This window comes from Phacochoerus africanus, chromosome 5, assembly GCF_016906955.1.
Source record: "Phacochoerus africanus isolate WHEZ1 chromosome 5, ROS_Pafr_v1, whole genome shotgun sequence".
Classification (NCBI taxonomy): Eukaryota; Metazoa; Chordata; class Mammalia; order Artiodactyla; family Suidae; genus Phacochoerus; species Phacochoerus africanus.
Window position 1 is genome coordinate 81,531,496 of NC_062548.1, and position 288,358 is coordinate 81,819,853.

At 41.8% G+C, this 288,358-nt stretch overlaps 3 protein-coding genes and 1 long non-coding RNA gene across 9 annotated transcripts; 2 read left to right on the forward strand and 2 right to left on the reverse strand.

The window, feature by feature from the left end:
* Window positions 1-29,797: 29,797 nt before the first annotated feature.
* On the reverse strand, window positions 29,798-51,346 carry LOC125126831 (uncharacterized). The gene is made up of 4 exons (XR_007134798.1): window positions 51,034-51,346; window positions 47,291-47,385; window positions 33,834-33,915; window positions 29,798-30,240 (listed from the first exon to the last, which is right to left on the reverse strand). It is a non-coding gene; the product is annotated as an uncharacterized LOC125126831 (long non-coding RNA).
* A 540-nt stretch (window positions 51,347-51,886) lies between these two features.
* SERTAD2 (SERTA domain containing 2) lies at window positions 51,887-179,525 on the forward strand. Of its 2 annotated transcripts, none has more exons than XM_047781933.1 (2): window positions 51,887-52,586; window positions 174,331-179,525. In XM_047781933.1, exon 2 carries the CDS (start codon window positions 174,335-174,337, stop codon window positions 175,271-175,273), a length of 939 nt encoding a protein of 312 aa, XP_047637889.1. In that variant the 5' UTR covers window positions 51,887-52,586; window positions 174,331-174,334; the 3' UTR covers window positions 175,274-179,525. The 2 variants fall into 2 exon arrangements, with proteins under 2 accessions (XP_047637889.1, XP_047637888.1); XM_047781932.1 differs by lacking the exon at window positions 51,887-52,586 and adding an exon at window positions 155,995-156,312.
* A 34,466-nt stretch (window positions 179,526-213,991) lies between these two features.
* On the reverse strand, window positions 213,992-283,616 carry AFTPH (aftiphilin). Of its 5 annotated transcripts, none has more exons than XM_047781936.1 (11): window positions 283,487-283,616; window positions 279,388-279,517; window positions 251,107-253,070; window positions 240,433-240,584; window positions 238,561-238,687; window positions 238,091-238,147; window positions 233,990-234,112; window positions 227,985-228,045; window positions 226,381-226,464; window positions 222,416-222,539; window positions 213,992-215,126 (listed from the first exon to the last, which is right to left on the reverse strand). In XM_047781936.1, the coding sequence occupies exons 3-11, from the start codon at window positions 253,036-253,038 to the stop codon at window positions 214,979-214,981; spliced, it is 2,808 nt and encodes a 935-aa protein (XP_047637892.1). In that variant the 5' UTR covers window positions 253,039-253,070; window positions 279,388-279,517; window positions 283,487-283,616; the 3' UTR covers window positions 213,992-214,978. The 5 variants fall into 5 exon arrangements, 4 of the variants coding, with proteins under 4 accessions (XP_047637892.1, XP_047637891.1, XP_047637890.1 ...); XM_047781935.1 differs by having other exon boundaries at window positions 279,384-279,517; XM_047781934.1 differs by lacking the exon at window positions 279,388-279,517 and having other exon boundaries at window positions 283,487-283,614.
* LOC125128463 (RNA-binding protein with serine-rich domain 1-B-like) lies at window positions 269,268-285,713 on the forward strand. The gene is made up of 4 exons (XM_047782802.1): window positions 269,268-269,276; window positions 282,997-283,836; window positions 284,257-284,478; window positions 285,472-285,713. The coding sequence occupies exons 1-3, from the start codon at window positions 269,268-269,270 to the stop codon at window positions 284,281-284,283; spliced, it is 876 nt and encodes a 291-aa protein (XP_047638758.1). The 3' UTR covers window positions 284,284-284,478; window positions 285,472-285,713.
* The last annotated feature ends 2,645 nt before the right edge of the window (window positions 285,714-288,358 follow it).

Here is a 288,358-nt window from a genome sequence, read left to right on the forward strand (position 1 = left end):
AATGCCAAATCCACTACTTTCACCTACCAAGGTGCCCCACACAAATAATCCTTAACTACAAGTTAAACAGTCAGGTCCTGTTCTAGCCAAAAAGAAAAGCCTAGGGAACAAAAGACTTTTAACATACTTCTGTATTAAGATTTTGGTGGATGCTCACAATATTTTATTTTCCAGTGTCAACACTGGGTAGTATCCACCCTGATGCCACAATAAAGGAAGAATTTTCAAAAATAGATTGGTTCTTGTGTTACTATTTGTGAGTCATAAAAATGACACCCTCTTCCAGTTATCTGAAAGCCCAAAACCATGGGTTGCCCTATAAGACCCACCTTTTTTGCTTCCTTGTCTATGAGCTGGAAGATGAGAGCCAAGACTGGCAGAACTTTCAGCACTGGCTGTGACCCCCTTCCTTCCTGCCTCTCTCTGCATTTCCCTTCTTTCCTCCACTCAGTTATCTTTCCTCCAACTTGCCCATGAAGAAAGTTCTCTCAAAATCACTTCGTTGGAAGCTTCTTCTATTTCAAACCCTCTCCACTCTCCTGCCTACTGTTTCTATCCCGCCCCTTCCCCCAATTTCTGCTTGTGACCTACCTCCTACTTTTTAAAAATTGAAGTCATTGAACCAGACCCTCAACTTCCTGCTATAGCCCCACCTTCCCTGGCGCCATCTCCCTTCCTTTCCTCCCATCCTCAGCGGATGCTTCCTATCCCAAGGTCAGAATTTCTGTTTTGGATCCCAGCCCCTCCTGCTCTCCCTCTCTGGAGCCTCATACCTCCTCTCCCCCATATACTCAACCCCTCCCTGAATCTGAACCCTTTCCACTTACATTTAAACACACTCAAATCTAAGATAAAACAAAAACACCTGTCTCCACCCACAGCTCCTTCCTGCTCCTATTCCTTCTTCTCTCCCTGCCAGTGAAACTTCTGGAATGGGTTGTAGGTACTCGTCTTCCTTTTCATCAGCTCCCTTCACTCCTCTGTCCCATCACTGGCCAAAATGACTAATGACCACCATGTTGCTAAAGCAAAGGACTCCGTCCTCACCCCCACCCCCACCTCCCACCCTCCCTGCGACCCTTCCCTTCTGAAACCCTCTTCCCTGGGCTTCTAGGACCCAAAGTTGTTATTTTCCTCCCACTTCTTTGCCTCCTCTTTCTTTCTCTTCTATCCAAGCCCATCCTTCTCTACAGAGCTGTTAAGTGTTTCAATTTTTTAAGCGAGCATTTCTCATTCCTTTTTTTTTTGTCTTTTTGCCATTTCTTGGGCCACTCCCGAGGCATATGGAGGTTCCCAGGCTAGGGGTAGCTGCCTGCCTATGCCAGAGCCACAGCAACATGGGGATCCAAGCCGCGTCTGCGACCTACACCACAGCTCACAGCAATGCTGGATCCCTAACCCACTGAGCAAGGCCAGGGATCGGACCCGCAACCTCATGGTTCCTAGTCGGGTTTGTTAACCACTGAGCCATGACAGGAACTCCTCTCATTCCATATTCAATCCCTACCATCCATGCCTGGAGCTCTAGCAATCAGATGTATATTCATTTGCTGCCCCAAATTTCCAGTGGGGTTTCTCAAAGGCATAAGTCCAAACTCCAAGTCAGGATCTTTCCTATCTCAGCAAATGATGTCACCATCCACTGGGTTGCTCAGGTCATAAACCAGGCTTCCTTAATGCTTTTCTCTATTTCTCAAATCCAATCATTGCCTTAGCTACAGCAAATTTATCTTCTAAAATTTCTCATATTCTCTCCCTTCTCTCCATTTCTGTGCCTACCACCTTAACCCTAGATACCGTTCACTCTCTTCTGGACCATTGCAATTGCTTCCCAGCTGGTCTCCATATATCCATTATCAGCTCTCTTTAAGCTCTTCACAGTGTTGACAGACCATGTCGCTCTCTTGCATGGAATCCTTTGATAGTACGTTAGACACAAACTCAATGTGCTTCTCAGATTCCCTTGACTGCGTCCTGTCTTTCTTTTTCTCTTGGTTGGTATTCTACCTGTGCTTCAACTTGCATATTTAGATAAAATGCCACACCTCATGCAGGACCACTGAGGGGCTGGGTGGTGCACTCTGGAAGCACAGCAGAGTTAGTTTTCTGCAGCGTGAAACAGGAGCAATGGGCAACAGGAGACTAAGTAGATAAGTTACTCCCTCCTTCCTCCTGCAAAGAATTGCTCTGAAATTCGGTTTTCCTAATGAGCTTCCTGGAGAAATCCTGTGTGCTGAACAACACACCCGGCAACTGATCAGCTGTGTTTCGTTGAAGCTGCAGCTCCTTGTGAAACATAGCATTGCATTGCCTCACCTCCCTTTTTCCTCAATCTCACAGTCCTGGGCTTTCACCTCCCAACAAATTGCCACCACTTTAGTCTTTAACGCAGATTTTACTTCCTCCAGGTCCCAGGTAAGACAGATGCTTATGAGAAAGGCCAAGGTATCTACCCAAGACTCTACATGGATCAATTCCTGTTTATTTCTTTAGCCTCTCTCCTCTCCCACCACTTTACCGTTATTTTTCTCTCTCCGGCTACAGTACAGAGTTCTTCATTCATGCTGAGTCCTCACATCTCAGGATACCTGGAAAACTCTTCCCACCATCCCTCTGGCTTCACCTGGCTAACTCCGTTCTTATCAGATCTCAGTTTCCACATCACCTCCTTCTAAAGGAAGCCACTGTAGTCCTCTTCCTGCTCCCTCCTCCCTCACATCTTTTTTTTTTTTTTTTGGTCTTTTTGCTATTTCTTTGGGCCGCTCCTGCGGCATATGGAGGTTCCCAGGCTAGGGGTCAAATTGGAGCTGTAGCTGCCAGCCTATGCCAGAGCCACAGCAACGCGGGATCCGAGCCGCATCTGCAACCTACACCACAGCTCACGGCAAGGCCGGATCCTTAACCCACTGAGCGAGGCCAGGGATGGAACCCGAAACCTCATGGTTCCTAGTCGGATTCGTTAACCACTGCGCCACGACGGGAACTCCCTCCCTCACATCTTCCAAGTTCCCTTTGCTACCGTCTCTCAGTGGTCTGTGTCAGGATCTGAATTGTGTCTGGTGTGGTCCTCCTCCCCACACTGACTGTAAACACCGTGACAACAGAGGTGACATCTTCTTTGTCTCGCCTTTGCATCCTCAGCATAGGCCTAACACTCAACAAACATACACTGAGTAAACGAATTTAGGGGATCTAACGCTCTTGCTTTATAGACGAAGAAGCTAAGATAAAAGAGGTGAAGGGATTCATTCAAGATAGCTAGTCAGTGGCAGAGCTCAGCTGTACCTTCTACCTATTTTTAAAAATTAAGAATCATCCTTCTTAATTCAGAAAAAGACAGATAACAGACAGATCAATGAACCAGAATAGAGACTCCAGAAATAGTCCTAAATACCTGCTTCAACGTGTGAAAAGGACTCAGCCTCATTCATAATAAAAAATAAATGTAAATTGAAAACATGAAGTGATTCCAATTGGCAAAATTCACAAAATTTAGTAATTTCCTCTCTTGATGAAGGCACTCAACTCTAAAGTGCCAGATACATGAGAGTGAACATATGAGTGTTTGTAGAGCACGTAAATTGTCTTCCTTCATGGAGGACCGTTTGACAATAGCTATTGCAACAGGCACCAAATCACAAGAACACATGCCCTCTGACATTCAATCCAGCAGTTCAAATTTTAGGTATTTATCCTACAGACACATTTGTCTAGATAGGAAATAGAGAATGCACATTTATTAATTGTAGCATTATTTGTAATAGCAAAAAATTTAATCTGCATCATTTAGAGAATGGTGAAGTAAATTATACTGGACTATTATGTAGCTATTAAAATACGAATGGCATAATTCAGTCCTTTTGAATTCCTCATTACAATATGTTGGACTATTCCCTATTCCTATTATAGAAATATTCCATAGTTATATCCTAGAGTAATATGGAACTTTCCATGATATATAAGCAAAAAACCAAGGTGCATAGTAGTTATATGGTATGCCATAATTTGGGTTAAAAATGAACAAAAACCATGAATAAAACCAACTTGATTGTAAACTAAACTTAGCAAGAGCAGTGCCCTCATTCAGTGTGTCTTTCTTACGCATTGCACAGCAAATACTCAATTAATATATTTTTATTAATTTTAATAAGGCATATCTGAAGTGACAAGGGGAAGAGGGACAAAGGGAAAATAGACACGTAATCATTTATACTTGTTTGCCAACTGAGTGAAATTTCATCAAAGGAGAAAGTGAAATCTGACAGTGAATATGATGGTTTTAGATCACCTGTGGATTTTTTGTTATTCTCCATGAATTAGTTAGCTACTCCCATGGGAATCAAAGAGCTGTGCTCTTGATTGTATTAGCTCATTTCTATCACAACTAGAAAAGATACTCAATTAAGCCCTGTTTGCCCAAAACTTATTCTGATCAGGTGTCTGCTATTTACATGTCCTCATTACTGGATTAACCTGATTTCTCACTTGCATGCCACATCAGGAAGATCAAATGTAAAGATGCTTATGAATTGGCAGAGAGCTTGCTCTTACTAAAGAAACAGGTATAATTTGATTAAATCCTGGGTTTCACATTGCTGCCTGCATGTTCTTTTGGAAGAGGTATGACTATACAGCTTAGACCTGGGAAGTAATAACTGTGAAATCTGGCTGTCGCCAAAATAAATACCTGCATGTTTTCCTGTCAAAATGCTCAGTGTGTGTGCTCGCTGTGCCTCAGTGGGAACATTACTGCTACAGAGGCAATTGTGTTATTTTTTCCTTGATTCGAAGGCTTTTTTTCCAAATAGTATTCAAGTGTGTCAGTGCAGAAGATGTCTTCTAGTGTGACAAAGGCCCAATGATATTTATAACATCAGGAAGTTGGTGTTTTCTTATCCTGAAACCACTATATTAAAGGCAATGAGAGTCTTTTCTCTGGTGGATACCAGAGAGCCAGCAATGGGCTCTTTGTGGGACTAGCCTTGATTCTTTGGCTTCATCTCAGGTATGTAGATAGATAGATAGATAGGTAGGTAGATAGATAGATAGATAGATAGATAGACAGACAGACAGACAGATAGAGACAGACATACACACACAGATGATTGATACAGAGGTGGATACATAGAGCACTGACTTGACAAACAGAGGTATAGAATAAAGGCTATATTTCCCAGCCCATCTTGCAGGTAGATGTGGCTGAGCCATAATATGTAAATGATGTCATGAGTGTCTTTCAAGGATTTAAAGGAAAATAGATCAGCTGGGATGAGCCCCTTCCTCATCCTTTTGGGTTTGGTGGCCTGTGTTGTGATGCTGGTGTAATACAGAGATGAATAAGGCATGGTCCCTATCTTCTAAGCCATTTACAATTAATCACACATTAAAGGTATAAAACTACCAGAAAGCAGAAGGAATTAATCCTGAGTGAAGGAAACCCAGAGAGCTTCAAAGAGAGGATACAACCTAAGCTGACCTTTAAAGAATGAATTACAACAGGAGTTCCCATTGTGGCTCAGAGGGTTAAGGACCCGACATTGTCTCCATGAGAATGGGAGTTCAATCCCTGGCCTGGCTCAGTGGGTTAAGGATCTGGCATTGCCATAAGCTTCGGCAGAAGTCTCAGATTTAGCTGGGATCTGGTGTCGCCATGGCTGTGGCAAAGGCTGCTGCTACAGCTCCAATTCAACCCCTGGCCTGGGAAATTCCATATGCTGCAGGTACAGCCATAAAAAGAAAAAAAAAAAGAATGAATTATAACAATAATAACTCAGATTTATTGAGGACTTACCCTGTTCTGGACAGGGCATGAAATGCTTTACAGGCATTATCTAATTTATTCCATAACAGTTCTATAAGATAGGTATTATGATTATCCCCATTTTTCAGATAAAGAAACTGAGGGCCAAAGAAGTTAAACGATGTGGCTTAAATTAGAGAGCCAGTAAGTGGCTGAGCCAAGGTCTAAACCTCACCCCCATCCACCATTCCTAAAACTCCACCCCAGCAATCAGCTGCCTAGGGCAGAATGATCAAAGTCTAAAGGTGGTCAGTGCAGACAAATCCAAGCTGGTGGTTATGTAGAATTTAGGCCAGTCTTTCCCGCCTTCCTTCCTTTTTCCTTCCTTCCCTCCTCTCTCCCTCCATCATTTTTTTTCTTTCTTCCTTCCTCCCTTCCTTCCTCCCTCCCTCTTTCTTTCTTTCTTTCTTTCTTTTTTGGCTGCACCCGAGACATGCAGAAGTTCCCAGATGAGGCATCAAACTCATGCCACAGCAGTGACCTAAACAACATCATTGACAACACCAGATCCTTAACACACTAGGCCACCAGGGAACTCCTAGGCTAATACGTCTTCTTCTTTTATCTTTTTTGGGGCACCCACAGCATATGGTAGTTCCCAGCTAGGGGTCCAATAGGAGCCTGTAGTTGCCAGCCTATGCCACAGCCACAGCAAAAGCGGATCTGAGCTTCATCTGTGACGTATACCATACCTCAAGGCAACGTCAGATCCTTAACCCATTGAGCGAGGCCAGGGATTGAACCTTATCCTCAGGGATCCTAGTCAGGCTCGTTACTGCTGAGACATAAAGGGAAGTCCCTAGGCCAATATTTCTTAAAGTATGCTAGTATACTTGGCTGAACATCAATCTTTGAGATGTTTGGCAAAGAAAAACAAAAGATTTACATACACACTAATGTGTAAAGTTCTTAAGAGAAAGTTGCTTAATTTAATCCTATTAAAACTAGAATTCTCAAACTTATTTGACCACAGAACCTTTTTAAAACATTACATTATAAAAAATTATTGAAAGTAAATAAAAGTAGGGACTATAAAAACATTTACCTACTCATCACCCAGCTTCAATAAACTATCAGTATTTCTCCTACCTGTTTCATCTTTGCTCATTCCTCCTCTCCCCTGCCCTTTTTTTTTTTTTTTTTTTTTTGGCCTGCCCTGCATCATATGGAGTTCCCAGGCCAGGGGTCGGATCTGAGCTAAAGTTGCAGCCTAAGCCGCAACTTTGGCAATGCCGGATCCTTAACCCACTGTGCCAGGCTGGGGATCGAACCAGCATCCCAGCACTCCCCAGATGCTGCCAATCCTGTTGCGCCACAGTGGGAACTCTCCTCCCCCTTTTTTTCTGAAGTATTTTACTTTATTTCCATTTTTTTAAATTTTATAGAAATAGAGTTGGTTTACAATGTTGTGATTTTGCTGCGGTTATTTTTTGTTTATTTGTTTTTTGTTTTTGTTTTTGTTTTCGCTGTGGTATTTTAAAGGAAATTCCAGATGCCATGCTATTCTATCCTTAAGTTCTACCAGAGTGTGCATCTCCAAAAAAGGGGGGGAGATTTTCTTACATAAAGTGTCATTATCACGCCTAACAAGTTTAAAATATTTTCCTTTTTTTTTTTGTCGTTTTTTTGCCATTTCTTGGGCCGCTCCTATGGCATATGGAGGTTCCCAAGCTAGGGGTCTAACTGGAGCTGTAGCTGCTGGCCTACACCAGAGCCACAGCAACTCCTAAAATATTTTCTTAATATAACTTAATACCCAGTTCATATTCATTGGCCCTGATGATCTAAAAACAAAACAAAACAAACAAACAAACAAAAATCCCTTTTAAAAAAGTAAAGACCATTGAAACTTTCTGCTTGTCATGTTGATTGTTTTACAAATACCAGAACCAAGCAATCACACATTAGAAAAACGTATATGGGTTTTTCTTTTTTTAAAGTTAGCACATTCTGGAGTTCCCGTCGTGGTGCAGTGGTTAACGAATCCGACTAGGAACCATGAGGTTGCGGGTTCGGTCCCTGCCCTTGCTCAGTGGGTTAACGATCCGGCGTTGCCGTGAGCTGTGGTGTAGGTTGCAGACGTGGCTCAGATCCTGCGTTGCTGTGGCTCTGGCATAGGCGGGTGGCTATAGCTCCGATTCAACCCCTAGCCTGGGAACCTCCATATGCTGTAGGAGCGGCCCAAGAAATAGCAACAACAACAAAAAAGACAAAAGACAAAAAAAAAAAAAAAAAGGTTAGCACATTCTGGAGTTCCCGTCATGGCGCAGTGGTTGACAAACGAATCCAACTAGGAACCATGAGGTTTCGGGTTCGGTCCCTGGCCTGGCTCAGTGGGTTGGGGATCCGGCGTTGCTGTGAGCTGTGGTGTAGGTCGCAGACATGGCTTGGATCTGGCGTTGCTGTGGCTCTGGCATAAGCGGGTGGCTATAGCTCCGATTAGACCCCTAGCCTGGGAACCTCCACATGCTGCAGGGGCAGCCCTGAAAAAGCAATAATAATAAAAATTAAAAAAATAAAGTTATCACACTCTAAAAGGAAGGGCTTAGTAATCAGTCCTGGTTGTGACTCCTACTATATCTGTGATATTAACAAACATACACATACACACCACACACACATAAAATATTACAAATCTTAAGATGGTCAGAGCTGCCTGGCTGTAAAGTTTAAATCAGGTCAAAATAGTTTGAAGCAAGTGACTAGGTTGTTCAAGATCTATTTGAAGGAGATGCATCTAAAGAAATATTTGCAGTGTGGATATGCAAATGGACAAAATAATAAATCACACCACACAGCAGCAATTTAGTTTCCCAATTTATAATAGGAGCTAACCTAAACACCTCTTACTAGTACACTGCTAACACAGTACCTTACATGAAAGAACAGAGGAAATGATTTCATTAACTGATGCTTCAATGGCTAGCTAAGTATTTGTATACCCCACAAGCATGTATCCAAAATTTACAGAAGCAAATCAGCCGTAGCAACCAAAATATTGATTAGATCATAAAACTCAACATTATTAACTCAAATATCTTCGTGCTTTGTATAAAACTAATTGCTAGGCCAGGGAATGCAATTTCTGACACAATTACTGGGAATGGGGCTTTAACGACTTTATCTTAATATTCTGCGTAAGTAAATAGTAGCTCCCTGATCCACAGCACAGAGGAAATCAAATATATTTCTCACCAGGAGCCCAGGTGATTCTTTACCTGAAGTCAGACCCATGCACATTCCAAATTTGAAATTTGTGTTCCTGAAGCAGTACACATCCTCAGGCCAACCTCGGTATCTGATGGGACATTATCCACCGGAAAGTCGTGTAAAGGAAAACAAACATAAGTGTAAGTCATCAACAGTGAACTATATCTCTATTACCAGATGCCCCATGTAGTCATTGCTGTTTTGTTTTGTTTTGTGTTTTGTTTTGATGGCATCGTGCAGCAGCTTGATGTGGAATCACAGTTTTCAGGTCAGAGATTGAACCCCAGGATATAGCACTGGCAGTGCCAAATCCTAACCACAAAACCATCAGAGAACTCATGTCATTTGCTGCTTTGACACTGCAAACACTCCAGTCAGCTTCAGGGCTATTTAGGGAAGTGTCACTTAAGGGACACTTAGTGCTCATATTGTGTGTTTCCTGTCAGGAGCCTGGCAACCCTTTCCCCACATATCTTAGGACATAGCCAGGCGTGGCTTTGTTCATTGCTATAGGACAGGAAAGACAAGAGGAGTCAAGACCTAGAAGCAAATTTTCCTCCTGCAGTGGAGAGAAGCCAGAGAGACACAGCCAGCCAAAGGAGCAGTGAGGGAGAACTTAGCACCTGGAGGGTATAGTGCCAGCAAGATGTTTGAAAGGGGCAGCTCCATGCACAACAGTGGAGGTGTCACAACAGACAGGCAAATATGACAATTGATAATCCCGGAGATGATGGTATTCAGAAATCTAGGGAAGTAGGTCAGCAGGGGCCAGCACCTGGGCATAGGCTTTAGGGAGGATTTATGGGTGGATAGAGGCTGAGGTTATCAGAACAAGACAGAAGCCCAGGGTTTTATTCAGGGTATAGTTGGGTATAGCTGCTGTGACAAAGAGATGTAACATAACACGGCTTCCATGATACAGAATTTTATTCCCCTCTCATGCAACACTGCAAAACAGGAAGGGCCCCACAGTTCCATGAGGTGGTCTAGGAACCCAGGAATGCATCCTCTACTCACAGCTCCCTTTGCTGTGTCTGAGGTTGTTGCTGCAGCTGTCCTCTCCTCTTGCTGCAGCTGGCTGACCAGCACCATGTTGGAGTCTGGCCTGCAGGAGGATGAAAGAGAGCAGGGAGGGCTTGAAATGCAAGAGGCAGAAGTTGCACGCATCACTTCTACCCATTAGGTCAACCTCATCATATGGCTACCAGTCCCAGTTGTCAGAGAAACTGGGAAATGTAGCCTCCATCTAATACGAATGTGTGTCCAGCTAGAAGTTAGGTGGGAGGGTTAGTTTCCTACAGCTATGTAACAAATGTGTCGACTTCAAACAAGAGAAATTTATCCTCTTGCTGTTCTGGGGACCAGAAGTCTGAAATCAGAATCACTGGCCAAAATCAAGGTGTTGTTGAGACTGCTCTCCCTGCAGAAGCTTTAGGGGAGAATCCCTTCACTGCCTCTTTCAGTTCCTGATGGCTGCCGGCATTCCATGGTTTGTGGCCGTGTCAGTCCATCCTTGCCTCCGTGGTCACAACCCCTTCTCTTCTGCCTGGGTGAAACCATTCCCTATTTCAGAAACATACGCATGATTGCATTTTTAGGGCCCATCCAGGTAATCAAGATCCTTAATTACATCTGCAAGACCGTTTTTTCAAGTAAGATAACATTTAGAGGTTCCAGGGATGAGGACCTGGTATATGGAGGTGGGCGGATTACTTAGCCTACTACAGGGGTACTCAGTTACCCAGAGGAAGAAGGAGAAAATGGGCTCTGTAACACCCAGCAGTCCGAATCAGGAAACTCTGCTCCATGCAGCAATGGTGCATTGGTACCAATGCTAAGTACCAAAGAGTTTGTCCCCAGTTCTTCACATTTTCCCAGGTGCGTTCTAGATTGGCTCAGGGCCTGAACCATGCTAGGCCCTGGCTGGGGCCAATTCAGGAAGGTGGCCTTGGATATGGGGAATGGAGGGCCACTAAACAAAGGAAGCAGGCAGGCAAGCAGTGTGTGCCTTGAAAACAGTATCATGCACAGTGAGAAGCTTCCATGTTACCCAAGGACACACAGGAGGTTTTTGGGCAAGTAAATAGGTACTGAGACCTTAGCAAAGCAGATCACAGCCCCTTAAGACAGAAGGGTGCCTTTCACCTCCACCTTCCTTACCTTCCTCACACGCAGCCCCCCTGCCCCATAAAATATCCACATGGTTCAGATGCTTGAATGAAATGGCAAAGTCCCCTTTTACCCACTTACTCATTCAACTCCCCAGAATTAACCACTATTAACAGTTTGATCCTTCCTGGAGTTCCCGTCGTGGCGCAGTGGTTAATGAATCCGATTAGGAACAATGAGGTTGCGGGTTCCATCCCTGGCCTCGCTCAGTGGGTTGATGATCCGGCGTTGCCGTGAGCTGTGGTGTAGGTCACAGACGTGGCTCGGATCCAACATTGCTGTGGCTCTGGCGTAGGCTGGCAGCTACAGCTCTGATTCAACCCCTAGCCTTGGAACTTCTATATGCCGCGGGCGCAGCCCAAGAAATGGCAAAAAGACAAAAAAACAACAAAAAAAACCCAACAAAAAAACCCCAAAAAACAGTTTGATCCTTCCTGACTGGCGTCATGTGTTAATAAACACACCCAGAGGGAAATATAGCTGTTCTTTTTACATAGATGGGATTGTGCCATACATGTGTTTTATTTATTCACTTAATAATCTATCATAGACATCATTGATTGGCCATAACAACAATAAATTTAGTGCTCATGATATGCCAGGCAAGATGCTGAGCACTTCACATTTTTTTTTTCTTTCTTTAAGACCGCACCTGCAGTATATGGAAGTTCATGGCTCAGGGGTCAAATCAGAGTTGCAGCTGCCTGTCTACGCCACAGCCACAACAGAACCAGATCTGAGCTGCATCTGTGACCTATGCCAGAGCTTGCCAGGGATTGAACCCACATCCTCACAGACTCTATGTCAGGTTCTTCAGCTGCTGAGCCACAATGGGAACTCACTTTATATGTTCTTTATTTCACATCATGCTCACAGCCACCTCCTTGGCTAAATACTATTATTTTCCCCTCTTAAAGATGATAGTCACAGGGAGCTAAAGTGTCTTGGCCAAGGTCACATACTCAGTGAGAGGCCAAGCCAGGATTTGAACCCAGATCTCAATTTTTGCTAGCATCCTTTGCTATCATGCTCTGTGTTAGACGTGCTTGTAAGTCTTGCTTTTCCATCAGGAGGCTCATCAGCTGTTACACAAAATAAGCTTAACTTTTGCGTCACCGCCTCTTAGACTTCCTTGGAAACTGAAGTGGTCTCCCTGGTTACTGGCTGTCCCATAGGGCATGTGTCTTCAGCTGCTCCAGTTGACTTGTACTGGGAGGGAGCCCTCAATTCCATTCTAGTGGTTGCCCCTGCCCTCGTCCTCCTCCGCTAACCTTCTCTCTGGCTCCAAATTTGTACTCTTAAGCCCTAGTGGATCTGCTCCAGTGTCTGTCACCCCTGCTCAGATAAGCTGGCCCTGCTTGGAATCTTCTGCTTAAAAATCTACAGTCATAAATGATTTTTGTTTTTGTCTTTTGTCTTTTTAGGGCTGCACCTGTGGCATATGGAGGTTCCCGGGCTAGGGGTCGAATCAGAGCTGTAGCCGCTGGCCTACACCACAGCCACAGCAATGTAGGATCCGAGCTGCATCTGCAACCTACACCACAGCTCACGGTAATGCCGGATCCTTAACCCACTGAGTAAGGCCAGGGATTGAAACCAAGTCCTCATGGGTACTAGTCGGGTTTGTTAACCACTGAGCCACGATGGGAACTCCATGAATGATGTTTTCTTGACTCCTCTATTTTTTGCTATAGCAAATAGATAGAAAGTCTTGGTAATCGTCAGCAGCCAACATCAACCTTTCCTCCTTGGTCTCCCAGTTAACCTGGAGCAGGCAGCAAGGGCCTAGTGCCAGCAAGACCTCTGCTTGCCTCCTGGGCCATCACCATGGAAACAGATGCCATAGAAGGGCTACATCCCCCTGCCTGTCCCCAATCACCTTCTGGGGGCTCTGTACCTCTCGTTTCCCCCTTGCCTACCTTCCTACCATCACGATCTTCTCTTTTGCATGTGCAGGTGAACACTGCTGATAGCGTGAGGCCGGAGTCCATGACCTTAGTCTTCTTCATGGAGAACAGGACTCCGTCGTGAAGGTGAGCGCCCCCGCTGACCAACACAGACATAGGTGCTGGTGGTTGCTAAAGGGGTGGGGGGACCGTCCCTTCACAGAATTCAAAGCTGGCGGGTCTGATCCTGGACCTTTGGAAGCTAAAGGTTCTGCCTGGCACAGAGTGAGTCGCTCTGAGGTGCCAGGACGAAAGGCCATCTCCCCATCCCCCTCACCCTGCCAGCTCTCCCTGGTGCAGCTGCTTCTGTGAGCCCTGCTTGCCATCACACCCTTGCTGAAGCTGGCCCTCATCTCTCAGGCTACAGGCTTCCTTCCTTGGCCTAGCTTGCCTTGCTTACTTACAAAGAAGGAAAGCACAGGGGTTGCCTTGACTCTGGCCACAGAGATGCCACGGTCTCAGGGTGAAGCCCAGGCCAGGTTCCAGATGGGTCCTCACAGGCCTGTTGACACCACCATCCACCATTTGGACCCTCTGAGTCCAAATCTCTGGGGTGAGACCCATAAGGTGCTTTAAGAAGCCCCCTAGGGAAGTGTGATGCAGGTTTGAGTTTGAGAAGTATTCCTCTGCAGCTCCTTCTCATCCTCTCTCTTAGGAGGAAACAAGTCCACTTCCTTCACGAGACTAAGGGTTTTTCCTAGGTGGCTGTGGGTTATCACTTTAAACAAAGCGTTCAGCCCTTGCCAGCCTATGCCTAGTTCTGTCTTGGCCATGTTATGAGAAGCCAGGTCTCCACCAAAGAGGGAAGTGTTGTCCTCTCAGGGCTACTGTTGTTTCATGAGGCCAAGAAAACAGTGGAGTCTCAGGCTTTTGTGAGGGGAAGGATTTGGGAGAGGCAGCACAGTTTTCTGGGCTCTCTGGAAGCTGCCACGTTGAAAGGGTCCCCTTGTTGCAGGAAGAGGAACCAGACTTCATAATCTTCATGTGTACAGTTTTGTGCCAGTCAAGCTGAAGTCAGACTCCCGGTAACCATGACCTGACCGTCTAGATTTCAGACAGGGCTGGAGAGCCAGGCCCCGGATCATGAAGGTGATTTCACTGTCTTTCTCTTTTTTATTTGGCTGTGCCTGTGGCACACAGAAGTTCCTGGGCCAGAGATAGAAGCCATGCCACAGCAGCAACCTGAGTCATAGCAGTGACAATGCCAGATCCTTAACCCACTGATCTACCAGGGAACTCCATGAAGGCCATTTCTAAAAGTTGGTCTTTATCCTCTGAATGAAGGAGGAGTTTTCAGGCATGGGAGTGACATGCTCAGACTGTGGGGGGACAGCTCTGGCTTCCTTGTAAAAGGATCGCTTGAGGTGGGGTCAAAAAGAGAGAATGCTCAGAAACCAGTTAGTGACACAGGTGAGGAAAAATGGCAGCTTGAATCTGGCTTTTTCTTTCTTTCTTTTTGTGTCTTGTCTTTTTAGGGCCGCACCCCCAGCATATGGAGGTTCCCAGGCTAGGGGTCTAATCAGAGCTGTAGCTGCTGGCCTATACCACAGCTCACGGCAATGCTGGATCCTTAACCCACTGAGCAAGGCCAGGGATCGAACCTGAATCCTCATGGTTCCTAGTTGGATTCATTTCCACTGTGCCACGATGGGAACTCTGAATCTGTCTATTGATTGTACAGATAATGTGTTTGGAGGAGAGGAGGAAAAAGAACAGGCTTACACACATATCACTTACTCAGTGGGAGGAAATGTTCTTGGCACTTGAGGTTTAGAGCTTATGAGGTCTGTAACATTATAATCTTCATCTTATAGATACAGAAACTGAGGCACAGAGAAGCTAAATAAAACACCCAAATAGTCTGATTGGATGAAGGTACTTGGGGGAGAAAGGAGAGGAAAGGGTAAAGGATGGCACTTTGGTTTCTGACCTGAGTGCTGGTAGCTGTTGGTGCCATTTCTTGAATGTGGGAGGAAAAATAAGTTTTTTGGGGGGGATCATAACCTCTCCCTTGAACTTGGGTTGGAGAGAGCTCTCCAGCCATATCTCCTTTTTTTTTTCTTTTCTTTTTACACCCCTGCCTACTGCGTATGGACGTTCCCAGGTTAGGGGTCAAATCAGAGCTACAGCTGCCATCCTACACCACAGCCACAGCAACACCAGATCCAAGCTGCATCTATGATCGACACTACAGCTTTCAGTAATGCTGGATCCTGAACCCGTTGAGCAAGGCCAGGGATCAAACCCACATTCTCACAGATACTATGCTGGGTTCTTAACCCACTGAGCCACAACAGAAACTCCTTCCTTTTTCTTTTTTTGGCCCCACTTGTGGCATAGGAAAATTCCCAGGCCAGGGACCAAATCAAAGCCACAGCTGCAACCTACATCACAGCCGCAGCAATGCTAGATCCTTAACCCACTATGGTGGGAATTGAACCTGAGCTACTTCAGAGACAATGCCAGATCCTTAACTGGCTGCGCCACAGCGGGAACTCCAGACAATATCTCCTTAATGTTCTCCTTTAAAGAGACTGCTATGATGAAACTTAAACATTTTTATCACAATAAAAAAAATGTCTGGTGTTGGGGGGGGTGAATTTCAGTGATGTGGATTATTTTCAGGGCTCTGGGTTTCAGCCTACTTTGGGATTGTGATCCCTGAGTCATCAAAGGCAAAACCTTTATCTTTTCATTAGTAGCCTCCACCTCAGAGCATTTAATTCTCTTGTTTTTCACGTAAAGCCACTTCTTTGGAAAAGGATTTTTCACCCAAGAGACCAGAATGAATCAAGTAAATATATGTTTACACAGTTTCTAAAAATCTGTAGTTTAACCCAAGAGACCAGAAAGAAAGATTTCTGTCTCCTTGGTAAACTGAAATTAAATGGTATATTAAAATGTATATTATGTACCAAATTGGTCCATGGAGTAATTATGTATTTCAGGAATATTTTAAAACATGTGTTCTGCCTCGCTCAGCACTGTTTCAATCCATCAAGTAACTGTATACTTGGAACATGTGTTCTACATAGTAAGATCGTTTTATAAACCTCTCGTTAAAGGGAACTAAAAGAAAAGGCATCAGCTGCAGCCCATTTTGCAGAAGTGTTTATGCCAACCAAATGTAGACAAAGCAAAACAAAACCATAGAGACAAGAAGTTGTGCACTCTGGACCCTCCCTTACTGACTACAGAAACTCCAGGGTGATCCTGGGCCATGAAAAGCAGAGGTTGGGGCTCTATGGGACAACTTCCAGAGTAAGGCTAGAAGATGCTGATAAAGAAAACCGGCGGCGGGGGGTGGGGAGGTTATAGCCCAAGCACAGGTTTTTTTCCCAAGGGGAAAATTCACACTCCCCTGAAGAGAATGAAAAGCAGGTGTTCTCTTGGCTGGTTGGCAACTGAGAAGCAGTGGGCCGAAGTCCAGCTCTGTCAGGCGTGCTGTGTTTGCCAAGGGGCTAGAGCAGAGGCCAGGGGAGCTGTGCACCCGGGCTTGGCGGAGGCCGGGGTCACAACAGGAGAAGGAGTGGCAGGATCCCCCTCTGAAACCTGGGGCTTGGGGCCAGAGGGTTACTCACACCAGTGTGCGCTCTTGGCCTAACCACTGCCCTTAAGGACAGACACAGCAACACGCAGAGGACTTTCTCTTCCTGGTATTTCAGTCCCTCAGTATTTTAAAGATACTGTTTGGATGTTAACTCTTTTCAGCTGTAAAGGAACAAAGATGCATTTAACATGCGTTTTTCCTAGTCAGAGTCTCTCTAAGACTTTAGCCATTAAATAAAAGGAACCGGGGCTGCTTCTAAACTCAACGGACTTGGTGGAAAAGGGAAGTTGGGAACTTTCTGAGCCAAGGTGGCATTGACTTTATCTTGAAGGCCAAAAGAGCTATTACACAGTATAGGAAAGGAGCTTAGGAACTTGGGATCCCACTCGGAAGTGGAAATAAAACAACTCATGGAAGACCAAGTACAGCAGGCAGAGAAGAGAGAGATGCAAAGGAAGGAGCCAAGCAGAAGTCATAATTGGAGGGGAGAATTTGAAATGCAAAAGGGAGGAAAGGAAAAGTAAAACGTCAGAGGAAAAGGCAGTGTCAAAACATGGGCTTTCATGGGATTGATCAATGATTTGCTCACTGAGTGTGTGTGTATGTGTGCCTATTTTTTTTTTCTTTTTTTTTAGGGCCGTACCCAGCAGCACATGGAAGTTCCCAGATAAGGGTCGAATTGGAGCTATAGCTGCTGGCCTACACCACAGCCGCAGCAATGCCAGATATGAGCCACATCTGAGACCTACACCACAGCTTATGGCAACACCAGATCCCTAATCCACTGAGCAAGGCCAGAGGTTGAACCCACATCCTCATGAATACTAGTGGGGTTCATTACCACTGAGCCACAATGGGAAATTCTTGCTCGCTTTTTAAGTTCAGTTGTAGAGGCAACATTTTTTTTCTCCATATGTAGAGAGGGGAGTTCACTCTGCCAGAGACGATGGCAGCGCCCCTCTTGTTTTAACTGTGATGTCATAACAGCTCATAGCAGTGGCTGTTCTCTGGGAACTGGGGGATTCTTTTGACGTTATTTTTGGACTCAGTCCTAATCAGTTTAAAGTATGACATAGATGCATTCTTCTAATATTTAATGTCTAAAGTCATTGACGCTGCTGGATGAGGAAGGAAATGAGCTGCGTGAAATGCCTGAGTGGGTCTTGGCAAGGTCTTGCTGGAAGGCTTAAGAAATAACTGTCCTCAGAACCTGCAGCAGGTGAGGCTGCCAAGTGGCCTTGGGTTTTGAAATGAGCCACATATTCATTACTGTCAGCATTGTTGCTGCACTGGACAGGGGGGAGTACTGACCCCACTTCATCATCTAATAGACCTCATCTATTGGGCGCAAGCTATGTATAAGCATCGTCACGGATGTGTTGCGTTCATCGTGCCCAATCCTGATAGCAACTCAGCAAGATAGATTTTATCTGCTTCGCTTCACGAAGTGGGAAATCCAGTGTAGTGTGGCCCCCTAAGCGACTTTACTTTTCAATGCTGCCTGTGCAGCTACCCAGGGGTGGTGTCCTTGCTGAACAGTGCTCTGTGTGCTTGTTCTTTCCAGGACCCCCAGCTTGTCATCCATCCAGACTGTGTTCCTGGCAGGGTGTAAGCAGGTCAGCAAGTTGTGTGCCACAGGAGAACTCCTTTTGTCACTTTTCTTGATAGCTTTAATGTGCCAGATGCTAGGGAGATTGACAGAGAGATGGCCTGTGCCATTGAGGAACTCACAGTCCAGTGAGAGACACACAGGAGTGATGACCTGGAGCACCAGGTGATGGATGCCACCCCAGAGTGGGGCACCAACCTCTGCTGATCTCAGAGAAGGAGCTCTTCAGCAATGCCAAGCAAGGAAACAAAAGGACATGTCATCACACCCGGACCTTAACAGATGAGGAATGTTTCTCCTGTGGAAAAGAAAAGAGGAGCATCTGAGGCTACGAGAACTACCTAGGTCCATTCCTTTTGGTCCGGAAATATGGGCTGACCCTGCTGGAACCCTGGAGGGGACTCCATCTCTCAGCAGCCCAACTCACAATGACGGATATAAACATTTCGATTTGAATTTAAAAAAATAGATTATGTTTAAGAGCAGTTTTAGATTCACTCAAAATTGAGTAGAAGGTACAGAGAGTTCCTATATATCCTCTGTGTCCACATACATGCTGCCTCCCCTACATCAAAATCCTGCACTAGGAGTTCATGCTGTGCCTCAGTGGTTAATGAACCTGACTAGTATCCATGAGGACACAGGTTTGATCCCTGGCCTCACTCAGTGGGTTAAGGATCTGGTGATGCTCTGGCTGTAGCATAGGCCAGCAGCTACAGCTCCAATTCGGCCCCTAGCCTGGGAATCTCCATATGTGGCAGGTAGCAGGTGTGGCCCTAAAAAGACAAAAGCAAAAAAAAAAAAAAAAAAAATCCTGCACCAGAGCGATACAATTTAGATTCACAATCTATGAACCTATATTGACACATCATAATCATCCAAAGTAGTCCATAGTTTACCTTAGAGTTCACTCTTGGTGTTGTACATTCTATAGGTTTTGACAAATCTGTAAGGATAAGTGTTGTACAAAGTATCTTATTGTACAGTATGATACAGTGTGGTTTCACTGCCCTAAAAGTCCTCTGTGTTATACCTATTCATCCCTCCCTGTCCCAATTCCTGGCAACCACTCATCTTTTTACTATCTCCGTAGTTTTGCTTTTCCTAGTTTGTGATAGAGTTGAAATCACACTGTACCTAGATTTTTCAGGTGGTGTCTTTCACTTAGTAATATGCATGTAAGTTTTCTCTCTGTCTTTCTGTGGCTTGATAGCTCATTTATTTTGAGCACCAGATATTATTCCTTGCCTGGGTGTACCACAGTTTTTGTTTGTTTGTTTTATCCATTCATCTACTAAGGATATCTTGGTTGCTTCCAAGTTTGGGCAATTATGAATAAAGCTGCTATAAATATTCCTGTGTAAGTTTTTGTGTGGACATAAGTTTTGGGCTCATTTCGGTAAATACCAAGATTGTTGGATCATATGGTAAGAGTATTCTTAGCTTCATAAGAAACTGCCAAATTGTCTTCCAAAGCAGCCGTACTATTTTGCACTCCCGCCAGAAATGAACAAGAGTTCCTGTTGCTCCACACTAGCACCAGCATTTGGTGTTGTTCAACTTGAATTTGAAATAAGAACTCTGAATCCTTCACAAGCTGACCATTGCCTCACATTTGCTGAATGGATTTCTTTCCCTGCATGCAAACCTGCTTAGAAAGCCCATGTGAAAAACAGAAGGTTGCTTGGCCACAAGGAAGGCTGAACTAGAGCAATTACCCTGATACTCTTTTTTTTGTTGGTTTTTTGTTTGTTTGTTTGTTTGTTTTTGGTCCTTTTTTTTTGCCTTTTCTAGGGCCACTCCCTCGGCACACGGAGGTTCCCGGGCTAGGGGTCCAATCAGAGATGTAGCCACCGGCCTACATCACAGCCACAGCAACTCAGGATCCGAGCCGCATCTGCAACCCACACCACAGCTCACGGCAACACTGGATCCTTAACCCACTGAGCAAGGCCAGGGATCGAACCCGAAACCTCATGGTTCCTAGTTGGATTCATTAACCACTGTGCCACAATGGGAACTCCCACACTTCTTTATTAAAATATTAATTAACATGATCTAATGGTAAGTTTAAAAGCTACTGTAATTTTGAAAAGATGAGTGTTAGAGGTATGCCAAGACATATGCAACAATGATTATTAGATTTGAAAATACCTGGAATTTCTACTGCTGACAAAGTCAAAGATACAACTGATATTACTGTATTTGTTGTTTATATTCAAAATGGAATGGAATGGAATGCTAAATTTCAATTATACATTATGGAAAAAAATCCATAACTTTTTCCTATTCATGTTCATTGAGCCCCTGACTTTTACCCTCGGGCCTCCAGACTGAGAACCCCTGCTTTAAGCATCTCTTTCCCTGCATCTATTGTTTACAGTTTTATCATTTAATTTCCTCCTGTTTCCAAGTTCCTGTTCGCACAGGAGCTTCTCCTCCAGGAAGTCTTCTCAGACACATCTGAACAGATCCTTTCCCTGTGATTCCTTCCCAAGCACCACAAACTTCTTTTTTCTGATTCTCTCCACAGTTATAATACAGCATTTATTTGTGTGTTTTCCCTTTTAAAAAATACTAAATGTAACTTTTTCCCCCTATAATACTAATAATATGTATATATTGCAACAATTTTTGAACATGACATAAAAAGACCAGACAGACAGTAAAAAGTATCCAAGCCCTACTGCCTAAATTGGCCACTGTTCAGATGGGGTCAGAATAAATTTGCCTTTCTCTCTCTGTGTGATTTCTTGGGACATGCTGGTCTCCCCTATTAGAACTGTAAGCCCTGTGGGGGCAAGAAACTTGCTGGTGTTAAAGGGAAAATAAAATCTAAGGGCCCGGAGGTTGAGCATGGAATGGAATTTTTTCTCTGCCAAGAGATCCTAACCCATTACAATATCAGGGCAATGACAGATGAAGTTGGGAGAGGAAAAATGAAGCACGGTTGTTTTTTTTTTAATGGCTGCACCTGGGACATAATAAGACTAAAAAAGTGATTAGTGATTACAAACAGTATCTCACAGTAATTATAAAATTATCTATGGTTCTCGTGGTGACATCATCATTTTACTTTCCTGACCATACATCTACATGCATCTATCTATATTCTAGCATTAGATGTAACTTCTTTAGTATTTAACATATTTCCAGCAAATTGTGCAGATACAAGTTGCAATACTCCTTGACTCCTTGACAGTGTTGTGATTGTGACAAAAGTGCATTTTATACATGATTCTGAACTTACCCACCTGTGCAGGGTTTGCAGCCTACAGCTTGGCATGCAAGTGCCAAGCTATTGACTATCAGTCTTCTGATGCTTGGCTTGATCAAAATACAAGAAAGCCACTATTAACACATAGGGGTTCTTCTATTAAATACATATCTATAAAGTGAGGGTGGGTAGCTCTCTGTACATGTGCGCAGTGGTTATACATCTTCTATTAAGTATATTTTTGTCAAGTAGAGCTGGGTATTCCTGTCCAACTGTGTAAGTAGCAAAGGGGAACTAAATGTTAGTCAAATTAGCCTGGCCAAAGCAAGAACTTTCTGAAGAAAAGATACAATGGATTGGTGCCTGTGGCCACACACAATGATCAGGGTGAAAGAAAATTAAAAACCAAGATCAGCCAACTGTCCGGGAGAGCTCCTTGCAGACTCCACCCACCTGCTATCTTCTAGGAAACCAACACTCTATAGCCCACTAATCATAATGAGGTGGTACCAAGATAGAAGGAAAGAAATAGTCGATCAAAGCAGGATATCCTGTGGTCAAGACATGGTGGACACGAGTGCAAAGTGAAGAGGTGCCTGAACAGATGTTTAACACTGGAGAGCGCTAAGGACATAAAAGGATGGCAGGGTTATATGCATATGGGTTAGACTGCACACCACAGCGCTGAGGTCAGTTGGCTCTGGTTAGGAGTGTCCTGAGAGGTGGGATCACACAGGGTTATCAAGTGAGAGTAAAGTGAAAGTATTTCCAGATACATGGCTCTGACCTTTCACCTGGGGTGACCTTGATAGCTGGGCTCCAGATGATGATCTTGGGAGTCAGAGCCAGTTATTAGGTACCACTGATATTCCAGGTCTATTCCACATCACCAGTGTTTTATTACCCAAGTGTATTACTATCTCAGTAGTGGTTTGTATAAGCTCCAGCCTTTCCACCTCTTCTCACTTACCTATGATTTTACATCTTATAAATAGGTCTTTTATAAGAGAGTGGGCTAAGAGAGTCTGTAAAACTCAAAATAGTTTTACTATTTTACATGTTAAGCACTGGTTTGAGATCCCCCCCCCCCAAGGAGGAGATTAAAATGACAGTAATAGCAAAAAAAAAAATGATATCTTGTAATTTTCTGAGGATTTCAATTACCAATACCTATGAAAACATTATTCCTCATACCATTAATTATCAAGAATTAGCTCGGAGTTCCCACTATGGTGCACTGGGCTAAGAATCTGACTGCAGCAGCTCAGGTTCCGGTCCGACCCAATGGGTTAAGGATCTGGTGTTGCTGTAGCTGTGGTGTAGGTCATGGCTGTGGCTCGGATTCAGTCCTTGGCCCATAACTCCCATATGCCAAGCGTGGAGCCAAAAAACAAAACAAAACAAAACAAATGAGAAGAATAAAACACTGCTACAGATATAAATATAAACACATGCGCATGTATTTCAAATTTAAGATGAAGAGAGGTCATTCAAAATAAATAGGAAAATGTACCAGATACTCTAGAGTTATTTTACCATGGTAAAAATTGCAAAATTTTACATATTAAAATCCATAACTGCTTAAAAAACAGAATTAAAAAATATTTGTTGAGAGCTAAATGTATGTTATTTTATTCTTTTATTATTATTATTTTTTGGTCTTTTTTTCTTTTTAGGGCTGCACTGGAGGCATATGGAGGTTCCCAGGCTAGGGGTCAAACAGAGCTGGAGCTGCCGGCCTACACCACAGCCACAGCAACTCAGTATCTGAGCCACATCTGCAACCCACACCACAGCTCATGGCAACAGCGGATCCTTAACCCACTGAGCAAGGCCAGGGATCGAACCCCATCCTCATGAGTCACAATGGGACCTCCTATAGGTTATTTTTAATAATACACAGGCAAGTGGATGGAATAGAGTAAAAATCAAAAGTGGAGGACTAGGTAGCTATTTACATTATCTGTTTAAACCAAAAGACGGAAAAGATGTCACTCATTTATTACTAACTAGGTAATGTAGGGAAACTAGACAATTCAGAGTAGTGATACTGTGACCAAATCTTTCTAAATTCTTGGTCTTTGTTAAGCCAAAGTTACTAATCTCCTCTTGTGTTATACTGTGGCATAGGCAAGCAATACATTCGCTTTAAAAACCAGGTCACCACATCAACAGTTTTGAAATCAACTTTATATTTTAATGGCTGATTTCCTCACAGTTCACCAAAACACTAGTTCTTGACCTATTTATTTCTTTCATTTATTTATCTATTTTTTTAATCTTTTGTCTTTTGAGGGCTGCACCTGTGGCATATGGAGGTTCCCAGGCTATGGGTCTAATCAGAGCTACAGCTGCTGAACTACACCAACAGTTCACAGCAACACCCAATCCTTAACCCACTGAGTGAGGTCAAGGATCAAACCTGCAACCTCATGGTTCCTAGTCAGATTCGTTTCTGCCGAGCCAAGATGAGAACTCCTATTTCTTTCATTTAGATATGATAAAAGGCTATAAGGAGTCTTGAGCCTATTCTATACTTGCGAGTTAGATAAGGGTTCTTTTTCAATCTATTGATTATTCCCCACAGCTATGCAAAGTTATGAGACATAGCTTTTTTGTTTTTCGTTCTTTTTCCCTTTTCTAGGGCTGCACCGGCGGCATATGGAGATTCCCAGGCTAGGGGGTCTAATCGGAGCTGTAGCTGCTGGCCTACACCACAGCCACAGCAACGCCAGAGCCGAGCCACGTCCGCAAACTACACCACAGCTCATGGCCATGCCAGATCCTTAACCCACTGAGCGAGGCCAGGGATTGAACCTGCAACCTCATGGTTCCTAGCCGGATTTGTTAACCACTGAGCCATGATGGGAACTCTGAGACATAGCTTTATTTGAACACCATTCATTTATTTTTTGTATAAAAGCATAGACACATTGAGAGCTAAAGGGATTTTAGAAATAAACTAGACTGTATCAGTCAGCGATTTTGGGTTTGTAATTGACAGAAAACAAACTCCAACCAGCTTAGGCAAAAAGGAGATCCATCTGGAATCAATCTGAGAGTCTCATTTAACTGTAGGCCAGGCACAGGTACAAGTTGGTCTCAGAGACATCTGATCCACATGCCACCAGAATGATCTGTCTCTTCCCTCTGCTTTTCACTGCATGTTAGCTCTTTTAGACTTCACACGATGGAACAAGGACTGTCAAGTAGTCCTAAGCCCCATTCTACAAACCTTTCCCAATTCCACTACAACGCCAAAAAGGAAATCTCATACAAGCTCTCTGATTGGTCCATTTCTGAACCAATCAACTATGGCGGGGGAGGGTGGGTGTCATATAAAAAAAAATGGAGGTTCCAATACTTGGGGTGTGGGAGAGAAACTGTTCCTAGAAGAAGGGAGGGAGATAATGGGCAGACTTCCCCACACCTTCCCCTCCCCCCAAAATCCACTCTGATTCATTTTATAGATCTGGAAATTTAGGCTCAGAGAAATTAAGTGACTTGCTCAAGGTTACAACTTGTACTTAAACTCATCTGGCACCAAGTTAGCTGGTTGCCTCACTCCCGGACACTGCTGCTCATTCTGTGGAAGCTTCATTTCAAGCTCTTTGGACAGTAAAACCAGGGGGTTGGGGTGGAGTGGGGTGGAATTAAGGGTCTTATGTTATGCTTAAACATCTTTCCAGTCTTTTGCTTAAGTTCTAACTCCACCAATCTTTTTGTTTTCTGATTTTGCTTTATTTTCTTTCTGGGGGGGCCATATACCTGAACTAGGAATCCCTCTATTGCCTTTGGCCCCTGTCAGCCGCAGGGAGCTCATCCTATGCCAAGCTGAAATCGAACAATTCTTAGAATGGCTTACACCAGAGGGAGGACTCACCAAGAGCCAGGGACTGTGCTTTGGATACATTCTTTGTTTAAACCTAGTAACAGCCCCAGGAAAGAAGCATTAGTACCATCATCATCTCCATTTTGTAGATAAGTAAACTGAGGCAGACAGAGGTTAAATAACTTGTCTAAAGTCATAGAGCTGGGAAAGGATGTAGATAGGTTTTGAACATAAGCAGTCTGACTCCAGAGCCATTACTAGATAAACATGAGCAGTGGCTCCTCATACGAAGCCCCAGTAAGTGTCTAGGACTTCCCAGATGCTGGCTGACCTAGAGCTGGCCCATCTCTGGAGCTGTCACCAACCTGTTTAGGCTTCGGAGCTAGACTAGGGTTTGAGTCCTGGTCTACTGCTCACTAGCCTTGTGACTTTGGGCAAATAAGCTCTTACCCACTACTCTGTGCCTTGGTTTTCTTATGTGTAAAATGAGGGTAGTAATATCTCCTTCAAAGTCTTGTGAAGATTAGATGAGATACAGTGTTAAAGCCGATAGCAGAGTGCCCAGCCTAAAATAAATTTCAACAAGTTCATTATTAGTTTCAAGTCTTAATCCTGGTGGCTGGGCCTGACCTTTGGGCCCCCAAATCCTTCCAGTTTTTTTTGAAGGGTGTGAGGGTGCTTATACAAATAGGAATGTTCATGACCTGCAGCTTCCCTTGATTTACCTTTAACCTGGGCCCTGGCTGGAGAAATGTGGGTATGACAACTCAGAAAGGCAGGCAGAAGTGGTGGCAGGAGGGAAGAGGACTCCCTCCACCCCACCCTCCACAGCTGGTTCTGAAAAGGACAAAGCTGCCAGTTACCCTCACCTCCTTTCTTAATCAGAGGGCCCTTACTCTCCTTTGGATGTTGTTAGGTTCCCCCACTGGGGGTCCCAGGGGTTACCTACCCCCCCATCATTTCTGATGTCATCTAATTAGTGCTATGCTCAGGCCCCTCCCAGGGTCAGCCCTGGCAGAGCAAAATGCCTCCTGGACCTGTGTAATGATTGCCTAACTCCTACCTCACCTCCAACAACTCACATCCATTCTCACCTCCAAATATTTTAGCTGCAAAAATTTTTTGTTAAAATTTTAACTGGTCTTTTGCCTGGCTTTTTTTCAGGTCTCAAGTCTAGGAGCTGTTTCTAGTTTGCATGGTTGATAAAGGACTGTACTTTGTACCCCAGACTAGACTCAGAAGAAAGAGGCAAGTGCTCAGCCATTTCACAGATGGAAACAAATGCAAAAAGATAACCAAGCAGATGGCGCTTAATAGGTAAATTAAAGATGCCAGTATCCTGACTTTCAAATTTAGCTTAAAAATAAGTGTTTTCAGAGTTCCTGTCGTGGCTCAGTGGTTAATGAATTTGACTATCATCCATCAGGATGCAGGTTCAATCTCTGGCCTTGCTCAGTGGGTTAAGGATCCGGGGTTGCTGTGAGCTGTGGTGTAGGCAGGCAGCTACAGCTCCGATTCCACCCCTAGCCTAGGAACCTCCATGTGCCTTGAGTGTGGCCCTAAAAAGAACCTCCATGTGCCTTGAGTGTGCCTGTGTTAAATCCATATTCAGAGATCTAATTTGAAATTATTTTTTTCCCTGCATACCTTTTTTTTTTTTTGTCTTTCTGCCTTTTCTAGGGTTGCTCCCACAGCATATGCAGGTTCCCAGGCTAGGGGTCCAATCGGAGCTGTAGCCGCTGGCCTACACCATAGCCACAGCAACGAGGGATCCGAGCCACATCTGCAACCTACACCACAGCTCATGGTAACACAGGATCCTTAATCCATTGAGCGGTGCCAGGGATCGAACGCGCAACCTCATGGTTTCTGAGCCACGACGGAACTCCCCTGCATACCTTTTTATTGTAAGCAAGCCAGCACCCAAGATGTTACAGAGGTATGTGACTTTTTTTCAGTTAAGATGGCTTGACCTATATATAAGTACAAAAATCCCGGTTAGCCCAGACTCTCTTAAAGTGGAACTATAACACATTTCCCTGAGATAAAATGCCATGAAATCCTCTTGGTTTTTCTTTTTCCAGGAACCCTTTAGTCCAAAGGGGACAGGACTTAAGGAAAGAAAAAAATCATGCAAATGTGGGAAAAAAAAAAAACCGTGAAAGAAAAACAAAGGAAGAAAGACTCAGAATTGAAATAAAACCTACACAGAAGAAAAGGCAGGGGAAGCCAATGGAGTCGCCAATCAGAATCAAGGAACTGCAAGATCTGCGCGCGTACGTGTACGTATACACACACACACACACACACACACACACACTCTCTCTCTCTCTCTCTCTCTCTCTCTCTCTCTCTCTCTCTCTCTCTCTCTCTCTCAAGAAAAGGTGCAAAGGGAACGAAACTGTATGGGTGTGGAAGAGAGAGGGAGGGAGAAAAGAAAAGAAAAAAAAAAGAGAGAGAAAGATAAGGAAGAGGGAGATTGAAATCTAGAGCGGGTCAGGCTGGAAGAACAGGCAGGGTAAGACCAGAGACTGGGTGGGGAATCCCAGAACGATCTGTTTACAAAAAGATAGGCCTATGGAAATTCCACAAGTGACTTTTGAGATTCAGATCCGAAATAGAAAAGGATCCAAATCACACACAGTCCCTGTGTATTTCAACCGCCTGCTGAGGTTCCATCTAGATTAGAGGAAATTCTCCCAGGCCTTGAACAGACACTTTTTGAGATTTTTAGATTTCAACAGACCTAAATATCCACCACGTGGCCTCCGACTGTGCCTGGGGGGCCGGGCAACCGCCGCGGTCCCGCCCAGCCCGGGGACCCGCGGGAGCGCGCGGCGCGCGGAGGCCGCCCCCTCGGAACTCCCCTCGTATTGTCTGTGCGCCGGGGAGTCTCCGCTTCCCGGGCGCGCTCGGGGTTATTGTTCTTCTTTCGCCCAAGGGGAGGAGGGTGGGATGGGGTGGAGGAATCAGCAGGCAGGAGGGCAGTGGCGGGGCCGGCTGCCAATCGTGCAGGGGCGCCTCGGTCCTGGGACCCTGCGCCTCGGGGTCGGCCTGAGGCCCCCTGAGGTTGGGGAGGCGGGGGCGGGGGAAGGCGAGTGCCGCTGGGCGCCTCCCTGGGCTCCTTCCCGCAGGTCCCCAGCTTCTGCCGGGGAGCAGGAAGCCGGGCGAGTGTCCCGGTGCAGTGCTGTGGCTCCCGCGGCCGCCTAGGGGCTCGCAGCTCGGGGGAGGGACGCTATGACGCACCCTCCCGGTATTGGAACACTTCACCTTCTATTTATAGACACTCCTCCGACCGCGGACCTAGCTAGCCCTAGCTCTCCTTTCCTCCGTGGTGAAGGAAGAAACGAAAAACCCTACCTAGAATGGAATAGCTCCTAATACGCAATGACAAAAAGAATTCTATTTTGCTCATTCCTGCATAATTCCAACTATTACTTGCAGGTCTAGAGAGCTCTCTCAGTACAGGGAATCTCCCAATTTCCTGAAACTTTAAAACCTACACGTCTTTATTTTACATGTCTCTTAAACATGTCAAATAAATTCTTCTCTTGTGAGTTCATGAAATATTCGCCAAGAATTTGCTCAAACTGGTTAGGAGGAAAACCCAATGAATTAACGGAAAAGATGTTTCTAGCTGGCTTTCTACATTTGCTAAAAAACAGCAATTCTAACCATAAAATTTATTCAGAGAGGAAGCATGTAGAGGGAAAATATTGCACACTTCAAACAAAAGCCAAGTTTGTCTTAGGTTTTTGTTTTTGTTTTTTTTTAAATTGGGGCTTTTAGATACACACTTTATGCTTTTAGATGTACACCATCCATGTAATTATAGGTGATTAAAAATAATTCTTACCTAGTCATAGTAACATTTGCAGTAATTAAAACAGGGGATTTTTTAAAACTGTAATTTATTTCTCATAATTTGGTTGTTTGTGCTGCAGTCAACACTAAAGAGGAAGCATGATCATTATCTTTCATCTTGGTTTCTATTCAGTTTCACTTTCCAAACTCCGGAGTCGACCAAAGAAATACTGTCCTTTACATTTAAGAAAAAAGACATATGTGAATATAAGCATTTTTATATGCCTTTTTAAAAGACTTTAGAGCAACAAAATTGAGAGTGCGGAGATTTTCTGTTAGCCCTCAGGAGAGAAGAAAAGATGGTCAATTGGAACAGTGAGGTCTCAAGCAGGTTTTGTTGACCAGAGGAGTGGCCAGGAGCCCTGAGAATGGAGAACTCAGGCTCCCCGCTGATCAGGGAGAGCTAGGTTTTATAGGGCAGGGGGTCGCTTACTGAGTCACGTGGTTATGGGATGGTGGTGGGGATCTGGTCAAGGTGATACGTTTAATTTGGGGGGGGGGGGCTCACCATCCGCAAATGGAAGTTCCCAGCCTAGGGGTCGAATCAGAGCACAGCAATGCCAGATCCAAGCCACGTCTGCGACCTACACCATAGCTCATGGCAATGCCAGATCCTTAACCCACTGAGTGAGGCCAGGGATGGAAATGGCATTCACACGGTTACTAGTCAATTCACTTCCACTGCACCACAACGGGAACTCCCAACAGTTTTAATCTTTAGCTGGCCGGAAGGCTATCTTTGTTTTAGGGAACTCAACCGTCCAGATGGATCTGTCCGACAGTGTTCTGAGGTGGCGACAAGTCCGGGCTGGAGCGGATCTATAACTCATGATGACACTTTTATGGCTGCTTTGTTGCTCAGAGTTTCCACCTAAGATTCTTCCCTGTTTTTAATAGGAAAAGGGGTGAAGGTCTCTTCTTCTGCAGCTTCTTCCTGCTGATCAGAGGCATCAGTTGGAGGGTAAGGGAATCTGGTGGTATCTGTAGTTCTGTAAAGCCAGGATCAAGTTGACTCGCTTGTCTGTGACTGATTCAGTGGTTCTCTGAAAAAAAGAAGAAAACATACGAAACGGGCAGCCCAGCCATTAGGAGAAGGAAGAGAAAGACGAGAGGTGTGTGAATGGGGGCAGAAGGCCAGAGGCCCTGGGTCCCCTGTTGTTGGAACCAAGTTGCTTGTTCTCTTAGGCGTTTTATGCCTTCTCTGACCAGTCCTGATTCGTTTTTGTTTTTTTGCTTTTTTAGGGCCACATCTGAGGCATATGGAAGTTCCCAGGCTAGGGGTCCAATCGGAGCTATAGCTGCAGGCCACAGCAACAACAGCAGCAACTCAGGTTCTGAGCCGCATCTCCGACCTATACCACAGTTCACAGCGATGCCAGATCCCCAACCCACTGAGCGAGGCCAGGGATTGAACATGCATCCTCATGGATACGAGTTGGATTCATTTCCCCTGTGCCACAACAGGAACTCCCTGATTTGTTTTTATAAAAGCAACAACTCTCCTGTAGAGCGACACAAACTCCCTCTTTTCCTGCTGTAAGAAGGTCTAATCCTTGTCTATTTTGTAGTACTACTGTGGCCAGGGAGTCAATTTGATCTTGTAAATAGGCCAATCATCAGTTATTTCCTTGAGGGCCTTAGATATTTGTTGTGATAACAGTGAGTAGCGGTGAGTGACTACTCCCAGACCCGCTGTACCTGTTCAACTGCAGTTGTGATTCCTATCCTGGCCAATAGGGGTAGTAAATGTATTGCTCTTTTTGGCCTTAATAAAAATTGAGATGGGAATTGGGATGGGATCTGCTTCTAGAGAATATTGGATGGCTGGGGCAAGAAAGGCTAAATTACAAGATTCAGTCCAGTTAGTTGGTAGATGTGCATATGTACTGTTAGTGCAGAGAAACTAGGAATGAATGGCAAAAAGTGGTGTCAAAGAGTATGCAGATGGCAAGTGCAGTCTGTTGACGTGCAGTGGGTAATCCATCTACCCCCCTATAGAGGTGGGGGAGGTGTAGGTAACACCCTGAAAACTAGGTAGTACTGAGTATGACGCCCCCATGTCTAGTAAGAATGAAATAGTCTTACCTGCTACTGCCACAGAGACCTGAGGAACAGAGTGGTGGTAAGAGGGTGGGGGCCCAGTGGCCTCAGGCCCCATCAATCTTCTGTGGCCAGGGCCAATAAGTTGTGCATGTTGATCGTCTCTGTGGCTGGGGGTTTTGTGGGGGAGACAATGGGCTGCCCAGGCTTCCCACAGTCCACCTTCTAGTGTCTGGTTTGGCCGCATTTAGGGTAAGGGCCTTGTGGAGGCCTCGGATTGGGTCATTCCTGTGCCCAATGTCCCTCAAAACCACATTTGAAACAGGCCCCTGATGGAGGGATTGTTTTACTCTTTGTGTTTAATAAGCCTCGTGAGGGTCCTCAGTTTATTTTTTGAGGATTTCCTTGAAGGGCAGCAGCAAGAAGCTGGTATTTTGTCATCGATCGTTTTAGTTTGGGGGGCTTTTCTTCTTCCTCTCTAGTATTAAAGACCTTGAAGACAGCTTTAATAAGGTCCCTTTGTGGAGTCAGAAGGCCATCTTCTAGCTTTTGTGGTTTCGTTTTATATCTGGTGTTGAGTGAAAGATAAAGTGTAAGTGAAGATAGTCTGACCTTCCTCACTTTATAGGCTTACAGTGGTGTATTTGAGAATTGCCTCTGTAAGTCGGGACATAAAAAGAGCTGGATTGGGAGTTCCCATCATGACGCAGTGGTTAACAAATCCAACTAGGAACCATGAGGTTTCGGGTTTGATCCTGGCCTTGCTCGGTGGGTTAAGGATCCGGCGTTGCCGTGAGCTGTGGTGTAGGTCTCAGACGTGGCTCGGATCCTGCGTTGCTATGGCTCTGGTGTAGGCCAGTGGCTACAGCTCTGATTAGACCCCTAGCCTAGGAACCTCCATATGCCCAGGGAGCGGCCCAAGAAATGGCAAAAAGGCAAAACAAAAAACAAAAAACAAACAAAAACAAAAACTGAATTTTCTTGGGGCTCTTGTATTATTTTTCTAATTTTATCATAATCAACTATTTTTAGTGAGGATTTTTTTTTTTTTTTGGTCTTTTTGTCCTTTTAGGGCCACACCTGTGGCACATGGAGGTTCCCAGGTTTGAGGTCTGATCGGAGCTGTAGCCACCGGCATACGCCACAGCTACAGCAACGCTGGATCCAAGCCACGTCTGTGACCTACACCACAGCTCACGGCAATGCTGGATCTTTAACGCACTGATTGAGGCCAAGGATTGAACCCGAAATCTCATGGTTCCTGGTTGGATTTGTTTCCACTGTGCCATGACAGGAACTCTCCTAATGAAGATTTTTTTCATTCCCTCTATTAGGCAGGAGATAAAGTGGCCTCTCTTTTGCCTGCCTGGGGAGTCTGTTTGATAATTCCAATTAAGGTCCACACAAGGGATGGCCAGCATTCTAACGGGATTGTTAGCAGAGTCTTGAGTATGTAAGGTGTCTGCATGAGCTTGAGCTGCCAGCCAAATTCGTTCCTTCTTCTGGGAGGAGAGAGTAGAGCTAAGGATAACATAAACATCTTGCCAGGTCAGGTCTTAGGTGTGGGTGAAATATTGGAATTCTTTTGTGTAAATAGTGGGGTCTCAGGTAAAGAAGCCGAGGCGTTTTGCTATTTGAGGCAAGTCTCCCAGAGAGAAAGGAACATGAACTCTGACAATGCCTTTGGCTCCTGTGACTTCTCTTAAAGGAAGGAGAGGGGCCTCTGAAGATTGTGTTGTGCGGGATCTGGTCGCTGGAGTTAGGGGAGAAAGAAGGATTATGGCTGGGAGGAGGGGGTATATTCTGGCACAGGGGTCCAGGGTCATGAGGAATCAAAGGGGGAGCTGCGGCATCTACGGGGTCAAAGTCAGAAATGGAAGAAGCGTAGGGAGGAGAAGTTTTGGGTTCGGCTTGTTGGGAAGGTGAGGAGAGACCACGAGGAGGACGTTCATTTAGTAGGAGAACTGGTGAGAGTTACAGTCAGAGCAAAGAGGGCTGGGACCTTGCATAGACAAAAGCCTGGATACTGTGAACTGCTGACCATTTCCCATTGCTTTGAAGAAAATTTTCTAGATCACATCAAATTTGATAATCAAATGTGCTATTCTCAGGCCATTATCTAATTTGGCTTCCATTATCTAATTTATATTGGGGCCAGGCCACATTGCAGAAGAAAATGAGCCACTTGGGCTTAATACCTAGGTGGAGTCCCAGAGTTGAAAGATTATGAAGAAGACACTCGAGAGGTGTATCCGGTGGAGGGACAGAAGAGGAGGCACCCATAGTGTTAATTTGGGAGTGGAAGGCCGGTACATAGAACCTGTTAGCCCACCTAGGTGCTCTGAGACGCGTCCCCCGAGAAGGCCTAGGATCTGAAGTATCGAGTCCACCCAGACAATCAGAGGGGTGTCCCCTAGGAAAACCTGGGATCTGAGACAGAGGCTCTCCCCTGATCGGAAACATTTTTCCAGAGGAGAGGAAGCAACTGGCCCCTGGGACCGGTCGGGCCCCAGCTGACTGGATGTCCAGATTTTAGGAGAGTAGTATCAGTCTGGGTTGGAGATGAAAAAAATAGGAGAGCACCCTATTCACTCACCTTCCACTTGTCCTGAAACAAAGGTCGGTGTGGCGTTCATCATGGCCTGTATTCATCGGAAGTCACTTGAGACCTCAGAGCTCTACAGTCACAAAGAAGAGAGAGAGACTTTCACTCATCAGAGCGGTAGTTACTGGGAGAAAGAGCTAAAGAAAACTTCAGAGCTCACCAGGGAGTAGCCCTGGCCTGAGTCTTTAATTGTTCCCCTAGCCTCACTCTTTACTGAAAATCTCTTCGGTTTAGGAGATAGAAAGCAGGAAAAGAGTTTAAGAACAGAGGAGGTTTCCCCCCTTTTGGGTTAGGACTACTTGTACCTAGGACCTAGAAGGACCTTCAGAAGACCCCAGCGAGTGGCCCTGGCTGGTGTCTTCGTTGTCCATCCCAGCCTTAGAGCATTTGTGGAAACCTGGAAATGAGAAAGGGAGGGCCGAGTACCCCTCCCAGGTTTCGACCAAAATGTTAGTGCCCGGGAGAGAAGACAAGACGGTCAGCTGGAGCAGTGAGGTCTCAAGCAGGTTTAATTAACCAGAGAAGTAGCCAGGAGCCCTGAGAATGGAGAACTCAGGCTCCCCACTGATCAGGGAGAGCTAGGTTTTATAGGGCCAGGGTCGCGTACTGAGTCACGTAGTCGTGGGATGGCAGTGGGGATCTGGTCAGGGTGATAGGTTTAATCTTTAGCTGGCTGGAAGGCTATCTTTGTTTTAGGAAACGCAACCGTCCAGATGGAAATGTCGACAATGTTTTGAGGTGGTGACAAGTCCAGGCTGGAGCGGATCTATAACTCATGATGACACTTTTATGGCTGCTTTGTTGCTAAGACCCTCTCCCCCCTACACAAGCATAGCCTCCTCCATTATCAACATCACTCACCAGAACAGTACATTTTTTACCAAGGATGAGCCGACACTGACATTATGGTCACCCAAAGTCCATAGTTTATCTTAAGGTTCATTCTTGGCATCGTACATTCTATGGGTTTGGACAACTGTATAACAACATGTATTCATCTTTATAATGTCACACAAAGTATTTTCAGTGCTCTAAAAATCCTCTCCGTTCTGTATAGGCCTCTTATTAAAAGCCTAGCTAAACCACAGATTTGTTACCATGCAGGCAATTCTAAGACCACAAAATGCAAGCAGAATATCCAATGTGCCATTTTTTCTAACACCTTGTGTATAAAGTGAGGGATGTTTGCAAAAACAATATAGTTGACCCTTGAACAAAGTGAGGGAGTTAGAACACTGACCCTCCCACCCTCTGTGCAGTCAAAAAGTATAATTTAAGTGGGACCTTCGTCTTTCCATGGGGTTCCTCTGTATCCAAGTTTTCGCATCCTGTAGTACTGTAGTATTTACTATTGAAAGAAATTCTCCTATAAGTGCACCCACACAGTTCAAACCTGTATTATTCAAAGGTCAACTGTATTATAACATGATTTTGCTGTGGAGAATACTGGGCCCTGTTACTATAGAAGGCTTTAATAAAGATAAGAATGACCACAATAGCAATTGTTTTTTGTTTGTTTGTTTTATTCTTTTTAGGGCTATACCTGCAGCACATGGAGGTTCCCAGGCTAGGGGTCAAACTGAAGCTGCAGCTACCGACCTACACTACAGTCATAGCAACACTGGATCTGAGCTGCGTCTGGGACCTACATATCAGCTCATGGCAACACCAGATCCCTAACCCACTGAGGGAGGTCAGGGATCAAACCCGCATCCTCACGGATACTAGTCGGGTTTGTTGCCACTGGGCCACATTGGGAACTCCCAAAACAATCTCTTTTTGTACCGTTAGTGAGGTATCTTCTAAACACTGTTAAGTGAAAAAAAAAGAAAGATGCAGAAAGAGTATAAAATACACTACAAAAATCAATATAAATGCATACATTAACTTATATATATAAATGTATATTTTTATGGGAATATTTATGAAACCAGTAGCAATGTTTGACTCCTGGGAGGTGACCAGGAGGCTAGGAGGGGAGAGAAACTTATCTATCATTCTATTATCTATCCTTTTATATCTTTGAATTTTGTTACATGAGCATGTACCATCTATTAAAAATGTTTTAGCCTAAAAATACATTTAAAGGCCTTTCTAAATTTACCCACATATGGTAGATCTCAGTTTAATTTGTAGAAGTTCAATATTTTGCATTATTATAAATATTTTAAAGAAGTTTACGGTGATGAAATAGAACAAAACTAAACTAAATTAGCATTTATCCTCAACCCTTTTAACCTAGCTCTACCTGATCTGTGAATCATTATAGAAATGCTCTGCCCAGAGGTTGCTAGAACTCTATTATCAGCATTTTAAAAAAAGATGCTCAGTTATTGATTTTTTTAAATCTATTCTTGTGGCATCTTACCAAGGGAAGAAATGGCAATGTTAAATAAAGTTCATTGAGTATCTATTATAAAATAATTAGAGAGATTTATAACTCATCCATTTTATTGCACCAGACTATGAGTTAAAACAAAGGCATGTTTGGAGTTCCCGTCATGGCTCAGTGGTCGATGAATCCGACTAGGAACCATGAGGTTGCGGGTTCGATCCCTGGCCTTGCTCAGTGGGTTAATGATCTGGCGTTGCTGTGAGCTGTGGTATAGGTTGCAGACGTAGCTCAGATTCCATGTTGCTGTGGTTCTGGTGTAGGCCATCGGCTGCAGCTCCGATTAGACCCCTAGCCTGGGAACCTCCATATGCCGAGGGAGCGGCCCAAGAAATGGCAAAAAGACGAAACAAACAAACAAACAAAAACAAAGGCATGTTTATCAGAATCCATATTTCCTACAATGACTTTCTATGCTGGAGATCACATGGTTATACTTCAAATTATTCCAGTGGGGTTATGTACAGAGTGCTTCTGCCTTTTTAAAAAAGTGATAGAAAAAAAAAAAGGCATTGCGGTAGACGAGGGGCATGCACTATAGGGTAATATCAGAAATAAGCCAAATTATTTATGTTTTCAATTCCATTGTAGATATTCTTCCCCTCCCCTTTCCGGCTTTATTGAGATATAATTGACATATAATATTGTATAAGTTTAAGGTGTACGAAGTGTTGACTTGATACAGTTACATATTGCAAAATAACTTCGTAAGTATTTTTTACCTAAGCTCATGTAATTTTGTGCTGTAACTCTTTAGTATGACCACAGGGATGGGTACAGGATTGACTTTGCCAGGGTGGTTTCCTTCAGAGGACCCAGCACCAATGCCTTGTGATGAAGATGATGTTGAAGACAAGGAGGAGGTGAGGGAGGAGTATCTTTGAACAGACAGAAATATTGCTGTTCACGAGTATATAAGCTATGTAGAGTACTTTACCAGTCTGGCAGATAAAAAGAGCTCAAACTAGAATTATTATTGGAATGAGGAGAGGTTTACAATAGTTTCCGGAGTCACAAGTGGTGTTTGGAGTCATAGGAGAGGGCTCCCACATTCCACTTTCTTAAGAACTGCCAAGTCCTTGTGCAAGTTTCCCACCTTCATGACCGCCAAAGTGAACCCCTTTCATGATTCAGACTATCTTGAGGTGTCAGCTAGAGAAAGCTTGAATTAATGTTCAAATTAGCTTGAATTAATATTTTTAAACTCTCTCTATATTATATTGTATATTATAATACATAATATGTATTACTATATTACATATGACACATTATAGTAATATGTACAGTTTTTAAAACATTAATTCAAGCTAACTTTGCTTTCTCCTTTAGCTTATCTTTGCCCTAGCAATAATCATGGCTTTTAGGTGTCAGCGACATACATAACATGAATATAATATTAGAATAAAATATACTATGTATATAATATTAGAATTAAAAGACTATTTATCTGTGAACTTTCTGAAAGTATCTCATGTAGCATGTTGACCCAATCACCATGTAACTGATTGTCTGGCCATAACTGGAAGAGGACCTTATAAGACACCTGGCAGCTACTACTGCCCTATAGCATCCTAGATTTGGTTTGGGGTGGCTGCCCCCAAAGCTGGAAGAAAATGATAATCACCTGTGACTCATGCTGCGAGGCAGACACTTTCGGAGCAAAAAGCTTTCCTAGCTCCTGGCCATGCATGATTAGACCTGCATATATTCATGTGTCTGTGTATCCATATTCTGGTGGATGCTTGCATTGCTGCTGGTCTCAGCTTAGAAATGACACTGTCCAATAAATATACTCCAGTTAACTATTTAAGAACACGATTACATTAGTCAAAGGGGTGGGAGTGTTTGGTGGAAAGGGCCCCAGTTTGAATAATTTGTCCGGCAAAGCCTCAGGATACAGAAGAGTGAGGCTGTAGAAAACCTTATCTTTTGGAACTGGCCTAAGATATACGGACCTATATTATATCATGCATACAAAAGGATATAAGGTATACCTCATTTTTACTGGGCTTCAATTTATTGAACTTTGTAGATATGGTGTGGGGGTTTTTGTTTTGTTTTTTGTTTTTGTTCATTTGTTTGTTTTACAAATTGAAGGTTTGTGGCAACCCTGCATAAAACAAGTCTATTGGTGCCATTTTTCCAATAGCACACAATAGCATTTGTTCACTTTGTGCCCCTCTCTGTGCAAATTTTGGTAATTCTTGAAATAATTCAGACCTTTCCTTGTTACTACATTTGTTATGGAGATCTGTGATCAATGATCTTTGATGTTGCTATTGTTTGGGGGCACCACAAACCACGCCCCAAAAGACACAAACTTAATTGATGAATGTTGTGTGTATTCCGACTGCTCTAGCCACCCTCCTCTTGTCTCTCTCTCTCCTCCAGGACCTTCCTACTCCCTGAGGCACAACAATGTTGAAATTAGACCAGTTAATAACCCTACAATGGTCTCTAAATGTTCAAGTGAAAGGAAGAGTCACATGACTTTCACTTTAAATCAAAAGCTAGAGATGATTAAGCTTAGTGAGAAACGCATGTCAGAAGCCAAGATAGGCTGAAAGCTAAGCCAAGTTGTGAATGCAAAGGAAAAGTTCTTGAAGAATATTAAAAGTGCTATTCCAATGAATACACATGATAAGAAAACAAAAGAGACTTATTGCTGATACGGAGGAAGTTTAGTGGTCTGAATAGAAGATCAAATCAGCCACAACATTCCCTTAAGCCAAAACTTAATCCAGAGAAGGACCTAACTCTCTTCAATTCTGTGAAGGCTGAGAGAGAGGAGGAAGCTGAAGAAAAGTCTGAAGCTAGCAGAAGTTGGCTCATGAGGTTTAAGGAAAGAAGCTGTTTCTAGAACATAAATGTGCAGGGTGAAGCAGGAAGTGCTGACATAGAAGCAGCAAGTTATCCAGAAGGTCTAGCTGAGATACTTAATGCAGATGGTTACACTAAACAACAACAGATTTTCAGTGTGGATGAAACAGCCTTCTATTGGAAGAAGACACCATCTAGGACTTTCATAGCTAGAGAGGAGAAGTCAGAGCCTCGTTTCAAAGCTTCAAAGGACATTATCAGAGGCTAACGTAGCTGGTGACTTGAAATTAAAGCCAATGCTAATTTACCATTCCAAAAATCCTAGAGCCCTTAAGAATTATGCTAAATCTACTCTGCCTGTGCCCTATAAATGGAACAACAAAGCCTGGATGACAGCACATCTGTTTACAATAAGATTTACTATTTTAAGACGTTGAGACTTAGTGCTCAGAAAAAAAGATTCCTTTCAAAACATTACTGCTCATTGACAATGCGCCTGGTCACCCAAGAACTCTGATGGAGATGTACAATGAGATTAATACTGTTTCCATGCCTACTAACAGAACATCCATTCTGCAGCCCATGGATCAAAGAATAATTTCTACTTTCGAGTCTTACTGAAGAAATACATTTCATAAGGTTATCCCTGCCACAGATAGTGATGCCTTTGATGGATCTGAGCAAAGTCAATTGAAAACCTTATGGGGAGTTCCTGTAGTGGCACAGCAGACATGAATCCAACTGGGAACCATGAGGTTTCAGTTTCGGTCCCTGGCCTGGATCGCTGGGTTAAGAATCTAGCATTGCTGTGAGCTGTGGTGTAGGCCTGCAGCTGTAGCTCTAATCGACCCCTAACCTGGGAACTTCCATGTGCCATGAATGCAGCCCTAAAAAGCCAAAAAAAGAAAAAAAAAGAAAAAGAAAAAAGAAAACCTTCTGAAAAGGATTCATGATTCTAGATGCCATTAATAACATTTGTGATTCATGGGAAGAGGTCAAAATATCAACTTAATAAGAGTTTTGAAGAAGTTGAGTTCAACTCTCATGGTTGACTTTGAGGAGTTCAAGACTTCAGTGGAAGAAGTGCAGTGAAAACAGCAGGAAAACCAGACTTAGACGTGACGCCTGAAGATGTGACTGAATTGCTGCAATCTCATGAGGAAACTTTAACAGATGAGGAGTTGTTTTTTAGGGATGAGCAAAGAAACTGGTTGTTTTTTGTTGTTGTTGTTGTTGTTGTTGTTTGTCTTTTCTAGGGCTACTCCTGAAGCATATGGAGGTTCCCAGGATAGGGGTCAAATCGGAGCTGTAGCCTCCAGCCTACACCAGAGCCACAGCAACATGGGATCCGAGCCGTGTCTGCAACCTACACCACAGCTCACGGCAACGCCGGGTCCTCAACCCACTGAGCAAGGCCAGGGATCGAACCCTCAACCTCATGGTTCCTAGTGGGATCCGTGAACCACTGTGCCACAATGGGAACTCCAGAAACTGGCTTCTTGAGATGGAATCTACTCCTGGTGAAGATGCTGTGAAGATTGGTGAAATGACAACAGAGGATTTAAAGTATTACGTAAACTTAGTAGATAAAGGCAGCAGCAGGGTTTGAGAGGATTAAGTCCAATTTTGAAAGAAGTTCTACCATGGGTAAAACTCTACTAAACAGGCTGCAGAGAAATTGTGAAAGGTAGAAGCAATTGATCTGGCAAACTTCATTGCCTTACTCTTTTTTTTTTTTTTTTTGGTTTTGGTTTTTTTTGTTGTTGTTGTTTTTGCTTTTTAGGGCCCTATCCAGGACATACGGAGTTTTCCAGGCTAGGGGTCCAATCGGAGCTGCCAGCCTACATCACAGCCAGAACAATGCCAGATCCTTAACCCACGGAGTGAGGCCAGGGATTAAATCTGCAACCTCATGGTTCCTAGTCGGATTCGTTTCCGCTGCGCCACAATGGGAACTCTCATTGCCTTATTCTAAGAAATTGTCAGTCACCCCAGCCTTCAGCAGCCACCACCCATCAACATCAGGGCAAGATCCTACATTAGCAAAGAAATCACAACTTGCTCAAGGCTCAGATGATGATTAGTGTTTTTTATTTTTTGTCTTTTTAGTGCTACACCCATGGGCATATGGAGGTTCCCAGGCTAGGGGTTGAATCGGAGCTGTAGCCACTGGCCTGCGCCACAGCCACAGCAATGCCAGATCTGAGCCACGTCTGTGACCTACACCAAAGGTCATGGCAATGCCAGATCCCTAATCCACTGAGTGAGACCAGGGACCGAACCGAGTCTTCAGGGATACTAGTCAGGTATGTTACCACTGCGCCACGACAGGAACTCCCTTGATTTTATTTTTGAACCTATGTTTTGCATGCGAAGTCCAGCGGGGCATGAGCGGAGGACATATGCATGTGGTGTATGGCTGCTGTTCTTGCTGCCCCATGAGCACAGAATTCTGGTTGTCCCAGATGCTTAGGAGCTCAGCAAGATGGGAGCAGTGTTTCATCTTTGACTGAGTAAGTGTGGGTGCTGACAGTCCTGAGAGGTCATGCTTTCCATTCAAACCAGGACTTGTTTTGAAGACAGGAAAAGGGCAATGGTATTCTAAAGACAGGAACAGTTAAGGAATCTTATATCCTTTTTTACTTTTGATACTCCTTGTATTAGCCAATCACATATGCTGAACATGAAGATATAGAAGGGAAGGGAAATACAGGGCACCCTAAGAGTTCCAGTCATGGTGCAGCAGAAACAAATCCGACTAGGAACCATGAAGTTGTGGGTTTCATCCCTGGCCGTGTTCAGTGGGTTAAGGATCTAGTGTTGCTGTGGCTGCGGCGTAGGCTGGCAGCTATAGTTCCAGTTTGACCCCTAGCCTGGGAACCTCCATATGCCAGGGGTGCAGCCCTAAAAAGACAAAAACAAAAACAAAAACAAAAACAAAAAAAGCCAGGCACCCCATAGTTCCTTTTCCATTCAGTGCTTAAACATCAGTAAGTTGAAGGCAGGGCTGCTGTGGCATGGGTTCGATCCCTGGCCTGGGAAATTCCACATCCTATGAGTGTAGCCAAAATAAATAAATAAATAAATAAATAAATAATAGTGAGATTAAAAAAAAAAACAGCTGAATTAGTTTTGTGCAGCATTTCCACTGTTCTGGTAAAAAGGAAATATATAATCACCTACTAGTTACAAAATATGAATTAGATATTTTTAGTGATTCTGCTCATAAGTTAAATGCACTGATATTTGCATTTAAAACTGCTATTTTGGGAGTTCCTGCTGTGGCACAGTGGGTTAAGGATCCGACTGTAACCGCGGGGTTCACTGAAGAATCACGGGTTTGATCCCCTGCCTGGCGCAGTGGGTTAAAAGATCTGAGCTGCAGCTCAGATTCAATCCCTGGCCCAGGAATTTCCATATGCCATAGGCGTGGCAAAAACAAAACCAAAAAAACCCCTGATATTTCACAATAGAAAAATAATAAAATTCGGGCTAATAATTTTGATTTTTGCTTACTTAGAATAACATTAAATAACATTTTTTTTTTAAAAACCTGGCAAGTTGAGAGAGAGAGAGAGACTGTGGAAGAAAGGGAAAACATTTAATAGAACTTTTTTCAGGCCCTACACATTATAGTTTCATATCTATCATTTATGTTGTCTTGTAGCTCATGGAAACCCAAGCCTTTTTTTTCTAAAACTTGTCTCTGCTGTGAGTTCGAAAGCCCATTTTGAAACCTGGAAGTTAAGAGATGACTTTACTCTCTAAATCTTTGCTGTGCAATTTCTATACCCTGAGGGAACAGGCTGGGGTAGAGGAAATACAGAAAAACCACACTGAATACTGCCCCGTCATTAAAAACAAAAACAGAAGGACTATAAATTCCTTGAAGGCAAGGACTTTCTTCCCCTTGGGTTACCATAGTACTCTCCTATAGCAGGGCCTTGATAGCTGTCCTTTTCCTCAATAAGTGTTTGCTCACTTAAATTTAAAACACCCTTTTCGTCATGCTATTCCAGTTCTCAAACACCTTGAAAGGCTCCCTGTTGCCTTATCCTATGGATTGAAACACTAGGTCAGGCATTTAAGGTTCTATAATCTGGGGTCAATCTACTTTTCTGAATTCATCTCCCAAGACTCCCTAGACCCCGGTAAAGTAATGGTTGAACAAACATGGAATGATTGGATTACACAGCTCCTAGGAGGTACAGAAACTACAGATGGATAAATCATTAGCCCTTTTAGGGTTAGGTTTAGGTAATAGATGTGAGCTAACATTAATGTCCCAATACTGTGATGAGTGTTACAGACCGTAAATAGGAGTCCTGAGATATGCAATCCTGCTTCTGCAGAAATCAGGGACCCAGAGCCAGTCAGAGAGAAGCCTGCAGCTGTTGCTCAGTCTGCTAGGAAGAAGTGTGGGCCACTGGGCTTCCTGTACTCTCTGCCTGTGGAGCTTCCAACCTGGGCTCAGGGAAGCTCCAGGAGTTTGAAGGCCATGAAATCGTAGCCATTACTAAGTGTTAGAACTTCATATGGTGGTAATGAGCCATTAAGGAAAGATTTAAGGAGTTCCCACTGTGATGCAGTGGGTTAAGAATCTGACTGCAGTGGTTCTAGTCACTGTGAAGGTGTGGGTTCAGTACCTCACCTAGGAAGTTCCTAACTTCTGCAGCAGTGTGGCCATTAAAAAAAAAAAAAGAAGAAAGAAAAGAAAAGGAAAGCTTTGGGCATAGATAGGCTTTTAGGCAGTATAACCCAAACAGGGGCTATTCTCAGTGTACTTTTGTGGCGATCAATTGCGTTTCCAACATGCACATGTTGGGGGAGATTCATAACCTGAGAGGGCTGGGAGAAACTTCAAGAGTCATTGCATCCATTCCTGTCTTTAGGTTAGAAAACCCCTAAATATTTTTGGAAAATTACCTATCTATCCCCAAACCTTCTGGTAACTCCTTCACTTGTTTGTCAACCCTGATTTCAGGGAGCTATTAATGCTATCTAACCTAAATCTCTACAGCTCATTGTCTTTTTCCATCTCCTGTCTCTCCGTCAAGTTTAAAAGGCTTTTGTGTCTACCGCTTATTGACACAAAGCTAATACTACAGTTACTACTGTTGTTTCATCCTTATGTTTATTGTTAGCAATGACAGCACACTAGGAGGTATATAAAAGCATAAGCAAACACATTTTTAGGTCAGTGTTTTTATTTTTATTTCTTTTTTGGCTGCACTTGCGACATATGGAAGTACTCAGGCCGGGGACTGAATCTGAGCTGCAGCTGCAACCTATGCCACAGCTGTGGCAAGACCAGATCCTTAACCCACTGTGATGGGCTGGGATAGAAACAGCATCTCAGTTGCTGCAAAGGCAAATCCAGATCCTTAGCCCCCTGCATCACAGCAGGAACTCCTCAAGCTTTTTATTTTTAACTTTTTTTCTGTCTTTTGTCTTTTTAGGGCCACATCTGCAGCATATGGAGGTTCCCCGGCTAGGGGTCCAATTAGAGCTGTAGCCGCCGGCCTACGCCACAGCCACAGCAACTCGGGATCGCAACTCGGGATCTGAGCTGCTGTTTGGTGATCTACACCACAGCTCATGGCAATGGTGGATCCTTAACCCACTGAGCAAGGCCAGGGATCAAACCTACATCCTCATGGATACTAGTCGGGTTCGTTAACCACTGAGCCACGACGGAAACTCCCTCCTCAAGCTTTTTAAAATCCAGTAATGTTTGGGTGTTCCTAACTTGGAAATGGGTAACACAGTGGAAAAGTTGTATTCTACAACTCTGACTGTGGCCCACTCCTCAAGGGCCATCACTCCTCTCCCACCTAGCCTGGGAAGGAAACTTAGAAGCAGATAAATGTATATTAAACATACATGGGGGAGCAGAGAGGTGAAAGGAGACACCATGTGGGAGAAACTGTGGGGGGGCCTGCACGAAAACTGCCACAACTTCATGTGAAAACTGGAAGGAAATAGTTGAGTCAGAAGTGAGTCGTGGTAGCACCTTTCTTATCCTTCCCTCAAAGTACCCCAGCTAAGAGAAGAAATGAAAAACATTGATGCACCTTCTAATGAAAGACATACCAATGCCTGGAACTTAAGGCCATCCTGTTGTTTCTCACCCTTTTTCACTTATAAAATATTTAAAAGATTTATTTACCCATGTTGCAAGATGTACACTTAGTGCATTACTTCCAAAAGCTGCATGTTATTCCACAGCATCTGCTACACTTTATCTACCTTTTGTATTGTACAGGTAATACATACTAAATTTACCTATAATACGCTGCTACTTCAAGAGCTGCTGTGATGATTATCCTCAATTGTGCCCTCTCATGGACTTGTGCAAGAGTTTCTTAGAGGTGTAACTGCTGGGCTACCAGAAAAACATATGCTATATTTCATTACTTATTTCCAGGGTAACTCCAAAACGACTGTGCTGGGGAACTTAACTCCCAACAGCAATGCATGAGAGTTCATGCATGCTTCGTCCCCATCCTAGACAACACTTGGTATTTCCCGACTTTCACATTTTTGCCTATTTAAGGGATGTAGTGTCTTGTTTTAATATGCATTTATCTGATTACAAGGAGGGTTGTATATCTCTTTATCTTTTTTTTAAATTTAAGTATAGTTGATATTATGTAAATTGCAAGTGTATAATACAGTGATTTACAATTTTTAAAAGCTATGTTTCATTTATAGTTATTATAAAATATTTGCTATATCCCCCATGTTGTACAATATCTACTTGTTCTACTTCATCTGCTTATTAGTCTCTCAAGCTTCCCTTCTGTAAATGTGCCTGTCATATTCTTTGGCTATTTTTCCCCTGGAAAATAAACAGGAATTTTTTGTTTTGCAGGAATTCATAGTGTATTCTAGATATTAATCCCCTATTAATTTGCATTTGGAAATGCCTCTCAATCTATTAACTTTCTCTTAATATGTCTATTACGTTCTTTGTTGAACAGAAGTTGTTTTTTTTTTTTTTGTCTTTTTAGGCTGCACCCCCAGCATATGGAGGTTTCCAGGCTAGGGATCAAATTGGAGCCATAGCTGCCAGCCTACATCACAGTCACAGCAATGCCAGATCCTTAACCCACTGAGTGAGGCCAGGGTTCAAACCTGCATCCTCATGGATACTAGTCAGGCTCATTTCCACTGAGCCGTGATGGGAACTCTGAACAGAAGATTTTAATTTCATCATTCTTTTGGTTTTTAGTTTATGCTTTGAGAGTCTTATTTAAGAAATCCTTTCTTATCCTAAGATTCTAATGCTACCCTTCTGTTTTTACTTATTTTTCCCCTGTGTAGGTTTTTTTCTAAGTTTTATCGAAGTATAGTTGATTTACAATGTTGTGATAATTTCTGCTATACACCAAAGTGATTCAGTTATACATGTATACACATCCATCCTCTTTCAGATTATTTTCCCACATAGATTATCACAGAATATTGGGTAGAGTTCTCTGGGCTATACAGCAGATTCCCCACTGGCCAATCATTCCATATACCACAGCGTGCATATGTCAATCCCAAACTGTTTTAAATTTTTATTAGCTTTATAGTTTTCTCTTTCACTTTTAGGTTTTCTTTCTTTCTTTCTTTTTTTTTTTTTTTTAAGGGCTACACCTGTAGCATATGGAAGTTCCCTGGATAAGGGTTGAATCAGAGCTGCAGATGCTGGCCTACACCACAGCCACAGGAACATCAGATCTGAGCCACACCTGTGACCTATGCTGCAGCTTTAGGCAATGCCAGATCCTTAACCCACTGAACAAGGCCAGGGATTGAACCTGCATCCCCATAGAGGTTGGGTTCTTAATCCACTAAGCCACAACAGGAACTCCACTTTCAGGGGGTTTTTATTCATTGAAATTTCACCTTTGTATATGGTATGAGATATGTATGCAACTTTGTTTTTCTCCATGGTGAACCAATTTTCCCAATGTTATCTATGCTACAAAACCTCTGTGTTAGGTTGGATTATTATTCGAAATCCTTCACATCATCTCTGCTATGGAATTATACCCTCGTGCCTTTTGCCATGTGGTTCTGTAGCACCTTCCACTAATATGTTGGACTTGGCTGTGTGACTTATTTGGTCAATGGAATGTTAGGAGATGTGATGGGAGCAGAAGTGTTAAATGTGAGAGATCTGACTTCACCTCTTGAGCTCCTGTCATTGCCAGAATGAGACATGTGATAAAGAGTTTAACTTAACCTGTGTCCTAGAGTAGAGCCCAGCTGAATTCAGCCAAGTTCAACCAAGTCTTGACTAGACCAGATGAGATCAGTAGTCTCAGTTCACACACAGACCTGTGAGAGAGGACAAACAATAGCTGTTATAAACTAGTGATATTTTGGGGTTGTTTCATGGTATTATCATTGCAGCACTAGTTGGCTATTTTAACATTATTTCCTCATAGATTTATTTTTTGTTTTGTTTTATTTTTGGCCATGCCTGGCATATGGAAGTTCCCAGGGATGGTACCTGTGCAACAGCAGTGACCCAGGCTGATGCACTGAGAATACTGGATCTTTAACCCACTGTGCCACAAGAGAATTCCCTGATTGGTGATGTTACCATCACATACTAAGGTCTCATAGGAAAATGGGTTGTTTCTGAGTTATCTATTCTGTTCCACTGTTCTACATGTTTGCTACTATGAATTATACTGTCTTATCTGGAAGGCTAAATTCCCCTTTATGATTTTTTTTTTCAAAACGACCAGATTATAATGGAATTTAATCTTCCAAATATATTTAAGAATGTTTAATTTCCTCAAATCCTGTTACAAGTTTGAATGGTTTGCATTGTTTATGAACACATTTAGAGGTCATTGATACCTTAATAATGTTACTTGATCCTATCCACAAACATGATATGTATCCCTATTTAGGTCTTCCTTGAAGCCTTTTAATAACATGAACATTTTTTTCCATAAAAATTTTGTGCATTTTTTTCTTCGGTTAATTCCCTAAGACTTCAGCGTTTTGTTGCTATTGCAAATAGAATCTTATTTTCTAGTTTGTTAGTACTGGTGTGTAGGAATACTTTTGGTTTTCATGAATTGATTTTGAATTTGGCCACCTTGCTGTATCAGTTAGGATTAGGTTTGGCCATTTTTAACCACACACACAAACTTGAAATGTGACTCTCACCTATGAAGGAATTCTATCCTTCTCTACTTTGAAATCGTAAACTAGGAAGTTTCACACATATTGTAGATTTATACATAACATCAATGACAGTGATATTTTTAAGCTTATGAATTTACTGACTTCACCATACTTTAAGTGTTGTAGTTACAAGGTATGCCTATAGTATTTATGAAAGCAATTTGCCAACTTTATCCCTTTTATTTATTTATTTATTTTTAGAGATTGCCCTGTCAGTGTATAACACAGTCTTGTGCACAAGAAATGTAGAAAGGGAAGTGATCATAAAAGTGAGTGACAGAAACTTTATAGAAGGGAATATATGTGGGAGAAAGGAAACATGTGGGAAAGGAAAAGAAGGAGAAAGGAAGACACAAAGGTTCCTGAATTTTCAAATGGAATGAATAAACAGGGGGTTTCAAATCTAATATGTATTCAAGTTACCTGGAGTATTTGCTAAAAAAGCAGACATCTAGGACCAACCTACAGAGATGGTGATCTGAGAGAAACCTCAGGAATCTAGGTGGGCATTAGACAAGAAATACTGGAATTTAATAAATATTGGAATTTGGAGTTCCCACCTGACTAGTATCCATGAGGACCCAGGTTCAACCCCTGGCCTCTATCAGTGGGTGAAGGATCTGGTGTTGCCATGAGATCTGGTGTAGGTTGCAGACGCGGCTCAGATCTTGCATTGCTGTGGCTGTGGTGAAAGCCAGTGGCTATAGTTCTGATTAGACCCCTAGCCTGGGAACATCCATATGCCACTGCTGTGGCCCTAAAAAGACAAAAAAAAAAAAAAAAAGAGAGAGAGAGAGAAAAGAAATATTGGAATTTAAGAAATACCGAAATAGGGTGAGCACAGAATTAGAAAATGACACATGGTGGGGACTGGAGGCATGCCAATAACAACTGACAAGGGAGCAACTTCTGCCACAGGATGCTAACCCTAGCTATTTGGAGATCCTCTGAAAGATACAAGTATATGTCTAGACTCAAAATCTTCTGTGTTTTTAGTACCATCGGCAGTATGTAAGATAATATTGATCAATTATATTTACCTGAGCCTTAAAATGACCTCATGTGAAAGAAATTAGAAACGAACTTTCTAAAATGCACATTCTTTTTTTTCTTTTTCTGTCTTTTTGCCTTTTCCAGGGCTGCTCCTGTGGCATATGGAGGTTCCCAGGCTAGGGGTCGAATTGGAGCTATAGCTGCCAGCCTACACCAGAGCCACAGCAAAGCAGGATCCGAGTTGCGTCTTCGACCTACACCACAGCTCATGGCAATGCCAGATCCTTAACCCACTGAGCAAGGGCCGGGATCGAACCCGCAACCTCATGGTTCCTGGTTGGATTCGTTAACCACTGAGCCACAATGGGAACTCCTTTTCTTTTCTTTTCTTTTTTTTTCCTGTCTTTCTAGTGCTGTACCTGAGGCATGTGGAAGTTCTCAACCTAGGGTTTGAGTTGAAACTGTAGTTGCTGGCCTACATCACATCCATAGCAACGCCAGACACAAGCCACAACTGCAACCTACACAGCAGCTTGTGACAACACCAGATCCTTAACCCACTGTGAGGCCAGGCATCAAAACTGCATCCTAATGGATACTAGTTGTGTTCCTTACCACTAAGCTACAATGAGAACTCCCCATTAACACATTCTTAAATGCAGTATAATAACCCACATGAGAAATGGAGCTGATTTTCCCCACATAAGGGATCCGGTTTGTTTAGAGCATTGCAGGGTGACCTGGCTAAGGGAACATGGTCCACCTCCTGCATCACTATGTCCTGGGGTGAAGATGTTGGCCTCCCACACTGCCAAACTCCAAAGAAGTTTCAACACACTGAAAAGCAATGCATACACAATCTGCAGACAAGAGAAGTCTGCAGCACAGTCCATTTTCTTAGGTGGATTCAGGACTACAGGCTGAACTCCTGGAATAGGGTAAAATCATAAAGAGAAGAGGTAAGAGGTGTCAGGCTGAGTGTCACAATTAGGGCTTAGGGGAAGGATCCACACTCTAAAATGATAATAATCAAGGAAAGCCTCTACACGACTACAATAAGCCTGCATGTTCACTTATTATCTCTCCTCTGAATTCCAGACCACTGTACGTTTTAATCTTATAATTATGGGAAAAAAAAGATCTTGCTCATGTCAAGATCATAAATCAACCCCAGGTCTCTCTAGGTGACTTGCCTATGGAAAATGGATATTGAGTATTTGGATTTGAAAATCTTTTTTTTCTAGGGATGTGATATGTGGTTTGCCTTTCCTTAGTTTCTTGAGAGGAAGCTAATAAATTTCAAATAACCTGCAGAAATGGATCTTGTGGGAAAGAAGATGGATTTCTGCCAGTGTTTTTGCTTCTGAGGGCATCTCTATTCAGGTTTATTAGTGATTGCAATTACTTGCAAGTACAAGTATGTGGAAAGCGTTAAGGTTTGTAGAATGGCTGCTAGACAGTAGGCAAGATATTGAGAAAAAGCCATTGGGAATGGGCAGCCAGAAGATCTAGTAGTAAGCGCGCCTTAGTTTTCGTCAGGGTACCAGGTGAGGAGAGTGGGTAGGGAAGTGGAAGAGTGGTGGAAGAGGAAGGGCTGAAGGAAACTAAGATGTACTCGTACATGTATGAAGAAAACAAACGACAAAGCCCGTACAGCTTCGCTCGTGCCAGTTTAAGAAGTGCCTCTGCTAGAAACTCAATAAAGAAATGGTATGTATTTAGGAGCTGTTTCAACCTGTCCACACCCTTCCCTGACTTCCCCAGAAAACAGGCAAACAAGGAGGCAAATACCATTGCCAAGTCTCTGGCGTCCAGCTCCCTCAGCTCCCAGAACGTCACACGGAGCTGTCTCCAAGAGTGGGCACTGCACAGACGTGGGGCAAAGTTTTGACCTGATTCACTCCAAATCTGTCTGCCTCTCAGGGGTGGGGTTTGGCGGTAGGGGCTCCAGGGCAGCTCGAGGCAGAGACTGAGCAGGAGGCGTACAGCAGAAGCAGCAGCAGCAGCCTGCACGCTCAGTAAGGAGCCAACCTCCGCCGTCACCTCCTCCTGCCGGCGCGGAGTCGGAAGCACAGCCAGTCGCTATTGCTGTCACGCCGCCAGCAGCGCGGCCCCTCCCCACCCCGGCACGGCCCCAGCCCTCACACTGTCATTTGCTTGACTGACCCGAACCGGGCGGAAGGGAGGACTCCGGCGCGGGAGGGAGAGGAGAGCATTGACCCGCCCACTCCTTCCCCTCTGGCTTGCGGCGGACACCTTCTCCTCCTCATTGGTCACACATTTGCGTCCATCACCCCCAGGCGGCCCTCGGATTGGTAGAAGGCTCACTTCGGGAGCGAGGAGAGCAGAGTGACTCCGCCGGTCTCCCGCGCCTCCTCTTTCCCTCCACCCCCCACTTCAACGTCCACCCACCTCTCCCCACCCCCAACTCCACTTCCCCCGCCCTGTTCGCGGCGGTGTCCTTAGAAGACTCATTGGGCCAGGGGCGAAGCCAGCCGCCTATCCAGCCGCGCCGTCATTGGCCGACGCCCACGCCCGTCGGCGCGGCGGACTCCCCTATTGGGTGACTTCACTCTGCTCCCCGCCTCCCTAACGCCTCGCCTTCTCAGTCGCCTCCTCCCCTCCCTGCTCTTCCACGGCCCCCTTTCCCCTTCCGTCCCCGCCGCATCTCCCCTGTCCAGCTGGGCGGGGATTGCTGTACGACTCTGTGAAGTCTGTGAGTCACTGCACAACCCATCAATCCAATTAAATGTCTTGAACGAGCCGAGCAGGCGGTGCTGCCACTGCCGCCGCTCGCCCCGCCGCGGCCGCCCCTGCTCGCAGCGCCCCTCTGATCCATGGCTGTCTGTACTTGTTACTGTGTAACCTCCTCCTCCGCCTCCTCCGCCTCCTCCTCAGGAGCCGCTGCAACTTCCCCTCAGCCAGCCTCCTCCTCTGCTTGGGGACTGCAAAGGCATGGGATAGACCTAGAGCCACTTCTGTCTCCCCGCCAGCCCTCGATCAATCTCCTCCCTTTAAATTAAAGTCTGTTCCTCGCTCCTCGTCGTTTTAGAGATTTGTCAGTCTTTTATTTCCTCTGATTTTATTTTCTCTCCCTGGGGCAAGGGGTCGCAGGGGCCGGTGGGTTTATTTTAGGGAAGGGGCTGTCCACCCTCTCCCGGTTTCTTCTCCTCCCTTTTCGGCCGTGACTTGATTTCCCAGTTCCTCTCCGCTCCCACCCCTCGAACTCACCGTCCTGCACGTGAGTGACGCACCGACACCCCCCGCCCACAGTCCAGACGTCCCTCCCTCGCAGCCACCCCGACCCGTCTCGGAGCTGGACCCGGTGCCGACTTCGCAGAAGGGTGAGTACCGTGTTGGGTTGGGGAGGGGGTAGGGTGGATCTGGAAAAATGTTGTGGCGGGTCCACTTTGGGGAGGGCAGGGATCACGTTGTGGGCTGGAGGTTCCTGGTCCGGCGTGGATTTGAGGTGGCGACTGCTTCCCTCCCTCGCTCCCTTTCCCCCCGCCCCTCGACTCCTTATTCACCAGCCTTACTGTATTTCTAGGTATTGCCAGACTTCCACCATCGGGGTATTATAACGCTTATAAAATGAGCGGCAATGGTATGCTTTCTTAGTGAGCGATCATAGCGATTTGATCTGATAGACCGTGACCTGCCAAAAAGTGTAAAACTGCTAATGAGTACGTTTTCCTCCAAATCAAAGTTAAAACTTTTAGTCAATAAAGGCAAAGCAAAAGGTATTTGTAATTTGAATGTGTGGACCAAGAGAAGATAGGTTGCCTAGTGGCATGGCTTTGTATTTTTAGACTAGTGTGGTAGGTCCCCTTTTGAAAAGAATATGGATTCGGTATTAACTGAAGTACAGGTTATGAAGTCTTTGAACCTGTTGGAGGAATGCAAGGTAAGATGGAAATCTAGCTTGACACTTCGTCTTTAGCTCACCTTTATTCCAGCAAGAAATTAAAACACAGAATTTTGTATTTCTCGGTCACCAGGCACAGTGGGGTGTGTTAAGGGCAAATAGGGATTTTTTTCCTTTTGATATCCCTCTTTTATATACTTGATTACTCTTGAACAAAATTTTAATTTGGTTTTTTGGTTGTTGGCTGTTCAAAGGTATGCATACTTGCCCATATATGCTTTATGAGAATTTCACCCTATGCATCTTTAATATTAATTTGAGGTAAAAGTCATGAGGAATAGTTAACTCTGATTCGCCTTCTGAGGTCACTTTTGAGAATACAGCCTATTTAAATTATTACTCTTTTTGAATCATGTTCTGGTATAGTTGTCCACAAGATTCAAATTAGGCCAACCCCAACATGTTTTGAAATATTAAAGTACAGGGAAGGCCTCTTAGTAGTTCATTCTCTCCTTCTCTTTCAGACTAACCAGAATAAGTTGTTGCTAAATTTAATTGTAAAGAATAGACTGTTCCTGTACTGAAATCTGCCAAGTTTCTCCGGAAATTTCTTTTTAAAGAGGAGAGATGTGTTTATGATCAGCCCAAAGTGGTGAAGTTGACTCAAATGTAAATGCTATCATAAGGAGATTCTTGTCATAAGCCCCCAAACCTTGCAATGTTTTGGGAAGACTTATACAAAACCTTTTAAATTATCTAATACATTTAATCATGTGGCCTTTTTCATGAGTGTAAGACTGAATCATTGAGAGGCCTCATAGCACTGGGGAGCCATGCTGCCTGAGTTTGAATCTAACCACCCTTCCTGGATGGCTGACAGATGTTAGGCAAGTTTCACACACATAGCCTGTGCAGATTTTCTCCTGTAAATTGGAGGGATGACTTTTCTGGGAGCACAAGTCACAGAGTACCTCGTGTTAGCCACTCCCCCCCGCCCCCATCATCCGCTGAGAGGGTGGCTGCTGTAGTGGTTAAGAAGAGGCACAACTAGACTCCACAGGTTCAAGTTCAGGCATTTCTTCTTGCTGTCTTTGTAATCTGGGTCAAGTTAACACCAGATTCCTCATTTGTAAAATGGAGATAATAGAAGAATTTACTTCATAGGGTTACTGTGAGGTCTGAATGAGTTTGACTAGTATTTGGTACATCTTTTCATGTGTAATACTCTGTTAGATTCCTGGTATGCCTTGAAACGTGGGTGAATATATTTTTTAGAAGTATGCTTTTTGTAAAGATAAAGAATTATTGCTGTCAACGAAATAAGCAGAATTTTTACGAAGAGATGCACGATGCTTTATGGAGTTTACACTTTTTTTTTTTGTCTTTTTGCTATTTCTTTGGGCCGCTCCTGCAGCATATGGAGGTTCCCAGGCTAGGGGTCAAATCGGAGCTGTAGCCACCGGCCTACGCCAGAGCCACAGCAACGCAGGATCCGAGCCGCGTCTGCAACCTACACCACAGCTCACGGCAACGCCGGATTCTTAACCCACTGAGCAAGGGCAGGGACAGAACCCGCAACCTCATGGTTCCTAGTCGGATTCGTTAACCACTGCGCCACGATGGGAACTCCAAGTTTATACTTTTAAATAGAGCTTATATATACGAGCTCTTATGAAGTTTAGGTATTGGATAAATTCGACCATCCTTTCACTTAAACTTGCATAGTAGAATATATATACCTCTATTATAATGATACCTGTCACACATTTGCTGTTGTATGTGATTTTTCTCCTCTATGAAACAGAAAGCTCTTGGAGGGTAAAAATAGTGTTTCATTCATAATTTAGTCTCAGGTGCCAAGCAGAGTGCCTGGTACATAAAGAAGCTTAATGAATGCTGTGGAATGAATTAAACAATGTTGTTCTCAATTTATTTATGAGAAGTTGAATGACATTGTAAATGATATTATGGTGAATACTATTATTTGTGTTGTTGAGTTGAATTTATGTTCTAATGACTTTTTGTAAATAGAAAAGTAATTATAATTTCTGTTTTGTTAGGAAAATATTTTTTATTTTGAAAATTAAACTTAAAATAGTCTGAAAAATATGTATCAGATATCTTCTTTTAATCCCTGACATCGCCATTTTTTTTTTATTGGAAGACTTTCCGACTCCCAAAATTCCTGTCACTAAGTTGGATGTTATTATAACTAATATGAATTATACAAATTAGATTTTGAATGTCCCAAATGATGACATGATGTTGTTATTGGCTTCAAAATTAATAATAATGGGGAGAATTTATGAAACCAATAATGTAGAAATAAAATAGCATCATTTCTTTAAGGACCAATGCTTTATTTCTATTTCCATCTGGGAGTGAAATTCTTTCTCTTGAGTAGTTTTAATAAATAATTAGTTTTTCAAATAGGTGTAGTAAATAATGTAATAGGAATCATAAAGAAGGTATTGGAGTTCCCGTCGTGGCGCAGTGGTTAACGAATACAACTAGGAACCATGAGGTGGCGGGTTCCACCCCTGGCCTTGCTCAGTGGGTTAAGGATCTGGTATTGCCGTGAGCTGTGGTGTAGGTCACAGACGCGGCTCGGATCCTGCGTTGCTGTGGCTCTGACGTAGGCCAGTGCTACAGCTCGATTAGACCCCTAGCCTGGGAACCTCCATATGCCGCAGGAGCGGCCCTACAAAAGGCCAAAAAAAAAAAAAAAAAGAATCATAAAGAAGGTATATATATTTAGTAAGTAAAACACTTAAATTTTAAACTTCACCATACACTTAATAGGCATTACACAATTGGGGAATTTTATTTTATTTTTTTGTCTTTTTGTCTTTTTAGGGCTGCACCCACAGCATATGGAGGTTCCCAGGCTACGGGTCCAATCGGAGCTGTAGCCTCGGCCTATGCCAGAGCCATAGCAACGCGGGATCCAAGCCTCCTCTGCCACCTACACCATAGCTCACAGCAACTCTGGATCCCCCACTGAGCAAGGCCAGGGATCAAACCCGCAACCTCATTATTCCTAGTTGGATTCGTTTCCTCTGTGCCACTATGGGAACTCCCAGGAATTTATTTTTAGTTTTTTTTTTTAATCTTTTAAAAATTTTTTTTGTTTTGTTTGTTTTTTTGCCTTTTCTAGGGCTGCTCCCACGGCATATGGAGGTTCCCAGGCTAGGGGTCGAATCGGAGCTGTAGCCGCCAGCCTACACCACAGCCACAACAACGAGGGATCCCAGCTGTGTCTGCAACCCACACCACAGCTCGCCGCAACACCGGATCCTCAACCCACTGAGCAAGGCCAGGGATTGAACCCGCAACCTCATGGTTCCTAGTCGGATTCGTTAACCACTGCGCCACAACGGGAACTCCAGGAATTTTTTTTAAAATAAGCAAAATTGATGGGGCCTGTATCACCTGTTTCATTTTATAGGATCATTTTGTTTTACTTGTCAATAAAACCAGTTTAATTACTGTGTCCTCTGAAATTATAAAATGCAAGAAATATCTTTCATGAAAGAGATATCCTCAGTAGTGGAATCTGAATACTAACCTACTCAGAAGTGTTATAGTGTTCCATAACATTGTTAAAACTTTTCAGATATATGGACTATCTAGTGCAATGTGGGTAATTTTTCATACATGATCCTTTGTTTAACCAAATCATCTGTTACCCATTTTAGTTGTATATATTGCATTTTCACTGGCTAAAACAATTAAAAAAAAATTCACCCTTTTTTATTCATGGACCTTTTTTTGGAGGTGTGGAGTCATGCCCAGAACTTTGGAAGTTCTTGGACCAGGGATCCAACCCTCACCACAGCAACCTAAGCCACTGCAGTGACAACATGGGATCCTTAACCCTCTGCGCCATTAGAGAACTCCTATTCACACACTTTTAAAGCAGTGTATGGGAGTTCCCTTCGTGGCTTAGTGGTTAACAAACCTAACTAGGATCTATAAGGACATGGGTTCGATCCGTGACCTCGCTCACTGGGTTAAGGATCCGGTGTTGCTGTGAGCTGTGGTATAGGTCGAAGACACGGCTTGGATCCTGCGTTGCTGTGGCTCTGGTGTAGGCTGGCAGCTGCAGCTCCAATGATTCATCCCCGAGCCTGGGAACCTCCACATGCTGTGGGTGCGGCCCTAAAATAGCAGAAAAAAAAAAATCAATCAATCAATAAATAAAAGTAAAAATAAAGCAGTGTATGAATTTAAAGTGAAATTAAAAAAAATTAATTATAGGCACTTAGAAACTACCCTTAAGTATCTGGTCTGCAAAATGGAAGATCTAATTTTTTGCTTGACGCATTTCAGCATGACATTATTTCTGCATTTTTTAGTATTTTACAGATGTATATGATGTCTTCAACTTTAATAAAGCAAAGTTTCTAATGAAGCATTGTCTGGAAGAAAGAGGAAGGAGGAATAGAAATAACTTTTGGGGCCTGTGACTTATATTCTTGTCTCTTAACATTAGGAAAATGGACAGCAGTATACTCTGTCAGTGATCAAAAGTAGAGAAAAATGATACATGTGTTATCTATTGACATAAACTGAGAATTAAGGCCCATAGAGTTCTGGACTGAGCAGTGGTACTGATTGGCATGTGACCCTGAGCATTACGCTTAACCTCCACAGCTCTTCCTGTTCTTTTCCTTTCAGTGGAAAGAGAGAAGGCAGTTAGTTTCCCTACCCTCACTCACAGAGGACCTTGTAGGGGTAAGTTGTAAATGCTTTTTTAAAAGCATTGGAGAAGGACAAAATGCAAGCAAATACAAAGTAAATGTTAGCATTTAGAAATGGATATTTATCATTATTAAAAAATTGTGACTTTTAGATCTTTTGCCTAAAGGACATTTTTCCTTTTAACTTTGTAGAGACTCTTATTGATATGTTTACAAGAATGTATAAGGTATCTAAAGAGGCAAGGAACTTTGGTTTAATTTGAATGGTATTTTAAATGTTAACACTGCGTTTTGGTACATCCTGGGTTATAGCAGATGTTAATATTATAAGAACAAACTTTATGTACCTAGGAGACAGTACATTTTATTAATTTAAAGCTTGTAAAACTTGCATGTGTGTTGCAGGAAAAAATGTTTGGATATGTCAGTTCCATTAGCAGTATATCAAAAGAGAAAAATTAGATTTCTTTTAAATTTCAGGATTATTTGGCTATAGGATCCCTCCTCCTAGTCAATTTTACTGTTGTTGTTGTTTGTTTTTTGCCATGCCCGAGGCCTGTGGAAGTTCCTGGGTCAGGGATCAAACCTGCTCCAAAGATGTAACCTGAGTAACAGTAGTGACAGTGCCACATCCCCAACCTGCTGAGCCACCAGGGAACTCCTTGGTTATTTTGTACCTTGAGTGCAGTGAACTGTACACATTTCAGAATATAGTGGCTTGGAGGATTTCATTTATTCCATCTAATCTTTTATTGAGGAAGGCAAGTGAAGACAGATATAGAAAGGCAGTATTTTAAGAAACTAGGTTTTTTTTTTTTTTTCCTCTTGTCCCTAAAAGTGAGTTCTGTAAAAGTCAAAAGCCCAGGAGTTCCCGTCGTGGCTCAGTGACTAGTATCTATGAGGACACGGGTTCGATCCCTGGCCTCACTAAATGAGTTAAGGATTCAGCCTTGCCATAAGCTTCAGTGTAGCTCAGATCCCATGTTGCTGTGGCTGTGGTGAAGGCCGGCAGCTACAACTCCAATTCATTTGACATCCTAGCCTGATAAGCTGTGGGTGCGGCCCTAAAAGAAAAAAAAAAAAAAAAAAGCCGAGAGCCAGAATTAGCACAGTATATAAGTCTCTGAATTCAGCTTTCTCTCTCTCGGGTTATTAGCAGAAGAGTTGCACAACCTAATGATGTTACTTACCTTTTTAAGTGGAAATGAAATTTTCCTGTACTCAGAGCAAGACTTTTTTATTTTTTATTTTTTTTAATTTTCCCACTGTACAGCAAGGGAATCAAGTTATCTTTACGTGTATACATTACATTCTCCCCCCACCCTTTGTTCTGTTGCAACATGAGTATCTAGACATAGTTCTCAATGAGAGCAAGACTTATTAAAACAAGGGGAGTTCCCTTGTGGTACAGTGATTTAAGGATCTAGCATCATCATGGCTGCGGCTTGGGTCATTGCTGTGGTGCAGGTTTGATCCCTTGCCCAGGAACTTCTGTATGCCACAGGCACATCCAAAAAAGAAAAAGAAAAAAAAAGAAAAAGAAAGAAAGAAAAAAAAAACAAGTGGGACATACAAATAGATACTTTTTTCTTTCAACTAAAGTTAAGTGTAGTGAACGGTGATCCTCAGATGCAGAGTTGCTGAACAGAAAGCAACTTTTAAAAACATATTGTTCCTTTGTCCTTATTGTTCAGTGTCCAACTGATGAAAACTCAGAATGATCAGATTTCTTTTCTATTTTTGAATGTGAAGGCCACACTGATGTTTATAAAGTTTTGTGTAATGTTACATACAACTCTTTAGTATTGAATGTTTAATTTTAACTTATTAAATAAAATGACTGAAACAGTTCACCTTTTATTTACATTTTATCTGATTTTTGGAGTTCCCTAGTGGCTCAGCACATTAGGGTCCAGCACTGTCACTGCTGTGGCTCAGGTTTGATACCTGACCCCAGGATGTCCACATGCTGCGAGCACAGCCAGAAAAATTTTTTTTATGATTTTCACAACCTTCTTCCTTTTGTTTTATCATTATTTTTTTAGTTTTCTTAATAGTTCCACATGAGTTTGTCATTCTTTTTAATGCAGCATCTTTCTCATTTTGCTCTATCTTCTTTTCCATTGATCTTTTTCTTGATCATGGCAGGTTTTTTTCTTTGGCTCTCTTTTGCCTTTGCCTCTGTCTAAGGTATGGAAAAGGGGTTTTCATCTGTTTCAGTCTGCTTTTATGAGATTGATGCAGAGGGGGCCTTCTATGTAGAAATTTGCTTTGCTTTATCCCAGAAGATGAGCTCTCTGATCACCTAATCTGTGCAAAACTTAAGGGGCCATCTTGTGAACCTAAAACCAAGTTTTAATTTACATGGGGTGGTAAAAAGGGACAGTGGTAATGCGTTTATTATTTACTGCTTTTCTGTTAACCCCTTTTATTGGGTGGATACCCACAAAATTTTTTCTGTCCACATTACTTTGAAACATCTCAAACCATCTAAGCTTTATTTTGCTCTACACCCATTGCTGGGTGAGTCCTGTTGGCTGTCTGAGCCATGACTGTGGGCACTTGACCACATGGGGGGGTGAATGGGCCTGAGAATAGCACATTAGATGTGAAGAGTATGTCCTTTGTTTTGTTTCTAACTCCTTAAAACCAAACAGAGGAGCTTCTGTCATGGCGCAGCGGAAATGAATCCGACTAGGAGCCATGAGGTTGCAGGTTCAATCCCTGGCCTTGCTCAGTGGATTGAGGATCTGGTGTTGCCATGAGCTGTGGTGTAGGTCGCAGACGCAGCTCAGATCCTGAGTTGCTGTGGCTGTGGCGTAGGCCAGTAGCTGTAGCTCCAGTTAGACCCCTAGCCTGGGAACCTCTATATGCCACGGGTGCGGCCCTAAAAAGACAGACCCCCTCCCCCAAAAAAACTAGACAGAACCTCAAACTCTGTCCTCTGTGGGGTTTCCCAGGGTTTGCCATTGTTGAATGATTAATGGTTCCTGGGGAGGTGTTAACTGTCAGCTTTGTTGTCTTCCAATGGCCTCAGCTCAAATGAAATGTATCCCTTTGAGTTAATTTTTGTTTTGATATTTGTGTTCTTTTCACCAAGAAAATCAAAGAGTATGAAAATAAATATGTATCTTTTTTGGCCGTACCTGCAGCATATGGAAGTTCCCAGGCCAGGGATCAAATTCAAGCCACACCTGCGACCTACACCACAGTTGCAGAGCAGCAATGCTGGGTTGGGGGTCACACCTGCGCCTTAGCAGTGACCCAAGCCACCACAGACATAATGCCAGATTGGGACCCTTAACCTACTTCCATACAGCAGGAGCTCCTGAATATGTTTTTTTTTTGGTCTTTTTTTTTGCCTTTTCTAGGGCCGCACTGACGGCATGTGGAGGTTCCCAGGCTAGGGGTCTAATTGGAGCTACAGCTGCCAGCCTACACCACAGCCACAGCAACGCAGGATCTGAGCCGCATCTGTGACCTATACCACAGCTCACGGCAACGCTGGATCCTTAACCAGCTGATCAAGGCAGGGGATCGAACCCGAAAACTCATGGTTCCTACTCAGATTCGTTTCTGCTGCTCCACAATGGAAACTCTGATAAACTGTATTTTGGAGATAATTAAATAAGAGATTTTTCAGAAATTGTACTTTGTAAAGTCTATGCCTCTTGAAAGAAGCTTGGTCTTTTTTTTTTTTTATTTTCCACACCTCTATCCCATTCCTGACTTCTATTCGTCCTTTTATTCAGTTCATTCAACAGATTTATTGAGCACTTACCACGTGGTAGCTATACTTACAAGGCACATATGTAACAGCAGTGAAGAAAAGAAACAAATATTATTGTCCTTGTAGAAATTACCTTCTAAACCATTTTGTTGTGTATAGAGCTTGTAATCTACTATTTGGAGTAGTCATAAGTAAACGTTGTGTAATAATGGTCTGAAAAAAAAAGTTACGATTTCTTCATATAGATTTTATGCTCTTTAACTTGGTATAAAAGCCTCAAACTGAATCCTGAAACAAAACTGCATTTGAATAGACAACTTTTATTTGAATTTGAGTTGAAATATTAAAAACCTATATTGTTGCTGGATGTTTCCACCAGAAACCTTGAAAGCATCCTTGTTTATGAAACCTGGGAAACTTTGCAGTGGACATGGTCTGAAATTTCTTCTAGCTTTTCTTTACACTCTTGAAGTTCTTTTCTCCCTTTGCTTTGTTTTCTTTGTGACAGAGCCTGAAAATTAAGTGTATAACACTGAAAATTGTGCAATGGAAATGTAGTCATCTCAGCTATATTGCACAATTAACAAGAAAATCTTAAGTTTCCTTTGTCCATTGTACATAAAGAACTAACCTCTTGTTTCTATGATTGTAACAACTATGTAATTTACTAAACAAATACAACCCTTAGTGTACGTTTCCATCTCAGATATTAAAGTGATATATGTTTTTGTAGTATGCATAGCACGAGTATGATATGATATAATGACTTTCGTTAATTATTTTTGTTTATAAATATTTAACACATGACCCAAGTGCTTGAGGGTATCAGAGACTAATAAGACACGGCACTTATCCATAATGGTGTTCACAGCCCAGTAGTCCAGTTGAAGAGACAAAAGATCCCCATGTGAAAATGAAGTCTCTTGTATTAGGCAGTATGAGATTTAACTTGACGAGAAGTCTGGTGTAGGCCACTGCAATAAGCTAGACCAAATGGACTTAACTTCTGGAGGTCTTGGATGGCCTTGGTGGGAATCGAACCTTCCCCTTAAGTTTGGCAAAGATGGCCTTCTTTGTGCATTAGTCTCAGAAGGGTAGGACAGCTCCCTTTCTAGCTACTGCAGCTGCAGATGGATGCGGTGAGGACGGAAAGGATATGGAACACACATCCCTGCCATTTATTACATTCACCAGCCATCCCCGCAGGACCAGAAACTCTGCACCTGAAAATAGAATGCAGAGTCCCAGACTTAACCATGGTTCAGTTTCCGATGGTTCAACTTTTTATGATGGTGTGAATGTTTCTGCGTATTCAGTAGAAACTGGACTTGGAATTTGGAGTTAGGATCTCTTCCAGGACTAACAGTATGCTGCACAGTCCTCTTGTGATGACAGTCACGAGGTAAATAGCCATTCTGGACTCACACATCTGTTCTGTTTTTCACTTCCAGTACAGTATTCAATAAATTCCCTGAGATATTCAATGTTTTATTATAAAATAGGCTGTGTGTTAGATGATTTTGCCTGGCCGTAGGCTATTGGAAGTGTCCTGAGCATGTTAAGGTAGGCTAGGCTAAGCTTTGATGTTTGGTAGGTTAGGTGTATTAAATGTTTTTTTGAACCAGCAAGTATTTTCGACTTAGATGGGTTTGTCAGGATGTAACCCTCTTGTAAGTTGAGGAAGATATGTATATGGACACACAATGGGATATAGTTTAAGTTCTTGAGGATAAAATTTTTGCCAGAGCTTTGGGAAGCCCAGTACATGAATGAGGGCCCTGTACACACAAGGAGTTCCCTGAAAAATGGAAGAAACACTGAAAGGGGAGGAAAGAAGTAGAGATAGAGGCTTTTTGACAGTTACTGAAGGCACGCTTTTTTCCCCTCAGTTTTGCCTGGATCAGCCCTGCTGTGCGATGGGCATGCCCTGGGCCTAATATGCTGAATTTAGGAAGTTTATATATTGCTCTAATATGTAGGTATAATCTTTCTAAACTGGTTTACTTTGGAATTAGCTGAGATTCCTGGTATATGTGTGTGTGTTTAAATTTTCAAATATAATGCCGTGTGACTAAGGCTTTTGTTTTCATTTTTCTGCTTGTTTGAAAATATTAAGAATTTCTTTGTTCTTTGAGTATATTTTTTGGATCTAAATCTAAGGTAGAATAACACAACATATGAGTGTCTCTTAGATTTAAATTAGGGGAAAAAATCCAAAGCCGTAATACTTATTTTATCTGTTGATGAAAGTATTTGGACACTTGTGTGGGGAGACTTCTTTGTTTTTTTTTTTTTTAAAAACCATTCCTATCAAGAGTTTCTTTTCTTAAAAACTGGATCTGTGCTAGGACCATCACACATCTGTTTGATATAAAGGCTACCTGGGGTAATTATGATCGTTATCTTGATTGCTGATGGTTTCAAGGGTGTATACGTATGTCAAGGCTTATCAAATTATACATCCTAAATATATGTATTTATTGTATATCAATGAAACTTAAAAAAAAGAGCCATCTAGGTTGTAAGGTTTATTTTCAGGATAAAATCTCTATTGTAAGACTATATTTTAAAAGTTTGTCATTTCTTTTTAAATTTTATCTACTGTCTATTTACCTCTATCCCATATCCTAGACACATTTTTTTTTTTAGTGCCGTACCTGCACATATGGAAGTTCCCAGGTTAGGGGTCAAATTGGAGCTGCAGGTGCCAGCCTACACCACAGCCACAGCAACACCAGATCAGAGCCACATCTGTGATCTATACCACAGCTCATGGCAACACTGGATTCTTAATCCATTGAGAGAGGCCAGGGATCGAACCCACGTCCTCGTGGATACTAGTCTGGTTCATTACTGCTGAGCTGTCACTGGAACTTGCAGACACGTGTATGTTAAGAAAGACACATGGAATCACGGAGACCCAGGTACCAGCTGAAATTTAGATATAGGACCTTAGAGAGCTTTTTTCTGTATGTAATGTTCACTGGAGTATCTTTAAGTAATTTGCACAAATTTGAATTTGGAGAATTGAGTTGTGTATTTTTCAAGGAATTCTCCTTTCCTTATAGTTTCACAGATTATGACTCATCGTTGATGTGGAGTAAAGAGCATGATTTTAGTAAGACTTTTTTTTCCTGCTTTTTAGGGCCACACCCACTACATATGGAGGTTCCCAGGTTAGGGGTCGAATCGGAGCTACAGCTGCCGGCCTACGCCAGAGCCACAACAACGTGGGAACCGAGCTGCGTCTGCAACCTACACCATAGCTCGTGGCATCACTGGATCCTTAACCCACTGATCGAGGCCAGGGATTGAACCCGCATCCTCATGGATCCTAGTCGGGTTCGTTAACTGCTGAGCCATGAAAGGAACTCCCTTTTTTTTTGTCTTTTTAGGGCTGCACTGGAGGCATGTGGGGGTCAAATTGTAACTGTAGCCACTGGCCTACACCACAGCCATAGCAACATGAGATCCAAGCCGTGTCTGCGACCTGCACCACAGCTCTGGGCAACGCTGAATGCTCAACCCACTTAGCAAGGCCAGGGATCGAACCTGTGTCCTCATGGATCCTAGTCAGTTTCATTTCCACTGAGCCATGATGGGAACTCCCACAAGACTTTTTTTAAAAAACAGGGTTAAATGGCTTAATGCTTCTCCTTAAATATTGTTCCTTTTTTAACCCATGGCACCAGGGCAGGAGCTCATATTGTTCCTGTTTTAAAATTGCATTTTTATAAATTAAGTTTTGACATGTTGCACCATAGACTCTATGAATAGATTTGTTTAGGGAAGAACCAAGTCTGCTCCATTCTTTTTGCCCTTGGGGTCTTGAGCAAGCACAGAAGGCTTCACACATATATGTGTCTGGTAAAACCATGGTCTAGTTTTAATTGAGTATTCCTTATGTCACTCAGTGTATGTTTCAGGGAAATTTCTTTATTGTTGGAAGTAATGCTTGTGTTAACTTTAAGATATGGGCAATTTTTTCATGAATAAAAAAGGTCTAGAAAAACTTTCAGAGTTGTCTTTCTAGAGTTGGGACTGTAAAGGCATTAGTAGGTTGTGATTCTTGGACTTTCAAGGCCAAGCCCTTTCCAAGAGGGCCGCATTAGAATCACAATTACCTGTGCCCAGGCCACAATCAGGGGTGAGTTCCTGGCTTCAGAATTTTTGAAAGTCCCCAGCTAATTCCAGTCTATAGCCACACTGTACTGTGCAGTGCTGTCTCCCACAGCATATCCTCTCACCCTCAGACTTTCTGTTGTAGAACTTTTCAAACATGTAGAAACCTTAAAAGAATAATTCAGTAAAGGCCCATATTTCCTCCTCCTAGATTCAGTAATTATTAACCTTTTGCTATATTTACTTTATGAATTTCTGTCTCCTTTTCTTTCCCTAAGTCTTAGGCATCATGACTCTTTTACCATTAAATATTTCAATATGTATCTCCTGAGAATAAGGACATTTTCCTATATAATGACAGTACCATTACCACACCTAACAAAATTAATAATTTCAAGTGCTTTTCAAGAGCTCACTTCCATTTATTAAAGGTGTATGGATTCACATTCTACTAATGATTAAGTGCATGTGAAGTGAGAAGTTCTGCAGAATATGAAATTCTGGGAAATTTTGCTAAGGATATGGTTCTTATCTGTGTTGGCAAGTAAGGCCACTACTTCAAACATTTTGATGAGGTAAATGGGTAAATGCCTTTTCTTATGTATGGTGAGGTAAGATCCTTTCTAGGTCTAACATTGTGTGATCATGTCATAAGAAAAAAATCATTTAGGAGTTCCCGTCGTGGCACAGTGGTTAACGAATCCGACTAGGAACCATGAGGTTGCGGGTTCCGTCCCTGCCCTTGCTCAGTGGGTTAACGATCTGGCGTTGCCGTGAGCTGTGGTGTAGGTTGCAGACGCGGCTCGGATTCCGCGTTGCTGTGGCTCTGGCGTAGGCCGGCAGCTGTAGCTCCGATTCGACCCCTAGCCTGGGAACCTCCATATGCCGCAGGAGCGGCCCAAGAAATAGCAAAAAGACCAAAAAAAAAAAAAAGCAAAAAAGCATTTATCAGAGTTCATGCCATAGTGTGGTTTAGTGGAAAGCCCCATTTTGAGCCAGAATGACATTGGTTCAAACTCTTGCCTTGCCATTTATTGCAGGTGACCTCGGAGAAGTTAAATTGTATCAGTTAAGATGCTTTCAGAAACCACCCTCAAGCTGGCTGGAATCATTACGAAATTTACCATTTTACAATGAATCCAGAGGTAGGGCAGGCTTCAGGATTAATCAGTTCTGTAGCTCAGGTTCTTAGCATCTTTCAGCTCCCAGATGGACTCCTTGCTGGCTCCCACTTCTGTATTGACTCCTTCCTCAAGCTGATTCACATCCATACATTATTGTGTTCAGAGAAGGCAGATGTGGACTGTCAGTCTTCCTGTCTGCTTGGGCATCTCTGCCCACATCTGAACCAGTAAGCGGGGATGGGGTTTTCTTAGGAGGAGGAAGGGAGGAACGGATGTTGGGGATGCCACTAACAGTGTTCATTACTCCTCTCTGAGTCTTCTATTTCCTTGCTATAAAATAGGAACAGTGAGGAGTTCCCATGTGGTTCAGTGGATTAAGGATCTGGCATTGCCAGTGCCGTGGCTCAGTCTCTGCTATGTTGTGGGTTCAATCCCTGTCCCAGGAACGTCCACATGCAGTGGGTATGGCCACAAAAAAAAGGAACAGTGATATTTACCTCTATGATTATTAACTGACATACAGTAAGTAAAGCAACAAACACATAGCTGATTTTAATAAATGCTAATTTCTGTTTTTTTCTTCTCTTCTTTCTATCCTATAGAAAATTCTGCCTTCCTTTCACACTGCCACATTCCCCACTAGTCAGCATATGTAAGTGAGTCTTAACTGGTCTCTTACCTGTCCTCTCACCTCAGCATCTAGGGCATAGCATTTTGTGTGAACTTTGCAAATTGGTCACAGACCTTCATTAATCTAGCTTGACCCATCTTATTTTTTCTTATAAATTTCAGCTTTATGTTATTCCAAAGCCAAGGGAGGGAAATATTTAATAGTGTGTATATATTCATTAAGATACACATCAAGTGGGGGAAAAAAATCTCTTTAATTTCACTATTGGTAAAAACAACAGAATTGAAATAGATTTTTTTCCTTTTATTAGAAGAAATGCACATGTCCTGTGGAAAAGTCAGCAAAATATAGTGCTATATTTGAAATATAGTATCTTATTTATCCAGGATATACCAGGTCTTTGTTGCTTTGGGAATATCTAGGCTTATCATGGTTGTTTAGCTGCTCTCGTATCTCCAGAACTTACTCTCTAAATAGAATTGTGTCCGATTCACAAGCCAGTCTTTTTTGGATTGTTTGGTCTTGAACCCTCTTTCACCCACTGTGAGAAAGTCATCCTCTAAAGACATGTTTTTGGGGTTCAGTGGTTAACGAATCTGACTAGGAACCAGGAGGCTATGGGTTCGATCCCTCACCTTGCTCAGTAGGTTAAGGATCTAGCGTTGTGCCGTGAGCTGTGGTGTAGGTCACAGATGGAGCTCGGATCCCACATTGCTGTGGCTGTGGCATAGGACAGCAGCCATAGTTCTGATTTGACCCCTAGCCTGGGAACCTCCATGTACAGTGGGTGTGACCCTAAAAAGAAAAAAAAAAAAAAAAAAGACTGAAGATATGTTTTCCGCTATGTGTGCACACCGGAGGGTCTTTGTTCAGGCATGCCCTTCTCAAAATATGTAGAGAGGGATTGTCATATTTTTCCCCTGTGGAATTACTAAAGCATTCCTGAAACACCCGTGAAGCCTGCACAATTGTCCTAAGCAATCACATGGGAAGATCTTCACCTTTGGGGGGAATTTTTTTCTGAAATGATGGCATCACTCACTCTGGAAGGAGAGCTACCATTTCTTCTTGACCTCTCAAGCAGAACGTTTAATCCCTGCCAGCCTCCATGGCAAGCATAGAAGAAGGGTGAAAGTCTGGTGTCTCTCTTGACTTGGAAGATGTTAAGTCTTGGCTTGTCCCTACATTTTCAGTTACAAATTTTTTTACTTTGTCTTTAATTTTTTGATTTAGTGTTGATGAGATATCTATTGCTCTGGTAAGCTCTGTGAATGTTGAGACTACTTAGGTTTTGAATGGTTCCATCCATAAGTCATAGCTTCTGCTGGCATGAATTGTTTCAGCCAGAGGGATCTTTTTTAAAAGGACTATTTAAGTGTGTCTTGATGTTTCTTGTATATCCCAAATGAAAGTTCTATAAATACTAAATTATGAAGCAGCGCAAATGAAAGCAGAACTCTGAGATAAATTGTATTTTATGGAAGAAGCCAGAGAAGTGACATTGTGGCTATAATTTTAAAGTGCTGGAGTTTGGGGAAAAAAGAAATTTGTATTGCATTCCTTTGCAGTGCTGTTGGTTACTGTTTAAAAAGGTGACATGAGATTATAGCTTGTGAAGCTTTGGTTTTTTTTGGGCAAATTTTTAATTTTAGTACATTGCAGAAAAGTTTAGTGGGCAAGATTCCCTTTACTGTGTAACAAAAGTTTAGTTAAAGTTTCCTACCAATAGCTCAGAGGCTAAAAGGAAGAGTGAAATGGCTGTTGTTTCCCATCTAATACCAGATTTTATTTTTATTTCCACTACCCAGTGTTTAAAAAAGAAATGAAAAGAAAGCAATGATCAAGATCCAAAAGCTCAAAATTTAATTTCCTAACTAGAATAAGGCTGGTTTTGCCATGATGTGAAAAGTCATACATAGGAAACATTTGTTAATGTCTGAACAGTTGGCCATTCTGATCGCTGGGATTAGTAGTTGGATTGGGAGGTATTCCTGTCTGCAGATAGTCAATCAGACAGATAAAAACCAGTCAAGGCTAACCAGTTGGGCCTGACTCAACTTCTTTTTTACCTTCCTATGGAGATATGTTTCAGCTGTGCTTCTTGCCCCTGCTTTTCAGTCTCTCAGAGAGAATGGAACAAAAGTCCAAGTGACAGTGGATTGGAGAGCAGTGCATGATCTGCCTCTCATTACCCAGAACTTATTTACTCTAAGGATGGAGTCATTGCTAGAGCTTTGTCTCTGTTTCTTTCTTGATTCTCCTTTTTCTATGTTTCCTTGGAGCTTCTCATGGGTGGGGTCTAAAGTTGTGTGGAGTGGGTTTTGAGGGCAGATTGCTTTTGTCCCAGGTCATTTATTGTTTTCATTTTCCATAAGTAGTTCTTATTTTGGCTGCAAATAGCAGCGTGACCAACAAAAAATTGATGACCAGCTAAGAAAAGTATATTTATAGTGGCTTTTTAAAAATGATTTGGAAAAAAGATTATACTTAGAGAATTATTTTTACTATTATTTCTGAAAGACTCAAATACCATGGGGAAATTTTCCGGCTGTGAGTCCATTTTGCTGTATTAATCATTGTGCCATTCAATTTGTACATCCTTAATGCTATGCTGTATATATCTGAGCATGAAGCATTTGGGGACACTTTACTGGTCAACATTGAGAAGTAATTTTTTTTTTTATTTGCAGCTGGACAAAAACAAAGGCTAGTTTGAGGGTATTATGGTTGAAAAATTTGGTTGTTGGAAAATTTGTCTGTAATTAGCCACAAATTGAGTTTTATTGCCGACCAAATCATGGACTCTGCTGGAGATACAGTCTGTCGTTCCTAACTTAGCACGAAGCCTGGTGGTACAGGGACACTCCTGTCTTCTTAGCACTGTTGTTTTGTTCCACTGCAACTCATTTCACATGTTGTGGGCTAACACAGTGACTGCCAAGTGGTAAGCACACCAGATTGATAGGGGTCATGAATTTTTTTTTTTTTTTTAAGTACTTCATTGTGAGAACAACATGATGAAAACTAAAGCATTTTCTATTGGGGCTGATGTAGGATCAGTAGTAGAGACATAAAGGAATTGGACCGCTTTTTTTCCGCTATTTTGCTCTCACCTGACCACTAGACAAGGACCTGGGCAAAGAAACTGTGTTGCGGGAGTTCCCATTGTGGTGCAGTAGGTTAATGATCTGGCTTGTCTCTGGCATTGCTGGTTCAGTCCCCCGCCCAGCATGGTGGGTTAAGGATCCAGCATTGCTGTGGCTGTGGTGTAGGGCACAGCTGGGGCTTAGATTCCATCCCTGGCCAGAGAGCTTCCGTATGCTGTGGGTACGACTGAGAAAGGAGGAAAAAAAATTTAAAAAGGGAGAAAAAAAAGAATCTATGTTGGGGAGGGTGTTGGAGGAAAGGTACCTGTCGCTACCACTTTTTGTTCATATGGTATCTGGCAACTGTTCTGGTGACATTTCACTTCTTTTGGAGAAACTGTGACTTTTATTTTGAACAAGTGTGTGAATAAGAAAATGGGTTTTTAAAAACAAATTTCCTATTTCCTAAAATAAAGTGGAAGCCTTTTCCTTTGTTCTTCTGCTTCATCTTATATTAGCCATTTGTCCACTTATAAACATTATTGGCGTAAGAATTACTCTTTTTTATGATCTTTATTTTTTTCCATTGTGGAGAATTACTCTTTTGAAAGCTTTCAAGTAATTTTTTGGTTCAAATTGTTAGCATTCCGCCTGGCAGTATCCTTACTTCTTACCTTAGGAATACAAAATGAGATGCACTTTAGAATATTTATCCTTTAACATTTAAATACTGAGTGCAGGTATTAGTGCAAACTTAGCATGCCATTATGTGATGGGAAAAAAAAGAGACATGTTTTTGACTAGGAAAAAATTCTTGGCAAAGAACAGTTCTGTCCTATTCAATCAGTTACTGAAATGGAACTGAGTTTTCTTTTATTAGGTATGTCTTTGAAGTTGAAATGATTGGGTAGTCATCTCTGAGCATTAGTGTAGTGAGTTCTGGGGGCTCTTTGTACTCCCAAGGAGGCAGTTTGTGAAGCAGATGAATAGCAAGTAAGTATATTATGACTCGGTTTGGTTTTGGGTTTTTTTGTTTTTGTTTTTGTTTTTGACTGCATCTACAGCATGTGGAAGTTCCCAGGCCAGGGACTGAACCCAAGCCACAGCAGCAACCTGAGCCACAGCAGTGACAACACTGGATCCTTAACCCAGTGAGCCACCAGGAAACTCCCACCATGACTTTTCTAACTAGCATACTATAGAGCAGATGATGTTTTGGTATACTGGGGCACAGCAGTTAAATGACGAGGCATCACATGGAAACTCAGGCACTTAGTCAATCCAGTTATCAGTTTCTACTTTTTATATGCCTTTCATTTTCTCAGGGTGCATTTGTAATTGCTTTAAAGTGATCGTGTCAATTTGACCTCCAGAAAGGGTAACCGAAATAAAGTCCAAAAATAGTTGATTTCAGGAGTTCCCATTGTGGCGCAGTGGAAATGAATCCGACTAGGAACCAGGAGGTTGTAGGTTTGATCCCTGGCCTCACTCAGTGGGTTAAGGATCCGGCGTTGCCGTGAGCTGTGGTGTAAGTGGCAGACGTGGCTCAGGTCCCGTGTTGCTCTGACTGTGGCCTAGGCCAGCCGGCAGCTGTAGCTCCAACTGGACCCCTAGCCTGGGAACCTCCATGTGCCGAGGGTGTGGCCCTAAAAGGACCAAAAAAAAAAAAAAAAAAGTTGATTTTAGTGTTTAAGTAAGTTGTCCAGGGGAACATATTAAGTATGGGGATAGCTATCAGTTTGATTTCTCTTATTGCTCCTCTTGCTTATCGCCTTGACTGACAAGTTGACTGCTTTATGCACAGTTTTACTTCTTTTAAACTAAAAATAAAGTTTATGAGTGTTGTTCTGGCTCAGGGTGTGTGATGCTCTGCTTTAATCACTGCTCCATTCAGGCAGCACAGTTCCTATACATTTAAAACATCCCTGACATCCAGACTATTCACATTACTGTGTGCCGCCGTTTTGCTATCATTGTTTTGTAGCATCACTGACCTGTGTGATCAGGTGTCCTTCAGCATATGAAGAAATGAAGCTGACAACAGCCAACAGTATATCCAAATGTGTAATATATAAACTAAAACTACTCCAAGTCTTTCTGCAAAGTAGAAAGGCATCCCTTTTTAAGCCTTCACATTAAAGAAGGTGCCCAGGATGGCCCGTCAAGTTTCTTTATGTGTTTAAGAATATGTGGCCAATGTTACTTGCTGGAACCAGCCCTGGAAAAATTGAACTGGTGCCATGTATTTCATGCTACTGTTATGTCTAACTATAAAATGAAGGAAGTGCTAATAACACTTCCTACTTGTTTAGCACACTTTCCTCCCCAGCTTTCCAAGGAGTTGGCCAATATCAGGCAGGATTCTCAGCCCATGTGGCTATTATTTTCTTTTTTCTTTTCTAATTCCTGTAACATAACGTTGTGTGAGACTTCCACTCATTATCTTTTTTCTTATGTTCTCCTAAATTTTGGAAAGTAATATTTGCCATCATCATCCCCATTTCTCAGATGCTAAGAATAAGGCACATCTTGGTTCAGTAGTTGACCGAGAATTATACTACAATCATCCACAAGGCCAAAAAATAGAACCCAGGATTGTACCTCAGTTTCATTTTATTTTTGAGCAGTACTTTTTCTCCTTTTCAGATATACATTCTTACAACAGGACCAAAGAAAACACACTTCCAGGTTCCAAAAATATTTCCCACATCTCTTCAGTGTTCCAACCTTAGGATTTAGACCTGATTTATTGTCTGAAGTAAAGTTTCAGTGCCAGTTGTAAACATGATCTGCTTCCCATATTATTCCTGATTTGACTGCTGTCCCAGAAGGTGATGGATAATTGAAGAGAGAGTATAATGAATGCATCTCCTATTTTCTTTTGGCCCTTCTAAATTTGATTTAATGTAATGTTGCTTTCTGCCAGGAAATTTCATGAATGGGCATATGTTAATAAGCCAGATTTTTTTTCTTTTATAGTAATAAACTTAACAAAATATCTCCCCAAAGTGGATTCGGTTAGAGTGTGTTAATACTTGAGTCAGTACTTCCTGAACTTATAGGAGGAAGCAACTCCATCTCTGCTGAAAAGGAAGTTGTTCCTTTAAAACTCAGTTGCTGCCATCTGAATATATCCTTTGAAATATATCTTCCACAATTCTTTTTGTTACTGAATGTTTGTAGAATGTGAGGAGGAGTCTGTAAGAAGTAGAAGGATCAACTGTTCTGCTTTAAAAATGCTTTTTAAAAAAATCTCAAGGTGAAGTTTCTGAGAGTGGCAGTTTTTTTTCCTCCTTCAGAGTAACAAAAGTGAAAGTTGCATTTTGATCCACTTTGCTTTGCCTTCTCAGTGACAACTCCAGGCGAGAAGCGTGTGCTGGTGCGCACGCACAAAGCTGTCTTCTTGTTTTGGTGCCCCGCATGTGAACCGCTGCATGTCCACACATGCCACACATAAAGAGTCCATTCTTGCTCACACACAGCCAAAGGAGGCTGGCTGCTGCGGTCTTCTGCTGGGTGGAAATTGGCAGCCTCTCTTCTCCTGTAAACAACAGCCTGACGTCACCCCCAGCAGCCGTGATAGTGGACCCACTTTAGAGATTCTCAATTGACAGGTCTGCTGAAGGCCTGTCACTGGCTTTGATCATCTTCACTCACACTTGAATAAACGCAGGGCAGAGAAATTGGTTGACATCAGGAATACTGGCATAGCCCTTTAAAATGGTTTGTGAAGGACCTGACCTTGAATTTTCACATATAATCCTAACAAGACACCCGTGTCATGAGCAGGAGAATGGTAGTTATTCCTATTTTAGAAATGAGCTCATGCAAGTCTAGAGAATTAAAAAGTAGCCAGTGATACAGTGGCTGCAATTCAGGCCTTCTAAAGAATATTGTGTCTCTCTTTTTCCTATTTTAAATAACTTCTTCGGTAATTGTTAATTGTTCTATTCTGCCACTTCCTCTCCCATCTAAAATGTGTGGGATGATGATTTATGAGTTCTTTCCCAGTCAAGACATCTGTGCATTAAAATCAGATACAGTCTTGTTGCACTTGGGAACTCCCAGACAATACATTAACCCACTCCCTCGCCTCAGAGAGATTCTTTTGAGAAATCTAGCATAACTCTGCACTCACCAGCCTAATTGGAAAGATTTATTAACAAGATGATCCTGTTCTTTATTTGGCCTCTGAAAGCTACATAAAATGAGAGGATGGATGATCCTAATTCTTTTGTGTCGTTAACAGGAAGAGACAAAACCAACATGAAGGGGTCGTTCAACTAGTTAGAAATTAGAATTTTATTGGGAAGGAGGGGAGGGTTGAGCTAGTGGCTAAAATATAACTTATTTGTTGTATAGATAGTTGTCTTTCTCACGTGAAAAAGAACAATGACCTTTCATGATTTATAGTCGTTTGGGAATACTTCAGGTTGTAGATGATTCTGGGTTTTCTGTTTTTGCCTCAGAGTCGGTTTTTCAACGTGACATTGAAGAATAGGCAGGAAGAGTGTTCAGATGTGTGGGGACCATCCATGGTAAATTAGTCGGACCTTAACTTCTCTGCCGAATGCCACAACTTGAGCCAGCTCCCCTGATTGTGATGTGTGTGTTTAGGGAATGCAAACTAATGTTGATTTTAGTTTACCCCTGACAGAAAATGTGATTAAATCCTATGTGTTAAGGCAAATATCATTTTAAAAAAAAAAAAGGCCTTCTAAAATTGCACTTTGGTACATAGTAGGCCCTCAAAAAGGCCTTTTAAATGAAACTCTGATCATCAGAAAGTAACTCTGTTCATCAACCTTAATAAGCTAGCATCTGTATAAGTGGTTGACTAAAGTATACCCGAGGAAACAAAGTACCTTGGCGGTGAAAGAAACATTTTATTCCATACCTTAAAATGAACCAGGAGAGTTGTTCATTTTACTTCTTATTTCACTCTATGGAAAAAAGTAGTTTTGCCTTTAAAAGACGGTACTGCTGGTTTTCAGAATTATAGCAGGTTGAAGGACTAGGGGGCAGTGCGTCAAATCTACTTTAACAAAGGAACAGGTCACTGCCTCACGATTCTCTAGCTTCTCTCTTGCTTCTTTTTGTCTGTGACAAAGAATAAGTAAGAGCTGCCAGTCAGAGCCCCTCATTTCTATGGGGGCAGTGAAGTCTCAAGGTCTGGGTGTGCTGGGGGTGGGGTGGGGGTGGAGGGGCCCATGCAGCGTGCGCGGTCCGGGGCTTCCCCAGTGCAGCTCTTGGGGGAGGCCCGTGCCCACCACTTACAGGAATAGCTGCGGGGGATGTGCCCAGCCCGGCTGGAACTTCAAAAACTGGTGCCTAAAGTGTCCCAGTCTATCACTTAACAGCATGGAGTTTCTCGTCGCTGCGAGAGGCTGTTTGTAATTGTAAACACATAGTAGTAAGGGCAGAGGACAGATGTTAGATAAGTGAAGTCAGTGGGAGAACAGTGGGAAAGCCAAGCTGGCCTTAGATTTTTAACTCTTTAAGTAATTGCCTTGCAGTCTGTTCCACAGTGGATATAATAGGGGCAGAAAACAAGGTGGAATTTGAATTTTAACCCTTCTTAATAGCACTAGCTGTTTATTTGAGCATTTCGGAGTGATACCACCTGGATTTATATGGTGCATTGCGGTTCTGAAGCGCTCTCAGCATTACTTTATTGAACACCCGCAGCTGTAAATGTCTTCTGAAGAACTGCTCTTCCCCTTTATAAATGAGAGAAACAGAATTCTGAGAGGTTCGGATTGGTTGAAGGGCATCCAGCTGAGTACGCAGTGCTAGAGCTTTGACTGGAATCCATGTCTTTTGACTCCAGTATCACTGAGGTGGGAACAAGCTCCTTGATAACACCCAGCTTCACCGTCTTCCCACCTCTGGCTCTAGCATCTGCACAGAAAACCACAGTCAGCAAACTGAGCTTAAGTGACCAGTTCCTGTGGTTCTCAGTAAGAACGTATATATCAACAAAGGGCGGCTTCTTGATTGACTTCCAAGTTAATGATCCAATAAAAAAAGGGAGAGCCTTGTTATTTCTTACTCAGAATCAGAATAGTAGTGCAGAATGAACCTTGGGGACCATTTGGTTTTAATACACATTGTTTTACCCAGAGTAAAGCCCTTCATAAGGAAAGTGAAACTCCAATTCATTGCAGAGGACTAGAGCCCATTTCCCCAGACTCAGATTAGTGTGTGCTTTCTTTTAAAAAGGACACCTCCAGGAATTCCTGCTGTGGCACAGCTGTTTAAGGATGCGGTGTTATCTCCGCCATAGTACCGGTTCAGTCCCTGGCCTAGCACAGTGGGTTAAGGATCCAGCGTTGTTGCAGCTATAGCTTAGATTGCAGCTGTGACTCAGATTCGATCCCTGGCCTGGGAACTTCCATATGGCACGGGTATGGCCAAAAAATAAAAAATAAAATACAAAGGATGCATTCATTTTTTTTTTTTTTTTTTCCGGCCACACTCACAGAATGTGAAAGTTCCCAGGCCAGGGATTGAGCCTGCACCACAGCAGTGACCTGAGCCACAGCAGTGACAACACCAGATACTTAAGTTGCTGAGCCACCAGGGAACTCCTAAAAAGGATGCCTTCTTAAACAGAGGCTACAGTTCTCATCCCAGAAGCTAATTTGACTTGAGCTTCCAGCAGACATTCCGGAGCATCTGTCCTAAGCTGGAACCAGTCTTATGGGAGTTTTGGATCTGGGCGGGGGAGACTTACTCCAGGGTGAAATGCACCAGTGCTAAGTGTTAAGCCATTTAAGAGACTAAGAAGGTCACAGATTCATGGATAACTCAGATTTGGTCTCAATCTTCTGGAAAATTTATGAAGAAGCTCTTTCTTTCTTTATTTTCTTTTTCTTTTTTTCCTTTTTACTGCAACACCTGCGGAATATGGAGGTTTCCAGGCTAGGGGTTGAATTGGAGCTTGCAGCTGGGGCCTACACCACAGCCACAGCAATGCAGAATTCGAGCCTCATCTGCCACCTACACTGCAGCTTGTGGCAACGCCAAATCCTTAACCCACTGATCGAGGCCAGGGATTGAACCTGCATCCTCACAGAGACAACATTGGGTCCTTAACCCACTGAGCCACAATGGGAACTCCAAGAAGCCATTTCTTACATGACCTTCTCTTAGTGAGAAAAATAACTGTGGCCACTTTGGAGTGTTTCAGAAGAATGCTGCCTATCCCTGAGAAGCTGAAGTCTGAAGATTAAAAGCAAATTAAATTGTGATTGTTAGCACCTGATTTCTCTTAGGCTTTGTCCCTAGAAGTTTTGAACTGAGAAAAATCATATGTTACTTGTGCCTTGTTATAAAAGCTCTGCTGATGACTTTTAACTCTTTGGCATATGTTTTCAAAGAACGGATGGTGAGCGTGTTCAGCTGAGAGCCTGGAGAGCTTTTTTGAACCCCCTGGTAATTTGGGCAGTCTCCAAGTCAAACTGCATTGATAGCGGATGCAGAACTGATCAGAATAATTACAAGTTCCATTATATAAAACTTTGCCAACGAAAACGTTCACGGAATGCCTTTATGGGACCTAACTTGCACCAGAATTAAACTCAGTAGTTACTCCCAAAGCTGAACAAACTACATGGTATAAATGCGTCAGTTTGTGCAATATTTTGCTTGAAATGTTCGGGTATATACAAAGGCAGTTGGATTGTAAATTTCAAGGTCAAACTAGCCTCCAGAAAATCAGATATAGGAGGAAGCTCTATTATATTCGTAGATGAGGAGAAAATTCTCTTTAATTTAAAAGCTGCATTCAATTTCCCAGTCTCTTGGCTTGGATCGTGCTCATCTCTGTCTGCTCCAGGTTTTGCTCTTCAGCCAGCCTTGCTTTATTCTCTTATGTTTCTGCCTCTAAGTCCTTGATCCCACTCAGCAGCCGTTGCTTATAATCAGGTGATCCTGCCCTCCGTTCTCCAGGGTTTGAGAACTGAATGGAATGGTTTAGGGTTAGCTTAAAAAAAGAATACCTTTCTTCTATAATGAGTCTCACGGCTTCAAGTCAGGCCAAAGGTAAGATATTACATAAATGGCATATCTGTGAGCTTTGCTGAAGAGGCTTTGGGGGTCCTACCTCCACTTACCATGTTTAGCCAAAAGTGTCCCTCCTTTCGTTTTGATAGTGAAGACCAAAGTTGAATTTCAGTAACAATCTTTTTTATTTGATTTGCGGCTATTTGTGGCTTTTTATGAGTTGTGCCAATTTTTCCTGTTAGATAATAAAAGGTGGTGAAGGGGAGTTCCAGAGATTTTAGGGCAAGAACCTCACTCATTATTTATTCAATTCATTATTCATTGTTTAAATTTTCACTTCATCACTTCAGCCCCCAAGGCCTTAGGAGAAAAACAGGCATTGCCTGTCCCTGCGTTTGAAAGAAAGTGTCAGACACCTATCAAACTAACTTAGGAAGTGGAGACTTAGTGACTTAGTAGAGGATCTAAGAAAGGCCTGGGCCCCCAAACTGTGGGAGGAGCAGCATCACAGTCGTCTTTGAATGTGGCCAAGACTCTACATCTTTCATTCCTGCCTCTTTCTGCACGTTTATTTCACTCCTTCTCATGGCTGGAATCATGGCCGCCAACGGTTTCTCTTACAGCTTCTGTGACTGAAAAGTTCTCTGGATGACAAGTGGAAAAAAAAAAAAAAAATCAGAGGCTAGGAACTCAGATCAATATGGGTCATGGTCCTTCCCTGGGTCACTCAGGGATTGGAGGTCAAGTGGAAACATGGCAGCAGGTGTGTTTATCTGTATGCCTAAAAGTGGGTAGGTGGGTATTTCCCAGGATAAGAGGTGATTGCTGGGAAGAAAATTCCCCAGCGTGTGTGCTCACTGCAACATGTCAGACCAGTGCCTTTCAAATATTTTGACAGAAAACCATAGTAAAAAAGATGTTTTACATTGAAGTACACATGTATCCACACATTTAATTGAAAAAAAAAATTGTGAAACAGTATTCACCCTCACTATGTACAAAGCATGCTGATATTTTCTTTTTTTTCTTTTTCTTTCTTTTTTTTTTTTTGTCTTGTCTAGGGCCACGCCCATGGCATATGGAGGATCCCAGGGTAAGGGTCGAATCAGAGCTACAGCTGCTGGCCTACACCACAGCCACAGCAACGCAGGATCCGAGCTGCCTCTGTGACCTACACCACAGTTCATGGCAATGCCGGATCCTTAACCCACAGAGCGAGGCCAGGGATCAAACCCACAACCTCATGGTTCCTAGTCGGATTCATTAACCACTGAGCCGTGATGGGAACTCCTGATTCTTTCTATTACAGTTTATCATAATTCATTTTTCAGGAACATTGATTATAAGCTACCCAGTTGATTTCGTGACTCATTTATGGTTAAGATCTGTAGTTTGAAAAAATACCATGTCAGATGTTAAAAGTAGTAGGTAGATGAGTTCAAGTGCAAACAGATACTTGGGCGTGGATATTTATTCAGTCTTGTTGAAGAAATAAGATTGTAGAAAGATGCTGGGGTCTCATAGGGTGACAAATACGTGACATGAATGCTTTTTCCAGTTTCTGTGGTGGATGATGTGATGGTGCTTTTCCTACCAAGGAATACTCTAGAGCCACTCCCCAGCCCTTTGTAAAGGAAGCAAAACAAGTGCCACATGCAGTCAGCTGCACACCGCTCTGTTTTGGGGTTACCTTTGGCTGAGAAATACTGAAATCCTGTGGACCTAGAAAATTTCCCAAAGTGCTTTCACTTCTCTCTTAAAACATCAACACAGATTTCTTGAAAACTTTGTTGTGGCAGCATGAAGGGCAGCTTTCCTGATCCTTGTAATGCTGCAAAAGGATGAGTGAAATCTTTCCTTATTCAGGAGTCAGTTGAAAAACTAAAGCCTGTTCTTTTTTCATTTTCTATTGAAACATTTGAGTCCCCATCCTTCTGTCTTTTGTGTGTGTGTGTGTGTGTGTTGTTTTTAGGGCTACCCTTGAAGCAATATAGAGGTTCCCAGACTAGGGGTCAAATCGAAGCTGCCGCTGCCAGCCTGTGCCAGAGCCACAGCAATGTGGGATCTGAGCTGTGTCTGCGACCTACACCACAGCTCATGGCAATGCCGGATCCTTAACCCACTGAGCAAGGCCAGGGATCAAACCTGCGTCCTCATGGATGCTAGTCAGATTTGTTTCCTCTGAGCCAGGACGGGAATTCCAGCCTTCTATCTTTTAAATCGAATTGAGAGATTCAGATGGAAAGGTAACAGCAGCAGAACAGAATGACTCCTGAATGAGACATATGAAAATGCAGAGAAGAGTGCTAGAGTTCCTCCCTGTAAAAGTCCAGGGAGACCCTAAATAACTCAGATTAGCATACAGTGCTGTGAATCTCACTGCGAAATAAAGCCATAAAACATTTAGAAGAATATATTGGAGAATATAGAATTAGGAATACGGAGAGATACAAAAAGTTCTGACCATAAAGGAAAAGACATAAAATTTGACCACTGTTAATGAACTTTTATTCACCAAAAAGACAAAAAAAAATAGGTTGGGGGAAGTGTTTAGAACACATATACCAGACAGAGGACTCGTGTTCAGAATATATAAAGAACTGTTGGTGGGAGTGTAAATTGGCATAACCATGTTAGGAAAAACTTTGTCAGTATCTAGTAAAGCTGCAGATAAGATACCCTGTGATCCAGCAGTTTCATTCCTACTACATTTATAACCTCGAGCAGTAGTTCCTCAAACCTTTTGATCTCATTGTACACTTTTGAAAATTATTGAGGACCTCCTTTTGTTTATGTGAATTAGATCTATTGATATCCACCATAGTAGAAAATGGAGAACATTTAAATATTTGTTTATTTATTAAAAACTCATTGTGTGTTAACATAACTTATTTTTTACAAAAAATTAACTGTAACATTTTCCAAGACAAACAAAAAAATTAGTGGGAAGAGTGGCATTGTTTTACAGTTGTGCAGATCTATTTATTTTATTATTGTTATTATTATTATTATTATTATTGTCTTTTTAGGGCCAGACTTGAGGCATATGGAGGTTCCCAGGCTAGGGGTCAAATCAGAGCTGCAGCTGCTGGCCTATAGCACAGCCGTAGCAATGCCAGATCTGATCACATCTGCAACCTACACCACAGCTTGCGGCAACGCCGGATCCTTAACCCACTGAGTGAGGCCAGGGATCGAACCTGCATCCTCATAGATGCTAGTCAGATTCATTTCTGCTGACCCACAACAGGAACTCCTATTTAATGTCTAATTTAATATGAGCTGGCTTCTCACATTCGCTTTTGCATTCGTCTCTTGTGTACTGTATGTTGTTTTAGTTGAAGTAGATGAGGAAAATGTAGCCTCACACCAATACGTAGTTGGAAAAAGGAGTATTTTAATAACCTTTTCAAACAGTTGTAGATATTCTCCTTTGTGAAATGTGAAACCATATCAATAAACTTTCAATTATTTATTACATTGAAATCTTTTAGTTTCCCTTGCACATTGAGTAGATTTTCCACTCATGCCTGATTTTGTAACATCATACATGGATTATCTGGAAAATATTGTTTCACTGAGTTATGCAGATCTTTTCATAGTTGACACATTTCATTATGTAATATTCTTTGACTTTACTACTCATCTCATCAAAAGTGTTAAGTATCGGGAAAAACTATCAAGCACACAGTTACTTGTTTTCCAAAAACAAGTTTTCCAAAATTCTAATTTTCACTAATAATTCTGACTTTCAAGTCTGAATTTTATCACTGGCACCAAAACTCAGTTGTTTTTCTCAAAGCAGTAGGCACACTTGTCTGCAGTTCCTCAAGTCTGAATAACCACAGTTTGTCTGACTGTCCTTGCTTTAGTAAGAAGGGTGTTCCATGAAAAACAACACAACTATAGTCAGCTCAAAGGCAAACAGTTGCCCAAGCTCTTTCTCCAGGCAACCTTCGTACCTTGGTATGCGGCAGAAGTGCTCTATGTGTACTCTCCCATTTCGTCACACAGAACGTTAGAAAGACATGTACTTGAGGGTTGAGATTTAATTAAATTAATATTTTTTTTCTGCTTTAGTGGGTGAAGGTTCAAGAAAACAGTGACTGCTGGTATAGTTTGGTGTTACTGCCTTTGTTTGTCAGTGTCATCCTGAATCTCTCCAAGCTTTGCACTGTTTTTCAACAGTGAAAAAGGCAAACAATATCTTAGAATTATTATGAAAATAGTTTTGGCTTTGAAGGGGCCTGGAGATCCCCAGGGGCCCTAGGACCCCTCCTCCTCCAGGAGTTAGACCGCACTTGAGAAGTGGGCCCTAGAGAAAGCATGGCTCTTGTGCATCAGGATGCATCAGAAATATGTGAGAATGCGTGGGGGTGGGGTGGGGCATAGGCTTGAGGAAGGTGTAGGGAGGGTGCTTCTGGGGTGCTGATGATTGACTTTCTATTTCTTGGGTGGGTGTGTTTGTTTTATGTTATGTAGATCTTTCCCTTTTTTTTTTCCTTTTTTTTTGGGTCTTTTTGCCTTATGGAGGTTCCCAGGCCAGGGGTCTAATCAGAGCTGTAGCCGCCGGCCTACACCACAGCCACAGCAAGGCCGGATCCTTAACCCATTGAGCGAGGCCAGGGATCGAACCCGCAACCTCATGGTTCCTAGTCGGGATTCGATAACCACTGAGCTATGACAGGAACTCCTTTTTTTTTGGTCCATTTTTATTCATATAATTTTCTACACATCTTTTACTTACAAGTCTGATTCTCTGACTTTTATTAGCCTTGTTAGTCTCTGGTTGAGTGAGATATAAAGAGTGTTGAGAAGGGGAGAACTGCCCTCCTGTGCTCCCTTCTTTGTATTGTGTGTGGATGTATTTGTCCAACCTTTTCTGCATTTGGGGCTGTGGTTCCTTTAGTGCTGTTACAGATGAGGTAGGAATTCAAGTACTTCTAGTGTGTTTTGCCCCTCATAGTTTCTGCCATGGGTAAGGCAGTAATAATTATGAAGAGGTAGCTTTTTTTTTTTTTTTTTTTTTCCCAATTGAAAACTTAATGTAGTGTTTAACTTATTTGAGATTTAGGACCTTTACCATAGATGCTATTCCCATATCCTTATTTTCTGGAAGATGAACAAAATGAAAAGTAACTTGAGTAAGGACACAAGTGGAGAATAAAACCATTTCTTCTTTTACTGTTGTTAAATCATAAAACTATGGTGACAACACATGAAACAAGAAGTAGTAGTAAGATTTTGGCTTTACTGGATTATCTTCTTTATAGTCTTGCTTTTAGAACACTTTGGCTTTAGTTGTCTAATTTTACCTCCATAACACTGAGTTAAGCATAACAGGAACTAAGACTTCCATTTCACAGATAAGAAAACTTGAGGCACAGAAAAAGATGAGTGAATTAATTCAGGAACAAAGCCAGGAATGGTCTAGATTTCATGACTCCTAAGGAATTCAAGATAGTCATTAAAACCTGGACATTTTTGTCTTTGCCCTGTTGGTCCTCTTGCTGCAAGCCGAGCTCTCTCCCACTTGGTCAGGAGTATCAGTGGGTGCTCTTTATGAATACCAGCCCCACCTACCATGCCTCCTTGTGCTCTGACGCTGGAATGAGACCATTTGGAAAACCACAAAGACTGAATGAAGTTTCAGTTTAGTGTGTTAGAAACTGAGTCCACTGAGATGTGCATCAGTGCTGCTACTAGTCACAGCCTTCAAGCTGGACCCATATGCTGTAAGTGAGAGGAGTATTTATGTTCCTTTTATTAGCTGTCAGGACGACTGGAAGTCTGGAGTTGGACTGCAGATAGAACTGATTAAATGTACCTGATCACCCAACAGGACTGCCTTCTTGTTCCTTGGCGGAGGTTCACACCGAATGTGTGTGTGCAAGAGCATATGCGCTGAGAGAAAACAGTGATCCCAGCTTGGTTGCAACAGCTGCGACCATGGCAGATCCTTTAACCTTCACTGTGCTAGGCCAGGATCAAACCTGTGCCTCTGCAGCAAACCACTGAAGTCGAATTCTTAACCTACCACACCCCAGTGGGAACTCCATGGCTCTTTTTATAGTTTGTCCAGGCTAACCTTCATTCTTTTTTTCTTTTTCTTTTCTTTTCTTTTTTGGTCTTTTTGTCTTTTTGGGGTCTCATCCGCTGCATTTGGAGGTTCCCAGGCTAGGGGAACCTACAATCAGATCTGTAGCTGCCGGCCTACGCCACAGCCGTAGCAACTTGGGATCCAAGCCTAGTCTTCAATTTATACCTCAGCTCACGGCAATGCCGGAACCTTAACCCGCTGAGTGAGGTCAGGGATTGAACCTGCATCCTCATGGATGCTAGCTGGGTTGGTTAACTGCTGAGCCTTGATGGGAACTTCATTCTTTTTTGAAAATAATTTTTATCTTTGTTTAATGTTAGAATCCCAAGATAAATACTAACATTTTTGGATATTATTGGCTGTATTTCACAACCAGGATCCCCATTCAGTAAATACTTTTCTCATTAACACCTACCAGGATGTTATTTTTGAAATTTAGGTCTTAATCCAAATCTTTCACAAGTGAAATATAACAGCAGTCTTAGAAGTCAGTCTCCCATATTGCATTTTTCTTGATGCATTTCAAATGGAGCAGTCTAATTATAAGCAATCCCCACACACAAATGGCTGCCGCTCTTGCCCCAGTTTTCCCCTTCTAACCAGCCCCAGCTGCAGCTGTCATGGAAGGCATTGCCCATGCTCAGAGAATCAGGGTCGGAATAGAGGGAAAGTTAGGGAAACAGTGACTGGGGAGCAGATGCCAGGAACAGAGCCTGTGTGGTTGTACTGTGGCAGTTTCCTATCTTCTTGTCCATGACCAGAGTTCTTTTTCTTATTCATCCTCATAAATGCTATGGGACAGGATAACAATTGTGGGGTAGCAGGAGCCTTCTCTAACCTATAGCAAGGAGAATAAGGATGAATCTGGAGTCTGACACTTTAGACTTGAAATTGGGCATTACTGCCTTCCAGGTGAGAAGGTTGCTTTATCCCATCTAGCAAGTGTGTTTTGTCTTCTGTGAAGGGAGGTAACTGTACCCACCTCCCAGGGTTACTCTAGGATTATACGATGACCTGCTTGGGTACGGTGTACATGACCCATGCCTAGGATGTGGTAAGCGTCCAGTAGACCGTAGCACCCAGTAGACATTGTAAGATCCTGGGAAATGGGGAGACAAAAACTAAAAGGTGAGACTGGGTACATTCCTCCCTCAGAAGAGGGGTGAATTCTTCCTCTTTGTCTTCCCTTTTGAATCGCATGCACATTGTTGCCCGGACCCTAAACTCAGGCTGAGACATACTCTATCAGCCCCCTGACTGCACATTCAATCACCTGCAGAGCTTATAAAAAAGGACCTATGCTTGGGCCCTGCCCCAGTCCCTCAAATCTGAATCTCTTAGAGGGTGAGATCTAGCAGCACCTCAGGTAACTGGTGTGCAGCCAGGGTGGGAAAGCACTTGAGCTACATATGGGTTAAGTATATTTGTGAAGGCCAGCCTGGAAACCTGCCCATTCCAAGTTTTAAACGAGAGAACTTTTCACATATAAACACACGCACAGGCATGTGCACGTGAATGTCCATATGCAACATTAACTTCAGCAAAACTTAGTCCTTTTTTGATTCAACAGTCATGAGGGGTGAAGAAGAGATGCTGTTGCTAGAGAAGCTGGGTTTTTGGGGGTTTTTTTTAATGGCCACACCTGCAGCATATGGAAGTTACCAGGCTAAGGGTTGAATCAGAGCTGCAGCTGCCAACGTATGCCACAGGCACAGCAACAACAGATTTGAGCAACCTCTGTGACCTACGCCACAGCTTTCAGCAACACTGGATCCTTAACCTCTGAGCAAGGGCTAGGGATTGACTCCATATCTTCACAGAGACAATGTTGGGTCCTTAACCCGCTGAGCAACAATAGGAATTCCTCATCCCTTTTTTTTTTTTTTTTTGGCCTTTTTAGGGCCGCACCCAAGGCATATGGAGGTTCCCAGGCTAGGGGTCCAAATGGAGCTGTAGCTGCCACCCTATACCACAGCCACAGCAACGAGGGATCCAAGCCGTGCCTGCAACCTACACCACAGCTCACGGCAACGCTGGATCCTTAACGCACTGAGCGAGGCGAGGGATCCAACCCACAACCTCATGGTTCCTAGTCGGATTCATTTCTGCTGCTCCACGTCGGGAACTCCTCCTCCTCATTACTTTTAAGTGGAGAAAGAAGCCGTATTCATGGATAACTATAAAAATTCCAGGATACCTTGAATGCCATCCTGGAGGGCTAGGTTAGGAGACAGTTCAGAGGAAGCATGAAGTTTCTCATTAGTGTCAACAGGGACAATCTGGGGCTCTGAGGATGAAGAAGAGAAAGGCATTTCTGAGAGAGGGAATGTCGTGAGCAGTGACTTGGAGGTGGAAAAGCCCAATGCATTGAGAGGAAAAATACATAGAGCAGCTGGGGAGAGAGTTGAAGTTCATGCTAAGGAATTTGGCAGATTAATGCGGGTTTTGAAGAGGATGGTGATATGGATGGAGCTGTCTGTGGGAACTGGATCTGATGGTACCCTGAGGAGAGAGGACTGGAAGCGAATGTTTTCACAGGACTGAGAAGAATTGAACATAGTCATAGAGTTGAACAATGAGCAGTGGCAGAGGGGTGACATGGAGAGAATGGGAAAGGGATGGAGGCAGCTGAGTGGGACCAGAGGAAACTCATTCTTTCAGCTCCAGTGTTGCCCAGCATCTATATATTATTCTGCAAGATCTATGCCTAGAGATGTAAAGGCACAGAAAAAAAGCTGGAAAATTTTTTTGAAAATTACCCTTTTTTTGCTGAGATTTTTTCCCCCCTGAAATTGAGTGTAGAATATTGGAGACATTGTTTAAAAATAAGGTGTTTCTGTTGCAACCTGCTCATAACTGCTGATTCCTCCCAAATTGTTTCTAAAAACCTGGCAGTAGAAAGACTTCTCTGAAAAACCATCTGCAGCTCTCACTTCCCTGAATCCCATTCTCCCTTTGTCAGGCATTCTTTATCTAATGGCCCAGATAAAATGAACTCTTTGGGAGAATCTGAGTGCATTTCCACTTATGAGCATAGAGAAATACTTTATTTAGAAATAGGAAGGCTTTTGTCATAAGCCAGTCCATGTGGCTGCAGAGAGCTCCTCTCCAAAAATAAGGAAGAAGTGTGGGTGGGAGCACCTCTCCTGGATTTGCCTGGATCAGCCTTAGAATCTTGAGAAGGGACAATGATTTATGTGATTTCCAGTTAATATAAGTATTAAGAATGAGAAGAAAGACTTGTTAGTTCTGCTTTAGAAATCAAACTAATTAGGCAAAACCATACATGGCAGTTCTAATCAGTGAGACTAGGAGTGGGAGGTGGCTTTCTCTCAGGAAGTTTCCTCCACTATAAAGAAACCAAAAAATCAATACAACTAGAAAGACAATAGAATAATATGAGAAGTTTTTATTTTAAGAGACATCTGATCACAATCATCAACCTGTTTTTACTTTTGACATTTGCCTTATTCCATGTATGTATGCTTTTAATATCGGTGTAAATAATATTCATACAATGATGTGGTCCGGAATATGTACTTAAAATATAACAATCATTTTCTTGTATTTCTGCAGATTTTTATAATTGAAATTTATTTAGCATTATAAATATTCTATTGTGATTATAAATTGTGATTTATTGAGCAGTTCTCTAATGCTGGATTTATTAGATGGCTTCTTGTTTTTAGGTACCAGAGAAAAACTGTTACCTATCTTTTATTTGTGCTTTTTTGCTCTTATTCAGTTGTTTCCCTAGAATAAATTCCTAGGAGTAGATTTATTTAGTCGAAGAGTGTAAAATCTTTATGGTGCTTGTTTCAGTTCCTCCTTTATGAAAAGGAGTACTTTCTATACCTGCTTAACACTAATGATAATAAACCTAGCAACTATGAAACTTTCTTTATTACCACAGTTTTGATTTTAATTTTTTAATCTCAAATTGACAAGAAATTAATTCTCTTAAATTTAATGTCTCATAAGTACATTTACATCTGGAATAGAAATTAAAAATAAATTCTGTTCATGAATTTATAATTATGTAAATAAGCTATATTCTTTATTATGTAAAGTAAATCCCATGCATCTTCTCCTTTCTTCAGTATTTCCAGAAAGTTTACAGTTCTAGTTTTGTTTTTAATTTTTTTTTGTCTTTTTAGGGCCACACCCATAGTTCCCAGGTTAGGGGTTGAATCGGAGCTATAGCTGCCAGCCTACACCACAGCCACAGCCACTCAAGATCCGAGCTGCGTCTGCAACCTACACCACAGCTCACAGCAACACTGGATCCTTATCCCACCGATCGAGGCCAGGGATCGAACCTGCATCCTCATTGGATACTAGTCAGATTCGTTTCTGCTGAGCCATGATGGGAACTCCTATAGTTCTAGTTTTTTAGAACTATAAATTCCCTTTCTTTTTTTTTTTTTTGCCTTTTCTAGGGCCACTCCAGCAGCATATGGAGGTTCCCAGGCTTGGGGTCTAATCAGAGCTGTAGCTGCTGGCCTACGCCATAGCCACAGCAACCTGGGATCCAAGCTGAGTCTGCGACCTACACCACAGCTCGTGGCAACGTGGGATCCTTAACCCACTGAGCAAGGCCAGGGATCGAACCCGCAACCTCATAGTTCCTAGTCAGATTCGTTAACCACTGAGCCATGACAGGAACTCCTAGAACTATAAATTCCTATAAAATCCTAATTTTTTTCATAATATGCTAGGTCAGCTCAACCATATTTATATGCATAGTATGTTTCAGAGTTTACTTGAAAAAAAATAATGTTTGTGCATATACACATATGTTTCTTTTGCTAATTTATAAAAGGAAAACCCCAACTTGTATTTGAGCTTTTATATATCAGTGTGGAATATTAAAATATATTTTTCTGCAAGCTGCAAGTCATCTCGTGTTCAGGTGGGTTTTTTTCCAAGGACTTGTTTTCTGTGTGTCTGATGTATAGCTGTGTTAAGACTAAAATAAGCTCTGTGGCTTAGAATAGTCTCCTTGCCAGTCGGCCCCTGCCACACTTTTCTTTCCCCGCCAGTCCATCCTATTCATTACTTCCAGATTAATTTTCCTAAAACACTGCTTACTGAAAAACCTCACTGGAGGAGGAAAACCTGAATTGACTCCCCATTTCTAGAAGAATTGAGTATAAACTTTTCACCGTGGCATTTGAGACCTATGACAAAACATGCCATTGCAGGCTCATGAGAACCACCAGCCAACAGAGGAGCACACTGCTGTGGGGTCCGCCACCCCAGATTTGCCTAGTCAGAAATGTCTAGAGGTGGGACCCTCTGAAATCTCTGTCCAAAGCACCCCCACCCAGTGGGCAGGGGAGATGGGCTCTGGCACTGGCGAAGGGCAGACACACGGTGACATCCTGGCTTTGCCACTTAGCAGCCCAGGGCTTTCCAGCCCTGGTGCAGTCCTCTACACTCAGGCTTTCTTCTTTTTCTATAAAATGGAGTCAAATGGTATTTCATGTGAATCACCACAGAGATGCGTACCACGATCCGTACAGGGTAAGTCCTGAAAAAATACTGGCTGCTACTGTTTTATAGTGACAGTAGTAGTGTTAAAAAGTCATGAGCTTTGTGTTCGCTCCCAACTCTGGTCCTCCTCTCTCTAGACTCTGGTCCTCCTCTCTCTAGACTTATTCAAATTACCTAATTCTCTGACTGTCAGTTTCCTCATCTACAATTAGGACTAATAATGCCTCCTTTATTTAATATGACGTATAAAATGTTAGCACATTGCTACATGGTAGGCACATGATGATAGTAAAAGTTTTATTATCTGCTGGATACTATTCTAAGCTCTTTATGTTTTAACTACTCTTCCCATGAATCTTATGAGGTGATACCTCTATTATCATTATTTTACAGATAAGAAAGTAACACACAGAGAAGTTAAGTGACTTGCTCAAGATCACCCAGCTAGGACACTACGAATTTGGACTCAGTCCTCTGACTCCATAGCCCACTCTCACCCGCCATGCAGTGTCTTCTCATTATTGTATTGTGTTGTTACCGACTTTGTTTCTCTCCCCAGCCCTTCTATCAACACTAGCTCCCTCAGGAAGGTGACTGATTTTTCTTTATATCCCCTACAGCACCTGGCAAGTACCTCATCTGTAGAAGACACTTAACAGACATGTGTTCAACTGAGCATAAGCAACATACCCATTTCTCACATCTGGTCCCAAGTAAACTGCTCTTGGTTTTAGGCAGACTGCCTTCCAGCCGCAAATCAGAGGACTCCAGTTTGCCCACTTACCTGCTTTCCCAGCCTCTTCCCTCTGAGCTTTAAAAGTCTATGTTTCTAGGCAGGGAGGATGGTCATGGGATTAGGTGGGGACTCTCTGGAAGGCAGGCAGGCAGCCTGACGGGGTGCTGGGAGGTGAGCGGCCAGGCTTAGAAACAGCTGTCCCAGGGGAAGGCAGGTTCAGCTACCACCCATGTCACCCCTCCCCCATGACTGTGCCAGGAAGAAGCTCCCTCCTGTAGTTAACCCTACACCTCATTTCTGAGAGATGTTGTGTTCATTTCCCCAAAGTATGATCCTGACTTGCTGTTTCAAAGGGGTCATTTCTGAGGTGATTGTCTTCTCTGAGAGTAACAACTATGCTCTCTTCAATGACACTACACTAACTTCTGTGGATTTCACAGTTATTCCTTAAAAGACCTTTTTATTTTAGCTTTCTCCAGAGGATAAATTTACGTATACATCTTTCCTTGTTTTATTATTTTTATTCTGAAAGTTTGGAGATTTTTTTTTGTCTTTTGTCTTTTTGTTGTTGTTGTTGTTGTTGTTGCTATTTCTTGGGCCGCTCCCGAGGCATATGGAGGTTCCCAGGCTAGGGGTTGAATTTGAGCTGTAGCCACCAGCCTACGCCAGAGCCACAGCAACGCGGGATCCGAGCCGCGTCTGCAACCTACACCACAGCTCACGGCAACGCCGGATCGTTAACCCACTGAGCAAGGGCAGGGACGGAACCCGCAACCTCATGGTTCCTAGTCGGATTCGTTAACCACTGTGCCACGACGGGAACTCCGTGAAAGTTTGGAGATTTAATCAATACTGCTCTCTTCCTGAGTAATCTGAAATTCCATATTACACTTGTAATTATTTTTCTTTGCTATTAATTTTTTTCATTTTTTGAAGTTTTATTGAAGTATAGTTGATTTGCAAGGTTGTGATAATTTCTGCTGTATGATATTAAAATTTAATCAGGATTTTTGATTTCTGTTTTTCATAACACCTACTGTTGTATTTTTTCTTATTACAAAATCAATAAATATTCATTGATACATACTTTTAACAATTTGACACATGTTGGAGTTTGCATCATGGCTCAGCGGTGACAAACCAGACTAGTATCCATAAGGATGTGGGTTTGATCCCCAGACTCGCTCGGTGGGTCAGGGATCCTGTGTTGCTGTGAGCTGTGGTATAGGTCACAGTCACGGCTTGAATCTGGCATGGTTGTGGCTATGGTGTAGGCTGGTGGCTATATCTCTGATTGGACCCCTAGCCTGAGAACCTCCATTTGCTGTGAGTGCGGCCTTAAAAAAAAAAAAAAAGCACACGTTTTTCCACTGTTTTTTTTCAGTGACTACACACATATACAATATGAACATACGTAAATAATACATATACACTGAAATAGATCTCTTTCGTAAAATTAGCATTTGTCTACACATACTGTATCTTAATTTTATTGTATGATTTCCAGGTATTGTGCTTTGACTTGTTTAGGAAGATAATGGAAATCAGTGAAAGAGACTTTGTGTACGCTGCTGACAATCCACATTAGGCATTTTTTACTGATGAATTTCTTGGGACGTAGGCTGCCTTTTGTCCTAGCTCCATTCGGAAGTCTGTCTTCATAGTAAAAGTAACGAACAGAAAACGAGCTTCACTGGGAATTTTGAGGTGGTTCCCTCTGTGGATTGCAGGCCCCACCTTCACCCTGCTGGTTGAGTCCCTTGCTGAAAACAAAGCTGGCTTTGGACTGTGCCCTGCTGTATGTGGTACTTGATTCTATATGCCTTGGTTTTCCACATGCCTTGCTAAATTGGTTTCCTGACCACGACCTTGTAGTTCAGCATTTCCCTTCCCCTCCACCCGTTTCCTGCCTTTACTTTTGATCATCAGGATTCTTTTTCACCGGAATCCCTCGGTAGTAATGTAGTCATCAGGCCCAGTGTCAGGAGACCCCACCCCTCGTCTCTTGACATTCTTTTTGGAAAGGTACATTTTTCAGGTCTACACTCAGTAATTGTAATATCAAACTACCGCACAATTTTTAAAATGTCTTTTTCATTCTGTTCTTAGGAGAAAATTTTGGAATATACAAACATCTTTTTCTTCATTAATCCTGGCATTGACATTGCTCTTAAGGAGCATTTTCAGCTCTTTCCTGCGTGCACGTGGTGACTGCTCCATCTTGTTCACTCCTTACATCTTCCCTGTGTTCTGTACTTCTGTATAATTTTATTTGGACATTTCTGCTTTAAGCTCAACCTGTCTTATATGGACCTCATTATGGTATCTAATATGGACCTCATTATAGTACATGCAAACCTGCTTCAACCACTTTCTTCTTTCTTGTGGAACCTAATACTCTTTTACTTTTCCAGAGTACTAGCTATTAGAACTAGTAAGCGAGAAGGAATTCCTGTAGGGCGCAGTGGTTAAGGAACCTGACTAGGAACCATGAGGTTGCGGGTTCAATCCCTGGCCTCGCTCAGTGGGTTAAGGACCTGGCATTGCCATGAGTTGTGGTGTAGGTCGCAGACACGGCTCGGATCTGGCATAGGACAGTGGCTACAGCTCCCATTCAACCCCTAGCCTGGGAATCTCCATATGCCACGGATGCGGCCCTAGAAAAGACAAAAAAACAAACAAACTATAAAATAGGGAGTTCCTGTTGTGGCTCAGTGGGTTAAGAACCCGACATAGTGTCCATGAGGATGCGGGTTTGACCCCTGGTCCTGCTCAGTGGGTTAAGAATCTGACATTGCCCTAAGCTTATGGCCTTGGTAGAAGGTATGGCTCAGATCCAGGCTGTGGTGTAGGCCTCAGCTGCAGCTCCGATTCAGCCACTAGCCTGGGAACATCCATGTGCTGTGAATGTAGCTGTAAAAAGAAAACAAAAACCAAAAAACCAAAACTATGAAATATCAGGACTTATTTTCTTTTCTTCTTTTTTTGTCTTTTTTACCTTTTCTAGGGCCGCACCCACAGCATATGGAGGTTCCCAGGCTAGGGGTCTAATTGGAGCTGTAGGCGCCGGCCTACGCCAGAGCCACAGCAATGTGGGACCCGAGCCGCGTCTGCAACCTACACCACAGCTCACGGCAATGCTGGGTCCTTAACCCACTGAGCCAGGCCAGGGATCGAACCCGAAATCTCAGATTCATTAACCACTGAGCCACGACAGGAACTTATTTTCAATAATATTTCTGTAAGACTTGAAAAGATTTTTTGCTGAATGATGAAATATGTAGAGAAACATATTCCTAGGTGAGAAGATGCCAGTTCTCCCGTAAGTGATCTATAGATTCAGTACAGTTACAACCAAAGTCCTAATGGAATTTTTAATAGAATTTGATAAGCTATATCCAGTGTTTCTCAAAATTTGAATAAAGAAGAATTAAAGGCATAATCCTATGAGGTACAAACATCTAGCTTAAATCTAGAATATTTAAAACATTGTGGTTGTGGCATAGGAGGAGACCAATAGATCAAAAGAACAGGATACAATCCAAAAAAAATATAGAATCAAATTTAATATATGATAAATACAGCATTTATAATCAAAGGGAAGAGGCTAGACTATTCAGTACATTAAAAAGAGAGGAGTTCCCGTTGTGGAGCAGCAGAAACAAATCCGACTGGGAACCATGAGTTTGTGGGTTTGATCCCTGGCCTTGCTCAGTGGGTTAAGGATCTGGCTTTGCCATGAACTGTGGTGTAGGTTGCAGATGTGGCTCGGACCTAAAAAGCAAAAAAAAAAAAAAAAGAGAGAGAGAGAGAGAAGAAAGAACGTGGCAGAGGCCCTTGGGTGAGAGAGAGGTACAGTGCTTCTGAAGCAAGAGACTCCCTTTATTGGAAAGGAGGAGTGGGGGGCAGTAGAGAGAAATGAAGTTAAAGAGGTAAGCAAGGGGCCTCTCATGTCCTTCTAAAGCATTTAGTCCTTTTATTCAAGTACCTTATTTGTCCCCGGATTAGTAAAAATTTTCTCATATATTTTCTTCTATGGTTTATTTTATTACATTTAGGTCTTTATGTAGAATTTATACCCATTCATTATATGAGGTAAGGATACAACTTTCATTTGGCCTAACTAAATAGCCAATTTTCCCAATTCCATTAATTGAATCTTCTCCCCCTGGTTTTTAAGTGCTGCTTGAAATGTCCTCACATATAAAATTATCTCTCTGGGTTTGTTTCTGAGCTCTGTTTCATTCTGTAAATCTGTCTATTCCCATGCCTATATAAAACTCACCACCTTGACTAGTCTTAAGCAGCAGAATGGCATGATCAGATCTGTAGAGGTGCCACTGGCCACTTAGGATTCTGTTAAAATCAACAGAAGTTAGTAAAATTCTAGCAAGAGATAGCCTCAGCCTGAACCGAACTGGAACAATTGGAGTGGAATGGGCAGAACTTGGTACTTGCTGGAATATGGTGGGTTTACCAAGAGGAGGAGGCGAGGAAGAGGCCCAGGTGTCTGGCTTGGGAACTAGATGGATAATGATGCTTTTCACTGAAAAAGTGGGAGAGCAGCAGGTTTGAGGAGAGGTGTGAGAAGAGGACGAGTCCAGTTTTGAACATGTTGTATTTAAAAAACCTGTAAGACTTCTGGGGGCGAGGTGGAGTTAGGCATTTGAATTTGTAAATCTGAGTCACATTAAAGATCTGGGGTGACTTAGGAGGCATCAGCAGATAGCCCACAATTGATGTTTGGGGGTACAGGAGAGTGTACAGGGAGAGGATTTAAGTGAGCAGGTGAGGACAGCATTCTCAGGAATACCTAGAGGGAGAAGAGCCTTCAAAGAGACTGAGATTGAGTGGCCAGAGAAGTAGGGAGAAATGGACAGTGCAGTGTTTTTGGAAGCCTGGGGGAGAAAGCATTTGCAAAGGAGGGAGTAGTTAGTAGTGTTTGATACTGCAGAGAGATCCGGAAAGCGAAGTTCTGAAAGGTTTCCATGGACTTAGTGACAAGGAGGCTGCGTTGCTGGCTGTGCCAAGTACCAATTGGATGGAGTGGTAGCTTGGAAATTTGTAGTGAATTGAGCAACAAATAGGAAGGAGAAGGTAAATGTAGACAACTGGTTAAGAATTTTGACTGCACAGAGGAGAGAAATGGTGGTACCTAAGAGACTACAGAGCCAAACAGTTTTCTGATTTCCTTTTCTGAAAATGGGATAGGCTTCAGTATCCTAAGATGTTGATGGGAAGGATCCAGAAAAGGGAAAGGAAGTAATTGATAGGTCCTGGTCTCCAGGGTGGCTGCGAACAAGAGCCCCAGATGAGTTGGGATACAGAGAAAGTGCATGTGTAGGTGTTTGTCACATTGGGGTCCAATTAAGAGACTGTGAAGGCTTCTATTTCCTCTGTGAAGTAGAAGCAAGGTTTTCTGCTCTAAGGAGAGCTGTGGTGGAATGAGGGGTTTGAGAAAAAGTGCATAGCGTTTGAAATAGCTACTGTGTGGAACGAAGAGAGGCATCTGGCACAGTATGATGGTTTTGGACATGTGGAGTCTGAATTCAGAGGGACAGCCTGTGTGAGGTGAGGATCTGGAGCTGAGGTTTGAGTTCAAGATTAGACTTGGAGATTGGGGATCAGTAGAAACCTTAAATGAAGGGTTGAGAGGAAAAAGAACCATTGGCAGAGCAAATGAAATCAGAGAAACAGACTCCAGACAAGGATTTTGAAGAATAACCATGGGAGAAATAGAAATACCCAGCAAGTATGGTATCTTGGTGACTAAGGGTTTCAAGTAGAAAGCGTGACATAATGAATAGAGTTAAGGTTGTAGACTCTAGTTCTTGACCCTGTAGAATCACCTGAGGAGCAAGTACCCAGCCCTCTGCCAACCCAGGACCAGTTAATTTGGAATCTGTGGGTGGGGCTTGGCATCAGCATCAGTATTTTCTTTGTACTTTTAATCTGTAGCCAGGGTTGAGAATCACTGCTAGAGAGAGTATGAAGACTGAGACGTGATTGGACTTGGCAACCAAGTCATCAGTGGCTGTTGAGAGAGCAGTTTCAGTAAAATGGCAAGACTAGATTCCAGTCGGTAGCAGGAGGGGCTGCCTGAGGATACAGAGTTTTGTGATAAAAGTAAATGGAGGGAATTGCTGCCGCACAGCCCCCATCTTCTTATAAAATAAGTGTCGTTGTCAGCTACTAACTATGAAGGGGTGTGGATCTATTTGGGGTTTTGTGCAGAGTGGGGAAAAAACTGAACAGATGCTCTGGGGAATATAAAAGACTGCGTAGCCCCTGTAATGGCCTAGATGAGCATGAGTTGCATTCTGTAATTATCTGGCCTCTGTTACGGTTCTTGAAGTAACACATGCAGCACTGATAGATATCTGTGGAGTTGCGTCTAAGGTGGAAGATGTGTTTTGAAGTTAGCATGCAAGGCAAGAATTGCATTTGGTCAAAATTCCTCTCATAACCCCCTTTGCAAGGTACACAGTGGGGACTGACATTCTGTTTCCCCAGAGAGCTAGTTTTCCCTAGAAGCAGTGGAATAATCACTGTTTTTTCTGCTGAGCACCAGATGAAATAGTTGACTTGTATATAACTAGTGCCATATAAAAAATGTCTCTTTACACTAAAACCACACTCAGCTTAATTAAATACTCTCATTAAGGAGAAGTACTTGGGTCATTAAGGAGGAGTACTTAAGTACTAAAATGGACTAAGGGCACAAAAGAATTAGTTGCCCATCTCTGTCCCTGGCATACAGTGAGTAAGTTGGGGACTTGCCTGTGCTACCTAATTGTTATTTTTCAGTTTTCTTTTTTTAATTGAGCCCCTATAGTTGAATTTGCATAAAATAAATATGATGATGCAACTCACACCACTATTTTTATTTCTTGCTTGCCCAAAATTATCTTGAGTGAGTATAATACAGTGGTTAAGAGCATGGGCCCTGGCTCAGACCTGGGTTCACATCATGTCCCTGTCACTCACAGTATGTGCAACTTGGCCCTGTGGCTTAATCTCGCTTCTCCTCAGATTTCTCATCTATAAAGTCAGCATGAAAGTATTATCTGCCTCAAAGGTTTATTGTGAGAATAAGTCGATCCATGGAAATCAGTCAATACTCTTTGAAATTATTGTTGCTAGTTGTGGTAACAATGGCAGTGGCTGATTCATAAGTGTGATTTGATATTAGACTACAGCCTACCTCACAAGGTAAGATTTTTACTAGATCTTATTAGACGGTGACCCAGGAGATGATCTTTGCCTTTCAGGTTGAGGACCAGGTAAAACAGCTGCTGTCAAAGTTCAGACGTCCATGACTGAAAAGGGAAGCTGTCTTTATGACTTTCAGATAATCAAACCTGTCTCAAAAGGGTCTCTCTCAAATCTCAGAATTAAACAAATACAGATCTTCCTCAACTGATAAATCCTGGTAAACCCACTGTAAGTTGAAAACATTGTTAAGTTGAACATGCATGTAATTCGTCTAACCTACTGAACATCGTAGCTTAGTCCAGCCTTCCTTCAGTGTGCTCATGGCATGTCCATCAGCCTACAGTTGGACAAAATCATCTAACACAAAGCTTCTTTTGTAGTACAGTGTTGAATATCTCCTGTAATTTATTGAATACTGTGCTGAAAGTGAAACAACAATGGTTGTGTGGGTCCAGGCCAGTTGTAATTGTATTGGTTGTTTCCCCTTGATCACGTGGCTGATTGGGAGCTGTGACTCCCCTGTCCCAGCATCACCAGAGAGCATCACGCAACATGCATTGTTAGCCTAGGGAAAGGTCCAGATTCAACACTCGAAGTCCAATTTCTACTGAATGTATATTGCTTTCCTACTATCATAAAATCGAAAAATCATTAAGTTGAACCATTGGAAGTCAGAGATTGTCTGTACACTGATCAACACACAAAATCATGGTCTTTGCACTAAGATAAATGGCCAGTATATTGGGATGTAGCAGATTTCTAGAAATGTAAATTTTGTACAGTATTTCTACCAAAACCAACAATGCTATGTGTTAAACATAGACTCTTTTACATGCAGTGATATGACAAGTTATCCAGATTTGGGGCCTTATGACTTTTTTTTTTACAAAATTGGAGAGACATTTAGTTTCAAGGAGCATCCCTATTGAAAAGGAACAGTGAAGCTAAGTCTAATGATGTGTTAATGAAATTAAAGAATGGCTAAAGGTGGAATGATAGAGAAATAAAAGAAATAAGCTTCATTTTGATAAAATGGAGGGGAAAAATGTACATCTAAGATTAGAGCATTTTTTGGTACTAGCTTGTTCATATAGTTAGATTTTGCAATGGTCCTTTCAAATTTGTAGTAATTATTGGCATAAACTCTTCATTACCACTTCTTTGAAGTATATGTAACCTGTTTGCAGAAATTTTTTTTCAGAATAAAACCTGTAACTGATAAACATACCCACTTTTAGAAACTGTCTATTTGAAAAAAATAATACCAGATATTATTTGGCTCAGAATATAAATATCTAGGTTAAGCTTCTGAGCTCTTTGAAAAAATCTTACTGTACAACCTTATGAATTATATTTAGTTAAACACAGAGTTTTAAAGCACCTCAAAGAATTAAAAATAGGAGTTCCCATTGTGGCTTAGGTTAAGAACCTGACACTGTCTCTCTGAGGCTTTGGGTTCAATCCATGGTCTAGCTCATTGGGTTTCGGATCTGGTGTTACCACAAGCTGCAGCGTAGGTCCTAGATGTGGCTTGGATCTGTTGTTGCTGTTGCTGTGGTTGTGGGGTAGGCCTTAGCTGTAGCTCCAATTCAACCCCTAGGCCAGGAACTTCCATGTACCACAAGTGCGGCTGTAAAAAGAAAAAAAAAAAATTTAATTATTCACCACTTTTCAAAAAGTCATAATGATAATAAGTTGAATTATATATGCCTTAGAACTTAAATTTAGCTTCGTTAGTTCCATGGCTCATAATATTAGAGTACTAGAATCATTTATGTCTTAGTCATATATAGCTAATACTTGCTGAGCTTTCTCTGTGTCAGGAACTGCTCTAAGTGCTTTTTTTAATTAATTCAAGTTAATTCAGTTAATCCTTACAGCACTAAAACAGGTCTTATTTTGCCCAAGATTTCACAGCTAATATGTGGCAGAGCTGAGACCTGTACTCATATTATCCACCTCCAAGGCCTTAATCACTATGCTAGACTGCCTGTATTTGAATAGGCAAATTCTGAGATGGAGTTTAACATGTTTGAATTCCCCATATGTCTTAATTGTAAAAGAAGTGGCAAGAGTTCACAATACTAACTTGGATTTATCGTACAAGTTATGGTCCTCTATAGAGAGCTTTTTGTTTCAAGGGGGAATTCTTGAGAATTTAAGTACTTCAGAATATCACACAGGAATATTATTGAAACAAGACTTTCAGATGCACTAGTTGACCTACTGTTGACTATACTAGACTGACAGCTTGTGTTCCATCACTACTTCCTGCTATCAGTCTTGCCTTCCATGTTCTATGCTAAGCATTTGACCCACTACTTTTAAAATTGATCATGTGTAGTGGGCGAATACATTTGAGTTTGCGGCAAAGTAAGAGACATTCTGGTGGTGTTGGACAAAGGAATTCCATTGCATTCTGGTTTTGTTCTCAAGTATAGGTTTTCTGACTGGTCAGAGTTGATGCTGTGACCATCTGGACAACTAATGGCCTTGGTTCATCCCCTTTGAGTTCCTCAGTTTCCTTGCTTTTTGTGTTAATTCAAAAGAACATCATTTACAAGATAAAATAAGTTCTTTTCTTGGGAAGCTTTACCTGGATAACTGCTTTTTCCCTTGAGTTTTATACCTCTGAATGGAAGGGGAGATTTTTTTTCCTATGAGGCCAATTTGTAAATTGTTAGGTTTACACTGCCATAATGAAGAGATTAAGCTCCTCTCATGTCTTATCTAACAATATACTAAGTTTAATTCCTTTGGAAGTTGCACTAATTCTGTATATGTGCACACGTTATGTTGTTTTTATTGTTTTCAATGTTTATAAAGATAATATATGTTTGTTCAAGAGATCCAAACCATAAAAGTATAGCCCACTCCCACCCCGAACCCTCCACACAGAATCCACTGGCATAATTTTATTTATTTTATTTTTATTTTTACTTTTTATGGTTACACTCATGGCATGTGGAACTTCCTAGGCCAGGGATTGATTCCCAGTAGCAGCTGCAGCAACACTAGATCCTTTTAGCCTGCTACTTTGGGCCAGAGATGGAACTTGTACCTCTGCAGTGACCTAAGCAGCTGCAGTTGGATTCTTTTTTGTTGTTGTTGTCTTTTTTGCCTTTTCTATGGCCACACCCGAGGCATATGGAAGTTCCCAGGCTAGGGGCTGAATCAGAGCTACAGCTGCCAGCCTATACCACAGCCAGAGCAGTGCGAGATCCGAGCTGCATCTGTGACCTACACCCCAGCTCAGGGCAATGCTGGATCCCTAACCCACTGGGTGAGGTCAGGGATGGAATCGCATCCTCATGGATACTAATCAGATTTGTTTCCGCTGTGCTACAATGGGATTCTTAACCCACTGTGCCAGGGTAGGCATCATTTTAATGAAGAAACTTCTAATCCTTCCCCTAGGGGAAATATAGAGATAAAAAACTTCATTAAATAAAATCATATTATAGATGTTGTTTTGCTTTTTTGTTATTTGCAGTTATGGAACTCATTCTATGTCAATCTGGATTATATTTTTAACTAGCAGCGTAGTGTTCCAGTGTGAATGGGTATGTACTAATTTATTCAGTGAACTTTCATTGCCAGACATTTGTATTTTCTTTTATCCTCTTGGAAGCAATGTACTGCTGGAACATCACTCATACTTACATCTTTGCACACTTTCCCATTTTTCTTAGTAAGATAAATTCATAGGTGTGGGCTTGCTGAATCTAGCAGAATGTACATTAAAACATTTTATCTTAATTCCAATTTGCTCTCCAACATTTGTACCAGTGTGTGCTCCTATTATCAGTGTGTGAGAAGGTCTGTTTTATTGTACCCATTTGCTTCTTTCCTAACTGATTCATTTATTTATTTAATAAAATCTGAGTGCTTACTATGTGCCAAGGTATACTAGGGTTATAGTTGTTTTTGTTTCTGTTTTTGTTTTTTTGCATTTTAGGGCTACACCCACAGCATATGGAAGTTCCCAGGCTCGGGATCCAATCAGAGCTACAGTTTCTGGCCTACAGCTGGTTCACAGCCACAGCAACAGCCGGATCCGAGCTGAGTCTGCGACCTATACCACAGCTTATGGCAACACTGGATCCCTGACCCACTGAGAGAGTCTAGGGATCAAACCCACATCCTCATGGATTCTAGTCAGATTTGTTTCCACTGCTACATGAAGGGAACTCCCTAGGGTTATAGCAGTACCAGTACAGAAATGGTACAGGATTTATTTTGGGCGACTAGTATCTCTTTTGGGGGTAGTTAATCTTCATTTCTTTTCTTCTTAATTTGAATATTTTAAAATAAATATTGACTACTAGTATTCTTTTTTGTGAATTGTTTGCTCATTGGACTAGCTAGGGCTCTTGGATTTAAAAACAGAAACTGACTTTGTTCTCCTTAAGCCAGAAATGGTATCAGGTGCTCACAGAATTGCTAGGAAAGCTGGAAACGAGGCTATCCTGGAGGTGGGTGGCCTGCCCCAGAGAAAGACCACATGATAAGGAGAGACTGGTAAGACCAACCTTCTCATCCTGAACCTGCTACCACTAAAATGATAGCATCAGGAATGTGTAATCTTCTTTTCTTCATTCCTTACTCCTCACCTCCTCGCCATGGTGTCTTCATTCTTACATATATATTGTCCCCATGTGGTAGTAAAGATAGCCAGAAGTGACAGTCTTAGCTTTTTAGCATCTTTAGCATAAAAAGGGCACTTCTTTACTAGTAGTTTGTGCAGAAGTCTTGGTGTTGAATCTCACTGGCCTGTCTCGGGAGAACCAGTCACCATGGCAAGGGCGTGGAATGCTTTGATTGGCCAGGCGCAGGTCATGTGCCCATCCCTGATACTGATAGAATCAGCTAGACTGAGAAAAAATGAAGGGGTGGTTCTCAGAAAAGTGGGGGTGCTGTTACGGAGGAAGAGGAGTAGATGCAAAAGAGCAACACATGTTCTATGTAATCATGGTGTTTGACATTTTCAGTGATACTGGATTCTGCATTCTTTCAGTAGAGCAAAATTCCACTTCGCAATTTATTGTTTCAGAAAATTAAAATGTCCTTTTATTAAATTAGTTACTTCTCATTATACACTGGTCATTAGGAAGAAGAAATATTAAAATCCTTATAAGGCAAGTAAGTTACATCCTTCATTTTGAGTCATTTATATTGAATAAAAGACAGCTGTATAGAGGAGTAAAGAACTGCTTCTTTTTTTTAATTGTGTACATAGAACGTGGTTCTTTTTTTTTTTTTTGTCTTTTTGCCTTTTCTAGGGCCGCTCCTGTGGCATATGGAGGTTCCCAGGCTAGGGTCTAATCAGAGCTGTAGCCGCTGGCCTACGCCAGAGCCACAGCAACGCAGGATCCAAGCCGCATCTGCGACCTACACCACAGCTCACGGCAATGCCAGATCCTTAACCCAATGAACGAGGCCAGGATCGAACCCTCAACCTCATGGTTCCTAGTCGGATTCGTTAACCACTGCGGCATGACGGGAACTCCAGAAAGTGGGTTCTTAATGCAAGAGTCATAAAGGGTGGAGATGTACATTTTACCAAAAATCTATATGTTACTGAAATCTGATATAGTGTTTTAAATATGTTTAGAGGCACAGATAGTAGCATCTACAAGGAAAGCCAAAATATAAAACTGAAAAGAAAAAAATACATGTACCCTCAATCACATGGCATGAAAAGTCACTGCTGTGTGTTATAAGACATTCCTGCAAGCATTCAAAACTGTTTCCCCATTTGAGTCAGTACTTGCTCAATGTATTTTCTCCCGCAAGTGCCGGTAACAAACTGAAAAATATCAAGAAACAATGAAGGGTAGTAAAGCAAAGAAAGGTTGCACAGTTGGCCAGACTTGAGCTTCAATCCAAGCTTAAATGATGCAACTTTAAGCTGTATCCCCATCTAAAAAATGAATTAGAACTTAAATAACACAGTTTACATAAAAACAGTAAGTAGCATTATTATCATTGCAATTCAGAATTAGTATTTGGGGAAAAAGTTACAGTCTTTTGGAAAATTCACTACATTAGTTAGCGTATTCATAGGCAAGTTGCCTATATGAAAGAAATAGGCTGCATTTCCACATGTGTGCTGGGATTTCTTTTGATACCTGAAATTTAGGTAAAGCTGTGATAAACCTTTGGGGTAAAAAGATTGATTTGCCAAAGATAAGCTGTGATGTGCTAACTTGGCGTCTAGTGTTCAAGGATCTGTGAGAAACGTTCTGTACATTTTCAGGTCTAGGACAGAACAGCACTGGCTCAAAGTTACTGCCCTTGTGGTCTTGTGCCCTAGGAATTGAATGAATTATTGGTGGGGTTAACCCATTCTGGCCCAGCAGCATTGGAACTCCAGGGCCCTACCTTAGTTTGATGAACACTTTCACTTTTTGATGGTTTTGTTTTGGCACTTTACAATTGAATGACTTGTACAAAGACTTTATCCATTATTTGTTGTCTTAACTACAGAGTTTAGCATCGAATAATTTTATGACAGACCACATTTGGCATGCCTAGTTATTCAGGGAATTTTCAAAGAACTGTAGTGGGACTTTTTAGTCACACATCCTCTCTGTTCTTAGTCATCCATTCCTTTTATGGTCGTCATTAGCAAATATCTCCCAACCACTTCTATAATGGTAACAGTCAGTGTAAGCTCTCTGTAGTGTTGGCTGTTTTGAGCTCTGTGTACTTAATTATGAGACAGTCAGCATATAGTTGTGAAAACATAAACTAAATGTGGGTATATTTTCCACATGGTTTCTTTTTACAGAGCTACAGTTAATACACACATTAAATTATTTCAAAATCATTAATTAAAATACTGTTCTCATATATGCTTTCTTGGATATTATCTTTTCTGTCCTTCAGTTGTACTCTTTATCTGATATGATGAATTACTTTTAGAATTAAGGAAGAAGAGAACTGAAAGTCAGGGTGATTGAAAGTGTTGTTTTAAATAAATAGGAAAACAGACAATTTTGACGTTCCTGGCCATCAGAAGCACTTTTTACATGTAACTACTTGACCCTAATGGCCTGGTCAAATTCCAGTGTTGCACAATTGCACTCTACCTTCCCTAATACCTAGTAAATCCAGTTGTTTGGCTGCTACCTATTTCCGTAAATTTAAAGTTACGGAAATAGGTAGCAGCTGGGCCCTTATTGTAAGAGTACACCAGAAGCTGTACTTGGCACCTTTTCTAAAAATCTTGTAAGTTTTACTCCAACTTCTCCTTTAATCCTTCTACTTTCTCCTCAAACTCAGAGACACATTCCTCCAAACATACTCAACAGGGTGCTTTTTGCTATACCCAGAAGGCAATAGACATGTGTTCTGAAAACAGAACTGAGGATAATGATTAATTAAGGTGAGAAAAGGAGATAATGGGGAGGACCTTGCTTCTGATCTCCGTCAGGAATTACAAAGGGCTCTTCCAGATGTCTTGCAGGCCCCTGACTCAGCATATCCTGAGTTAAACTTGTTATCTCTCCCCAGCCTCTAGTTTACTCTCTTAAATTCTCTGTCTCTCATCGTGGCGTCTCTCTCCATCCTTTTATCGTCTCAATTGCACCCCAGCTCTTCCTCACATTCCATGCCCAGTCCCCTCAGCCTTGGGCCATGTGGGGGTGACCAAGGGAAGCCCCAGTCCCCAGGGAACCCATCCAGCAACCATTAGGGGCATCCATTCTCATTTGCTATACAAATAGCGTTTTCTTTGTGTGCATGATTTGGAAAAGTTTGGAAAGTATTGCTCTGCAGGATGAAAGATGCACTCCCATAAAGACTGTGCCAGAGGTGACACAATTGACTTCAGGGGTCAGCTCCTCTGACCGCCCACAAGTGAATTTTATGTTATAATCTCATCAAGCAAGTCTCAGTAGCCTACACTCACTCTGCCGTTTCATTCCCCTGTCAAAATTGGCTCATTTTGTGGTTGCTTTTCCTTGTTTCTGCCAGCTCAAGTTTGGTTCATCCTTTAAGCACAACCCAAAGGTTTTTTTCTTCCTTGACTCCAGTAGGCAAAATTAATAGTGTTTCTTTCTGCGACTCCTGAGCCTATGTTTTTAACCACTCTGCTGTGGTGAGGCAATAAAAACTCTGCTGCTTTGGAGACTACCTGAGTTCAGATCCCAGCTGTATAGCAGCTGAATGACCTTGGATGATTACGTTCACCTTCAAGTACTTAGTTTCCGTCTTTGAAGGTTACATAACACCTGTCTGTAACTCATGGAGTTGCTATGAGGATTAAGTGACAGATAAAGCTATTTAGTGCTCAGAGTTGTTTTCTTACAATGATTATTTGAACCCCTGACATATTATTACACTGCTTCCTGTTGTCTACCCCTTGCTGGGTTGTAAACTCCTTGGAGGAAATAGGCTATGTCTTACAAACTCTTGTCCAACATCTAAGATGATGTTTGAACTATTTATTAGTAGTGGCAGTGGTGGTGGTGGTAGTCAGTGCTCTAGAGATCTTCCTTTGTGCCAGGCACTATTCTAAGAACGTTTAATGATATTCCCTTCTTAGGGTTTTGAGAGGGTCAGATACCCTCATAACAACCCTAGGAAGGAGATACTATTGAGTTTGTTTAACTGAGGAGGAAACTGAGGCACTGAGAATTTAAGTACCTTGTCCAAGGCCACAAAGTGCCTAAGGAGCAACCAGAACTTGGACTTGGGCAACCTGGTTACAGATTCTGTGCTCACTCAGTAGGTGCTTAATGTGGGAACAAATAAACAAATGAGATTCAGATACACAGGGATGTGGGATAGAGTGCTAGAAGATGGTCTTATTCAATAAGATGTGGGTTAAAAGCCAAAAAATTATCAGAAGATAGACTAAGTGAATAAAATAAAGCATTGATAAATAAATGATAACACAGGGGGATAATCAGTATTAGTGACCATGGGTGGGTGGTCCTTTGCAGGACCACCCACCTACATAACTATTCAACAGGCAATGCAGTACTATGATCTCTGAGAGAGGAAAGTGGGCCAAGCTTTGGGATCATGATAGGCTTCTGCCTGGAGGTGCTGTTTGTCCACAATGTAGCTAAGCTGAGGGAGGAGAGGGAGAGCAAGGAGAGAGAGAGAGGGAGATAGAGAGGGAGAAAGAGAGAAATAGAGAGATTACAGAGATTAGAGTTCAGTGAAACTGAAGAGACTGGAATTTGTGAGACCAAGGACCAGAGAGGGGGAGCTGTGCAACATCCTCCTGGGTCTCCCTTGAGTCTGCTACTGAATACTAAACAGTGCATGCCTGGGTTAAACTCCACAAGGCTGGGCGTGTTGGTGGTTCCCAAATCACCATCAGTTTGATGATTCTTTGGGAGGACTCATAAGACTTGGCATATATTCAGACTCTTGGCTAAGATCTATTACAGTGAAAAGATGCAAAGCAAAAGTTGGGAAAAGGTGCACGAGGTGAAGTCTGCAAGAAACCAGATGTGAGCTTCCAGGAGTCTTCTCCCAGTGGAGTTACACAGGACAATGCATTGAGCTGGGGCAACACATGTGGAATGCTGTCTACCTGGGAAGCCCTGAGACATGGTACCAGTGATTTTATTAGAGCCTAGTCAAGTGTGCATATTCTACTCCAAAGTACCACAATTACAGTCTTTCACAAAGAAAGCAGATGTTCAGAGTAAACTATATTGTTTGTACAGTTTAGGCACAGAGAGCCACTTACTTATAGGCTCTCTATATAGAGAGAGTATAGGAGTATAGGAAATACTCCTGAAATCCAGGTTCCCAGATGCCAGACAGGGACTAACTTTTTTTTTTTTTTTTTTTTGACTTTTTGCTGTTTCCTTGGGCCGCTTCCATGGCATATGGAGGTTCCCAGGCTAAGGGTCGAATCGGAGCTGTAGCCGCTGGCCTACACCAGAGCCACAGCAACGAGGGATCCGAGCCGCGTCTGCAACCTACACCACAGCTCACAGCAACGCTGGATCGTTAACCCACTGAGCAAGGCCAGGGACCGAACCCGCAACCTCATGGTTCCTAGTCGGACTCGTCAACCACTGCGCCACGACGGGAACTCCAGGGACTAACTTTTAAGTATGGCTTTCGAAAGATAGCAATCTGGTCTGCTATGTTACCTCATTTCTGTATACCAAACAGAGAACTGGGGGAACCCATAAGCTAATGATTCCCAGACCCCACATAGGGTATTATGATATTTAAGTTCTGAGTAACCATCCAGTGGTTCATTCAGTTGAGGTACCAGAAAGGTCGTATCTTAAAAAAAGAGGTAAACCAGCCCTATAATAAAAGCTACCCCTAGACTAGTGGTTCTCAGTGAGGGATGGTTTTTTCCCTCCAGAGGACATTTGGCAATATCTGGAGACATTCTGTGTTATCACAACCGGGAGATGCTCCTGGCATCCAATGAGTAGAGGCCAGGAATGCCACTAGGCAGCCTGCAATACACAGAACACCCCCCACCCAAACCAAGAATTCTATGGACCAAAATGTTAGTAGTGCCAAGGTTGAAAAACCCTGCTGTAGACCCATCTAACAACCTAATAACAAGTCTAGAAAGGATGGAACTGATCTGCAAGAAACTTTTTTTTTTTTTGGTCTTTTTAGGGCCACACCCACAGCATATGGAGGTTCCCAATTTAGGGGTTGAATCAGAGCTGTAGCCACTGGCCTATGCCACAGCCACAGCAACACCAGATCTGAGCTGCGTCTGCGACCTACACCATAGCTCATGGCAATGCGGGATCCTTAACCCACTGAGTAAGGCCAGGGATCGAACCTGTATCCTCCTGGATACTAGTCAGATTTGTCCTGAACCACAATAGGAACTCCAGATCTGCAAGCAACTTAAATGCTAGTCAAAACAAAATTGTTTTAAAGAAAAACAATAAACTTCAGACATTTAACAATGCTACATTTATAATGCCCAGCATCTAATAAAAAATTACTAGTCATGTGCAGAAGTAGAGAATAAGACTTATCACCAGGAGAAAAAATTAATCAATGTAAGGAGAACTGAAAATGACTAAGATGATGAATTAGCAGACAATTATTATCAGTGTGACCACAGATTTAAAATAAACCATAAATATAAATTTGGATGGAAATGCAGGATATTTTAAAACTGGAACTTCTAGAGCTGAAAAATACAATGCTGAAAGGAAAATTTTACTGCATGGGATTTGTGGCAGATTGGAAACTGTAGAAACAAAGGTCAGTGAACTGGAAGATATAGTAATAGAAACTATCTGATATGAAGAACGGAGAAAAATGACTATAGAAAAAAAATGACAGAGCCCCAGTGATCCATGGGACAGTATGAATGATCTAATATTCATGTAATTGAACTTCTAAGGGTGAGGGAGAAAAAGAATTCAACAAAATAAAGGACAAATACCCAAATTTGATGAAAATGCAACCTACAAACTCATGAAATTAAATGAACCTGTAGTGAAACAAACACAGAGAAAGCCACACCAAGGTACGTCATAACTGAATTGCTGAAAACCTATGAAAATAATAAAAATCTTAAAAGAAGCCAGAAAAAAAGAGACATATTTAAAGAGCCATATACGCTTAGGGAGGTTTTTTTGTTTTTGTTTTTTTTAAAGTATTGCAAACTCATTAGTAGCTATCCAAGCAGAAGGCAGTGTAGTAACATCTTTAAGATCCTGAAGGAAAAAGCAGCCAATATAAAATTATATACCAGGTGAAAATATCCTTCAGAAATGAAGACAAAATGAAGACCTTTTAAATCAATAAAAGGTGATTGAATTCCTGGCCAGTAGATCTACAAGATAAGAAATGTAGTAGGAAAAATTTTAAGCTGAAGGAAAAAGATCCCAGATGGAAACTTCAATGTGCCTAAAAGAATAAAGAGCACTGGAAGTGCTAAATGCATGGGTGAATAAGAAAGACTTTTATTTATTTATTTATTTTTTTTTTTTGTCTTTTTGCTATTTCTTGGGCCGCTCCCCCGGCATATGGAGGTTCCCAGGCTAGGGGTCTAATCGGCGCTGTAGCCACCGGCCTACACCAGAGCCACAGCAACACGGGATCCGAGCCTCGTCTGCAACCTACACCACAGCTCACGGCAACGCGCCGGATCGTTAACCCACTGAGCAAGGCCAGGGACCAAACCCGCAACCTCATGGTTCCTAGTCGGATTCGTTAACCACTGCGCCATGACGGGAACTCCAGAAAGACTCTTTTCTATTTAACATTTTTTCAAAAAGCCAACTCCTGATTTGATTGTTTAAAACAAATAGATTGTATTTTGAGTCTTATAACTTATGTAAAAGTAAAATGAAGAACATTAATAGTATCAAGAATGGTTCTTACACTGTTGGTGAAGTTGCATAATATTATTGGAAGGTATAATGTATAAATTTTAAAATGCATATTGCAATACTAATAAAGAAATTAAGTGAATAGGAATAGCTAATACACAATTGGAAGGATAAAATGAAATTTTAAAAAATACCCAGCACAAAAGAAGAGAAGAGGGAAAATGTAACAAAGAACAGATGAGATAAGTAGAAAACAAGTAATGAGATATTAGACTTAGAGCCAATCTATTTCAGTGGTTAAAACAATCCAATTAAAAGGAGTCAGATTGGATTAAAAAACAAGACTGAACTATATATGCTGTCTACAAATAGGGCCCCACAATATACTATCTACAATTATATATTTCTGTACACTTAAAATATAAAGACAGATTAAAAGCAAAAGAATAGAGGAAAATAAGCTATATAAATAAACCATTGAATGGATTAAGAAGATATGGTATGTATACACAATGGAATATTACTCAGCCATAAAAATGAACAAATTAATGCCATTTTAGGCAACATGGATGGAACTAGAGACTCTCATACTAAGTGAAGTAAGTCAGAGAAAGACAAATACCATATGATATCACATATCTGGAATCTACTATATGGCACAGATGAGCCTATCTATAGAAAAGAAACAAACTCATGGACTTAGAGAACAGACTTGTGGTTGCCAAGGGGGAGGGGAAAGGAGTGGATGGACTGGGAGTTTGAGGTTAGTAGATGCAAACTATTGCATTTGGAGTGGATAAGCAATGACATCCTGCTGTATAGCATAAGGAACTATAGTCACTTGTGATGGGACATGATGGAGGATAATATGAGAAAAAGAACATATATACATATGTGTGTGTGTATGTGTGACTGGGTCACTTTGCTGTACAGCAGAAATTGAGGACACATTATAAATCAACTATAATAGAAAAAAATGAATTCTTAATAAATAAACAAACCACTGTGTAGTGGTTGTATCATTAGCAGACAAAGTAGAGTTCAGACTAAAATAGTATTAGGGATAAAATCATTTCATAATGATTGTAGTAGTTTCCGAAATGTATCCTCAAATTGTTTGACACTCCTTTCTTTAAGAAGTGGAGCCTGGAGTTCCCGTTATGGTGCAGTGGAAATGCATCAGGTTCAATCCCTGGCTTCGCTCACTGGGTTAAGGATCTGACATTGCTGTGAGCTGTGGTGTAGGTCGCAGACGCGGTTTGGATCTGGCATTGCTGTGGCTCTGGCATAGATGGCAGCTGTAACTCCGATTAGACCCCTAGCCTGGGAACCTCCATATGCTGTGGGTGCCGTCCTAAAAAAAAGACAAAAGACAAAAAAAAAGTGATGTGGAGCCTGATTCTTCTCCTTTTGAACAGGAGTTAGCCATTGTGACTCATGAATAGAATATGGTGAAGAGGTGAAAGATAGTATGGTTTTCAACTTGGTTGCTCTCCATTTGCTCATTTGCTGTGGGAGAAGTCAGCTGCCACACCATGAAAAGAGGCCCACGTGGTTGATTGGCCTCCGACCAAGAGCTATGGGAGGAACCATCTTGAAAGCAGATACTGCAGTCCCAGTCAAGCCTTCCGATGACTGCAGCCCCAACTGCTATCTTACTTGCCACTTCATAAGAAACTCTGAGCCTGAACCACCCAGCTGAGCTGCCTCTGAATTTCGGACCTTTAGAACCTATATGAGAAAGAAAATAAATGTTTGTTTTAATTTCTGCTTTAAAGGTGTTTGTTACATGGTAATAGAACTAATAGAGTGATTAAAAGGGTTGATTTATCAAGGAGGTATTCAAGTATTAAGTCTGTATGCACCTAATAACAGAACTTCAAAAAAAATAATGTAAAACCTGGAGTTTCCATTGTAGCTCAGCAGGTTAAGAACCAAAGTAGCATCCATGAGGATGTGGGTTCAGACCCTGGCCTCGTCCAGTGGGTTAAGGATCTGGCATTGTCACAAACTGTGGCATAGGCTGTAGATGCTCTGTAGGCCTGCAACTGCAGCTCCGATTTGACCCCTAGCCCAGGAAATTTCATTTCTGCAGATGTGGCCATAATAAAATAATAATAATGTAAAACCTAAAAAAACTGAAAGAAATAGGTAAATGCATAATAATTTCCTTCAGTTGGAGATTTCAGCACTCCACACTCATTAATTGATAGAATAAATACACACACACACACGCACAATTAGAAAGGAATTGGAAAACTTGAAAAACACCATCAACAAACCTAATTGATTTTTATAGAATACTTTACCTAGGAGTAGCAGAATGCACATTCTTTTCAAGTGCACGTAGAACATTTACTAAGACTATATTCATTTCTATAGAAAAAGTCTCAGTAAGTTTTAAAGGATTGAAATCATGAGAATATGTTCTATGACTACAGTAGAATCAAACTAGAAATCAATAACAAATATATCTGGGAAATTTCTCAAAGATTTGGAAATTAAACTTTACACTTTAAAAATAACACATGGGAGATTTCCCGTCGTGGCGCAGTGGTTAACGAATCCACCTAGGAACCATGAGGTTGTGAGTTCGCTCCCTGGCCTCGCTCAGTGGGTTAAGGATCCATCGTGAGCTGTGATGTGGGCTGCAGACGGGGCTCTGATCCCATGTTGCTATGGCTGTGGCCTAGGCCAACAGCTGTGACTCCGATTAGACCCTTAGCCTGGGAACCTCTATATGCTGCGGTTGCGGCCCTAGAAGAGACAAAAAGACAAAATAAATAAGTAATAAAAATAAAAAATAGAAAAATAAAAACACATGGCTTAAGGGAGAAATCACAAAGGAAAATAGAAAATATTTTGAACCGAATGAAAATAAAATCAGAACATATCAAAATTTGTGAGATGTAGTTAAAGCAGTGCTTGAGAGAAATTTATCGTCTTAAAGGCTGGTGCTAGAAAAGAAAAAAAGTCCAAAATCAATGAGTTAAGTTTTTACCTGGTTCAGTGAGAAAAAGAAGAGCAAATTAAACCCAAAGTAGATAAAAGGAAAGTAATAACAAAAAGGAATTAACAAAATATAAAAAGGGCAAAGAATATTAAAAATCTATGCAACAAAAATTGATTCTTTGCAGAGAACAATTAAATTGACTAATGAGTGATTCCTTTTGCATCCTTAAAACAATATAATACACAGTTGTTTAGGAGTTCCCTGGTGGCCTAGTGGGTTAAGGATCTGGAGTTGTCACTGTTGTGACTCCAATTCAGTCCACGGCCCCAGAATTTCCCCATACCATGGGTGCAACCAAAATTCTAAAAAACGACTTATTTAAACAAGTGTCATTTGCAAGTTTAGTTATGATCGATTGAATTTATTTCAGAAAGATTTATTTGAAAGATAATTAGTTATGGAGAAACAGAATTGGAGATGCAGGGGACATCCGCAATTTCTATGTTCTATTATTTTGTCTTCAGTTTTGAACAAAAAAGTATGTAAAATAGGTGATGAAAATTTGGAGCAATAATATAGGTTCCAGAAAAATTCAGTTAAAGATGTTAAAAACACACATTGGATGTAGATTTCATTTCCAAGATGTAGACTTTCATAGTACATACTTACTGTGAGGTGTTTTTCAGTACTATAGGTTATAAACAAATACCTGCCAAAAAAAAGAAAATTGTACTAAGCCACCTGTGTACCAAATGATGATGTGCAATTTTTAATAGTTGATCTTTTCAATTATCAAACCCATTGATAATCAGTGACAGAATTTTTTTATCACTCAAATGAATTTATCACAAGTGACTGAATTTTGATGAAACATTAGATGAAACAAGGTTAAAATGTATAAGGTCTCATTTTGTCCTTAACGAAAGTGATCTTAAATATTCAGTTTTATCCAAATTGGAAGATAATAAACTACTTGACTGTATTGTTCAGCCCATACTAAATACAAGCTCAAGGAAAAAATAAAATCAAGTAAAATTCTCTTAATCACTAGGCTATTTGGTAAATTTATATTCTTTCTTGATTATTCAGTATCTGATTATTTTATCACTATGCAGTTTTTCTCTTTGCTTATAAAATCATAGAGTCGAATGACATAATCCAGTCCCCTCCTTCAGTTTCCTTTGGTTCTTTGTATTGTGGAACACCTCACTGATTATGGGCCTCCTAGATGCAGGAAGAAATACTTAAAACCAAACCAGTCAGTTCTGCTACATTTTAATAGTGTTTCTTAAAAGTTTCTTCATGTAAGGGGTTGGGGTGATAAAACAACCAAGATTAGGATTTCAGGATCATAGGTGGAATTTGATTTCAAATTCTGATTTTTAGCTTCATTTAGACATCTCAGTTTATAATATGCTTTTTCTCCTGTTTCTCAAAAATGGTTTCTTTCTGCTTTTGATAATCTTCCTTCTGAAGTATGACTTTTCACCCCAGGCAAAAGATTCGTAGTTATCAGACTGATAGGGCAGACTCAAGGAAAACTTTATAAGGATTCCTTTTCTGAGGGAATTTTGATGGTTTGATTAGATAGGGTATAGTACTCAGAATTAGAAGGAGGCTTTTGACTGGCCCAGAGAAGAGCTACTTTTAAGGACAGGAGTATCATTCTTCCTGCTTGTTGTACAGTTTCAGCTACCAGGAATTCTTTAAGTGCTGTGAATCCCAGGGATTAAGTGTGACAAAGTAATAGTTACACCCATCATTGTTGAGAATTGTTGGCACTCTTTTTTCCTATATACATGTCCTCCTGCATTTTTTTTGAGTTTGCTGTATTTGACAGTTGTGCCTCAGCGGTGTTTTTATATTTCAAAATAAATAGAATGTACTATAGCTGCAACTTTGTATTTTCTATAATTTTCTCTTTTATTTTCTAGTAAGAGGGTTTGTTTTTGTTTGTTTGGTGTTGTATTTATTTTTAAAAGTGGGAATTAAACACCAAGCAAACTCTTGAGTTTTATTATCACAGAGGATGAAGTCGAAATCCATCATAAATTACCAAAAAGAGATAAAATGAATGCAAGCATCCACAGTCAGTTTTCATTTCTTCTTGATACATTATGCTGAGTGTTTCCTTGTTCTGAGTTCAAGTTCTCTACTTATGCTTTCCCGCTTTCTTATTATTATTCCTCGGTGTCTCCTCTTGGGTGAGGCAGTTTTTGGTTGTTCCTTCTTAGAACTTCTTCTGTACACTTAAAAAAAAAAAAAAAAAAAGCCCTTTCCAAAACCTAGCTTTTCTTACCAAGGTTTATTTGGCAGATAGTGTTTTTTTACAAATGAGTGTTATGAAATCTGGAGGTTTTCCAGCAAGATGGCTTACTATCATAATAGGCACTCATTTGCTAAATTAAATGAAATATTATGCTTATATTTAGTGCAGAATTGAGAAATACCAGATCATAGGAGTCCCCAGAAAGGGATCAATTAATCCCAGGAGACTAAAGACAAAGATTGCATGTTCCAATGGTTTTGTAATTTTGCAGAGTCCGACAAAAGCGAACCCTTCGTTATTGGGTCACGTTGCATAAGAAGATGAGTGTGCGCTTTAGTCATTCAGCCAAGTTGTTTACTACCTGGAATGAGCCCAGCCTGGTACTGGCCTTGGTCTTGGGGTATGGTGACAAACAAGGTAAAGAAGGTGGCACTTAGCTTCCAGGTTCCCTGAGCAGGGGGAACACTGAAAGGAATCTAGAATTTTATTCAGTTGTCTGAAGGAGAATAAGCTTGGAAGAAAAATGCCTGCAGGTTATAGCCTTGGAAGATGGGACTTTAGCCTTTGAAAATGGTGGTTGTTTCAATAAAAGTCCTTTTTTTTTTTTTTTTTTTTTGTCTTTTTGCCATTTCTTGGGCCACTCCTGCGGCATATGGAGGTTCCCAGGCTAGGGGTCGAAGGGGAGCTGTAGCCACCAGCCTACGCCAGAGCCACAGAAACGTGGGACTGAGCCAAGTCTGCAACCTACACCACAGCTCACGGCAATGCTGGATCCTTAACCCACTGAGCTCCGAGGCCAGGGATTGAACCCACAACTCATAGTTCCTAGTCGGATTTGTTAACCACTGAGCAACGACGGGAACTCCTTTTTTTCCATCCTGGTCTCTTAAAACACCAAGTGCAAAAAGCAGTTGGTTGTACAACTCTATAAATATACTAAAAGCCCTTGAATTAGACATGTTGTATGGAGGAATTGTATATGTGAATTCTGTCTCAATAAAGCTGTTTTAAAAAAATAGTCTCTACTGTGTTTGAGGTTTTTTTTTTTTTTTGTCTTTTTGTCTTTTTGCCATTTCTTGGGCCGCTCCTGCGGCATATGGAGGTTCCCAGGCTAGGGGTCGAAGGGGAGCTGTAGCCGCCAGCCTACGCCAGAGCCACAGCAACGCGGGATCCGAGCCGCGTCTTCACCTACACCACAGCTCACGGCATCGCCGGGTCCTTAACCCACTGAGCAAGGGCAGGGACCGAACCCTCGACCTCATGGTTCCTAGTCGGATTCGTTAACCACTGCACCACGACGGGAACTCCAAGTTTTTTTTTTTTTTAAATGAATCTGGAGGGGAAAAAAAAAAAAGTTGGTTGCTTTCTGTACAAGAGAGAGTCTACTTAGGGGCTTGGAATCACCAAGATACAAGTGTTTAAATTACCAATACTTGAAACATTTCCAAATCTGAACATTCTGAAATTTGCTTGTTATTATTGGTATCTCATGAATTTTATAATATTTTATAAGTGTCACAGTGAGAATTTAATCCTCGATTATGTTATAATCAAAATTCTATTTTATTTTGGTAGGAAAAGGAAATCTTTGTGGCTGTATAATATAAAATTGCTTTGATATTAAATCAGTCATAAAAGATTTAATAAAATTAATTATTTGGGAGTTCCCTGGTGGCTCAGTGGATAAAGGATCTGGCATCGTCATTGCTGTGGCTTGGGTTTGCTCCTGGCCCAGGAACTTTTTGCATGCTGTGGGCACAGCCCCCCCCACAAAAATGGAGTTTTTAAAAAATTAATGATTTAGTCACTTTCAAAGACTGATTTCCTAGTGTCCAAATTGTTTAGCTATAAACAAATTTATTTTTGTACTCTGCGTATGTATCTTTCATTTTCACATAAACACTACGTACAAATTTCTAGTATGTATAAAAGCAGCAAAACCACGAAATGAAACTTATGTGACTTTTTGAAATTATGATCTCTTACTGTTGACATTTCTATTTCAGAACAGCTATATTAATTATCTATTGCTGAAGAGTAAATCATCTCAAAACTTAACACACATTTACCATCTTATTTCTTTGAGTAAAGAATCTGGGTGCAGCCTGGTTGAGTGCCTCTGTCCCAAGGGTCTCTCAGCGTCTAGAGGGGCCGCACAAGGGAGGATCTATCTCTGAGCTCCCGTGAATGGTTGTGGGCAGGATTCAGCTCCACATAGACTGTGATCCAGGCCTCTGCCCCTCATGGGGTGTTGTGGGCCTCCACGTAGGCTGTTGGATCCAGGCCTCTGCCCCTTGATGTGTGGGCCCCCATCTAGCACACCTCACAACATAGCATCTGGCTTCTATCAAAACAGTCGAGCAAGAGACGGTGAGCAAGGTGGAAGCCCCAGTCCATTTGTAAGCCTAATCCCCAAAACGACATCCCACTACGTTTGCTGTGTCTGTTTCTGAGCAGTGAGTCACTAGCTTGGCGTATACTTGGGGGAAGGGAATTTCACAAGGACATGAATACCCGGAGACAGGAATCAGTGGGAGCCAGGCTAGAGGCTGCCTACATATAATAGATAAAAGCCTGGGGAACAGTATGCCAGAACTGTTATCATATCACCTTGTATCTTATTGCTCCATGAAGCCTGAAGCATTACCTTTGTCCAGAAAGGCTCAGCAACTAAAACAGCCTTTGGGAAGGGAACATAGAGTGAGGGGAGGGGGACCTTGGGCATGACCCAGAAGTTGCAGTTGCAGTTCTCATTTCAGCTCATGTCCCATTTGCCAGAACATAGTCACATGGCCACACCCAGCTACAAAAGAGACTAGAAAATTTAGTCTTTGGTTGGGCCCTCACAGGCTCAAGTAGAAATTATGTTATTATAATTATTATAAGAATAAAAATTCTGAGGAGTAAACATCCCTGAAGAAAGGGAGAATATTTGGGGGAAGCCTCTGCCCAAAGCTTTCAACAACATTAAAGTGGATGTCACATGGCCACACACGAATGCACTGTACTCTAAGGTGAGCAAATGTCCTCTTTCAGAGCCTGTTTCTCTTAATTTACACAGAATTCTTATCAGTGTATTTATAGAGCTTCCCAAACCACTGCAGGTTAGGAGGAAATATAGTGAGAAGTAGGCATCTTGACAGCTGCGACCATTGAGAGCAGAATGTCCAGTAACAAGTATGGATATACAAAAGGCCAAGGCAATGACAAAGCTGGCCATTCATTGAAATTTGATAAAGGGGCAACCAGTCCTGTGAACTTCAGTAGCCTGGAGGCATTGCTCATGCAATGGCACCACAGAGTAAAATGCTTAGATTTAGTTATGATGATCCAGAGTCTCCCACTGTTGTTCAGAGAAGAAAAAAATAAAATAAAATAAAACATTTTGGCACTCCAAAAGAAGTAAGCTTCATCAATTATCTGGAAATTCGCTTATGTAGAACAGTCTATAAAAATGATCTGGCAAATATAAGAGAGGCCCATCCACTTATAATATTCCTCACTTTTATCTAATCACCACCACATTATTTGTATAGCAAAATTCTGAGCTCCATTTCTGGTGTTTTGAATTGTATATTTATCTCACAATGGTTAGCATTAGTAATTTCTTTGTTTTTAAAGAAAGTGTCTGTGTTAGCCAACCCCATATATTTCAAATTGTAAACATAAAGCAATTACTCCCCATACCCACCATCCTGTAAAGAGTGCAGAACTTTCAGGTTACACATGGAGTATTATTGTACCATCAAAGAGTCCTCCAGTTCTCATATTTTTGAAGCCAACTGGCATCATAGCTAGTATTGCCAGTCTGATACATTAACCTCAAATATTCTTTTCCCATTTCTCAATCTGGCAAACTCTTACTCATTTACCCAGATCCATTACAAAATAAAGTATATTACACATGAAAAGTATGATCCATAAAAGGAATAATTGACAAATTAGACCATCAAAATTTAAAGTTTGCTGTATAAAACGCTATGTTAAAAGGATGCAAAGACAAGCCACAGACTTGGAGAAAATATTTGCAAACCGCATATCTGCCAAAGGACTAGTTTCTAGACTATATAAAGAGCTGCCAAAACTCAACAGTAAAAATAACAATACAACTTAAAATAGGCCAAAGACATGAAGAGATATCTTTTTCAGATGGCAAAAAGATGTTCAACATCATTAGATTAGGTATGTAACACCTATCAGAATAGCTAAAATAAAAAATATTGACAATACCAAAGGCTGGTAAGGATGCCAAGAAACTGGATCACAGATACATTGCTTGTAGGAATGTAAATGTTGCAGGCACTTTGGAAAACAGCTGGGCAGATTCTTTTAAAAATAAACACTCCACTATGGAACCACAAAAGACCCAGAATTGCCAAAGCAATCCTGAGAAACAAAAACCAAGCAGGAGGCATAACTCTCCCAGACTTCAGGCAGTATTACAAAGCTACAGTCATCAAGACAGTGTGCCAAAGACCAGACCAGTGCCAAGACCAGTACAGTCATCAAGTACTGGTACCAAAACAGACATATAGACCAATGGAACATAATAGAGAAACCAGAAATAAACCCAGACATCTATGGTCAATTAATCTTTGACAAGGGAGGCAAGAACATAGAATGGGAAAAAGACAGTCTTTTCATCAAGTATTGCTGGGAAACCTGGACAGCTGCATGCAAAGCAATGAAACTGGAACACACCCTCATACCATGCACAAAAATAAACTTAAAATGGCTTAAAGACTTAAATGTAAGACAAGACACCATCAAACTCCTGGAAGAGAACATAGGCAAAATATTCGCTGACATCAACCTTATAAATGTTTTCTCAGGTCAATCTCCCAAAGCAATAGAAATAAAAGCAAAAATAAACCAACGGGACCTAATCAAACTGACAAGCTTTTGCACAGCAAAGGAAACCGAAAAGAAACCAAAAAGACAACTTACAGAATGGGAGAAAATAATTTCAAATGATGCAACTGACAAGGGCTTAATCTCTTAAATATACAAACAACTTATACAACTCAACAGCAAAAAAGTCAACAACCCAAGTGAAAAATGGGCAAAAGACCTGAATAGACATTCCTCTGAAGAAGATAAACAGATGGCCGACAAGCATATGAAAAAATGCTCAATATCTCTGATTATTAGAGAAATGCAAATCAAAACTACCATGAGATACCACCTCACACCAGTCAGAATGGCCATCATTAATAAGTCCACAAATAACAAATGCTGGAGGGGGTGTGGAAAAAAGGGAACCCACCTGCACTGTTGGTGGGAATGTAAGCTGGTACAACCCCTATGGAGAACAGTATGGCGGTACCTTAGAAAACTATACATAGAACTACCGTATGACTCAGCAATCCCACTTTTGGGCATATATCCGGACAAAACTTTCCTAGAAAAAGACACATGCATCTGCATGTTCATTGTGGCACTATTCACAATAGTCAAGACATGAAAACAACCTAAACGTACATCACATCAATAGATGATTGGATTAGGAAGATGTGGTATATACACAATGGAATACTACTCAGCCATAAAAAAGAACAAAAATAATGCCATTTGCAGCAACTTGGGTGGAACTAGAGACTCTTATACCGAGTGAAGTGAGTCAAAGAGACAGACAAATACCATATAATATCACATATCTGGAATCTAATATACAGCACAAATGAACTTTTCCACAGGAAAAAAAATCGTGGACTTGGAGAATAGACTTATTGCCAAGGGGAGGGGGAGGGCACGGGATGGAGTGGGAGTTTGGGGTTAATAGGTGCAGACTATTGCCTTTGGAGTGGATAAGCAATGAGATCCTGCTGCGAAGCTCTGGGAACTATATCTAGTCACTTATGATGGAGCATGATAATGTGAGAAAAAAGAATCTATACATGTATGTGTAATTGGGTCACTATGCTGTACAGTAGAAAATTGAAAGAACACCGTAAACCAGCTATAATGATAAAAATAAAAATCATTATGTATAAAAAAACATGCCCCTCTCACACGACCCAGCAATTACACACCTGAGTATTTATCCCAGAAAAATGAAAACTTAAGTTTATACAAAAATCTGTACCCAAATGTTGGTAGCAGTTTTATTCATAATAGCACCAAACTGGAAGCAATTCAGATCCATTGATAAGTAAATGGCTAAACTAACTATGGTATGTTCAGCCCTACTCAGCAACAAGAAGGAATCAAGTAATGATAAATGCCACAACCTGGATGGATTATGCTGAGTGAAAAAAGCGAGTCCCAAAAGATTGCATACCATATGATTCCCTGCATATAGAAAAGGAGAACAGATTAGCAATTTCCAGGGGCTAAGGAAGGTGGAGAGGAAGGTGAGGGAAATGGATCTGGCTGCACAAAGCATCTGTGTGGTGATGGAAAGGTTCTTTACCTTGACTGTATCAATGTCAATACCCTGTGCTATAGTTTTGTAAGATGTTACTCTTGGGGGAAACTGAGTCAAGGGCACACAGTCTCTCTCTATATTGTTTTTTACAACTACATGTGAAAATACAATCACCTCAAAATTAAAAGTTTAACTAAAAAATCATGACCTCCTTAGAACTCTATTGGACTGTGAGCTCCATGAGGGAAGGGAAATCTGTATTTCCCCAGCAGCTAGTACAGTGCCGGCCTTATGGGAAATTATTTTAAAATGTTTTATGGTTTGCCTTGAAGGAGAAGAACTGAGCACTTGAATGCAATCATATTAAGCAACAGCACATTCTCAAAGGAAGGGTATCTCTGTGGACCCATTCTTCTAGGTGCTGGAGATACAAGGAACAAAATTGGAGGTGGAGGGTCAGGTATGGGGAATCCCTGCTTCCATGGAACTTACAGTTTAACTGGGGCAGAAGACAATAAACTGAATACAGAAAATACATAATGTGTTAGGAAGTGGTAAGGCTAAGCAAAATATAGTCTTAAGTAGTGTTTGTGGGTTGAGGATATGCGAAAGACTGCAGAAGTGAGTGGGTTGCAATTTGTAATTTTAACCAGGGTTTAAAGACCAAAAGACAGTGTCAAGTGAGCAGTCTTTTTTTTCTTTTTTCCTTTTAGGGCTGCACCCTCAGCTTATGGTGTTTCCCAGGCTAGGGGTCAAATTGGAGCTGCAGCCACTGGCCTACGTCACAGCAATGCCAGATCCGAGCCACGTTTGCCACCTATACCATAGCTCACGCCAGATCCTTAACCCACGGAGCGAGGCCAGGGATCAAACCTGCATCTTCATGCTAGTCAGATTTGTTTCCACTGGGCCACAACAGGAACTCCTTTTTTTTTTTTTTTGTCTTCATTTGAGCAAAATCTTGGAAGAAGTAAGTGGAAAACCATGCCAATATATGGAAGAATGTTCCAGGCAAAAGGAACAGCCAGTGTAAAGGTTCTTTAGAACAGTGTCTAGCATGTTCAGGACTAGCAAGGAAGTGAAGCCAGTGTTGAAGGAACAAGGATGAGTGAGGGCAAGTAGTTTGGGATGAACTTAGCCAACAAGAGCACAGAACTTGTAGAGCCTTGTGGGGTGTTGCTATGTCTTTGGGTCCTAGTTTGAAAGAAGTGGGGAAGCACTGGAGGAGGTGGAGTGAAGAGTCACATGGCCTGATAGAACAGTTTAAAAAGGGGCACTGTGTCGAGAATGAATGTTAGAGGAACAGAGTAAAAGCAAGGAAGAAAAGCTTCAGAAGCTACTTTACTCCAGGCAGGAAGTAGTGGTGATTTGGCTGGGTGGAAGCAGTTGAGTCCTGAGACATGATCCATATATATGTGTTTAGATCTTGGAGGCAGAGCCAACAGCATTTGTTGCCAGGTTCGACGTCGGGTATGAAGGAAAGAGGATCCTGTCAATCATGACTACAAGACTTTGGAGGACTTGGGCAGATGGTGTTGTCATTAACTGAGATGGAAAAACGGACAAGGGGGGGGTGCAGCTTTGGGGGGAAGTTGAGGACTGCATGTTGAACTTGAGACATCTAAGTGGAGATGTCCGATAGGCAGTTGGATACTCCAGTCTGGCGATCAGAGGAGAGGTAAACAGACTAGGGATAGAAACTTACAGTTGTCAGCATTTGTATGATATTTTTCCTTTTTTTGGCCACACCACTAGCATGCAGAAGTTCCCAATCCAGGGGTTGAAGCCTAGCCACATCAGTAACCAGAGACAGCGGTGACAATGTCGAGTCCTTAACCAATAGGCCACCAAGGAACTCTGCTATGATATTTAAAACCATGAAACAAACTGAGATTTCCAAGGGAGGAGTATGGTGATGTCCAAATACTGAGGCTTTGGAGGGCTTGATCCTAAAAGCCTAAAGGGGCCCTTTAGAAGTCTGGGAGAGATAGAGAGGAAGCAGCTGAGAGAGGATGAGAAGGTGTGGCCAGGGAGACAGAAAGAAAACCACCGGCTGTTGGATCCTGGAGGAGGAGGGAGTGATCAGCTGATCAACTCTGTAGGTCAAGTAGCATAAGGAGTGAGAATTCACTGTTGATTTTAGCAAATGTGGAGGAAACTGATGACCTCCAGACATCAGCGAAGAATTTTAGTTATTGTAACTAATCTATGGCTCTTTTCAAGGACAAAGTTAAGTTTTAGAAGATTTGTTTTTAAAAGCTACTTTCAGTTCCTCAAAAAGTTCCAGAATTACCACATGATCCAGCCATTCCACTTCTAGGTATATACCCCAAAGAATTGAAAGCAGGAACTCAAACAGATAACTGTATGCTAGTATTCATTAATAGTATTATGCAGAGTAACCTAAAGGTAGAAGCAACCCAAATGTGAATGAACAGATGAATGTGGTGTACTCATACCATAAGATGCTATTCATCCTTAGAGAGAAATGAAATTCGAATACATGCTAAAACATAGGTGAACCTCAAAAACGTACTAAGTGAAATAAGCCAGACATAAAAGAACAAGTTTTGTGTGACTCAACTTATATAAGATATCTAAAATAGTCAAAGTCATATATAGATGGAATTTAGAATAGAGGTTATCAGATACTGGGGGCAGGAAGGAAAGGAGAGTTACTGTTTAATGGATACCAAGTTTTTGTTTGGAATGATGGAAAAATTCTGTAAATAGATAGGGATGGTTGTACAACAATATGAATACACTTAATGCCACTGAATTGGTACACTTTAAAAAGGTTGAGATGTAAATGTAAATACCACAATAAAAAGTAAGTATAGGGTTCAGATAAAACACTGTAAAGGGAAACAGATTTTAAAATGTGGGTGTGGGTGTGGGTGTGAGAGAGAGGAAAAAAATCAATGAATAAGCAAGAAAGAGTATTTTTTTGACTTATTTCTGATCTAAGAACTAAGTTTGCTTTAAGTGTCATCTGTGTATGACTTGTGTTTCCTTGGAGATCCTTTAATACGTTTTTGTTACACTCCTTTCTTAAGGGCTCAAGGCTTAGCCATTAAAGGAAATCGTGTCCCCGGCAGTTCCCGTTGTGGCTCAGTGGGTTAAGAACCCAGCCAGTATCCATGAGGATACGGGTTCACTCCCTGGCCTCGCTCAATGGGTTAAGGATCCAGCATTGTGTAAAGCTGTGGCGTAGGTCCTAGATGCGGCTCAGATCTGGTGTTGCTGTGGCTGTGGTGTAGGCTGGCAGCTGCAGCTCCTATTTGACCCCTAGCCTGGGAACTTCCATATCTGCAGGTGGGACTCTAAAAAGAAAAAAAATTTTTTTTTAATTATTAAAAGAGAATAGTGTCCCCTTATAAAGGTCATTATCATCAGAAGGACAGGGGAAGAGTCAGTTGCTTCAGGGTGATCCAACTAATAACAATTTTTGAAGAAAGAGTTCATCTTGAGGGAAACATATATATTTCTCTCATCCAGGAAAACCTTTTTCTCTCATATAATGGTCCTTGAAAATAATGTTTCTTGAATGCACATGTAAATAAATTTCCGCTAAAATCAGCATTTTTGATAATTTAGCTGAGCTGATACGGAGAAAACCTTGAGTACTGGAAGGTTTTGTGGCACCGCATATTTAATAACCGTGACAACTCAAGAATTTTAAGCAGACTCGCCTCCTTGTCTGGGATCTGTCGGCACCAGTGTGTCTCTACTGGCAAGCCCTTAAATGTACTATTTCAGCCAAAACTGTGCTAATGATGGTCTACCAAATTTTAACAGGATATTTTTAAGACTTGATATTCTCATGATTAAAAAGAAAAAAGAAAAAAAAAACTTTCCCTCATTCCTTTCAAAAGCTGCCACTCTAAAATATGTGACAAATTAAAAAAAAAAAAAGTCTGAAATTGCTTTACAGCCTTGATGAAACAAAGACTGGTGTGTTGGTGTGGCTGCAGGGAGCTCTGCGCTGCTTTTGTATGATTTCAGAGGTGAATTTAGATGGCTGGAAGATAGATGGGTGCCAGATGCAGTTTGACATAGATTCAGGCAGCTGCTCCTGGGCTAGGTTTCATTAGCTGGTAAGTGCGCCAGCAGAAGCAGCAGAGTGAGGCCCCAAATGCCAAAATGACAGTGAGAACGGTGGAACAATACAATATTCACTAAGTGATTTTAATCTCGGAGATTAAATGTCACCCAATCAGTTTGCAGGTTTTAAAAAACAACTCGTATAAGCCATTAGGGGACCCAAGTCTTTGTCTGCTGGGGTAAAAGTTTTACTTAAAAAAATTTTTTCTTATTAGTTTTAAAACAAACTGTTTGTAAACCTGTTTGGGTGCTAAACAATTAAAAATCATGTCAGCCTCCTCAACACGCACACTACATTAAAAGAAATGTATTCATTATTGCAAATATTCCTCAATAAATGGACCCAATGTTGGTTTGTTTATCTATCTTTCTTAAAATGAAAATCTTGGAAGAGCTTCCCAGGCCTGTTCCAGGTTTAATCCCCCCTCCCCCACTGCTACACACCCATTCTTCAAAGAAAGACCAAGATCTCAAAACTGAGAGCTTATATTTATTTGCTTTTGAGACCTTATGATCTGCATAGCTAGTGGTGAATATGTACCCAACCACATAATTAATTGTGGATTAAAACCATTTTTTTCCTATAAAGATTTTTTGTTCTAACTTCTTGTGGAGTATAAGTAATTATGAAACTGACTCCAGAACTCCCCATGCTTGATTTCAACTCACATGTTTTCTCAGCTGAGAAAAGGAACCTTTATTTAGTTATATTAAACTTACTAAACTTATCTTTGCTTTCCTGTAAAGAGTGTTATGATCTAATACATCAGTGATGCAACCATTTTATGTGGGGTAGTTTTTTTTTTAATTAAAATTAACACAAAATAAATAATTGATTGGACATGGACATATTTGAAAACTGTAAACCTAGCCAGTCTCTGCTTTTCTTATTTAGTCTTAGGAAGCTAATGCATCACTTATAATAGCTCTGAGGCATTACAGTATGTTTCTGTCTTTCTTTTTTTTTCCTTCAAATGAGTGTGTGCTCAGCTCTCTTAATAACAATGGGAGTTGTATATGTGCTCAGGGGAGAATAGCTTCCATTATGTTTCAGTATTTTTAGTATTTTGCTTAGTAATAATGTTATAATTCAACTCTTTCTTAGCCTACAGCGTGGTTAAAATTTTAGAAATATTCCCTGATGGAGTCAGAAACTCCGTATAATCAGGAGCAATTTTAATGTTAATTAATGGCAGTATGGTAACCTACCAAGTTTTAGTATCGTCTGAAGTTGAATATGTTACATACATGTTCTCTGCAAGTGTAATTTCCCTGGGCCAGTGCTACCCATCTGTGAACGCATATCCGAATTAAAGGGAATAATAGGTGACAAGTTTTAGTTCATCTAAATCCTCGGGAGCTGTTTCATAGTAACCGAAGCTCCACCTTTCACCCCTTCCCTTTTTCCCCTCCCTTCCTCTTTTGGTCCAGCACTGACAACTTGACTCCATTGACCTAAATATTGAGACCTTTTTTAGTTTCACTGTAGACACTCATGAGGGCTGTGCTTGCAAACCTCTGGTAGAAGGGGTGAAAGTATTGGGTTAATAAAGAGTCTGTTTGGTTCAGCATATTCAATTTTGGTGAACCTCCCTAGACTCAGATTGCATCTCTCATCAATAGCCCTTAAAAGCCTACCTCACCTTTCTGAATCTCCTCTGGGAGGAGAAAATGAAGCAGCGTGTGTAACATTCGGCTTGGTATTTGGCACAAGGACTCGTTCTATACTTCTACATTCTGTTGCTTTCCTTTAACTTATGCAGATATTCTCTGGAAATGTTCTCATTTAACCTTATGAGAAAAATTAATATGTGCAGAAACCATATGGAGATCCTCAGAGAAAAGTGCTACATAAATAAGTCCAAGATGTTACTGTGGTTATTACTACCTATCACCAACCAGGACAAAGCCATTTTAATTGTTAATAATTATTTGACATTTTAATTTATTTTCCCCTCAATGAAGTCATGAATTTTAGCCACGGTCTCTTACCACTATATAGCAAATGCTACTGAGTATCTATGCTATATCCATTCCCCCTGTTCGCACATTTTGGTTTTGTTTGTTTGTTTTGGTGGTAAAATATACATAACTTAGCATTTAACATTGCAGCTATTTTAAGTGTACAGTTCACTGGTATTAAATACATTCGTATTACTGTGCAGTCATCACGACCATCCATCCCCATAATTCTTTTCACCTTGTAAAACTGACACTCTATCTCATTAAACAATAACTTTCAATTCTTTCCTACCTCCAGCTGATGGCAGCCACCATTATAATTTGTCTTAATGATTTTGACTACTCTCAGTACTTCATATAAGTGAAATCATATAGTATTTGTCTTCTTGTGATTGGTTTATTTTATTAAGCATAATGTCCTCATCTGTGGGTGAGGTTCATCCATGTTGTGGAATACTGCAGAATTTCCTTCCATTTTAAAGTTGAATAATATTCCACTTTGTGTATATACCATAGTTTGCTTATCCATTCATCTGCCAATGGACACTTGGTTGTTTCTACATTTTAGCTATTGTGAAAAATGCTACTATGAACACTGGTGTACAAATATCTCTTTGAGACCTTGACTTCTTTGGGGTATGTATCCAGAAGCGAAATTGTTGGATCATAAAGTAATTCTATCTACAATTTTTTTTTGTCTTTTTGATATTTCTTGGGCCGCTCCCGCGGCATATGGAGGTTCCCAGGCTAGGGGTCGAATCGGAACTGTAGCCACCGGCCTACGCCAGAGCCACAGTAACGCGGGATCCGAGCCGCGTCTGCAACCTACACCACAGCTCACGGCAACGCCGGATCGTTAACCCACTGAGCAAGGGCAGGGATCGAACCCGCAACCTCATGGTTCTTAGTCGGATTCGTTAACCACTGCGCCACGACGAGAACTCCTCTATTTACAATTTTTTGATGCATCACCACCAGACCGTTTTCCACAGTGGCTATACATTTTATGTTCCTACCAACTTCACATCCTTTCCAGCTCTTGTTTTCTGACTTTTTTGTTTGTTTATTTTATGATAGTAGTCATCCTAATGAGTATAAAATGGTCTCTTGTAGTTCTGATTTGGATTGCCCTAGCAATTAGTGAAGTTGAACATTTTTTCATGTGCTTTTTGGCTATTCATATATCTTCTTTGGAGTAATATCTGTTCAAGTCCTTTATCCATTTTTGATTTGGGTTGTTTGTTTTTGCTTTTGAGGTTTTTTTTTTAATGATTTTAATTTTTTTCATCTTAGCTGGTTTACACTGTTCTGTCAATTTTCTACTGTACAGCAAAGTGACCTAGTCACACATACATATATATACATTCTATTTTCTCACATTATCATGTGCCATCATAAGTGACTAGATATAGTTCCCAGTGCTATATAGCAGGATTAGTTTCGAATTTTAGGCATTCTCTGTATGTTCTGGATATTAATCCCTCGTTAGATATATGATTTACAGACTTTTTTCTCATTCTGTGAGTTGCCTTTTTGCTCTGTTGATAACTTTTTTTTTTTTTTTTTTTTTGCCATGCTCATGGCATGCCAAAGTTCCTAGGCCAGGGATGGAACATGCATCACAGCAGTAACAACACTGGATCCTTAACCTGTTGAGCCACAAGGGAACCTGGTAGTGTCTTTTGATGCACAGAATTTTAAAATTTTCATAAAGTCCAATTTGTCTGTTATTTCTTTTGCTACCTGAGCCATGAGTGTTTTATCTAATAAATCAATGCCAAATTCAATGTTGTTAAGTTTTTGTTCTATGTTTTCATCTAAGGTTTTTATTGTTTTAGTTCTTACATTTAGGTTTTTTATTCATCTTGTTGAAAGAGTGAGTGGTTTTGGCACCCTTGTCAAAGATCATTTGACCATATATATATATATGAGAGTTTATTTCTGAGCTCTGTATTCTATTCCATGGATCTATATGTCTGTCTCTATGCCAATACCACACTGTTTTGATTATTGTAGCTTTGTAGTAAAATTTGAAATTAGGAGGTATGAGTCTTCTAGTTTTGTTCTTTTTTGCAGTTGCCTTGGCTGTTCAGCATCCTTTGAGATTCCATATGAATTTTAGGATGATTTTTCTATTTCTGCAAAAAACATTGGGATTTTGTTAGGGATTGCACTGAATCTATAAATTACTTTGGGTGATACTGACATTTTAACAATATTAAGTCTTCTAATCCATGAACGTGGACTGTATTTCCATTTATTCTTGCCTTCTTTAATTTCTTTCAGCAATATTTTATAGTTTCCATTGTACAAGTCTTTTTCACCTCCTTGAGTTAATTCCTAATTATTTTATTCTTTTTAATACTGTTATAAATGGAATTGTTTTTGTAACTTCTTTTTCAGATTGTTCATTGTTTATAGAAATGCAACTGATTAAAATAATTATTGTGTGGCGTTCCCGTAGTGGCACAGTGGTTAATGAATCTGACTAGGAACCATGAGGCTGCAGGTTCGATCCCTGGCCTTGCTCAGTGGGTTAAGGATCCAGTGTTGCCATGAGCCGTGATGTAGGTTGCAGACGCAGCCCGGATCCCAAGTTGCCGTGGCTCTGGTGTAGGCCGGTGGCTACAGCTCCGATTGGACCCCTAGCCTGGGAACCTCCATGTGCCACAGGAGTGGCCCTAGAAAAGGCAAAAAGACAAAAAATAAAATAAAATAAAATAATTATTGTGATAAAAGAGGCACTTCTGTCTTTGTGATATTTGTTTTCTATATGACTTACAGCTCTCGTCTCTCATGTCCTGTATTACTGTCTTTGTGGGGGTTTTTTTGTTTTTGTTTTTGTTTTTGTTTTGCAGTGAAATGTTTAAATTCTCCTCTTTGTGTGTTTGTGTGTGTGTGTGTGTGTGTGTATTCTATAGCTATTTTCTTTGTGGTTACCATGGGGAATTATATTTAATATCCTAAAGTTAATAACATTCTAATTTGAATTTTTTTTTTCTTTTTAGGGCCACACCTGTGGCATATGGATGTTCCCAGGCGAGGGGTAAAATTGGAGCTACAGCTGCTGGCCTGTGCCACAGCCACAGCAATGAAGGATCCGAGCCACGTCACGGCATCACCGGATCCTTAACCCACTGAGCAAGGCCAGGGATCAAACTTGCAACATCACAGTTCCTCGTCGTCGGATTTGTTTCCACTGTGCCACAATGGAAACTCCCTAATTTGAATTTATAGCAGCCTAGTTTTAATGACATACAAAAACTCTGCTCCTTTATAGTTTTTTCCCAACTCCTTTCAGTTATCGATGTCACAAAATTATACCTTTATACATTGTGTGCACCAAAACATAAACTCTAGTAAGTCTTTTGAATGTACTAATGTCCTAAGCTATAGAATAAACAAGATTTGGAGTTACAAACCAAAGTTAGAGTAATACTAGCTTTTACACTAATAATTTTTTTCTTTAAATCTATTAGTCTCTTAAATCATGTAGAAAACCAAAACTGCAGTTAAAAACCAGTTTTTACAATAATACTAGCTTTTATATTTGCCCGTGTGTTTACCTGTATTGAGATCTTTATTTCTACACATGACTTTGAGTTACTGTCTAGTGTCCTTCCACTTCACCTTGCAGGACTCCTTTCAACATTTCTTGCCGGACAGTTCTAGTCATCATGAATTTTCTCAGCTTTTGCTTATCTGGGAATGTCTTAGTTTCTCCTCACTTTTGCAGGACAGTTTTGCCAGATGTAGGATTCCTGGTTGATAGTTTTTTTCTTTGAATATATCTGCCCACTATCTTCTAGCCTCCAAAGTTTCTGATGAGAAATTATTGAGGAGCCCTTGCATGTAATTAGCTTGTCTCTTGCTGCCTTTAAGCTTTCTCTGTTTTTGTCTTTTGAAAGCTTTATTATAATATGTCTTGTTATAGTCTCTTTAAGTTCATCTTACTTGGGGTTTCCTAAGCTTCTTGGATGTTTATATCCATGACTTTCATCAAATTGGGAAGTTTTTAGCCATTATTTCATCAAATATTCTCCCTGCCCTTTTCTCTCTCTCTTCTGGGACTGCTGTGATGGACATGTTGGTCCACTTGACGGTGTTCCTTAGGTCCTTTAGATTCTGTTCATTTTTCTTTGGCCTTGTTTTTTTTTCTTTCTCTTCTCAGATTTGATAATTTCCATTGTCCTATCTTCAATTTGCTGATTCTTTCTTCCATGCAAAGGTTTATTTGAACCTTTCTAGTGAACTTTTCGTTTAAGTTATAGTACATTCAGCTCTAGAACTTCTTTTTATTTTCCTTTTTAGGTTTTATTTCTCTTTATTGAAATTTCCATTTTGCTCACACATCATTTTCTTGACTTTCTCTACACCTTCCTTTAGTGCGGAACCCACAACCTCATGGTTCCTAGTTGGATTTGTTTCTGCTGTGCCATGATGGGAACTCCTACACCTTCCTTTAGTTCTTAAAACATTTTTAAAATAGTTGTTTTTTAAGTCTTTGTCTAGTATGTCTCCATTAGGTCTTTTTCGAGAATGGTTTCTGTTGATGTCTTTTATTACCTTTGGAATGGGTCATATTTTCCTGTTTCTTTGTATGCCTTGTGATTTTTTTTTTTTTTGTTCTGTTGTTGAACACTGGACATTTGAATCTAATAATGTGGTGACTCTGGAAATCAGAATCTCTCTCCCTTCCTCAAGGTTTGCTTGTTTTTGCATTGCTTTTTTTTTTTTTTTTTTGTCTTTTTGCCTTTCCTAGGGTTGCTCCCACGGCATATGGAGGTTCCCAGGCTAGGGGTCTAATCGGAGCTGTAACTGCTGGCCTACACCACAGCCATAGCAACATGGGATCTGAGCTGCGTCTGCAACCTACACCACAGCTCACGGCAACGCCGGATCCTTAACCCACTGAGTGAGGCCAGGGATCGAACCTGCAACCTCGTGGTTCCTAGTCAGATTCGTTAACCACTGAGCCACAACAGGACCTCCTGTTTGTTTTGTTTTGTTTTTTGAATGTGAGAGGCTGAATGTGATAGGCCAAAGATCAGCCTGAGGTATAAATTTAAGGTCTTCTCAGATCTTTTCTGAGCCTTTTTATGGGCATACATGGTTCTGTTCTTATTTTCCCTATTATTGAAGTTGTTTTTTAATGTCCTAGTCTTTAACAACAAGAGTAAAATGTGAAAAATGAAAATGGGTGGGGGGTAGGTGCTGGCCTTTTAAATCACCAGGAAGTCACTTAAGGGGGAGGGGGAGGGGGAGGGGCTTATAATATTAGGGGCAGTCACAGTAACAATTGCTATGACCTTTTTGTTTTCACTTCCATCATTAGAAGCAACAGTCAGAACAGACCCCTAATATTTAGAGGACAGTGTCCTTTTTGCTCCCTAGGCACTTATAAGCTACTAGAGGAACATGCGTACAGCTGGGGTAGGAGAGTGGCTAGCTGTTACTGCACTAAGAGCTGTAATTAATTGAAATTAACTAAAATTTACTGCAGTTTACCATATAAGTCTTCCCCTAAAAGTTGTAAGCCTTCCACAGACTCCAGAGTTCCAAAATAGTTACATCATTCAGATTCTGCCAGTGAGATTATTGTGTAGGTGAAGAGACTGATTGGTGGTGCTTCCTGCTCTGCCATCTTCCCAGAATCCTCTCCCCCTCATTCTGTTTTAAGAGAATTCTGGTTCTATTTGGGGTAGCTCTGTGCTAAGTTACCTTCTAGATGAGTTGGCTATGTTCTGGCTCTGTTCTTTTCTGTAAGATGTGGGTAGAGGTCCCTAGGGGAGAATATCCCTTCTTGAATAAAAAGACAAAGCCTCACAAAGCAAAGACTTCTGACTTTATTCTTACATAGAATGTAGATGAAATAGCTGGTGGATAGCAGCCTTCTTATGACCCTGAGTACCATGAGGATGTTTTTGAACCATCTTTGAAGTCCTGAGCTGCTAACCCCATACTTCAGATATTGTGAGAAAAAAAAATATAAACTCTTAGTCATTTCAACCACTGTTAGTATTTCTTTTTCTTTCTTTCTTTCTTTTTTTTTTTTTTTTTTTGCCTATTCTAGGGCTGTTCCTGTGGTATATGGAGATTCTCAGGCTAGGGGTCTAATCAGAGCTGTGGCCGCTAGCCACAGCCACAGCCACAGCAACTCAGGATCTGAGCCGCGTCTACAACCTATACCACAGCTCATGGCAATGCTGGATCCTTAACCCACAGAAGCAAGGCCCGGGATTGAACCCGCCACCATCATGGTTCCTAGTCTGATTCGTTAACCACTGCGCCATGATGGGAACTCCAGTTAGTATTTCTTTAGTCATCGTCAAATGTAAATCCTAATGTACCATTCAAGCTTATAAGCCATCAAACAGGATAAAAGCATGGACCAGAGGAGATATTTGTATCTATGATGGGCACCAGTATTTTTCAGTTGGAGATCTGAGGCTCGGTTACATAGAGGTATAATGGGTATTAAAGAAAGTGTGTACATCTACTCCTAATGAGACTTAAAGCTTTCTACATTTTTTTGTGTACGTTTTTCATTTCTTTACATTGGCTTGCCAAACATTACTGGCATTTTTTTTTTTTTAAGGTGGAAAAAAAATGTATTGTAGGCCATTTACAGCAATGAAAGTAGGAAGAGATGTGCTGGCTGCTCCTGTTACTTATATTTTAAAGCCACTGAAGAAAGTAGCTCATTTTTCCTGCTCTTTATTGTGCTTTGTTATGTACATATTTTCCCATCAGAATATAATTAAAGCAGAGGGATGAGGAGGAAGAAATTACAAATAATAATCCAGAGATCTTAACATCCTCTCAGTTCTTTTTTCCTTTTTTCTTTCTTTCTTTCTTTTTTCTTTTTTTCCTTTTTATGGCACATGGAAGTTCCCAGGCTAGCCTAGGGCCTGACACAGTGGATAGCCAGTAAACATTTATTAGACAAAGGGAGAAAAAGCTGGAGTTGGTTTTATATTGAATTGCAGAGACAGAGTTACATTTTGAATGCTAGTCATACAATGAGATTTATTCAAGAAAAATGCCTTTTTCTTGTACTCTGATCTGACCTAATGCCTTAAATGAGTGGAGCACCATCTCATCTCTAGTGTATATCCCAGACCGGCACCTAAGATTCATCACAGTTGGCAGCCATGACCAGGCCTGCTGGGGAGGAGCAAGGGAGCTCTTCTTAGGCCAGTGACCACCGGCACAGCATTGAATTTAATGTGCGTTATGTACTTCAGTAATCATTATAACAAAAATAACTACCTTTGTTTACTATTTTCAGGGGCTGTGCTAACATCTTTGCATACATAATCTCACTTAACCCACGTGATAACACCATGCCTCAGGTCCCAATTCTGTCTCCTTTTCACAGTTGAGAAAATTGAAGCTTAAGCAAGTTGCCTAAGGTCAGATCGCCAGCACATGGTCAAGCTGGAACTTGAAACCCTGTCTGTCTCAGGACTACTTGACTCCAGAGTTTGTGTTGTTAGGCATGTCGGAAAATCCTAACTATAGTTTGCTTAATTACATGTTCAATAATCTCAAAAAACTCTGTATTTTGTACTTTGGTTTCTCTGCAGAGAAGCAAAAGGTAATGGTATGAAAGTGGCCCCACTCAAAAGGAATACTTTTTTGAATTGTTAAAATGGAAAAGATGGTTTCCGATGAAGGGTGCTTTATATAATCTTTTTTTGTTTACTTCAGTCATGGCAGGAGCTCTCCTCCAAGTGGGAGGGTGGGTCGGAGGTGGATGAATATGCTTTGCGGGAGTTATAGCAACGCACAGTGGGAGCAGAAGAGCGTGAATGTACATTACGCAGAGTGCAGCTTCATGTCCAATGGGTATATCACTGAGCTGCGTGACTGTGGTAGCCAGATGAATCATGGCATTTTAAGCTCTGTGTGTGTCATCAATGTATGTGGGTTGAAATTACATGGAAGCATAGTAGTCCATAAGAAATATAAATAAAATACACCCTTGGGATAACTGCAGCATTTCATATAGCACCCAAATATTTATAAAAGCTATACATGTTGAGCTTTTTGTTTTTAGAGCTGATGCTTTTGTTTATTAGCTTAGACCATCTCAGCATTTTCTATTTATTTAAGTGTTTAAGATTCAGTCATAAAATCCCACTCCGAACTAAAGCCGTTTATAGAAACTCAGCCAGTGTGTGGGCATATTAAAAAGAAAAAGATAAGATATATTTTTAAAGGAGATGTTAAAATTTTGCTGCTTTATAAATAGGTAGATACACAGATAAATGGATCGATAGATCACCAGGATTAAAGTTCCCATCTGAATTGCTTTGGCAAAGACTCTTCATTAGATGGTTAAGTAAAGTGAATTTGAAGATAAAAACTACATTGAGACTCTAGGCTTTGTGCTTGGTCATTGTGGCATCTTGAGAAAGTTTTCTTGGAACCTCAATTCCTCAAGTGTAAAGCTGAATAGTAGTAGCTGGCTCTTGGGGCTTTAGGGTGTGAGGAGCGAATAAGATGATGTCAATGTGCTTTATAAAGTGTATAAATAAGTAATTATACAGATTTAAAGGTGTGGTATTTTTATCGGGTGCTCCATAGCCAGCAGATGGACCCATCCAACACCATCCTTCATCCATGAAGATGACAATGTCAATTTCAGTCTCTCAGACGACATAGATTTATTGAGCTCTTATGTTGTATGAGAACTTCCTTCACATCAGCAGAACTCAGGTTAGATTTACAACAGCTCTGGTTTATACAGTGACATTATTTATATAGCATACAAGCATTCCGTGCATATGCATTTTATAGACATTTGAAGTTTCTCTTTAAGGACCCAAATTTGTTTAGTGTAAGCCTGTTCAATAAAAATCTTTCCCTGGGAGTTCCCGTCGTGGCTCAGTGGTTAGTGGTTAATGAACCCGACTAGGAACCATGAGGATGTGGGTTCGATTCCTAGCCTTGTTCAGTGGGTTAAGAATCTGGTGTTGCCGTGAGCTGTGGTGTGGGTCACATACTCGACTTGGATCCCATGTTGCTGTGGTGTAGGCTGACAGCTACAGCTCTAATTGGACCCCTAACCTGGGAACCTCCATGTGCTTCGGGTGTGGCCCTAAAAAGACAAAAAAAAAAAAAACAACCCAAATTCACTGTATCATTGTTGTTGCTGTTGTTACTACATTTTTCTCACAGAGAGCATTGAGCATAATACTACCTTTTCTTCATGATTCAGGTTGTTGAGGTATTCTATTGGCATACCTCAGGCATACCGCCCTTTAGGGAGGGGCATGGTGCCCTTTGCCTCTGTTATAAATGATTCCACATCACTAAATTTTTTTAATTCTTGTATCAACGTTTTTTGATCCCCCTAACCTTGAATTCTAGTTGTTAGCTATCTTTTCCTTTCCCCCCCCCCCTTTTTTTTTATTGACTAGTATCAATCTGCTTCTTTTTCAATCCATTCTCCCCTCCAATGTCCACGGACAATCTATGGTTTGGGGTAAAAACAAATAAAATCATCTTTTTTTTTTTTTTGGTCTTTTCTAAGGTCACACCCATGGCATATGGAGGTTCCCAGGCTAGGGGTCAAATCGAAGCTACAGCCGCTGGCCTACCCCACAGCCACAGCAACTCCAGATCCGAGCCGCATCTGCGACCTCTACCACAGCTCATGGCTGTGCCGGATCCTTAACCCACTGAGCAAGGCCAGGGATCGAACCCGCAACCGCATTGTTCCTAGTCAGATTCATTAACCACTGAGCCACGACGGGAACTCCAAATAAAATCATCTTTAAGATTAAATGGATGGAGTTCCCTGGTGGCATAGTGGGTGAAGGATCTGGCATTGTCACTGCTGTGGCTCAAGTCACTGCCATGACTCAAGTCACTGCCAGGGTTCGAGTTCAGTCCCTGTTCTGTGAACTTCCCATGCTGCAGGTGTGGCTAGAAAATAAAAAATAAAAAAAGATGAAATGGCCTTTCACGGAGTACATCATGATGCATGAAGTTGGTGCATGGGCTTTGTGATTTCTTCTTTTTTCTCAAGGATTTATTTTTGCTTGCTTTGTTGGTTCTGAGTAACTGGAGTCTCTGAATAAATTGTTTTGCCCAATACCACCATTTACAGCATCAGTTTCCTCTAATAATCACCAGTGATACTTATCCAACCCATTACCAATTATTATCAAATTATCTTACCAAATTCATCAACATTCCTTGATCCTCACATGATCATGAGAGATAGGCAAGATGTATATTTTTTAAATATTTTATAGATGAGAAAGCTAAGGTATAGTTGGAAGTTATTCAGTGGATTTTAGCCAAGAGTTGTAGCTAAATGTCCCAGCAGGTTTGTCCAGCCAGTCATGCCTGGTGCCTTTACCTGGACATTCCATTTCCATAGGTCTGGGGAAGGACCCAGGTTATATTTTGGGAAAAGATCCCAAATAGTTCTAATGTGCACAGTGTTCCCCAACTTTCTCCCCCATCTTCCACATCCCTCCACCACCTCTGCTCCCCTTCCGAACCACTAGGTCAGGTGTTTATGACTAGTAAGTGATTTATTAAGATGCTTTCACATGCAGGTCAATAAACAGTGGCTTAAATTTATGATTTTTAATGGTTCTGTAGTCAGCTGATCTGGTGGTAAGAATAGTGCTCTCTCCTTCCCCACCCATGTTACTTTACATGAGTAAAGTAGACTTTGAAAATGTTTATTAATTAAGGATCTTGAGATCCATATTATTCAGGTTATCCTGGATTATTTGGCTGTGTGCCGTGTAATCATAAGGGTCCCTATAAGTGGGAGGCAAGAAAGTCAAAGGCAGAAGAAGGAGATGGGATGACAGAAGCAGAGGTTGGAAAGGTGTGTGTTTTGAAGATGGAAGGTGGGGCCGCAAACCAAGGGGTGCGGGTGGCCTCTAGAAGCTGGAAGAGACAAGGTAACAGATTCTCCCTTGAAGCCTCCAACGCTGCAGTTTTAGACTTTTGACCTCCAGAACTGTAAGAGAATAAATTTGAGTCATTTTAAGCCACTACATTTATCATAATTTGTTAAAGCAGCAATAGGAAAACAATACAACTGGGAGGTATGGAATGCGGATTCTTAAGCCTCCCCCAAAAATACTGTTTTAGCAGACTTGAGTGGGTCTAGAGATGTGGGTTTAAATAGTCCCTTGGTAATTCAGTGGTGTGTGGTCCTTGGACCTCACCTATGGTTAGGAACATACGAGACCCCTGTCATTTCCCTCAAGAAAGTCTGGAGGTGGGCGGTCCTAGCATCAGTTGTTCAGTGTCAGTTGTTCTCATCAGCTCATCGTTTCAGGACCCAGGCTCCACCTCAACCCCCACCCCAACCCCCTCAGTCCTCAGCCTTCTAAGGTCATGTACGAAGGATGGCTACCATAGCTCCGGGGACCATATCCTCACACAGCCAGGAAGGAGAGACAGAGCTCTTCCTGCATGCCCTTGTCCCTCATTTTCTAATCAGAGGAAGAATTCTTTCCCAGGGCTCCCAGCAGATGTTCCCCTTCCACCCCATTAGCCAGAATTGCATGGCCGGACATCACTACCTTCGGCAGCCGGAGTCCTGTCTCCAAACACTCTCCTGTTCTTCTCTGCCTGGGAAACCTTAGCATCCTTCAAACAACTTGAACCTCCCCTCTAGTGGGTGCCTCCCTCCTCCAAAGATGATCCTTTAGTGCCAGGTCTTTGTACCTTTTAAAATCCCCTCATGTGCCAGCAGTAGCACCCTTCACTTTCAAAAAAAAGCGTGCGGGGGGGCGGGGAGGGCATTTTCTTATTTAATCTTTATAACATTGTGAAGTGGGTAATATTTCCCCTTTTTTACAGTTAAGAATCAGAGATTGGGAAACATGCCCAAGGGTCATAAGTGGAAAACTCGTCAGTGGATCCGGCTTGACTGTAAAGCTCAGGCCCTTAACCATTACAGCGACCCAGACAAGAGTTCTCTGTCATTTTGTCATTTCATGTTAGTAACACATTTCAAATATTAGCGTTTGGGGCACACTTGAAGAGATTAAAAACTCAAAACCATGGCAATTGAATTAATCATTACAACCCAGTCACCATCATTGAGGGTTTTAAGAGGGGAGTGATATGACCTGACTCTTGTTTTAAAGGGATCACTGGCCACTGTCTTGAGAACACCCTGTTAGGGGCCTAGAGTATTGCAGTAATTGCTTCCTATCTGACTCAAGGTCAAGGCCAAAGTCACTGCATTGGCGTGTAAGGCCTTCTGCACCCCGCCACCTCCTTCCTGTACCTCCTCTCCTCCCACTCACCCCTCCTTCCCCAACCCTTCCCCTGACCTCCTCGAGCCTTTAGACACACACCCCACACCAGCCCTGCTTGCATTTTCTGTTCCCTCTGCCAGGAAAACTCCTGTGCTTGGCTTGAGTCCTCACCTCCTTCAGGTTTTTGCTCATATGTCATCTTCTTCGTAACCACTTTTTTAAAATTGCCCCCCACCCCCACCCCACACATACACACTCAAGCTCTGTTTCATTTTTCCCTACAGTACCTAATTTCTAATACACCATATAATTTACTAATTTATTCGGTCTTCTCTCACTCTTCTCACTAGAACATAAGAGCCACAAGAACAGGGATATATTGGCGTGTTTTGTTTGCTGCCACATTCCCAACTCCTAGACCCTAAGACACAGTGGACACTCAATAGATATTTGTTGAATGAATATATTCTTTAAGCACAGCTCTGATTAGTTCTATGGGGTTAAGTTCCTAGAAATGAAATGACCACAGTATAGGATATGGACTTTTTTTTTTGTCTTTTTTGCCATTTCTTGGGCCACTCCCGTGGCATATGGAGGTTCCCAGGCTAGGGGTCGAATCGGAACTGTAGCCACCAACCCATGCCAGAGCCACAGCAACGTGGGATCTGAGCCGCGTCTGCAACCTACACCACAGCTCACTGCAACGCCAGATCGTTAACCCACTGAGCAAGGCCAGGGATCAAACCTGCAACCTCATGGTTCCTAGTCGGATTCGTTAACCACTGAGCCACGATGGGAACTCCTAGAATATGGGCGTCTTAAAAGGTTCTTGATACACATGTTCAAACCCTACCTTCCCATCCATTGACATTCCCATCAGTGGCTATGACACAGCTTGCCCACTGTGTGCTCCCATTTTCGTCAGTTTCAACACACCTGTAGCCAGCTTGGTGTGTAGCAGTTATATTTCTAATTTGTATTGCTTTGATTAGGTGCATTTATATTTGTTTGTGCTTTCTTTCTTCTGGTGATCATCAGCTTGTGTTCTTTGCCTATTTTTCTAATTTAGTTACAATGGTTTTTTTTTTTTTAATGTACTATTAGTTTTTTTCTAATTGATTCATAAAATCTCTTTAGGTTCTAGGGTTACTAAGTCTTTGTTATCTGGTTTGCATATATTTTTCCAAGTTTGTCATTTTTCTTTTAATTTTGCTTATAGTATTTCTTGATGTATAGTTTTTTAGTGTAATCCATTTTAATTTTATAGTTCTTTTCTTTTGCTTTGTGTTTGGAAAGGTCTTGTCTATTTCTAAGATCAAGTATTCGTCTGTAGTTTTGTGGGTTTTTGTTGTTGTTGTTGTTGTTGTTATTGTTTTAGTTCTCTTACATTTAAAAAATGCTTTTAGGAGTTCCTGCTATGGTGCAATGGGATCGGCAGCATCTTGGAGCACTGGGATGTGGGGGTTCAATCTCCAGCCTGGCATGGTTGGTTAAGGATCTAGTGTTACTGCAGCTGCGGCTGCCGCTTGGGTCATAAATGTGACTCAGATTTGATCCCTAGCCCAGGAACTCCATGTGCCACAGAGCGGGCAAAGAAGAAAAAAACAAAAAAACAAACAAAAAAAAACTTTATTAATTAATTTCTAGTGTTTTATAATATTGTTTGAGGTAAGAATCTACTATCCATTTTTACACTTAAATAGTATACTATCACACTAACAGTGCCATCTTTAGAATATACTAAACCTTGGAGTTCCTGCCATGGCTCAGCAGGTTACAAATGAACCTAAGTAGTATCCATGAGGATGTGGGTTCCATCCCTGGCCTCATCCAGTGGGTTAAGGATCCGTCATTGCCATGAACTGTGGGATAGATCACAGAGTTGGCTCGGTTCTGGTGTTGCTGTGGCTGTGGTGTAGGCCAGCAGCTGTAGCTCCAATTTGACCCCTAGCCTGGAAACTTCTATATGCTGCAGGTGTGGACCTATAAAAACAAAAAACAACAACAAAAAAGAATATACTAAATCTTTATACTGAGGTCTATTTCAAGTTTTTCAGTGCATATTCATTTATATTTTTCTTTGTTAGAACTGAGCTCTGTTAATTATTACAGCTTTTTTTTTTTTTTTTGACAGCTGCACCTGCAGCATGTGGAAGTTCCTGGGCTAAGGGTTGAATCGGACCTGCAGCTGTGGCCCATACCACAACCACAGCAATGCTGGATCCAAGCCACATCTGCAAACTGTGTTGCAGCTTGTGGCAATGCTGGATCCTTAACCCACTGAGCAAGGCCAGGGATGGAACCCACATCCTCATGGACACTATGTCAGGTTCTTAACCCTCTGAGCCACAATGGGAACTCCTATTACAGCTTTTTGATATCTTCTTTAAAATTTATTTTATTTTTTCATTTGTTGGTTATTCTAAAGTAATTTTAGGATCATTCTGTCAAGTTCAGAAATAGATGTGGAATCAACTTCCTAAAATAAAAGTCAGATGGTGCCTTTTCCCCATGGAAAACCCTTTCATGACTCCTCACCATCTTCAGAATATAGAATATAAAGGCCAGACCCTTCAGTGTGGCATGCAAGGCCTTCCTAGATGTGCCCAGCCAAGCTCTCTAGTCTTGCTTATTGCTGCTCCCTGCTTGCAATTTATACTTTAGATCTGCACCCATATCCTCTGCCATTTCTCACTTCCCTCTCTCTGCTGCTTCACCTACCTTGGATGACCTTGGCTAACCCCTATTTACTCTAGAATCCATCCCTATCTCCCCGACTGTTTTCACCCTGGCCAGGCTCTGTGGCCACTCGTCTGCACCACGTCTCTGTCACCACGTAACTCATTTCATCAGTGATGAATGCTCAGTGGGAGCATTCGTTTTTTCTCGTACCTGGCCTGCTACCTGTCGTTACACTGTAAGTGGTGTAGATGGATTAGAGGGGAATGTCCAAGACTGGAAGTCAGGAGTGTGGGGTGGATTGTTGTAATTATCAAAGTGACAGATATTAGGGCCTCGACTAGGGTAGGGCAGTGGTGGGAAAAATGGAGAGGAGGGGACATACTTGAAAAATATTTAAGAGAAAAAATTGATAGGACTCTGTGTCTGGTTAAATGTGAGAGAAAGGGAGAGAGAAGATTCTTTGAATCTTAGGTTGCCAGCTTAGATACCAGGGTACCTTGTTGGTACTGCAGCCATATTTAGGCATTCAGGAGGAGGAGCAGATTTCAGGGGGATGAGATTAGGACAATTTTAGATGTTGTCTGAGTTGGAGATGCCTTTATGATACCCAGTGGAGATGTCTAACAGGCAGCGGGATAGAAATAGGCTAATTATATGCTTTTGTTGTTAAAACCAGGACCCTTTTGAGGTTGAAACCGGGTGCTGTTACTGAATATGCCGGGACAAGCATAAACTAGGAATGACCCCAACAAACTGAGATATATGAATTGTCCTTCTGTATATAAAGGTCAGATATGAACCTCAAAGGGAAAGGTCTGGAATGCAATTAATGGTTTGTGAATCATTAGCATATAGATGCCCTGAGAGTGGGTGAGTGCCTAGGGAGAATTTATAGGATGAGAAGAAGGGAAGAGGGAGCAAAACCAAAACGACAGTGGATGCAAACATGTAGGTGGTTTTTATCAGCTGGTAAGATTTTTTTTCAAAACACGATGTCTCCAAATTTTCCTGAAAAGTCTGATATCCTAAGCAACCATCCCCATCCTTCACTCACCTTTGTAATCTTCTCTGGTTCCAAATTGCAGTAGAGCAGGGTGAGGTGGAGGATGGAGGGGAGGTTGTGATTTTTCCTTTTCTTTTTCGGCCACACCTGCAGCATATGGAAGTTTCCAGGCCAGGCATTGAATCCGAGCCACAACTGTGACCTATGCCACATCTGTGGCGATGTCAGATCCTTAACCCATTGCACCACAGCGGAACCTCCAATTTTTTTTTTTTTTTTTTTTGGTAGCAGAGAACTATAGGTTTATAGGATGGTCAGAGGAAGAGGAGCCAGCAAAGGAAACTACAAGTGGCCAGAGAGATAAGAACGAGGAGACCGACAATAGTTCAGCCAGAGTTGCTGAATAAAGTGGTTGGAGGTAGTCATTAACGTCAAATGCTGTGGAGAAGCTCCGTCACAGGAGGGAACTGAGAAGGGTCCACTGGCTTGGCATTCAGGGGACACTGGTGCTCTTTTCTGGGAGTGGTCAATCCAGTTTTTTCTGCAGCAGCCAGAGGAAATAGGAAGGACTAAAGCGGTGAAGGGTGAAGACAGGAGCAGCCACCAGCATTCCTGCAGCATTGAAGCGGGGGAGGGGCGGAATTGTTTCTTGTTTTAAAAGTGAAGATGGAGAGCACTGAGTCTGTCATTTATTGACCACAGGAAGGAGCCAGCGGAGGGGGCGAGGCCAAGTATATAGGAGGGAAAGAAATACCAGTCTGCAGTCACATTTAAGCTGTTTTACTCAGCCCCATTTCCTTGTCCAGGTCCCCATGCTGTACCATAGTTGAATGCCACCAATCCATTCCAGTAGAGTCCCTGAGGTTTTGAAAACCGTCCTTCTTTCAGATGTCTTTCTATTTGGCTAACTCAGGATCTAGATTTTTCTCCCTCGTTTTCAGTGAAGACTCAAGATGGGAGCTTTTGAATAGAATGTAAATGTAGCTTCTTAGCTGCGTTGATTTGCTGAAATGTCACGGGTAAAGTGTTGCTAACCCATCAATCTAGGTTTATGGGTTGATATGATAATGTCCTTGGTGGATTTAGAAACATGCACTGCAGGTAAACACATTCCTTTGGGGTGTATATGTGTGTGTACATGGAATTGTGTGTATTAGGAGGAAAAGGGAGTTTTAACTGAGAATTGATTGTTTGTTTCCTTGAGACGCTCCTTGGAGAAAAAAAAAATACTCGGTTTTGGAATAGAAACTGTTCTGTTTTCTGATCTGCCACCTCATAGTAAGAAGTTAGTTGTAAGGTTAACTTCCTCAGAGAGAAGAAGGCAAAAGACACCAGCGAAAGGAAAAGGAAGGTTTAACTGCTCTGCAAAGGCCCAAACATGCTCTGAAAAGTAAAGATTTCAGGCTTAATGTGCCTGGAACAAAAGGCCGTTGTGAACTGTGTACAAGAGTTGGTGAGAGTTTGTATTCTGCCCCTTTTTGCTGTGGGAGTTATTTCCTGTTGTTGACTAGAGTTCTTTATTTAGAACCACCTAGCTTCAGAATGCCTGCTAGCAGGCAGAAGAGTGTGTATTTAAAACATAGGCTTATTTCAAGACAATCTCTGAAAGACAGTCACACTGCCCATGCCCTGCGACAGCATCATGTTCCCAAAGGTCAAGGGAGTGTGTGGGCTTTAGTCCTATGACCCCCTGTCAAGGGTCACAAATAAGAGAGAAGCAGAATGCATTGGGAACGGCAGTAAGTGGTCACCCGAACACCAAGTGAAACACGGGTCATGGGGAAAGTGCGTTTCCGTTGTTTTTTTGTTTTTTTAAACAAAAACAAGATTTCGCTTTTAGTGCTAGATGCGTTATTTCGTATATTAAAGTAATAGGAAACCTCACATATTTCGTGAGAAAGCTCTTAGCCTTTCCAGCATGATAGAAGTTAGCCTGGCAGGTGAGAAATATACCCCAAACACCCGCTTTAAACCATTTATTCTCGTATACTTGCCTTGTCAGCTGGGCTTCCTATTAAAAACCTTAGGCTATGCTAGCATCACGGTTGAATTTTACCATCTTTATTGAGAAAGAGAAGAAGGACAATATAGCAAAATGAGTGAAAGGAATAATTATTATTGAAACAATGAGGGGTAAATAAATGCATGAAATATAAATATTCTTCAGTGCTTTATTAAGAGATAGTAGAAATCATTGAGAAAAAAACTTACGAAGTTATACTTCATAAGAAGCATAAGGAAAAAAGGGGAAGAAATGTATTTTTTTAAAGTGATGAAATCTAAAACAATAAATTTCAATTATTTATTGCAACGCATTTGCTCATCATGTTTTTAAAAAAGAAATTTATCTTTACAGATAAAATAGAAGCCACCCGTGTGTCTCTCCCTGGTTCCATTACCATTCTCCATTTTCTAAAGATAACCACTTTCTGAGTGTTTTTTGTCTCTAATGTTTTCATTCTGTAATTGCATAGTCTGTATTGGTAAACAAGATATAGCAATTTTTTCGCATGTTTTAAAATATTTTATATAAATGGCATTATACTTGTGTGTATTTTACAGTCTATATAATGCTTTTTACTCAACATTATGTTTGCGAGATGTAACCATGTTGATATATGGTACCTTTGGTACTTCTCGAGCTTGGTAGTTATCAACGTATTCTCGTCTTATTGAGCATTAAGGTTGTTTCTGATTTTCAGCTTTACAAGCAAAGCTGCCACAAACATTCTCCCGTGTCTCCATGGGGGATAAAAGTGAAAGTTTCTCAAGTTCCCTGGTGGCACAGCAGGTGAAGGATCCAGCATTGTCACTGCCGAGGCTCTTTGTCGCTGCTGTTGCAAGGGTTCTATCCCTGGCCCAGGAACTTCCACATCCCTCGGGTACAACCAAAACAAAAAAGCAGGCGTTTTTCTGGATTCTAGATTTAGCCCTTCTCATCCAGAATTCTTCCAGAGAATTAAGCCCTGGTACCCTTAGGTATCCCTTGTATGTATTGAAGTATCTTCAGTGCTCTAAGTCTAGAATGGTTCAAGTGTTGGGCTAGAGCTAGAGAGTGATACCTACTCCTTAAAGTGATTGGGCCAATCTCTTTCTAATTCTTGAGTTCTGCTGGGAGGCTCGGAGTCAACCATGGTGAGGGTATTTATAGCACAGAAGTCAGCAAATGCTTACAAATAAGGGTTTCTTTCCTCACCCAACCCCCACCCCACCCCAGCCAATTGTTAAGCATTGACCAGCACACGGCTAGTTTTTACCTTCATACCAACCTTGGGAGAATTGAGGAAATAGTCACTTGAATTCTTTTCTTTAGGGCTTATTTTCTCATGGAACCCTAGGTGAGAAAGACTGCGTGTATATGGGCAGGGTGTGTGCATCTTCAGCTCTGGTAGATAACGCCAGATTGTCTCCAGGGTGATCAGTCTGATAGCTATGAATTAACCTTTTATAATTTGCATTTTCTTATTACTGATGAGATTGAGTATCTTTTCACAAGTTTGTTGGACGTTTGAGTTTCCTCTTTTCCCATTTTTTTTCTATTGGGTTTATATGGCATTTTAGAAATTGATTCAGGAGTTCCCATCATGGCTTAGTGGTAATGAACCTGACCAGTATCCATGAGGATGCAGGTTTGATCCCTGGCCTCACTCAGTGGGCGTTGCTGTGAGCTACAGTATAGGTCACAGATGCAGCTCACATCTGATGTTGCTGTGGCTGTGGTGTAGGCCGGCAGCTGTAGCTCCGATTTGGCTCCTAGCCTAGGAACTTCCATGTGCCAAGGGGGCAGGCCTAAAAAGACAAAAAATTTAAAAAAAATTTTTTAAATTAAAAAAACTGATTCAGAGGAGTTCTTAATTAATTCTGAATACTGATCTTTTGTTGATTATATGAATCACATAAATCACTCAACAGTCTTTGGCTTGCTTTTATCTTGTTTATAGTATATTTTTAATAGATGTTTAATTTTAATGTAATCAAGGTTACTTGTCTTTTTCTTTATGGTTTGTGCAATGGCCGTCTTGTTTCTTAATGGTCAAAGTCTCAGCAGGAAACAGAATTCCACTCAAATGATTCAACTAAAGAGACTTTAATGAAGGAACTTTTGACAGAGGTGTGCCCAGAGTTGAAGGCCAAGAACAGTAGGAAGCTGTTAGTGTCAGGCCTAAAGGGGAAAGGGAAGGAAATGGTGTTGGTAGAATCTGAGAGCTGGCATCCTGGAGAAGGACCACCTGCAGAAGCCGTCGTTGTGGTGGGACGGGTGCTGTTCTAACAGGGGCCCAAATTGGGAAGAAGCCAGGAAGAAATACACCAGCCTCTCTCCCCTCCTACCCGCTGGTCTCTTTCTAGTGCCTTCTTTTTGAGGAATTCAGCTGGAGGCTAGTTGGCAAAGGATCTTAGTCTCTAGGGGGTCAACATTTCAAGGTTCAGAATAAAGGAGAGGCAGCTAGAGTATGAACTTGGGAGACAAACAATAATCACACATTTCTTTGTTTTCTTTTCTTTTCTGGCTGTGCTGTGGCATATGGAAGTTCCTGGGCCTGGGATTGAATCTGAGCTGCAGCTGCAACCTATGCCACAGCTGCAGCAACACTGGATCCTTAATCCAATGCACCAGGCCAGGGATTGAACCTGCACCATCACAGAAACACCAGATCTTAACCTGCTGTGCCACAGCAGGTACTCCAATAATCACACATTTCTTTTTTTTTTTTAGGACCACACTGGGTGCCATATGGAGGTTCCCAGGCTAGGGGTCTAATCAGAGCTACAGCTGCCGGCCTACACCAGTCGTAGCAACATCAGATCTGAGCCGCATCTGCAACCTACACCACAGCTCACAGCAACGCCGGATCCTTAACCCACTGAGTGAGGCCGGGGATAGAACCCGCAACCTCATGATTCCTAGTCTGATTCGTTTTTACTTCGCCACGACGGGGAACTTCAATCACACATTTCTTATCCTGAGCCCATAAGCACATGTTCCTATGTTCTTTCCTAAAAATTTCAAAGTTGTGTTTCACATATTTAGATGTTTGTTTGTTTTACATTACACCTGAAAATATTTTTTCAAAAAATGTCAGGTACCCAATTTACTTTATTTTTCATGCATGTAACCAGGTGGCACTGAGTCATTTATTGAATAGCCTGTTCTTTCCCACTGATCTGTAACTTCACCTCTGTCATATTTGATGCTTCCATGTATTTGTGGCTCTATTTCTGCACTCGTAGTTCTGTCCTATTGATCTGTTTATTACTAGAGCTTTATAAAAAGCCTTGATATCTTTTTTGTTTTTGTTGTCTTTTCTCTGTTTAGGGCTGCACCCGAGGCATATGGAGGTTCCCAGGCTAGGGGTCCAATTAGAGCTATAGCCACTGGCTGTACTACAGCCACAGCAACACCAGATCTGAGCCACGTCTGCAACCTACACCACAGCTCACGGCAACGCCAGATCCTTAACCCACTGAGCGAGGCTAGGGATCGAACCCTCAGCCTCATGGATACTAATCAGGTTCATTAACCACTGAGCCACAACGGGAACTCCTAAGCCTTGATATCTGATAGGACACATCCCCTTTCTTGCTCTTTAAACTTATTACAGCTTTCTTTTGCCCTTTGCTATTCCAGATGATTTCCAGATTTGCTTATAAAGTTGGGCTGGGGGAGGGGTTGTTGGGATTTAAGTTGGAATTCAGTTTATTGATGAGTTTGGGGAAGAAGTGATATTTATATAGAATTAAGTATTCTTGTCCATAAATGGGATGTCTCCCCATTAATTCTGTTCTTTCCATCTGATGAACTTTTGGAAAAGTTTCTATTTTCTCACTGTTGACTTTTGGCTACAATGTGAAAATATTCTAGAGTCTTTTATAGCTTTTTTTTTTTTTTGATCACTAAAACTAAAAGCATGATGTCTAAAGTGGTAACCAATCAGAAAATGATTGAAAATGAATGATTCATTAAAATTCTTTTCAACCTTTTTGTAATTGGGGCTTTAATTTCATAAAGGAAAGTAAAAGGAAATATAAATGGTGTTGAAATTACCAATATGATCGCACAAAAGCTATTTACCAGCTGCCCCAGTATGGACTGTGCTGCCCTCTGTAATGAGGCCAAATGATTCACTGTAGTCAAAGTCCAGGGAATCTGGCCCTTTTTAAATGAGTTTTTTGACATTTGATGTGACTTTTGCACGTGTATGTTTTCTTTTAAAAGAATACTCTTCAGGGATGATTAAATACATGCACTGTTTGAGCAAACTCGAGTTTGTAGAGTGTACATTTATTTGTAACAGAACAGAATGGCAGTGGGTGTCTATGCTATAGATGATATTCTCGTGGTATTTGCTGCCATCCCCTCTCCTTTCTAAATTTGGTGTTACAGATTCAACTTCTGTTTTTGAAAAGGGAAGTTACATATAGCTCATTCACACTATTATTTTCTCCTTAAAGGCCAGTTTTTCTGATAATTGCCCATTTAAGGAGTTTCATATACCTCAAACAGAAATTCTCTAAGAAAATAGTTTTGAAACAAATATTACTTAGCAAAATAAAAGCTTTTGTTCAATGTTTAAGCCATGTTTAGGAAAACAATCGACTAGTTGTAAAAGTGTATCTAACGTGGCATTGCTGTTTATCTGAGACGCTGGATGTAGTTTCTTTCTACCTGACTTTCACCCTGTGCATTTCTGAAATTTTAAATATAAAAATGTTTAATTAAAAAATATAACTTTTGTCAGTTTAAAGCAAGTATTATTGGACAGTTAGATAATTTTGAAAAAGTCTTGTTTATTCTGGCAACAGGTCTTTAAAAAACAATCCTGCCTTGGTGACTGAGAGAAAAGATAAAGTCTAACCTAAGTGTTACTTCTCCTATAGAAAACCAATAAAAACTCACAGTGGCAAAGAGCTAATTTGGTTTTTGTTTTATGTGCTGTTTCCATTTAAACTGTGTTCTCTGTCCTCATATTTATTTTCTAATGCTATTTCATGGCCTAAATTTAGAGACGTTTTCTGGACATCTATACACATTAAAGGCTTTTCTTTTTTTTTTTTTAACTTCTCAAAGTAAAATTTCATAACTGGGCCTTCAAAAAATGGTTTAAATACATTATTTGCATTCCCAAATCACCAAACTTCTCTTACATGACCTTTTTACTCATTGGTGATTTAAAGGTACACAATCCTAGATCATTTCTATAGTAGGTATGGTAGAAAACAGAATGTGAAATTGGTTTTATTTTCTTCCAAACTCCTCTATGAAGCTAGTCTCCTTCTCATAGACTCTTAGCTCTGGGAAGGGGCTCCAGAAACGCTTGAGCCCCAGTGCCTCATTTTGTGGGGTGTGGACACAGGCCCCGTGATTGTCAAGGGCTTGGTTCAGCTTCACTGCTGACTGTGGCTGAGGAACTAGACCCGAGATCTCCTGACCCCCCACCTGTGCCCTTTTCACCGGAACCGGTGCTGATCCTAAATCTGTGACATAGCAGATTAAGAAACTTAAAAGTCAATGATTAATCACAGTTAAGTGATTTATTTGTACAAGAGCCTCAAACTCCTACTCCAGGACCCTTCCTCTCACCACGCTGGTTCCCAGGGACCAGGACGGTCTGGAGGCGGCATGGAAGTTTTCTAGGGAAGCCAAGAGCGCTGAGTATCTTGAGAAGGGTATGAACTCCTTAAGAAGGGTGGATGGTGTATAGACAGGAAGCACAGAATCAACATGCAGAGGCCACCAGGAGGGTAGCGCCTGGTGGGGAGCTGGGGACAAGGAGAGATGTTTCTGAGAAGCACCCACCAGTCTTAGGGGAATGGCATCTGGCAGAAAGAGGCCACTGGAATTGTCACCAGAGAAGACCTTCACTTTCTAGCTGAGAGACAGTAAAAGTAAAAGCTGGAGTCTCTAAGGAGGGCTGCTCCAAAGGGGACCTCACAATCTACCTGAGGATTTTAATGGGCAATAGCGGCAAGTGAAGTAGGAAGGAAGTTCGTGCTCAGCTGAAGCCATATCCTCTAGAAATGGTTAGAAGGGACTAATCAAAAATAGTAGAAAAAGGAGAATGGTTTTTAAAAGCATTCTCTTTCAATATTAAGATTTTCTTCCCAACTAGGATTTAAAGATTGTCAGATTTTTTTTTTTAGTGTTTTTTGTAACTTTCTTTATATATTTTTTGTTTGTTTGTTTTTTGTCTTTTTGCCTTTTCTAGGGCCGCTCCCGCGGCATATGGAGGTTCCCAGGCTTGGGGTCGAATCGGAGCTGTAGCCACTGGCCTACACCAGGGCCACAGCAACGAGGGACCCGAGCCGCGTCTGCAACCTACACCACAGCTCACGGCAACACCGGATCGTTAACCCACTGAGCAAGGGCAGGGACGGAACCGCAACCTCATGGTTCCTAGTCGGATTCGTTAACCACTGCGCCACCACAGGAACTCCTAAAGATTGTCAGATTTTTAAAAGAGAAAAAGACAGGTATCAATGACCCTCTCTCAGGACATAAGGGGCGGCCATTGCAAAGCAGTCTAGTATCAATAAGGGAAGCTTTGCAAGGGCAGCCCTTGACTGGAATTGAAGCTCCCCTGTGTTCAGGGAGAGGCAGGAAAAAACCTGAGCAAGTGGGTGAGCAATGGAGAAGAGCTTGCAAAGGTAGATGAGTTAACTGACTCCTTTGGTACCGTGAAGTTTTAACTTGCTAGTGGCTGAAAAGTACTGAACCTGTCTGTGGTGTCTTGTGAGATTGTTTAGGTTTCCAAATCATTGTACTCATTTTTTTTCCTTTTGGCTGTGTCCACAGCATGCGGAAGTTCCCAGGCCTGGGATCAAACCTGTGTTAACAGCAGTGACCCAAGCTGCAGTAGTGACAGTGCCAGATACTCAACCTTTTGAGCCACCAGGGAACTTCCTTGTGTCACCTTCAAGACTTCCAGAGATTATTTGAATATTTATTAATAGATTTCAGTTATCACTGAATGGGAAGTCCACATTCAGTTATGAACTCTATTTTCATGAAAAAATTCTTTAGTCCAGCAGGCTGAATATAATGTGTTCAATAACTGAAATATTTATTGAGGTGGGAGGGATATAAGACCAATATTTCCAGGGTTTATAGATGGATGATTATTACTATTATTTCATGCGAACGTGAAGGATAAAATATAATAAAGGAGAAAGAATAAGCTTGAAAACCGTCTTAAAGTCCTTCTCAGTTTATATAGCCAGCTTGTCTTTGTGTCAATTCTTTGGTGCATGCTAATTAAATGCTAAAAGTGGCCTTCAGTTAGTGCAGTAGTCTGGTCATTTGCAAAATGTGAGGGCACTGAAACTTTCAAGAGAAGCAGTGAAGTGCAAACTGTACTCAGAACAACAAAGCAATGTGGAGAAGTACCCCTCGGAAGTTAAACTCATATGAGTATTTTTAAAAATTACCATCCCAGTTCTATACTTACAAAAGCAATATTTTTCTCCTTAAACAGATACGTTCCTGATAGTTAAATGTGGATGACTGGCCTAATTTCTTATATGTGCGAGAAGGAGAAACTCTAAATTCTGAGGGTAGGCTTATTTTAAATGGGCTTTTAAATGTCCCAGAGAGTGAAAGTGTGAAAACCACAGTTAGGTGTTTACTCAACATTTCTTGTTCATTTGTTAGGAATAAACAGTATTTTTTTTAAAAAAATCATGCATACTGTTTATTTGTAACTCAAGTCTTGAAATGTTCTGTAGAGTTAAGCACAGTCTCCTCTTGCTTGATACAAAATAAACTTTTGAAAGAAAAAAAAAATCATGCATGCTGAAGGGGAATTGACCTTAGAAGCTCAGTGAGGGCTTTTTAGCATTATGGAGTTGGATTCCCAGGGCCAGGCAGGAATTGCTGTGCTGGAGATCAGGCTATGGACCACCTAGTGTGGGGACCACATCAGCAGCTGTTGAAGCCACCACGTCATCCTTTGACTTCTTGGTGAAAGATGCCATATTTGTAAGTCAGGGAAGTGGAACTCATATATAACATGTGCACTGATAATACATTTTGACCTTCAAAAGTGTGGAAAAGTACAAAACATTTTACCCCAGAGCTCAGATTGCTTTCCTAAGAACTCAAACCTTTACTCAGCACACACAGAATAGGTACTTTAGACCACTGTGGGGATGCAAAAATTGTCACTTCGATCTTAGTTCTTTCATACAGGACGATTGCATTTGGTCATCCATTTGTTAGAAAATATCCAAGTGTCACAAAAATTCTGCAAGTCTAACTTGCTGTTATCTTCAATTCATGATAAATTTAAATTCAACAGAGCCTCTGACCTCCGCTACAAAGATATGGGAAGAGATTATTGCAGCTTTAATTTCAATGGCTTTTCCTCACAGTGAGCGCTGAAAGTATAAGTGAGTGGGTTGTGAGGAAACCGTTAGTAGTTAGTGTCCTCTCTGAAAGGCAGAACTCTGGAAATGAAAAATATCTTGACTTCATGACAAAATGTTTGAATATTATGCCACCCAGGCACAAACTGAGCAGGACTTGCTGAGGGCCCTGAGCACTACTTCCATGATGTGTAAATGTAACTTGAAATGCCACTGTAATGAAACTTTCCAAAGATGTCCACAAATAATGGCATTGGTTATCCTTAAAAATCTGTGTAAGATTTTAATTATACCGAGGTTCGGTAAAAACCTTTTCCATTCCCTTTTAAGATAAAACAAGAAACATTGTTTTTTCTACCAACACTTTAGTCCAGGTTTAATTTCAATAAGATCATCAATTTGATTGATAACAAATCACTGCATTTCCAATAGGTCTAAACTTGTCTTGATGTTAACGGTTTATAATCACCTTTATGTTAGGTCTTAAAGCTTTATTATCCTTAAATATAACTAGTATAGTGGAGCATTAAACTCCAAAGAGATCTCAGATTATACTAATTGGGGTGGCAGCCAAAATTTTAAGGTACCTGAATTACTTTCTGTAACATCTTTACACTGAACGCTCATGTGTTTTTTAAAATAATCATTAATTTTCCACGGGAGCTCTTTTCCTAGGGCTTTTAAATTCGCACCATACACACAGCCTCTCCCAACTAGTGTGAATTCTCTGGGAAGTGTTCAAATAGTTCAAAGCAGACGCTTTCTTAAGAAGAGGGGAAAAACTTATCAATGTGAAAACGCGCCTCTGTGCCCCCTGCGTCTCCAAGCCTGCCTTCCCTACCTGCGTGGGCTCTACCAGCATAGGCAGCCGGCTGCCGGGCTCTGCACCGCGGCCATAGCCTGCCACGAAGAATGTAACTTGGTTCCGTGCTGTTCCGAAAGTACTCTTGACTTGATGACCCATTTCAAGTGTTGGACTGAGGCCGCGGGATATTTTCTGTCCCCCGCTCCAGATGGAAACCCCATCCTACTATTTGGACCTCTCTGCGAGCCACTCGTGCGTCTTGAGACAGTGGCATCCGAAAATGTCTCAGCGGCGGACGCGCCGCCCCCGCCCTCCCGGGACGCGGGTCTCCAAGGCCCCTCGGGCAGCGTGGACAGCGCGCCTCGGGGTAGGATTTTCGTTCACCCCACCCCCCACCCCGGGACCCTGTCGGCCCGGCTAACCGGCCCCAAGTTGCAGAATAGCTCAGATGCTTGTCATATTTGCGGTCGCGCGACTCAGCAGGCTGTGCGCGCGCGGCACTCGCCGCCGCCTTTGTCACTAGCGGCTCCATCATTTGCATGAGTGGTGTGAGGGGATTATTGGTGGTTAGTTGTGGTCCCTGGCCAGAGTGTCTCTTTTCCTCTCTTCTTCTTAAGCTTTTCCTTAAGAGAAAATCAAGGGCGCGCCGGCTGGGAAGGGAGCCGTAGGCGGCTCTGCCACCCGGCGTCTCGCGTGCTCAGCCTGCCCCTTCCTGCTCCCGGGGCGGCCGGGGCCCCGGCTCCGCATTTATCGCGCCTCCTGGGACCGCCGGGGCCGGGGGCGGGGCCGGGGGCGGGGCGGGGCCAGGCGGCGGATGGGCGGGGAGGGGCGAGGGCGGGGCCTGCTGAGCCCGGGGCCCGGAGCTCGCGGGAGGCTCGCTGGCCGCACGTCACTCCTGCACGGCGGGTGCTGGAGCGCAAGCTGCCGCTCGCTCGGTCAGGGCGCCCCCTCCGCCCGCCTCCAGCTTCCTCCTCCGCTGCCTGCCGCCGCCGCCTCCTCCTCCTCCTCCTCCTCCTCCACCATTGTATAATGCTCCGAGCGCGCAGGCAGAGGACGGCGGAGTCTTAGCTTCGGTCTCGCCTCCTGCCCGCTCCCCGGCGCCACCCTCGGGCCCCCGGAGCGGGGGACTCCGCATGGAGCGCGAGTAGCTTGAGGAGTGGGCAGAAACCCCTCCTGATGTATTAGTTCCCAGGTGGAGCTGCATGTGGTAAGTTCTCCCGGCGCCGGGTTGGAGGAGATCCTCGGATGCGCGGGGTTCGGGGTAGGTAGGGGGCGGCGTTGGGACCGGCCAGGGCCGGGAGAGCCAGGAGGACGGAGGAAGGGCCCGGGCGGCCGCGAGGGTCGCGGGCGCCTCGGCGAGAGGGACCTGGGCTGCGGCAGGTACCGGGAGGAGCGCTCTCTCCCGCTGCTTCCCGGCCCCGCGCCCTTGGACCCCCGGGGTCAACGCTGGGAACCCCCAGCGTTCGCGGGCAGATCTGCTGGGGGAAGGGCAGGGGACGGGCAGTCCTGGACCGGGGTCAGGAGGGGGTCGGGAACTAACGAGAGCCCAGCGGTGGGGCGGAGGGAGCTTGGTGCTGTCGCTTTTACAGCTGGGATATATGTGCGTGTTGTGGCGGTTGTGTTGTTGTGAACGTGCGAGACTTTTTATTTTTTTAAAGGCTCGGATTGCTGGCGCGAGGGCTGCTTCACTTTTGAGTTCTGTGGCCGGCCGGGTTTGCATCCAACTTGCTTTAGTGTGTTTCTTTGAGTTTCTTTGTGTTTTTAGCTTAAAAACTTCCCTCTCCATCCTCTTTTCGCCGGTGCCCAAGTGAATTGACTTTGAATATATATGTATATTAAACTTGATGTCTCATTGGTTTTTAAGTTAGAAATCTACAAGTCATCTTGGTGGTGACCGCCTATGACTGAAAGGGAGGGGGGCTGAGGGGAGCCAGCTGTCCCAAGCCCTGGACTTTGTACCATTAAGACAGGGTGCTGTCAGAGGGCCCTTGCATCGACAAATAATCATAAATTGTTCTTCCCCCCACTTTGGCCATGAGTTTTCTTACTTTTATCACAAGTAATAGTAATAGATTGGGATGCGAGTTCTGTGTTTAGCCTTAAGTGTCACACAAAGAGTAGATATAATTTGTCTTAGAATGACTTTTAGCTTTCAAGCTGGGTAGTTTCAGGGTGTTTCAGGACGTGGAAAGTCAGTTTTTATGGGCACTGAATGGGGAAGGGCAATCTGCAGGGTGAGACATCGTTTCAGAGATACTAGTTTTAATTTGAATCAAGTTGGGTAGCCTCATTCGGTCTTAAGGAAGACAGTAAATGTTTTCAAGCTTTGTTCATGAAATACGCTTTTTGATTTCCCAATATATGTTAAGAAATGTCCATAATGTGTGTAAAGAGCCTAGAGGTTGTGGTAGCCAATAGGATCCCTGAGGCCTTAAGTGTTCAAAGTAGCCTTTTATAATGAGGGACTAGTCTCTGACAAGAGTGAAGTGGGCTCTTGGCTCCACTCAACCCCTGGAGGACAGTCCACACCTGAGAGCCTCTGGGTTGTTTTGCTGATGGGGGATAGTTGTTCAGCTACCCAGAAGGCATATCTCATCCCAGGAGCCCCTCCCCCTCCTCCCCCTTTTTATAGCAGTCTATTCTGATTTGAGTGTGGTAGGGTGTGCTCTGAGGATGAAAATACCCACCCTAAGATCCCAGCTTCTGGCACCAGCAAGAAGAACTTGTTCATGGATCTCGCTTTCCTGTTCATTTTATCAATTTCTTCATGGGGTGGGGGTTGAATGTTAGAAAGTTTTCCTTTAGCTTGATGGATTTACTTAGAGGTATTATGTGTTCATGTAAAGTTGTTTATGTTGTTCATCAAGTTTGGAACCTTTAAAATAATTTTTATTTTTTTCTCTTCCTCCTAATTAAAATGTTGCTCTCAGGTGAGAAATCTTATGAAATGGATTTGATGGCCTTTTCAGCTCTGTTCTTTGAGTGATTACAACAGGTAGAAGACTCACATTTTATAATACCAGCCAAGTATATAAGTGTCCTAGGGAACTGTTTAATTGTCGGGCGAGCATCACAGCTTCTTAGGTAACAGCTACTCAGGCCTATTTCCCTTAAAAAACAGAGAGGGATATTAAGATTTAGAAAACCTTTAGACTCTGTTTGCTGAATTGTCCCCTTGAAGACTTTTCTATTTAATTGAGAAGCCAAAATATAAATTTTACCCAGTCTCCATGCACTGAATTGTAATGAGCATAGTTAAATAATATATATTTTGATTTTTTAAATTATTTATTTATTATTATTATTTTGGCTGTGCCCACAACCTGCAGAAGTTCCCAGACCAGGGATCCAACCTGAGCCACAGCAGTGACAGTGCTGAGTTCTTAATCACTAGGCCACCAGGGAACTCCCAAGTGTGACTTTTTTTTTGGCTGTGCCCTCAGCATGTAAAGTTTTCAAGCCAGGGATTGAACCCATGCCACTGCAGGAACCCAAGCCCCTGCAGTGACAATGCTGGATCCTTAACCCCTGCTGCACTACAAGAGAACTCCCTATTTTGATATTTAAAACTCCTCAAATTTGTGTAGCAGCTGATAAATTTTGGCATATGCTATTTTAAACAGTGCTCCAATGGCAGAAAAAAAGTCACAACGCTACTTAGAAAGGTGCACACACACAATACAGATTTTAAAAGTATAAGGGGAGGTTGAGGATAGATACATATATACCTACATACAAATACTTAAAGATTGTTTTTTCTGTCAAAAATTAAATTGACAGAAAAAAGTAAAAAATCAAAAGCATACTACCTTTACATAGCAGTAGTAAATTATACTCAGTGTTTGCCCTTGATCAAAATATTTTACACTTTAGCTGTTAAGAAAGACAAAAGCTATAGCAGAAACTGTTAGAGGCCTCTTTTGCTATGGTTTCTTGTTAAAGAACACCAGTATAAAACCATGAAGCTTTAATTTTTATTTTGTTTATATATAAAAAAAAACAACATTGTCAGTGTTAACAACATAATTAAAAATATGTATGGGTAGATACGGTACTTAGAAGTGTGAACTTCAGTTCACTTGTAGAATTTTTTTTTTTCACTTGTAGAATTTTTTAAAACTTTCATATTTACTGTAACAGCATATCTTATAGAAGATAGCTGTAGTTGCTGTAGTTTCTTGACAAAGGAGGGGGTGGAGGAAAGAGGGAGATCTCTGATTACTGAGTGCAGAGATCAGGTGTATGCTCCAGGCACCCGAGGGCAAGCTCCAGTTTTAAGTAAAAATGGCTTCAAAACAAGGGTAACACCCACCTTCGTGGGTCTTTGCATAAATCAATGCTGGTCAGCAGAACATGAACATCTGAAAATGCCGTGGCCACTGCATATGCACAGATCATATATTTCCTACCGACTGTTAATAATGATTCCTTAAACAATTGACAGAAATCCACAAGCGAGGACTCCTGCTTAAGAAGTGTGTGGATATTTCCTTTAGTTTTAATATTCTTGAGGGAACCAGCAACCAGCCAAAGTTGGCGTATCTTTTAAAAAAAATTATTGTCTCCCAGTGGCCAGTGCAGTTGGTATTAAAGGCAAACTTCTGCCCTCTGTGCAGATGCTGGGCAACCCTGTGAACAGTGCTGTCCCCCGGAGCGCCCATCACTCATTGTGTGGAGCAGTGTCTTTTTCCATGAGCACTTTGTGGCAGTTCATTCTTTGTATGAATCTGTGAATGGCATATGTCAGGCCAATAAGACGACAGTCCTATTCTGGGTAATAAATAGATGCCTTGTTTTTTTGTTTTGTTTTGTTTTTTTCCTTAAAGATCATGAGACAGACATGCTTGACTGTCTAAAAATTTTCTTTGAGATACAGGTAAAATTTTCAAAAGCAAAACATGGCAATATCTTTGCTCACAGATGATTCCTCTTGGGACAAAACAGATACTTGTCATTTAAACAAGCCCCACCTTCAGTGAAAACTCCCTTGTGGAAATTCTGCTCTCTTTGTGGTCCGAGGACTCCTAAAGCTGGAAAGCCTCGTTCGTCTCCTCTCAAGCTCTCCCGTCCCTCCTCTGAACTTAATTGGGAATCCCTGCCAGGATGCACTGAAGCAAACCCCACAATTTGATGTATCTATCTTAGCAAGCCGGGAGCACAGAAGCTGTATTCTGCACCCGCTGCAGCTTTCAGTTCAGAATGGAGTCGGCATCTGCTCTCTCGTCTGGCCTCCTCCTCACACTTGCATGCCGCGTGTCCGGAGCTGGCCTGGCCCCTGGACAGGGGACGTCAGGGCAGAGCCGGGGCTGAGTGGAGTGAGCAATGCGGATGCGTGGGGTGGGGGCCGGGGTAGGGGGGAGGAGAGTGGAGGGCAGATCTGGAGCTGACTGTGCAACTGCTATAGCAGGTCTGACTAGTTTTAGGTGCCCAAAGGCAGCTTTGTTTCTCTAGTAACTCCAGGGAGCAGCAAACCTCAGTTCTTAGAACTAATTCACGTCTGCACTACTATCTTTTTGTCCCTTTGCAGAAACCTGTAGCTTTGCAGAGTTGTTACCTCATTCTAAGCTTTTTTCCCTCTAAAAACCTTCACAGGCAGTTAACCAAAAAGAAGATGCTAGTAAACCAGGCGTTTTTGTGCTTCTAAGGAGTTTCATGTAGAATAGTGAAGGGATAGGGATTCTGGCTCTTCAGCACACACACACTCACACTCACTCTCTCATGTTTATAGTGGTCTGTGTGAACCTGTTGAACCAAAGTAAAAAGTTTTCCTTGATCAGGCCATGGTCAGAAAATTAAATAACAAAGCGTTACTTGCTGCAGATCAACCTTTAGCCCCTTGCTCTGCTCTCCTGGCCGACTGCTTATCATTCCACGCCAGCCTCTGCTTCTGGGCTTCAAGCAGGCCTGCTGGAGTACCCCACCCTGGGGATTAGAAGTGTTGAGTTAAACTCAGAGAATCTGAAAGTCCCAAGGTCATCTCTACACCAGAACAGGTTTGCATAAAATTCTAGCCACACCAATGAGATAACGAGTTGGCAACTGTTTTAATCTGATCCTCCCTTGGTGGGTGGTTTATCCCATTTTATAATAATACATGATACAGATTTGCTTTTCAGATTTCTTTCCTTTTTAAAGGAGGGAACTTCCATGTACACGTGTACGTTTGTGTTTTCCCTGCTGTCATAGCAAACTGATCTGGCAGAGGAATTTGAGCACCTTAGTCTGTAGCTGATGAAGAAATTTTTGCCACCGCCTCTCTGCGTGTCACCACCGTTGCAATCAATAGTCTTTCCTGAACAGTTTTTTAAACAGACTGCTTTTAAAAATATTTGTATAATGTCCAGAAATACAAAATAAAAGAGATTTTACCTGATGATGGTTGTTAGCGGTCTAACAGTAGTTGGTGAAAAAAGTCAATATGTGGATTCTTCTAGTGGCAACTGCTGTCTTGCTTCTGAAGCCCCTAAAGATAGGATGAATGGAATGTTCCAGGGTGGCAGCGGGGTAGAGGGGACGCAGGGTTTCCTTAAAGGTCCCTGAAGATCACTGAAATATGGAAAGGTAGTTTCCTTAAAAAAATAAATAGTTATTACAGTCAGTGTGGTACTCTTATTACTTTTATTGTTTTTGACTAAATGGGTAAAGTTCTGTTGGCTCATTAATTATCAATACCCAGAGGTCCTTGTGAAGACATACATTTTATCTCAAAATAGCCCCAAAGTAGTTATTTTTAAAAATGAATGGCCGCTGAGCTCCTGCCATATAGCACAGGGAACTATATATCTAGTCACTTGTGTTGGAACATGATGGAGGATAATGTGAGAAAAAGAATGAATATATATATTCATTAAAAGTATATGTAAAGTCTGTATATAAGGTTTTATGTATATGTAAAACTGGGTCACTTTGCCGTACAGCAGAAAGCGACAGAACACATTGTAAATCAACTATAATAGAAAAAATAAAGATCTTTTTAAAAAATGGCTGCCATATTTACAAAGTATCATTTGTATCCTCATCTCTTTTTTCTACTTCGTGAATTGTTCAAGTATATGATATAAAGCTTAAATTATCTTTGTAAAACCTTATCAGGATCCTGCCTAATTCTTAGAATTAACTCAAGTAAACATTCTGAATATGTATGTTGCTTACATGGGACATGCATTTACATAGTAGAATAGTTATTGCCTCCCTTTTACATGACTCAAGTATATTTCTTTTATCTTATAACAAATGTTTATACTCATGTGTCATATTTAGAAATGTGATAGTTTTCTTTTAAAGAATCTATTTAGACCATACAGTCCAATGTTTTGTTTTATTCAGTGATATGTAAGTAAATAACGTTTCTCTGGTTTTCCTCTTTAGATTGTGTATGGAAGATGAAAAGTGAAATATACCCTGTATTTGTGAGGAATATAAAGCATGTCTTTTAAATGATGTTTCCCAGTAATAAAGCATTCCCAATTTGAAAGCAAAGAAGATTAAAAACTAATAATAACCTAAGAAACACTTCCATAATAACACTTCCTGATGTGGCATACTTAGCTTTTGTTAGTTTTACTCAGGTGCAAAAGCAGGCTAACAAAACCTAGAAGGTAATCTTTTAACTAAGATGCAATTTTATTTTTCCAAGTTTGTCCTAACAAATTATGTTTACCTGTTTTAGTATGGTTTATCTATCTGAGGGCTCTCTTTTAAAAGAATTTTTTTTTTAACTGTCACATGCTTTTTTGGCAAAGCATTTGGTTTCTGCCCTAAGCCCCCCCCCCTCCCCTGATGTTGTTTATTAAGGGTCTCTAGTGTGAGGGGAAAAACAAGATATCTTTGGGGAAAAGATGGTACAAGAGGATTGAAACCAGAATCCCATCCAAGCAATTACAAGTACATGAGAAAAAAATATTTTCATTATGCACGGGAATGGGGGGTGGGGTGAGGCTGGCTGGCCTTTATGGGCATATAACCTTAAGGGAAAGCAATTCAAATCTAAAAATTCCGTCCCTTAATGATTATGAGGCTTTCAATTCAGCATGCTAAAGATGTGTTCCTGACACCAAATTAGTATGGAGTAGCATCATAGTTTTAATGACTACAGTCGTATGTTACTTATAAAAATAACATAATAGTTCATGTTTACCAAGTTTCATATGGAAAGATTGATGGTAATAGTTCGTCTCTTACAGCCATTATTATCAAACATACAGTATCATAGAACAGCAACTTGTAATTTGAATAGAAAGGATTCCAGCAAGTTACGCAGTCAGCTTGCTTCATTATCTGTCTGGGTTACATTTTACGATTAAATGGCTCCTCCCCAATATCCTTTATGAAGTTTTCCCATATAACTGCCTGAATGCATTTCTGCTCGTGTGGAGGTAATTTCCTGTTATTAAAAAGCAATAGGATTATTGAAGGCTTTTCTATCCTAGTAAAATTTCTACTGCTAACCTTCAAACTCAATGTGTGGTTGGAAGGTCGCTATAGGACCCTCACTCCAAATTCTGAACTGCTGGATTCTCCCAGTCCACGTCTGATGACTCGGGTTGTATGTTTGTTGTTGTGTGTCCTCACTTCAGGAATCCTCCAGGGATTTTAATCATGGCTTTTGAAACATCAGTGTTACTTTTGTGCAGAAAACCTTTTCTACATACAGTATTTCCAGATTTTGAACCATAATATAATTCAGTTTTATCAGGGCAGGGCTCTTGACTTGCTTCACAGTGTCCTACGGAGACCTGAGTTTGGGATCAGTCTTGGAAATGTGCATACTTTGAGTGATCTGTGGGGAGAAATTGCAGTGAATAATCAGACTTCAGGGGTGCCTGTTGCTCTGCTGCGCCCCCTTGTGGTTAGATGTGATATGCTCATTCAAAGCTTAAGAGGAGTTCCCACTTGTACTGGGCATGCTTGTTTACATAGAGGATTTACAACAGTCTTCTGTGTAAAATAACCTATCAAGTTAATATGATAGTTCTCACTGAGGATATAAATAGTTTATTGTGCTTATTAGATTTTTTTTTTTTTTTAGTTTGTAGAATTTAAATGCTATGTATTGGTGTATTGTTGTTGCTGTTTTAACCTTTTTCTTATGGAAAATTCCAAACTCTCTAAAGAGTACAATGCACCCCCTTGTACTTATCACCCAGGTTCAAACACTTAAAACATTTTGTCAGTCTTGTTTCATCTTTATGGCCATTATTTTTCCAGAGTATTTTAAAGCAAATCCCAGGCCTCCTATCATACCATGTTTCTGTTAAATTTGACTTTAGAAACTGTAATTCTGCTCAGTCTTCTACTTTAGGTATGCCGTGCTTTTAGCCAGAGTTGTTAGGTAAAATAAAAGAATCGTTAGCATTTTCACTGTCTTTGGCAGAAGGTGACTGGTGTCCCTAGCTTCCTAAGAGTTAGGTTTAAAACCCTAAAATCTCCAGCTGGCTGAGAAACCAATAAGACAGGATATTAGAAACATTTTCTACTGCTTAACAGTTACATTCTAAAAAGCCTCTTTTTCTTTCCAGATGTTTATTAACAAGGCCATAATTTATTCCAAAGAAATATTTACTTGAAAGAAACGTTCTCTCCCAGAATTTGACTATTTTGCCTACTAAATGCAGTTAGTTGTCAACATTTTACAATGTCCTTTTCTTTTTGCAAGAGAAAAGACGTTTGACAAGCCAGCAGTGTCAGAAACCGTCTTCAATTTTAATTGAAGTGTGTAAAAATCCTGAGAGGGAAAGCTAGAGTTTCTTAAAATGTAGACTTGAGGAAGACCTCCCCAAACAGTAAAAGTTGTCTTAATTGACTTCGAGGTTGACTTCCTGGCCGAATTTCGGTTTGTGCCCAGGCGTTAAGACGCTGTCAGGAAAGCAAGGAGCATTGCTGCCGGCGGTGCGGTCCGAGTGGAGACCCAGCCCTAGGGTGCCCGCGGCGGAGCCCGGCGCCCTCGCGCCCCTGCGCCTCTGGCAGCCGGGAGAGCCGGGGGAGGCGCCGTCGCAAACAGTGGTGTCGGGTTACAGCCCCCCTCTCCCCGCAGCCGAGCCGAGCGCGCTTAACTGGCTTGATCGAGCGACTGGCTTCATAATTACATTGCTGATTTGTTAGGGAAGGCTTTGTCTTACTTACCAATTAGCATGGATGTTACTGCAGGGACCTCATCCTGGATGAGCTTGGGTTTAAAAAAAAAAAAAAAAAAAGGCTTCCCCGATCCAGGCAGCTTTAGGGGTCCAGTTGCCAGCACCCCTTTGTCTTCTGGGAGTCCTCACTGTAAACACTCAGAGGCTTTCTCCCCGTTGGAATGTTGCCCCTGTTTCTGCCATTCCTCTAGGCCAGGGGCAGTCACTTTGGGGTCTGCAGGCAGCTTTTGGGAGGGCTGACCCCCCCCCTGGGGGGGGCTTGCCACCCTGGTTTGGGGGGCCACTGCCACTACTCCTGCAACAGCCACTGCGCATGGCACACTGCTGCTGGCAGAGGCTGGCAGGTACCCCCCCCCCTTTCTGTCTGCACCCCCCAGATCCACCAGCACCACCCCCTACGGTGTCCCTTCAGGGCAGCCTTTTTCTTCCTGTGGTGGATTTTATATTTACTCGGGGGAGAAAGGGTGTTATTTAAAAGTGTTGGGCATTATCAGATTTCTGAGTCCTGGGTGTTTTTCCAAGGTGTGATACTGTATGTGTGGAATGTTGTCTAAGCGAACCTGGCTTCCCCTCATTGAAGGAGGTCGGGGCCTTTCCGTCCTGCCTGGGAACAGCTGTGTGGCCGGCTGGCAGGAGAGCTGTCCCTCTGAGTTGGCCCAGGGCTGAGAGTTGGGAAGGGACTCTGTTGGGAACAGAGGCTCTTGGTGTGGACCCCCTCCGAGGCAGGATCCCGAGTGCAGGGCTGGGCAAGTGTTTGGGGTGAGAGGAGGAGAGAGGAGAGCGATCTGTGCTTCAGAAGTTGTCTCACCCGCGTTCCCGGCCGGCCTCTCCTTTGCTCTTGGAAGCCTGTCACCCACTCAGCAGTTTTGCCAGGGGCGCTCCTTTCTTCTTCCGCAGCCCCGAGAAAAAATTGAAAGAATGTGTGTGTTTCCACTTACAGGACCTCGGGTTTGGTGGCCGCAGGATGTCAGAGTGAGGAAATAGCCTTGCTAGCCTGTGTGAAGACACTCGCCACAGGTCTGGTCTGAGCTGCTTCTTTTTGTCAAACTGGGAAACCCGTGAGGGGAAAAAAAAAATAAAATCATTGTTCTGAATTGTTAGCATTACCATAAATGCCTCGTTTTTTATGACTTTTAGCGTTAGCATGGGCGCATTTGGACTCGTCAGCCACCCGTGATCATAGCACTGGTCACGCAGGACAGAGCAGTTGAGGAGGCTGGGGACATGACTTCTTAGGACTCCCCTGGGTTAGGAGCCTTTTACTTGAGAGCTGTTAACCAGTGAAGATCCTAAGCGTACAGGCTAGGGACTCCTCCCAGAGCAGGCACCAAGGTCTTGGCCACCGACGAGAGGAAGTAGACCAGGACCCCGCACCCCAGTCCCCGGGAGCCCAAGGCTCCACCAGTAACTACCATCCACAGCAATGACAGCAGACACCCTGGGCTCAATTCTGCCTTGTCAACTGACTGTTGAGACAACATGTCACTTCATCGTGAAGCCTGCTAGATTGTTGAGAGGGGAAAACCCTGGATCTCTAGATGTTACTTATTAGTCCAAAAGGAAATTGCAAGAAGCCCTTGAAAGTGTACACAAGGCACGAGCCATCGGGCCTTGAGGTGTTTTGGAGTAATGACTTCCGGGATCCCCTGGCCGCCTGGGTGGTGCTGAGCTGTGTGCAGGCCAGTGGCCTCCTCTTGGCTGTCTTTTTGATCAAGTGGTCAGTCACACCTTCCCCAGTCATTTCCTCTCTTCAGAGATTGGGACTAAGCTATTTATTTTGACCTTTCGTGGCATTAATTCCCTGGGATACTGAGAAGGATGAGATGGAGGGTTTTCCTTCTGTCTGGGGTAGTGACTATTGTCTGGGATGAATTGAGTTAAAGCATAATGCAATTTTTTGCATCTTTTTTTGACTTGCACCAAGTCAGAAAGCCAGCCCTCGACCAGCCCTCGTGGTTTGGGCTTCTCACAAGCCCCAGGAGTGATGCTGCCCACAGGGGCCCCACACAGCCCCTCCGAATGCCTGTCAATCAGCGGCCACCAGGCTCAGGGCCTTTAGGAAGCGCTAGAAGCCACAGAGAGCAGCAGGTTAAAGCCGTGGGTTTTCTTGTTGTTAGTGGGAAAGACAGAAGTGGTGGTTTGCAAAAGTAGATTTAATACTCTTAATTTAAAAATCATGACATTTATTTTGACAGTTCAGATAACATTGAGGGACAGTGATTTTAAATTTTTATCTAGAGTTCCTGTCGTGGCTCAGCGGAAATGAATCTGACTAGCATCCATGAGGATGCAGGTTTGATCCCTGGCCTTGCTCAGTGGGTCAGAGATCCAGTGTTGCCATGAGCAGTGGTGTAGGTCACACACCCCGAGTTGCTGTGGCTGTGGTGTAGGCCGGTGGCCACAGCTCCGATTCAGCCCCTAGCCTGGGAATGTCCATATGCCTCGGGTACAGCCATGAAAAACAAACAAAAAAATTTTTTTTCTAAGGCATAACTTTTAAATAATTGAAAAACAATGAGTTTAAGAGAATTTTTTTGATTTCTTAAAGTTTGTGTTTGTTTTTTTCCTTAATTCCTTAAAAATACAAAAGCTATGAAATGTTCCCTTTTAGCACATAGGTACTATTTCACTTTCTCTTTGGACGTTGGGCATAAGGCCTCACTGCCATTCACTCTGTGATCACAGAATCTGGACCCCCAGTGAGCCAGTGGGATCTGATGTATCAGCCTGAGAAGCTGAGCTTTATCATTAAAATTGAGCTGAAGATACCTTGATTCTTTCTTTTTTAATGTCAGTTGCCATCACAAAAACACTGCTCATTCTTTTTTTTTTCCTTCTTCCTTACCGCTTAGGCCCAAATAGGGAAGCTCTTCAGACTCAAGTTTGAGTAAAGATATTCTCAGGCTTAAACATGAAATAGCTGGGTGGGGAAGAAAGGAAGTCATGGGTCTCGAAGTGAGGTTCCCAGACCAGCATCACCTGGAAACCCATTAGAAATGCAGATTCTCGGGCCCTGCATTAGACCGACTGAATGAGAATCTAGGACAGTGGCGGCCAGCATTCTATGTTAACCCACCCAAGTTTGAGAAGTAAAGCTTGAGAGAGGCATTCACAGAGCTTTCTGACTGTCCTCTCTAGTTGTCCCCTCTGAGGTCTCCTCAACCCTCTGCTTTGTCATACCCTCCTTCCAGTGCAAAGTGAAAATTTGGCACGAAATGAGAACCAACGCCCCCCACCACCACCAAAAGGAGGTGGCTCTTAGTACTTGTTGGTCTGGTTGATGCTGCCCAAAGCGCCAGGAACACATTGGCCCTGGAGTGACCACATCTTTGCTCCTGCCTGGAAGACATTCTACATCTAGCTTTCCCAGTATTTTAAACTATGTCCCCAGTACACGTCTCATTAGAAAGAGAATTATGACAACGTTGTGAAATAAAGATTTATATCTGTAGGGGTTTTTTGTTTTAAAGACACACATCTGTATTTTATGGTCCTTCTCTGGCTGTCCCTTAGTGTCTTTTCTCATTCTTTGCCTTTACTATTTATTCATGAGTGTTTCTGGAGCATCTTCTGTGCGTCAGGGATGGCCTTATCCCGAGGATAATACAGCGGTGAACAAGTAGTCTGAAACCCTTGTAGGGCTTACTGTCTCTGGTGGAAAACAGACATTGAGAGAGACAAGCCTGCCTTCAATATAAATCTCAAATTCTGGGAGTTCCCGTCGTGGCGCAGTGGAAACGAATCCGACTGGGAACCATGAGGTTGCAGGTTCTATCCCTGGCCTTGCTCAGTGGGTTAAGGATCCGGCGTTGCCGTGAGCTGTGGTGTAGGTCGCAGACTCGGCTCGGATCTGGCGTTGCTGTGGCTGTGGTGTAGGCCGGCAGCTGGCAGCTGTAGCTCCGATTAGACCCCTAGCCTGGGAACCTCCATATGCCGCAGGTGAGGCTCTAAAAAGACTAAGTAAATAAATAAATAAACCTCAAATTCTATCTCCGGAAGCCTCCCCTGATCACCCCAGTCCATATTCTTCAACCAGACTCCTCACTGTGGGAGTCATTCAGAATCTGGAATTGCAACCCCCCCCCCCCCCCATGATCAAGGTAATTAATACCTTCTCCCGTTTCTCTGGTTCTTTCTTTTCTGAGGAATCTCCAAGTGACTTTTGTAATTTTTGATCTTCTGCCCAAGCAGATTGTGGCTTTTGAGGGCAGGGTCCTTCGTAATGAGAGTGGCTTAAGAACCAATGAATAGTCAATAGAAGAGTGGCTGTGGTCAGTTTTAGGCCCCTTTGAGTGGGCAGGAAAGGGAGGGAACACAGACCTCACTCTGTGTGGGAGTCTCTAACCAGTCCTGAAGCTCAGGGTCCCTTTTTGGGTCTTTGAAAAGTTGAGTAGAAGCCATGGGCCTTGGGCCTGGGTCTTCACAAGCTGAGGGCGGAGGCAAACTGGGGTGCTGACCTCGGGCAATGAGACTTGCCACAAGCCCCTCCTCCGGTGAACTCCAGGCTGCCATCCTGGTGTCCATTTCCACAGCCACGGGGCCTCTCTGGCAGGAGCAACAGACACCCCCTTCCCTCCTGTTACCTCAAAGTCCTTAATGAGCTCCAACTACTGCTCCATCTTCAGGTGCCAAGTGAGGCCTTTTAAAAGGTCACGTGCCTCTCCAGTGGCTTGAAGAGCTGTTGCTATTTTCTAAAAGAGCCTGAGGGGAAGGCTCTGGGCAGCCTGGCCCCTGGGTTCTTGAGAGGCTTGTCTTGGTCCTGTGCCTGCTCCCATTCACACAGGCAAAGTCCTTCTCACTTCCCTCCCACTCTCAGGAGCCAAGGCCTCTCCCGAAGGTAATCAGCTGGAAGATAGGACTCTTAACAGCGCATCAGGCAAACTTTGGGGAAACTTTAGCTCTATACAAATTTAAAACAAAACACACACACACATACACGGAAAACTTCTTAGGTGTTCCCATTGTGGCTCAGTGGGATAAGAACCTGACATAGTGTCCATAAGGATGTGGGTTCAATCCCTGGCCTAGCTCAGCGGGTTAAGGATCCTGCCTTGCTGTGGCTGTGGTGTAGGCAGGCAGCAGTAGCTCCAATTCAACACCTAGCCTGGGAAGCTCCATATGGCACAGGTGTGGCTGTAAAAAGAAAGGAAAAAATAAACTTTTTAAATGTTAAAGTGCTAAGTGGGAATGTGGATTAGATTTTGCTCTGTTGTATTTCACTCCTTTCTGTACCAATGTAGGTAGAATTCTACATTCTGGATTACAAATCGGGATTGTGTGCATTTTGCAATCTTACTGGGTGTGTAGAGCCGGTCTTGCCTCATAAAATGAAACAAAAATGAAGGCAAACCTGCTTCGAGACATACTCTATCATGAGTCCTTATTTACACATTTGAGAAGCATCCAAGATTCAATTCATCTGCCTGTTTCTGCTCACAGATTTTGCTTACATGGGGCCCCCTCCTTCCCCTTCTAGACAGCATTACAAATGTCTTATCAGGCCTTCTCTAAGTCATTAGGATTATCACACAGCTGTGACCAGCTCAATCATTCTAATTGGAAATTAGGTGCTTCTCACAGTGCAGTCTCTGAAAACTATCCATAGATCTCCCTCAGCTATGGGAATTCTGCTAAGGGCCTCTAGTAGCGTGTGCTTTTTAAATATTTGAGTTCTGTGGGCTTGGGGGTTATTTCTAGAGAAATGTGAGTTATTGAGAAAGTCCTGTTGTTTTTCCTGGCGACAAGTCTTTAAAAGATCTGTGGATGACTAAAAGAAAGGAAAAGTCTACGTCGTCTTTCCTAAGTGTTACTTCTCCAGAAAACCCAGTACATGTTCAGAGTGGTAACGAGCTTACTAAATTGTTTTGAGGTGTGTATTTAGGTTACATTTTGGGACAGTGCTTCTCAAACTTTCTGTGATAAAGGACCATCTTGGTTGTGTTTTCCTTCTTTAGAGACTGATACTTCAGTAAAACACGAGACTAGAAAAATGAAATCAGTACAAAGTAGGAGCCTCATTTTTAAAAGTTAGATTTGCAGAGATACAATTACTCTGTAAATCTGTTACAAAAAGCTTCTAAACAGTACAGTGTCTCTATTTACCTCATCATGAACTAGTAACAGTTTTTTGTTTGCTTGGTTTTTTTGTTTGTTTGTTTGTTTCTTTCTTTTTTGGCCCCCTTGTGGCACATGGAGTTCCCAGGCCAGAGACAAGTCAAAACTGTGACCTGCCTGGGATCCTTCATCCCACTGTGCCTGGCCGAGGTGCAAACCTGCATCCTGGTGCTGCAGAGACACCACCAATCAGGTTTTGCCAGAGCAGGGACTCCAGAACTAGTAACCGTTTACAGATTGGCTCCATCTATGGACTACACTTTGAGAAACACTATTTTAGAGGGGAGGGCGCATGTACTCTCACACATGTTTGGATGTATGGATACATTCATATTATAGCATATACATTATATAGATTATATTGAAGCTTTAAATGATGATTAAATGCATTTGATGAGCTCTTTGGTAAAAATGGAGTATTTCTTGAAGTGACATTTAAATGCTTAAATTGTAAGCAAATGCACATGGTATAATTGTGAATACAGTTATCTGTTTCAAAACACAGTTGTCTGGTAAGACTTCTGATGCATAAAGTAGAAAGTGTTTTGTAACGTGAAATGAAATCGCCTCCTCTGATTCACACTCAGTTTTAAACGCAGGCAGATACTTTCGATAGGAAGTGTCGTATGCAAAGTGTATATACAAATGAGACTTTTAGCACTGAACAATAGGAAATGTTTCTGTCATGTGAAGCGTTAGATAAGCGAGTTGTTACTATCATACCTTCCTTGCCTCAGAGAAGTTAATTATGGGATTGGTCTTTGGTCCTGGTGACTGACAGCCATTTTCTTAATGTTTACAAAATGAGGGAAAGTGTTTCCTACAAGTAACGCCACATTCTTTCTGGGTGTTAACAGAAGTCTCAAGCTGATTCTCACCTTGGTGGGCTGCAGCTGTCTTCCATCTTCTTTCCTGGAGACTGAGGCACAAAGGCAGTCACCCCAAGTTGGACTTGTGTGCCAGGCTCCGTGTCCACTGTCTGTCTGTCTGCCTGGAGGGACAGTATGGCCTTTCACAAAGCCTTGGAAGGAGGTTCTATGTTTTATTATGGTTGGCCTTATTCCTTTAGGATGAGACTCATAATTCTGAATGAGGCATAGGAGATGTTGAGCCCCTCGAAGACCAGGTTTTATTTCTCTGCAGGACTACCCACTTTGTGGCAGAGTGTCCAAGACAGCATGGATGCGGTATGAGTTAAAGGATCAAATGAGGCAATTCAGAAAAAGGCGGATCGCCTTTAGAAGGAAACTAGATAACTACAAAGTGCTTTCTCTCTCTCTCTTTTTTTTTTTTTTTTTTTTTTTGCTTTCTAGGGCCACATCCTCGGCATATGGTAGTTCCCAGGCTAGGAGTCGAATCAGAGTTACAGCCGCCAGCTTACGCCACAGCCACAACAACTCGGGATCCGTGCCTCGTCTGCGACCTACACCACAGCTCACAGCAACACCGGATCCTTAACCCACTGAGCGAGGCCAGGGATCGAACCCGCAACCTCATGGATCCTAGTCGGATTCGTTAACCGCTGAGCCCCAAAGGGAACTCCCACAAATCACTTTCTTGTATGTGACAATATCACAAGGAGTGAGTGTCCTTGAGGAGAGTGTTAACATGCGCCTGTGGGTAAGGGTTGTAGAGGAGCTGAGAGAGCAAGCACAGGCCTGGCCTAATTAGAACTGTCTCCCGGTCTGAATGACATACAGATAGCTTTGTTGACTAAATGGTTAGAAAGTGAGGTCTCTGAGGCAAAAGCCAGTGGACTTGTGATTGCTCTGTTTAGATAATAGAAGTTCAGAGAGGAACAGCCACTCTCCAGAAGGTACAGGCAGCTAGGGGTGTCCTTACTCAGGCCAGAGGACCCCAGGAGGCCACCAAGGCTGTGAGTGTCAGGTGAGGTGGGCAGGAGTTAAAATCCAGCCCTTCCCTGAATTCTCAAAGTTGAGAAAAGAAAGTCGTTGGAGTTCCTGCTGTGGTGCCGTGGGATCAGCAGGGTCTCTTGCAGCATCAGGACACAGGTTCGATTCCCAGCCTGGCACATTGGGTTAAAGGATCCCCCCGCCCCTTGCCACAGCTGCAGTATTGGTCACAACTGCGGCTCAGATCTGATCTGTGGCCTGGGAACTCCATGTGCTGCTGGGTGTTCAAAAAGGTTTAAAGAAAAAAAAAAGAGGTCTTTGTTTCTTTGAAATCCATATGTATCTCTGGAATCACTGTAGGTATTTTGTTAGGAACTGTCTCGAGTACCCAAACAGCAATGCTTATAATCAGAGGAAATTTCTTTTAAATTAGTCCAGCTGCACTCAGACATGACTGTATGTAATGACATTGAGCCACAGGAAAACTTGGGCTGGAAATACACATTTCTCTCCTGGATTCTAGACTGAAAAGCAGTGGCAGCCCAATCACTGTGGCCATTTAACACAGCCCAAGTGCTTTGCCATGTCACCAAACAGCCAAAAGCCTCTATGCATTACAAGGAAGGAAAAGGCGTTTTGAAAGTACAGGCAGTTCTACCAAAATTGTACATGTTCCCCTTTCTCCAACTGGGTTCTTTTTATCATGCCGGGTGTGTTAAAGCTGTAGTCCATGATGCCTTTATCTGTCTGTATAGGTCATAGCATTGTAAGTATTTTCTTGGTCTTTAAAAATAAACCTGGGGTGGGAAGTTGAACCTGCATGGTAACCACAGGCAAGCAAACGCAAGCGCAGGAGTGGAGAAAGTCAAAATCACGGTTTCCATGGTAACGAGTAACTTGGCTGTGCAGTACACATTTCTCAAGAAATAACATTCAACAGACTACCGAGTGATAAAAATTGCTCCACCGGCACACAAAGGTAGATTTCCCAATGAATTCGTCTGTTGTAACCAGCCCTGGGCAGGGAACCCGAGTCCAAGTCCCGACCTCTGAATCAGCGTCTTGTTGATGGTGGAAATGAGTTTTTGTGGGATTGATTCCATCTCTTTCTTCTCTCCTTGGCAGATATATGTTGGGGAAAGGAGGAAAACGGAAGTTTGATGAGCATGAAGATGGGCTGGAAGGCAAAATCGTGTCCCCCTCCGACGGTCCATCCAAGGTGTCTTACACCTTACAGCGCCAGACTATCTTCAACATTTCCCTTATGAAACTCTACAACCACAGGCCCCTCACAGAGCCCAGCTTGCAAAAGACCGTGCTCATCAACAACATGCTGCGGCGGATCCAGGAGGAGCTGAAGCAGGAAGGCAGCCTGAGGCCCGCGTTCCCCGCCTCCTCACCGCCTGACCCGAGGGGCACCGGCTTGGGCGCTGGCTCCCGGGAGGCGCCGCCTGCCTTCAGCGCCCCCGCGGCCCCGCCCGCGCCCCCCTGCGAGCTGGGCGGCCCCGCGCCCCTAGAGGCCTGCCTCACCCCTGCCTCGCTGCTTGAGGACGACGATGACACTTTTTGCACTTCCCCCGCCGCGCCGCCCGTGGCCCCCGCCCGACTCGCGCCTCCTGCCCTCCCGCCGGAAAAGGACAGCTTCTCCTCCGCCCTGGACGAGATCGAGGAGCTCTGTCCCACACCTACCTCCGCGGAGGCCGCGACGGACGGCTCGAAAGGGGGCTCCGGTGGGGCCGGCGCTCAGAGACCCGAGGGGGACTCCCGGCCCGACGACCCCAAACTGATGGACTCCCTGCCCGGCAACTTCGAGATCACCACGTCCACGGGGTTCCTGACTGACTTGACCCTGGACGACATCCTGTTTGCCGACATCGACACATCCATGTACGACTTTGACCCCTGCACGTCCGCATCGGGGACATCCTCGAAAATGGCCCCGGTGTCAGCGGACGACCTCCTCAAGACGCTGGCACCCTACAGCAGCCAGCCAGTCACCCCGAGCCAGCCTTTCAAGATGGACCTCACGGAGCTGGACCATATCATGGAGGTGCTGGTCGGGTCCTGAGCCCCGCGGCCGCGCCCCTGCACCCCGACAGCTCTCCGCACTGTGCATGCACCCTTGCTTGCCTTTTTCCAAGAAAAGAAACATTCTACAAAAGGATCACACTAGTTTTTGCTTTGAGCAGAGTTGGAGTGCCTTCATCCACGTATGACCACTTTTTAATATGCTCTTTTGAGTGGTTCCTCGGAGACCTACTACCCGGGAATAGGAAAGAATACATTTGAAGACAATGTCGCTATATTGAATGACAAAAATAAACAGTTCAAGTGAAGCACAAGGAATAAGTTGGAAAAGTTGTAAATTGCATGTGCATATTTGTCTATTTTTTCTATAAGTTTTATTGCAAGAGGTAAAAAAAGAAAATATATATATATTATTTAGATAATCTCAGTACCTTTTCTGGCATTTTCGCCCTGTATAGGTTGACTTGGCAATTCAGCCTTTTTAGAGGCATTAACTACTCCTCGTAAGTGTTGCATTTACATGGCTGTTTAGAAACTGCTGCCCAAATTTATTTTATATTTTTGTACAGATTCCGCAGTTTATGATATTGTTTTTCTAAAAACAAATGCTGTTTATACATATGAGATAGCTATTTTGATAGGATTTGCTCACATAGTTCCTGCAAACTTCAGATGTACAAGTTGCACTTGTACTTTTATAGAGTTGTAATGTTTTATATGTGTTTGGTGCAAAGAGAAAATTGGATCAAATCAATCCGCAGTTGACGTCCCCAAATGCAAACACCCCCCCACACACACACACACGCCCCCACACACACCGCTTTAAGAAGGGCCAGGCAATATCACACCCAGATTTCACAAGCACCGACCCCCCTGGCATGAACACCCGCCAGCACTGTGACTTCCAAAGCCAGAGCCACTCTCATCAAACTTGCATTAAGCAGTTGGCGGGAGGTGGCCATGGAGCTCGGGGTTTAAGTGATGGTTCTCTTTAGCGCTCTCTCCGGAGGGGACGGCTACCACGTACTCACTGTATTTATGCCAAGTCTGTGCTTTTACTTGTTTTTATTTTTTTAAACAAACAAAACCCCAGCTCTTTCCTTTTGGGCATAATTTTTGTGATGACCTGAAATTTACACATGAATTTGCGAAAAGCAACCGACCTCTTCATGGAACTAACACCCCGTTGCAAAGCTTAGGACTCATCAAGAGGAAACCCTTCCCCGCCCCCACGCCCAGGAAGGCATCCATCATGTTGCTCAGTCATCTTCTCCAGCTTGCCCTCCCTGGAGCTTTCCTTCCCTCTGTTGCTAAGTGCTGAAAATGGCATCCTCATGATCCCCAGTGAGCCCGGCTCTCCTTGGCCCAGCCTAGGATGCACTCTGTCCACACCCATGGCTCTTGAACCTGGAGTTAGTCCCATTCCATCACAGCTTCCAATCCAGTTGCTTTCTTGAATCAACTGCTTTAACTACACTTTACATGGCTGTTTTACCCAAATACAGAGACAGGACTTTCTATGCATGTTCCACCCCTTCCCCTCGCCATCCTCTCCCTGCCAGGACACTTGAGAACTAGCTTTTTAATCCTAGCGGTGTACATTTAATTTTAAAACGTTTGCAATGTATCATGCTTGTTGCCGAAATGGCTTATGGCCTTTCCGTTGCAGTTTTTTCTTTCTTCCAATGGTACTTTAGCTGGTTACAACCTATATTGTTGAAATGCAGATGGCTTCTTTAGGAATAACTTTTATATTTATTTAAGAATTTTTAAATTATGGGATTTGTGTTGTTTTGTTGTTGTCTTTGTTGTTGGTCATTTGTCAATATTCAGTCACCAGTTCTGCTCACTTCTTGCCATGGATAAAATTGAGTCTCTCTGGCCAATTAAAAAAGACAGCTTTATAAAATGGCACTTTAAACAAGCCATAGATAGTTTATTTTTATAATGCACATGGCAAAGCAAATACATTTGTGATGAAGGAACTGCTCATCTAAGCAAAAGATTTGTGTATGATATGATTAAATCTTTCTACATTCTGATATACTCCCCCCCACACACACACTTGAGTGTGTGTGTGTGTGTGTGTGTGTGTGTGTGTGTGTGTGTTTAAGGCTAATTATCAACTCAGTAGAGCAGTGAGAAGCTGATCAAATTGCACTTGTCTCCTGCAGGCACCCTCCTCCAGACACCTCTCACTACTGCAGACGTGTCATTCCCTTCAGCAGGATCGGGGACCATGTAGTTAAGGTGAGGGCTGTTGTCGCTGTGCCTTTCTGTATGAAGGGCTTCCTTTTTCCGAAGAGAACAAGGCCGCCCAGACACCATGCTTTTGCTAACCCGAGGACCCGAAAACTCTCCACAGGCCGCACACATACGTGTACGTGCACAATAGTGTTGATGATTCCCGACAATAACAGGGCAAAGCAGCTAATGTGCCATTGTTAAAAACTGATTGATAGTAACTTAGAACAACTGTCCTTTCACGGGGTTAGCAAATCGTGTGTTTAAACAAATCCCATGTGTTGGGCAGCAGTTCAAATAAGCACAGCGAAGTGCTGCCCACACGCGGTTCTCCGACTCTGTCGCATTTGTAAGGCTGGGCTTCAGGATCAAAACAAAAAACCCCCAATGGCAGCCCGCAAATGCTTTTTAACTCGACACCCGACACCCTTCTTGATATTCAAGGTGTAATGAGGAAGACATGGGAAATCAGTGGCCCATTTTCAAAAGAACAAAACCACCAAGTGTTCCAGTTATCTTTGTGTCTTATTTTTCCAAAGCGATGTCCCAACAGGGAAGAACGTGAGCCTGTGTGTGATGTCCAAGTCCCACTTTGAGTGCGGGATGGGACGCTGCTTCCAGATGCCACCTGGCAGCAATGCCTTCCCCTTTCTACAGGACATTGTGTGGCATTCAGGGTCAGGCAGGCAGTGGGAGGTGCCTTGATGAGAAAGACATGCTGGGTGGGGCTGGGAGAGGACAATTATTGACAGTGATGTGCAATGAAGTGACAAGATGAGAGCAGAATAATAAGAGCTTTGAATTTGAAGTGATTTTTTTTCATAAGTTATTTATTCCTTTTTTCTGTGTAAATATATTTATTTTACTGGGGAGTTCTAACAACATCTGGATCGTAACCTGAGCGGAATGTATGGTAGGAATGTACTCTCTTGGAGGAATGTCAATCTGTATTAAAAAGGGGTCCGAGCCAGACCCCGGGGTCTTCTCATCGTGTGCACAGTCCGTGTTCATTTTCACTCTCGCCTCTAATATGGGTCTATTTGAAATATGCAAAAGGGATGGATGAGGAATGTTTTAATACCTCCAAATTTTTAAGAAAATCAAGCATCAAAGGGTTGATATTTTTAAACTTGTTTTTAGTCGCACTTTCTCTTTATGACAGAAGGGGCAACCACACCTGACACCCTCGTTCACACCAAAGGGTCTTTCTCAATTGTGCTGTTTATTGCCATAACCCTTGGAGTGTCCCAACTGCCCTGAGGTCAGTCAAGGAAAATTTCTTAAATACGCTCCCAAGAGCCAAAGTGTCAACTTTACACATCATTTTTAAAGCTTAAATGTATTAACCACCTTTGTGGTAAACAGTGAACTATGAATCCACAGGGCAGCGTTCTCAAATGACAGAGGTTTTAAAAAAGAGAGAGAGAGAGAGACTCTACTTTGTGCAGCGATTGTAATTCTCTATATGAATTGTCTTAATTTCAAAATCTTGCTGTTACAAATTGGACCTTTACACGCTTTATGAAAATATTTGCAAAGAGCCTATTTAACCTGTTCTAGCTGTAAATGGTTAACTTCCTGTAACTGCCAGCGGCAGTGAGGTGTGCGCGTCCTGCTAATGTACAGTTGTTTTCAGGGCTCCTAAGAATGAGTCTGAATGGTTCTTGAAAATTAGCCAGGATCAAATGCTGTCACAAACAAAGCCAATAAAAATTGTGGACGTCTTTTTGGGGATAACAAGTTTGGAAGAGAAGTGCAGTCCAGACAAGCAAACCACCAAGATTTGGAAAAGATGTACATAGTGACATGTTTGGTGCATGGTTTTTGAGGAGGGCTTTTGTCAGAAAGGAGGTGTAACCTTTCCCCCACAGACCTGAGAGCTGTGCCTTTTCTATGCAATATTACAGACCTTACATCGGAACCCAGATGGCTGTATTCACATGTAAGTTCGGGCTGTAATCTAAACAATTGGACAGATTAAATGTACATGGAAATGAGCAGTCTTACTTTTGTAGTTTTATATTATACAATAAACAGTTAAAAGATGAGACAGGCGTGTTTGCAGTTTCCTTCTGCCCGGAGCACAACCAGCTCATATGTCACTGTCTGCTGGTGTCAAGGACAGTCATCACCCCGCCGCTTGGAGTTGGTGTTTTTACACACACACACATGCACGCACGCACGCACAGCTGAGCTTTCACTCCTGCTTGCTTGTTTTCCTGAGGCATCCTAATCTCCAGACTGAAAACTTGTTTCCAGCCCCGCCTCTCTCCCAAGCTCTGGACTTAAGTATCTGCTCACACTCAGCGGGCTCCTCGGGAACAGCCCTGTGTCCCCCATGGGCTGGTTCGCCCCGCCTTGGGCCTCTCTTTGGTCCCATCGCCCTTCTCCTATCCGACCCACCACAGCTTTCCCAACCCAGGCCCTCTTCCCTGCTCCCCAGTTACTGCACCTGCTTTCTACTCTTAACTGCCATCTGGTTGTTCCTCCAACGTCCTCGATGCCAGCGCTGGCATTCCCAAGCACCAGGGGTTCATGAATTTGTTGCACATCCTCTGGCAGCTCCTGCCATCGCGCAATTTATATCAGCCGGCCAGCCCTCACCCTCTTCCACGAGGCAGTGAGGAGCCCTTGTGCCATCCCCATGGCAGCTGGGCCGCCTTTGAGGGAGGCAGATTCAGTGTCACCTGCTGCCGGCAGTTCTGGGCCACTGTACCAGCTGGTGAGGGAATAGGGCTGGACATGGGGGTCCTGGAAAACGAGGATTCCATTCAATCAGCAATGGACTGGCGAGGGCAGGGGGAGCTGTTATGAGTTGTTGCGTCCTGCGAAAAACACGTTGAAGTCCTAACCCCTAGGGCCTCAGAATGTGACCTTAACTTGGAAATAGGATGTTTACAGAAATAATCAAATTAAAATGAGGTTATTAGGGTGGGACCCAATCCAATTATGACCAGTGTCCTTATAAAAAGGGGCAGATTTCAACACAAACAATCACGGAGAACACCGTGTGAAGATGAAGGCAGAGATCAGTCTATTACGGCTACATGCCAAGGAACACCAAAGACTGCCAGCCAACCTCCAGAAGCTGGGGGAGAGGCATGAATGGATTTCTTCCTCATGGCTCAGAAGGCACTAACCCTGCTGACACCTCGGTCTCTATCATCTAGCCTCCAGAACAATAAATTTCTGTTGTTTAAGCCACTCTGTGGTACTTCGTTATGGGAGCCCCAGCAGACGAACCCTGGGTGGGGAGTGGAGAGCCGGGAGAGCAGGCTGAGTTCTATCCAGACATCCCAGTGGAGGGACTCATTAGGCCCCTAGAAATAAGAGGCTGTTGCTCAGTAGAGAGGTTTGTCTCTGGAATATGAGCATCTGCTATTAATTTGAGATAGAACCTTGGCAACTCTTTCAATCTCTCTGTGCTTGAGAGGACAAGATAAAGTCACGGCTCCTAAATCTTTTTGAAAATGTTGACAATGCAATAAAAATTCAAGCTATGGGAGTTCTCTTGTGGCACAGTGGTAACGTTAGAAGCCTGGCTTTGTCACTGCAGCGTCTGGGTGACTGCTGTGGCATGGGTTTGATCCCTGGCCCAGGAACAACTTCCACATGCCATGGGTATGGCCAAAAAAAAAAAAAAGGAAATTGAAAATAATGCAAGATGTGGATGAGTCTGTCCTCTCACGCCCACACCACAACCACAGCAACGCCAGATCCGAACTGTGTCTGCAACCTACACCACAGCTTGCAGCAACACCAGATCCTTAACCCACTGAGCGAGGCCAGGATCAAACATACAATCTCGTGGTTCCTAGTCGGATCCGTTTCCACTGCTCCACAACGGGAACTCCAGCATTTGTTGAATTAAAAAAAAACAACCCTGTAGTTCATCTCTCTCTCTCTTTAGTTCATCTTTCTCTACAGCAGGAAAGAAGCACAGAGCATGGTCTTGCTTATCTGGACCTCAGCTCCACTCCCAGCCAGCCCCCTAGACACCCCATTGCCAGCACACTGCATGCCCTGGCTGGTGTCCCCAGTTCTGCTGGTAGAAATTCTCCCCATCACTCTCAGGCCAAGCTCAAGTGCCCATCCATGAAGTCTTCTCCTCTGGGGCTCTGCCCCTGCAAAGGCTCTCTGCAAGGCCCACCGTGTCTCCATCTGGCTGTGCAACTTTCTTTCCCGTGCTACCCTCTGCTGTTCTGCAGAGCAGCCAGCCTGTGAAGTTCATCTTTGCCAGAGGTCAGCAAATTACAGCCCTGGAGCCAGATCTTGCCCACTGCTTGTTTGTGTGAGTTTCATTGGAGCATGGCCAATACTTTATTTTGTGGTGTCTATGGCTGCTGTCTGTCCTACTACAATGGCACAGAGACCATGTGGCCCTCAAAATGTAAAATATTTGCTCTTTGGCCTTAACAGAAAACGTTACCAAACCTTTATCTTTGCCAATCGCACAACACTTAGAATAGTGTCTGACCGTAGTTGAGGCCAGGCCGTAGTTGCTGTGCTCGGGGGCTCACACAGACTGGAATGTACACCCCTGGACAGGGAGTATGGTACAGGGGTGAAGGCGGGGGCCACAAGGACACAGAGTGCTGGAGGTGGAAGTTCGAGGGCCAGAGAGGGTAGAGGAGTCAGAAAAGAACATTTAACACCTGGAAGGAGGCATAGGTTGCGGTCCTTCTGGCCAGTGGGCTCCGTTTTACAAATGTGAAAGCTGAAACAGGGGGGCAGTGATTTTTGTGGAAGGCAAGAGGGCATGCATGGGAGCTCAAACTTTGGCTCTGCAACCAGACCCAATTTGAATCCTGGTTCCATCACTGATAGCCTGTAACCCAGGGCAAGTTCCTGAGCTTCTCTATGCCTCAGCTCTCTCACCTATGAGATGAGGGTGATTGAGTTTGTCTCATGAATTGATGGTGATTAAAGGAGTTCATACTTTAAAAGCACTTACAACAATTAATTCTAGGGCATTAAAAAAAGAAGTCCACATATGTTAGCTAACATGACAGTGGCAAGGTAAAAATCTAGGCCTCCACTTGATTTGGGTTTTGGGTTGGGTCATTCACCAATGCTGAGGCATCTTAATGCTGCAGGCACGTTTTGTGTGGGCACCACTATTTCCTAACTAACTTCATGCTTGTCATCACAATGCTCGGCTGTATATTTACTGGGGACACTGTGCTTCGAGCTTGTGTGGCAATCTGGGATCCCAGAGTCCCTATTGTCTCTTCCATCTTTGCTTTTAATGTCCGTTTGCTCCTCTTGGAATGGGATCTTGACTGAATCAGGAGTAATGGTCCCCAGGGTTTCCACTTCCTGAGCACTCACATGAGCCAGACACCACTAAGTGCTACGCCCTTGACCTCGAGGACTAGGCCGTGGCTCTTTAAGGTTTATCTTACCACCTCCACTTTACAGAGGAGGGAGTCCAGGCTCAGAGAGGCTAAGCAACCTCTCAAAGGTCACACAGCTGACAAGTGGCCGAGGTGGGATGGCTGGTGGGTCCTGACTCCTATAACCCCTTCGGCCCACTCTCCTGTCACCCACAATTGCTCCGGGCGTCATCCACCTCAGGCTGCCACCAGGAGGCTTGGCTTCCAACTTGGAGCCAAGAAGAACCATGGCCCAAAGCTTCACCTCTTGCCTGACCTTGGACAAGTCACTTCACCCCTCCTCTTCTCCACAGGGTGTGGCTCCCTCTGGGCAGACTGAGGCATTACCCTGAAGGACAGGAGAAGAAGATGTCACAGTGGGGCCAGCAGTGAGCCAGCAGTGGGGACTGCTCTTACAGGGCTGAAGGTGCTGTGTGACCTTGGGTCAGCCACTTCCCTCTCAGGGACTCAGTTGGCTCGGTAGCAAAAGAAGGAGGCAGGACTATGTTCATGCCACATGCTTTGGGCCATGGTTCTTCTTGGCTCCAAGTTGGAATGGGGGGGGGGGGTCTCCGCCGGCATCTCTGGGCCCCAGGCCTTGGGGGTTTTAGAAAAGCTCTCAGGTGGGAGGAGAGCTGCTGCTCTAAGTTCCCCAGTGCCAGCCTTCCGCTGCTGGGTGTGCATGACCTGGAAGGCGCACATGCTGGCATTGTCCCTGGAGCTGGGAACCCCCTTGCTGCCGGCTGGCTGCCCCGGCCCCATTTCCCGCCTGCAGCCTCCCTCCCTCCCTCCCTCCCTGGGCAGGGAAGCCAAGCTGCCAGCTGCTAGCAAGGCCTATTGTTCCACCGTGACAAGAAATGGCTGCAGGAGCCCAGGCCCGGGAGAGGCCGGAGACAGAGAGGGGGAGGGGTGGGCCGAGCGGGGCCCGTGCTTGTGGGGGCAGGCAGTGTGTGGAGGGGGTGCCTGGCCCGGCTTCCAGGAGATGCTGGAGCACAAACACACCCAACAGACTTTATCACACTTCTCTTCTTGGGATGTCGTCGGTGGAAGTGCGGGTCACTGTTGCTGTGTGTTAGTGTTACTGAGTCAGGCCGCCTCTAGAAAAGGATTTATGGTACTTCTCTTCCAGCTGAGCCCTGACAACAGTGCCAGGTGGCCGAGTGCTTTTGAAATGGTGTTGTTCGAAGTCAATCCAATCCACGCGCTCATGGAGAGTGCCGCCTCCTTGGGCCTGGAGCGGTTCCAGGGCTGGTGAAAATCATTCTGGACATTTGTGTATAGCTCGGTGGTGTGGGAAGCGGTTCACATACACTTAGGCTGCTTGGTTCTTGGGACGACCCTGGAGGGGCTGGTGAGGGAGGGAGGCTGAGCTCCCTTGGGGAAACTGAGGTACACAGAGAGGCCGAGGCTGAGAGAAGGAGCTGGGGTGGGAGGCAGGCCTGGGCTCAGGACCTTTATTTCCTTCTGATGCTTCAGAGCTTCAAGAACCTGGCCAGAAACTTCGTTATGAAAAACAAGAGTCAACAGCCAGCCATGGAGCCAGAAGTCACACATATTTCCCTTGGAGCTTTGTGACAGAGGAAACTGAAGCCATTCGAAGCTTCCATCTGTCCTTTCTGTCCCCAACCACCTCCCTCCCCCTCCCCTGACCCGGCACACCCTCCCAGGGTTGAGGGGAGCAGAAGGGGCTCAGTTGAGGGGGTGCAGGGGCAGCCAATTGCCCTTCCCCAGGTCTAGGCTGTTAGGCCCGGCCTGATGTTGACCCGTGGAGCTGTCTCAGATCCTCAACCAAAAAGAAAGTCAGGCACTTGGGAGGTCAACCAGCTTTGAGACAAATTCTATCTTCCTACCCCCTCAAGCCACATTGCTGCTCCTCAACCCTGCCCCTGCAGACCTCCTGCAGCCGCCCTGCCCCTGTGTGGGCCACTCTCTCCCCGCTCCCTCTCTGCTCCCACCCACCCCTCTCCCTCCCTTCCCTCTCTCTGCCTCCCTTCTCTTTTCCAGGCCTCCATCTCTCTCCCACTTTACTGCTTGAAAGCCAGAGTGGCTGCCACAGAGTCTGCTGATGACACTGGCCTCTCTGCCCTGGGGTCTTGCCCCTCTTCCAAGGTCCAGGGAGCTGGGCTCCAGCTCCTGAGTTTTGAGGCAAGCCTGGTGGGACGAGAAGCCTCCAGAGCTTGGGTTCATCGAGGTCCAGGACCTCTGAGTCTCCAGACAAGGCCCCCCAGATCCCCCTGAGGGGGGCTCACCTTCTGGTCCAGGGCCCTGAGTACCTAACTTCCCCATCTGGGGCCATCCAACCTCCCACCTATGGGTCAGTGGCGATAAGAGGTTTTCCAGCTGTTTTCCAGGTTGGCCTGAGCAGCGCTGACTGCACTGAGTACAGCTGGGCTGCAGGCATGGAGGGGGATTCTAGGCAGAGGAGAGGGGCTCCCCAGGCTGGTTGAGCCAAGGGCGCTGCCGGGAGCTGGGGGAGGTGGGGAGAGGCGTCCTCCTGGGAGGGGGACAGGAGCTGTGGCGCTGGCAAGAAGTAGGCTGTGGAAGAGTTCTAAACGGTCTGCAAACAGACTGTGCAGTGTGGGCGGGGGCCGCTTGGGGCTGAGTGAGGGCTGACAGGCTGCAGCTGAGATCCTGCGCCCTCACGGAGATGGAGGAAGGGGTCCCTACCTTCTGTAAAGCACCTTCTCTGCTGAACCTTCTCTAGCCACCTACTTGCTGATCCAGGAAGGGAAACCAAGGCCCAGAAAAGGTAGGCAAGTTGCCCAAGGTAGCACAGCTGGTAATTGGGTGTTTATGTGTGCCTGTAAGCCTTGGTTCCCCAAGACACAGACATATCACGCTGCTGTCAAGGGGGCCAGGCCACACTGTGGGCCATTGTAGAGACACTGCCATGCAGAAAGCTTGGACATGATCTCTAACTGTCTCGAGGCTGGTTCAGAGGGAGCGATCTGGTCCCCAGATCCTAGCAGTCTGCATCTCTGGCCTGCCAGACCCCTCAGCTTGACTTCCAGGAGATGCTGGTGCATGGAGACCACTTTAGTTTTGTTGCTGTTGTTGTTGCTTTTTAGGGCCGCAGCCACAGCATATGGAAGTTCCCAGGCTGGAGGTCTAATCGGAGCTGCAACTGTCGGCCTACACCACAGCCACAGCAATGCGGGATCCAAGCCTCGTCTTCGACTTACATTACATCTCAACAATGGATCCTTAACCCACTGGGTGAGGCTAGGAATCAAACCTGCATCCTCATGGATATTCGTCAGGTTCATAGCCCACTGAGCCAAAGCAGTTCCTCCCATGGACCCCACTTTGAATAGCCAAGAGTTAAATGATGCTACTCTTGTGCTCCAAGCTCTCCACTGGCTTTCTTATAATAAACTCCAAAGCTTTGGGGGCCCCTGCTACTTCCCCAACCCTACATCTCTCCCTCCCCATTCACTTTGCTCCAGCCCCACTGGCCTTCTGTTGGTCCTGCAGGCATTGCTGCCTCATAATCACCTCCCTGTTTTTATTTGATGCTAGCATCACCCTTGCTAAGCTGTAAGGCTGGAATTAGTGAGAGGTTTTTTTTGTTTGTTTGTTTGTTTTTTAGGGCCACACCCACAGCATATGGAGATTCCCAGGCTAGGGGTCTAATTGGAGCTACAGCTGCCAGCCTACACCAGAGCCGCAGCAGCGCGGGATCCGAGCCGCGTCTGCGACCTACACCACAGCTCACAGCAATGCCAGATCCCTAACCCACTGAGCAAGGCCAGGGATCGAACCCTCATGGTTCCTAGTCGGATTTGTTTCCGCTGAGCCACGACAGGAACTCCTGGAATTTGTGTTGTTTGAGTCTGTGTCCCCGTTGCCTGGCATAGGGGCCAACCCTCAGTAACTACCTGCTGAATGGACAGACTAGATGCTGCTGGGTGCTGGGCTCCAGGACTGGACCAAGCAGACTGGCACCTGCTCTCCTGTGTTGCACAGCCTTGTTCCCCACAAGCGGACGAGATGGGCCCAGAAACCAAACAAGCATGGTCAGTATTTCCTGACCTTTCCCTGAGTCTGCCCTGAGCCAAGTGTTTTCCATGAAGTATCTCATTTAAGCCCCACTACAGCTCAGCAAGGGAGGCACGGCTATAACCACCTGCTTCCCCTTAGCGTGGCCTTCTGCTCACTGCCCTTTAGGGCTCCTACTTGCTCTCCCCTGAGTCAGTGACCTGAGTACCTCATCCAATCCTCCCCCAAGGCTAAAAGTGGGGTGACTGAAGGGGCTGGAGAAGAGAGAGCTCCTTTGGAAGGCCACACCCTGGTCCTAGGCATTTGAACCATCCATCCCACCTCCCCACCCTTACCTGGGAAGGGGTGAGAAGAGGGAGGGCAGGGTCTGGCTGGCTCCAACCTGGAGGGAGCAAGCCTTCCAAGGCTAGATAATTGACTGAGATAGTGAGGGGTGTGCTGCTCTTGCTGCCAGGTGAGAGTTATTTGTCATTCTCAATTGAGGGAGTTTTGTGCTCCTGGTCTGCCCCCATTCCCATCACCTGAAGGGCTTTGGCTGGGGAGGGGAGAACAACATCCTTTAATATTGTGTTGGCACATCTGGGCCTTTGGCCTGTCTACTCTAGAATCAGTTTGTTAATGGCCACAAACTAGCTTGCTGGGATTTTGATGGGAACCATGTTGAATTTATTGGTCGAGTTGGGAAGAGCTGACCTCTGAACAATGTTGACGCTTCCTTTCCATGAACATGGACTATCTCTCCATTTATTTAGATCTTATGTGATTTTTTTCATTGGTGCTTTGTAGTTTTCCCTCAAATCAATTTGGTACATATTTTGTTAGAGTTATTCCTAAGTATAAAGTATTAATGTGAATGGTGTTCCGTTTTTAATTTCAGATTTTGAAACATTCAGTACTTCAATACCCTAAACATGAATCAGACCACATCCTGGCCCTCTAGCAACTTCCTATTGAACTTAAACTCCCACCTCCTTCCCCAACCAGTCCTCCCCTCCAACCTCATTTTCCCTAAGCCCTCCTCAGCTCAGTGCCCTGCCACTGCACTAGCCTTTTTGACCTCAGACCACCATGCCAAGCTCTGTTCTGCCTCAGGACCCTTGCATTTACTGGTGCTTTCCCCTTTATCTTTGTATTTCATTGACCTCTATGAAATGATTATTTTTGTAGACCAAAAGGAAAAAAAAAGTTTACATATCAGTAATTACATAGGATTCTACATAATATGTCCTTTTCCTTTTCATCCTCTCTGTCTCAGCTTGAATGCCACCCCCTCAGAGTGGCCGTTCCTGACCAGCCCACTCCCAGGCAAACATATTACTCTGTGTTCTATTCTCTGATGCATTTATCACCATGTGAAGTTAGCGCATTTATTTGTTGGTTTCCTTCTCTCTCTCTTTTTAAAGCTGTTTTCTCTTCTGTAGCATATAAACCTCCTAACAGTAGGGACCTTGTCTTGGTCAATAATCTCCTCAGAGACCAGATGGTCTGGGGACTCCAGGTACCTTTACCACCCTAGGGAGGGGGGTGCTACCCAACAGCCCCTGAAATTTGATGCATATTTCCAACTAGCTCTCTGGTTGGGAGCAGAGCCTGACTGAACAGAACATGCTTCCCTAGGGAAACCTGACCTGTTTCCCCTCTGTGCTTAGGACCACATTGAAAGCCTTCCGACAGTACAGTGGAGAACAGCAAAAGGAAGGACAGAAGCAGAGAGGATGGGGCTTTGCCCGGCTGCTGTCCCCCCTCAACAACAGGATAACTTTCCTTACACCCTCCGTATTCTCTCAGCTCCTGCTCTGATCCACAACCTTTTGTGGCTCCCTATGGCCAGGAGGAAATATGCAAGTACTCTTTTAGGTTTTCAAAGCCCTGCTTCCTCCTGTCCCACTGACATTTCCAGAAGTCCCCTGCCTAGGAAGTCCTCTTCCCCTCCCTCCCAGGCCCTGCCCATTCTCTGGAGCTCAGCCGCACCTCCTCTGTGAAACTTCCCCAACTGCCTGCACACACAGGCTCCTGTGGGCCTCCTGTCAGCGGCCCCCTGTCCCCCTCCCCTGTTAGTCTGCTCAGCTCAGGGGGTTTTGAGGATTGCTGGGGCCTGTTGCAGAGCCCAGACTCCAGAAGAACAGGGACTGAGTCCAGGGACTGTGAACGCCAGCTGGCTGCTGAGTGTGACTTGTTGGAAGTGAAGGAGGGAAGGCTAAGGGGCCTCCCAGTGGGAAAGGACATTTGTCTCCTTGGTGGGGCCAGACCCCTAAGAGCACACCAGCTCAGAGAGATGGGGGCCAGCACCCTGGAGTAGGGGTCCATGCAGCCACTCCCCCACCTCCACTCAGTGTGGAGACAGCCCACTGGACTCAAGTGGCAGGAAAATTGCCCCCCCTTCCAAGCTGCTGCACATCTGTGCCCAGACAAAGCCAGCTATTAATCCTAGCTTTTGTGTGAGTGTTTGGGTGTTGAATTCCACTTGGATCTGCCGGCTTTTGGAAGGGAAGATTGGAGGGGATTTAGTGACAACAAAAGGAACCCACTGAGGGAAATGGGAGGGGGCCAGGGGAGCTAAGAAACCCAAGTGCATTCACTCTGAGCCTGGTGAGGGCTCCTGGGAGCCCAACTTCAGCCAGAGCCTAGCAGGGTTCCCAAATTCCCAGGGTCTGAGTCACAAAAAGAGGCCGCTCCCCAGGAGAAAAACACCAGCTTCACGAGCCTGCCATCCACTCCAACTGCTTGCTGGGCCTCGGCCCTAGCCTGACGGGGCCTGGGCACTGCCCTGGCATTGGCTGTTTCGGACTGGGGCAGCCCATTGCTCTGGGAAGTTCAGGATGCAGGGAGACAGGACATAGGGAGCAGGCAGAAGGCTGGAGCTCCGGGGACTGAGTCCAGATCAGGGAGACCCTCAGAGTCCCTAGGAGTCCCCAGCTGAGTCAAGAGCACAGCAATAAGGGCAGAGAGCCTGAGGCAACGAATTGCCTAGTGGCCTGGGTCCGGCTGTGCCCAGGAGTCTTTGGGCATCAGGTCCCAGCCAGAAGCTCACTCTCCAGGGAATCCAGTCCCCACAAATTTGAACTCTGGCTGAATCATCCAACACTCAAAATAGCCTAGGACAGAGCCATGGTGTGCGTGTGCGTGTGTGTGTGTGTGTGTGCACGCATATCTTAGAATATCAGGTACTTCTGAAGGGGGGAGATTTGCAGCCCCAAGCAGGTGTTCTTTGACTAGTTTATGTAGCAGAAGTTCTGCTCTCATTACTGGATTAATAGGAGAGTGGCTTGGGGTGTGATCTGAAACCCCCTGATCTGCCCCTGCCCCTCCTGCTTTGTTAATTTCACTTTTTAAATGAGCTTCCCATCTGTGGCTGTTTGACTCCAAAGCCTCACGGAGCCGTCAGGTCACACAGTGAAGTACAGTGGTTTTAACTCTCTGTGGTGCAGAGACATCCCCAGAGCTTCCTCCCCATTTCTCTACCTTATCTGAGATGTTTGGTAATATTCATTCACTTATTCAGGAATGGACTGAAGCATTGCTCTGCAGACCCAGTTCTGCTTTAGCTGCTGGGCAGCAAATGCAAAATGTGGGTGCCTGCTACAACTCAGCTTCCAGGCTTAATGAACAGTTTTCTAATGGCTGTTAGCCCATCCACAGATGTTTTAGTCTACCTTAATTAACTCCAGAAATAAAAGTGTAAACTCAAATCATTCATTCATTCATTCATTCTCTCACTCATACAGGAAAGGTGAGGTCAGGCTGGCCCAGCAGGTCTTCTGCACCAAAACCCCCAAATGTTGAGTTCCGTCATGGCTCAGTGGTGGTGAACTTAGCTAGCATCCATGAGGGCAGGGGTCTGATCCCTGGCCTTGCTTAGTGGGTTGAGGATCTGGTATTGCCCTGCGTTGCAGTGTAGGTCCAAGATGTGGCTTGGATCCTGCGATGCTGTGGCTGTGATGAAGGCCAGCCGCTGCAGCTCCGATTCAACCCCTCGTCTGGGAACTTCCATATGCTGCAGGTGCAGCCTTAAAAAGAGAAGAAAAAGATAATTTTTAAAGAACAGAATCAGAAGTGCCATATACTGGGGGCCATGTGCCAGGTGATGTGAGAGGGCTTTTACACTGCATTAGCTCAGCAAAGCCGTATAACTACCCATGAGGTCAGCATTGTTATTATTACCATTTTATAGATGTGCACACTGAGGCTGCGAGAGGCTAAGGGCCTGACCCAAGATCACATAGCCAGACAGAGCTGGAGCCAGGACTTCCAAGCCTGGGCTCTTCTCTGCTCTGATGGGGAGCCCTCAGACCCCTGGATCTTCCTCTTCCCCAGCACCTCTTCCCTCAGCCTTTTCACAGCCCAACCATGTGGAAAAGGCCTGGAAGAGGAGGAAAAATCCAGCTTGAGCCTCTTGTTTGGTTTCTTGGTCAAAGGTGAGATACAATGAAGAGGAGGAATGATCAAGAGATTATCTGGAAAGTTCATTGCTCCAAGATTTTTACCCCACTCCCACCCCACAGAAGAAAACGGATGAGCAAATTTTGCTCTGGAAAGGAAAATTTAGGAGAAACATAAGGTTTTTTCTCCTGACAAAAACAAGTATCTCTTTTCTAGGGTAAAGCTAGAAAATATGGAGACACAAAAATAAAAATGTAAAATACTCACCTTTGAATTACTCAAAGGTGATGACTGTTAAAACCTAGCATATATTTTTGCCACTTCCTTTTTAAGTGCAGACACACATGCACATATAAACTTTTTCGAAATCTTTTTTCTTTTTTTGGCCACCCCCACAGTCTGTGGAAGTTCCCAGGCCAGGGATCAAATCTGACACAATTGTAACCTATGCCACAGCTACAGCAATGCCGAATCCTTAACCCACTGCACCACAGTGGGAACTCCTCAAACTACTTTTCTAACAGAGCAAAAATATTATTATTTGGAAACTGCTTTTTTTTTATTCAATAATTTATCTGAACATCTTCCCAAGAAGGATCATATTTATTCATCCACTATAATCGTATTTAATGGCTGTGTGGCGTTCTTTTCTATGGGTGTACCATAATCCGTTGAACTAATCTCCTAATATTAAATATTTAGGAATTTCTAATTTTTGTTCCTGCTATGATCAGCAACTCTAGTTAAAATCCCAGCACATCCTTATCTGGAATCTTTTGTTTGTTTTTGTCTTTTTAGGGCTGCACCCATGGCATATGGAGGTTCCCAGGCTAGGGGTCAGATTGGAGCTGTGGCTGCTGGCCTACACCACAACTCACAGCAACGCTGGATCCTTAACCCACTGAGCAAGGCCAGGGATCGAACCTGCACCCTCATGGATACTAGTCAGGTTCGTTAACCACTGAGCCATGAAGGGAACTCCCTTATCTAGAATGGTGAAGTGAAATTGATGAGTCAAAAGGTGTGCGTGCGTTGCCCAAGAGCCCTCAGGAAAAGTTGCAGCCATTTATTCTCATAAACAGAGACACCTGTCCCCAACCCACCACAACACGTACACACAGATGCACAGACACACACACAGACACAAGCACACACGGAGTTGCTATTCATGGAATATTCTTTCATTTAAAAAAAAGGTTGACAATTTGATACATGAAATACTATCTCAGTATTGTTTTATTTAGCATTTCTTTAATTATTAATCGGGGTCAACAGTTTTTCATGTGCCTATTAGCCATTTTTAATTCTTCTCTCAATTGCTCCTTCATATCCTTTGTCCGTTTTTCTACTGGAGAGTCTTCTTTTTAACACAGTCCTCGTCTTTAGGTAAGCAGTTCTCTACCCTGGCATGTTAGAACAACACGGAAGACTCTTTAAACAAAGAAGGGGGGAAGGAGAAAGGATGATGAAGGAGGAAGGAAGGGAAAAGGCCCCAACCCAGAGTCATTATTTGGTGGAGCCTGGGTATCAATATTTTGTAAAGTGTCCTCGTGCTTCTAATTAGCATCCATGACTGAGGACACTTGTTATAAATTAGATTTCTCCCGCTGTCTGGCTCCAAATGCTTTCCTCGCAGAACCTATTCTCATTTTTTGACACCCAGATTTCTCTTGTGAAAAAAATGGGCAGCAGAAGAAGGAAACAACACAGCACGCCCCCTCCCAAATTCTATAAATCCCATCGAGGAGGCTGGAGTTTCAGGGAAGAGGGTGAGGCAGATGCTGTGGTCAGGCTCTCTGCCAGGTGGATTGGAAAAAATTAAAAATCCTCACTCAGGCAATTAGACTTTCCTGAAGACAGCCTGAGCCCTAAGGGGAGGGGATCGAAGCTGGGGTTCTTTCGTATATGTCCGCTTCTCTATTCTCATGTCAGATTCACAGCCACCTTGCCCTCTCTGGGGCTTTGAGGGGTCGAGTTAAAGTCTCATCTGAGACAGTTCAACTCCTTTCAGATAGCAGCATGAGACAGGAGGAGTGCGGCCCAGGAACTGGGTCCTTTCGGAGGGCAACCTCCCCCAGCTCCCAGGCCTGCCCTGGGGACCGACAGGAGGGATCCCTGGCCGGTGCGGGCTGCCTCCACCGCTTCTGGTCCTCTCAAGGGACTTATGACAGTTTCAAAACAAGCTTGAGTACTGTTAAAACTCAAAGAGTCTATTCCCTTCCCCCCAGCCTAGTGCAGGCCACGTGGGTCCCACCTGGAGACAGGATGGGATGAAAGGGTCTTTCTGGTAATTCAGTCAGGAAGGTCCCTGGAATTCCCAGGCTGGCTTAGGGCCACTCCAGGTGGTAGAACATGTTTATCAGCTTGAACCCCGGCCCACTTGGTGCTGGTACGTGAATCTGAGCCTTAGTTTCATCGTCTATAAAATGCAGATAGTGTCTGATGTTCAGGGTTGCCGAGAAGACTAAAAAAGTGGGATATGGGAGTTTCCATTGTGGCTCAGCAGGTTAAGTGCCTGACATAGTGTCGTGAGGATGAGGATTCTATCTCTGGGCCCACTCAGTGGGTCAAGGACCCTGCATTGCCACAAGCTGTGGCATAGGTTGCAGACAGTGCTTGGATCCCCCGTAGCTGTGGCTCTGGTGTAAGCTGGCAGCGACAGCTTCAATTTGACCCCTAGCCTGGGAACCTCCATATGCCTCGGGTGCAGCCATTAAAGAGAAAACAACAACAACAACAACAACAAAAAAACAGGGACATGGCCCACTGTAGATCCTTGGTAAATGCTGGGACTGTTCTGTGTCTGCCCCTCCATGCCCTTCCTTCCCCTCCCCTCCCCTGTCAGAGCTGAGGGTTCCAGTCCAGCTCTGGAATCTCCACACCCTTTTTCATCCCCACAGTCCCCACTTATTCCATGTCTCTGGGACAGATAAGGCAGCCCTCGCCTGCATGGTCTCTAGGCCTCTAGTGGTGAGCAGAGGTTGCCCTAGGAACTCACACCTCTGCCTGTGCCCAGGTCTCACCCACTCTCCCTGCTTTTCCCTTCCCTCTCCTGTGAATCCCATGCTCCCCTCCACCATTCCCCACAGCCTTTGTGCTTTCCTGCCCACCCTTGACTAAACCTAATTTTTATTGAGACTTTGTGCCAGGGACCATGCTTCATTTGCATTTTCTCCTGCCACACCTGAAGTGTGCAGAAGTTTCCAAGCCATGGGTTAAACCCGCACCACAGCAGCAACCTGAGCAACAGCTGTGACAGTGCTGAATCCTTAACCCCCAGAACCACCAGGGAACTCCTCCATTACTTCATTGTTCACAGGAGGCTTTTTGTTATCCCATTTTATGAGGGAGGAAAGTCAGACTATTTCTGCATAACTTGCCTAAAATTACAGGGCACTACAGAGCAGAACTGGATTCTCATGCCATCACGCGCTATGTTTGGTATCATATATCCGACTGTCCATATGCCTGCCCCAAGGAGCTTAAATTCCAGTTGATGTCATTCCTCACAAATGGCATTTTTAATGGCAGAGATTGTTCTCTCAGGGATGGTGCCCCTCCTGTTTAAACCACTCCCATATTGTTGTGGTTCATTTACAGCCTGATTATTCCCATAGGAGAAATACCTGACATGGAATTGCTGGGACAAAGAGGAAGGATATTTCCAAGGCTCCAGACACATCCGGGTTGGCTCTGGACAAACCTCTGCTCCCTCAAACCCTCTCCCAGCCCCAGCCACTCAGGGTACTCACCAACCAGCAGGAAGTCCCCATCCCCTAAGTCCTCCTCTCTCATCCCAACACCCCCTGCCTTCTCAAATGTCAGAAACAGGTAACGGGGTCCTGGGAGATGGGAATTGAGAGACCTGGCCACCAAATCTCCCCATCTCTGATCTGGACTCCAGATTCAGAACTCCAATTTAGAACATCAGAATTACTCCTTTGAGTTAAGGGCGGTGTGGCTCAAAAGTTGCTGGTTGTAAAATGGACACCAGATCTGAGCCTTGTCTGTGACTTACACCACAGCTCATGGCAACGCCGGATCCTTAACCCACTGAGCAAGGCCAGGGATCGAACTCACATCCTCATGAGTGAGGATAGCGGGGATCATTACCACTGAGCCACAATGGGAACTCCAAGTTATGCATGTTTTTAATTTTACTGAGGACATTATGTAAAAATATTACAGAATATTCTGGGGAAAAAAGACAAAATATCATGGCTACATCTTTTCCCACATTTTTAGGTCAGGGAAATTGTCTGTTTCTATGAAATGGGAATAACCTTTCGTGAACCTTTCGATCAGTATCTTCAAAAGTATCCAACATTTTCTTGGACAGATTTTCAAATCAGCCTATAAATGACATCTATAGCGCAATGGCCCGCGGTTCTCTATGAGAGGACTGGATATATGAGCCCCACCAGGTGCTGGAAACCCCTCAGAGGCCGTTGACAATGCAGCCAGAGTGCTTTTCCAGCTCCGTTGTAAACAATTTGGGATTTAATCTAAAGAGATGCTAAGTGGATCAAGTCTTTGAGGTAATTTGTGTCAATTTCCAAGTCATTCCTGGTCATCATTCAAGAAAGCTACTTTTTATTAAAGAACCCCAGGGCTGACTGTAGGAAAGAGCCTCCCGCCAGCCCCCCTCACCAGGCCAATACTCAGCAGAGGCCAAGGACTGCCCAGAACAGCCCGCTAATTGAGGGAACCGAGGCAGGATCGGCGTCCTCAGGGAGCTCAGTCTGGCCTCCTGCCGAGCTGGACGGGCGGTGTCGGTGCTCCAGAGCCGCGGTTCTCAAACTTCGCGAACCCGGGGGAGGGCCTGTGAACCTAGCTTGCTGGGTCCAGAGATCCACCGCTGGCCCGAGAGCCTGCACTTTGTAAGTTCAAGTGCGGGGGCTGCTGCTGGTCCCAGGGCCGCTTTTAGAGGACACTCGGCCCGGGAGCTCCGAGGGAGGACCCAGGGGCGCGCCCCAGGGAGGAGGGCCGGGGTCAGACCTCGGGGCGGAGGGCGCGGACGCCAGGCCCTGCCCGAGAAGGAAGCGGCGGAGGCAGGAACCGCGGGCGGCGGCGCGACGACTGGGGCCGGGTGACACGGGGGCGGCGGGCGCCTCAGCGGCGGCGGCGGGCAGAAGGCCCCACGGGCCACCCAGGGCGCGGGCGGCCCGGCGCGGCTTCCCCAGCCTCTGTGCCCACTGCCCGGAAGGGAGACAAAGGCGCCACGGGGGATGGACTGGGAGCGTCCCTTCTGAATGTCCAGACTGGCTGGGTCCCTGGCTTGCAAACCCTTCCTTCTCTACGACTGCCTGTCGCTAGCGCTGGGCTCTCCTCCCAGCCCAAGGGGGAGGGGAGGGAAGCGAGAGAGAGACAGAGAGAGACCCACAGGCACCCCACCCCACCCCCGCAAGACCGTGGGCCTCTGTCAAGAGCCCTAGATTCTATGCCCAGGGCAGCTCCTCACAGCCACATGGCCTTTAACAGCTCACCTCACCTCACTGGCCTCAGTTTCTCCTTCTGTAAAGCAACTGCATTGGAGATGGTTGCTGAGCTTCCTTCCAGCTCTAGAGAGCTACGATTGCCCACATTGACCGGTGAGTGACAGATAGTGGAATGGGGTCCGGGTGCGAGGGGTAACAGGGGTGTGGGCAGGCAGGGGCTGCGAGGTGCTGGAGGGAAGGAAGAGAGAAGGTGGAGGGGGCCTCTCAGGCACCTTTGCCAGCTCCACTCCCTCATCCTGGCCTCCAAGAGTGGGGCTGGCAGAGTCCCTACATCAGGAAAGGCCCCCACGGGAATCCCCGCATTATCTTGCCTAGTTTGCAGCCTGGTTTGCTGGGGGATGAGAGAAGGAACAGGAAGGAACATGCAGGTTGGACTGGAAAATCCAGCTGGGCAGGCGACAGCTATGACTGTACCTTACACTGGAGGTTCAAGCCTTGCTTGGCCCTGTCCCTGCAGCACAGGCCCTGCTGGACCTTGCGCAGCCGGGTCCAGGGGCGCGGCTGCCACTGAGCTGAGAGCTCATGAGCAGAAGGTCAAATAGCGTTTAGCTTTGAGACTGCACACATGTGCTTCCAAGACTGTGTGGAAATGACTTTATTTTCAACTTAACTCCATTTTCCTATAGATTTACTCAGTGAGTTCAAAGATGCTAGTTCTTAATTTATAAGCTCAGTGGCAGCTTCCAACACATTAACCGAAAGGCCACCCCTGCCCCCCTCTGCAGGAAGCAAAGCTCCCACAAAATGTCCAGATGGTTCGGAGAAGTGTGTAAGACAGTCTGGTTGCAAGTGGCAGAAACGCCTCTCCCGGTAGCTTAAAGATACATGTACCTATATGATATATAGATATAGATAGTATTTTATATGCATGTTTGGCTCACAGAGTCTAAATAAAAGTTAAAAAGTAGTAGGAAAGACAGGGATGCTGTTACATTCTGAATGTGATAAGACTCTTTGGTGCCAGCTCCCAAGCTTAACAACTTAAAAGTCTGCCTGCAACTTTTCTTCAAAAATTTAAAGCAGGGGAATCCTCAGCAAACCACACAGAACATTTAAGAAAGGTCTGCCAGAGGCCCAAGGCTTCACCAGGCTCAGGGCTGTGGAGAGGCTCTTCTGGACCTGAGCCTGTGCAGGGCGTGGGGAGCCCACTTATTGGTAATGGTTCCAAAATACAAACACCTCCACTGCCTTGGACTGATGAAGCCCACATAATTCTCAGTCTGGGACCCACCAGCCAGTTCTGCCAGAGAGCTGGGACCAGCCAACTGGGACAGCCTCCAGGAAGGGCTGGCCATGTGAGCATTTGACCTCTTCAGCAGAAGTGGTCAAGGCCACTGTGTGTAGTGGCAAGGGTTGTGCACTGCAGCTCCAGAGGTGCCATTTTGCTGTTGATTCTGTGAAGGCGCCCCCTGGAGTCTGCAGAGCACAGTGCAAGCCAGAGGCCTTCCTGTTATTCAGGACAACCACGCAGTCTGGTGATTGTAGAAACAGATTAGAAATTATAGCATTTGGGAGTTCCTGTTGTGGTACAGAGGAAATGAATCTGACTGGGAACCATGAGATTGCGGGTTCGATCCCTGGCCTCGCTCAGCGGGTTAAGGATCTGGTGTTGCTGTGAGTTGTGCTGTAGGTTGCAGACATAGCTCAGATCCCTTGTGGCTGTGGCTGTGGCCAGCAGCTACAGCTCTGATTTGACCCCTAGCCTGGGAATATCCATATGCCAAGAGTGTGGCCCTAAAAGGCAAAAAAAAAAAAAAAAAGACATAATGGCATTTGCAGCAACATGGAATGACCTAGAAATTATCATGCTAAGTGAAGACAGTGAGACACCAATGTCATATGCTATCATTTATATGTAGAATCTAAAAAAAAGGGTACAATGAACTTTGCAGAACAGATGCTGACTCACAGACTTGGAAAAATTTATGGTTACCAAAGGAGACAGGTTGTGGGGGGAGGGATGGGCTGGGGGTTTGGGATGGAAATGCTGTAAAATTAGGTTATGATGATTATTGTACAACTATAAATATAATAACATTTATTGATTTAAAAAAAGAGCAAGAAACAGAGTTTGCTGAGATACCTGCACACACATGGCCCCGTCAAAGAGATGCCAGGCGATAGTATGGTGATTTGATTTCTCTGGGGTCACACTGTATTCTCAAAGTGGGGTGCCCTGGCTATTGTAGTAGATGCAGATGGAAGCCTGGTTTGGAGCCCCACCTGCCCTGTGAACCACTGGGGCCCACCTGGCAGCAGCAGGGAACATCCCAATAGTGGACCAAATCCTGAATTTGTAGTTGGAAACCCCAGGCCTCAGTGACATCTGAGCCACATGGCCTTGGTCAAGCATCATTCTACGTAGTAGTTTCCTGGGACTGAGTAATAAATTACCACAAACTGGGGGGCTTAAAACAACAGAAATTTATTCTCTCACAATTCTGGAGGCCAGAAGTCCAAGTCAGGGAGTCGGCAGGGTTGGTTCCTGCTAGAGACTCTGAGGGAGAAACTGTGGCTTTCTCCTGGCTTCTGCTGCCTGCTGGTGATCCCCCTCTCCCTGAGGATGCGTCACTCTGAGCTCTCTCTGTCCTCACATCGATGTCTCCTCTGTGTGTCTCTTCTCCCTTCTTCTTCTCCCTCTTTTTAAAAAATTTAATTTTTGGCTGTGGTTAAACATGAATAGCATAGGTTACCGTTTTAACCATTTTAAAGTGTACAGTTCCATGGCCTTAAGTAGGTTCCCATCCCTTCCTCTTCTTTTTTTTTTTTTTGTCTTTTTTAGGGCCACACCAGCAGCATATGGAGGTTCCCAGGATAGGGGTCTAATGGGAGCTGTAGCCACAGGCCTACGCCACAGCCACAGCAACATGGGATCTGAGCTGCCTCTGCGACCTACACCACAGCTCACTGCAATGCTAGATCCTTAACCCACTGAGCGAGGAGAGGTATCGAACCCGTGTCCTCATGGATGTTAGTCGGGTTTGCTAACCACTGAGCCACGGCGGGAACCCCCACACATCCCTTCCTCTTTTACAAAGACACCTGTCATTGGGTTCAGAGCCCACCCTGATCCGATCCAGGATGTCTCATTTTGAGGTCCTTATGTGATTACATCTGTGAAGACCTCCCCACCCCACCCCCAAATAAAGTCATAGTCACAGGTTTGGGGAAGCCATCTCTTTTGAGAGGCTGTCCGTCAACCTAATATAGCCTCTAAGCCTCACGTTTCTCGTCTCTGAGGTGGGACTCATCATATTTCTGCCTCTTCCTCCTTTGTAGGACAGCTGTGGGCACATAGGTGTCATCCGTGGGGGGGGGCTGGGGGGGTGAGTGTCGTGGGCCTGGCCTGTCTTGCAGTGGGCAGGTGTGTGACCCTAATTAGCCCAGTTTCCACCCGGCCTGGGTTCTGGCACCACGGGGACTCCCCACGAGGGTGAGGACTCGCCTTCAGAACTGCATGTGGGCACCTGGCCAAGGCCCAAGGAGACGGTGGGGTGGGAACGGGCTGACCAGGCTGCCTTGTGAACCTTCCCATAGCAGGAAGTCCTTAGAGGACCCCTACACCTGTGATGCAGAGCAGGGAATGAGAGTACTAACCCTGAGCCCGTCCCCACCTCCACCAGCTGCCTGTCCTGGCCGGGGTCTCTGGAGGGAAGTGGCACAATGGGGACTGCCTGGCAATGCAGGGCGGACGGGAACCCGCTGGTTGGCCCGCAGGAGCTGTTCCTCAGGCACACGCCTCTCAGCTGAGCGGTCTTCTGGATTCACGCTGCCCCTGCCTGGTGTGACCTCTCACACCCCCCTCCCCGAATGTCTCTGACTCTTCCTTGGCTCTCAGTCTTCACAGCAGGAGGTGTAACACCCAGGATGACCTTGGGCCACTTGCCCAACTTGAGTGTCATCAACTGCAGAAGGAGGACAATCAGAGGTGAGCCTTCAAGGGGTCGTTGTGAGGTTCAAGTGCTATAGTAGAGCTTGGGGACTCGCATGGACTCATGGACATGCAGTCAGATCCTCTGGGTTTAAATCCTGTCTGCTGTGGGCCTTGGGGCAACTTATTTAACCTCTCTGGGCCTTGGTTTTGGCATCTGTACGATGAGATGAAAATAATAGTGCCTGTTCCATAGGATTTGTGGGGAGATTAAACAAACTCATGCATGGAAAGCATATTGAATAGTGCCTTTTGTTAAGTGCTAGGTAAGAGTCAGCTATTATTATTATTATTGTTGTTGTTATAGAAGTTAATACTGTGCTATTTATATATGAATCTCTCAAGAAGTAACTTTAAAAATAGCAAACCCGGGAGTTCCCACCGTGGCGCAGCGGAAACGAATCCGACTAGAAACTATGAGGTTGCAGGTTCAATCCCTGGCCTCGCTCAGTGGGTTAATCTTCTGGCGTTGCTGTGAGCTGTGGTGTAGGTCGCAGACACAGCTTGGATCCTGTGTTGCTGTGGCTGTGGTGTAGGCTGGCAGCTGTAGCAACGATTTGATCTCTAACCTGGGAACTTCCATATGCCTCGGATGCGGCCCTAAAAACAACCCAGAGTTCCTACTCTGGTGCAGTGGGTTAATGATCTGGCTTGTCTCTGGCAGCACTGGTTCAATCCCCTGCCCTGGCACAGGTCATAGCTCTGATTCGATTCCTGGCCTGGGGACTTCCGTATGCCTCCAATGCGGCCAAAAGAGAAAATACTAAAACAAAAAAACTCCCAAACCTAAACCAAAACACTCCAACCTGCCTTCTCCCCTTGGGCTTTATCTCCTCAGTTGGCCTGAGCTCCTGAGTGGGATGAGGGTGCAGAGGGTTTTGACACAACTTTGTCCATTTATGTATCCATATAGCTGGCAGGTGCTGCTACTGTGGTTTTATTACCTTTTTTTTTTGTGGTGGTGGTGAGGGGGGGGGGCGGTGGCATCACAAATGTTTCAACTCATTGGGAAACTTATGAAAGCTACAAGCCCTCTCCCAACAGAGGTGCTCAGGAGCAACCATTCACAATTTGTTGCACAGACTTTCAAAGGATCCCTGACTCCTCTGGGGGTAAGAAGCCCTCTTTAGATGACATCCTTTCCCATGTCTCATTTGTTGGTTTTACTCCAACAAATCAAAAGTTTTCCTTCCCCCCTCCAGTGGGCGGGACCCTGGCTCCCACCCCCGGCTTCCAGGGCCCCCACCTCCCTCCCCAGGCCTCCTGGCTCAGCGCCCACTCCAAGCCACAAACCTTGGCGAGGAGTTGAATACAGGCACCTGTTCAGCATTTGAGGGCTAAAAAAGAAAAAAAAAAAAAGCAGACTCAAAAAAAAAAAAAAAAAGAATCAGACAGAAGGAGTCATCCCCTAAACCAAACACCCTCAGTCACAGGCTCTTATTCACTGAGTGGGACTAAATGGTATTTATGGCCAAGAGGCCCTGGACTCACCCGAGTCGAGCCATCAGGGAGTCGCCCAAACTCTGGGGCAGGGAGAAGGGGGCAGGGAGAAGAGGGCAGGGCGAGCCCGGCCTGGGGATCAGATTTTATTGTCACTGTTCAGGGATGATGTGACTCCCCTCCCTCCACTGAATGTTAAATGTCATTTCAGAATTTTAGTACGTGTTTCTGGGAAGATGATAACCTCAGACAATATCTGTTTTTGAAGTCAATTATGTTCTTGGAATTGTACTCCTTGCCGTGGGGCCTGCCCCTTCATCATTTGTTCGTTTATTTATTCAAGGTTCATTAGGTGACTTCTTGATGCGAGAAGCTGTTCTAGGCACTGAGGATACAGCCATGACCAAGGCAACCAAGGGTCCCGTCTTAATGAAGTGTATGGTCTTGGCAGGAGAGACAGGAAACACGAGATATACATGAAATAGATGTTGGGAGGTGATGTGTGCTGAGGAGCGAGTCAGCAGGTGAGGGTGAGAAAGGGCTGGGGCCCTGTTTCAGGGAGTTGTCAGAGCAGAGGCCTGAAGGCGTGAGGGACGGAGCAGAAGTTTGAGAAAGTCCTCAGGGAGAAAGGAAGGGCAGCCACCCGGTGGCCAGTTCTGCTTGGGTTTGGGCGGCCTAGCAGGACCCGTGACTCACATACAGGGTTGGTTCCCACAGTGGGGGGTTTCTGGATGACAAAGTTGCTGCTCCCCCCAGCCCTCTGCCAGAACCTTCCCTGGGGTACATTGGTGCTTCCTGGTTTGTGGCCTTGGGCCTCCCTGCCAAGTCCAAACACCCCCAGGGCTGTTTCTTCCTCATCCTTACCTCATCCTATGTTTGCAGGGCCCTCAAACTGCTGAAAGTTGGATGAAGTTGGTAGTATTTTAAGACATTGACCTTTAGGAAGATACTAATTGGGTAGACTGAATTTCCGCATCCCCCCCTCCCCCACCAAATGCATATTTTGAAATCTTAACACCCAGTGTGATGGTATTAGGAGGCGGGGCCTTTGGGAAATAATTAGGTCCTGAGGGTGGAGCCCACATGAATGGGATTAGTGCCTTCATAAGAGGCCCTAGAGAGCTCCCTCACTCCTTCTGCCAGTGAGGACACGGCAAGATGATTATCTATGACAGGAACCAGAACCCAGCCAAGCTGGAGATTTGATCTTTTACTCTCCAGCCTCCAGAACTGTAAGAAATGAATTTCTGTTGTTTGTAAGCACCCAATCTACAGAGTTTTTGTTAATGCAACCTGAAGGGACCAGGACACTATTAGGAGAAAAGTATGGGATAGAGGGACAAAGCTAAATGACACCAGGAGCAAACAATCTGATGGTTAAATCCAGTATGTGGGACATTCTGTGAGATAAGTGGCCTGTTCTCTTAAAAAAAAAAAAAAAGAAAAAAATCAGTGCAATGAAAAAATAAAAAGATAGAAGAACTGTTCTAGATTAAAAGGAGCATAAACCAAATGGATGTGCAGACCCTGCTTTGAATAGATGAGCTGTAAAAGACACTTCAGGGACCCTTGGGGAAGTTTGAGTAGACTGGGTTTCAAATGGTATTCATAACTTATTGTGGGAGTTCCTTGGTAGCTTAAGGATTTGGTGTTGTCACTGCTGTGATACAGGTTCAATTCCTGCCCTTGAAATGTATGCGTGCCACCAATGAGGCCAAAAAAAAAAAAGGAAAAAAAACACCTTATTGATAATTTTCTTTTTCTTTTTTTCTTTTTAAGGTTGCACCTGTGGCACATGGAATTTCCCAGGTTTGGTGTCACATTGGAGCTGCAGCTGCCAGCCTATGCCACAGCCACAGCCATGCGGGGTCCGAGCTACCTCTGTGACCTACACTGCAGCTTGTGGCAACACTGGATCCTTAACCTACTGAGCAAGGCCAGGAATTGAACCCATATCATCATGGAGACAACATTGGGTCCTTAACCTACTGAGCCACAGTGGGAACTCCCTGTTAATTTTCTTAGGTATGATAACGGTATTTGCTGTGAGGAGACTATGCCTTCATTTTAGACATGATGTTGGTGTGTGTGGGGGGGGGACAAGTGATGATGTCTGTAATTTATTCTGAAATTCTTTGCAAAGTAAGTATATAACTAAATAAAATCTAAGCTTTCTAAAGTTCAGGATGGCTCAAGGCCGGAGAATGAGATGCCCCCGGAGACATTGTCCTGGGCTTGGCTGGGCCCCAAATGCTTGACAAAACCCAGGTGTGAACTTCCTGTGCATTTCAGAAGGAAACTACACCAGTGCCTGGCACATAGTAGGGGCTTAACCAAAGTGGAATGAATGAATGGGTTAGTCTTTGTGGAATTTACCTCCTAGGATGGGTTCTGGCTGAACACCGCCCCTTTCCCCACCCCCTCACTTACATCCTCCCTGTCCTTTGAGCCCATCACAAGACAGTTAAAAAGGGGCAGTCTTTCAGGTGTCGCCTTTTAGATAAGTGCCTTGGGAGGGCACGCTGAGGTCTCCCTGGGTGATTCCATCGCCTCTCCCCAAAGCCCTTCAGCAGCTCCTGGAGGCCCCCTCGTGGAGCCCAGATACCTCTGTAGCTCACCATTCAGGTTAAGAGTCAGTCGTTCATAATCATTCCATCATGAACAGCTGGCCTGCTGGTCCCTAATTATTTCATCAGCTCAGGTGCTGCACCATAAACAGCTTTGGACTCCCCGCCACCCCTGGCCGCCCCCGCTCTCCGCCCCGTAAGGCTCTTGATCAGGTGAGATGCATTGCATGTCTCCAATAAAAACGTGGTGTCCTAAATAATAATAACAACACAAATATGTAACATTTATTTCCAAGTGTCATGCTAAGTGTTTAAAAAGAGCTCTCTCTTGGAGTTCGCATTGTGGCACAGTGGTTAACGAATCCAGCTAGGAACCATGAGGTTGTGGGTTCGATTCCTGTCCTCGCTCAGCGGGTTAAGGATCTGGCGTTGCCCTGAGCTGTGGTGTAGGTGGCAGACGTGGCTCGGATCCCGAGTTGCTGTGGCTCTGGTATAGGCCGGTGGCTACAGCTCCGATTAGACGCCTAGCCTGGGAACCTCCATATGCCATGGGAAGTGGCCCTAGCAAAGGCAAAAAGACAATAAATTAAAAAGAGCTCTCTCTTTAATTCTCCTAAGAGGGCTGTTTGGTATTTTTTAATTCCGATCCCCAATTTACAGACTGGTTCCCAGTCTCAGAATTAGAAATGGTGTTGTCAGGATTCAGACTCCAGTTGCCTCATTCCTGCTTCACTCTCAGGAGCAATGTTAAGGCCCTATCTTCTGTGGTCTTCGTAGGCTCAGGATTCCTTGGTTGTGGGGCTGGTGAATGCTTGAGGACAGCTGGGAACGCCGGGAGCCCCCAGGGCCCAAGAGCTGCAACTCCGGTTATGTTCTTTGTTTCCTACCAAGCTCCATGTTGAAATGATTATCCAAAATAATAGCTCAGGCCCCTTCTTTCACAATCCTCAGAAGCACACCACAGGCTGCTTAAAGTGGGGCAGGTTGATGAGTCCCGGGAAGGACCCTTTCTCAGATGTCAGTCTGAGGCAGAAAGTACCCCCTGGGGCAGACACTACCCTTCAGCCAGGAAAATGTTCAGGAATTCAAACTCCTCTGGCTTTCTTGCCAGTCATTAGGGGAAGGGGTTTCTGGTGGGTCCCCACTAGCATCTGAGCTGGGATGGATCATTTCTCATCTTTGCTCATCTCTTGGGGCGATTGCCCATCCACCTCCTGGTCAGTGGAGGCCGATAGATAATGACCACTTGTCACTGGTGGACTCTGCCCAGATCTTCTGCCCCCGAATGCATCCTTTCAACAGGTGTCTGGTGACACAAAGCCCATGAGGTCCTGCCTGCTTCACACATGTTAGGTTCCAGCCACAACACCAGAAAAGCCTGGGGTGGGGAATAAGAATCCAGATTTCACTGATTTCAGCTTTCCAGAGCTGCTGAATAAGGCGTTTTCTTTCCAAACATCTGAAACAGCAAACAGACTGTAAATTAAGAGGGAGTTACAAGATAGTAGCCGAAGGGAAACACCGCCTCCCCGCTCTCTGGTTGTGGCTGGTGCTGCTCTGAGGAGACCCAGGCAGCAGAGAAAGGGGATTAACCAGGCGGGGGTGGGGGTGGGGGATGGGTGCCAGGGACGACGTTTAAACCTCTTCCTTGAGCCAAGGGGGACCAGTTTATTCTAACAGGAGGTGAAACCTGGTCTGTGTCTTCGCTTGAGCCAGTGAGTTAGTGATTCCCACCCAGATCAAAGTTCGGGCTCCCAAAGCAACTCAGTGAAAATAAAGTGAAACAAATTAGAAGCCACTCAAACCGGGCTTCCCATGACCGAAGCATGAAGCCAGGAGTTAGCTGGACGGTCCTCGAATTGCACTTCTCTGCTCCTGCTGAGTAAAAATACTGCTTTCGGTCGGATGTCTCCATTCAGCTGAGGCTTGAATTCATAATGGGAGGAGAGCTGTCTCTGGCAGTAATCCTGCTGGATTTGGGGTGCTGGGGTCCTGATGGGGGGCTTGGGCCCAGAGCTGAAAAGTCAGGAGCAGTCCTCCTACCATGACCACACCACCTCCCGCCCCAACTCAGAAGTCCTCCCTTGGGGAACAGAACAGAAAAACAGGGGTGGAGTAGGGACACTGAAGGCCAATGGCTGGCTGGGCAGGCTTGGACATGGAGCCTGCTTCAGGCCCCCTGGTGTCACTGGAGTTCACTGACTATCAGTATGACACCCCATTTCAGGGATATCAAGGTTTGTCTGAGGACCCCTGAGCGTGGTCCTCTGAGACCTTTTGAGCACCCTCAGGCCTTGCTCGGACTTCCCATCACCATCCGCTCAGGGGCCCCGCTGGGGAGAGATCAGGATTCTGGGTTTGGGAATCTCCTCACAGACTCCTGTGCTTCTCAACACTCAGGGCCACCTGGCTGTGTGGGGCTGTGCCCCAGGATCGGTCGAGACCCCTCTACAGGCAGCCCCTACTTGCTGCTGGCACAAAGCAGGAATTGAGGCCAAACCAAACCAAAGCAGCTTTTGGCAAAATGGAAACCCCCATGGGGTTGGCACTGGTTGCTAAGAACTCGGAGAACTGAGTCAGTGATCAACAGCATAAGGTATTTGGGACTTGAGGCGGGGCTCATAATATTTGCAGGCAAAGCCACAGCACAGATTCCGAAAGGACCCTCCGTGTCCCCGAGGACTCAGCCTTAGCTGGTTTAGGAAGCAAACAAAATGAATGTCTGTGCACATGGCGGCCTGGTGCCAGGGACCATGGGCCCAGCCAGAGCCAGACTTGGTCCCTGCTCCCTAGGAGCCACGGCCTATGAGGGAGAAATGAGCAAACTGGTCCTAGAAAGCAGGGCCACGGGTGTATTGACCCACTCATTGTGCTGAGAGACTGATGTGCTGCTGAGAAACATTCTGGCGTTAGACAGATCTGCTTCTAGGTGCTTCTGCTTCCTGGCTGAGTGACTTTGGAGAAGTTACATAACACTCCAAGTCTTGGTTTCCTCCCCAGTACATTGGGGGTAACTACAGTTCTGGTACCTTCTAGGGTTTCCAGGAGGACTCAGATTGAGAGCATGCAAAGCTTGTGCCTGGTACCCGGTGGTGTTCCTACTAATGCAAGCTTGTTTGATGACAATGATGTAAACCTCATATTATCAGAGAAGTTTGCCAACACCCAGGGAGGCTGGAGACCAGCTGTCTGGTGTTGAGGGGAGGGGGGTCTGGAAAGGCTCCCAGAGGGTGATGCTGGCTGCGTGGTGAGGACGAGCATCCCTGGGGGTGGAGGGGCACTTGGGTCCTGACAAGCAGCTGGATGACCCAGCAGAGCCCACCGCCCAGAGGACACAGCCCCCAAGTGCTTTGCGACATGCCAAGGAGTTAAGACTTTGTTGGGAGGGTGACAGGGTACCGGGAGTTTCCAACAGGAGAAGAGCATGCTGCCGTCAGTGGAAGCTTAGATGGGAAGGGAGGCGAGGCGGGCAAGGTCAATGTCACAAAAGAGACTCTGGGGGCCTAAAGACAGAGGAAGTGGGGATTTAGGAGGCCTAATTAGGACCGGCAGGATTAGGGATGAGGAAGGGGAGCAGGCCAAGAGCGAGCATGGAGTTTGAGTTTGGGTGGTTAATGGAGACAGGTCACCAAGACTGGGGTTGGGGCGGGAGGGAGGTGAGAAACCGGCTTTGTGGCGCGCGGGCTTCGGTGTGGCGTCGATGGGGTGTTTGGGTGGGGATGGCGGGATCAGCACCGTGGTGCAGAGCTTGGAGGAGGGGCAAGGGTGAGGGTGTCAATGAAGAACGTTTGTCACCAGTTTGGACTGAGGAGCCACATGCGACACACTGTGGAGGAGACTGGAGAGGCCCCTTCCTGAGGCAGACTCAGCACTGGTGACATTCTCGCCCCTTGACCCTTGTGATTTTCGTGACCTTAGTTACTGACCCCTCCGGGAGAGAGAGGACAACACAGGAGAGGAGGGTGAGAGTGGTCAAGAGTGAGTCCAGAGATGAAAGCCGAAGGAGCCAACGTCACCGTTCGTTCACAATCTTTTTATTTTTATTTTTTTTTTTGTCTTTTTGCTATTTCTTGGGCCGATCCCGTGGCATATGGAGGTTCCCAGGCTAGGGGTCGAATCAGAGCTGTAGCCACCGGCCTACGCCAGAGCCACAGCAACACAGGATCCGAGCCGCGTCTGCAACCTACACCACAGCTCACGGCAACGCCGGATCGTTAACCCACTGAGCAAGGGCAGGGACCGAACCCGCAACCTCATGGTTCCTAGTCGGATTTGTTAACCACTGCACCATGACGGGAACTCCCGTTCACAGTCTTATTCAGGGTATAGATAAAGGGACAGTCATCTGGTCTGTAAATCCTGGTTTTGGAAAACTGAAGGGAGTTCTTGGAAGAGGTAACTTTAAAATGAAATAAGATATTATATTATGCGAAGTGATATGAAAGCTCTCCTCAGAGACAGTCCAGTGAAAAGATAAGGTGACGGGCAAGTGAGGCATGAGATGCACATGGGCAACCCCAGTGTTGTGGGCGAAGGTGGACTTTTGACTCACTGTCAGGAAGACAACTTTTGTGCTTATCAGGAGTCTTTTTAGCTGCATCTCCAGTGATGGAATACTGACCTGGACGAGTGATGAGAGTGCAGCCTTATTTACTGAGCACTTACTCTGTGCCAGTGACTCTATGGCTCATCCCCACGTAATCTTCCATCCTGAGTAGAAGTCATTTTATCTCCTACTAGTTTTGTCACCCTTGAGCTTCTTGCAGAAATTTCTTGTAGGAGTTTTCAAGCTGGACAAGAGGTTGGAGATCATCTGTCAAAATGCTCAGGATGCCCGTGAATTGTCACAGGCAGGACGTGACAGATTCGGCAAGGCTTTGAGTGTCCTTAGGCTCCATGGGTGGGATGGGGAAATCTGGGTGTTGCTGTCCTGGGAAGACATCACCGAGTCTTCCTGGAGCTCTGCCAGTGGCAGGGATTTGTACTGGTCAACATCTGTGTCGGTGATTCGGTGATTCGTGTCACAAAGGTTATTTATTAATCTGTGGATGACGAAGTGGAGGAGGGAGAGATTACCTGCTAGTAGGTATGATTAAGATTTGGTGATGGAGGTCCCCTGGGGCCCAGTGGGTTAAAGATTTGGCATTGTCCCTGCAGTGGTTTGGTTTCAATCCCTGGCCTGGGAACTTCCACATGCCACGGATGCAGCCAAAAAACAAACAAACAAACAAACAAAAAAACAAAACCCAAAAAGCAAAACAAAAACTCCCCAAGATGAAAACCAAACCAAACCAAACATAAAGAAGATTTGATGATCTGGACAGGCTGACATGATTATCCCAAGCTAACAAGATAAAGCTGTAAAAGGACTAATGTAGAACTCTTGTTTTCAGACCTAAAAACTTAAGGACACAATAGATAGAGAAAATCTGGTTTGGTGGCAGTAATGGGGAAAAGGCTGTTTACATTATATAAAGAGGCAATGTTGGTCCCATACACAGTAATGCCATCACTGGCTACACTTAAAAGAAGTGTCTGAAATAAAATAAATGAGCCCCACCCTAATGATGAAGCAACCTCTAGTCTAGTCTGGGAAGTACGTTTTAAGAGGAACTTTGGTCACCTGGACCAATGTCCAGAGAAGGATGACCTATGTGGGAAAAGCCTGGAAACCATGTCATCATGGGAGACCTGGTAGAAGGAGGGGATAGGCACATGGTCGTAGTCTTCAGGTATTTATGGGAAAGGGCTTGGGTTTATTCCATGAAGCTTGAGAGGGGAGGACTTGAACCAGTAGGAGGTTATGGGAAACCAGGTTTCCACTCAATAGACCTCCTAACCATCTGTTTGGGCCAACAGAGCACATGCAGTAGCGGGAGAGTCTGAGCCCATGTGAGGTCCCTGAAAATGTTCAGGCAAAGGCTGGCCTGGCTGCCCATTCAGAGGGGAGAGGCAGGTAGGTATAAATGAAAAGATCAAGAATCAGGAAGCTGGCTTCAGACCCTGCCTCTGGTTATAGATGGGTAATGTTGCAAAAGCCAATTTCCTTTTCCAGGCTTCAGTGTCTTCAGCTCTGGGAATTTGTCATTGTCTTTCAGCTTTGGGTTAACAACAGGCCACTTTAATCCAATGAAGTCATCTGTAACCTCCCTTCCCCATAGAGGCCAGTGTGTCACTCCTGGACACCGCACCGCTGAAAGACTGAGCTTCCCTGCAACACTGCTCCTGCAAGGAGTTTGCAAAGCTCTGGACCAGATGAACTTCCAGCTCTAAAATTTGGATTCTCTAAGGTTTCTTCCTACTAGCTTTAAATTCTATAGACTCCAATTCCTCATTTTATGCATGAAGTACCTATGGCTTAAGAGATTTATCCAAAATCTTACAGCTCATTGGTGGCAGAGCTATATTTAGAACACGAAAATCCCATGTCCCTTCTACCTCACCAGGCTGCTCCCTACTTCTACCCATTTCTCCCAATGGTCCCAGTAAACCTGGGCTGCCCTCTATCAACTCTTTTCCCCCTTGGAAAAGCACCAGGAAGGCAACAGATTACATCTGAGGCACTACTGCAGCCAGAGACAATGAAGCTGGAATTTTCTACATGTATTACATTTTAGCTCCATGAACACTGTTTGTATGGCTGAGAAGTGAAAAACTGGTGTGACTCAGGCTTCTGATTATCTTACATTATCTGTTCTCTCCTTCCTGACTACTAGAATCCCTTTTGGGATTTTTAAAATAAAGATATTTTTCCCAGTCTCTCTTACGGCTGGATATGGCAGTGCAACTAAGTTCTGGCCAATATGTTGGAATTAGAAATACTGTGTAAAGGGAGTTCCCGTTGTGGCTCAGTGGTTAACGCATCCGACTAGGAACCATGAGGTTGCGGGTTTGATCCCTGGCCTTGCTCAACAGGTTAAGGACCCGGCGATGCCGTGAGCTGTGGTGTAGGTTGCAGATGCGGCTCGGATCCCGCGTTGCTGTGGCTCTGGCATAGGCCGGCGGCTACAGCTCCAATTCGACCCCTAGCCTGGGAACCTCCATATGCTGCAGGAGCGGCCCAGGAAATAGCAGAAAGACTGGAAAAAAAAAAAAAAAAAGGAAATACCGTGTATACCTTATGGAAAGTGTCCTTAGTGGGAAGGAGAATGCCTTTTTATGTACCTCCAACACAGAAACGATGTGTTGAGGATGGTGGAACAGGGTGGTAAGAGTTTCCATCTCTGATGAGCTTATGAAGCCTCCTGACCAGCCCCAGACTGTTTCCTCATATTTTACAGGCAAGAAAAACAAACTCCTGATGTTGAAGCCACCATTATCATTTTCCATCAACTCTGTCACTGAATGAAGAGAGTATTATTTCATACATCACTAAAAACCACTGCCAACTAAACAACTACCCCATCCAACTGTATGACACATTGCTATTTCAGAGACATTCAAATGTGATGAAAGTGTAAGACTTATCACATGAAATACAGTATTTGGTGGTTTTGTTGCAGCCAAACCTAATTAATCCTGATTCGAGAAGCACAAGGAGCAAAAAGATGACAAGTTCTACATAAAGAGCATGGCAATCATGTAGAGGCAAGAATACGTTTCTCTATAAAAGAACGACTCACAGATAGTAGCGACACATGACTCAATTTGGGTAAGTTTCTCCTGGGCTGGCATGAATTAACCTTGGAATTAGGTATGGCTTTTGGATTTGGCCATTAAGAGATGAGATTCTAGTGGATGAGTGAGCTGGTTTTAGGATGTCAGACACAGAGCTGATTGCTAAGCCAGTCTCTATTGTATGTGATTTAGCTTTTAGTGCCTCAGACTCCTTAGTTTCTTCTCTCCCATTCTGCAGGGTCCTCCTGGTTGACTTTGAGAAAGACAAAGTTTTGGGGAGATGATGCTGAAGAACAAGACAAGCTTGCAGCCAACAAGCTTTCCTGCAGCTGACATTCGCAGGAAGGGACTCGTGGTACTTCCTGCACCAGCCCGGCCATTGCTTTCTAGTACAATTCGAGTTCTGATCTGGTGCAAAGCACTTTTGGTTCTCAGGACTAGAGCCTTAACCTACGACAATCTATTATTAATGTATCTGTGGTGATTAAAACATCAAAGACCAATACTACACATGAAAGGGAAATCTGGCTTATTGAAAAGTGGCTGTAAGATGGACTATCCACTCCGTGTGTCATTAAAGCAGGGTCACTTTCAGGAGAAAGATCTACATGATTACTTTTAAATTACAATGCAATAACTTATTCTAAGTTGTGCTTTCTCCTGTGACTGCTTCTTGAATCTACCAGGACCTCAGAGTCTTTATAGATTTTGCCAACTCTCTGGCTATCATTTATTGATGGTTTCCTCATGTGATAAATGTTTTACATTTATTACTTAACACATCAAGCCCACAGGTAGGTAGTATCATTCCCACTTTAACAGATAATATAACTAATGCTCAGAAAAGTTAACTTTTTCACAGTGTCACAGGTAATGAATGGGTTCTGAACTTAGGTTGACGAAAGCTACCATTACAATTTAGTTGTCATGTGCTATGGAAGAAGCTCTTTAAGTTTCAATTGCTGAAATGTATAAAGGTCTGCTGAGGAATATTTTTATCTTTCCATTCTGAAAGTTCACTGGGCACTGAAGACTTGTGACTATTCTGAAGGAAAGCTTCCCTGAAGAAGAAGAAGAAAAAAAAAAAGTTGGGGAAATGGTGGGAGATGGACTGGATAAGCATCGTTGGTCTAGGCCTTACTTCAATTATACTCAGCAACTGTTCCAATGGCCCGTGTAATAATCTGGCAACAGAGGACTCACTGCCAATGACAGAAGTGCAAAAGAGTTCCAATGGATCATTCCCATGGCTGATGAGGGAGACTGCTGTGGGCTGACTGCCTCATCTAATGAAATATATATATCATGTGACTTTTTGCTGAAGCTGTATCTAACCTAGTATTTAAAAATTACTTTTAAGAAATTTTCTGCTCACCTTAATTTCATGCATATATTTTTTGGGAAGAAAAAAAAAATCCCTACAAATCTCTTAACCAACTTGGCCAATTCTGATGAAGATACATTATAATGAGTCATGGGAATTTCTTGTATGATCTCATGTTCTACATAAAAAATAGTTCAGCTACTAAAAGGATTGATTCCAATTCTTATGGGTGAGATTCTAATTCTTCTTAGTTTTAATACAGTGGAGTGGAAGCCCTACCAAATCATTTTCTCTGGATTGAAACTCATTAGGAGGAAATAAAACTTAATGTCCAAATTCGTTACCTTTTCCCTCAGATACCAAAGTACAGACGCCAGGCTAAATTTCTTTTAAAGTATTTTATTTTTGTGTAAGCTAAAAGGAAATTTACACACTGAAATCTCAAAAGACCTTGGGCATGCACATTAACCTTGTTAGAGGTTCTTCTACATGTCTCTCTCTTTTTTCCATAGGAATTTCCCCAAACATTTAAAACCCATAGTTTTTACTGTATATACAGCCTAAACCATAGCAATCTATGATTATGTCATTTTACACTGTGCAAAATCCTCAAAAAATAGTGGTACGGTAGAACAAAAAAAAATCAGTAACAAGTAAATTTCATTGTAAGACATTCATATAATTTGGTCCTTCTCAAAACCAAACTGATTTAAAACAGACGCAATCTCGTTAAACCCCTCCAATCAAGTTCTGACAATGATCCATAACCTATAACAAGAGAGCAGTCGATGAAGTACCTTGCAAAAGGTCAAAGAGCAGAAGGCCAGATTGAAAAGATTAAAAGAGCACAAAAAATGGTAACAAAAGCCAGATCTGAAACAAACCCACCAGACATAAATTAAAAAAAAAAATGAAATGGGGACATAGAGCTTATTTATGATAGCAAAAGTAATTCAACATAGGATATGAAAAATTAATAGGACATTCAATGCAATCTGAAAAAACTGAAGGGGATTTCAGACAGTGGAGATTTGAGTTTTTAATTTTCTTTTTTTTATTTCAAAAGTTTTGTAAGAAGGACACCACCAGTGTATTTCACAAAGACATAAATGTATACACCCCAGCAACACAAAAAGAATAAATCTTCAAAAATGTTCACCCCCGATTATTTACATTTGTTTCTAATATAAATTTACGACTTCAGTATGTAAATAAATATACATTACTATGTATACCTTTCTAGTGCGGCTTACCAACAAATCAGCTGAACTTGAGTTTCTTTTTTTTTTTTAATTAGAGCAGGTATGCTTTTGATGGTAGGGAAGGGTGGAGAGAAGGGAAAGCAACTGATAGTGTCCACTTCACACCAGTTATCCGTCTGCCTTCTCTTGGGAGCCTGTGGAAGGTGTCAAGGTGGCGGGGAACATCAACACCTTGGCATGCATGAACGTCAGGTCGGGAAGGCTGGCGATCACCTTGATGGCTTCCTCACTCAGGTGCTCTTCTCTTTTCGGTTTCCTGTTGACAAATGAAAAAAAAAAAAAAAAAAGGAAGTGTGTTCACGTGACTTTGCTGTAGGCCAAATGATAAAAATCCACTCCCAGGGTAGGGAGCCATGGTGGGGACCTGACTACCTTTTCCTCCGCCAGTTCCTGACCTCGAGTGCTTCCTGTGCTAGAGGCCAAATTTCTTACGAAGATTCACATCAAATTTAACTCATTTAATTTAGTTGGGCTTGTATATAGAGACATTCGCATACAGCTGTGTACAGCTCACAGCTGCTTAAGGTTAGAAGCATCTACCCAGGTGCACTTTTAAAATGGTACTAAGCAGAGACATAACGCAAAGCCTTAGGAACACTCCGCCCAACTGGATTTCCCCCTGCCCTACCCCAAGAAACTACCAAAGTTACCTCAACATGCGTCTAGCACAAGATCTTGTAAGTCATTTTAACCTCAGGCTTTCTTCATCCCTAAAGGGGAATTCCAGGACAGAAAGCCCTCAGCTCAAAAATACTCAGCCTCTGCCCCACTGGGGTGCAGCTGGCAGGTTCCGAGGGGCCAACACGAGGGCCAGCTGTTGATGCGGAGAATGTACACAGGCAGGAAGGACTCAGGAAAAGGGGACATCTCAAAATCCAATGGGTCCTGTAGATGAAGTGCCCCTAAGGTAACAAGTGGGCAGCGTGGGGCTGAGCATGGCAGGTGAGCCACAGAAAATGCCAACTGAGCCTCAAATGTGGCTCAAATTGGGTACCTAACTGTAATCCAATCTTTATTTTTTCCAGGTGTTAAATACACTGAAAGAATAGCTGCAGTCATAGGTATTAATTTTAGACCAAAGTTCATTTAAAATCGTTGACTCTAAAAGGCTCAATTTCCCTTTTATGGTAAAGGATAGCTGGTACTCTATTAGGTGTGACCCAAGTTATTTCTTCCACCTAAATATTCTTTGTCCTTTAGGATGAGCAGCAGGAACTCAGGAGATGAAACAAGAGAGGAAAGATAGATGCAGGCTTTTATTTTCATTTTTAAAAAAAGTTTTATTGAAATATAGTTGATTTGCAATGTCACGATAATTTCTGCTGTACATCAAAGTGATTCAGTTATACGTAAGAACACATCCATTCTTTTCTTTACCCCTCCTTTTCAAGGGCACACCTGCAGCGCATGGAAGTTCCTGGGCCAGGGGTCGAATTGGAGCTGCAGCTGCCGGCCTACGCCACAGCCACAGGAACACCAGATCCAAGCCGCACCTGCAACCTACGCCACAGCTTGGGGCAACACTGGATCCTGAACCCACTGAGCCAGGCCAGGGATTGAACCTGCATTCTCATGGACACTATGTCAGGTTCTTAACCCGCTAAGCCACAGCAGGAGCTCCCACACATCCACTCATTTTCTGATTCTTTTCCCATCTAGATTATCACAGAATATTGGGTGGAGTTCCCTGTGCTATAAAAATAGCAGGTCCCCGTTAGGCCTTTATTTTATACTTGGACTTTTCTGTTGTTACCACTTGAGTTCAGGTTGAAATAAAGAGTTTATAGAACAAATGAAAACTCAAACTTCAGACTTTTAGGGCACAAGTCCATCAATGTGGGGGGATATCAGCTTCAGGCACACTGAACCCATCAGCAGATCAACCGATACTGAACTCAGTTTCAGGATTTCTCAGAAGAGTAGAATAGCACTCTAACATTTTCCCGATTGAAATCTGCAATTTTAATTGTACTTAAATGGTAGCACAACTATTTAGGCAGATGTTTGATGGGAAATTGACTATATACATCATTCCGAAGTAAAACCATATGGTTCACTTTTTTTAGGCTCAAAGTGAAAGACTGGAAGAGTACATGGCAAAGGGCAGCCTCTCGCCAGTGGTCAATCTTAGCATCACTCATGTTGTCAACCAGATGTAGTGTGTCTTTTGATGCAACGCAACACCTATGATGTAGTTTAGCCAAAATGTTTTGCTTGAATCCATCAAACTCTTAGATGTAATGTCCAGTTTACAGGAAATAAGGGGAATAGAGAAACATTTAAAAACTACTTGAAGGAAGCAAATGGGCAAATCCAGGATGTTCTACGGACAACTGGACCAATCTTTCAATAATTAGTGTTATTAAACTGAAAAGTAAACAAAAGGGATGGGGTAGATATGTTAGGTTCAAAGTAATGTAGCCGTATCAGCCAGGAACAGTAGCCCTAGAATGGATATTGGCTTGGAGAAAGCAGAGAGAAAAGACATTGTCAGGGAATTTGAATACATATAGCTTGGGTGTTAGATGAAATGAAAATTTACTGAAATCGACAGATGGAGATCACTGACTGCAAGAGTAGGCTCAGTTCCGTATGGACTATAAAATCTCATTTTTGGTTAAAAAAACCACCCATATGTGTATATCTGCAAAGATAAAAGATGTGAAAGAATATGCACTAAGGAGTTACAGAATGATCTGATTGGTAAGAATGTGATACTTGAATTAAAAATTTTTTTAATCTTGAGTTCCCGTTGTGGTGCAGCAGAAACAAATCTGACTAGGAACCATGAGGTTTCGGGTTCAATCCCTGGCCTCATTCAGTGGGTTAAGGACGTGGCATTGCCGTGAGCTGTGGTATAGGTCGCAGACACAGCTCAGGCTTGGATCCAGCGTTGCTGTGCCTGTGGGGTAGGCTGGCAGCTGCAACTCCGATTTGACCCCTAGCCTGGGAATCTCCATATGCTGTGAGTGTGGCCCTAAAAAGAGAAAAAAAAAAAAATTGTATTTTTCTATCTTTACACTCTTACTGCCACTGTAAAAATAAAAAGCTATTAAAGGAGTTCCTGCTGTGGTTCAGTGGGTTAAGAGTCTGACTGCAGCGGCTTGGGTTGCTGCAGAAGTGCAGATTTGATCCCCACGATGGTGCAGTGGGTTAAAGGATCCATTGTTGATGGAGCTGTGGCACAGGTCGCAACTGTGGCTCAGATTCAGTCCCTGATCTGGGAACCTCCATATGCCACAGGTGCAGCCATTAAAAAAAAAAAAAAAAGCTATGAAAAATAGTAACAAATAGGGAGTTCCTGTCGTGGCACAGTGGTTAACGAATCTGACTAGGAATCATGAGGTTGTGGGTTCAATCCCTGGCCTCACTCAGTGGGTTGAGGATCCGGCATTGCTGTGAGCTGTGGTGTAGGTCTTGGATCTGGTGTTGCTGTGGCTGTGGCACAGGCCGATGGCAACAGCTCCGATTCGACTCCTCCCTGGGAACCTCCATATGCTGTGGGTGCAGCCCTAAAAAGACAAAAGACCAAAAAAAAAAAAAGTTTACATAGTTCATAGTTCTGTAGACACTGCATTGGTGTGACTAGCTTTTTTTTTTTTTTTTTAAGAACATAAGAAAGAATAAAACACTTGAGAATTTGAAAACAAAAAGTTGCATCACGACCTTTCCTCAAAGCCAAAGGCAGTGACCTAATTTTGATTTACTTTACTTTCTCTCTAGTTAAGATTTATCCTTTTGGCCAGTGCAATACAATTAAGAGTCCAGAAATAAACCCATACATTTATGGTTAAACTGATTTTCAACAAGAAGGAAATGGGAAAGAACAGTTTTTTCAACAACTAGTGCTGGTAACAACTGCATATTCACATGCAAAAGAATGAAGTTGGACCCCTATCTTATACCATATTCAAAAATTAATTCACAGTGGATCAAAGGCCTAAATGTAAGAGTTGAAACTACAAAACTCTTAGAAGAAAACTTAGGTATAAATCTTCCTGACCTTGTAGGCAAGAGTTTCTTAGATATGACACCCAAGGCACAAGCAATTAAAGAAGTATATATATACATTTAAATTGGATTTCATTAAAATTAAGAAACTTTTGTGTTTCAAAGGACCCAAATCAAGGAAGTGAAAAAACAACCCGCAGAATGAGGTAAAATAATTGCAAATCATATATTTGATAAAGGTCTAGTACCTAGAATATATAAAGAATAGGGAGTGACTGCTAATGGGTATGGGGTTTCTTTTCAAGGTGATATAAATTTTCTGGAATTAGAGTGGTGATGGTTGCACAATCTTGTGAATATACTAAATGCCAGTGAACTGTGCACTCGAAAAGGGTGAATTTGTATATTTTTAATTAAAAAAAAATTTTTTTGCCATGCCCATGGCATGCAGAAGTTCCCAGACCAGGGATTACACCTATGCCACAGCAGTGACCCAAGCCACAGCAGTGACAATGCCAGATCCTTAACCACTAGGCAGGCCATCAGGGAATTCCAAGAAGGGTGAATTTTATGGTGTGTAAATTATATCTCAGTTAAAAGCTCCCCCCCCCCAAAAAAAAAGAAAAAAAAAGAAAAAGAAAAAAGATTGTATCCTTTTTGGCACTAGCCCACTGACTTGTATAAGCTTCAGTTAGAGGTCTGTGGCTACTAACTAGCTGGCCACTCACTGATTTAAGATTAGGAAGTAATTTTTCTCTGTATTAGAAAAGCTAAGCAAGAAGGTGAACCTATTTTAAAACTAAGAACTTGCTTTTCTTTAAAAATAAGAAGTCACTTTCACAACCTATGTTTAGAGAGAGTACTTTCTTCTACATATGCAAAGATATTTGGAAAAGAGTGTGGGATATGTTGTTTGCTACATGTTGATTTTCTTCTACCCAGAGCACTGTTTCTTAACCTACATGCATTTGCACTCAATCTTCTGCGTATGCGTTGTCAAGAGCCAAGATTTCGCTGAGGTTTACACTCCGTATTTTAATTTTATTCAAAAACACAAAGAAAAATGAAACAAAACCTAAAACAACAAAGATACTTAAAATTCTTTCTCAAACTATGCTCTCCTTTCTCTTCCCCCAACAAATGAGACTCATTCATGGGGACCCTTCACAGTATTACCTTCTAATTGTAAGACTTGTGGATATTTGCACTTTTTTTTTTTTTTTTTTAGGGCTGCACCAGTGGCACATGGAGGTTCCCAGGCTAGGGGTCTAATCGGAGCTACAGCTGTTGGCCTACACCACAGCGACAGCAACGCCAGATCCGAGCTGCATCTGCTACCTATGCCACAGCTCACGGCAATGCTGGATCCTTAACCCGCTGAGTGGGGCCAGGGATCGAACCTGCAACATCATGGTTCCTAGTCAGATTTGTTTCCTCTGTACCATGACGGGAACTTCAGCACTTATATTTTTTAAACAGTTAATTCCTCAAACAGCAAAGTTGGCAACTTGTTTTCTTTCCAATTTATGGTGTGTTTTACTACGAAGCTGGATGGTTACTAGAGACCAATTCAATGCAGTTACAACACTGACCCTAGGACACACACTACAGTTTTAGTTCATTTCATAATAGTACAAAATAAGAGGAAAAAAAAAAATGAAAATAACTATCAAAGTGACAGGAATTGGAAAAGTGCCCCAGTGTAGAGAATATTTCAAAGTTAGTTGAAAAGTTAGAACAAGCAAGTTAACAATGTGGCTTAGAGCTCCTCCTAATGGCACAAAGAATGAATTCTCATCTCAGGGACTTTCAACACTACTGTAGTTCATTCAGTGATACTGCAGAGGCGAAAGAGGGCTGTCCTTAGAAAAGGCTGTCCTGAAAAGAGCATGGGAAAAAGCCCAAACAATAAAAGCATCAGGATTTTTTCTGGTTAGTTTTTTTCTAAGGTTATTAGCTTTTGGTTAACATAGGTAGGAAAAAATACATGAGAAATTTGTATGAGAAAAACTTTAATTTGAAAATATGATTTATTTGGAAAGACAAAAACTAGAAAACAAGCAAAAAAAATATACACTAGTTTCATTTACAAGCAGGTTCACCTAACAGGGGCCTTTAAGACTGCCAAGTAGTGTTACTACAAAGAAACAGAGGTGATGAGAACAAGGGAGAGAATCTGTGGATAAGTAAGGACATGCAGACTACAAACCTACTCCTGGGAAAGGTTAGGGGTAGCCTTAATTGTAAAACAAATAATGATGGCTTTTAATAATTATAAATATTAATTGTATTAATAATACATATCTGTTGAATGGATACTTACGCACACAATACAGTGTAAAAGGCAATGTGAGAGTCAAGCAAAAGTTTTGAGACAGGTTAAGTATATTTACTGGGTAAAGAAAAAAAGGCAGTCTTTAACGGATAATTTTCTGCAGAAGAATTGATTTAAAAGATAAATCTGAATTTGACATGTGAGTAGAATGTATTTATTCAGGAGAAATAAGTGTAATATCTCTGCCAAAGGGCAAATAGCAGGTAAATACTTTCATTTTAAAATGCTGATGAGTCATGGATTTGGGACAGCAGAGTTGGAATGCCAGTCAACCAGTATTTGCTCCTGCAGTAGTGACCTCCTAATTTGTAATGATTACTTCTTATTAAGAACTGTCTTACACTTACGGCTAACATGTCAAAGCAATGGATTATCCCAGTGCTTAATGATATAAAACTCAAGGCTTCCTATACCACGAAGCCCAAATGACATGCCTTTTATCTGAGAAAACTGTTTTTCTAAAGGCCGTAACCCTGAAGGGTCTCCCAGAAAGCTTGCTAAAGCAAGCCTTCTCAACCCAAATCAGAGGTGCTGCATATTAGCAAAAATATAGGAAATCAAACAGTGGCCACCCCTTACTCTAATATCTTAGCCCAGAAGTGAAAGGATTAGCCCAGGTGACTCTGGGAGTATGAAACCGGGTTCCCAAAGATGATCATCTCAGCAGTTATAAAAGAAAAGGAAGAATGTTTCTGCAGTAGCTTTTGATCTCAATTCTTCTTTTTTTTTGCTTTTCAGGGCGGCACTTGAGGCATAATGGAGTTCCTGGGCTAGGAGTTGAATCACAGCTGTAGCTGCCGGCCTATGCCACAGCCACAGCAATGCAGGATCCAAGTCTCGTCTGTGACCTACACCACAGTTCACGGCAACACTGGATTCTTAACCCACTGAGCAAGGCCAGGGGTCGAACCTGAGCCCTCATGGATGCTAGTCAGATTTGTTAACTGCTGAGCCATGACGGGAACTCCCAATCTCAATTCTTTAATCAGATTCTTCTCTCCAAAGTTGGGTATAGGAGTAGGGAAAGAGAGAAAACCATGTCAACCCTTTCTAGTCTCTCATGAAATAGCTCTGCTCTCATAAAATTCATAATTAAATATAATTTGTTACTATTTCCTAGAATTGAGTATCTACTGGTTTTTATAAAGTGAATTTTAATACAATTTACTGAAATACTGCCAACTTAGGTGCTTTCCCATGTGGACTGTTTTCTTTAAGACAGAATTCAAAATGAGGGTGTAATGAACACTAGCTTTTACCTGGTAGATGTGCTTGTCTTCTCTACTGTAGACATGAGTCTTGCAAATGCATCAGTCACTTTGAGGCTTGAGGTGGAGATTTCCAGCTTAGAAGTTGTTAACTCATACAACTCTGGATCCACACCTTATAGTATAAAATGATAGTCAGTGATGGCAAGCTGCAATGGGTACTCAATTAGCCAAAACCCAAGATGCAAAAGGCAATTATTCTGTAAACATCTGAGTTTCTTATAAGCACAATACCTCTTTAGAACACTGTCATACTGCATTTATTTTTTAAATTATAAATTCTACTTTTCAAGGTTTTTATAAAGCAGGAAAATACTTTTAAAATTTCCACTTTGGTATAAATATAGCATTAATTAATCTAACAATTATGTAGCAGATACCATCCAAATACTTCTAAAAATTCTATCTGCTGTAGAGAACTCCATATATTTTGGATTAGTTTGTCATAGGAAAATTATCAATGTTTTACGAATATAATGTACATGATTTGTTATGCAATATGACACTTCAATTTTTAGACTGACTAAGCTCATTTTTTGGAACTTCCTTTCCCCTCACCAACCTGACCATTTTTCTTCCATTATTTTGTCCCTATATCAAAATCTGGAAGTTATTATAGTATAATAACTCAGATAGGTAAATGATTTAGTTAGTTTAAATGTACTCTGAGGACATGAAATAGTACTCAAAGCACAAATTACTACGAAAGAAAAATTTATATACCACATTGTTCTTTCTTCAGGTAAGGAGTGGGAAGGGTAAACTATTCTCAGAAAAAGTGAATAAAAGCACTATTTTTAGACAAAATGAAAATTGTCTCAAGGGGTAATTATATTTCTATAGTCTCACAGCTGAATCTAGTGGCTAGCAGTTCAAATATCTTGTTAAAGAAATTAAAAATGAAACAATTAGATTTGTTGTAAAAGTCTATTAAATCCTTCCCCTTTTACTTCATTAAAATACACACATACTGCAAAATTTCCCTTGAAGACTGATTTACATCAAATATCATGACCACAAAAAATAAGGAACATTTTCAACTCAAGCTAAGCTCTGGAAAATAGAGATAATCAGATAAAAATAAATTCTTAATCCTATACTCTCTTTATTCTTTGCAAATTCAGTAGTTTATAGGTATAGTAGAAAACCAGACTATATGGAAAAATATCCTGTAGATTTATTCATTTCTACTTATTATTTCTAAAAAGCCCTTATATACAAATGTACATGTTGATATTGGCAAGTTTCCTTCTTTTAGGATATTTCAAGGTTAAGAAAAAAATCAGGAACTGCCTTCTATTAACCAACTTTGTAGATGACTAGCAGATGCAAACACAGATCTCAGATGTTTACAGAAATCAAACAAGCAAAAGCGGCTTCCACAGTAACCATGTCCAACAAGGGAGGAAGGCTATAGAAAATGTTTGTTGACTCTCCTAAGTTCTTAATATTTCATTAAGGTATAGGTTCAAAATACAATTTAAAAGGCCCTTTCTTTGTATTTCTATAATAAGTATAATGGTTGCAATTAAAATGTGAAACATTATAGATGCCTGTAAAGGGACCAAATGAACCCAAAGCACTTCGCTTCTCCACTGTGAAAGGTTAGCTTCCAAGTAACCACAAAAATGTAAGTAGATGTCTAATGCATAATGCAAAATAAACAACCACATTCTGACTGGCAACAGGAAAATGCTGGTAAAAATTTAGTTTGGTTTGTAAAATACTGGCCACTTGGCTGTCAAACAGTAAAGTGGGAGATTATAAAAAAAAACAAACCCAAATCAACCTCCCCACAACCCCCTCCAAATCATTATCACCAAAAAAAGTACTACAGCTATATTTTATCTTTTTCAAAAACAAGATAACTACTTACTCTACACTAGTAACTGGAGAGTGATTTTTGTTGATGGAAGAGTTTTTTTTTTTTTTTTTAAACAGAACCTTAATGAGGCATAGTTTAGTTACATAACTAAAGCTAGCCAACCAAGTTCTATGCCAACCTCTTAAGTCTCTAACACAAAATAATTAAGTAACTGCAAGCTAAGACAAAATGACTTTCCCAGAAACAAGTCAGAAAAAGTGCAAGCAAGTGATAAAATGGAATACTTAGGAAAGTGTTGGTACCTGTAGCTTGATGCTAAGTTTTATTTAACAAAACCCAATAGCAATAAAACAAGCCAAAGCGAATTTGTAGTACTTGGGTTTACAGAGCAGCTAGAGCTCTATATGAAAATACGGAATGAAAATATTTAAAATGTTCCAAAGTAATGAGGACTGTATTCAACCATGCTAATTTCCCTTCTATTACAGCTCTATGCTTCTGAAACCACTTGCTCTTCTCGAAGCTGTGTATGTACACTGAGCCTGGTTGTCAGGTCATTTCTGTACTTCTTTATATGGTCAGATTATTTGTGCTCTTATGTATGTTTTTAAACTGAGCTTGAAATGTAACCAAAAATTAAATTTAAACCAGGTTTTTAGGCATCCAAAAATAGTGACCTCATTTAAATTATAATACAGTTCATGACAAAACAAAGTTGAAAGCAAATTAAAAATAGGAGCTTGGTAATTCTTTCTCGGGAAACACAGTAATAAAGAAACTGATAAGCAAGTTTTTAAGTTTTTTTTTCCTCCCATTAAGTATTAAAAACTAATTAGCTCACCCAGGTCATTACATAGCTCACATGTATTAAGATGTAATTTAAATAGCGAAATATCACTTTCAAGTCAAAACCAAAGACTGGTTTTTCACATACTTGCAAAATTTTGGAAACAATGAAAATGATAACCAGGAACTTAGATTTGAGGGGGTCCAATCATTCTACCAAACAGCCTTAGAACTTCCTTTTAGCACAATCAGATTTCCATAACCAGACCTTGGAGAAGGGCTGACTCTCTTAGTCTCCCCCATTTCCCATCATGGCTTCTGAACTGCTGGAAGTGGGTGGCAGGGTTCTCTAGCTGAATAGAACAAAACCAGCAGATTTTCAGGAACCAGGCTGGCTGTGTAACTGGTCCTATTGGGGAAGAGAGGGAGGGATCCTTGCTCTGCACCCTGGGCATCAGCATCTATATAGCACCCCAACAGTCGTCTGGTGATCAATGGGCATGCTTACCAGATCACAAGTTTGGGATGACAGGGACTCATTAAATCATATTAAATAAAATGTAAACATAAAAATGCCATTATATTTTAATCTTTTATTCAGTTAGAAAATGACAAAGTACATTAGTCCTTTGGTCAATGAACTGAACTTTTGCAGGGTTGAACATTAATTTAACAGGCACTCCAGTAAGTTTTAATTTCTAGCTTTTAGTATCTTATAGCAATTATTTTCTACTATCACCTTTAACATTGTTTTCCCCCATGGAAAACTAACAGTAAGCTTTCAATTTAAGAGCTATATAAAAACAGTAATAATTCTATGTGGGACTATATAACTATGTGCTGGACTCCAACATCTTGAAACCTAGTTATACATTTAGCAGCACTAATAAACAACTAACTGTATGCTAGAATTTGTAAATTTTCTATTACTATAGAACTATAAAGTCATCTTTGTGTACTAAAATATTCTTATATTTCTAAATTTGTATATTTTCAAATGGCTTTGTAGAATATGCTTTAAAAAATAAGCATATAAAATGTCACATTTTCCATTTACAGGGGAAGAAAACCCCCTGCCTTTAACTGTATAAGGGCATTAGGGTTGTTTTATATCTAGAAACTACTTTTGACTCTGAATATTACACTCTGACAAAGCTTTCCTTAAAATACATTTCACATAAGTCAGTTGTCATAGATACTAGAAAATAACAATAGATAAATAAAAGTATTAGACAGACATTATAGAGAATACAATCTACTTGTTTCCTTGTTTATAGGAAAGTCAAGTGATGTGGTCATGCTTTTAGTAAATAAACTAGAATTGTGGTTTTAACACTCTGCTGACCTGGGATTGTGGTGTTGCTGCTAGAGCTACTGTCATCCACGGGCCCAAAGAAATCAAGGTTCAGAAGAGTGGAACCTCCACTAGCTTGAAATTCAGTGACCGTGTTGGTAGGCAGCCACACAGAAGGTAAGCCAAGGGAGGAGGGGTTATGTGTAAAAAGGGGTAAGACACACACTTGAACATGCAGGTTATAATTAGTAGTCATTACACATTTTAAAATCAACATTAAAACAATGTGTACAGTATTAATTTTTCATTGCTAAGGACATTTCTAAAATAACAATTTAATTCAATGTACCTTTTCTCATGTACAATGTAAATAATTTAACACTTAGTAAGGTTTTAGTTAGGAGTTCAGTTCTTTCAATCAAAACTCAAAGCCATACCAGAAAGACCAAGGGGAAAGTGTACCCGTTAAAGGGAAACAATACTTTAATCTCAACCCAACATTAAATCACTGTACATGCCCAAATCAATCTTTTATGTTAGCAGTATTGGTTTCTAATTAATAATTGCCAAAGGTGACAAAGTTGTCAGTTTCAGGACAGGCACCAATACATTAACTTAGTTTAAAATAACATAACATTATAAGGAATGTCGTAACTGCTCTACCCTGATGTGCAACCTCAAGCTGTACTGTTCCCCTTTAACTCTGAAACAGTAATCAGAAATAGTATACATTTTTGAAGAAGTTGTTAATAAAAAGCACGATGATTTGACTGAATAAGACACCAGACAACAGCAAAAGGTGCATCCAGGCTTTCCTTCAGCATTGTTATTCAATTGGATGCTTTCCAATATCCTAGGATCCCCCACTCTAAAGTGAAGCTGATAAAATAACAGGTGTTTTAGACCACGGCTCAACAACTTATGAAGTATAAGGAGTAAGAGTAACTGCACCTTAGAGTCCAATTACAGCTTGTGATGACAACACAACGGAAAACTAACATTTTGTGTTATTTATTTTAAAGACCCCCCCACCCTTACTGGAATAAGTTATTCCTTTAAAAGGATTTTCTTTTAAAGTCATAAGTGAAACCAATTATTTCTGGAACTACCTACTAGTATTTTGAAATAAGTTTTAGAAAAGGATCATGAAAATCATTCATTTTTCATTTGCATATAAGTGCTCTACAAAATATTATTAAATCTGAAAACTACTTTGAGTTAATAAACATTGATCTATTTGCACGTTGTTTTTGGTTAAATAACTGTGCTTTGTGCTTTAAAGCAGTCTCTAGACACAAGAAAAATCTATAAACTAAAACTACAGAAAGTAATTGAAGGAAACTGGTCCTACCTAAAATATCATTTAAACTACCTAGATATTTGTGAAAAATAAAGAAGCTTGTTTTTGACCTAAGATAAAGAAACTAAAATTTTACCTGGCTACTATTACCTATATATGGACATTAATACTGTTAATAATAGTAACTGCTGATTTCTTGAGCAATTACTATTCAGAAAGAAAGCCTGAATTTCCAAAGATAAGAATAAGAAGTTATATTCAAACAAAAAAGGAAATCAGCAGAGAGAAGTCTGTCTGAATTTTGTAGCTTTCTTAACTCTAGCTCTGGTGCTAGAGGCTCTACGGAGAGACGTACCATCTAAAGGGTTAGTAAGGCCACTGCTACTCCAGTCAAACTGGACGGGTGGTAGAGACTCCTAGAGTTGAAAACCAAAAAATCAAAATTAATCAGTATAGGTTGTAGCAATATAAAGAATCCCTTAAAAAAAAAAACAAAAACAAAAACCAAAAACCCCACTATTATAGCAAGATCATTAGGCAATAAAAAACCCTAAAGACAAAATTGGGATAATTTACAATTTCAGAACATTATCTACAAATAGTAACACAAACTGAAATTGCAAAATTTATAAATAGTACAGTTTGTTGATATTAAAAAAGTTGTATCTGAGAAATGGAATTATCTTTACATTTTCTTTTCTTTCGTCTTTTTAGGGCCACACCAGCGGCATATGGAGGTTCCCAGGCTAGGAGTTGAAGCAGAGCTGCAGTTGCCGGCCTACATACACCACAGCCATAGCAATGTGGGATCTGAACCGCATCTGTGACCTACATCACACCTCACGGCAACACTGGATCCTTAACCCACTACGCAAGGGACTGAACCCACATCCTCATGGATACTAGTGGTTCGTAACCCGCTGAGCCACAAGAGGAACTCTCTAGAATTTAATTTTTAGAAAGTACTGGAAAGTATACTTAGAACTCATCTGAATACTCTAGGTTTTAAAATTCTGTTAACAGCTAAACACATAAAGATAAAATGAGTGAATGGTACATATAAGACAGAAGGTAGTACAAAACATTTCAAAAATGATCATCGCTTTATTTTAAGAATATTCTTGACAAGAAAAAAATTGTCTTTTTTTATTTTTTATTTTTGGAGTGGTTTTGGCAACACTTATTGAAATAATTTATTAGACAAATAAGCTCAATAGCAACATATTGTCATATTTTTTCCCCTGTATTTCTCATCACCATGCTTCACTGAAAAGCAGTCACTTATTAGAACTTTATAATCATTTTTTTTTCTGTGTAGAAAAAGACCCTTTTCCCTGTAGGAAAGGAACATGAATCAGCTATTTTTGATAGTCTAATTCTATGACATTATAATACAATTGTCTTGATAACCAATGACAGGCATGTTACTAGAAGCATTTAGTTTCTCCTGTATCAAGTTAGATCTAAAGGTTGAGGGAGGAGGTATAAACAAAATAAAATGCAGGCATTAGTGGTCACCAGGGGTTAGAGAGAGCTGGGGGAGGTGAAGTGAGGTGAGGGTGATGGTGGGGGTTGGACTATAAGGGACTTCTCTGTGGCGATGAAAATTTCTGCATCTGTTTTTTGTTTGTTTCTTTTTTCTTTGGCTGCTCCTGTGGCATGTGGAAGTTCCTGGGGCCAGTGACTGAACCCACACCCTAGCAGCAACCTGGGCCGCTCCAGTGACAACACTGGATCCTTAACCTGCTGCGCCACAAGGGAACTTCAAATTCTGTGTCTTGATTGTAGTGGTGGTCACCTGACTATATGATCAAGTGACATAGAACTAAACACACATATTGCACAAATGTCCTATTCCTGGTTTTGATATTGTACTACAATTATGTAAGATGTAATCGTGGGGGAAACTGATGATACAAGGAACCTTGTCTATACTCTCTTTGCAACTTCCCACAAGTCTATAATTATTTCTAATAAAATTTTTTAAAATGCTGGTGAAAATCTAGTTTATAAACTATTTGCAAGACTGATAAATAACATTTAGGAAAGATCCTCTTTAGCTGATCTCAAAAACAAAAAGCTCTAGGCATTTCAACAGATTCGACTTCTATTATTCTGCTTCTAGATCAGGGACGCCTTCAGAACTATTCAACACAGACTGGATAGACAAAACCTAAATTTATGCAATAACAAAACTTCTGGGTAAATGGAGCAAAGCTCTGTCATTAAAAGTTTTTGTCTAAATTACATCAAATAGCTGGACATTCTGAAATAGTTCAGTAATTTTCGCTTGTCATCGAGGTGTATGGTATTTTGAAGATAGCCAATTTTATAAAAATGTAGTGCTAAATCATGACTCAAAATTTAATGGAAATGAAATGGATGAAAAACAGATACCTAAGTAATTCAAGGCTAATTAACAGCATTGACAAGTAGGTAACTCAAAGAGAAAGCACTGGAATGAAACATTTTAAAACAACTTGAAGTAATGTGGTAAGAAGGATTATTGCAGAGACAAAATAAAGGAGACAGGGTCAAAACAAAAAAGAGGGGAAAAGAAAAGACTAGAGACAGGAGACTCTGGTTCTAGTCCTAGTTGTATCACTGATGTGTAATTTTGGGTAAATCACTTAGTCTTTCCAAATACATTTTCTAATTGTAAAAAGAATCATTTTTTTTTCTTTCTTCTAACTCTAAAACTCTGATTCACAATTGAAATAGCAACATAAAGTAGCCTAAGAGAGGAAGTCTGCTAGCGGTGACTAGATGGAATAACTGATAGCTAGAAAATTGACTCTACTCAGCAGTGAATAAAGTATGGTTAAAAGACTGTTCTCACTAGGAGAGGAATTGGTAATGGCATCATGAATGGTGTGTGACCTTAAAATTCAGTGGATAAAGATTTAAAAAACAACAGTAAAAAGTATCATTACTGCTTTTTATCTGTAGGCTTTTTTTTTTAGGTAAAAGTATCTTTAAAAAAAATTAACAGTTGTTAGTCAAATATTAAATTCCTAAACAAGAGATGCAATGGCTACAAGACTAGTGAGTACGAACTGATTTGGAAGAAAAGATAAAAATTCAATGGGTACCAAATTGAAATGCAAAAGACAGATGAAAAAGCATGCCGTCATGATGAGAATTATACAACTATGCTAAGTTTGAAAGTCACTGTTCAATGATGCCAAAACATAAAAGGAAGATTGTTAAATTTTTGGGGGGGTGGGGAAATCAGGTGTTGAACTGGTCTTTTCTGACACATTTTTCTAAGCTTCCAGCACTAATGGTTATGGCTATCTCATCCGAAAATTATTACTATCTTCAAGATGTAAGAGTATCACTGCATGGCCAAAATATTAAGTAAAAAAAATACATGCATTGTATGCCAAAGAACAGTGATAATAAATATCACTCTTTATAGAGTATACTTATAAAGTATTTCAGATATTTGTTGAATATTTTAACCTAAATCAGAAGTATGGAGCCAAAACAAAGATCATGCAATTTAGTGAAGGAGGTCAGGCATCTCAGCACAAAATTCTGATATGCATGCTTAAATTTTCAGTTTGAGTGTGTGTATATGTTAGACGTACACAGGCTGAAGTCATTTCGGAAATAAGTTTAAATAACTTCCACTGGGAAATGTAGTTTTTATTGGTTCCCCCAAAGCCTGAAAACTAAAGCCAATGATTACCACAACCTACCATTAAAAAGTACAGAATAAACTTGTTAATTCAATATTTATATGTGCATTCACATGTACCTGCAGCATGTGGAAGTTCTCAGGCCAGGGATCGAACCCAGGCCACAGCAGTGAAAATGCTGAACCCTTAACTACTAGGCTATCAGGGAACTCCTATGTGTATTTTTTAAAAAAGAGAAATGTGTACATAAAACAGAATAAAAGGAAGTATTTAATTTAAAAGGGCTTTTAAAAAATATACATAGCAAGAGACCAAGTGCCATCTTCCAGCAAAAAAGTTAGGCATGCTTAAATGTTGCTGAAAATTCTTAAACTTGTCTATAAATAAGGAGACAGTCCTCTGATTAAAAGTACATTGGGGTATATGCATTGTATATATATTGTATATATATTGCATATACACATGGCAGTAGCTAAGTACATTTGGAGCTGCAACTAACCTCCATTAAATTAATACACATTAATTTCTATTAAAAGTATTCCATTAAATTAACACATATGCTTTTTATTAGGTTATCTAGACTTCTTTTAATCAAGTCTGTAATTAAATTATATAAGAAAAATAAGTATGAGGTATGACTAGAATGAAATACTTAGGACAGATCAAACTAGCTAGGGATAAAAATGACAGGTGACAGCTAACTGATAAAATAAGCAACAGCTTATGGGCTGTAACACATGGGAGTGGTTGGATGAAAGGGAAGAGGAGAAGGAGGCAAGTAAAAGTAGCAACAAGCGGCCTTAAATAAGAACAGCTCCATTTCCAGAAAATGTACTAGGCAGTTACTCAAATTGCTTTTCTAATACCTAGCACTGTAGGAATGAGAACACTGACTGAGGCACAAGTGAGAATGTGCTGTAGGTGGGAGAAATAATTGTGGAACCTGCATAGACATGGCAGGCCTGGGAGAGCAGTTGATAGCCTTAGGGCAATATGAGACTGATGAAAGGAAGAGAGCTAAGGGCAGATTTGACCTAAGAAACATTTTGCCCTAGGCACCTTACCTGTTATCCAACCATCAATACAGTTTATACATTAGGTCCCCTTGCCCACTAATTAGGTGTCAGTAATAAACTCACTTCAGAGGGATGTTTAAGCTATGCCCAAGTATAAACCACAGTGGTACACAGCAGTAATATTAGCATTTCCTGAAACACACTTGGAAAAAAATTGGACCTTGCTTTACATAATTATTTTCCAAAGTACGTTCTTCAAAATACTAGTTCTATAGATGTTATGACTCTCTCCCTAGTCCCTGTAGAAAATGGTCCTATGGCCAAATAAATTTGAGAAATGAATTAAATTTAAACAGGGTTATTCACCCTAAGATTCTTCAGAGTCTTTAAGGTGTGTGTTGTGAATCTCAAAGGGTGGTTATAGGGTATGGTATGAAATATTTCCCAAACTTACTTCACTATGGAACCCTTCTTTTTTTTTTTTTTTTGTCTTTTTGCTATTTCTTTGGACCGCTCCCGCGGCATATGGAGGTTCCCAGTCTAGGGGTCGAATTGGAGCTGTAGCTGCCAGCCTATGCTGGCAGCCACAGCAACGCGGGATCCGAGCCGCGTCTGCAACCTACACCACAGCTCACGGCAACACCGGATCGTTAACCCACTGAGCAAGGGCGGGGATCGAACCCGCAACCTCATGGTTCCTAGTCGGATTCGTTAACCACTGCGCCACGACGGGAACTCCTGGAACCCTTCTTTAGTGGAGCATTTCTGGGGATTAGTGTTCAATGGAACACACATCTTGGGAACAGCTGTCCAAACATACATTTTTGTGTTAGATGTAACTGAAGATGATATTTAAGGTTAAGAAATGATAAACACAGCAAGAATATGTTTTAGAAATGATAACGTTCATTAAGAATATTAATCTTTCAAAAAACAACATTTAACCAGCATTGAGTCAGTTTCTAATCTGATGTTAAAAAAAAAAAAATAAGCAAACCAAAATGGTTATGTTCTTCCAGATAAAAAGAGAAGGCTTTGCTATTAAAAATATCAGACTGAAACATGACTCGTGCTTAAATGTGCCAAGGAGGCAAAGAATAAGAAAGGTAAGAGAGCTTTCTTTTTTTCTCTAATCCATAGAATGTTCTGTTAAAGGCTACATCATTTTCAACTTAAATAACGGTTTTATTCAAACTTTCAAAACAAGAGTTTCTGATACATAAACACATCCAAATTTTATTCCTTTATAAAATTTTTGCAGGCCTCAGGAAAAACACACAGGAGAAGTCCTGAGAGCTGGTTTAAATGCGGTGTTTTCTATTTTATTTGAAAATCCAACACCTTACCAGATTTGTGTGTCAGTAATAATCATACAATGTTCAAGCTGTAAGGAATTTTTGGAGTTGCTTGCTTCAAAGTCTTCATTTTTAGGTAAAAAGACTAAGGCCTGGATAGGTTTAAAGGATTTACCCATAACCAGCCAGTTCTCAAATTATATTTTCTATTCTTTTAAATTAAAGATAACTTGGTCATCGTATTTCAAGGGATGTTAATAAGTAACTGAAATCACATCTGTCATGAAATAAATTTTAAAATATTAAAAAAACTGACAGTTATACAGTAAGGGAAAACGGCAATATGGGTGGACATATGTGTATATACATGCATAAACATATCTACACACATTCAGATATTTTTACCTGGAATTGGTCAGATGTACATGTGTTCATATCTGGTGACATGGTGGTTGTCTGACCGATGGAAGCAATTTTTTCTGCAGCAGATAGTGGTTTCAATGGTTCCTTGGTGGGTTCTAGCATACCCTGAAAAAGGTGCATTAGCCATTAATGGGGAGGAAGGATCAGTTTATAAACTTTAAAAGAAAGTTAATCTAGGAGAAAAGAGAAAGAACACAGGCCATTTGGAAAGTACTGAAGAAAAAAGGAACTAGTCTTAAATTTTGTTTAGTGGAAAATCTTACAGCGCTATAATGGGAAATGTTTCATAATAATACCTTTGGAATCCAAACTTTTTGAAGCAAGACTTTATAATTTGAATCTGATTTGTTTTATTTTATTTTTTGTCCTTTGTCTTTTTAGGGTGGCACCTGATGCACATGGAGGTTCCCAGGCTAGGGATCTAATTGGAGCTACAGCTACTGGCCTATGCCACAGTCACAGCAATGCCAGATCCGAGCTGAATCTGCGACTACACCACAGCTCACGGCAACGCCGGATCCTCAACCCATTGAGTGAGGCCAGGGATTGAACGCGCAACCTCATGGTTCCTAATCGGATTTGTTTCTGCTGCGCCACGACGGGAACTCCTGAATCTGATTTGTTTTAAGGTGCCAGGTTATCACTGCCACACAAAAGCATAAGCACATGGGATGTCAGGAATGGTGGGTGGGGTGGGGAAGAGGTGAGTACAACAGAGTATTATATCCATGCCCTAAGAATCCAATACTATTCTGATGTTTCAGACCTTAAACTGCAGGAAAGGGCACCCTTCATACATATTATACCATGGTGGTGCTTAGAGAAGTGAGGGCTGATTTTAAAATATACCATATAATGTGATGATACCCACATGCTTCAATGTGAATTTAGTGTTTGATCCTTGCTCCACTATAGGATGGGAGCCTTAATTCCTGGTTTTTGGACTGGCAAGCAGAGACACAGTCATTTCAGAGGGGAAAACATTTACATGTTCCACTAGGTATGCTACAAATCTAACACTTTCTGAGTAAGAGAGGAAGACATTCAAGATGGGTAGAGAAGCAAAGAAGGAAAAAAAAAACAAAACAGCATTTTGCATCAAAGTTCTATCACATACTAACAATAATGGGTAATAATCCAGGTTTACTGGCCTGAAAGAAGGCCCACGCTTTTACATATTTTAAAATAATATTTGATAAACTCTTGAATATTCACGAACCAAATAAAAGTCTCCCTTTACTAGGGGAAAAAATCAAAGTTGCTTATTAGTCAGGAATGTTAGAATCTATACATTTCTTTTTCTTTTTTTGCTTTTTAGGGCCACACCTATGGCATATGAAAGTTCCCAGGCTAGGAGTCAAATCAGAGCTTCAGCTTTTGGCCTACACCACACACACAGCAACTTGGGATCCAAGCCGAATCTCTGACCAATGCCACAGCTCACAGCAAATGCTAGATTCTTAACCCACTGAGGGAGGCCAGGGATTGAACCTGCATTCTCATGGATATTAGACGGGTTTGTTACTGCTGAGCCATAATGGGAACTCCAGAATCTATATATTTCTAAAAACAGGTTTTCAGGACACCCTCTACTCTCATAAAATCAAGCATAAGCTAAATAAGCAATTTATAGACTTAGTTCTTAACAACAGTACCTCTGAAAGACTTTAATCTAGCAGCTTGAAAAATGAAAATAAATTCATGGTTTAATTCAATGCCACATACATTATACAGGCTTTCTAGTGTGCCCTTCTACAAGGACTCCATGCAGTTGGCAAACAATTACTAGTTTTAGCCAACTTTTTTTTTTTTTTTGTCTCTTACAGGGCCACACTCTCGGCATATGGAGGTTCCCCGGCCAGTGGTCCAATCGGAGCTGTTGCTGCCGGCCTATGCCAGAGCCACAGCAACGCCAGATCTGAGCTGCATCTGTGACCTACGCCACAGCTCATGGCAACGCTAGATCCTTAACCCACTGAGCGAGGCCAGGGATCGAACCTGAAACCCCATGGTTCCTAGTCGGATGCGTTTCCCCCGCATGACGGCAACTCCAGTTTAGCCGACTTTTCTAATGTGAACTCTACCTTAAGTGGTTCTCAAAGTGGTCCCCAATCAGTAGCTTCTCTATCACCTGGAAACTTTTCAAATGTTCAAATTCTTGAGCTCCACCCTAGACCTACTGAATAAGAAACTATGGGGGTGGTATCCAGCATTCTGTGTTTTAACAAGTCTTCCAAGCAATTCTAATGCACAGTGAAGTCTGAGAACCAGTGACTTAAAAGATCATTTCAGGTACCAGGCCTCCAGATGAGATCAAAACATACTGAATATCTCATGCTCCATGGGAAAAATTCAGGTTTAATTAAAATTTGAAACCAGAAAAGAAAAAGCCTGAGTTTCTAAATGTAAGGCTTCGCAAAGGTGGAGGAGGAGATGAAACATTCACTAAATCAACTGTGGTACAAAAACTTACAAAAATGGTGAAAGTATTACTAATAAAAGGTTGTAATTAAGATAGGAAAACAAAGCATAGATATTAGTCTCTAACTCCTCATACGACTTAAAGAACTGGCTAATGTGCTAAGCCTAACACAGAAGCAATAAGTAGATTACTGTTCCTAATGTGCTGAATGAAAGTGCCCACAAATTAAATCCCTACTTCCTACTCAGAATGTGACAATAACATCACCAACAATCTCCAGAATGCTATTCCTTGAAAAAAGAGATCCAAACAACCAGAAAGTTAAAGAAATGTTCTGGATTATATTTAGGAACAACACAAAAAACTATAGAAATGACCAAAGCGTTTTGAAAATACAAGATAACTATTCACAAAGGAGCACAAACTGATTAAAAAAAAAAAGCTCAAGCACAGAAATTTTTGTCCAATTCCACACACACACAAAACTACAAAAACAAAACAAAGCCAACATTTCAATTCAATACCAATAATTAGAGCTTATTCATGGAAAGGTTTGCAGATTAAAAAAAAAGGTCAAGTTACACAGCAAATTCATTTTCACATGCACATAAAGGGTTTTTTAACTTAAATTCCAAACCAATGGTTCCTTTCCTTAGTTATTTTTTTCTTTTTCCTTCTTTCTTTTTCTTTTTAGGGCCAAACCCTATCTATGGAAGTTCCCGGGCTAGGGGTCAAATTGGAGCTGTAGCTGCCAGCCTAGACCACAACCATAGCAACACTAGATTCGAGCTGCATCTTTGACGTACACCACAGCTCATGGCTGATGTCGGATCTTTAACCCACTGAGTAAGGCCAGGGATCGAACCGGCATCCTCATAGATACTAGTCAGATTCATTACCACTGAATCACAATGGGAACTCCCTTTTTTCTCTTTCTTGAACAGAGTATTTTTTCCTTATTTTCAGGTTATTGGTGGAAGAATTTTAAAGTGTTTTTAGTTTAATAGATAGGACATTTTTATTCACCAATAACTCAAAGACACACCAAAACCACAAACACATCAAACTTTAAAATGTGACTGAGTCTTGATAGAGTACAGAACGAAAATTCCTCAGTTATCCTGGACTACCTGGCATATCTGAAAAAACAAAATTCAATATATTTAAAACATTAATGGAAAAATTAAAGACCAATTATGGGTCTGGCTCATTTTCATTTATTATAATTTGGTGTTTCCAAGCTTTTATATACATCCATGGCCTCAATATTGTATTATTAAAAAATGGTCACAAATGCATTAAAACACATGATATCTAAGGCTTCAGATACTTCAGCTTCTTCTTCTTAAAAGCAAATTTAAAAGAGACAGAGACTTCCAAAAGTACATTTTATAAGAAGTTATGAGCACCAGTGTTACTAAGATAAAAATAATTTTCAATTCAAAACAAGAGTGTCTGTAATTAACAGAATACAGAAAAATGTCCTCAGATCAAGACTTGAAGGGATTTATGAAGTGTAAAAGGATATTAAAGTATTTATTCTCTTAATGTTCTCACACTAAATACCTCCTCAAAATACACTTTCCATGTCATGCTATGTGAGATGATTTTATAGAATAAATGCAGCAATGATAAATACATGCAGTCATCTTTGTACTTACCAATCCTGCTGCATACATGGGCACTATGACAGGCTGCTTCTTATTGCCCGTGAAGAGCTATATATATACATCAGAGAGAAAGAACATATATTTAGAGAATGATCTTTCATACCATGAAACAGTTTCAAAAATACACGTATGATGCTTTATTACATACACTGTGAATGGCAAATTGAAGAAATGTCAAATTGCCCATATGAGGGTTATATTTCTGGCCTTCTAGTTCAATTCTTTAATTTTATAGTTAAGGAAAAACAATGAAATGACTTCTGATAAAAGTAAGAAATATTGGAGAAAAATCTAGATAGATTTATGCTTTAAAATTGGCATATTCAAAATATATGAACATCTGAACCAATTAATGTTTTTTTCTGAGGAACTAGTTTCTTACAATTTGAACAGAAGTGTGACAGAATTTTAAAAAACACATAGGTTGATTAAAGGATTTTCCAAGGCACTAATAAACTCACAATGTTTCGAGTGTCTATTCCCAAGGAGCACAAAAGCTTCTTGTTGCTATGGGAGCCGCCCCACTGATATCTCAAGCCATGTGCATCATGGATATCCTGCAGCTCGGTCCATACATCCAGCAGTTCTCTGCAAAGGGCATGATGAAGCCACCAACAATGGGTTACCAATAGCTTTCACCATGAATTCTACTTTTAATGTGACTCTGAAATTTTATACATTCCAATTACTCTTGTGCCTAACCTAAGTATACAACTACTATCTGAATGAAATCAAGAGCAAATATTTCTAGTCATTAGCAAAGAAACTAAGTTAAAGTCATTTGAAACAATCAAGCAAAAATTTAGCCTGTATGCTATTCATCCTCTTCTTCTTCTTTTTTTTAGCTATGCCCTGCAGCATATAGAATTTCCTGGGCCAGGGATCAAACACGTGCCATAGCATTGATTGAAGTGGGACAACTTGAGATCCTTAACCTGCTGCACCAAGAGGGAACTTCAGTACGTTATTCTTTTTTAATTGTAAAACAAAAATATTTAAAAGGAGGAAAGAAATCACCCAGCATTCCATCATCTTACTAGAGCTATTTAATATTTGCTTTCTCCTTGAGTCCTAATCCACAAACACACAATTGCAATTATAGCATATATATAATTTTGTATTCTTTTTTTCAGATTTTAAGTATTTCCTCATCCACATATATATCTTTTTCAATGGCTATATAATGTTCTATTGGAATGAACGCATCATCCTTTATTTAGCAATAATCCTACAGTTGCTTCTTTTTTGGCCATGCCCACAGCATGGAGGTTCCCAGGCCAGGACTCCTGGTAAAAAATGGAATGGCCATTTTGATAGGTTTTATCACAAGTAAAACTACATTCACAGGTTGCTGGAGTGTAGGGGAAAGACTTATAGATGAAACAGAGGCAATTCTTCTTCTTCTTTTTTTTTTTTTGCTTTCTAGGGCCATATCTGTGGCACATGGTGGTTCCCAGGCTAGGGGTTGAACTGGAGCTACAGCTGCCGGCCTACGCCACAGCCACAGCAACTCAGGATCCAAGCCGCATCTGTAACCTACACCACAGCTCATGGCAACACCAGATCCTTAACCACTGAATGAGACCAGGGATCGAACCCACAACCTCATGGTTCCTAGTCAGTTTCGTTTCCGCTGCACCACAACGGCAACTCCAAAACAGATACAATTCTTAAGTCCAGGAAAAAGGTGTACTATAAAGAAAATAGTGGCTTAGCTATGAACGTTATTTACATGATTATACTAATGAAAATGACAAATAACAAAAACCATAGCCAAAAACTATGATATACTGGAAAGACAAAGGGAGGAGAAAAGCAGATGTAAGACCCAGATTCTCATCTATCATGCTAGGAAATCAAAAAATAATATGTAAAACTGACTGATTAGAATACTGACTTAGAATTTTTTTTTCTTTTAGAGCCACACCTGTGGCATATGGAAATTCTCAGGCTAGGGGTTGAATCAGAGCTGCACCTGCTGACCAACACCACAGCTATAGCAGTGCAGGATCCGAGCCTCATCTTCGACCTACACCAAGGCTCGCGGCAATGCTGGATCCTTAACCCACTGAGAGGCCAGCGACTAAACCCATATCCTCATGGATATTAGTTGGGTTTGTAACCCACTGAGTCACAAGGAGAACTCCTTAGAATTTTTTCAAAAAGGTCAAAAATAGAAAAGTAGAGAGTTTTTTTTAACTTTTTTTTTTTAGCACTATGATTTTTTAAACACAATAATGTTTTAGAACCTTACTGGTTTAAGATAACCTTATAAATTAGAACAGCTGAAACCAACAAATATACATGCTATCTGAAAAGTGCCTACTACTTACCCACTTTCAGCTAAGGCCTCTCTTGTTTTTATCGGCAAGGTGCTTGTTTCTAGCAAGTGCTTCAGGGAAGTAACTTCTTCTTCAGTATCAGGGACAAATATGGAAGGAAAACATGCTTCAAAAATTCGCTCCAGGCGGTTTAGTAAAGCTGTCTGCATCAAAACACAAAGTTTATTTTCACTTTTGTAATTTAAATAATGTCATAACTTTGTCATTAACACATACACACACACAAACCCCCAGACACCCGCTCCTTGTCCACTACTATGGGGCAGAGGAGCTACCAGTCAGATATAAAAAACACTAAGTGAAAGAAGCAGAACAGCTTTAAGTAATTGTGGTAATACAGTGGTGACAAATAAATGCCAAACAGAGTTCCTGTTGTAGTGCAGTGGAAACGAATCCAACTAGTAACCTTGAGGTTGCAGCTTTGACCCCTAGCCTCCCTCAGCGGGTTGGGGATCTGGAGTTGTCGTGAGCTGTGGTGTAGGTTGCAGATGTGGCTCATCCTGTGTTGCTGTGGCTGTGGTGTAGGGCCGGCAGCTGTAGTTCCAATTCAACCCCTAGCCCGGGAACCTCCATATGCCATGGGTGTGGCCCTAAAAAGCCAAAAAAAAAAAAAAAGAAAAAAAAATGTCAAGCACTATGCTTGGCACTTTGCAAACATTATCTTACTTAATCCACCAAAAATTCTACAAAGAAGAAATTACTATCCCATTGTACAATGAGAAAGCAATCTCAAAGTTTACATAATCTGCCCAAATAATCTGTTTTGCCCAAAGCAAAAAAAAACCAAAACCAAAAACAAACCAAAAACCAAAAAACAAAAAAAGAAAAAAGCAAAATAAACTAGACAGTATTCATATTCTTTTTGCCACACTGGGATGTTTCTTACTACCACTCACATACTATATATTTAGAACAATAAGACTGGATGCTTACAAAATGTATTATGCTATTATAGTTGAACAGAATCTGGACAAAAACATTTGAATTTTGAAAGACTTTTAGAAATATCTCTGCTGGAGTTCCCGTCGTGGTGCAGTGGTTAACAAATCCGACTAGGAACCATGAGGTTTCGGGTTCGGTCCCTGCCCTTGCCCAGTGGGTTAACAATCCGGTGTTGCCGTGAGCTGTGGTGTAGGTTGCAGACGCGGCTCGGAACCCGAGTTGCTGTGGCTCTGGCGTAGGCCGGGGGCTACAGCTCCGATTTGACCCCTAGCCTGGGAACCTCCATATGCCACAGAAGCAGCCCAAAGAAATAGCAAAAAGACAAAAAAAAAAAAAAAAATCTCTGCTGCTAACAGAACAAACTAAAGTAGGAAAGAATGCCTCAGTTTTTACTACGAAATTCAATACTTCATTTATCATTTTGATGATCTGCTATCTTTTAGAAATATCATTTTTATACTGTTCTATGGCATGTATATATGTACTTCTGAATAGCACACTGCTGTACCTTCAAGCAAAGTCTGCATATTCCCTAGAATATTTTCATTGAGAACACTGGCATTTTGGAGTATTCTTATTAATTAAAACTTGATGGATTTAGATTAACTTACATTTTCAGGGTATCACTAGATTTAGTCTACAAGTGCAACCTACAATAGCATTTATTCCCACTTTTCTAACTTTATTTCAGATACATGTAAAATATTTTCAATTTACTACTTTAAATATCAATTAGGAATACAAACTATGAAGTTAAAGCTTGTGGAAGGATTAAGTATACTACAGAAGTGACACCTAGTGTAAAAGAAAATGCCAAATCATGATGGTACTTTCTGCCAAGTGACAAAAAAAAGTTAATGCTTGATTTGTTGTTTAGTATTGTCAGCAAAAAGGACAATGGAAAACAAAAGGAAACATTTCCACATACATATTTTCCCAAACAAAATCTCTTTTGGAAGCAGTATCAGCAAAAAACTTAACACGTAATTAGTCTCAGGGTACTCTTCTGCTATCGCTACAAAAGTTACTCTAACACCTTCATTATATTCACATGTGCGATATGGGAAAAGGTTCTCAGTATCAATTATGAAACCTACAGTAAAGAGTAGACTCAAGATCCCAAGGCTTGTGAAACTTGAGTGCATCAAGGGGACCCAGTGTTACTTGTTTCAACAGAGGGAATGGACAGACATTACTTTTAAAGGGATCAGATAACCATCTAATTGGAAACATGATAAGCACTGGCTCCTCCTGGGCAGGGAAGGTAAACAAAACTCACATATGATCACGCTGTATTTCTCTGTAAATTAAAACAGAATTTTTCTTGTATCCTCTTTATTATATTTTTAATGAACCAGAAAAACATTTATCAAAGGAAGAAAGAAAGGACCTCAAAACATACTCAATCATTTGGATCAATCATTACATATAACTACTAGGTTTTAAGTATACCAGTGAGCAAATTCTCAAGTTAGTGGAATGCACTTGAAGAAACAGAACATTAACATTAATTTAAGAACATTATTTTAATCACTTGTAAACTTTGTTTGAACCTTCTTCCTCAACCTTTCCTTATAAAGAATACAAATTACATGGATTTTAAAAGAAAGTTCCATATGTCTTTATAATTTGATAATCACAGTCGGTTGCTTCAAATCTTTTGTTGAATGAGGTAGAGTAGGGGTTGGCAGTTTTCTCTCCATAGGGCCAGATGGTGAATATTTTTGGCGCTGCAGGCCATCCATAAACAAGGGTGCATGCGTTCCAATGAAATTTACTAAAATAGGTGGCAGGGCAGATTTGTCTCCTAGGCCAAAGTTTGCCAATCCCTGAGGCGGAGCCATAAGTAAATAATGACTCAAATAACCAGAATCCACTAACTGAATGGCACCACTCATCACAAGAAGGAACTTCTCAACAATTCAACAAAAAAGCAGCCACTAACAGAATTAACAAAGATTTTGATTAAAATTAAACTTCCTAATATTTTACTTTTAAAATTACATTAGTTTCCAACTATCACTAGGCCAGTTTGAGACTAAAAGGGCTACTGTCTTGTCCCTGAATAAATAATGCCAAATTTCATTTACTACTAGTTAATTCCAGTAAGTAAATGGCTGATGCAATTATAACACTTCAATAGAGGATTTTGGACCCAAGAGGCTGGGACTGAGTTTTGGGATTTAGAAACTGGAGCTATCAGGGCTCACCTCACAGGTTGAATAATAAATTCGACTAGTGAAAGCTTGACACCCAGTGTATGCTAAAAAAGTAGTAGCTTATATCATTACTACTATTATATAGATGACAGATAAAGACATAACGACCTGCCAAGGAATACATGTCAAAACTAGGTTCAAATCTCACTAATGCTGTTTCTCTACCACTACTCAGCATTCTGAATCATTATGAAAACATTTGTCTCAATTTATATCAATTATTACCATATTATAACATGAAATTAAATAATTCAAAATATTTTGCATCCTTCCCAAGATCTTCCTATCAAGTTTGGAAAAAAAATACCAAGTTAAAAAATACCTTTCATTAAGAGCTGCTTATATAAGTAGAATCTGTTACGGTTACTCCTAGGGGATTTTAAATTTTGAAAATTGGTGAACATTTTGTTTGATTGCTGGCATGTGACTTAAGTCTTAATTATGTTATGAAATATAAAGTATGTAAACAACATATTAGGTCTACTAAGAGTGCTTTACTTCCCAAGAAGAACAATAAAGTTCAAAGTTCAAAAATGTGACTGAACACAGTTCAAGTGTAAAAAGAAGAGGTACAAGAATATAACTAACATAATGCTTAGAAATTAACCTACCACAAGAATAGTTACTCTTGTGACCAAGCAGATAGATTTCTTTCAAAAAGCAGATTTTTCAAAACAGACTAATCAGACACTAAATTGAAAAAATCTGTTATTTTGAGCATAAATTTGAGCATGAGAGAAAGGTTAAAGGCTGATGCTGGTAAAGAGTTTGGCATAGTTTTCTTTCTTAAAAATTATTAAATAATTTTAACAGTTTTTGGAGTTCCCATCATGGTGCAATGGAAACGAATCTGACTAGGAACCATGAGGCTGTGGGTTTGATCACTGGCTTCCCTCAGCGGGTTAAGGATCCAGCACTGCCATGAGCTGTGGTGTAAGCCGGCAGCTGTAGCTCTGATTAGACCCCTAGCCTGGGAACCTCCATGTGTGATGTTTCTTTTTAGTAGAATCTGTTAGGGTGCGGCCCTAAAAAAAAAGACACACAAAAAAATTTTTTAACTGTTTTAAAATATATTCAACTTTTTCCCTCAACACAATCAGCCAAAGTAGTTTTATATGCAATAGCCTTAAGCCAAATCAGTAATAAAATTAATGTATCATATCAATAAGGTAAAATATTATTTAAACATTGATTTATTCTACTGTGCAGGAGCAAATTATTCATCTACACTACTACCCATAGTTTCCAACAAGGCAAATTATAAATTTTTACTGAAGAGTCAGTGTGGCTCTCTAAATCAATGTGAGGGTAACAAAAGTACACACACACCTAGCATACAAATTACATAACTGAGGTTACAATAGTAACTACATAGCAAAGTAAATAAAATAATAATAATTCACACCAATTACTGGAATTTCCCAAATGCTTTCAATGTCAAAGTCAGAGAGGAAATACAGTCATCAGTTCTCTCTGGAATCTGGAATTAGGAAACTGGTGACTGAGCCATGTCTGTCAATTCATAAGCATATCAAATTCTAAAGCTTGCAAACAGCAGCACATCTGGCCACTAAACATTTTTAGAACAGGGGGCTCTGATAAATGCAGGGTTGAAAGTGAAATGTTCTTCCAGTCAGGTACCAGGCTCCCTTTTCCCCCTATCCTTTCCAGTGCTAGGAAGCCAATGGAGGAGATGTGGCTACTTGCAGAGAAGCACACTTGTGCTCAGAAGAGTTTCTACCTATCAAAACTATTTTCAGAATGGAAACTAGACAGAAGAACCAGTTTTGCTCTCAAAATGATCTGACAGGTGAGTATATATAGCTGAACTAGGGGTACTGCCACACAAATTTTCATTTGCCTTCCTATTACTTCTCACAATTCACCAAAAAAATCCACTTGGCAACACTATTTCTTGCACCTTTGAAGACCATTTTCTAAGAAGTGCATGTTTGAGATTACTGAGTAACAGCTAACACTTGCTGAGCACTTGCTATGTGCAAGACACTAAGCTAAGCTCCTTTACATGCAAAATTTCATTTTTCTTTCATAATAAGAGTTTTGAGGTAAGTATTATTATTATTTTCTAATCAGGTTCAGGGAAGTGGCTAATGCAAGTTAGTGCTCAAAACCTGGATCTGAATCTAGCAGTGTAACTCCAGAGCCTTGCTTTTTAGGCGCTATTCTATAACCTGGGCCAACTTATGCAGCAGGCACAGGGCCTAAGGTCCACAATAATTTTAGGGGTTCATTAAAATGTTTTAATAGTTCACATTAACATACTCATCTTTATACCAAGTTATGAAATAGATTTTAAGTATCTTTTATGGGGAAGGGGCTCACAAGTCACATGTGGTCTTGGCTATACTACTCTCCAAAGGTATGCTGGTTTTACAGGATTTCTCTATTTTTCCCAATTTTCTCACCTCATCAGGGTTATTTATACCTTGAATGTCTCTGCATTTTACTTTTTTTGAACCAGGACAGAATTTCTGGGAAAGCAAAAATGATTACCCAATGTTTTAATTCATCAATGGGGGCAAAGCATTATGCTTGAATTCACTTATACTCATTCCCAGTTCTGTCATATCTCCATGTCCAGGTTTGGAGGAAGAAAGTCCTGGGTTATACAAGCAGTCATTTCATTTTATCCACTGGTATAAATAGGTCATATTGTCTAACTGATATAACTCAGTTACAAAGAGATTACAGGTCTTCTGAAAATCCTGAAAGCTATATATGGACATTTGGTATCCTCTCCTGTGATGGTTAATTTTATGCATCAACTTGACTGGGCCATAAGGTACTCAGACACTTGGTCAAACATTATTCCAGATATGCCTGTGAGGGTGTTGCTGGATGAGGTGAATATTTGAATTGTTAGATTAAGTAAAGCAGATTGTTTTCCTTAATATGAATGGCCCTCTTTCAATCAACTGAAGACAGTTTGCAGACTGTAGATCTTAGGACCTCCGAGACCATCTCCATAATCACATGAGCCAATTCCTTATAATAAATTAGTCTCTGTCCGTTTCTTCATGCATCCGTCCATCCTCCTGGTTCTATTTCTCTGGAGAACTTTGATTAATACACCTCTACTTTGTAAATTACTACACTGGAGTATAAAAAAGACTCAGTGTATTGAAATTCACATTCAATTTTCCAAAGGAATGTATAAGACCAGCATCAAGGATCCTAGATCTGGTTCTTACGCCACTCAAAGGCATATCTCCTTTAATGTATCTTGTATTGAAGGTATTTTCTAAAATTCCTTCAACATATTTCTAATTAGTTTTCTTCTCTTCCTTACAAACAATAGTTGATTAATGTCAACTATTAATGTTTTAATATTGATAGCATTAGGTCTTGTTCTTAAGTGGAAGTTTAGAAGAAACACAAAATCCATTGAGCAATTTAATCTTCTATTTAAGAGGATACCTTATGCCTTAACACCATTAAATATTAAGTAAGATATCAAGTACAACCTACAATTGTGTATTTATCAATCTCCAACATCAAGCTACATAAGAAGAGTAATAACCAAGTTTTCCTATTCACTATGCTCTAAAAAAATGGTTTGCCTCTTCTGTACAGTTTCTGGATAAACTTGATAAAGTATTTCTATCTATTTTGGAACTAAAGACCAGAATTTCAAGTTTTCTGAGCAAAAGGTAACAAAAGGAATTGCTGTCCAAATACTTTAAGCAAGCAAAGAGCTATAAGGCCAAAAGCTCAATTTCTTTCTTTTTTTAAAAACTGAGATATAACTGACATGTAACATTATATTAGTTTTAGGTGTACAACATAATGGTTCAATAGCAAAATGGCCACCATAGTTACAAATTTTTCTCTTCTTCTGATGAGAACTTAAGAACTACTCTCACAATTTTCAAATATACAACACAATATTATTAATTGTAGTTGCCATGCTGCGCATTTTAGCTCCAGGACTCATCTATAACTGAAAGTTTGTACCTTTTGACCACTTAATTTTTTAATTTTGTTGCTTACTTATGTTTTCAGTCATTCAAGTGTTCACCCATGGAAAGGAAAACTTGCATAAACCTTAACCAGGTGATTAAACAAATGAGGGTGAAAATGTAGTTACAGTCAGTTTGAGAATGCTAACTTTCTGGTGAGCAAACCAATAACTTAATCTCAAAATAACAAAAGCCAAAGTATTAGTGATTCTCCTCTTTTTCCTTTTTGTGATAGTCAAATTTTTAAAGTTCTCAAGATAAATCCTCTTCTAATAACATTTTCCCAGTAGCATTATCAATTAGATGGCTAATAAAAAAAAATAACTCAGAGCTTCCTTTTCTATAGCCAATTAACATAACGAGATTATTTACCAATTACTTAAATTCTCAAATAACGCCCAGAGCAGCATTTAAAAAATTTTACAAAAGTTCCAAGTTTAATGCAGTGCTTACATCTCCTTTGTCTAAGAAAAAGCATTTTGGCCATTTCAACCAGGTTCCTTTCTGGACCATTACAGGTTTTATTTAAAAAAAAATTAAAACAATATACATAATGGTCTTTTGGAAAAATAACTGCTTTCAAATTAAGGAGATTTTGGGTTTTTGTTATTGTCATTTTGTTTTGTTTTAAATCCTAGCCCCAAAGGTGAAGAAGTTTTGACCTTTTTCCAATTTGTATAACAGAACTACCACTAACTTGCTTTTCTCTATAATTTGTACTAATATTTACAAGAGAATGGAATAAACTGAACTCTAGGTTCTCAGAAAATAATAATTCACTCAAGGGGAAGAATATTTCTCAATAAATGGTCATTATGGCTTTTACAACAAGGCCTGAACCCTCTGAGGCTTGTTGGACTCACATCTGATAATCAGCTTGTCTAAGAACATTTTCTAAGTTTGAAACATTTCTTTTTTGGTTGACTTTTCCCTAAGTAACAAATTATTGCAATAAAGCTGCAATAACTGATTGTCTCTTGACCCAGGGAAGATATATTTTATTAAAATGTTAAGATATCTTCTTGGTAGGCTAAAAAAAAAAAAAGGAAAGTACTAAAAAAAATAGGGACCTGGACAATGTCACATACATAGTAAAAAGTCAAAGAAATTTGTAATGACAACTATACCATTTGGCTTCACAAAACAAATAGTTGTTCCCCATGTCTATTTAACAGAATGAACTGAGCTCTGACTTCTAAAAAGACTCTCATAACATTTTGTCAAAGCAGAACTTGATGGCACTCTGTTCAGGTCAAAATTATTCAAGAGGGATAAATCACTTTATGTTATACCATTAAAAACCCTAACATTTATTGTCACTAATATGTGAGGATTTCTGTATGTCTCCAACATGGTAGCAACTAGGACAAACATTTTAAGCAAAATATTAATAAATCTAATCCTCTCCTAGAGAACTAGGTTAATGTGCATTTCCAGCAGATTCTGGAAAAGGAAGAAACTGCTCATCACAAAGCTTCCTCACAATAGCAGGATAAGAATCAGTCACTTTCTAACTCGGTCACTTATTCAACAGGGCTTACCCATTTCCCCATCTCAAGTTCCTTCCAAACTTCTCTTCCAGTCCCACTTCCAGCAGTTTCTCCTTTCTCACATCCATCTCCAAGTTCCACTCGTTTTGCATAACCCATTCAGCAAAAAGAAAAGCTTGAGGGCCGAGCCAAACAAATCTCAGCAAGTCTTAATGCATCTCGACATATCTCTACAGTTTTTGTTTTACTTGTATAAAACAAAACCAAATCACAAGATTCTTGTTTTTCAGTAGATCTTTTCACTCATTTAAAAATTTACTGTCATTTTACCTTCACAAAAGTCCTTTGCACTAGATCTCACCTCCTTCTTAGAGTTCAGAAGTAACTTATCCAAAATTATAACTTATGTGACTGAATCAAGATTCAAACACAGATCTGTAAGGTTCCATAAAACCCATGTATTTTATTATCTCTTATATCCCATTACCAAATCACACATAAATAACTCCAATCAGCTTGTACGATGCAAAAAATTCCTTTTTGAAGTGATCATACTTAAAAAAATTCATCATCTGATGATGTTAAAAGTTCTGGGGCTATAAATTAAAGATCATCCCATAGCAGTGCTACTCTATCCTCTAGCAAGATGAAACTAAATAGGGAAAGGATTGCTCAAAACCAACAGTTTTTGCCTTGCATTTCATAATTAATTCACTCCTTGTTTAAAACTATAAGCTTCTGCCTCAATAATGAATTACTCCACAGGAATAATACACATTTAGCCAAATCATGTAATAACTGAATAAGCAAATTAAGCTATTCAGACACTCAACATCAAACGAAAAGTGATTAGCTGTGCACACCCACTGGTGGTTCCGTAATTCCTACAATATCTTAACGTATCAAAAATATCAAAGCAATGAAGCTTAACTATTTTAATTAATAACCAGACATAAGAAGTATTTCCAACTAAAAATGGTTTGCTTATTAAGAGATAAGTGGAGAGGTAGAGTTTGTAGGTTGATTTTATTTTCAGTATATTTAAGACAGGCCTGTGGACCAAGTGTTACATATATTATTACTGTCAGTAAAAAGCAGTGACTTTCAAGGGAGTGCTCTCTTCCGCACCTGTGGGCTTGACAAAAGGTTAAATTTAGCACAGCGTACAACTCGGGACTGGGGAACAATCTGGATATCAAACTGCATCTCTAAGGTCTACTTTAGGTTAAAATAAATCTTAGAGAATCTTCTCTGAAAAAGTCTTGACCAGAAAAGGATAACGTATAGGAGCTAAGGGGTAAAAATATACTCCCTGACAAAACTACTCCCCAAGAAGAGTAAACTTATACATTTGCAAGAAATTATAAGCAAATGAATACAGTCACAATAAGTCAAGTTATGGCTGCTTTTTGTTCTAGTCTAACCCCTAATGCATCTCACACCCTCACCCCTGGCCTTTTATTAGCTGTTAAATTAAGAGGTCTAAATTTGTTTTGTTTTGTTTTCCCCAAATTCTTTTTTCTATCCTCCAGTTCCCTATAGGCTACAGCAAGAACTGTGGTTTCAGATTCTGCTTACTCTCTTCTGAAATCAAAACTAGGTCTTTGATAAACAAAATTAAAAGCCATTACTTTCTAAAACTCAAAAAGTCTCCTAAATCTCAGTTTAACCTCCTTTTAAAATCACTATAAAGGCAAAAACTGAAAGATTTGCTGGGATAGCTAATTAGCTACTTAATGAGTTTTTGCATAAGTGGTATTTATATTTACCAAAAAATCAAGTTGATGAATTTCTGTATATATTAAAGAAACTCACTGAGATAAAAAAAAAATTTACCAAGCATTATTATAGGAATGTCTATTTAAAGTTAACCAAAGGGTTGTAAAACATGTAACTCATCTACAAATCAGCCAAGCATCATGTATCAGAAGAGAATCCTTTAACAGGTATCCAATTAAATATTTTTAAAAAGCTGAATTAGAAGCCTCCACAGCAATTAATATATGATACAAAATAGAGAAAATTAGTAAGTACCTGAACTGAAGTGGCTGTTTCCTGTAAATGACCACCAGCAACTGCTCCTCTGGAAGCTGCTAAGGGGACACTGTGCATTTTGGGAGTTCCTGGGGTATCAATCTTTTCATCTGTCCTATGTGACTGCCAGGCTTCCTTTCGATGATGAGATTCAGTAGCTTGCTGATCTCCAAAAGCAGCCCAAGAGCAGCTATCTTTCTGTCCATCCTCAAAAGCATTCCAATCTACAGTTTGGCTAGGACCAGCTGAACTGAAGTCTGCAAAATCATCAGAGTCTTGAAAAGCACTGCAGTCATCTTGACTATTTGGCATAGAATCAAAATCTCCAAACTCACCTTCTTGCCCAATTTTCAGTTTTGAAACAGGTTCAGTGCCTGTCCCAGGAGACTTTCTTGCCAAACTGCATCCCTCTGATAAACTATCAGATGTCTGTTTTAGGTCTGACTCGGTAAATATAACTTCCTCTTGGCAAGAAACAGCATTTGATTCCCCAAATTCTCCAAAGTCATCACCTGGTTCACTAAAATGTGGAAAGTGCTCTGAAGACTCTTCAAAAGTGACATCACTCATTGAATCTTGAGTACCAGTAACAAAAGGTGGGGTTGTGCCACTGGCTGTGCCAAAGTCACCAAAATCATCCTCATTGGTATCGTTGCAAGTCACAAAGTCATTACTACTATCACCATTTTTTACACTTATAGAATCATCCAAAACATTTTCTTCTACAGGAGCAATGCTGGCGCTTTGGGAATCAGTAAACTTTCTGCTTTCTTCTTTGAAAGAACCAACATCATCGGCATCAGAAGTTTTAGTAGTAGAATCCATGCATAGGTCAGGACATTTAGAAGTAAATATATCAAGTTCTTCCTCAGCTTTACATTGGTCTCTCCTACTGGTATCTGAACTTTCAGCTGAGTCTACCAAACTCCAAGCCTTTGATTGAACACTTGAATTTAAAAATTTATCCTGTTGCAATGTTGGAAGGCCTTGTTTTCCATTGCTGAAACCTCTGTTACTCACTATGCTTATTTCTGAAACACAAACCTCATCCTCTCTAGCAGTATCTCCTTTATTGCCAAAGCTTCCATCCAAAGACACTTCTTTTACAGAATTCGGTTCACTGACTCTATTAATTTTATTGTTTTCCTGAATGGTTAGTGCTTCTCTATCATTTAAAACTGCATGTCCTATTTCTTCTAGTTGTATCCTTTCTTTTTTGGAAAATGTGGCAAAATCTGCAAATTCCTCAGCAGGACTAGGTGCAGAGTCTAAATTAAACTCAGTACTATGAGTGCTAAGAGGCTTTCGTCCTTTTGAATCAGCTACATTGTCCAGATCATCTGTTCCCTGAGGATTTACAGTTTCCAATACTGCAAACCCATTTGTTAGAATCTCCAAACAAGGAGGCTTTTCACCATTGCAGCTCTCTAACTGCTCGTTTTGATGAACAACATTCGTATCAGTTCTAAAATCTCCTGGGGAGAAACTTTCAGGTGTTCCAACATTCTGTCTCTGTTCCACCACTTTATTTAAATCTCTTGGATTTTCTATGCCATCAATGGAAGTGTCTAAAGTTTTAGACGAAATTATTTCTTTGCTGGTGGTAGAAAGTAAAACATCAGACTGTCCTTTCACAGGAGAAGATAGTTCAGCAGTGATGTCCTTATCATTACCATTTTTCATGGACTTAAAGCTTGTAAGGCTATCTACATTTTCTGAGAAATCATGAATTGGCATAAAATGGTTTGAAGGTACAAACTCTTCCTTGGGATGACTGTAATCTGGGGTATCAAAATCAACAAACCCTACACCAGAAGGGCTAACTTCAGAAAACCCACCAAATTCCCCAAATTCATCGTCATCATCGTCTTCAGCTCCATTGTCTAATGGTGGTGGAGATGAAGAGTACATTCGAATGATGTCTGGCTCCATCGTTCAACTGCTTTCAAATAATTAATTTACACCTAAAAAAAAAAAAAGATTCTTTTTTGAGGGAACAGATTACATAAAACAAGATCTTTGAAAATTCTCTCAAAGAAACTTCAAAACAGTGCAAATTTACAGTGCTCTATTTTTTATCTTTAAGCTACCTTTATCTTAGGTGAAATTATTTTACACAGCTATAATACAATGGCAAAAAAACAAAAAACAAAACAAAAAACTTCTTTTCTAGTGTATATTTCCAAGGCACTGGTAGTACATTACTGAATTTGGAGATTCCAGAAATTTTCTTTTTTTTTTTTTTTGCTTTTTAGGGCCACACCTGCAGCATATGGAAGTTCCCAGGCTAGGGATGGAATTGGAGCTGCAGCTGCCAGCCTATACCACAACCACAGCAATGTAGGATACAACCTGAGTCTGTGACCTAAACCCAGCTCATGGCAACCCTGGATCTCTGATCCACTGAGAGAGGCCAGGGATTGAACCCGCACCTTTATGGATACTAGCCGGGTTCATTTCCACTGTGCCACAATGGGAATTCCCCAGAAATTTTCAAATAAACACCTACAAAAGTACATCTACAAAAATCTCTCTTGAGGGCATTTGCCTGTTCTCTTAAGCTCTCTTTTCCTTCACTGGGTACTCAGGACTTGTCGTATGGATTTGTGTAAGTTCTTTATAAATAAAAGTCATGAAAATTTTATCTCTAATAATGGCTACAAAAATTTTCCTCATTTTGTTTTTCAATGTTTATTTCTGGCCCAAGTTAATTTTTTTTTGTTTGTTTTTAAGACTTCAGTTTTTACATAAGTTTTAGGTTCATAACAAAATTGAACAGAAGGTACAGAGGTTTCCTATATACTTCCTACTCCCATGCATGCATAACTTCCTCTATTATGAATATCCTCCACCGGAATGATATATGTTACGACTGATGAACCTACACTAAAACATCATTATTACCCAAAGTTCATAGTTAACGGTCAGGTTCATTCTTGATGTTGTACATTCTATGAGTTTGGACAAATGCATAAAGACATGTATCCACCATAACACTATCTCACAGAATAATTTCACTGCCCTAAAAATCCTGCGTTCCACCTATTCTATTCAACCCTCCTTCTCCCCTACCCTGGCAACTACTGATCTTCTTACTATCTCCATAGTTTTGCTTTCTCCAAAATGTCGTATAGTTGGAATCACAGTATGTAGCCTATATGTACTGTGTGATTGGCTTCTTTCACTTAGTAAGACATATTTAGGGTTCTTCCTCCATGTCTTTTCATGACAATAGTTTTTTTTTTTTTTTTTTAGTACTGAATAATATCCTACCGTTGAGAGGTATCGCAGTTTATCTTTTTTTTTTTAATAATTTTCAATTCCGAAATTGCTTAGGACTCACAAGAAGTTGCAAAAACAGCAGAGAGTTCTCATGTATACTCCATCCAGTTGCCCTTAATAAGAATAGAGTAAGTGGGAGTTCCCTGGTGGCACAGCGGGTTAATGATCCAATGTCACTGCTGTGGCTTAGGTCAATGCTGTACCACAGGTTCATTTCCTGGCCCGGGAATTTCCACATGCCATGGGTGCAGTCAAAAAAGAAAAATGTGTTTGGAGTTCCCACTGTGGGTACAGTGGCTTAAGAATCCAAATAAAGTAGCTCAGGTTGCTGCAGGGGTGCAGGTTCAATCCCTGGCCTGGCGCGGAGAGTTAAAGCATCTGGCATTGCTGCAGCTGCAGCATAGTTTGCAGCTGTGGCTCAGACTCAGTCCCTGGCCCCGGAAATTCAATATGCCATGGGTGCAGCCTTAAAAAAAAATGAGAAAATATGGTAAATAACAAGATCATATGCTCACACCATGAAGAAACTGACATCAAAACAGTCAAAACTGTCACAAGACAGACTTAACATTAAAAGCAAAGGGAAGAGTAACAACCAAAGTCCTAGGATAAAAACAGCCCATAACAATGAACTGATACTTACTGTAATTCAGTTGTCAAGTTAAACACAGGAGAAAAATGTTTACTACAAAATTCAAACAAGTTTTGCAAGCTAACCAAAAAAAGTTACTTTCTTCCACCTCTCAGGATATAATTTTTTAAGATCTTCCAGTTTTAGTGAGAAGGTACCTTAGAAACCATATAGTTTAATTTAGAGATGAGAGTTGAGGCCTACTGGTGAGCAACTTTATCGACAGACATAGAGCTAGTTAGTAGAAAATGGCCTCAGAATTTCAAAAAGATCTTTGAGGTCCATGCCTGTTTAGTTGCTGAGAGAAATAAGTCATGAGGAAAAAAAATTCCATTGCAATATATCTACTTTAAATTGTTTGCCTTACAAAATCAGCATTGTAAAGAAGGAAAAAATTCCTTTAGTTCTAAGATAACCTTCTTTTCTGCTGATTTAAAGGGGGAAAAAAAACCAAACAGTAAAAGATACATATAAACTATTTTCTTACCCTGTCTAGAGTCCTGATAACCCTTTCTAATGCTGGGTGTACAGGGTCACTTAATCTCATAACAGTTTCCCTGTAATTATGAAGCTCCTAGTATTTAAAAGTACTTTCCAATTATTAATAAGATTGTGGAGAAAAGGACACTTGTACACACATACTACTGGTAGGTGTGTAAACTGTTACAAGGCTTCCAGAGGCCAATTTGGCTACAAATATACAAACTCTTTTTTCTTTCCCTTAAAGGAAAAGGAAATGCTCCAAAGGGATTATTTAAGCAAATTATGCTATATCATCACAATAGCATACTATGTGGTCATTAAAACCATAATTCCTTTTTAAAAAAAGTTAAAAGCATTCATAATGATGGGAACACGTGAAAGGACACAAAAAACCACTCTGAAGGGGCTACTGCTGTTTAAATCAGGGACAGCTTGAGCATAAAATAAAGATAATGATGGATTATAATTCACTGAATAAAATAAACTATCAGTCCTCAAGGATATAAACATGTCAGGGAATAAATTAAAAGTTGGGTAAGAAACAAGACACTGCGTGGTTTCAAAACACCTCCCTGCAGCACAATTACAAAGGGAACAGATGTAACTTTACAGTGGTGAAGCCTGACACTTAATCAAGGGATCAAAGTGAAATCACTAGTAATGGGAATATCGAAATCACACATCCACCTGACAAGATGCAATGAGGACACACTCACTTCTGGAATATTTCTGCCCAAAATAGATAACCTGAATCGATTCACAAAGAAGAAACTTCAGACAAATTCACATTGAGAGACAGTCTACAAAACAACTGGTCTGTAATCTTCAAAAGTATCAATGTCATGAATTTTATGAAAACATAAGAAAACTGTTCCAGACGTGAAGATGACTACAAAGATGTGACAAGTAAATACAACACTTGATTCTTTATAGAAAGGCTCCCCTTTCTATAAAGGTCACAATTAGGACAACTGTGAAACTTGAATAGAACCCATGGATTAGAGAGTAGTATTGTGGTTATTTAAGAGAATATCCTTGGTATACACACGAAAATATTTGGAAACTATGGGGCATCAGGTTGGCAAGAGTCTCAAATTGCTCCAGAAAAAAAAAAAAAATCTTATTTATACTAAAACTACAACGTTTTATAAATTTGTGATTGTTGCCAAAAAAAAAAGAAAAAATTAAAACATTCCAGGAGATTTATGTTTGCATTTAAATAAGCCTATTTTATAACATGTTACTTATATAATAACAATACTTTATTAAAAATTGTGGCAAAATACACATAATATAAAATTTATCATTTTAACCATTTTTTAAGCATATGGTTCAGTGGCATTAAGCACAATGACATCGTTGTGCAACATCAACACCATCAATTTCTAGAAAATTTTTTATCCTCCAAAATATCTAAGTATCTTCGCACCTCCCCAAACAATAACTTCCCATCACCACCCCGAGCACCTGAAACCACCATTCTACTTTCCATCTCTATGAATCTGACCACTATAGGTGCCTCGTATACATGGAATCACACAGTATTTGTCCTTTGTGACTGGCTTATTTCACTGAACATAATGTCCTCAAGGTTCAGACTGTAGCATGTGTCAGAATTTCATCCTTTTTAAGGCTGAATATTATTCCACTGTAGGTGTATGTATTATCTGTCAAATGGACAGTTGGGTTGCTTCCACCTTTTGGCTATTGTGAATAACACTGCCAGGAACATGAGTGTACAACACAACCTTATTTTTTAAACTTTTAATTTTGAAATAATAATAGATGAACAAATTTGGAAAAATGTAAAAGTCCTGTGCACCCTTCAACCCAGTTCCTCCTAATGGTGACACCTCTTACAGCTCTAGCAAACAGCAAAACTGGAAACGTTGATACTACTGTTAACAGGACTAAGACCTTATTCAGACTTCACCATTAAAAAAAAACCAACAACTTGCATTTGTTTGTTGTGTAGTTCAATTTTATCTCATGTACAGATCTATGTAACTACCACTACCAAGATACAGAACTGCCCTGACTCCCTAACCCATTCCTGTCCCTGGGCAACCACTGATCTGTTCTCTATCTCCAAGGGTTTATCATTTCCAGAGAGTTATGTAAATAAATTCATACAGTATGTAATCTTTTGAGGTTGACTTTTTTCACTGAGTATAATGTCCTTAAGGGCCAATGCATGGTTATTACAAGCTTCAATAGGTCAATATTTTTACTGTTGAATAGTATTCCGCCAGATACACCAGTTTGTTCAGCCATTTACCAAGAGAAGGACATATGGGTTATTTCCTGTATTTTTATAAATAGTATACATGCGACATTCATAATATATATACTAACAGTATATTTAAACAGTGTGTATAATAAAGATGATAAGAACATTTATGTATAGGTTTTTGTGTGAACATAAGTTCTTATTTCTCTGGGATAAATGCCCAAGAGTATAATCACTGTGTCCTATGTTAGTGCATGTTTAGTTGTGTAAAAAACTGCCAAACTATTTTCTAGAGCGCTATATCACTTTACATTCTCATAATACTTTATTTTTAAAGAACCATCTGTGATGGTTAGATTAGTAGAATCTGTTCATGGTTAATCTACAGCTTTTTCTAAAACTTTTCATTGTTTAAAAAATGAAATACTTGGAGTTCCCATTGTGGCTCAGCAGGTTCAGAACCTGACTAGTATCCATGAGGATGCGGGTTTGATCCCTGGCCTCGCTCAGTGGGTTAAGGATCCAGCATTGCTGTAAGCTGCAATGAAGGTGTAGGCTGAAGATATGGCTTGGATCTGGCAGTGCTGTGGCTCTGGCTGTGGCCAGGAGCTGCAGCTCCAATTTGATCCCTAGCCTGGGAACTTCCATATGCTGTAGGTATAGCCCTAAAAAATAAAACATAAAAATAAAAAAAATTTTAAAAAAGGATTATTTTATTGTTTCAAGGCTTATTTTAAACTCAGGTGTTAAGGCAAATACAAAGATCTGGATCAGGAACAAGTAGTTTTTCTTTCTGTCACACCTGAGTAAGGTGCTCTCTTTTCTCTTTCTAGGTGCATCAGGTTCTACCAGCCCCCTGAGGCCACAAACATTTCCATATTTCTCAAGACTGTGTCACACATGATGGGAAAAATGTGGGCTGCACTTTCCCTTTCAGTAGGTCTTGGCTCTGGTCCAACTTATGCTTCAGCAACCTAAGAGGGTGCCACTGCTCCCAAGTTTCAGCCAAGAATGCCAACCAGCCAGTGTGGAGGAGAACTCAAATTTTCCAGAAAATTCTTCTGCAGTTAGGCCAATTCAGTAAAATTTGTTAACTGAAATGTATTTTTTTCATTGTTAACTAAAGTATTATTTGTATAATGAATTTTCATATTAGGTCTGGTTTAGACAAATTCATTTTTTTCACACAGGAAAATATGGATTTTAAGTAGCCCTTTCTACTTTAACGGAAAAATAAAAAAAGGTAGATGAGCTACTTTAACACTGTGCCTGGCACCCAACTACTTCAATAAGTGTTTTCTTCATCCTTCTTAATGGACTACTTATTCCACACACAAGGAGTCCTAATCAGTCATCCAATTTCTTTACAACTTTAACAAGCACATATGTGTATGTGTGTGTGTCTGCAGGGAAAGGGGTGTCCTCAACTTGCCATTTTTGGTCTGCTTACTCTAAGACCTATTAGAGAAGAGTAAATAATGGGGGTATCCAGGAAAGATTCAAGCCACAGTATAGACAAGGCTCTCATGACTGAGTAGTAAATGGGGTGTCCTAAAGGTAATCAGAGCAGCCCTGTACCAGAGCAGCAGCCGGGGTAACAAGTGATACAATGAATGAAGGTGATTCAGTATTAATCTCTCATAAGAAGAAGAGCTGCATTTGCTTATGGAATTCTAGCCTCAAATCTGAAATGGTCTTGGAAAAAAAGATGGTTAGTCTCTAGGCTATAAGCACTGGGGCTAAGTGGCAGGGTGGTCTTGAGAAGGTGGAGAAATGAAAAGAGGGATGGGCCTGACTATCATCTAAGACAATATGGCCATTTAAAAATAGTTTCTCAAGAAGAACAAAGTTGGAGGACCTCACCTACCAGATACTAAGTCTTGGTTTAAAACCTATGCAGCCATGTGATAACAAAGATGCCAGTGGGGTATGGTGGGGAAAGAAAAGTCTTTTCAACAAATAGTCCTAGATCAATTGGGAGAAAAGTCTTCGATTCTACCTAATACCTTAATCAAAAGTCAGCTTCATACAGATGGTAGTTGTGAAAGAAAACAAAAGTGAAAGAAAACAATCAACCTTCTAGAAGATAACTCAGATTATTTTCATGACTTTAGTGAAGGCAAGATGTTTTAAATAAGAAACAAAGCAGTAATCACAAAAGAAAAACTGATAAATTGGACTTAAGATTAAAAAAATTTCTGTTCATCAAAAGAACAATATTAAAAGAGTGAAAAGGCAAGCCACTGCCTGGGAGAAGATACTTACAATACAAGTAACTATTGGAGAACTCACATTCAGAACATGCAAAAAATTCCCACAAATCAATGTGAGACAACTTAAAAGAAAAATGGCCAAAATATTTAAATAAAAGAGTTATTTCACAAAGAAGGATATGCCAATACACATATGAAAAGTCATCAGGGAAATGCACATTAAAATTGTAACAAGACACGACTATACATCTACCAGAATGGCTAAAATCAGAACAATTTAAACCATAGCCACTGATGGTATAGACGTGGATCAACTGAGATGATCACACGTTGATGATGCGAATGTAAACTACTATACTTACCTAGAGATCTGTTTGGTAGTTATCCACTAAAACTATACCAGATTTCTACTACACAAAAGTGAGTATACATATGCACTAAAAGACATGTACATGACTGTTCATGACAATTTTATTCTTAACTGAAAATAACGCAAAAGTCCATCAACAGGAGAATGGTTAAAAGAAACCATGATATAAACATACATAGCACTGAAATGAATTACTACATGCAACAACATGGATGACTATCACAAACATAACATGTAAAAGAAAGAAGATAAATACACACAAAATACACACTGTATGATTCCATTTCTATGAAGTTCAAAACAGGCAAAACTAATCTGTGGTGGTAATTCAGAATAGTAATTATTTACAGGGGGTAAAGTATTGACTGGAAGGGGGCATAAAAGAGCCTGCTGGATGCTAATTGAGACAAGATTATCTCTTGATTTGGGTAACAGTTACATGGGTACATACTTCTGTAAAAATTCGTCTCATTGTATACTTAAGATTTACATGCTTTGCTCTGTGCATGCTATACATCAAAATGTGTTTCTCAGAAAATCAACATACTTAACAGGAGCTATGTTACAAGTGAATGAATATATGACCATACTTATAACTATACCATCCTATTAAAAATTTTTTGCTTATTTATACCTTACCTTATTCTTGAATCTTTTTTTTTTTGTCTTTTTAGGCCCGCATCTGTGGAATATGCTAGTTCCCAGGCCAGGGGTCAGATCGGAGCTGTAGCTGCTGGCCTGTGCCACAGCCACAGCAAAGCACGACCTGAGCTACGTCTGTGACCTACACCACAGCTCATGGCAAAGCTGGATCCTTAACCCACCGAGCAAGGCTAGGGGTCAAATTCGTGTCTTCATTGATACTAATTGGATTCGTTACCACTGAGCCACGACGGGAACTCCCTATTCTGGGACTTAGGGCTATATAAGTATGTCTCAAGAGGTAGTATGATATGGGAAAAAGATCTTGGATCTGGAGTCAGATCCTAGGTTCAGACAAGATCAGGTGCTTTCAGGGTGGTATGGCCATAGACAGAGCCTAGGTTCAGATTCCAGTTTCCCCGTTTACTATGTGAGTGAGTTTGCCTCCTTCAGTTTCCTATCTATAAAAAGGGTCTAGCAGTCCCTACCTTTCAGTGCTGTTGTAAGGATTATAGGTAACAGACCTTCAGTATCTAGCACATTCTGTGCACTCAGTAAGTTATTAACTATCATTGCATTTGAACTTTCACCAAGTCTGTGGCTCAAATCATAACCTACCTTTAACTAAATCTAAGCCAAAGTTTGCTTAGTTGGCACAAACATTTATATGACTCTGCATATACTTTTAAAAGGTCATTGAAAGAATAAAAGTCATTTAAGAAAACTATTACCGGGAGTTCCTGTCATGGCTCAGCAGCTTAAGAACCTGACTAGTATCCATGAGGATGCAGGTTCAATCCCTGGCCTTGCTCAGTGGGTTAAGGATCCAGTGCTGCTGTGGGGTGTGGTGTAGGTCACAGACATGGCTTGGACCCCGTGTTGCTGTGGCTGTGGCACAGGCCAGCAGCTGCAGCTCTGATTCGATTCAACCCCTAGCCTGGGGACTTCCATATGCTGCAGGTGCAGCCCTAAAAAGCAAAAAAAGAAAACTATTACTAACCACATTAAAGATATATGAAGTTGACTTTATTTCTAATTTCTATAACTAATCCCTAGGGAATATGAAACAATGCCCAAGGTTGAAGCACTGAGACCATAGGAGACCAGTACTGGGAGTTCCCGTTGTGGTGCAGCAGAAATGAATCCAACTAGGAACCATGAGGTTGCAGATTTGATCCCTGGCCTTGCTCAGTGGGTTAAGGATCCGGCATTGCCGTGAGCTGTGGAATAGGTCGCAGACGAGGCTCAGATCCTGAGTTGCTGTGGCTGTGGGTTAGGCCAGCAGCTACAGCTCTGATTAGACCCCTAGCCTGGGAACCTCCATATGCCGCAGGAGAGGCCCTAGAAAAGGCAAAAAGACCAAAAAAAAAAAAAAAGGAAAAAAAAAAAAGACAGACCAGTGCCAGTCCACTAAAAGATGGAGGTTTTGAAGCAGAATAGGAGAATGCAACCTAGAAGTTCTTAGCAGCACTGTGAAGTACACTGGCTGTAGATACTTTCAAGTTGGAGGAAAGACTACAAGAAGAAAAGCTAAGAAGATGCCTGGTTGGGACAGAAAGGATTCTACACATTCCTCTAAGAGAGAGTTATTAATCCTTGACCAACCCTCTCACTCCATCACACATACAAAGTGTTAACTACTCCAAGGATCCTTAGGCTCACATTTAATGGTAGTGGTGGGGTCTCTAAGAGGCCCTCTAGGGATCTCCCAGAATCAAACATTGAGAGTTCCTTCCAGACAAGCTAAAAACTCACCAGAGAGAAATTCCCATATTTTACAGGACACCAGCCCAGCTGCATCAATGTGTACATCAACTTTCAAGTCCAGATAGTACTTCTAAATGACAAAATTCAGTTATACCAAGGACCCTTCACTTCAAACTTATTTTTATAAGGACTGGGATGGAGGTAGAGAGTGGTGGTAAAGGATAAAAGCAGGGACATGAGTGGTAAGAAAAGGAAAAAGACAAAAACCTGTATCTGAAGTTATGCTACTGACTTAAACAGTACAAACCACACTAGAAAGGTTTATTTAATGGATCTCTCTCTCTCTCACACACACACACTCATTACCTTTTTACCACAATATGTTTGAGGTTTATACTTTATCATTTGTTAAATCATTTGGGTGGGTAAAAAAATTTTTTTTTAATTTGTGTTTTCTTTACAAAAATGAATGAAAATATTTTATAAGCAATTAACAACATCAATTTGCATCACAAATCTTGCCTGCTATTGTAGTTCAAATTATTGCAGTAACATCCTCATGGGAGCTTTAAGATACTATCAAAATGTACTGTCAATGAATCTGCCCAGCCTACCTTCCTGCTAAAGAATCACCTTGTCATAAAGAAACAAAAGGAAAAGCCCTTCTGAGCCATATGAAGATTTAAATTTTAGTTAACTTTTTATTTTCAAAAAGAGATGATGACTAGAGATGACTAGATCATGATGTCACAAAATTTTTCATGCCTCTAAAATTTAGAATCTACAAAAATGATGATTTTCTTTTCTCTTTTTGAGTGGTTTGTCCTTGGCATATTAACTCAATGGCGGCTAACACAACCAAGAGAGGCCCTACAAACAGAAGTTTAGTAAAGAATTGAGAAAGGTGGTGGTGGTTATTTTTAGAACTATCATCCTCCTTTCAACACAGGCTGCAAACTTTAAGTCTACTTAATCAAACTTCCACAATCCCAAAGATGATTATTTTTCAGAGATCTCATAATTCCTTAGAACCTGCCAATTTAAAAACCCAAGACATCATTAGTATCAACAATATCAACAGTATGCAGTATTATTTAAAATATCTGTTAAATAGCATAATCTATGTACTTTCATTATCTGCTTCCTTCAATAACAATATGAATATTCATCCAGTGCTTACTATATGTCAATACTATGTGAAAAGCACTCATAAATTGTCTCATTTAGTCCTCACACTATGGTATGATAGGAATTATCTTCATTTTACAGATGAAGAAATAAAGTCTTAAAGAGGTTGAATAACCACATGGTAGTGTAACTAGTAAGTGGTGAGTGAGTCACAAGCTAATAAAATATTTGAAAAATGTCTTATGGCAGAAATAATTGACAGCAAATATTAGAATTACAAGAATCTTCCTTAAAAGGTTTCTGGATTGTTCAGGAAAAGGTTTCTGAAACTTCCACAATAATTTAGAAGGAGAAAAAGATGCTTACAAGCTAAGATGAAGAAAGTAAAACCAACAAAAATGCCAAGAAGTGACTCTCGTTTCAATATTAATGTACATAGTGCTAAAAATGTGGTAAACAATTAAAATAAGCAGGAAAATATCTGTATGCCTAAGTTGATCACCCTCAAAAAGCCAGACTGCCCAAGTGACAACCCAATTATCTGTCTTCCCTGGTTTCAATGTAAGGATGAATCACAAAATTAGAAATGTCCTATACAAAAGGTAAATGACAATGTAAGCAGCAACACACACTCACTGTTCATCGAATGTTACTAAACAGCAATAAGAATTATCATTTTATAGAAGCTGGTTTTCAAAAATGCCTAAGAGCTTTTCTTTCACTGTATATTTTAAGCTTCTACACAAATTCATACCGTATTTTACCTGTATTTGTATGGTTTCACCGCAAAAACTAAATACGATAAATAAAAACATTAGAAACTGTTTTAGCTTTAACTTGCCATATCAACTGACTATATGTGAGTTTCCCAGCTATTTTTCCCCAAAAGTACTTCAACTTGAAATTGAATAAATGACACTAGACAATTGCTGATAACAAAGGCAGCAAAACAGAAGCAGCAATGAGGGCATATGCATTAGCCTTCAGAAAACCATTTTTACTCCTTAGTACCCTCTGCTCTTACACAGCTGCAGAATAAATTAGCCACTCTAAATTTTCCACTCTAATATCCCTGAAACTCTATGAAAATAGAATCTAAAAGCAGAAACTACTTCAATTTCATGCTCCTTCACTGAAATCTTGCTTACATCCACAAGTACTGACTACAGATAACCCCTGGACTTTCTGTTTTCTTTCTCAACTGCTTGCTCAGGGGGGCTCTTGTGAATTTCTCCATTACTCCACCGATGCTGTCTCATCAGCCTGTAAACGTTCAAGAATCTTCCATCCTCAAACAAATCAGAGCAAAACAAAACAAAACCCTCCCTTCTGTGCCCTTTTAGCTCTCCTCCTCCTCACCAGCAAGCTTCTCGAAAGGGCCCTGTCTATGCACTATCTCTTCTTCCTAACCTCCCACTCACTCCTCAGCCCAGCACAATCTGGCTTCCACCCTTCCATCTACTGAAACTGCTCTTGCTAGAGTTACTCTCCTTGAACTCAAAAGACTAGAAAGGTTGTGCAGGCACAGGCCTCTGTTGCTGACCACTGTATCCTCAGCAGCTGGCTCACAGTAAGAACTGAATAGACTACCTTTGTTCCTGTTGGGGCATTTGGTGCACTGACTTCTCTTGAGCTGCTTCCTCCTCCATGCCCCCGCTGGATTTCTTACAACCCTAGCTCTGGTCTCCTCGTGCTTCCCCAAATAAGTTAGGAAATATCTAAGTTCAATCAAGGCAAGGAAGTGTGATCTGAGAGAGACTGACCTGAAATATGACACAGGTGAAAGAAAATAAATCCAATCATCTGTGCTGCAACCTGTCTGAGGAAGGAGCATGTGGAGAGGGGCAGTACTTACATGCAGCTGGGGGGAAAAAAGCCAAAGGACATTTGTTCATGTATTTTTAACAGACCGGCTAACATAAATATCTGCCTCAATTTGAGGCAGTTTCTCAGCATATGTGGAGGTGTCAGCTGGTGTCACCAGAGTGTGACACTACTCTGGACAGCTAACTCATTTCCCTTGCTCTTGGTTCTCTGTTCCCAGAAACTTTCTTTACTACTTTAAGTAAATTTTCCCACAGATTTTGCAATCAGCTGTAAAGTTTTAAATTAGCATTCTGGTCAAGACTGCTGAGTTAAACCTCAAAAGCCCAAGGTATTCTGGGAAAAACAAACAAAAAAACCCCCCAAACCCTACTTTGTGGGCTTTCAAAACTACAGACACCATTTTAGTCTGTAACTAAAATATGTATACACCTTGTCAAACTCTTGGTAGTTGCCCTTTTCCTGACAGTGTTGCTCTCTCATAAATGCCTACCATGAGAACAATCCACTTTTTAGAGAAAAAAGCATCTAGCAAAAGTTATAAACCAAATGCAGTTAGAATTCAATTATTATCTGAGCTAATGAGAAAGCAAGCAAAAGTTATAAACCAAATGCCGTTAGAATTCAATTATTATCTGAACTAATGAGAAAGAAAGCAATGTCCTAGATAATCTGAAACCCACAAATTTGGCCTTAAAATATGACCTATGTAATAGCAGATTTACCTCACAAATTTTATCTTTCCCATGTACTATTAGTTTTACTTTAATTTGTTCCCTGACCACCCATCAATTGAGAAGATGACCTAGAGACATGTGAAGAAACAGAAGGAAACCAGACAATGAATCAGTTTTAAAAAGTCATAAATTATCCACAGACAATAGCATATAATGGCATTCTTGGGGTAAATTATCTTAAAACAAAAGGTCTGTATATCAGAAATCAAATGTAGACACATTCCAAAATAGTGCTCATGAGAGTTTGTGTGTGTGTTACATAAAAGTAATATCAGGAGTTCCCGTCGTAGCACAGTGGTTAACGAATCTGACTAGGAACCATGAGGTTGTGGGTTCCATCCCTGGCCTTGCTCAGTGGGTTAAGGATCCGGCGTTGCCATGAGCTGTGGTGTAGGTTGCAGACTCGGCTCGGATCCCGAGTTGCTGTGGCTTTGGTGTAGGCTGGTGGCTACGACTCCCATTAGACCCCTAGCCTGGGAACCTCCATATGCCTCGGGAGTGGCCCAAGAAATGGCTTTAAAAAGACAAAAAAAAAAAAAAAGTAATACCACAGGTGGATCTATCTGTACTGATAACTTCATGAAAACTATGGAAGGAATTCTCATGACAAACAGATTTCTAGCTGGTTGACCTTTCAATGGTGTTGTTGCTTGGTTTAAAGTTTTACCTTCTCCTGAGAGGTAGAAAGGCTAAGGGATAAAAAAGAAAAAAAAAAAAAAAGTTAACATTTACTATTTGCAATGTAGTATCACACCTTTGGTTAGAAATAATTTGAGTTGTAGCCTATCATATAAAGCACAATTTTTCAAAAATTTCCCCTCTGTAACTCACATAAAAAATATACATTAAAAAAACTTACCAAACGGTATTTACCCTTATTCTCTGTATACTCTTGATATTTTGAGTTCTATTTCAGTTTTTTCTTAGAAGTTGGTGATGACCCCCAAATTAATTTTACAAACCAGAAATAAGTCATAACCCAAAGTTAAAAAACCCCCCAAACCAAAAAAAAAAAGTCTGACAAAAAGAATACTAAAGAGTTAGAGGAAATGACCAAAATTAACATCTATTTCCTAACATTATGATAAGAGTATCATAATGTTAGAAAAAAAGCAGTGGGTCCTTCCATATAGATATTGTGAACAATGTCAGGAAATTAAACAAAATAAAAACAGCTGTGGAATTTGTCCATAGTTTTTAACCTTTAAATTATGTAAACAGAACAATTTAGGGCAATTTAAAACTTCTACAGTATTTCTACTCTGGGTATTTTTTCAGACAGTGACCCTTTTATGATCAGCTTTTCAAGAATAACTCATTTTAAAGTCTTGGAGCCAATGCTTAAAGTTTATATAAGATAAAAGAGTCAATCAAAATATTTCTGTGAACAAACTTAGCATAGAATTTTTGTTGGTAATGTCATGTCTACAACACAAAAACTGTTTACATGCATCAATTTTGTTCAAGGTTAATTCACCTCACAATAATACTATCATTCTCTTTCCTTCTGGATCCACTTCCTCTAAATCCAATTATTCCAGCATATAAGAAAAGGAAACAGAGTTTCTTTTAAAACAAAGAACTCTTCCTTGATCTGGTGCTTATAAGGACAAAATGCATTCTTAAATTACTATTACTATTCTTTTTAGGGCAGCACCCACAGCATATGGAAGTTCCCAGGCTAGGGGTTGAATGGGAGCAGCAGCCACCGGCCTACATCACAGCCACAGCAATAGCAACACCAGATCCGAGCTGCATCTGTGACGTACACCGCAGCTCACAGCAGCACCAGATCCTTAACCCACTGAGCAAGGCCAGGGATCAAACCCTGCATCCTCATGGATACTTGCGGGGTTCATTACTGCTGAGCCACAATGGTAACTCCTTAAATTATACTATTTGAATGAACTAAGTAATTTGCTAAAATGAAAGGATTCCCTTACTTTTTATACAATTTTGCATAAAAATAATAAGTAATAAATATTATTTAGTTTTCAAATTCATACAACTCCCAATCTAGGAAGCAAGCCACTTTAAAAATAAAAATAAAGGCACTATTGGTGGGAGTATATATTGGTTCACATGTTCCAGGCGATTTAGTAATATACCAAAATTTTTAATTCATATTCTTTTGACTAAGCAATTTCATTTGCGAGAATTTATCCTACAGATACATTAAGTATGTAAATATATTTCCACAAAATCTTATTTACTGCATTGTTTGTTTTTAAAGAAGCAACTGGAAACAAATATCTATCAATAAGGAATTAGGTAAATAGAAAGTACAGCCATTAAAAAAACATAAAGCTGTATTATTAACAGAGAAAGGTGTCTAAAGCATATTTTTAAGTGAAAAAGCGTTTCTAAATAGGCATTCTCTCCTGATTCTCCTCCTGTCTATCATATACTTTCTTTCTCTTCAACAGAGCTGCTTCTTCTGCTTGCCTCATAAAAGTCCATGTTCCCCAAGACTTGGCTTCTTTATATATATCCTTAGCCCTGAGAGATCTCTTCTCCCTTGTGTTTAATATTATCTGATCATAATGCCCGAACCTCCATCTATCTGTGGCTGACTAACCTCTGCCTACCCAAATGCCTTTCTGAATATCTCTACCTGGATGTCCCAATTACATCTCCTATTCTCCAATTCCAAAAGTGAAGTCAACCTCCACTTAAAGAACAAACAGAAACCACTTGTTCATACACAATATTCTGAATTCTGAGTCCAGAAATCCAATTACCTCTGATTGCTCCTTCTTTGCCATCTCCCCTCTTCAAGTTAAATCAACCACAAATTAAGTCCTTAACATCTCTTACTGCATTTAACATCCCTCGACTAATACCTTATTTCAGGGCCTCCCTATTTTTGGCCAGGATTCCTGCAGTCCACTTGAAACCCTTTATCTTAATCAGCATGGCTAAGGTAGCTCCTCTTGCCTCCAGCCAGACAAAACTACCTCCTGGTTCCTCCACTAGCACCATGTTACCTCTAGGTTGTCACATATGCCATTTCTTCTAATTTACTATTCTTATCTGTCTAGAGAATTCATTTGCTAAGCTTTCAAAACCCTATTTAGGCAGAGAATTTTCAGTGAAGTGATATCACCAATATTTATCAAGCTATTATGTGATAGGAACTGGGCAAGATGCTTATTCATACACTATCTAATTAATCTCAATCATCCATTTTTAGATGAAGTAACTGGCTCAGAAAGGTCAACACCCGCTCAAGGCCCCACAAAGAATAAGTACAGAAAGTAGGGCTCTAAAATTTAAAAAATCAGTATTCTTTTCATTACGTCAGGTTGCTTGACTGAACTGATTCTTCTTTACATCTATCTCTTTTATTACACTTAACAAATGAATCAAATTTATTTCTATGTTTCTCTCCCCTATTAAGCTATAAACCAATGAGTCTCAATCTTAGCTTTGTGGTGTTTTTTTGTTTGTTGGTTTGTTATAGACTAGGTGGATCTGAATATCTGCATCTAAAAAAAAATTTCGGAGTTCCCGTCGTGGCGCAGTGGTTAACGAATCCGACTAGGAACCATGAGGTTGCGGGTTCGGTCCCTGCCCTTGCTCAGTGGGTGAACGATCCGGCGTTGCCGTGAGCTGTGGTGTAGGTTGCAGACGTGGCTCGGATCCTGCGTTGCTGTGGCTCTGGCGGAGGCTGGTGGCTACAGCTCTGATTGGACCCCTAGCCTGGGAACCTCCACATGCTGCGGGAGCAGCCCATGAAATAGCAAAAAAGACAAAAAAAAAAATTTTTCAAGGATGATTCTGATGATTAGTGAAGGTTAAGAACCACTGTGTTAAATTTCTAGAGGATATAAATATTACTGAACTCTGTAACTCTGGAGATAACATAAATGTCTCTATACTTCATTGCTGAACTCATTAATATAGGTAAATCAATGAAATAACTTTTTTTTTTATAAAAAGTCTTCCTTTACTTGCAGTGTTTTATTGTACAAACAGTTCTTAAAGTTCTGTTAGTATACTTACCTGAGACTATCACTACAAAATTTAACTCCTTTTAAGATTTCAAAAACAAGACGTTCACATTAAATCTGCAATACTTTTCTTAAAAACGAAACTTGGAAATTTTCTTAAAGGATCCAATTTAAATTACTGCAATAATCCTTGAAACATTTATAATTGAGTATATAATTTAAAGGTTAATAGAATTCCTGGAAAAAAAACACATCTAAAAAATTAATCACAGTTTCATTTGCAGTTGAACACCAGGAAATGAATATGTGAATAGCAGCAGCAACAACAGAAACTTTTCTCTATTGAGAAACCAAGATCACTGGTAATCTTGATTAAAATCTGTATTTTTTTTTTTTTTACATCTAGGTGTAACACTTGCACTGTGCTTCAAACTTCAGAAACCCAGTGAAACAGAAACCTATCATCTGCTGGCTCATTATGATACAGAAGAATAGGTCTGAAATATAGAAAGGAGTAAGAAGAAATGGTGACTTAACTACAAGTAAAAAATAATGAATAGTCAAATTCTATGTTTGGACTTCAGCTAAGAGAAAATTTGGGTTTGATACCTGAATCTCTTGTGTGTGTGTGTATTTTTTAAGGAACAAATATGCTACTAAAATATTTAGTGTAAAAACAGTTAAATTATTTCTTAATGATAGGTCTATCACTTTTTATAAATAGCTATTACAAACAAAACCTTGGAGTTCCCAACATGGCGCAGTGGAAGCAAATCCAACTAGGAATCATGAGGTTGTGGGTTCGATCCCTGGCCTCAGTGGGTTAAGGATCCGGTGTTGCCATGAGCTGTGCAGATGCAGCTCGGATCCTGTGCTGCTGTGGCTGTGGTGCAGGTCAGCAGCTATAGCTCCAATTCCACCCCTAGCCTGGGAATCTCCATATGCTGCGAGTTCGGCCCTAAAAAGCAAAAAACAAAAACAAAAACAAAACGCCCTAAACCTTAAGAAAAGTAATTAATGTTTCAGATTTTGAGTGAGGCTGTAGCAGAATTTTTTTTTTTTTTTGGTCTTTTTGCCTTTTCTAGGGCCGCTCCTGTGGCATATGGAGGTTCCCAGGCTAGGGGTCTAATCAGAGCTGTAGCTGCTGGCCTAACCCACAGCCACAGCAACTCAGGATCTGAGCCTCGTCTGCGACCTATACCACAGCTCACGGCAATGCCGGATCCTTAACCCACTGAGCAAGGCCAGGGATTGAACCCGCAACCTCATGGTTCCTAGTTGGATTAACCACTGTGCCACGATAGGAACTCCCAGAAATGTTTTATATGTAAATACTCTAGGTCAGAATTTTTGCATTCACATGATAAACAGTTACGATGTAAGATGATAAACCACAGCAAAGAAGAAAATAATACTGCAAAACATAGGCAATGACTAAGAAGTGGAAAAAAATGCCCACTTGGGAGAGTGGATGAGGCAGAAACATTATTCACTTCATCCATTTAAAAAACTATGGTCTCATTAAGATGTATGCAAATATTAAAGATCCTACTCCCAGAAGTCTTGCTTTGAAAAACTCAGCATTTAAAGATGTTAAACTTATCCAGTAGGTTGAAGAAGAAGGAACACTCCCAAAGACATTCTATGAAGCCACCATGACCTTAATACCAAAACCAGACAAAGATACTACCAAAAAAAGAAAATTATAGGCCAATATCTTTGATGAATACAGAAGCAAAAATTCTCGACAAAATTTTAACCAATCAAATCCAACAACATATAAAAAAGACCATACACCATGACCAAGTGGGATTCATCCCAGATTCACAAGGATGGTTCAATATATGCCAATCAGTCAACGCCATACACCACATTAACAAAAGAAAAGTTAAAAACCACATGATCATCTCAACAGATGCAGAAAAAGCATTTGACAAAGTCCTATATCCATTCATGATTAAAAACTCTTACCAAAGCGGGTATAGAGGGAACATACCTTAACATATAAAAGCCATTTATGACAAACCCACAGCAAATATAACACTCAATGGAGAAATGCTGAAAGCTTTCCCACTAAAATCTGGAACAAGACAAGGTTGCCCACTCTCACTACTTTTATTCAACATAGTATTGGAAGTCCTAGTCACAGTGATCAGACAAACAAAAGAAATAAAAGGTATCCCAAGTGAAAGAGATGAGGTAAAATTGTCACTCTATGCAGATGTCATATGTAGAAAACCCTATGGACTCCACACAAAAACTATGTGAACTGATCAAATTTAGCAAAGTAGCAGGACACAAGACTAACGTTCAGAAATCGGTTGCATTTCTGCATACTAACAATGAAATATTAGAAAAGGAATACAAAAATACAACATACCTTTTGAAATCACACCCCCCAAAATTAAATACCTTCCTAAACCTGACCAAAGAGGTGAAAGATATAAAACATTAATCAAGGAAATTAAAGAGGATTCAAAGAAATGAAAAGATATTCCATGCTCCTGGGCTGGAAGAATTAATATCATAAAAATGGACATACCACCCAAAGCAATCTACAGATTCAATGCAATCCCCATCAAATTACCCAGGACATTTTTCACAGAACTAAAATAAAGAATTCAAAAATTTATACGGACCCATAAAAGACCCAAAATTGCCAAAGCAATCCTGAGGAACAAAAATCAAGCAGGAGGCCTAACTCTCCCAGACCTCAGGCAATATTACAAAGCCACAGTAATCAAGACAGTATGGTACTGGTACCAAAACAGACAGACAGACCAATGGAACAGAATAGAGAAACCAGAAATAAACCCAGACACCTATGTTCAATTAATCTTTGACAAAGGAGTAAGAATATAAAATGGAAAAAAGACAGTCTTTCCAGCAAGTGGTGCTGGGAAAACTGGACAGCTGCATGCAAATTAATGAAACTGGAACACACCCTCACACCATGCATAAAAAATAAACTCAAAATGGCTTAAAGATTTAAATGTAAGACAAGACACCATCAAACTCCTAGAAGAGAACAAAAGCAAAACATTTTCTGACATCAATCATACAAATGTTTTCTTAGGTCAGACTTCCGAGACAACAGAAATAAAAGCAAAAATAAACCAATGGGACCTAATCAAACTGACAAACTTTTGCATAGTAAAGAAAACTATTAAAAAAAAAACCAAAAAGACAACCTACGGAATGGGAGAAAATAGTTTCAAACGATGCAACTGACAAGAGCTCAATCTCTAAAATATGCAAACAACTTATACAACTCAACAGCAAAAAAACCAACAACCCAACTGAAAAATGGGCAAAAGACCTAAAGAGACATTTCTCCAAAGAGGATATACAGATGGCCAACAGACATATGAAAAAATGCTCAACATCACTAATTATTAGAGAAACACAAATCAAAACCACTATGAAGTACCATCTCACACCTGTCAGAATGGCCATCATTAATAAGGCCACAAATAACAAATGCTGGAGAGGGTGGGAAGAAAAGGATACCCTCCTACACTGTTGGTGGAAATGTAAATTGGTACAACTATAGAAAACAGTACAGCAGTACCTCAGAAAACTAAATATAGAGCTACCACATGATCCCACAATCCCACTCTTGGGCAAAACTTTCCTTGAAAAAGATACATGCACCAGTATGTTCATTGCAGCACTATTCACAAGAGCCAAGACATGGAAACAATCTAAATGTCCACTGACAGATGAATGGATTAAGAAGATGTGGTATATATACACAATGGAATACTACTCAGCCATAAAAAGAACAAAATAATGACATTTGCAGCAACATTGATGGAACTAGAAACTCTCATACTAAATGAAGTGAGTATGAAAGAGAAAGACAAATACCATATGATATCACTTATGTCTGGAATCTAATGCTCGGCACAAATGAATCTTTCCACAGAAAAGAAATTCATGGACCTGGAGAACAGACTTGTGGCTGCTGAGGGGGAGGGAGTGGGATGGACTGGGAGTTTGGGGTTGGTGGATGCAAACTATTGCATTTGGAGTGGATAAGCAATGAGATCCTGCTGTATAGCACAGGGAACTACATCTAGTCACTTATAATGCAACATGATGGAGGACAACATGAGAAAAAGAATGTATATGTGTGACTTATCATTTTGCTGTATAGTAGAAATTGATAGAACACTGTAAACCAACTATAATGGAAAAAATAAAAATCATTAAAAAATCAAGAAGATGCGACTTATGAATGATTTCTATTACCTAAACATAGGATTGTTAATTTAACGTAAAATCTACATTGCAACACAACAATGGGAGGAAAAAGTATGTATATATGTATGTGTAACTTGGTCCCCATGCTGTATAATGGAAAAAAAAAATTATTTGGGGGCAAAAACAGAAAAAAAACCCCCATAAAATCTAAACTTGGTAATGTAGGGTTTTTACATTTATTTTTAGGTTTATTGTTAAGTATTTTAGCTTTTTTTCCCTCTGCTCATTTTATTTTCTAACTGCTGAGTAATGCTTATAAAATTTGAAAGCTCTTAGTCCTTGTATAATATGCAATCATATTATATATAAGTACATTGGGGTAGTCTGACCTTTTCCTTTCCAATTCTTATGCCTCTGTGTTTCCTTATTGATTATCCTGGCTAATGCCTCTAATACCAGAACTAGTAGTAGTGGTGATAGTAGGCATCTAATGTTCCCCCTTAATTAAGATACTGATTTTTGGTTTGAAGTATATATGTTTTATCATATTACAGACTTATCTAATAATCCTCATTTTAAGTTGTTTTGTTAAAAAAAATTAGAAACGGGTTTTAAAAATGTCTCTTCAGTATATATGGAGATAATTACATAATTTTTCCTTAGATCTATCCAAAGATACCAATACTTATTCATAATTATTCTCAGCCTGTTTGATGTTAGGGAATCCCAGTTTGTTTTCTATTGCAGGAAAAAGGTATGTTTCCAAATAATCAAAAATTATGCTAGATTATCTACTTGAATACATATAAGTCAAACAGAATATTTAACTTATTTGATCCCACTTACTCCTTACTTTCATTTTTATGAGTAGGCTTCAAAACAAAATGAAATTTTATTGAAAGTATTAAACATATTCAAATTAACAGCAAAAAATTTTCCAGATTTTATCGAGGCTCTGATCTTACTCAACTCTAGCCCCTAAACAATCTCATTCACCTAAGGCTTTAATTAGCACATCCTAGGATTCCTAAATTTTTCCTTGCAGTCCAGCTCTCAAACCTAAACTCCAGTCCAAACAAGTCAATTGTCTATAGACTGCCCCACTTGAATTCCTCAGACCTGAAACTGGGCTTAACAAGAACAGAACTCAAGCTTTTCTTCCCAAGCCTCACCCAGGGCTCTCTAATAGGGGAGATGGCCCCTCCACCCACACAGTCACTAGGCCAGATACTTCAGAGCCATCTTTGACAAAGCTCCCCACCCACCACTATCTGTAAAGAATGATTTTTATCTCATAAATCCCTCAACTGTGGAATACCTGTACCTTTTTCCAACTCCCCTGACTCCATTCTGGTCTGCCATTATCTGAAGTGGCCCATCTCCCTGATTAGTATTCAATCATGCCCAACCCAAGCAATCTTTTTAAAAAAAAATCTATCTCATCACATCAATTCCTTTCTTGTGATAAAGATTTTTTTAAATCTTTTTTTTTCTTTCTTTTTTTGGCCATACCCACGGCAGGCAGAAGTTCCTGGGTCAGGGATCAAATCTGTGCCACAGTAGTGACCTGAGCCATTGCAGTGACAAACACCAGATACTTAACCTGCTGAGCCACACAAGAACTCCTAAAAAATTTTTTGATAAAGTCTAAGTCATTCCCATCTCTCCAATCACAGACTCCTCCTCCCTTCCCTCGTTGTTTTCTTTTCTTTTTCTTTTTTTGTCTTTTTGCCTTTTGTAGGGCCTCTCGTGTGGCATACGGAGGTTCCCAGGCTAGGGGTCTAATCAGAGCTGTAGCCGTCGGCCTATCCCACAGCCACAGCAATGCAGGATCCGAGCCGTGTCTGCAACCTACACCACAGCTGACGGGCAATACTGGATCCTTAACCCACTGAGCAAGGCCAGGGATTGAACCCAAAACCTCATGGTTCCTAGTCAGATTCATTAACCACTGTCCCTCGTTGTTTTCAATACTCTAAACTAGACCGTCTTTCAGTTTCTGAAAGCCAGACAACATTCTTTTGTGCTACGGGGCCTTTGCACCTGCAGTCATACTGCATAAAACATGCCCACACATGCTTTGATTCTTAGAAGAAGAATCAATTAATTAGAATAGGAATCAAGTAAGTGTCCTGACACCCTCCTCCAACTCCTACTACACATATTTCAGAACATTAAGAACTGCAGTAAGTTATAGTCTGTAATAAAAAACTCAATTTGAAAATGACTGTGCAAACTACACATACTATGAAAAACACACCGACAGGCTTAAATGTAGGAAGTAACTTTAAGAAACCTATTAACTGCTTTCCAGAACAATGAAGTCATTTCGTATTTCTTTTCCATAGGTAAAAACAAGTCACTGTCATGCTCTAGCGCAGCACTGTCCAATCAAAATACAATAAAGCTACATACACAATTTAAAATTTCCTCTAGTCAATTAAAAATGAGGTGAAATTAATTTAAAATATTTTACTTAACCCAAAGTATCCAAAATATTATTAACACATAATTAATGTAAAATCTATTATTTTACATCAGTTTTTGAAATCTGGTGTGTATTTTACACTTAATACACATCTTACTTTGACCTAGCTTTATTTCATGGGGTTAATGGCTTCTGTATTATACAATATAGTTCTAGATAATAATATTCTATTTCTTGTACTTAAATAGCTTGCTAACATTATCAGAGTTATCTTAAAAAGAACATGGCATTAAGCAATTTTAACCTCTATCAACAAGTATATGTCTCACATTTAAACTCTTCAACATTTTTAAATTATGCAAACATTTCATGCTGCTGAAAAGACAAAATTCAAAATAAAAATACAGGTGAACAATTTTAAAACTGCATATTAACTGACCATCTGAAGAGATTACAGGAAGATGGGTGCTCTCAACCATTGCTGGTAAGAATGATTTTATTACAACTATTTGGAAAGCAATTGACTTTCCCTTTCATTTATTAATTCCACTTCTAAGACTCAGTCCTACAGAAATAACCAAAGACAAAATCAAAGATTTACCTATAAACTTGTTCACCAAGATACAGTATGATTCATTCATATGTATATGTGTGTATGACATTCATATAGCCACAGTGAAAAAACCAAAAGTAAATGTAAACTAAAATGTTTACAGTTCTCTCTTTGCAGTGTGATTACCAGTGACACATTTCTTCCATTATTCTTTTAAATTCCTTTAAATATATATTTATTGGGTGTTACTCTGTCCCAGGCTTTAAAACGGAGGGATTTTGCCATCAAGGGGCATACCAGTTTTCATTACACTTCCCATATTGTCCAAATTTTCTATAGTAAAAGTATATCATACGTTCATAATTTTAAAAACCAGAAAAATATGAAGTGGATGTCACTTTGAGCAAGTCAGCTGTAAAGGGTCATTCGGGGGTCAACTGGGAAAAAAATTTGAATATGGCCTTGAATATTAGTTCAGGTGAAAATTTCCTGAAATGGGAAGGGGAGTCTAATTGACTAAAACCAAACAACTTACAGAATAGTCTGTATGATAAGATTTCATACCAGTAAAAAGTACATATATATATACACACTAAAAGTGTGTGGAGGGGTTCCTGTCATGGCTCAGTGGTTAATGAACCTGACTAGCATTCATGAGGACACGGGTTTGATCCCTGGCCTTGCTCAGTGGGTTACGAGTCCGGTGTTGCCATGAGCTGTGGTGCAGGTCGCAGACGTGGCTCTGATCCTGCGTTGCTGTGGCTGTGGTGTAGGCCGGTGGCTATAGCTCCAATTGGACCCCTAGCCTGGGAACCTCCATATGCCTCGGGTGTGGCCCTAAAAAGACAAAAAAAAAAAAAAAAAGTGGAAAGATGTGCATTAAATTGTTAACAGTGGACTTTCTGGGTAATGGAATTTTTTTTTTTCTTGCCTGTTTTCTATGATGCTTCTGTATGCTTCTATAATAAAAGATTTCTTTTTCCTTTCCTTTTCTTTTTTTTTTGAGGCTGTACCTGAGGCATATGGAAGTTCCCGGGTTAGGGTCCAAGTCAGAACCGCAACTGCTGGCTTATGCCACAGCCACGGCAACTCAGGATCTGAGCTGCAACTGCAACCTATGCTGCAGCTTGTGATGCTGGATCCTTAACCCACTGTGGGAGGTCTGGTATCAAACTCAAATCCTCATGGACACTATGTTAGGTTCTTAAGCTGCTGAGCCACAACAGGAACTCCAAAAAAGATTATTTTTTAAAATTATATATACACTGTACTGAGCATCTACTACATACAATACTACTACTAGATTCTATAAGGGGTAGAACTGAGTAAATGGAGTCACAACCTTAAAGAAACTTATAATTAATTAGGAGGAACAATATAAGAAAACAGTAAAAGCAATTAATGCAAGGCAGAATATAAACATCAAATGAAGTAAAATGTGGTTACAAGGATTCTAAGAAAAAGACCTCATTTGATTGGAAAGAGCAGTGAAAATGAGAAAAAAACCTCATGAAAGAGAATGTGAAATGGGAAGGACTTTTAACTGACAGAGGAAATGGCAGGCACTAAAGATAAAGCAAGCAGTAACTGTCAAAGAGCAGGAAGTCACATTATGGAGTTAGGCTAGAATGTAGGATACATGAAGGGAGTAGGCAGTATGCTGGGAAAGTAGGCTGTGAGGGCCTGGACTTTTCAGAAGAGAGTATGTACCTCTAAGTTTTCTGAGTTCAGCAATGCAGAAATTATCAGAGAGAGGTTCCAATTCAAGGAAGTGTTCTACCACTTCTCAACACCGCTAGTCAAGCCACTACTATCATGTTTATTTTCAATTTTTGCAGTATTAGGAAATGAAGTTGACATACGATATTATGTTAGTTTTAGGTACACTACCTACAGACTTGACATTTGTGTCCATCACAAGATGATCATTTGGCTGTATCACTGTCACCGACTCCTAATAAAGTCTTCCTGCTTCCACTTTTGTACTCTTATAGTCTATTTTTTGTACAGCAGCCGGACAGATCCTTTTAAAAGAAAGATCAAGTCAAATCTCTACTCAAAAACCCTACAATAGTTTCCCATCTCACACAGTAAAAAGCCAAATCATCAGAATTGCTATGATGCCCTATAACAGTGCCCTCTCCGTCTCTAACCCTCTGATTCCCAAACACAAACATGCATGTACACACACAATAAACAAACGCCAAAAAACTCAAGCTTTATGAGCACTATATTTTTTTTAAAATTTGTTCATTTCGGAGTTCCCGTCGTGGCGCAGTGGTTAACGAACCTGACTAGGAACCATGAGGTTGTGGGTTCGGTCCCTGCCCTTGCTCAGTGGGTTAAGGATCCGGCGTTGCCGTGAGCTGTGGTGTAGGTTGCAGACGCGGCTTGGATCCCGCGTTGCTGTGGCTGTGGTGTAGGCCGGTGGCTACAGCTCCGATTAGACCCCTAGCCTGGGAACCTCCATATGCCGTGGGAGCCGCCCAAAGAAATAGCAAAAAGACCAAAAAAAAAAAAAAAATTGTTCATTTCAGTGTCCCCAGCAACTAGAACAGGGCCTGACATATAGTGAGCGCTCAATAGGTACTTGCTATATGAATGAAGAGAAAAGCATACCATGATGTTAGTATTTAGTTGAAATGGTTCATGGCATATTGCAAATATTTACATAAATAGAACATGTAGTGAATTTATTCTAATGAACTACTTAATTTTCCTCTGGGAATTACTCACCAAAATAGTGCTTGTACATTAAGCTTTGAGCATACAGCTAACTTTTTAATTTATTAGCAATTTATCTCTGCAAGGTTTACCAAGTTATCTGGAACTGGGGTGATGGTAACCGAAGAATGATAAGATGGAGCCTTAAATCTCCTATTTTTCCTCTTTTTTTTTCACTTTTCCCAAACTCCTTACTTCCCTGTTTTCTCCCCACAGATAGTTTCTGATCTTTTCCCTTTCTCAGGGAATAGGTCTAATCCAGACTTAGAGCCCTACCCTAGGCTAAAGCCAGAAATAGAAACTAGGAGTGGGATACCCCGCTACTGAGATGGTTGGCAGCAATCAGAGGAGAGCCCAAGCAAGGGAAGTTACTGCAGAGGAACCCTGGGAGGGCAGCAGTTCTTCACTCAAGTATTTTCAAATCAGAGGCTCTTTGTATTTTTAAAGGAAATCAACACAAAATAACAATAACTTCTTCCTGTCCTCTTTTAAAATATACACTGTTGAAGGACAGAGTGATACTTTGTTCTTAGAGGAAAAACCTGAATTTTTTATTGTGATTTCAAGCATACAGCAAAAGTTTAGAAAAAATATACATAATGAGTGATCAAGTACACACCACCTGACTGTATTAAATCTTAACCTTTTACCAAATCTGCTTAAGATTTATTTTAAGGACAGTAAAGTTGCAGGTGAAAAACTATGGGCTCTTCCTAGATCCCTTATCCCTCTCCAATTCTCCAGAGGTAATTTTTACTCTTATTTGGAGTTTATCATTCCAATGCATGTTTTCATACTTTTGATACATATTACATGATTCCCACAAAATATACTGTATAGTCTAGCATGTTTTAAAAACTACATAAAAAGTATATAAATATGATAAAAAAAAAAAACCCTATTAATCCTGACTCTGTCACCAGCTGTTTGATTTCAGGCAATCATCTCTGTGCCTCAGTTTCCTTTTTCAAAAATGGGGACAATACCACCTCCTTACAGGGTTGATATAAAGATTAAATGAATTAATATATTGCATATAAATTACTTAGAAAAGAATCTCACTCACAGGAAGTAGTGTATATCAATGTTAGTAATTACCATACAAAGTTGCAAAGGAATCTGTAATTCTGTATATGTATATGTAAGTATATATATATTAAGATTAATTACCAAAATGATTTGCATATATAATTCATATAACACCAAATCTTTTCAAAGTTGTGTAAAAACTAGAAATATTTATTAATTTCAGACTGGAAAGGTCCACAAGCCTACTTAAAGAGGAATTGAAAGTGTTAAGCATAGAGAGAAAAAGATACTTTTCAATTAACAAATTGTAGGTTACATTAAATTAAAATATAAACATTTGATTTAAATAATGTATGAGTGTTTAAAAATACCCAAATAATGTCCTCCTTTTATGAGTTTTTGAGTATAGGCTTGGGAAAGAAGGGATAATCTCTCAATGTGATGCTATTCAAAGACTTCTTAGACTGTTAAAGGAGGCACGTTAGATTTCACACAAAATCAAACATTATTTGAAGAATTTCACTATTTTTCTGAACCAGTTTTTAACTAACTGTCAGTAGAAAAAAATTAAAATTTAAAATGATGCCTTAAGATAGGATTCACCTAGATTATAAGATTTTCATAGACAACTGATTTCTGCAAAATTCATCAATGCAAGTGTGGACAGATTTTCTTTGTTTTGATTATAGGGTTATTTTTATAACAGTCTCTAGGTCAAAGATCAGAAAACATCAAAACTTAAAAGTTCTACATATAAAGTGAATTTTAATGAATTTCTTTCAAGAGCTTTTTAAAGATTTATCTTTGCATTTTATAGATAGCTATAAAAAGCATCTACGCTTTGAAGATCAATTAATATAGATAATGATACATAAAGAGGAATTCGACCCAATGACCATTTAAAAGGTGCTATTTACTGGGTTAAATTTTTACACAGGGTCTATTTTTTAATCCATGTCAAATACCTTCATGGACAAAATTTAGAAGATATTTTGTTTAAACACATGTTCTTCTGCAAAGACTTAAAAATGACTACTACAAAAGCCAACATTTAAATTGACAAAGCATATAAAATATAAACTATAGATCATACCAACACGATAGCGTTGAAACAGTTGTTTCCCTTAGAATTCACCATATATCTATGCCTAAAAGGTTAACCAGCTAAATGTAAGCTTAAGCAGCAATTAAATGTAACATCAAGGATGAAACGGTCTGTCTCCTTTTCCTATTCTACCAAAGAACGAAAAATGTAGCTGGTGAAAGGGAAGATTAAGTTCAAAAGTAAAGTTTTACTTTTCTTCTCCTAAAGTGAGAACTCTGAGACAGAACCACTGCTTTTGTTTCATCTGCCCCCCCAACCCGCCCGGCCCCAGTAAAACGTTTCCACGTATGGGTTAGTCCTTCCTTCGGCCCCAATAGAAGTATTCAGTAGGAAACCAAGCTGTAACTCGCATTAACCAACAAGAGAAAAACCTAGTCATTCTCAGTACTTTCCTAATGATGAAAGGATCCCACCACTCTTCACCCTATACTCTGTTCCCTGTCCAAACAAGACGTAGCACCTGCCTAACTCGGCACTTAAAAAAAAATAATGGTCCAACTTTTCCAACGCAGTCTGGGGAGGGGACGCAGACGATTTCTTGAAGAGTGCAAGAAAGGAACAGAAAAGGTCCTCTCAGGATGGGATGCATGAGTTTGGGTGCCGTCTCCTCTGCCTGTTGGAGGATTCGAAAGCCGCTTGCTTTAGAGACCCTGCGAAGCAGCAGACTCCGATCGCGGCCGGCCTCGGGCCTGGGCGAAGCAGGCAGTGTTTACACCTGTCACGAGGGAGGGGGAGGGAGAAGGAGGAAGCCGGAGCAAAGCCCCAAACTTCTCCACAAGCTCCCGGGAGGGAGCGGCCGGCGCAGACCTCTGGGCAGGTGGAAGTGGAGGGGCAGGGCGAGCCGCCGGCAGCCGGGGACGTGGGAAGGGCTCTCACTTTCCTGGACGATGCCCGGGATGGCGAGGAGGGGGCCGTGCGCTTCCGCGCCGCCGCCGGCGTCCCCGCACCCGCCGCGGAAAAGGACAGAGCCCGAGCCCGGAGCCCGCAGGCCCGCAGAGCCGGCACCGTCCCCGCAGCCCCCGGCTCCGCGACAGGCAGGTGCCCCCGGGCCGGGCGAGGGTCCAGCCGGCGGGCTGGGCCGGCTTCCCCATCCTTTTTCCCCCGCGCAATGGGGGAGCGGAGCGGTGGCGCTTACCTGGCTCGTCCGGGGCGGCTGCGATGGGCATGGCTCAGGGGCCCGGGGAGGAACTAGCTCCCCGGGGAAGGACCGGCTATTCCGACGCGGAGCTGGTGAAAGCGGAAGGCAGGCTGCTCACAGCCCTGTCATCGAAGCAGCGCCATGGACGCCCACCCGGAGTTTCAGCGCTGCCGCGAGACCCCCATCCCATTACCCTCCGCCCTCTTCCGCCGCCGCCGCCGCCTCCACCTCCTCCTCCGCGGAGACCCCCCGCCCACTCCACACACTCTCCCATCATGCAGCGGGGGAACCGCTGCCGCCGACACGTCACTTCCGGGCGCAGGTGGCTAGGTCGGGGCCGGGCGCTGGTGGGTACTGGGGGGTGGGGGGGAGAACACTTGGGGGGAATCAGTGTCACAGAACGCTTACCCCTGCGCAGGCGCCGTCGAGCAGAGCGCCGGCCGCCATTTTGGGTGCGGGCAAGCTGCCCTTTTCCTTGACTTCCTTGTGAGTCATCGAGGTGGGTGGGGGGAAAGACGCCCTCCTGCACTCCGCCGCTGCTGAGGCTGCGCTCCCGGCGAGGGACAGGTGCTCCTTAGCCAGCTAAAGTCAACGTTCAGCTCAGGACCGAGTTAAGTCTCTTGCTCTGCAAGGAAAATTGCGAGGGTTTTAAAATACGGAACTTTATTTTCTTCACCAAAATCTGCTGGAGAGCACTTATCAGCTTGCCCTTTTCGCCCCGAAAAACGACTTTTTCGTTCAAAGTTCCTTCCTCTTTTTAATTTAAGCTGACAGAAAAGGAAGCTGATGTATAACAAAGAAGAGGTAAATCAAAATGAGAAGCAAGAGGAAAAGCAGCCGCCGAACTGACAAATCGTCTTTGAGACCAACAAAAACAAAATTGGAGGATTTTGCTAACGGATAGAGACGGTGGTCGTTTTTCATAGATGCTGCGAGAGACTATTCGATGAAACTATAAAGAAATCAATCAACTCCCGCATTTAACAGAGGTCGTAACATTTTTCCATCATCAGTCTTGATCATTTGCATTTTTTATAACCTTTCCCTTTCGTCTATAACGAGTTTCTGTTAGAATTCCGGCCACTGTAAAAACAAGACTGCAAGGCTGCACAGATTATTGTTACCATCGGGAATGATGAGGCCGAGGTCCTATCCCGCAATCATGAGCCCTTCCGAAGTGCTTATTCTGCTCACTTTTGCCAAACCTACACCAGCAATTTGAATAATTTAAAACAATTCCAATACAGCAAAGCTCAGCAGTTACGCAAAGAAAACAAGGATAGAAAACACCCTCTCAGCCACAGAGAAGCGTCCACCTTCTTTGAGTGGAGGAATTATACAAATCAGGGGAAGATAGGGACAAAAGCAGTTCATCACAGTTTATCCCGCCTCTGCAATGTTCTAGACAAATTAACTTGGAGCACTGAAATAGACCTGCTTTTGTCTCTATACAACTCATCGCTGTAAGATATACGCAGACTGCAGCACTTAAAATTAGAATACCAATTGCTTTGTGGCGGTGCTGGATTTTTTGTTATTGCTCAGTCACTAAAGCAAGAAAAATATCTATATGGCTTGTCAAATTTATTCTTATTGTATTTCGCCCCCTGCTGGCTTGGCTCGTTGCAAGCTTAAAAATATAAACCTTAAATATTGTATTTATAAATATAAGCTTATACATATATCGCTATAAATGTTTATTTTGACCAGGAAGGAAAGAAACAAAAGTGTGTGTGTGTGTGTACACTGGAAGTAAATTGATTTTAGAGGAACACATGCTTGTCCTAATTTGATAGCTCTACTAAACAGACATATCAGAATAAGAACATATGACAAAATCCTAAGGCAGACCCTACATCGAGAATATGTTAAAACTGAAATAATAAATTTAAACATAAAAACATTAAAAACTGTGCTTTCAGAATAATATTCCCCTAATTTTATGCATAACATGATTAAAAAGTGTTTTTTTTTTTTTTCAGGTAACTGCAGAAGCCTATTTTATTCACTTAAGGACAACAATTCAGAAATCTATATAGAAGTTGAGTCATTAAGTCACTCTTTGGTCAGCAACCACCCAACTTGTAATTTGTAATCTTACACATAATTCTGAAGACAGCATTCCAATGCTTATGAAATGGTACTACAAAAAGAAAGCATCTCTGAAAGTTTTTAAGATGATGAATCTGGGGGAAAATACTTATTAAAATTCATTGCATTTGGATCCAGTGGTAGTATTGTTTTTCTTTACTTTTAAAAAATGTGACCTTAACTACATTACTTAAGATTTTATATCAAGAAAAGAAAAATTAAATCTTAGTTTTTTCTCCTGTGCAGACTTTTTACAAAGTTGTAATCATAATGTATTAAATCTTAGTTTTTTCTCCTGTGCAGACTTTTTACAAAGTTGTAATCATAATGTAAGCCAATTTTGTATCCTTTTTTCACTTAATATTATGTTGTAAGCATTTCATCCTGATTGCTTAACATTTCATAAAACTTTGATTTTCATTGCATACATAATATTCAATGGAGCAGACATGCTGTGATTTATCCATTATCCTATATGTGGGTATTTTCCACAATTACAAATAATACTGTGCTGATGTACATTTTGTGTTGTGGCTTTGTCTAATTTTATGATTTTTTTTGGTTGTGCCTATGGCAGGCGAAGTTCCTGGCCCAGGGATCGAATCCACACTACAGCAGTGATCAGAGCCACAGCAGTTACAGCCTTAGCCTGCTTAACCCGCTGAGCCACCAGGGAACTCTCAGTCAATATAAAAATGATTGAGCCAAAAGGCTGTAAATGTTTTATTGGCACTTTATCTCATTTTCCAAAATCTTATACCAATTTACACCACCACCAGAAATACAGAGTATCCCAATTTAACTGCCTTCTCACCAGCAGTGGATAATAATTAAAAGAAAAAAGATTGAGTTATACTTTGTAGACTAAAAGTTGAAAGAAACTTAACTCACACTGTATAAGAAATCAACAAAAAAAAGCACAAAACTCCATCTATGTGATGTTCTGGAAAAGCAATACATAGACCTGGGTCGGCTACAAGCTCTGTTATCACTATGATTTTGTGTAAATTACTTAACCTCTCTGGAGCTCAGTCTTTTTTTTTTTTTTTTTTGCCTTTTCTTGAGCCACTCCTGCGGCATATGGAGATTCCCAGGCTAGGGGTCTAATTGGAGCTGTAGCCACTGGCCCACGCCAGAGTCACAGCAATGCCAGATTCGAGCTGCGTCTGTGACTCACACCACAGCTCACAGCAATGCCAGATCCCCAACCCACTGGGCAAGGCTGGGGATCGAACCTGCAACCTCATGGTTCCTAGTCGGATTCGTTAACCACTGCGCCACGATGGGAACTCCCCAGAACTCAGTCTTCTTATATGTCAAATGAGAGACTAAAACTAGACCACAGGTTCTCCACTCTCTTAGGACATAGTTATTTATCATATTTAAATACTTGAGAATATGATCAAAGCTTTGGCTCTTTCTGCAGGAAATGCTCATCCCAGGGATGCTCAAAATTTCTTAGGCTTCCTAAATCTCATTCATGGAAGAGGTCCTATGGACTGCAGCTTAAGAAACCCCGTATCAGATGATCCCCAAGGTCTTTTCCACATCTAAACATTTCCTATGATTTTATTTTATAACCCAGCAAACACTTTCTGTCTAAATAATACTTTTTAGTGGATAAACAAATTGTGATATATTCATAGATGGATTACTATTCAGCACTCAAACTAGAAGTATCAATATTGTTAGATTATAAATACAAAAGCAAAGTTCAAAATGAGTATACTATGAAATGAATCTTATAATGTATGCGACTTTTAAAAATAAACTAATATTATATTGTTTAATGGATGTACATTTTTATAATAAAGTATAAAAATGTGGACTGGAATGATAAACACAGCACTCTTTAGGGGCTAGTATGGAATGGATCCGAAAGCACTAAAGAGGATTCTGTACGTAACCGTCATGCTTTATATCTTTTAGACAATCTGAAGCAAGTGTGATAAATCATTTATATTTTTTGTTTCCAGTTTTAGTGAGATGTAACTAACAAAATTTGTATATATTTAAGGTATGCAACCTGATATTTTGATCAATCCATTTGCATTGAATTCCAGGTAAAAGGTACATCAGAGTTTGTTATATAATTCTCTGATATATTCTGCATTCATTTTTTTCATGGTTAAAAAATAACTTTTCCAGGGCGTTCCCATCTTGGCTCAGCGGTAACAAACCAGACTAGTATCTGTTAGGATGCAGATTCGATCCGTGGCCTAGCTCAGTGGGTTAAGGATCCAGTGCTGCTGTGAGCTATGGTCTAGGTTGCAGACACAGCTTGGATCCCAAGTTGCTGTGGCTGTGGTGTTGGCTGGCAGCTATAGCTCCAATTAGCCCCCTAGCCTGGGAACTTCCATATCCCCCAGGTATGGCCTAAAAAAAAAAAAAAAAAAAAAAAATTAATTAATTAAAAAAAACCCTTTTCCAGAACCAGTTGGTTTAAAACCACGAATTGTGAATAGCATCCTAGAGATAGTTTCTGATATATTATGCTAATGCTAGTAGTTTGTACAGCTTTTCAAAGCACTTTTAAGTACACTATCTCTTCTGACTCTTACATAAGCAATCTTAGAGCCAATTAATGTCATTTTACAGAAGATGAGATCACAGATTTGGGGATTTGTAAAATACTAAAAAGTTAGAGATGGATTTAGGACTAGAATTGTGATTTCCTGATTCACAGTTCTTATCCCCATACCATTTGTCCTTCTCACTTTATGAGATATTATAATCCCTCAGTTCCTCATAGTTAGGACAATTTTCCTCATTTCATCA

Excerpts from the sequence above, each read along its gene's own strand:
- SERTAD2 (XM_047781933.1), top strand. The coding sequence starts at position 174,335 with ATGTTGGGGAAAGGAGGAAAACGGAAGTTTGATGAGCATGAAGATGGG.
- AFTPH (XM_047781936.1), bottom strand. The coding sequence starts at position 253,038 with ATGGAGCCAGACATCATTCGAATGTACTCTTCATCTCCACCACCATTA. Across the intron at positions 238,688-240,432 it reads GAGGCCTTAGCTGAAAGTGG|AGAACTGCTGGATGTATGGA; the intron begins GTAAGTAGTAGG and ends TGCCCTTTGCAG. Across the intron at positions 234,113-238,090 it reads CCATGTATGCAGCAGGATTG|GGTATGCTAGAACCCACCAA; the intron begins GTAAGTACAAAG and ends CACCTTTTTCAG.
- LOC125128463 (XM_047782802.1), top strand. Across the intron at positions 283,837-284,256 it reads TAGGTCGGGGCCGGGCGCTG|CTGACAGAAAAGGAAGCTGA; the intron begins GTGGGTACTGGG and ends TTTTAATTTAAG.